Source organism: Cheilinus undulatus, linkage group 21 (genome assembly GCF_018320785.1).
Source record: "Cheilinus undulatus linkage group 21, ASM1832078v1, whole genome shotgun sequence".
Taxonomy (NCBI): Eukaryota; Metazoa; Chordata; class Actinopteri; order Labriformes; family Labridae; genus Cheilinus; species Cheilinus undulatus.
This window is the reverse complement of record NC_054885.1, coordinates 23,230,109-23,506,420: the sequence shown is the minus strand read 5'-3', so window position 1 is coordinate 23,506,420 and position 276,312 is coordinate 23,230,109. Positions and strand designations below refer to the sequence as shown.

General features: G+C 38.0%; 14 protein-coding genes across 20 annotated transcripts in view; 7 read left to right on the top strand and 7 right to left on the bottom strand.

Annotated features, from left to right (window-relative positions):
* The window catches only part of LOC121503424 (phosphoribosyl pyrophosphate synthase-associated protein 2), a 16,615-nt gene extending 4,352 nt beyond the window's left edge, over nt 1-12,263 (top strand). The window contains exons 4-11 of the mRNA XM_041777833.1: nt 1,954-2,020; nt 2,135-2,307; nt 6,234-6,349; nt 6,572-6,627; nt 6,881-7,029; nt 7,710-7,780; nt 10,399-10,545; nt 10,645-12,263. Of these exons, the coding sequence (XP_041633767.1) occupies nt 1,954-2,020; nt 2,135-2,307; nt 6,234-6,349; nt 6,572-6,627; nt 6,881-7,029; nt 7,710-7,780; nt 10,399-10,545; nt 10,645-10,803 (938 nt within the window). The 3' untranslated portion in view covers nt 10,804-12,263. The remainder of the gene's footprint in view (nt 1-1,953; nt 2,021-2,134; nt 2,308-6,233; nt 6,350-6,571; nt 6,628-6,880; nt 7,030-7,709; nt 7,781-10,398; nt 10,546-10,644) is intronic.
* A 660-nt stretch (nt 12,264-12,923) lies between these two features.
* LOC121529490 (neurabin-2-like) lies at nt 12,924-57,556 on the bottom strand. The gene is made up of 15 exons (XM_041817391.1): nt 57,439-57,556; nt 48,859-49,257; nt 46,019-46,227; nt 45,586-45,936; nt 44,514-45,218; nt 27,788-27,920; nt 27,164-27,284; nt 25,073-25,177; nt 24,690-24,825; nt 21,599-21,742; nt 21,451-21,504; nt 21,119-21,250; nt 20,897-20,994; nt 20,723-20,819; nt 12,924-18,308 (listed from the first exon to the last, which is right to left on the bottom strand). The coding sequence occupies exons 2-15, from the start codon at nt 49,169-49,171 to the stop codon at nt 18,255-18,257; spliced, it is 2,652 nt and encodes an 883-aa protein (XP_041673325.1). The 5' UTR covers nt 49,172-49,257; nt 57,439-57,556; the 3' UTR covers nt 12,924-18,254.
* Nucleotides 57,557-61,002: 3,446 nt separating this feature from the next.
* Nucleotides 61,003-93,807, bottom strand: carhsp1 (calcium regulated heat stable protein 1). The gene is made up of 5 exons (XM_041778557.1): nt 93,604-93,807; nt 69,473-69,637; nt 68,625-68,733; nt 65,637-65,759; nt 61,003-61,815 (listed from the first exon to the last, which is right to left on the bottom strand). Exons 2-5 carry the CDS (start codon nt 69,555-69,557, stop codon nt 61,653-61,655), a joined length of 480 nt encoding a protein of 159 aa, XP_041634491.1. The 5' UTR covers nt 69,558-69,637; nt 93,604-93,807; the 3' UTR covers nt 61,003-61,652.
* A 10,107-nt stretch (nt 93,808-103,914) lies between these two features.
* nat15 (N-acetyltransferase 15 (GCN5-related, putative)) lies at nt 103,915-110,886 on the bottom strand. The gene is made up of 7 exons (XM_041778529.1): nt 110,696-110,886; nt 109,607-109,722; nt 108,189-108,318; nt 107,338-107,434; nt 106,120-106,354; nt 105,630-105,795; nt 103,915-105,539 (listed from the first exon to the last, which is right to left on the bottom strand). Exons 2-6 carry the CDS (start codon nt 109,714-109,716, stop codon nt 105,639-105,641), a joined length of 729 nt encoding a protein of 242 aa, XP_041634463.1. The 5' UTR covers nt 109,717-109,722; nt 110,696-110,886; the 3' UTR covers nt 103,915-105,539; nt 105,630-105,638.
* A 3,184-nt stretch (nt 110,887-114,070) lies between these two features.
* Nucleotides 114,071-119,507, top strand: dnase1 (deoxyribonuclease I). 2 transcript variants are annotated; one of them, XM_041778118.1, is made up of 9 exons: nt 114,071-114,196; nt 114,734-114,887; nt 115,233-115,321; nt 115,428-115,514; nt 117,266-117,381; nt 117,909-118,021; nt 118,154-118,308; nt 118,398-118,491; nt 119,308-119,507. In XM_041778118.1, the coding sequence occupies exons 2-9, from the start codon at nt 114,750-114,752 to the stop codon at nt 119,362-119,364; spliced, it is 849 nt and encodes a 282-aa protein (XP_041634052.1). In that variant the 5' UTR covers nt 114,071-114,196; nt 114,734-114,749; the 3' UTR covers nt 119,365-119,507. The 2 variants fall into 2 exon arrangements, with proteins under 2 accessions (XP_041634052.1, XP_041634053.1); XM_041778119.1 differs by lacking the exon at nt 114,071-114,196 and adding an exon at nt 114,535-114,616.
* A 1,264-nt stretch (nt 119,508-120,771) lies between these two features.
* eci1 (enoyl-CoA delta isomerase 1) lies at nt 120,772-126,702 on the bottom strand. The gene is made up of 7 exons (XM_041778117.1): nt 126,579-126,702; nt 125,616-125,738; nt 124,017-124,144; nt 123,716-123,862; nt 123,134-123,255; nt 122,839-123,017; nt 120,772-121,207 (listed from the first exon to the last, which is right to left on the bottom strand). The coding sequence occupies exons 1-7, from the start codon at nt 126,622-126,624 to the stop codon at nt 121,041-121,043; spliced, it is 912 nt and encodes a 303-aa protein (XP_041634051.1). The 5' UTR covers nt 126,625-126,702; the 3' UTR covers nt 120,772-121,040.
* A 2,367-nt stretch (nt 126,703-129,069) lies between these two features.
* LOC121529593 (growth hormone secretagogue receptor type 1-like) lies at nt 129,070-134,747 on the top strand. The gene is made up of 5 exons (XM_041817533.1): nt 129,070-129,205; nt 129,932-130,107; nt 131,140-131,950; nt 133,924-134,010; nt 134,545-134,747. The coding sequence occupies exons 1-5, from the start codon at nt 129,070-129,072 to the stop codon at nt 134,745-134,747; spliced, it is 1,413 nt and encodes a 470-aa protein (XP_041673467.1).
* Nucleotides 134,748-162,883: 28,136 nt separating this feature from the next.
* tac4 (tachykinin precursor 4) lies at nt 162,884-166,199 on the top strand. 2 transcript variants are annotated; one of them, XM_041778226.1, is made up of 5 exons: nt 162,884-163,114; nt 164,664-164,760; nt 164,953-164,981; nt 165,090-165,143; nt 165,317-166,199. In XM_041778226.1, exons 1-4 carry the CDS (start codon nt 162,995-162,997, stop codon nt 165,135-165,137), a joined length of 294 nt encoding a protein of 97 aa, XP_041634160.1. In that variant the 5' UTR covers nt 162,884-162,994; the 3' UTR covers nt 165,138-165,143; nt 165,317-166,199. The 2 variants fall into 2 exon arrangements, with proteins under 2 accessions (XP_041634160.1, XP_041634159.1); XM_041778225.1 differs by having other exon boundaries at nt 164,949-164,981.
* A 1,612-nt stretch (nt 166,200-167,811) lies between these two features.
* LOC121529376 (histone acetyltransferase KAT7-like) lies at nt 167,812-189,712 on the bottom strand. 4 transcript variants are annotated; one of them, XM_041817168.1, is made up of 16 exons: nt 189,542-189,712; nt 187,571-187,715; nt 185,677-185,889; nt 182,676-182,957; nt 182,333-182,415; nt 182,041-182,127; nt 178,092-178,190; nt 177,903-178,013; nt 177,750-177,797; nt 177,025-177,216; nt 174,923-175,012; nt 174,216-174,356; nt 173,852-173,945; nt 173,490-173,636; nt 172,295-172,401; nt 167,812-172,116 (listed from the first exon to the last, which is right to left on the bottom strand). In XM_041817168.1, exons 1-16 carry the CDS (start codon nt 189,554-189,556, stop codon nt 172,018-172,020), a joined length of 1,953 nt encoding a protein of 650 aa, XP_041673102.1. In that variant the 5' UTR covers nt 189,557-189,712; the 3' UTR covers nt 167,812-172,017. The 4 variants fall into 4 exon arrangements, with proteins under 4 accessions (XP_041673102.1, XP_041673101.1, XP_041673103.1 ...); XM_041817167.1 differs by having other exon boundaries at nt 177,750-178,013; XM_041817169.1 differs by lacking the exon at nt 177,750-177,797.
* A 453-nt stretch (nt 189,713-190,165) lies between these two features.
* aldh16a1 (aldehyde dehydrogenase 16 family, member A1) lies at nt 190,166-207,276 on the top strand. Of its 2 annotated transcripts, XM_041777867.1 has the most exons (18): nt 190,166-190,406; nt 193,292-193,391; nt 193,538-193,664; nt 193,758-193,915; nt 194,150-194,227; nt 195,792-195,979; nt 196,063-196,221; nt 196,321-196,479; nt 197,537-197,693; nt 197,854-197,929; nt 198,329-198,434; nt 199,455-199,588; nt 199,722-199,892; nt 200,913-201,117; nt 201,218-201,403; nt 204,079-204,204; nt 204,327-204,513; nt 207,097-207,276. In XM_041777867.1, exons 1-17 carry the CDS (start codon nt 190,317-190,319, stop codon nt 204,495-204,497), a joined length of 2,391 nt encoding a protein of 796 aa, XP_041633801.1. In that variant the 5' UTR covers nt 190,166-190,316; the 3' UTR covers nt 204,498-204,513; nt 207,097-207,276. The 2 variants fall into 2 exon arrangements, with proteins under 2 accessions (XP_041633801.1, XP_041633800.1); XM_041777866.1 differs by lacking the exon at nt 207,097-207,276 and having other exon boundaries at nt 204,327-206,256.
* A 1,366-nt stretch (nt 207,277-208,642) lies between these two features.
* Nucleotides 208,643-210,589, top strand: LOC121503503 (ferritin, middle subunit). The gene is made up of 4 exons (XM_041777959.1): nt 208,643-208,957; nt 209,464-209,610; nt 209,901-210,026; nt 210,136-210,589. Exons 1-4 carry the CDS (start codon nt 208,856-208,858, stop codon nt 210,289-210,291), a joined length of 531 nt encoding a protein of 176 aa, XP_041633893.1. The 5' UTR covers nt 208,643-208,855; the 3' UTR covers nt 210,292-210,589.
* A 10,352-nt stretch (nt 210,590-220,941) lies between these two features.
* syt5a (synaptotagmin Va) lies at nt 220,942-226,517 on the top strand. Its single transcript, XM_041778211.1, has 9 exons — nt 220,942-221,098; nt 221,265-221,279; nt 222,619-222,800; nt 225,120-225,203; nt 225,290-225,457; nt 225,550-225,717; nt 225,812-225,929; nt 226,026-226,159; nt 226,308-226,517. The coding sequence occupies exons 1-9, from the start codon at nt 220,942-220,944 to the stop codon at nt 226,515-226,517; spliced, it is 1,236 nt and encodes a 411-aa protein (XP_041634145.1).
* A 6,679-nt stretch (nt 226,518-233,196) lies between these two features.
* Nucleotides 233,197-241,410, bottom strand: tnnt1 (troponin T type 1 (skeletal, slow)). The gene is made up of 13 exons (XM_041778120.1): nt 241,385-241,410; nt 241,249-241,262; nt 241,088-241,147; nt 240,816-240,833; nt 238,182-238,203; nt 238,043-238,103; nt 236,868-236,984; nt 235,693-235,770; nt 235,416-235,529; nt 235,214-235,323; nt 233,817-233,907; nt 233,480-233,520; nt 233,197-233,381 (listed from the first exon to the last, which is right to left on the bottom strand). Exons 1-13 carry the CDS (start codon nt 241,408-241,410, stop codon nt 233,336-233,338), a joined length of 798 nt encoding a protein of 265 aa, XP_041634054.1. The 3' UTR covers nt 233,197-233,335.
* A 13,909-nt stretch (nt 241,411-255,319) lies between these two features.
* On the bottom strand, nt 255,320-266,592 carry pih1d1 (PIH1 domain containing 1). The gene is made up of 11 exons (XM_041817037.1): nt 266,457-266,592; nt 265,599-265,681; nt 263,741-263,798; nt 263,439-263,627; nt 260,357-260,418; nt 258,090-258,171; nt 257,910-258,006; nt 257,647-257,673; nt 257,349-257,427; nt 256,232-256,375; nt 255,320-255,430 (listed from the first exon to the last, which is right to left on the bottom strand). The coding sequence occupies exons 2-11, from the start codon at nt 265,677-265,679 to the stop codon at nt 255,395-255,397; spliced, it is 855 nt and encodes a 284-aa protein (XP_041672971.1). The 5' UTR covers nt 265,680-265,681; nt 266,457-266,592; the 3' UTR covers nt 255,320-255,394.
* Between the last annotated feature and the right edge of the window lie 9,720 nt (nt 266,593-276,312).

Genomic DNA, 276,312 nt, shown 5'->3' with positions numbered 1-276,312 from the left:
CAGGGTAACGTGTGGACAAATTCAGGATAACAGTGAGTGTGTAAAAGAGGCTTTTGAAAAAAGTTTTAAAAAATCTGCAGGACATGGATATTGTACAGCACTTCTCAGCCACAGAGCTGTAAATTGAATCTATCCTTGTATTTAAATAAAAGCAAAATGACATTCAGGCGCCAGCTTAGCTCAGTGGGTAGAGTGGTCGTCTGTGTTCAGAGGCTGTGGTCCTCGATGCCCTGGTTGCAGGGTCCGTTCCTTGTGCTGTTTCATGCATGCCCCCCAATCTCTCTCCCCATGTTTCCTGTCTCTCTTCACTGTCCTATCTAAAGGCAGAAGCCAAAAAAATATTTTTAAAAAAGACATGCAAACAGTGAAAGGCCGTAACTAACTTGAGCTAAAAACTTAAACCATTTGTCCTATTTAATTCAGTTCATTTTTTGTCCTATACATGTAAAAGTACAGTACACAGTCAATGTAATGACCTGTGCTGCCCTCATCATAGAATGTTTTCACTGATGCTGTGTAATCAGTAAATATATCTGGAGCAAGGTAAGCAAGGCTGTGACCGTGTAGCAAGGTTTTAACACTTCTGTCTGCACAGAGGTAAACAGTTATACTAAAAACAAGTCAGGTTAATGTGTGTAAGGTGTGTGTCATTGGCATTTCACCAAGTTTTAACAGCTAAAGATATGCATTTTTTTGTGTTTTTTTTTTTCTGTAATTCTGACTTCTGCTATGACACTGAGGCCTTCAAAAATATGCTGGTTTGATTTCTGCAGACTTTGCATTCCTCTGCATAGTCCTGATCAGTTTATCAGTGTCATTGTTGTGGCAAAGAACAATGCAGCAGTTCTTTTTTGTAAGCAGCTGCTAACAGGAACTTTTGACTCTTTTTGTCCCGGACTGGTAAAAAATGTTAACTAATTCTGAAAATGCAAGGGACTCCACATATGACGATGACAAATAATGACAGTTTTACTCTTATAGTGTGTTTTGTCCAATAAAATGGATTAGCCATTTTGTTCTAACTCCTCTTCTTGTCAGTTTTATGATGGTGTTTTGGGCAGGACATGTTGTATAAACGCATGTTGTTGCAACAAATCAACAAGTTGACCCTTTAGTTTTGACGTCCATCAACTTTATGCCTGCTGTGTGCTTGGCTGTCCTCAATGTTCCCGTCACACGACATGATTTCTGACTGTAAATATTAAACATGTTTAATGTTTACAATATTAAATCATAGTGGCTCTGACCATTCCCAAGCAGATCTGGGAGCCATCAGTGAATTTAGGCTCTTCTGAGTTTGGTCAGACAGGGGGAATCTGGCCCAAAATGTATATGATTATCTTACAGTGATTACCCTGCTAAACAAAATACTAATGTGACTGAGATAAAACAAAGAGAATATACTTTGTGCTTGATTTAAGATTACAGGCCACACAAGTCTCAAATGGATTCAAGATTTTTGTGGCATTCTGGGAAATTAAAACAATCTCAAATGGACATTCTGTCTCAATACTTTGAATACAAACATTTCCTAGGTAATTGCAATTAGTAGTATTAATTTAGTAGTACAAGAGGTAGAAAGATTGAATATTCCTCGTCATGAGTGTTTCAAGGTTCCTCAACGGTTGCTTGCATAAAGTATCAAACTCAAAAAGCACAGCTCTCATCCAGTTTCTTTCTCTCTCTGACACTTTGCTCCTTATAGGATGCATTTTGTTTTCTAATCTTTTGGCGTGGGAGGCACATGTTTGGCATGCTCATATCTCACAGTACGTGATGCGGGGAGGGGTTCAGTTTGTGTGAGAATCATAAAGGCCTCAGATCGCCTTCTAATGAAGCTGACAGGCCTCCAAGGCTTTGTCATGAGGTAGGAGTGTGTGTGCGTGACTTTGTGTTATGTGTACAGGCGTTTCTTGTTGCTCTTTCTTTCTCACATTCTGTCTGTTTCCATAGAAACGCGGGTGCAGATCCAGGAGTCAGTACGAGGCAAAGATGTCTTTGTGATCCAGACAGTGTCCAAGTAAGAAATAATGTGCACACAATTGAACTTATAAACATATTTCTCTGATACATCTCAGTAATATCCCCGTTTTTTAATATGTTCTGCCTTTCCGTCTGCTCCCTGCAACCTCAGAGATGTGAACACCACCATAATGGAGATGCTGATCATGGTGTACGCATGCAGGACATCCTGTGCCAGAAGTATCACAGGTGTCCTCCCCTATTTCCCTTATAGCAAGCAGTGTAAGATGAGGAAGAGGGGATCCATCGTCTCCAAGCTCATTGCCTCTATGATGTGTAAAGCAGGTGAGTTGGATAGAACTGCACAAAACAGGAACCATAGAGTCCACCAGTACATACATCAGTATTTTTGGGGGTTTTTTGTGATGTAATTTCTTGGATTGTCTTAGGCCAGGGATATACTTGCTTTTTCACCTTGTGTTTACATCTGACTGCACCATGAACGTACTTGTAAATATACTTGCCTGTCACTGGAGGACACCTCTAGAGGACACACGAAAGAGCCCCAGCCATAGACCACTACCTGTCTACCCTATACTACATCATGGAGACAGTGAATTTGGTGATAATTCTGAGCTCAAAACTAACATGATAAACTTGATTAGTCAATAGTGACAACAGATCAACTTGGACTAATGACCACTGGTCAGACAAGTACCTTCTGTGCTCCGTTTCTCCAACATTTTCCTTGTTACACTCCTGATATGTTGGTGTAACTAGTGACCCTGTTATGATTTTGATGCGACTGTTCGTAGATGTCAATACTGTAGCTGATTATAACAGAGTCCCCGTGAATGGCTTTTTGATAGGGCTGTCAAGATTAATTAAATTAATTGTGATTAGCTACCATCCACAATTAGTGCACTAATTTTATTTTATTTTTATCTCAATTAATCACAGGCTTTATTGTTGCCTTCCAAAAGCTTTGGTTAATCTACGTCAGCTTCTCTCTGCAGGCACAGTGATGTAAAATAAGTCCACTTAAAGACTCAGAGACAGCTCGGTGGGAAAGTCATAAGTCAAACCTTTCTTTTGAAAACATTTAACTTTTAAAAGTACACTTATTTTAATTTTAGTCCATAATGGTTGAATCCATGTTAAAACCTTTAAGTCTACCTATAAAAGCAGGTTGCTTTAATACAGCCGAAAAATCCGTTTTTAAATGCAAAATAGTGGAATTTTTAAAGGCAATAAATGGGTTGCAGTTAATTGCGATTAACCACAGAAATCCAGAGATTAATTGTGGTTAAAATTTTGTATCTTTTGACAGCCCTACTGTTTTGCAGTATCAAAATATCCTCATGAGATATGAATTTTAAGAGAAGCAAAACTAATACAGGCAGCCATGGATACACCCGGCTGAAAGTCACCAGATTACATGGTCACTTTTTGAACTACAAAACTAAGCTTTTTTTTTGTTTGTTTTTTTGTTTGGTTTTTTTTTTTGTTAGTTTTACAGGGTTAAATGTTGACTTCTAAACCAGACTTTATCCTCCCTTGCTGGTCTATCAGATGTTTGTCTCTGTGCAGGGATTGTAATGCATCATATAGATGTGGAGAATTATGACCTTGGTTTATCAGTTTGTCTTTAATAATGTCTGCTGCTGTGTTGACTGTCACACTTTATACCGTCTCTACCGTACATGCGTATACTACATTTCCAATCCACGGTGCTTTGATTTTTTTAGGGCATGCACAGCTAGCATATTATACTAACGTTTGGCATGCATGGGAGCTGTGATGTATCTTCGCCTGCATAGTTAACAGCAAGTATATATCTCCAGCCTGATGTTCCCAATATTTAAAAAAAAACATGGGATAAAAGGATTTTCATTATTAAACCCAACACATTAATTATGAATGTTTCTAATCCAATCCAAATTTCATCATTAAAGATTTATTTTTGGGCCTTTTCATGCCTTTATTTGATAGAGGAAGGACAGTGGATAGATTCGGAAACAGGGAAGAGAGTGGGGAGAGACATGCGGTAAAGGGCCACAGGCCGGATTCGAACCTGGGCCGTCCGCGTACATAGGTAGTGCCTTAAACCACTTCACTTCATATTTGTGATATTTGTGTTTTATGGCCATGCCTTCTCACACAACACGCAGCCATATGAAGCTCTAGCTAGCTATCAGCTAGTCTCTGATCAATTGAGGACAGTTGAGTGGTGGAAAAATGCTTTTTGATTCTGTAGAAGCAAGTGCAAAAGTTACTGTGTAAAAGTTGAAGGACAGAAGATAGACATAACAACTGAGGGGTGCCCAGTATGCCCTTAAATTTATGTGCATTTATTACACTTGATGTCAAAATCACAATTTTATAAAGTGATATTGTACAGTGCATGTTTCTTCACATCATACAGACCCAGAGCTAAATACAGGTAAAGGGTAACAGGTTATCATAATTTCTGTCGTAAATGTCTTAAATTATGATTTTATTTTTGAGAGATCTAAAAAGGATCATGTAAAAAAGTGACAATGTGGTAGTTCACATTTAGCTTGGATATTTTACAAGTTTATTTTCATTTTTGGGTCAATTCACATGGATGAGTGACAAAGAAAAAATAACTCTGGGTTTTTACAGACTTTAAACAGGTTTTTAAGCAGGAACAACTAAAAAATACAGCCCATGTTTTTTTTAATTAATGAATAAGAAAAAGAGTAAAAGATGACATGCTGTGTCAAACTGATGAACCTTGATCCTAAAGGGAGCCAGATTACCCTTTGTCATTCCCCTCTTGTCTGAAAATTGTACCAGATGTTTAAAACAGGTAAAAACAGGAAGGACCAGTTGCTAAGTGGCTGTTAGTTTATTTGTCTAGCCTGTTTGCAAATAAGAATTCCCTCTGTGTTTATTCCTCAGAAATAGGTGTCAGCTAAATTCTCCTCTGCAGTCTTTTTCTCTCCTGAGTAATAAGCATTTTATCTTAAAATATAGTTGTTTCACTTTTCTCAGCCTTTTGGCAGGCAGTTTGAAAGCAAGTGGAATCCTTCCACAGATCTAAAAAACAAAAGTGACATGACTTTAAAAATAAAGAAAGCTTATTGCAGGAAACTTTCAGTAGTCACGTTTACATGGACATTTTTATTCCAATCTGATTGAAATCAAACCGATTAAATGTTTTGGGTCAAGCATTTACATTGTGTGTGATCTATCTGATTGGGTGTTTACATTTGCCAGTTTTTAATCGGAATAGCGGCCACCGCGTCAATGGTCTCCACTAGCAACCATAAATCATGTGACACACAGGTCACATGATTTATGGTTGCTATTGATTTCCAGTGGTATATAGCTTAGTCCCACTGTTCCGTTATTTCTCCATCCCCCATTGAGGCCGACATCCTCTGAGTCTTGGCTTCTCCACTACTGGCGTTTGAGTCTATTGCCCCATTTCTGCTGGCGAGAACGGCTCCCAACGCCCCGTTCACGGTCGCTTTCAGGCTCCAGTGGTGAATCTCCGGTGAATCTCCGCCTTCCTCATTCTTCCTGTTCCTTTGTGGACATAACAACATACCTGAAGGCATCAAGATGGATTATATAAGTTTGTTCACTGTAGTGCTTGGCTTGTTGTTAATCAAGCAGAAAATATGTCACCACGCGGTTACGTCAAGACGAAGAGCATGCGCAGAAAGAACGTGTCAGATCAATCAGGTGAAGGTGTTTACATGGAAGAATTTTCCCTCTGATCGGGTTGTGAAAAGGTGTAGACCACCCCTCTGCAACCAATTAGATTTTTAATCGGATGGGGCTTGGTCAGGCTGATTTAGGTGTTTACATGCAGCATTTCTAATCAGGTTGAGGGTTTAACCCGATTAGAAGTGTCCATGTAAATGCAGCTAGTGTCAGGCTTGCAGAAAATTGATAAACACACATCTTATCTTCTTTGGTAGTTTCAGTGTATTGTTGTACTGCTAGATTCAGTTAAACGGACTACTTTCTTTTTGGTACCAGCCCACAAAGAGAGGAGATTAGGAAACCTCTTGTCCTTTCTAGAATTTTCCCTTTAGTTTGCAACATTGGTGTGTAACATTTTATGACTAAAGGGTTTTTTATACACAATGACAATGAGGAAAGTTTTTTTTTTTTAAAGAGCAGTTTAAAGGTACACTTTTCCTCTTTGCACACATTTTACCCAGTTTAGTTAGTGCTGATCAAGGTACAGTCACTGTAAGCATTTCTGCTATTAATTTACTCTTTTGTTTGTGCAGGTCTCACCCATCTAATCACCATGGACCTCCATCAGAAAGAGATTCAAGGCTTCTTTAACATTCCTGTAGACAATCTGAGAGCTTCCCCCTTTCTGCTGCAGTACATCCAGGAAGAGGTAAAACTCCTCAATCATGGCAATAAATTGGCTTTTTTTCTATTAACTGATGAAACTCTACAGATCTTGGCTTCTTAAATGCTCCCAAAATTGTTGGGCTATCAACTCTCATAAGGCACTTATACATCTACACTGACAAATGTTACAAACACTATTTGAACAGTCAGGTTGATAGTGGTGTTTTAGATCTAACTTCTAATTTCAATCCTAATTCACTTCCAGATCCCAGACTACAGGAATGCTGTGATTGTTGCCAAGTCTCCAGCTTCTGCCAAAAGGTGGGCTCCCCTGCTTTCTCTGCCCTTTATCTCTCTCTAAGAGGAAGTTAAGGTCAGATACTGTCTTCTTATAGCAGAATTTAGTGTGGCCTGCCAAAATGAGTTAATGATGCTACCACTAGAGGGAGGAAAAGAGCCATTGTTGATAGTTAACTTCTTGTTATCAACCAATCAGGCTTCTTGAAGTCAGGTTCAGTAAGTTGTTAGTGACAGCTGTAGTATTTTGAGTTTCCCTTTCTGTCCATCTGTGCAGGGCTCAGTCATTTGCTGAGCGTCTACGTCTGGGTATCGCAGTGATCCACGGTGAAGCTCAAGATGCAGAGTCAGACCAGGTTGACGGACGGCACTCCCCACCAACCGTCAAGACTACTGGGGCCATTCATCCCAGCATGGAGATACCATGTAATGTGAACACATGCTAATAATGATCGGTCTGTAAATCACATGTGTGAGATTAATGGATTAACCAGTTTTGTTTGACTTCTGAATGACATTGCAATTTATGAATGTGCTGTTGTCAAATATTAGCACATGAAATGAGTTATGCAGACAAATTGGCCCCAAAAGAGTGATGCAAGGTCAGTAAAGTTGTCATTGCAGATTGTTTTGCTGCTTGAACCTAAAGTGGTGAAATCCTCACTGTCTATTACTTGTATATTATTTTCAAGAAAAGTCTGTCGGATATAACAAGTGCGGCCCCCCTAAGAGCACACACAGAACTGACAGCTGTGCATACAAAGACTGTATATTTCTGTAAACATACACTCTTACACATAATGTTCACGCTGGAAGCAGATGTTCAGCTGTGCCTCTCTCTCTCTGCTAGCTGGGGTTAGAGAGAGTGAGCAGGACTGAACTAAATATGGTAAATGTCTAAATCAGTTTTATTTCTTAAAACTGAGAAGACTTTTAAATACATTGGTATACCACACTAAATTAATCTGTAATGATTCTGAAGCTTTAGATCCTCCAGTCTGAATGACCCCGCTGCCTTTTACATCATTTCCAACAACAATGCTTTATCTTTATTTCACAGTTGCATAACTGTGATTTCTCACATGGTTTCTATTTTTTGTTTTTAGTGTTGATTCCCAAAGAGAAGCCTCCCATCACTGTTGTAGGAGATGTTGGAGGACGCATTGCAATCATAGTGGTATGTGTGATCATGACCTTTATCAAGAAGTTTCACAACACAGTATTGGTATCATAGTGTGTGTTTTCACATTGCATGACAGCATTGTAGCAGTGAGAGCTCCACGCACACACAGTGTAGCGTTCTGCCCCGCTAGCTTATAAATTATACATTATGTTACTTCTTATGATAGCTGCTCTGTGGCTTAACGACCTCACTCCATCAGTCTGCCTCTGTGTATTTCACATTACACACTAGAAGTCTTTTTCAATTGATTTTTGTGTATCCTTGCGTCCCTCACTCATGTCGTTTCCATGCTCCTTGGCTCCTCTCAGCGAGGAATTGGAAAAGAGATGCAAGGAAGAGAAACACAGACAGAGGAAGATGACTTACCAAATGTAAACCTTCACCTCAGAGCTGATGACAAGCTCATTCACATCAAACCCCACTACACAATTATTCAGAAAACCCCTCATATTAATATGGTTAGGGCAGGGGTGTCCAAACTACAGCCCGCGGCCCGTTTTTTATTGGCACATTCTAAAAATAAAACAAAATATGACCTGCATGGGAACATGAAGCTTGTGCTTGACTGTATTGTACTTTTCAGTTTCGACACTTGGTGATGCAGCTTTGTTCAAGAGGCAACTTATCCATGTCAAAAGACAGGTGCCATCACTCAAAGAAGAGTTGATGGGTGATGAAACATAGCAGAAACAAAGAAACGCAAGATAGAAAGTGAGTGCAGAAAGTTTCAGGCACATTTGGAAGATGAATATTTCTTCACTGAAGTCAAGGGGAATTGTTTCTGTTTATTCTGTAATGAAACTGTTGCAGTGATGAAAGATTTTAACGTTTGACAACACTATGAGACCAAGCATCAGTCGCATATACCAGTGCCGAGCGAGAGCAGAAAGTTAAGCTAATGACCACCAGCTTGCTTGCTCAGCAAAAGCATTTTTCCCTGTCCGAAATTGATGCTGAATATGGGGATGTTCTCTACCATTCTGATGTGTGCTGGCGTAGTCGCAGCTCCGTGCTGCACTGGTTTTATGCCCTCCTTATGGACCCCTGAATTCTAATGGGCAATCCCAAAATCCTCAACAGTTATGAGCTATTTATTTTAAAAAGCCACTAATGGAAAGCTGGGATGTAGGATATTTTTCTATAAATATTTTAAACATTTTAATGTTGGATTCACTGTCTTTAACACACAAGTGAGCTTTCTCAATGTGGCCTGGCCAGCCTTCAATTTCTCAGCATGCGGGCCTCGGTGGAAAAAGTTTGGACACCCCTGGGTTAAGGTTATGGTTTGACACTTAGGTCATAAATTGTCTTATACAATAAGCAGTAGTTTATTTCCATGTGGTATTTTTTATTTTACTTAGCTGACTTTCAGTGTTATGACTTTGGTTGATACATGTAATCATTCATAATGATAACTGAAGCATTTCTATTATTGCCTTCTGTACAATAATCCTCAACATAGCTCTGTAAATTTATATTGATATTAGGGCTGTTAATGTTAACGCATTAAAGCTTGTGATTCATCTTGAAACCTCAACTTATTAAAGTAATATTAACCTAAATGAATCATATGACCAAGTTTGACCACAACTTCCTCCCATAGTCCTCTAGCATGGATGTTTACATGCCTGGGGGTGAGGAAGTTAAAGCAGGCAAATGCAGCCAGCAGTGACGAGTGAGGAGACCGGCCCAGCTCTGCTAACGGCAAATTTCGATTACCCTAAGCTGGAGAATGGAAGTTTAGTTAATTCCAAAGTTGTGTGTAAGTAAAGATGCTTACATCAACACAGGATCAAGCAGTGATAATCAAGCTACACTGGTGGAGTGCAGCAGACCTGGATTCGTCAACTAAACAACAGCTAAGCTAACTAATGTAGTCGCCAAATGGGTCTCCAAAGACTCCAGACCCATCAGTATTGTTGAAGACAAGGCAAGCTGTTTACACCTACTTTGCAGAAGTTATTTTGTATTTAATCTGTTTGTCTACTGATTAAGTTTGCAGTTTATGAATATTATCGCTCAGCAAATTAAGATATTGTAATTTACAAACCATTACAACTAAGTTGAGATGTTAAAGTTTAAAAACTCCAGTTTGCTAGATTCAAAAACTATATGTGTACTACTTTTATTTCAAACCAAAATGGAACTAAATGGTAGTATTTTAAATGTATGATTAATTAATTAAGCACAGTATATTTATGTGATAAACTTGATCATCTTTAATCAGTTAACAGCAATAATAGATCCAACAAGCTTCCACCTAATAATATGCCAGCACATCACATTAGATGCTGCACCTCCAACCACTTAAGTTTTGTGTAAAGTCAAAAAGACATGAGCGGAGGAAAAGCTGTATCGCTCTTAGCTCCTCTAGAAGCCCCTTTTTTCCTTGATCCTCAACTCCTTCAGGTAAATTTAAGGAACCAAAAGGTCCTTTTTCATGGCAGCAATAAAACCTGGATCAGTTGGGGAGTGAGGTGCAAGAATGTGCAAAGGTGTGAAATGATTAACAGGTGTAACGTAGATCCTGCCATGAGCTGACCATGTATAAAGGGCTACAGTCAATAGTCGGACACAGAGTTGATTTGCCTGTTGATCTACTTATCTTGCAGGATGACATCATTGACGATGTTGACAGTTTTGTCGCAGCAGCAGAAACACTGAAGGAAAGAGGTGCCTACAAGATCTTCGTCATGGCAACTCATGGCATTCTCTCCTCTGAAGCTCCACGGTTCATTGAAGAGTCGGCTATTGATGAGGTAAACGGCCATCTTACTGCTTTTCTATAACATTAGGCAGCATTCTGCTTTTTTTTTTTTTTTAATACACACATCTCATATTCCTGCCTTTTTTACCAGGTTGTGGTGACCAACACAATACCCCACGAGCTCCAGAAGCTCCAGTGTCCCAAGATAAAAACAGTCGACATCAGCATGATTCTATCAGAGGCTATCCGCCGCATCCACAACGGAGAGTCCATGTCCTACCTTTTCCGCAACATAGGAGTGGATGACTGACAAACTTGTCTCACACATGCATACAAAACCCCACATGCCATTTGCCTTTTCAGATGTCTTGAATAACATAAGGGTGAATGTTAAACACTGAAATAACTATACAACCATAAGTATCCATTTCTTTCATTCAAACCTGTAAATGCTCGCCCTTTCTTTGAGTGCAGCTTAATATAGAGAAGGACTGAAAATCCACACTTGCCATAGATGACTGACCGCTTAACCTCTGCTCATTTTTTTATTCTCATTTTTCCGTCTAGCTTGCATCAGGTCTACATACATGTTGTAATAACATTTTATTAGAAAATAGTGTAAAGTTTAATCTTAATGTCAGAATATGTTTTGTTATCACTGAATGTCTGAAAGCATAATCTCCCTTCCCCATCTTCACAGAGCGACAGATTTCCACTGACATGGTCTCAGGTTATGGAGCTCAAGTGCTAACTTAACTAAAACACAATTAATAATGGATAACTTTACCATTAGCCATGTATTTTTACTCTTCTTACCAAATAAATCAAACTAAGGTGAGCTAGAAAGTGGCTACACTCCATTTTTGCTGTTTTCAGATGAAAGCTAATGGGCTAACTGTTATCACAACAGCATTTGAGTTCACTGTACTGAGCATGATGTTAGAAAAATGGCCGCTTTGTTAACATGGTGAATTTCTTCTCATAGCATCAGGAAGAGTGCCAGTGCCTTTTAAAGGACATATTACAACACACAGGCCTTCGCTGCTCCAATACACATTATCCATGCTAACATCGCTAATAAATAAGGCTGTCATGTTTTTCAGAATATGCAGGTTCCCATCTAATTATTTCATGTAGCTGATGGTAGTGCATAGTTAACACTCACTTCACCAGTCATTTTTTTTATGTTGTGTCTGAATGTGCTGCTCATGAAGTTAGTCAAGACTCACAAATGGTAGCTTGTCTGTGTGGTAGCAATAGCACTGAGTTGCTGATCTGATGTCCACTTTATAGTGCGTAAGAAGAACTGGAAATTTTTGTAGTCAGACTGGTAAATTGGAAAATACAAAGTTATGGCAGAATGCTTGTTAATATAGATGTGTCATCCATATAGCATTGTGTGCCATTGCTCAGTGACTGCTTATATTTTACATTAGTTCACTTCATACCAGAAATAAGTTGTTCCCTTCCAACATTCAACAAACGCCAATAGATTTCAACCGTTACTGCAGTTAGACTCTCTAGTTGGAAGGGGGTGTTGTTTAGGTCATTATGAGAGAGGCTGACGGTCACTCGCACACGTTCTACCTGAGTTTCATTAAAAAAAAAAAAAAGTTCTGAACTGCAGCTGAAGCTGGAAAAGTCATATGAAACTTTCTGATAAGCAGAACTTGACCGAAGCAGGTCTTTGTCACTTTACCAGAGGTGTTCCAAAATGTTTTGTATTTATTTTCAGCACTTAAATGAATAAATATGACCTATAAAAGTGAAGCATGTGTGTTCTTGTGTTTAGTAGCTTCATGTTTTCTGTTCTGAGAAGAGTGCCAATATATAGTGTCTAATAAGAGCTCTTAAGTGTGTTATAAACAATAACAGTCAAATATCTGTCAGGGATATATAAACCATTAACACATTTCTAAAATTATTAAATACTGACACTAATAAGCAATATTTAGAGTGTAAGATATGACTTTAGTTCATACTGATAAGTGTTAATAACATTGTTTAACACTTTATTAATTAATAAGCAATAAATGAAGGTTATTAATTTATGTGCCTACAAATCTGTAATAGTCTTTAATAATCTTTACTTATTCTGTAATAGAACCTTGTAAAGTCTTATGTTAATCAACACTATTGATTTTAATTAGAGGTATATAAACTGTTAACAAGTGTGTCTAATAAGAGCCTTTATGTGACTTGTAAGTAATAAATCTGTCAATTCTGCTTTTGTTAGCACTTATTGGGACGTATTTATGTTTATAGGCACCCTATGTCTTACTAGTACCTATTAACTATTAAAGATTATTACAAGGACCTTAGTAGATCCAGTAGTGATTTAAAGTAGGTGACATAAAGTTAGCTTAAATGTAGTTAACACACAAACATTGACCAAAATTCAGGAACAGAAATTTGCTGAGTTTAGTCCAGTTTCTTGTTTAACATATTTCATGTTTATTTACGCTGACACACAGGAATTGTTTCAGACAAACATGGTGACATTAACTAAAGAACAGAACCAGGCAGAGAAGGAAATCAGTTTCAGACCCGAGACACACTCGAAGGTTGCCTTAAACACTGTCAGATTGTCCTGCTTACACTGTTTGGCACCGCTCCATTGACTGTTATACATCTACTGTAACACATGATACCTCTCTATGATTTCTATTTAAAGAAGTTAAGCCAAGAGTTGATTCTAAAGGACTTAAATCGGGGAATTGAATGTACAGTTGGAGTATAAGCTGAAATCAGTCCAAAAAATGATAATGTATTTTTAACCTCCCATTTTTCGAGTTATTTTAAAGTTTCCTGCAGCACAGAGATGAGCACATGTAAATACTGGTCCCAGATTTCTGTTCTAGTCTGTTGTTAAGTGTAAAAGATTATGTTACCAGTGGTTACAGGACAGAAATTTGCCAGTATTTCAGTTAGTTTTTCACCCTGAGCATAAAAAAATCAAACTGGACATGTAGGAAAATGCAATGGCGTCTGTGCACCTCAGTGCAATTTTGACCCTGAGGAATGTCAAGACAAGGCAATCAAAAAAGCCAAGAGCATCTCTTTTTTTATTTGGGCAGGCTGATCAACACTCAAACCATGAACACTACTGGGATCTGTATTGGTCTTGGATTTGGAAATAATGTCAAGTGTCATTCAATAAAAACACATTTCAAAAGTCTTACAAACATGATGTGAATGCAAGCTTTTGTGTCAAAGTTGGTTTGTAACTCAAGCGGGTGTGCTCTGCTCCCTCTCTTAACAACTCTTAACACCTTAACAAGGCACTAAACCCTCTCTCCTGCTTCAGAAAAGCTGCTCAGAGGCCACCAGTGGGAGAACAGTTTTAAGGTAAGCTCCATCAGTATGAGGCAGGGGAAAGAGATGATTTAAATAAAGAGGAATAAAAGGCATTGGTCCATCTACAATCTACAATCGGTCTAATGTTATGGCAGTCTGTGCTGCAATCACTGGCAAACACTCTTTAAACACTGGTAACAATCTTTTTTTTTTTTTTTTCAGGCATGAGTGATGGGTAGACATAGACGGTGATGGTCACTTACAGCACAACACATCCAAAGCCTGTGTGAAGGCAAAAGCAGCAAGTTAATGAATACTAACAAGGCAAAGTGATCACCTAATGTGTTTAGATTTAAAAGCCAAAGCAACCTGAATTTGATTTGGTGTTTAAACGTTAATTGAACAGCTATCACTGGTTTTACTTGGAGGTGAAACTCTTATCAACACTGTTAAAAATACACAAATGGGCTGCTTATGGCTGATTTTCATTCCTTTGGAAATTCTCTATCCCTACACCTGTGTTTCTATCTATTAAAACTTAATAAAAATCACTGCAAGTCCTGCACCAATACTTTGGGATCTTTAAAGGACTCCCCCTTGCATGAAAACATCCCTATGCTGTGAAGTTACATCCCTTTTTCTTCCATAAGCCATTTAAAATCTGACACCAGTTCTCTAGGTCACTGCCAGTCTGTAATTCATTATAACCAGGTGACTTGTATGTGGGTACAGTTTGATTGATGGAAAGCCTATGTTGATAGTTAATACCTGCTCCCAAACACATGCCAGTGAATTAACAATGAATTAACAATTTAACAATGTGAATTTTGTAAAAACTGGACCAGAAGCTTTTGTCTCATCACCCTTTGAACCTGTCAATATGTTCTTGTGACATGCTTCTATGTACATGTTTTCCTTGTTTTGGGGATGACATACAAAATATTCTTAATATTCACAATATAAACAAGACTAAGACTCTACAGCCACACTATTGGCTCTATACTTGGATGGTTAAATGCTATTAGTGGTGCTACAAAGCTTTAAATGCCAACTTTAACATGCTAGCAGGTTTGTATACCATTTTAGTTAAGCTTGTTAGCATGCTAAAACTTTGCTTACTAGCACTAAATATAAATCATGGCTGAGGCTGATGGGAATTCCATTAACTTGCTAATAAACTAAGTTTTCATACTTTGCATGTTCAAATTCAAGATAAAAAAGAAAGTTATTCCAGTTTTCCTGGAAAAAATAAAAATCACCCAACCAGTCTGATGATAAATGATACAGTTTAGTTAACTCATTTGCAGGTCAAATTGAGCTGCTAGCTTGGCTTGAATACAAACACATTTTAACATCAGCATTAGCTAAAGCTCTGTTTTGGGGGGTGACATTTTAATGGTCATCTTCTCCATACTAGACTCACACAGGCCTCTTTTTCACAATCAAACAGGGAAACAATTACAAAAACAGTTCATTACTGACAGACTAATTTTTTGGATTCTGATCTTAACAGAGCTCGCCAGCAAGCTGTATAATCAAGATTGAAATACAGTATACGATTCATTTTAATCACCATGTTTATCATTTCCACTGCAAAACCCATCATGAATCTTTTGGTTAGTTTGTTTTTGTGTGAGTGCTTTTCCATTAATAGTTTCGTCAACCTCATGGGAATATTTCAGTTGGTATTTATCACTCATCATCAACAACTCCCTTCAAGACAAAAATGCATGAGCCAGATTAAAAAAACCCCATCAACATAGTAAGTGATTCAATTCCCATTCCTGTAGACATAATTTTTGTAAGACTTGACTCACAGAGCACTTGTTGTTTTACAAGCAAAAATGTTTCTTTGATTGCTTTGAAGCACGAGCACTTTCGAAGACTTTCCAGATATTTTAATTTTACTAACATATTCGGTCAAAGAAAAAAACTCTTCTTAAAATATTTTACAATAAAGAATTTCTATGTGGCTGTACCCGATTAATCATCAGAATAGTTTTCTGTTTCTGTAAAATAACTGAGCTTAATGACCAGCAACTACATACAACCAATTTTTGGACTAGTCTTAATACTGGCAATAAGACCCCCTACTCTTCTCTGAAAGCAAGAGGTGTGGAGTGTGTTTACATGCACACAGATTCCTGAATAATACTATAGCCAATGCTGCTAAATAATCTGCAGGTCTGGTTTTAATGATTCTCAGAGTGCCATTGTGTTAGCATAACTTACTTGGCTAAGTTTAAAAAAAAAAGACAAATACTGATCAAAGAATAAAAGATACTTTCTCATTTGTGTAATCTTACTTTTTTCCACAATTGAGATGAGTGAATTCAACACTTAAGTTATCCCATGAAAAGAGCTAAAGAACATGGAAAGCACTATCTAGCTAGCGTCATCTAAAAAGTAATTTGATAGCGAATTAGCTAGCCTGTTATCATTAAATGAAGATAAAAAACACACCAAACAGGAAAAATCAATCTTAATCTTTTACATGTTTGGTATAGACTTTAGCACTGTTTTAGAATCTAATTAAAGCTCCCTTCCACATGTTAGCTTAACAAAGCTTCCCTAGCTGGGGTACTAAAAATACTGAATGTATAAAGAATAGCATTTTTTTTTAAATACATTTGTGACAAGTACATTTAACACTTTTGGGAGGTTAGGGAGCTAATTAGCATATAGAGATAGCTACTGAACTTGATTGTTATCAACTAGCTTGATAGTTTTAGCCTGTTTGAAATGGTTTCACTATTTAATACTTTATAAACCTCACTGCACTGACAAATTCATTTTTAAATTTATATATTGAATACAAATTTTTAAAACTTTTAAATAGACAAATGCAAACTCCCTCAATAAAACTTTTTGGCATGTATTTATATGAAAAGTATTCTGTTTGATATATCATTAAAACATTTTTTTTCTTCCATAATATCAACATCAGTCTTAAAATTTGAGTATTGGACAGGAATTTTTGGCACTTGTTTATAAGTTCATACCTCAAGAACTAAAATAATATTGTTAGAAGTTATGCCCCCAGAAATATTTGAACTACAAATAACACTGCTTGTCTGTTTGTACATATGTGTTTGTGAATATGGAACAACTCAGTTTTCCATTTAGCCTGAGCTCTTACAACTACACAGTGAGTGCAAGTGGAAGCTGAACACAAATAGACTCAGGGACCAGTGTATTCAAATTCATTTTTTTGACCCTGGATATGGGTAGATTGCTAATAACTCACTTCAATTATGTACATAACCATCCTGAGTGCATGTAAACCCACACACACTTGAAACACTTACAAATATACACAATTTGACGCTCTTTAAGCACACATTAGACTATTCACACCCTGTTTGCCATTGATAACTTGAGAAAAGAGAGAAAACAGACTGAATGTGGACTACTAAACCATTTCACCCCTCTACAAGCAGGACACCAGTGTCACTCTCTAGACTGCCTTACTTACAGATATCTGACCCACTTATTTGCTTAAGCCATCTTAACACTTTTAAATACATGTATAGAATATATACAAACAATATGCCACTACAATTCAGACCTGAAATGCACGATTCTGCCAGATTCCCTCCTTCTTGCAGAATGTAGGCTAGAACCAAAGGCTGGGGTGGGCGTTCTGTTTTCACAGTTTATGTCGCTCTTCAGAAATTCATCTGCCATCAGGCTTCATAGTTTTTATTACTTATCTTTCAGCGGGTGGTGGCTATTTCCTTTTCAAAGTTTTTTGTGTTTTTCACCTAAGAATTTACGTTGAGTTTTGTGGTGAAAATGAGGTGGCCATTTCTCCTATTAGTTCTTGATTCCAACGATCAGTGTTTATACGGCAAAACAGACAGATGTAAGTCCTCTTAGTGAGAATCCAGTCAAGTCCCAAGCAAGAGGAGGAACAGTTTTGCAACAACTTAGTTCAAATGCAGCACAGCATCAAGCACATGATCCTGTCTTGTTTGCTCTGATTTATTCTGCATTTTTACCCCTTTGTTCATTACTCAATAAAGCACTTTGTGACAAGCCTGTTAATAAAAAAAAAGCGCTTCTTTATAATCATCAACAGAATCCCAGTATCATACTGTCATTAAAGAGTGGAGAAGCCAGAAGAGATCATTCACAGATAAAGCACAGGTTGTTGAATGTAGCATCTGTGTTGATTGCCAAGCCAGTTGACAGGAAGACACAAAATGAGGATTGTGGGTATTACAGAAGGTGCATTCTGGGATTGATTATTGAATGACAGAGCTGTAAGCTGCTGGCAAATGCCAGATGAGAGGTTGCCACTTTTCTCCATGTTAGTTGACCTCCTTACATCCTTATTGGAACGTTCCTGCCACCTGTCTGTGCAGCAGAATGGTTGATTGGGAAAAATTACAGCTCAGGTCGGAATGAAGGCAGAACTCCTCCTTTTCCAGTCAAAGGTAGGAGGTAGGAACAAGCAGCAGTCTAGGATGGTTTGGAGATCTTCAGGGCATCGACTTTGGTCTCCAAGTCTGTTATCTGTAGAAAAATCAAGGCAATGGAGAATAACTAAATTAACTCTTTTACCTATGATAAAAAAGCGTACACTTCCTAGCCCGTATTTTAAAGCCAGCTTTACGTTTCTGAACATGCGAACAATCCACTCGTCATTAGGGGTTCCTTCATGATTATTACTGCAAGCTTTTTAAAACATTAAATAGCTATTCACAACAAAGGTTAAAATGTAAAATTTCTATTGGCATTGTGGGTAAAAATGCCACGTTTTTTAGGCCACAGTTCGGCCAAACTCTAGCTACTGTTGCTCAGGACACCTGGTGTTTTAAAAAGAGTGACAGAAACAGACAGCAGTGAAGATTTTTTAGCCTTGAGATAAGATCTAACTGACCTATCATTATTTTTGGGATTGTAAGGTAAGCTACCAAAAAATAAATTAGATTTTCTCAACAGATTTTTAAAAATGTTTACAATTACATACATATATAGTGCCTATAAAAAGAATTCACCCCCTTGGATGTTTTACCCTTTTATTGATTTTATAAATCAGTCATGGTTGATTCAATTTGGCTTTTTTGACCAAAAAACTCTTTAATGTTAAAGTAAAAACAAATTTGTACAAAACAATGTCAATTAAATAAGAATATGTACCAAAAATAAGTATTCGCCCCTTTAGAGTGAGTGAACTAATTCAACAGAGGTCCAGCCAATTGATGCTAGTAGTCTCACAACTATAAATGGGGATCACCTAAGCGCTTTGAATGTGTCTGAAGTGATTGCAGTATAAAGACAACTGAGTCTGGAAACTCCAGCCACTAGTAAATCCGTTTTTCCTGGCTACCATTACACCATGAAGACAGAGGACATTCCAAATAAATACAGACTTGAAGGGGTGAATATTGTGCAGTCACCTATTTTACATTACATATTCTCATTTACTTGGCATTACTTTTAGAAATATGTTCTCTTTAGCGTCTTTGACACTAAAGAGTTTTTTTTTTTTTGTCAAAAAAGCTTAATTATACTCACCATGATTGATTTCTAAAATCAACCAAAAGGTAAAACATCCAAGGGGTGAATACTTTCTATAGGCACTGTTCATGAATAAATAAAGAATAAAATAAAAAATAAAATTTAAGAATAAGAAAGGGACCAAGGATGGAGCCCTGGGGCTCACCATGGCTTCAGATGAGCATTTTAAAGGGGACTCTGCATATGAGAGCATATTGGTCTCATCAGTTTAACATAAACGCTTTTATATGCACAAACACACTAGATTTCCACATTTGAGAATAGTAAAAACAGAGTCACATCGTGACTTCCATTACTGTACTTCTGGTTAGTGTTGTCATATGGTTGCATTGCTCTTTTCCCCACATCTTTCTGATCGTATTTATTATCTAGGTTAGTATTTTCTTTACTGTCCTCTCAACTAAAATGGCACTCGCCAAAATGTGAATCTTTTTTCCCTCAAAACTGATAAATTCTGTGTTTCTTTGTACATGATACATACAGAAGACCAACAAAAGACTTGAAACTATTCAATGCAAGTAAAGCTCATTTGTTGGTTGAGACAGGGCAAGAGAAAGTTTGTCTGTTTCTTATTGGTCAATTAAACCTATTTAAAACTGATTAGGATAAATTGAACATTTTATCAAAAAAAAAAAAAGATTGACATTCTCAAACTTAAACGGTATAATTTTGCATAAAGACATCAATCAATAAATTCCTGTTGAAAAAGAAGAAGAGGATGATTTTTACTGGGAAAAAGGCTTACACAGAACTAGACTGTCTGCATCAAATCTCAGCCACAAAGCTTATTATCCCACTCAGTTCCATTTATAGTACAGGGATATCTAGTGGCTGCTGGGAGAAAGTCTGGGGATCTTGTACATAAATGTCTTACATCTATTGTTGTGGTTTACTAATAATGTAAATCTATATCATGGATTTTATTTCAAACCTGAGCCAGTAGTTATGGGACTCTAACCTTTTAAGTACAAATTCAAAGATTTCTGCATAAAGAAGCATGAAGAACTACTGGAACCTGCTGTTCTGTTGCTGTATCTCTGTCATGTTTGGTATTTGTGATAAATCTTGATTATTCCCTGCTGTTCTATCTATCCTAATTCTGCAAGATACAAAGCATTCTGGGATTGCTCAGTGCATTAACCAGGAGGGCCACTCTCAACAGCATTTTTGCCACTCATTATGAAAAATTAATCCATGAAACACTGAATCTCTGCTGAGATCACTTCTGAAAACTGAGAGGTAGGTCTCAGTTCATCATCTTTTGTTACTGTTTTGACTGAGAGCCCCCTGATGGCAAAATTTACATGCTGAGCAATATATTAGGATATGAACCTGTCAGTCATATAGACTGACAGGCTTGTTGCACAAAATGTGTCAATCGAAAGCGAGGCAAGTATTTCACCAACCTTTTCCTGCAGGTTGTCGGCCTCCTCTTTGTGTGTAGCCTCACTTTCCTCTTGTGCTCGACGCTGAGCTGTCTCTTTCTTCAGATACTCAATCTCCCTACACAAACAAACAAGACAGGAATTAGAATAATTTCCTCATTAACTTAGCCCTTTAATGTGTCCCTCCTTTCTTACTTTTGCTGGTACTCTTTAATCAGTCTCTTGGCTTTGCTGTATTTCCTCTCTAGGGTTTGGTACTGAGCCTGGGTTTCCTTCAGGTGTTCATCCACTGCCTAAAAAATAACACAAATGAACACACAAACTATCAGTGCGATAACATGATGAGAAAAATAACTAACCATTCATGGCCAGTGAACTTTCTGAACATGAATTTTCCTGACTCTCTTTTCAAATTACCTTGCACAGGGACTGTGCTTCCATCCAGTATCCTTCAAGTTTCTCCATCCTCTCTTTACTGTCCCGGATATTTTGCTCTAACTGAGCACGCTCCATTCGCCAACGCAACCTGTCCTGCTCAGCATGAGCCAGCTTAAGGTAAAAAGAAAAAAAAATTAGGGTGGGAGTGTGGAAGGAGAAATGGAGGATAGTATGTGGGAGGTAGAGGCAATGTTAAGTCATCATTCAGCCAACAAAGAAACACGTGTATATTGTGAGGGTTTCATTCCTGCTGAAGTTTAAGCTAAATGTTGCAGTGTGCATCATTTCTGTAGGTAAAGTAGTGATCTCACCTTTCGTTTGAGGAGCTGGATCTCTGCCTGGGTTACTGCATGTTTAATCTGGAGCTTTAAACAGAGAGAGGGACGAAGATTTTAAAACAAATACTACTATCCCTTAATATCCAAAAGGATCACTCTTATTATGAATATAATTATTTACCTCCTTAAATTTATGGGCCAACTTCTCTGGGTCCAGCTCCACAGGGGACATCATGTCCTGGTTTTCAGCCAAGTCGAAAACCTCAATGGAGTTTGGGAACACTGGGCTCATCTCCTCCTCTTCGTCTGTTGCATATTCACCTGTCTGAAAGTGAGAATAAAAGGTATAGTCGAGAAAAAATATCAGGAGTAAGATCAGAAAAATACTTTGACTTTCTAAATATATAGGCAGTGCCATATAGAGCTGGTTAGCCTTGCTTAACACAGAGAATGCAAACAGCTGGCCTTGTTGTTTCTGTACAAACAAATCTGTCAACCAAGGCTTTATGACTGCCTTTTTTTGTCACATCTCTAACATCTTACAACTGTGGTTATTTTACACTATTTTGATTTTATTCAGTTTAAAGTCAGAATAGAAGTTAGCTTCAGAAACACTTTCTAGGCAGATTTAGTTACATTCAGATAGAGACAGCCTGCCTTTTACCTCATTTGTATCCTGTCTTTATGCCAGGCTTAGGTAGCTTGATGCTATTATTAGCTTCACATTTTCCTGTACAGATGCAAAATTTATATCAAAAAAGCAGAGAAAGTAATTCCTGAATTTGTCAGACCTTTTTAAATGATTTATGACTCTTTCAGTTTCAAAAACTGTCTACCTGAATCTGCAAAGATCACAGTTTCACATGCTACATGTTCCTTTTTTGGTCTGTACATTATCAACAGTGAAATTTAATAAAGCAGCTAGTCTTTCCTGCTTAAAGCCAGACCCTGTCACTATGGATAAAGCAAGCCATAGTTACTTATTTCTCCTACAAACAAGAATATCTGCTGCCAATGTTAGGTTATAATATACTGCACAGATGTGAGAGCAGAATTTAAAGGACAAACAAGAGCACCCACTAAAAAACCTTACTTTCAAATCACAATCAAACCAAAATAAGCCCAGACTCCAAGTTGCACTATTTGCTCCTTTCATAACTTTCTGTATTAATTCTTTATCAAATTGTTTAGAGGATTATTAATTATAAAAACAGCATGAATGACAAAAAGTGGGAATCGGACCACAGAATTATTTCATTACAAACTAAGTGAAAGAGGCACTTTCCTTCAGAAACTAAAGGAAGCTCCTGCCTGTAATTACATTCTGCTTAAGTAAGTAATAGTCTGCTAAGCATTTGTCTCGCTTCATTTTCCCAAATTACAAATTAAATTTAATTCATAGCCACTGTTGATCATGTCCATCCAAGACTCTGCAGTGTAGCACAGCACTCAGCCTTTTATTTTGCCTATGATCATACAGCATCTTTAGCTTTGGTTACACAGAAGACTCTAACATTATGCGTAATGATTGGACTTCACCAAAGCTGAATGTGCGTATGCTGTTCATAACGTGTAAAGAATTATGAATTATTATTAATCAAATCTGTTTAGGAACAGGCAAAACAACTGGATTTAGGACTTCTTCTAGCAAGGAAAGCTATTGCGCTATGTTGTAAGTGCATAGATGCACCTTCTTTGAAACTGTGGATAAAGGAACTTTAAAATGTATCCACCTTATTCCTGGGGATCTACTGTAGCTACGAATGTGCAAAAATACGATTCTTCCAAGGGCTTACTAACGTGATTTAGTGTCAACAACTGAAAGAAATATTCGCTGTTGTAAATACAGCTTCATTTTTGTTAAATCAAACAATTTGCTTAAGTTATTATAAGCTGAAAGGTATAAATTATATTTTCTGTAATGCTCAGTACCTGTTGCTCTGTTTGTGGTACTAATAACATGAAAAGTAAATATATGTCTTAAATATTAGTGTTTTAAGCATGCATCAGTGATTTGATTCTTTTATTATTCATTTATCATTAATTACTGACACCGAATTTGAGATTTACCGAACGACTTGATCCATGGATAGTAATATCAATATAATTCTGACATTTTAAGAGGAATTAGTTGGTGAAGTAAGATGTTCAGCAACCCCACTAACTAAATAGAGTTTTTTTTTTTGAAGGTGGTGTCCTAAGTTCTCTAACAAGATGTGATTGTCTATTACTATACTGATACGAAGCTAATACAGTTAGCTAAATATGCTTGCCTAGGTTATCTGAGGTAATTTCTTCACTTTGTCTTCTCTAGTAGAGGGCGGGGAAATAACAAATTATCCTGTCTGAGGTGTGACAGACAAGTTCACATATTTTAGTCTCAATATCACTCTAATAATCATGGTTAGCTTCTCATTTCTATGCAAAGTCCCATTTAGACAGAAAGGATCTGAATTTGCACCCATATTACACCCAAAGTATCATGGGGGCTAGGAATAGGATGGATTGGATTGGAAAGACTAACCTACATTACTAAATGCAAACTCCTAACATGAACATTAAAGAAGCTGGGAATATAGGCTTCAAGAAATTATGAAAATTTTGGGTATTTTGTTATGTTTTATCCTAGTATTTAAATCATTCTGTTTTATTACTAAAGTGCACTTTATTTAAATGAAAGTTTAGTGTGAGTGTGTTTAAGTATGTATGTGTACACAGGTATGTCTGTACTTATAATTTTGTGTATTTTGTGAATTTTGCCTCAGGATGATAGCTAAATGCTTGTTTGTGTTGTGGAACAACAGCAAACTGTGACTGTTTAATCTTACAAAACAAAGTATTTTCAAGTGTAATTATGCTGCTCTGTAATAATGGACAGAAATTAGATTCAGTCCATCGATGAATGTTATGAAGTAACAAGCCTGCAACTATAATAATTAAATATGCTGCTAATGGTTGTTTTCATTAGCTGGTTTTGACACATGGCTTTCAAACATTCAGTTTCTTACAATCTCTGACCACAAGGGGGGGAAGCTGCACTGAGTTTAAAACAAAGGCCACATGGTGGCACAAAGACCGACATTTTGTCACACACACACACACTTGCACACATGTCTATTTCACGCTTTTTCTCTATTTTTCATTGCTGTAAAAGTGGTCTAAATGAGCAGACTTTGATGCTGATTAAGTTTGACAGTCTGTGGCTGCTTATACAGAGTAAGAGGACGTATAAAGGAACAGTCTAGTATGTGTTTGCTAGGCTGGGTGCATACCTCCTCATCTTCATCCATGTACTGTTTGTATCTCTGCTCCATCATCTCTCTTTGCCATCTCTCCTGCTCTAGAGTCTGTTGGATCAGCTGAGCCACTTCACTTTGCTCCCCGGGCTTCTCTCGACCAATCACAAATCTGAAACATTCAAAACTCTATCAGTCGTATTTATAATGTGGTGACACTGAATCAACAACATAAGAAATTTAAAACCCATTAATTATCAGAGAAATGAGATTGAACCAGTAACATACAAAAACACATATAAAACACAGTGGAGTTAGTAAATAACCAAAAAAACTAATAATAGAAAATGAATAATGATGTTTTTTTTTAAAGTTCTTCAAATAAAACCTCAAAATCCATATATGTTGTAAAGTCAGACCTGACAGTGCCAGAGGTGTTTCGGAGGACAGAAGCAGCGAAGCTCTGAGTGACACCAACCAGGCTGGTCCCATCAACCTCCACTATCAGATCATTAACCTGGATTCTAAACACAAAGACACAAACAGAATGAATGCATGTGTGAAAACAGCAGACAAAAGGAAAACAGTCATGCTTCTGCACTTGTATTTAACATATTTATTTATGATTCAAACTTGACATTTTTCTGTTTGAACACACAACTGTTTAATTTATGCAAGAATCCAGCAGCTAATTCCTGTGTTGGCTTAAATTAGAACTACACAACCTTCACAGTTAATTCACAGATATTTGGCTTATTTAAATATCTAAAATAGTTTGACAAACACACACATATACTAATGTATGTATTGGTTTTAAAACATAGGAAGAAACTACCTCTATCAGTATAGTACAATGCAGAATGAAGTAAGCTAATCAAACTTAGCAGGAATTACTTAGTAGCTTATGATTAAATCCCCAATTCCATAATTCCCTGCTTTAGCTGGGCTTTTGTCGACAAGCTGCTCATAATGAGTTAGGCTTTAATGATAATGGAGATTTAGGAAAGAAGTTATAATTAATGTCTTGGAGTGGGGCTTTTAATTTCAACTCTTCCATTTTTCCCAAAGTCCGAGCATCATGTTGGAGCTGATAACTGGGAAGAAGAGCAAACCTGCACATCTGTCTATTCAAACTGCTTTAAATGTTGTTGAAAAGTTACATGCCGGAAAATAACAAGACTAGATTAAAACCTAGTATATGGCTGAGCGCCAATATTTGGTATGCCTGTTGTAATGTCAGACAGGGAAGAGGAGTTGCTCCGCATACTCCCCCGGACAAGGCATCCACAGCTCTTTAGGGGTTCATGGAATGGCAAAATTCAGAAGCCTCGGTCTAATACTGTTCCTCTGCCCCGACTGTGAGCATAGTAAGCGCTGCAACTGTTAAATGCATTGACTCAGTACATTTAAAGGAAGGCTGAGTAGTTTGGACAATATCACTGACATGTATATCAAGTTGGCATCCGAGTCTCTTTGGAGAAACAATACCCTACATCTCACTGTATAAAGGTATAGCGAGGAAGCACACACGTTATACATCTTCCTGTGATAAGGACTGCTTTTTAGCTGTTTACTTGAGACCCAAACTTATTTATCTTGTAACCTTGGGATAAAAACATGGTAGTTCATATCAAAACAACAAATGTCTGCAGTTTTTTCTATATCTTGAAAATAGTACGGTAACACTTTATTTGACATAAGACTGGCATGACAGTGTCATTCACATAAAGAAGGTTTAATGAATGTTGTCATTTAGTGCCATCCCTACTTCTACACACTCAGCACTACAACATTGGACATCCCAAATCAAGAGTGGAAGTTTTTACTGTACCTTGAACTCTGGTTACCCTGCAGCTTTTTTCCTTTTCTTTAAAATCTGGAACTTACCCCACTCTCTCCTATTGTTTCCTGACTTTATGCTAGGCTAAAGGCTACATACTTTTCATCACTGAAAGAAAAGTTTCATTTACTCAAGCTACTAATGAAATTCTGTCTGAGAGTTGAAACCTCAAGAAAACAAATTACATTTTGTCATTGAAAAATTGAGTAAATGAACTGTATCAGTGCATGTCCACTTAGGGCTATTGAAGTATATACCTGAACTGCCACAGCAGAAATAGTGGCTCATCTTCTTCTGCCTAAAGAAAGATTAAACTGTTTATTTTTATTTCACCAGGGCTTTAGCACAGCATGGCCTACTATCACGGCCTACGTCCTTAATAATAAAAACAGAGGTGAACCTTGGATGAACCTTGAACCTGGTACTTGAAATGTGTGTTAATCCACGACTGAAAATAGTCCCACTATTTATTCCTTTCTGAGTTGAGTTTAGTACCACAGCACCTACCTCTTAACGGAAAAGACAAAGCCTCTGTTAAGACTAGAACGTATTTGTGTTGGAACAAATGTGGCTGTCAGCCACCAACACAGTCAGGAAGTAGAGTCTAACAGACATGCTGTTGGCTTTGGTCTTATCATTAGTTTTCTTGTCATGAGAACTACACACTTACCTGCCATCTCTCTGTGCAGCTCCGCCCTCTGTGACTGTCTTTACGAAGATCCCCAGTTTCTCCAGACCCATATCAGCTCCTGCACCCATACCTATGATACTAATACCCAGGCCATCACTGTCTGAGACACAAATACACACAAACAGAATGTGAATACTACTGACAGAATGTACATTACTATCTTTAGATATATTGACATTAATCATACACTTTTATATCCATATATTCATTTTGTTGTAACAAATATACAACATTAAAGGATAAAATTCATTAAATGTTTGTGATGTATAAGGTGAAAAAATGAAGCAATAAAATATACTTAACATATTCACCCATATTTCATGCTTTTGAGTCAGTGCTTTAACTGTTAAACCATGGCGAGAGCAGCCATCACGAATAGTTTCTGGTTCCAGTCCATTACCTCCATAATTACGAGCTGCTAATAAAGCTAATCCATGCTAAGTTTAATCCCATAAGGGGATAATGTGCTGCTAGCAGACAGTGAATGTCCACTAACAGCATCTCATCAGTTACTGTGTGCACGTGTTTAAGTGTGTAGTTACATAAGCAGCTTGACTGACTGACTCTTTGTGAGTGTGTGTGTCTGTACATGTGTGTGTGTACCTTTCTCCAGCTCGACAGGAAATAGGTCAAGTTTCTCTACTCTTTTCTCCAGCTCATACTCAGCTGATGCCGCCATGGGGTCAATGTCATCGTTACGGCGATCGTAGTCTTCATTAGAGTAGGTGGTGAAGACCTGCACACAGGGCAAAGGGAAAGGGTCAGAGGGGCTCCTGTTCAGGCTGAATGCAGCTTATTCCAGACACCCTAGGACCAAATGTTTTTATCTAAATATAGCAGTAAGGTTGTAGACTGTTTGATATTAAAAAAAAGAGCTAGGAGCTTGGCAAAATGGACCTGGGCTTGAATGGCACTTTTATAGTTGTCTGCCTACTCAAAGCACTTTAACACTACAGGTCACCCATTCACACCTATCCACTCCACATTTAAACACTGATGGCACAGGCTGCTTTATTCAGGCACATCTCAAACAATTAGAATATCATGAAAAAGTTCAATATTTTTTGTCACTCATTTCAGAAAGTAAACCCATATATTATACAGACTCATTACACATACAGGGAAATATTTCAAGCCTTTATTTCTTGAAATGTTGATTATTATGGCTTACAGATAATGAAAACCCCAAATTCAGTGTCTCAGAAAATTAGAATATTACATAAGATCAATAAAAAAGGATAATTTAAACAGAAATGTCAGGCTTCTGAAAAGTATGTTGATTTCTATGCACTCAATACTTTTGCATGAATTTCTGCATCAATTTTTTATTTATTTATTTAACCTTTATCTAACCAGATAAATCCCACTGAGATCAGGATCTCATTTACAAGGGCGACCTGGCCAAAAGGTCAGCAGCACACGTCAAATATCAATACAAAAGGTTTAGGCAATAAAATTACAACCAATAAATATATAAAAAAACAACAACTTGACAATGTAGGAGCAATAATTTTTGAGGACAGGTACAATTAAGAACACAGGCATTGTTCATAGGATTCTCGCTGCCTTGTGAGCAAAACGGAACGAAAAGCTTTGAATGAAACCAGTTCAGCCATTTTCAATTCAGTCTGTATAGTGTTCCAGGTGGTGGGGGCAGCATAACAAAAAGCTCTTTTTCCAAAATCAGTTCAGACTCTGGGCACATTTAAGTGATGGACTGCACAAGAGCGTAAGGCATAGGTACTCCTCGATTTCTGCAGAAGTGAACATAGATAGGGCGGTACTAATCCCAGAAGAGACTTACAAATCAACAGCATCCAGTGGGTATACTTCCGGGAGCTCAAGGAGGGCCGCTCAGCTTTGGCATAAAGGTCGCAGTGATGAGTGAGATGTCCGCAACCAGTAACAAAACGCAGTGCACAGTGATAAACAGTGTCCAGAGTCCGGAGACATTTGGTTGAGGCACTCATATACAAAACATCACCATAATCAATCAATGACAGAAATGTTGCAGAGACAAGATATTTCCGAGCTCTGAGGGAAAAACAGGATTTGTTCTGGTAGAAAAATCCAAGTTTTACTCTCAATTTACGGACCAGGTTGGCAATGTGAGCCTGGAATGAGAGCTCCTGGTCAAGCAGAAATCCAAGATACTTATAGCTAGAGACCAGCTCTATCTGCTGCCATTCAGAGTTGTAATGGCATTGACGGGCTCAGTTAATTCATGTTTATGTGAAAATACCATGAGTTTAGTTTTCTCTGCATTTAAAACCAGTTTCAGAGATTGAAGACGAGCCTGAACTGTATTAAAAGCAGTCTGTAAAAATTCTAAAGCCTGTGAGAGTGAGGAAGAGCAGCAGTAAATGACTGTATCGTCAGCGTAAAAATGATAAAATGCATTTGACAGATTAACGCACAAATTATTTATATAAATAGTAAATAAAATTGGTCCCAGGACTGAACCTTGAGGTACTCCTCTTGAGATGTTCAGGAAACCAGAGATGGCACCAGCCATTTGGACACATTGTGTTCTATTTGATAGGTAATCTGCAACCAAGTTGAAGCTTGGCTTGAGATTCCAATCCTAAGCAGCGTATCAATTAAAAGTTTGTGATCAACCGTGTCAAGTGCCTTGGATAACTCAATAAAAAGTGCAACACAATATTTTTACAATCTAAAACCTGAATAAAATCATTTAAAACTAATAGAGCAGCAGTAACAGTACTGTGCTGTTTTCTAAAACCAGACTGAAAATTTGTTAGAATACCATTAGTATCTAAAAATAGTTTTAGTTGCTCACAGACAAATTTTTCAAATATTTTCGCCAGGACACATAGTTTAGATATTGGTCTGTAATGGTTGACCTCTGAAGGATCACCACTCTTTAAAAGTGGAAGCACAAATGCCGATTTCCAAACTATGGGTATTGCATTTGTTTTAAAACTCAAATTAAAAATATAGGCCAATGGCTCCACAATGTAGTCAGGCACCAATTTGATAAAAAAGGGGTCCAGATTATCAGGACCAGCTGATTTATTTGTGTCTAACTTTTTCAAGGCACTGAGAACATTTGCAGGAGACACAGGAGTGAAATTAAAAAGCAGAGAATTAGAGCAAATACTCCTTTCACAGGCTTCAGGATTAGAAACAGGCATAGTTGAGACAGGATTACAAGACTCAAATAAAAACCCTGCTGATATAAAATGTTCATCAAAAAAGCTCAACATGGTAGATTTATCTGTGAGCTTTCCCCCCTCAATGCAGTGTGGCATGGAGGCGATCAGCCTGTGGCACTGCTCAGGTGTAATGGAAGCCCAGGTTGCTTTGATAGCGGCCTTCAGATCATCTGCATTGTTGGGTCTGGTGTCTCTCATCTTCCTCTTGACAATACCTCATAGATTCTCTATGGGGCTCAGGTCAGGTCAGTTTGCTGGCCAATCAAGCACAGTAACACCATGATCATTGAACCAGCTTTTGGTACCTTTGGCACTGTGAACAGGTGCCAAGTCCTGCTGGAAAATGAAAACAGCATCTCCATAAAGGTTGTCAGCAGAAGGAAGCATGAAGTGCCCTTGAATTTCTTGGTAGAAAGCTGCTTTGACTGTGGACTTCAGAAAACACAGTGGACCAACACCAACAGATGCCATGGCAGCCCAAATCATCATTGTGGAAACTTCACACTGGACTTAAAGCAACGTGGATTCTGTGCCTCTCCACTCTCCCTCCAGACTCTGAGACCTTGATTTCCAAATGACATGCAAAATATACTGAATCTGAAAAGAGGACTTTGGACCACTGAGCAACAGTCCAGTTCTTTTTCTCCACAGCCCAGGTAAGACGCTTCTGATGTTGTCTCTGGTTCAGGAGTGGCTTGACACGAGGAATGCCACATTTGTAGCCCATGTCTAGGATTTGTCTGTGCATAATGGCTCTTGATGCGTTGACTCCAGCCTCAGTCCACTCCTTGTGAAGCTCCCCCAAATTCTTGAATGGATTTTGCCTGACAATCCTCTCAAGGCTGCAGTTATCCCTTATGCTGGTGCACCTTTTCCTACCACACTTTTTCCTTCCACTCAACTTTCTATGAATATGTTTGGATACAGCACTCTGTGAACAACCAGCCTCTTTAACATTGACCTTTTGTGGCTCACCCTCCTTGTGGAGGGTGTCAGTGACTGTTTTCTGGACATCTGTCAAGTCTGCAGTCTTCCCCATGATTATGTAGCCTACTGACCCAGACTGAGAGACCATCTAAAGGCTCAGGAAATTGTTGCAGGTGTTTTGAGTTAATTAGCTGATTAGGGTATGACACCATGACTTTCCAATGTTGAACTTTTTCATAATATATTAATTTTCTGAGACACTGACTTTTGGGTTTTCATTATTTTTAAGCCATAATCATCAACATTTCAAGAAATAAAGGCTTGAAATATTTCCCTGTATGTGTAATGAGTCTATATAATATATGGGTTTCACTTTCTGAAATGAGTGACAAAAAATATTGAACTTTTTCATGGTATTCTATTTTTTTAGATGTACCTGTAGTCATTAATATTACCTATTTATATGCATCCATACACATTCACATTCCATTAAAACAACAGAAGAAGCCTAGTCAAATGTCTCGGCCGGGGACACAATGACACGCGACTACAGGAGCTGGGGATCAAACCCCTGACCCTATAAAATATTTAACTTTAATTATTTTAACTCATATTGCAATTTTGATATGAATTGTTGTATAGTAATGAATGGCCATTTTTATATCTGGGCAAGCTAGTCTCTTAAATCTTATTAAAAGTGGATAGAAGGTATTGGTGGGCGATACATCAGGTTATAGATGTTTTGACTAATGACTTATTGCTCTGTGATCTAGATTTGACTGATTTGTGTTTGTAACAGTTTTAATGTTGAATGTGTGTAACTCTGGCATTGTGCTGCTGCCTCTCTTGGCCAGGACACTCCTGTAAATGAGATTCTTGATCTCAGAGAGGTTTGCCTGGAGAAATAAATTTAAATAGATGAAAGAAAATCAGACTTTAAGAAATGACCTGAAACAAATGACCAAAAACAAATCTTATTTATGGTTATACAACATAAAAACAAAGGAAGTGCTCTGAAATCAAAAGTAAGTGAAATAACCCTAAATATAACAGCTGCCATGGGTGTAGCGATGCTGACTAAAGGGAAATTTGAATTGAAGTCTATTTTTTTCCACAGCTGTATTTCTACCCTCAGCCATGAGGTTTAAGACATTAGGAACATGGTTACTGACAGCAGGTCTTCCTGTAACCATCTTGATTATGGCATAAACACTCTCAGCCAGTACAGTGCATCTTCCAACTCCCTGTGTTTGTGTCCTTATATAGATCAGTTCTTAATGTACATCACTTGCATAAATGTCCTTGTAAGCCTGACAGAGTTATTTGTAATTAAGCTGTTCTGTAATTGCTCCAGTGCCAGCAATGTTAATATGACAACACATTAGAAGCAGAAAGTCTAAATGTGAGAGTAACAGCTACTTTTGAGTGAGCAGGATTGGAAAATTAATTCTCCATTTGCCAGTCTGCACCTGTGCTGACTCACATCCCACTCTACTTAGAAAGATGAGGAGAATACAGGAAACAGACACTGATATCATTTAGTTAAATTCAGCATTGTCTTCCCCTTTCATTTGGCAAAATGCCAACATATATGTGAATATGCTTCCATATGTTTTTCTTTCTTCCACTTTCTATCACACCCCTCCCCCCTCTCTGAAAGGTCAGCAGCATCTGTCTCCCCTGTGACCATCCCTGGGATCACATGGTTTTGTTTCCATGGCAACTACAGGTTTGCCCAGTATGAGTTTGGCACTGGCACTGACTCACTCTCTTCTCTGTCCCAGTCCAGCAAATATGCTAATGAATGTGTGTGTTGTTTTTTAGAGCGAGACAGCATACAGATAGAGACTCATAGCCAGAGGCCTGCATGTGTAGGTGGTGAATGTAACTATATTATTTACATTACTCTGAGTGTGGAGGACTGATAAATGCACACAACCACACACACACACAAACAGGGTCAGGGGGTGTGATTGTTAAACTGTTTCCTGTAGTCATATTTCCTTCCTGTTGAGTAACTTTAAAGCTGTGTGTGTGTACATGAAGCTTCAGAATGATTCCTGCACACATCATAAACACATGAACATTGAAAAAGTATGCTTCTGAACTTATTTAAAATGATGATTATCCTCAGATATTCTTAATTACCTCTAAGTCTTTCAATCAAATCAAAGCTTACTACATATACAAGGAAACAACAGTAAACTGGTAGAACATTGAAATGCAACATGCAACAACACTACTGACTATGGCAGTCAACATTTTAGATATTTAATCAGTACTCTGTTTAAAAATTATACTCTATTCATGTAATCAATAGGAGATATGTCAGTTAATGACAAATCTTCTGTCAGATTGTTAACCTACTAATCCTGGGCAGCCAGTAATAATATGTTAAACATAGCTGTCAACTAATCCCAAGAATTCCCTATAAATATACTCAACTAATGCTGTCAATTAATAAATAAATAAAGTAATGTAGGTGTTGTAATTAAGATCTAATAATGATAGTAATGAAATTATCTGAACAGCACTTATACAAGCCTTTTAAACAGCAACATTTATATTAAACTGAAAATACTGCATGTTTCTATCTTGGTAGCAGACAGGCACAGAGAGAGGAGAGACAGAGGGCAGATTACCCACTTATAAATTAATGTCAGATTGCGGTTTATGTTTAGGATGGTAAAAAATAATACAATTACTGGGTATATTAGGAAAATCTGACATTAGATTTAATACTTTTAAGACCTTTTTGTAAGACTCTCTTCATACATTTTAAGACATATCGCATCTTCAATCTCTAACTAGTCACATTACTGACAGTTACGTAAATGTTTTGTGCTAATAGACAAAAATGTGACAAAAAAAGAAGATTTCAGTAGTACTTCCACTGTGGTATGCAAATTAAATTCTTAGATCAGGGATCGGTAACTTACTACTGAGAGAGCCACATAGTTTTTATTCTCACTATTAGAGTTCTTATTTAATTTACTTATGTGGCCTAAAAGTAGTTTTGCTACATTCTAGATCTACCTATTTACATTGTGTGACAACCACTGTGGTTAAAAATAAAATGTTAAAAGCCTAACATAAAGTTTAAGAAAAGAAATAAGGTATGATTGCTGATTTCATGAGACTTATAATCTTGAATTCTGATTTTAAGCATTGATGTGTCAAAGATCACATGACTGGTCAGACCTGATTGAGTTCCTAAAAATGTCATGTGTGGTTAAATCTAAATATAAAAAAATGAAAGTAGAAAAAAGTCTATAGCCTCCTATATGAATAGGCTATAAAATAATTAAACACAAATGAAAAATAAGGACTTTATAGTCTTGCATTTAAGAGCTTGTCATACTTTTTAAAAGACTTCATTCTGGCTGTATTGATTGATCAACTTTTAATACTTTTTAAGACCCAGTGGACACCCTGGCATAAGAGCAAAGAGAGATTTTTGGAATGGGTTTTAATCAAATATACAAAGCTACTGGGTGAGGACATCAGAGTGCATACTGTTTTTATTGCATTTTTTTTTTCTTTCTGATTAATTTATTGAAATTAATCAATATGCCATATACATGGCTATTTAAATGCAAATTTAAGTTTTTAGCCTCATATTATTCATACATGTGGTACCATAATTGAGTCCCTTACATATGATATAATATGAAATCTAAAAATCAAATCATCTAAAAATCAAACATCCATGCTTCATTCCAGTTTTGACAACCAAAATAATTTGCCACTAGTTTGCAACACATTTGCATCTAAAACATGGCATTCAACTTTCTAGGCTGGATCACAGTACAACATGTTCAGCCTGTGCTCAAGACTGAGGAAGTTAAGAGCTTGAATTATTTTGCCAAAACATTTTCTCAAGCACTGAAAGTTGAGGATCCTCCTGAGCTGTTATCAACATGAACAAAGATTGTTTGAGGCCCTTGAAAAAGGATTTCTGGTCCTTTAAGTCATTGTCTGATGAACTATATCTAAATAATCTGATGAAACCCTGCGTGGCACCATTAACTACAGAAAACCAAAGCACAGCAATATGCACTTAATTTGGTGCTCGTCTCTGGTCATGGGATGCTGAGAAACAAATGCTGTGTCTTGAACAGCCTTCGCATTATCTGTCCAATAGCAAGCCACTTACTACTACAATGAATCAAAGCAAAGCAGCAGAGATGTCCTGCAGGAAGCCCGGTGGACCTTTAAAACAAGGCTATGCTGTCACTCTGCCGCAGCAGATTTTGCAATACATTTAGATTAAAACCACTCACAGATAGTCAAGTGTTTCTATAAGGATGTTTTAAGAAAAACACAGACACAAATAAAGGCTGGATTAGTATGGGTGTTGAGTGTCACATGCAGTTCCATTAGTAGACTGTTTACTGACAAATTAATTCATGATGCTTAGAAATGAATAATAACAGCAACCAGAATGACATTAAGCTCAATAAATGACAGAGAAAGACAACATGAAATTAACACTGTGATGCTAAAAATAGAACACACTGCTAATCCACATTAGCTGAGTAGTAAAAGCCATGATTCTCCTGGACGCCAGGCGGGTATCTGGTTTGAGATTGGTCAGAGGAACTAAAGGAGACGTTTGGCTCTGAAGCTAAAAACCCAACAGGACATATTTAACTGAGGAGAAGATGCTAAAAACGGTTTCCTCTTGCATCTTAGTCCCACTTTTTGAACCACTAAACTATTCTGCTGATGACTCCATGTTAAAATTACTTAAATGACATGACAGTGGTATGGACTCTTTCATTTGACATTTGAAAATACAATGGCTGGAATTACTTTCACGATGTAAGGGAAACTGTATGTATACTAAAATTCTGGGATGAGATCATTCTAATGTACCTTGTGGGATAGCCCAGGCATTTATTCGATGGTGCAATAAGTTAAGTGCTTGTCTTTGATGGACAATGACATGATGTTTTACAATGAACAGGGCTACTGAAGCTGGAAGTGAAGTACTGAAAGCCTTTAAATCATTCTGCCTTAATCAAGATTTGGTGAATCCATACACTCTTGTTACTTCACCTTATATAATGCACAACACACACATCTCAGGGTTTTTACCCACACACATCTCCATTCAGTGACTTAATCAATCAGTTCTCCTGACTTGTGTGTGCTTGTGTATGACTGAGTGTTTGAGTGCACATGCACACACTTGTGTGTGTTTTAAAGGAAAACAAACACACCCTGCTACATTCCAACTACTTTTTGCCCAGGTACAGAGGTAGCTTTGTTTACAGCCCATCACACAAATCCAGTATGTGGCAGTCCAGCGGGGTTATGGGAAAACTTCTATAGGTCTCTACAGCCAGTGATTAATCTTCAGTGCCTTTACCACTGTGCTATGTTGTGTCATCATGCATCAGTGCGACTTAGAAGCAAGGTTTGATAACATGGTATTGCTGCTGAAAGATAAAATCTGGTGGAAATTTTGTGATGTGATGTGCTACAGAGGAAGATCCTGTTACCTAAAAATATCTACACTAACCTGCTCTGTTTTTGTGTACCTGTACCTGTACCTTTTCTTTTTTTTTAATATATTTCTTAAATCACCTCTTTTTCTTTGACTTAACATCAGAACCACCACTGGGTAAAATTTACCCAAGGCTGTTTTTTAATTGCATCTCACTTTATATTGATAACATTTTAAAGTCTGTAAGTCATTGACTTTCCTAAAATTCTGTTTTGTCGCACCTGGTGTCATACTTTTATTTATTTATTTATTTATTTATTTTTGCATAAATACAAATTTTATAAACATCCATTTGTACCTCGAACTGCCATGTTGGTAAAATTTACCCAATCAAAAAGCTTTTTTTCCCCCTCTATTTCATTTTACACCAGCAGATAAACAATAGATACTGCCATGAAAACACCACCTCTCTGTTGCTGCACTGCTTAGTCAGAAGTCATAGATCAACCTCCAACATGGACAAAAAAAGATTTTTTAATTGTGAAATGTCAAAAGATTTGCTCAGTGCTTTGAGTGAAGAAGAATCTGATGTTGGGGAAGTTTTAGAATAAAACTCTAATTGAATAAATGCAGTTAATTTCCACCCTGCCAAGAGCTAGTCCATAGCTAAAATTCTATGGCTCATTTCAGAAAAACAGTGAAAAATGAGAACAAAAGAAGAATGTAATTCTGTCCTACTGTGTTTTACTTGAGACATCCATATCCTTATTTTAGAAACAAATAAAGTGAGAAAACCATTAAACCAATAATTGAGATATTTCATTGTTCTTTGTTTTTTTTCTCAAGAGAATTTTATTTGTTTAATAAAATAATCCTACACTACATACTAAATGCCTTTGTCTATTTATTGTTATTACTGGTTCTGCTGTAGGTGGTTGACCGGGCTTTGAACCTTTAATCTTCTGATGGCGGGGAAGCATCGTTAACCACTACACTCCAAACTTAATTCAATGCTAGAGGATTACTATGAATAGATGCTCAATGGGGTTCTACTGAATGTGTCCAGGTTTTCTACAATGACTTTCTCAGGCAGGGCTTAAGGAAACATGACAAAATGGAAGTTGTCACTGACTGCTTGAAATTTCACTTCTTAGGTCCCTGTAAAGTGAAATCCAAACATTGTGTCTAAAAAAACTAGATATGTTGGAATAAGGTTGCTGTAAACATGTGAAAACACTGAGATCAATGTGTGAGTGAATTTTTCATTTAGACCATTAGACAGATGTTCACTTCTTCCCTGGTTTGGTTTTACTTGACCAGGGTAAATATACGATCCCTATGACATCACCAGTCTTGATCAGGAATTACCCTGCCCCACTAACGCTACAACGCTATAACACAACAGAGCATAAGATATAACCGGGTTTTATTATCAATATCATACTGAGAGTAATTTGAGATCTTGCACTGGTCCCATATTTCCAAGCTTAGATCTAAGAATTAGACAACTGTCTGACAATGGACTCTCCAGCACTTGTGTCATCCTTTTTTTTTGGCTGAGATCTAGGAATGAGACAACTGAGACAGTTTAGCCTTTGAAAGGATCTTGGGATGACACCTGCGACAATTTAAAGAATTGGATCGTGAGACTCAAACTTTAAATCTGAGCGCTCACGGTAGTCTGATTTTTCTTCGAGCGAAGATCTTGGAACAAGACAACTGTAAGATATAAAGGATCTCCCTCTAGGCTCACCGTGAGACTGAATGATGTCAGGATCATTTTGAGGCGGATGAAAAAAATTCACAAAATCTCATTTTGGTCCTAGATAGTGCTCATTTTTGTCCCACAGACATAGATGATACATAAATAATGTCTTATTCTATCGGGAGAGTTTTATGATTCATGTTGTTAGTATAAATAAGTAAACATATAAAATGCTTTTGTAGCTAACATTACTGAGAGTTGGAATCAAGCCTTTTAGCTGTGTAGTTTAGATCAGTGGTTCTAAACTGGTGGGTTGGGACTCAAAAGTGGGTCATGAAGCAACTTATTTATCTCCCTTTTTCTGGATAACAAAGCTGGTGTTCCCAATATCATTAGGAAATTCCTAAAGAAACTGCCTAATTTCTGTGCTGTCTTGGTGAAAAATAATCTTGCAAAGCAGTTGGATTTGCCTGACTTCACCTCTGTCACAAGGGAAATCCATCTTGAAAAGCTCCAATCCTAAATGTTTGTGCCCACCAAAACACTGTTTGGACTTATCAGCGTCATTTTAGATGAACATGGCAGTAGCTATGGGCGGGGTTTAGTTGTACTAGCTGTTTGCAATGGCTGCCTCCACTGCAGTGATTGGCTCAGGTATAGCTCTGGTATAGCGTCAGTTTTACCAGAACTCTTCTGCCGCTTTGCCTGTTTTGGCATGAATTTGTGAGTTAAGGGGGGAAAGGGCCAGTTGTGGGAGTGGGTAAATACAATGGCTGCAAGTGAAGTGCTCAGCTCGGACATAGCAACAACAGCAGTTTTGTCAAAACTTAACATTTATTTATTAAAACAATATCAGAGAGCAGCACTGAAAGCTTTACATGATTGAAAGATGTTTTTGCTCTTTTCCCTGCTTCTGTCTGCTTCGGCATGGGTTTGCAATCATTACAGGTGGGGTTTGCCCTTATAGCCCATGGCTGTTGCCATGTTAGCTATTAGCTCAGATGTACAGTAGCTGTAGGAAAGTGGAATTTTAATCAGAACTGGACCACAAGAGTGTAGAGTCACACCAAAAGCTTGACTCAGCAGAGAAGACTTTTTTGCATGTCTCCTCGACCAGCCTTGGCATGAATTTTATTTGTCGAGAAGCTCTACCATTAACAATCTATGGCAGCAGTAACCTCTCATCTCAAGAGAAGGGCATGTGTACAATGTGTTGTCGTTTTAATTTGCGTGTCATTAAATGTAGCAGACAGAACATTAATCCAATCAACCTTCCAAGAATTTTTTTAAAAATCCAGCCCTTTCCAAATGCTTTCTACAGGAGCTTTCCCAGATTCATGTGAAAAATATCTATGTAATGGATATTTAAAACAGTTTATCTGGCATGTCATGTTAGGTGAAAAACGGAGTAAAATAAAAAGTATGCATACTTGTCCTTCTGTAATCATGTGATTTTAAAACATATTTCTTTTAGCTCTGTCTCTTTTGCTCTAGTTCTGGTCAAAATTTAGAATTTTTCATTAAATACATTTGAGTTGTTGAACATTTTGAAGAATATGGGTCGCAATTTCTCGTAATGAGTTGGTGGAAGTAGCCTCCTTTTTCTAATTCAAACACCATGTTAGCAAACCACAACCAATCATTTCTATAACTGTATCGTGTGTGGTAAACATTTAGAAGGCAGGAATCTATTTCACATACAAATTAAATTTCATGTATGTCCTGTCCTGTATGTATTCTCATTAAAAGTTAGCCTGGTGGATACTTGCAAAATATTTGGAATAGGGCACACCAAGCAGAGCTAATATTGCATTTTAAAGCTAATGCTATTAGGGCTGGTTGCAACCAAGCTCTTACCTACAAGTAGATAATTTCTCAATGCCCTGTTACAAAGACTTATCTACAACTCTTGTTAGCATGAGTGTTAGGGGAATTTGCTGTAGCATCCATGTGTGTAGTGGTGGCCAAACTGCAATAATTCTGTATTTATGGTGTTTTTGTTAATAAGATACCTGCAACTTGTCACAATTACTTTTATGACCACTAAATCAAATCATCAGTTTTCGAGGAACAAGAGTGTAATGTCATTTCTCACACTATTAAAGATTATGTCCTCACTTCACTAGTCATATCTAGTCATACATATTAAATCTCAGCTTTGTTTTGTTGTTGTCCATGTTTTTGAAGCTTAAAGTTTATGTTTTAGGCCAATGCAGACTGTTCAAGGCAAAAGTAACTTCAAAGGAGGAAACAAATCAAGAGCTAAAGGAGGAAGCTCAATGAGCCTATAGCTTTCTTTACAGCAGCATATCTGAAACAGCTGAATCACTAAGACTACAAAGTCTAGCAACTAATGTGGAATTCTTGATTTTGTCTGTATTTAGTCTTCCTGTTTTATTTAAAAAGATTATTTTTGGGTTTTTGCCTCTATTTGGAAAGGACAGCTGAAGAGAGACATGAAACATGGGGACTGACATGCACCAAACAGCGCCAGCTGGGAATCATTCTAGCAACCAGTGCCTCAAGGACTACAGCCTCTGTATGTGGGTGCCTGCTCTACCCACTGAGCCAAACTGACACCCCAGTCTTCCTGTTTAAACTGAAATTAAGTTGAACCTTTTTGATGGTGATTTAGCCTTAGTGTTCTGCAGGTGTTTGTTGTGAAGAAGAGTCACATCTGGCTACACATTGGGGAGAGTAGACAGTATGTTTTCTTCTGCTGTAGTGTGGAAACGAAACATGCAAATGGTATAAATTATCCAACAGAAAACATAACTTTTGGATAACTGCGTTTCATATTCAAAACAGTTTTCTGAATGAAAGCAGAGGTTTTTGCTCTGCTGTAGCAGGTGCTCATTTGACATGATTCACTCGCAGTTCACAGTAGCACTAAGTAGTAAACAACTCTGCTTCAGGCCACAGCTCCACTTTTAGCTGCCATGTGGCTAAAGAGGTCAGTGGTTAAATGTTTTAAGATCCAAGAAAATGTAAAGAATCCTTTTTTGACCTGACATCTGCCATGAAATGAAAACTGTAACCCTCGATCACCTGCACAAAAGGACATGATCAGGCATGAATTGTGATTTTACAATGCAAAGCCACTGTTTATCATGTTGTCTTTTTCCTACCTAAATTCTGCCTTACCATCCTGGATTTAATCACAGGACTCTTCTTATATCCTGTCTCTTCTGTTACATGTATGTCATCATATTAAACTCCATGGTAAGCTATTCACTTTCCTCTCTCACAGAGGAAGTATGTTGTCAATGTCACAGCTTCATCATGACACGTTAAGGCATGTTTCACAATTCACAGAGCTCAACCAGCTGACTGGTGCAGTGGGTGGGGGCTGAGTAAGGACTGAGCACTCAAGCATAGAAAAAGCTTCTGTTAAGATCTATGTTCAAGCACGCACACAATCACACAGTTTGAGCTCAAGTCAGCAGGAAATACTGTGGTGAAATCAAACAGAGAAAATCCCCTGAGCAACCCGTGCGTAAGTGTGTGATGTTCTACAAGAAGGAAGTCAGTTGGTCTTCAAAAATCATTTCTTTCTTCTGGTGTAGAGTTAATACTCAAATAGACAACAGATCACAAAACTCAAACCTTTGTGTGTTCTCTCTCTTTTTCTAACACATCAAAGCTCTTGTTGGGAACTCCAGCTTGTGCCAATTGTGGGGACTCAATTGGACAAAGCCATACAATTTTTTTCTTACTGTCTACTTAACAACTCACAATAAGTTTTTGGTATGGAAAAATTACAAAAAGAAATGTTGCTTCAGAAACATGATGTTATCTGTGTGATACCAACACTGCACCAGTGGTAATGGGCATTAGGATTGGGTGGTAGTCAATTATATATACCATCAAATTTTCCCTATATTTTCCCATACAGTATTACCGTCACATTATTAAAAATCACATCATACAAGAAGCAGCTCAGACCAAACAGCATTTTCTGATGTACAGAGAAAAGCTTCTACACAAGCTTTCAGTCTTTTGGGAAAATGCTTCTTTTGACAGGTCTTAAAACAACAGGAATGGGATGTGTTTTATATTTGTTCGTACTCTTCACTGATAAACTGAGTGACACTAGGACAGGGGATTAAATGTAGGTGTGTAAACCATGAGCCCACATCCGCAGAGCTACTAACACTTAGCGCAACACTTCTAAAGGACATTTCTGATCAAGAATAGCAGATCACAGACAACTGTCTGCATCACAGCCCATCCAGAGTTCCCTGCCTTACTGAACACTGGTGTTTTACTGACCTTCTTTGATTATCTAAAGATAATTTGGAGAAACCAACCACAACCCAGAGAAGAGCTGAATGGAAATTTGTCATCCAAGTTAAGTTTACGACTGTTGCTTTATTCTTCAAATGGCTGATAACTTGACAAACTTTAGTCAGCACAGTATTTTTACTTTATGAAAACAATGTGTTAGATGTGAGAGTGGAAAATTGAGCTGAAGTAACTAGTTTTAGAGAGTTGGCTGTTGTTTCTTCTGATGAAGCCACAGACCCAAACAGTTGTTCAGATATGCTGAGGGGAGAAGAGCATGTAGCCGATAGCCAAACCTCACATTGCAAAATAGTACCAAACACATAGAGAAATAAAACACTTCTTAAATTTTCACTATAGCATACAACTTAGCAAACAATGTTTGTCAGCCCATTTTCACGCTACATTATATGGAGCAATTGTATCTGCTACGCTATACAACCTAGCTTCTCCAAATACGTCCTGTTAGAAAAACTTAAAAATAGAAAAATATCCCTTTAAGGCAGAGTTTCCCAACCATTCTTCCTTGAGTCCTTAACAGTTTCAGTGATAAAACCCTAGAAAAGGCCCATGCATGCTTTTTATCAAAAAAAGTTTTTTTTTAGAAATTATTTAATAACTGCTTTATCATGGTTTTAGTCAATACTTGCAAACTTAATTTTGGCAGCCTCAGAGCAGACAAAGCCTCGTGCCCCCCCTTAGACCTTTGGCGCCCCCAGGTTGGAAACCAACCCGGTTAGTTTCCATTGGTTTACAACCCGGATCCCAGGTTGGAAACCAATGCCTTTAAGGCATCTATAATTAATATGTGCATATTACAAGGCAGATTTTTTTCCTCCATTAAAGTAATTAAGGGGATACTGTGGCTATTTCTAAATACCCCAGGATACAGTACTACCATGTTATCTCCCAATCCTTATAGGCGCATAAAATATCTCGTTGAAGCAGTAAGTCTTCTAAAAGACTGTTTTTGTTAAACAACCAGCCAAACATTTCTAACAAGAGGTCTAATACTCAGTTACCAGACTCTAAACTGCATTTTTTGCATAATTTTGGAAATTATCAAAACAACTAAAGCTCAGAATTTCCTGGTATTTCATAATTACACCTGCAGTATTTGAATGTACTCAACAGCAGTGAAAAAAGCTGGACAGATACATAGGTTACCTATTTCCAAGCTTGTTAGCAAACAAAAGCCCTTTCCATTCTTTTGTTGTCATTTGGCTTTTTTTTTAATTCCACTTTTGGCTCCCTTAAGCCTAAAAAGTGATGCTCAGTCAGTTAATTGGATCTTCTTTGTGACAAAAGAGTAAGCAAAAACCGAGACAGTCTTTGACAAAAAAAGATAAGCTGGAAAATTCTGAAATGCCCTCTCCCATATTCTTCATAAAGGTTTGCTTCATTGGTGATATGAAAATAACTATTGCAGTTTATGGAGAGTTAAGTGAAAGGATAAAACTGTTGCCTCATCCCCTGTTATTGAGAGTGTGGCCTTTCCTTTCACTAAATAATTACAAAAAAAGCTACTGCACACTTAGTCTTATTTAAATGACACAGCATTGAGTAAAAACAACCATGGTCCAGTTAAAAAGACAGGCGCTGACTCAAGTGGCAGCTTGGTTCTGTATTTAAAAAAGAGAAAAGGACGGTATTGATTTTGCTGGAACACTTTCAAGGCCAAAAGTGCAATATCTTATTTCTCAACAGACTGGGCCGCTTATTAAAATTAAAAAAAAAAAAAAAAAGAACAAAAAAAACTACGAAAAATAACAAAGCAGAACTCACCTTTATTGGCCCAGTGCTAAATTGGATCTTCCTATTGGGTGGTGGGGGCTCCTCTTCCTCAGGTAGGCCTGGCATCTCAGAGCAGCTGGTCTCTGGTTGAAACGTATCATCATCGTCGTCATCCTCCTCATCATCTAGCTGGCTGCCCCCAGAGTCGTCCTCCCCAAGTCCACTATAGGCACTGATATCTACCAGATCCCCCTCTGAATAATCATCCTTTCTTGAGCCATCATCATCGTTCTCTTCTTCCTCTTTCTCAGCGTCCAATTCTTTCTCCTCTGATGAGGGAGAGGAACTCTGAGGTTCTTTTTCTCCATTTTCTAGTGAAGCGTGAACCTCAGCCTGCACAAGTCTGGCTGTAGCCTCAGACCCTGCAGAAGGACCGTCCTGCTCGTCAATCTGTGGCCCCTGATCAGGAGCAGCCTCTGTACTTGAACCCTTGGCTTCAGTCACTGTTGGCTGAGCTTCTGACTGCGGTTTGACCTCTGAGGAGGTCGAGGAGGAAGAAAAAGCCACTGAAGATGATAGGGAATGTGAAGAGTTGGAGAGCTGGTCCTCTGACTGTCCTAACCTCTCCTTTTCCTTAGTAGCTACCTCTTCTTCTCTGCTCCTCTGTACAGATTCCTGAAGATCTGCTGCCTGCGTGCTCACAACGCCTCCTGGCACCTCCTCACGGGTCTCCTTACCTGGGGGGATCACCTTTCCCTGAAAAGAGAACAAGAGATTGAGATCATCTCTTCACTGAATCCAATCCAATCCAATCCAATCAAATTCATTTCCACAACACATTCATTATAAATGTAAACTCAATTTGCTTATAAAGCAGTCCCTAAACTGACTAATCAGATCACTAGCGCATTTAAATATTATTTACTTGTAATTTATCAAGGGAGAGGGAAGGTCAGGTTATCGCAGCCAATAACAAATTGGTAAAGAAGGTATAGGGCACTTTGGCACTAGCTTCTCTAGGAAACATCAGCATGTTACACATATATAGTTGATGAAATTTCCCTTTAACCAGATTCCTTTAATTCTGAGACATCCTATTTAAAATAAAGCTAATTGTGTTCACCTTCCTCGTAGGAGGCTCTGCTCTAGCTGGGGGTTTGGGCTTTGGTGCTAAGGCAGGGCCCGACCGACGTTTGGGGAGGTAGACATTGTTTTGCGGTTCACTCTTTTCAAACACTGCACTGAGCTGGCTCACTGTCGGGCTGACAGCATCTCCGGGCCCGACTGAAGCTGCAGCCGAGGGGATAGCAGAGGGAACAGCACCAGGTGGAGGAGTAGGAGCAGGAGTGTCATCCAGCCGGTCCAAAGCCTCTGTGGAGCCGTTGAAGCGAGCCACAACATCTAGACGGCTGTCCTGAAAGCCTGAGGCACGCTCCTTCGTCAGTAAGATCCTGTTTGTGGCAGCCTGCTTCTCCTATATGACGAAATACTCAGACTGTTGTAGTGTCTCAAATCAGATTATGATGGAAATCCTAGTTAAACAGAAAGACTTCTACCTGTAGAGTCCGCTGTTCAAAGATCCTCCTGGTCTCCTGGAGCTTGGAATATCCCACAGAGGAGCCCCCACCATCTCCACCTGCTTTCGGGTCAAAACGGTTGACTCTGTCTGAGACTGTGGCCCCAAGCTTGAGCAGGGCACTGTGGTCAACGTTCTCATTGAGGCTGGATGCCCTCGGCAGGGAGAGTTTCACTGCTTGATCTTTGCCTGCCAACAACAGCAAACTTTACTAAGAAGAAGTTCTGATTGAATATCACCATCATCATCTTCGGTTTTCATATAGCAAGAGTTCTGCTAACAATACACTTATCAAGTTTTTGGTTAAGACAAGGCAAAACTGAAAGGGATTCATTCTTTAAAGGAGACATATTGTACCTTTTTCAACCTTTTAATACAGTCCCCTGTGGTCTAAAAATAAAACATTCATGCAGTGCAGAGCTGTGTGCTTCCATGGCTCTTGATGGAGATTTATGAATGGAGGTACCAGGTGAAGGGCAGATATTATTGAAATAACTCAAAATGATGTCACAGAGGGTACAAATTCTGAATAAACCAACAGTTTTCATAATTTCAGACACAGGACCATGTTCAAAGGATTAGTTTGGCATATTTCACACATTTTGGGTCTTTAGATACTCTAGACACCCAAATATAAAGTGTCTCTAAAAAGTTTTCCCTCCCTTGGATGTTTTATCCTTTTATAGATTTTGTAAATCAATCATGGTCAGTACAATTTGGCTTTTTGGCTGCATTTCTCTTGCTGGCAGAATATAATTGTCCTCCAGAATTTTCTTTTATTTTGACACATTAGTTTTACCCTCTAGCTTTGCAAACCTTCCAGGGCTGACGGCCAAGAAGCAACCCCACAGCATGATGCTGCCAACATCGTGCTTCACATTGGGGATGGTGTGTTTGTGGTGATGTGCAGTGTTTGGTGTCCGCCAAACATTACATCTTGTCTGATGGCCAAAAAGCACCATTTTGGTCCTATCAGACCAAAAAACTTCCACTTGACCATGGAGTCTCCCACATGCCTTTTGGCTACTCTAATGGAGACTTAATATGAGTTTTCTTCAATAGTGGCTTTCTCTCTCACTAGTTTCCTTCCTGCACAGTCACTCAAGTTTGTGAGTAGGGCCTGATCTAGGCAGATAACACATACGCCATATGCCTTCCATTTCTTGATGACTGATTTAACTGAACTCCAGGGGATGTTCAGCTCCTTCGAATTTTTTTTCACATTCATCCAGGGAGTTTATACTTTTCAGTAACCTTTAGGAGTTGCTTGGAGTGTTCTTTTGTCTTTCATTTCACTAATAGCTTAGCTGGACCTCTGTTGAATTAGGTCAGTCACTTTAAAGGGGGTGAATATATTTATTTGGTCACTTATTTTACACCACATTTTTTTATCTACCTGACATTTTTTGTAGAAATCTGTTTTCACTTTGACATTAAAGAGGTTGTTTTGTCGGTTTTTGTCAAAAAAAAAAGGCAAATAATATTGACCGTGATTGATTTATAAAATCAATAAAAGGGTAAAACATTCAAGTCCCCATTAATTCGGCTGTTTTTAGCTCATCATTTATTTTTGTTAAAAGACTGGCATATAAATGATACACAGAATTCCATGCACAAGAATCAATAACATCTAAAAACACCTACTAAAACTTTTTGTAACATAAAGTAGAATTCAACATTATGGCTCTGGAAGTAAAATTTCCATACATTTTCTCTATTGCAGATTTGATTATTGGAAATAATGTTAAAAATATCCAAAGTCCATGGGTTATCCTCCTATAGTTTGTATATTTAAAGAAAGTTTTAAGAAAAACAGTTTACTAATGATCTCAGCCATAAGAAGTACAGCGCAGTACCCACTATCCTAGAGTGTCACAGCAACCAATCAAAGGCGTAACAATAGAAAAGTTTACACTGACTGCTGCCTGTTGAAGATGACAATACATGCTGCCATACTATGAAACAAGTTACATTACAACATAATTATTTACAATGTCAACACTACAATTAAGAAAAATGTAGTAAGAAGGTCTGTGTATGACATGAAAGTATGAAAAGCTATCAGTAACAGTGAATAAAGGAATGGTTTTTTGGATATGTAGTTCTTTCACCCTCGTAAGAAGTATGTACTGTCTTTAACCTTAGCCTTTTCTGTGTTTCAAATTCCTTTTTTGTGCCAAATCAAATGATTTAAAGAATTTTGGTTGCTGATTAGCTTGGATCTTGGATTAAAAATGTTGACAAAGGAATTTTAGAAATATCAGTGGAGGATTTCAATGACAAAACTCATCACTGGGCACTGCTAAGCTCGATGTCATTAGTTCCACCCTGGCACAAGGTGTGTCAAATAGGGATGAGTGATTGGGAAAAAGGCATGCAGGAAAGGAGCCCCAGGCCAGACTTGAACCTGGGGCATCCACATATGGCACACCCTAACACCACAATACTTTTATTCCTCTGCCAACAGCAAAAATTCACAATAAAAGATCCACGTGACTGTGAAAAGAAAGCAGGTGGATTTTTTTATTATTCATGAGACAAAATGAGCAGTTACCACCTCGTACAAAAGGATTTAAAGGGTTACCAAAATTAAACTAAATGAAACATTTCTCACAAGAGCTCTAAATTTGTAGTCTGACTAATGTAGTAGGCAAATGCAATACTCGGGTGAGATCTTAAGCTAGAACTAGGTCACTGTGTTTTATTTATTCCAAATCTAACAAAGAGCAGAGCAGAGCAGAGTTTTCACCAAATATTCTGCTCCTTCGCAAAATAATAAGCTAAGCTAATGATACGCTAGTCTAAGGTTAGCTGAATTACCTATCACTTTGGCTCCATCCTCCTCATCACCAGGGGACTGCATCTGCATGAACATGTTCTTGATCCGGTGAACATTTGATCCGTATCTCCGGCCCCTCCCAGTTGGGCGGGGCAAAAGCGCAGGCTTTGAGGAAGGTTCTGAGCCTCCATTAGCAGCATTGTTGAGGTGGTCGGTGGCCTTCTTTAGCGCTGCCAGCCCTGCCTCATATGCATTGCGGTGGGGTGAGGGACTCCGCAGATTGGAGCTCCCACCACTGCTCCCACTGGAGGCCCCGTTGCTCCCTGTGGCCGTTGGGGGCTCAGTCTTCATCATGTTTGGTAAATCAAATAACCCCCAGGAAACAGCAAGTTAGCAGGGATGAGGACAGCAGCATCCTGGAGCTGTTGGACTTTCACCTCCTGAGTCATACACAAGAGACAAAAGAAGGAGCATTTATATATCATATTGAATCAGAGAAAGCAAACACAAGATGAGTCATCACAGTTCAAAATGTGGTCCTTAAACTTTTCAAGAGTTTGACTTGCAGCAACACCCCCCAGCATACTCTACATCATATACTTTTAATTTTTGCAAACCTAAACACTAATAATATCTTTAATGACTTATGCCATGCCACACCAAACAGTCATGTAGTCCAACTTTGAAATGTCACCTATTCACACCACATTCATACACTGATGGCAGAGGCTGCTATGTAAAGTGTCCAATAGTCAATCCTTTCACACAGGACTGAGCAACAGGAGCAAATTAGAGTTCAGTCTTTCCCAAGCACAGTTTGACCAACTCTACCACTGATCTACAGCCACTCAAAATTTTACTTTCTCTGAATTTTACTCATAAAGATATCTATTAATTTAAAGAAAAGCAGCAGTCATACTGTATGCCTCGATGAGATATTCAATAGCCAGTCTGTGAAAGTACAGTGGTAGGTCGAGAAGGGCTTGGGTGGATTTTGTATGGTGTAAATGGCAAAAATGTAACTCTTTTAACTGTGTAGGTACATGTTTTTATAACCAATTTCTGATTTACGAGATAGTTAAGTATATGGGGGTCAAGTTTGATGTGTAAAATAGTGATGTTTATTCTTCAAAATGTCATCAATTCACCCTCAGGTCCAAGTTAAGTTTTCACCAGTTTTGACAAAAATCCCTCAATGCATTTTTGGACGTGTGCTCACAAGATTTGAAGTCACAGTGACCTTGTTCAGTTTAGTTGTTTGTTAAAATGTGTTCAATAACATTTACCTCAACACTGAAATCATGAATCAACTCAAACCATGATGACCTTGCCCTTTGACATACGGCCTCTGAAATCTAATCAGTTCATTCTTAAGTCTCAACTAACATTTCTACAAAGTCTAAAGAATGAAAAAAACCCCACGAAAGTCCACTTGGAGTTTGCAAAGAACTGATATTTGATGATGGGGTACTGAGTGCAGATTGAAAATATAATTATATATTTTTGACTGTGGCATCAGGCTGCATCATAACATTCTGGATGCACTGTAAGTCCAACTATGGGCTGCTACAAGCAATATTTTTTAATAAACGAATTGCTGGCTCTTTCACTTATTGTTTATTTGCAAAACCTGTGAAAAAAGTAAAAGGGAAAATAGTTTTTAAAAAAAGTCCATCACAAGTTCAAAGAGAAAATGTGTTTTCTTCAAATGTCCTTTTTTGGCATGAACTAGGAGTTCTGAACCAACTGATATTCATTTATACAAAACAGATTAACACATTAGGAGGCTTTAATAGAAGATAATGAACAATAACAGCAATGGTTTAATCAATCTGACGTAATCAATTAAGCGCTCAATACATAAGCTGTAGTTTTGTCCTTGAGGTGTGAAGTTCTATTAGAATAGAGTGTAGGTCCCATACAGACACTACAGGCAGGGTATCAGCTGCAGGTTCAACTCCCAGACTTTACCCCTTGTGTGTCTACCCCTGCCTCTCCTTTTTCTGCCCCTTCATTCAGCTGTCCTAGCACTAAAGGCAAAAGACACCCACACACACAATAAGCAAAGGTATGAGGAGCGACAGGTAGCACTGGTCAGCAGCTGGATTTGAACCAGGAACATTGTGGTTTAAGGTCAGTGTGAACAGACTGTCTGACTTAAAGGGCCACTCAACAACAAAGGCCAGTATATTTGTCTCTAAGATTGCTGCTCAGCCTGTTCGACAGCATGTATTTCATTTAGCACAATGTCTTTCAAACTGGAAGTTTCTGAGCTCCTAAAAAATAATCTTGAAGTTAAGATGTAACTTTAAAGCCTTATTGTCCGTGATGTTGCAGTCAATACTTTGGGAATTTTTACTGTTGATTAATAAAAACAGGCAGGGGAAAATTAATAAAATGTTTGACAATAATCTTTAATTTGGCAGATACTACTGTAGTGATTATAAAAAAAGAGAAAACATTACATTTGAGAACAATAAACAATATAAATAATCCATAAAAACCATGTTCAGATTAATTTTGGTAGAAAAAAAGAAGCTGTACATTACATCAAAAAGCACAACTGCTTCACTGTGTATTTGTTCACAACCACATGGTGCTCCAGGAGCACTCAATATAATCCAATTAAAATGATGACGCACTGTGACCTCAAAAGTCTTGTGTGTTTTTTTCTTGCTGCTCTGAATGCCAAACTCACTTTGTGACAAAGTCAGTGCATGAACACAGAGCTCTCTCATGGTCCCCAGATATCAAATAGTTTGCTCAGAATCACAGTGTCATTAACTGGCTAATTGTGTTTGCACTTTGTGCTGCCAGATCTGTGCTAAAGAAGCGTCTGATGTTTTCATCGGCTTGATTTCTTAATCTTCATCACTGGCATCAATGACACTAAAGCCAAAAAACAAACTTATTACATCATAAACTGGTCTTCTAATTATTAAGCTATGTTAATAAAGCATTTAGGTCTGAATGTAATGAAACCTTTATATCCTGATAATTTGAATGCTTACTAGAAAATTGTGGCCATTCTAACTTCCATTTTTGAGCATGTTTTTATTCTTAAAAGAGATTAAAAATCCCCCCTTTTATCAAACTGGTAATTCTATTACTGGGAGGGTGAGATTGGAGATAACACTCAACCCAGCCAGACTAGGCTGATGCTCTAGCTCCTGCTTCTACCTACCCTAGCACAACTTATAATTACAACTATCAACCATATTTGGCCCCCAGCATTATTCCTCCTTATCCAAATCCATTTAAAAAAACAGCCTGCAACTGATACTGACACCAGTTTTTTTCTTTTTTTTGTATAAGACTTCTCAATTTTTCTCTTGTTTGTCTATAAAAAAGATCAGAATTTGTCCCACAATCAGAAGATTGTCGGTTTCTGTTCCCTAGCTCCTGCTCCAAATGTTGCTGACTTTGGCGAGGCATTTGACCCCAATTTACTCCCACTGCCTTGTTGGTGGTGTGTAAATGTTTATGGATGCATTTGAGTGGGATTAGCTATTAATGATGGCTAAGTATCTCCATAGCAAACTCTGCCATCTGTGTGTGAATATAGGGCTAGTGGTGTGAAAGGGCATGAATGGGTAGGTGTGACCTGTGATGTAAAAGCGTTTTGAGCAGTCAGATGACCAGAAAGCTCAAGTCCATTTACCATTTACTTCTTCTGCCCAGTAAAATATCCCCTTTTTCATTCAGCAGTTAGGGGAACTACGTAAATTGACATGACACAACAGACAGCTTCTGATATCAGTTAATGCAAATAATGTTAATTATTTGCAGATGGCTGATACTTGTAAACAGAGTCACAATCGACTAATTGAGATGCTAAATCAATGTATCGGTGCATCCCTAGTTAATACTTTTATTGAAACTTTTAATAAATATGAAGCAATGGCCAGCAACCAGTTGGGTTATCTCAGCATAAAAAGTGGAAAATTGGAAAAAATGCTAACCTGGCTTGTTCACAAGAAAAGACCAAACTCCTTAGACCTGTAAATTTAACTTCCTATTCAATGAACTTGAGTGTGCTGTGAATTAGTTTTATCACAAGGCTGAGCTAGCTATTAGCATAGCACGTTGGAGGCAGTTTTAGGGGTTGATGGATTATTGTCCTGACTGATTATTGAGGCTGATATCTGGCTAGTTATCAGTATCTGCATTATATTTTACAGATAAACAATAAAGTTAATCAAAGGCTTTATTTTCACTCTCCACAGTCTCAAAAAATGTCCTGTGTACAAAACAATCTGATTAGCTACATGTCAAATGAGTACTAGCCAATTAAAGAGAACATATTATGCAAAATACACCTTTGCAGGTGTTTCTAGCAAAAATATGTGCCCCTGGCCTGTCCACAATCCCCCTAAGTACCAGAACACCCCCCCACCTTTCAAAATATGTGTGCTAAAACAAGTTGTTCTCAGATTTTCCCCTCATGATTTAATGCAGGGGGTTAGCACTGCCCCCAGGTTTGGTTGGCCCCTCCCACTTGGGAGAAAGTTCCACCCTCCTCTCCTGATACCCCTCTCAGGAGGATCAGGAGAGCCCCATCCATTAAGCCACAACCATTTCCTGAGAGGGGCGGAGTCAGGCAGCTCAGTAACACTTAAAGCCACAGACACAGAAACAGCTTGTTCTGAGCAGGGCTGAAAAAGAAGGTGTTTTAGACATGCAAAAATCCAATACTGGAGTTTTTTTTTTTTTTTTTTCAGGAAAGAAATTCACGGGCATGTTTTGGGTACCTCTTAAATGGGTAAAATATGTGACCTTTAATACTTTATCCTTGGTGCCACTGACACAGTGAGTGTATGGCATCATCTTTGCTTTTCCTGTTTCTGCTGTGTTGCTCTTTGCTGTTTCTCATGCTGGTAGGGATAGGGCAAAATTGTTTATTTACCTCATGTTTTTGATAATGCAATTTTACGTTTGCCACATAACATACATTTTGTACGTAATGATAAATGCAAATCAGTTCCAAATATCAGTTATTAGGCTTATGGGCTACCAATAATAAGCCCTGAAAATTCAACATCAGTCGAGCCCTGATCAGTTTCTCTATCAGCAGAAAGGGAAATTCCAAGATTAGTTGTAAATTGAATTAAACAATATATAAATCGCTTCTTATTAAAGGTTTTTCATTATCTGGTTACATTATTAATAACAAACATCAAAGTAATGTAAACATGTAAAAAAATAAATTGAAAATTATCAATATAACAATGACCATTATAGCCAATATAAGAAAATAAGCTCCAACTATAGAAACCTACGCTTCAATTAGAAATTAAATAGTTGTTTCATCATCTTCACTTGGAGAACATCGCAGCAAGGGGTAAAACCAAGAACAATCTGTTAACTTTAAAGGTCAAAATAATAATAAAACATGGGTTTTGTAACTCAACTATTACTTAATCAAATATTGACTGAGCCAGAAATATATCTCATTTTCCCAAAGGAGACAGACTGTGGGTTTGTGTGAAAAATCACAGCTGAGGTGTGAAGATTGATTTAAGTTTCACTGTCACAACGATACAACATGCTCTTCATTTGATTAAACTCACCCTATTACAAAACAAACATGATGTGATATTTCATACTGAGCAGCCTCGTGTACACTATTGCTTTGAGCCAAAACAGCACCATACTAAACTCCAATTTTCCACTTGAAGTGACTGTTGCAATGCTAGCTCTTTCAAAGATTGAAAACACAGAACAAGACTAAGTTAAACTCTACTTCAGCAAAGACATGCTAGCATTAGCCTGCTTCTGCATGATGTACTCAACTATGATACATGGTTAGAAATGCTTTAATGCTTTTGAGAGCAACTGGTATAATTTTAAGTAATAAGTATGCTATTATTTCTGTGGCTATATGTGGTAATTCAGAAATCGACATATTCTATGATAAAATGTATATTTTGATCTAGAAACATTGCTAAAAGTTAAGGCAATGCAAGTTATCACAATTTATCCTAATGGTGATGTGAACGTCTATCGGGATTTGGTAGCAAATCTTCCTATAGCTTTTCAGTAATTCACCTCAAGGATAGATGTAGAAAGCATGGAGAGGCTGGAGAATGGTCAGGGGGATCAAAAATCAATAATTAAAGCTTGGCACATAGAACTCCATTCATGACAGGATCTCCTGGCTCACACATTGTGCTAGAATATGCTGCAACATGCATCTGAACTAAAGTGGCAAAAACATGTTGGATCATGTTGCTCTTGGTGTGGTTAACATCCTTTTCCATAGCAACCCAAACAAGCTGGGTGTTGATAGGACTTTGTATTGTCACAGATTTAAGTGTCTTTGGATTGAATTAAAAAAAATAAAAAGTTATGCTGACAATAATACAATAGACACTGTCGTAAACGGCGCTCAGGAAATGGGGACTGTAGGAGAGACCCTGTGTGTTCCTGCCTGGGCCAACACTGAGCATGACGGGACAAAAACACACACAAATTGCGACCACATTCTGTCTTGTGACAGTCTTGTCTAAGAGTAGATTCTCACACACTGATCATGTGAACTTAAGTGGGCAAATCCAGTTGAGGGCAAATAACCTTTTAGAATTCCTCTAAAAATTAATATAAACACACACAGACACACAAAGTCTTAATCTCTTGGCCTTTTTTCCTTCAATTCTTATGAGGAATCTGGTGGCTCCCAGTCTGTGACTGATAAATGCCTGACAAACCAAAAATGAAACACACAGACAAAGATTATCTGACAGCAGTTTCAATAATGCAAACTCAGCATGACATAAAATGGTGTTTGTTACAGTTGCCAAAAAAGGTAAATACAGCATGAGCATCACTCAATCATTCTCTGTCTTTCCAGGAACAAATCAGGGAGTCTCCTGCTCCCCCTAATCCCCCATGGTCTGGTGTTACTTCCTGGAATTCAACCTGGGTTTTATTCTTTTGTTTGTCTTGTTAGAGGATGACGCCTTTTTTCAGTGTGTTATTTCATTTCATTAAGGTTGACTCTTTTAAAAAATGCATACGCTTGTTTGTGTTCCCAGGAGTGAACACTGCTGTCATTGATTTAGTGGGAATTGTCTGCCACTGCACATCTCTATAATCAGCTCTGTGCATACTTGCTTATCTATTCTGAAACTAGAATCCAACGTATTGTGTACCAAGAGCTGCCTTCCTTCTCCCACGAATGTTACACACACACAATGTGAGAGTCAGGTCAATACAGTCTAAAATTAAAACATCACAGCACAACCACTGCCTGCCTCCACCAATAATCCTCAGCATATTGAGGTAAATGAATATTGATTTATAATCTATTGATGGGAGGCCCCATGAGCTGCCGCTCCCTTTACTAAACACAGGCTACACCACACTAAGACCTAGCCTGTGTTTATCTAAAATGACATGTGTCAGATGTTTGGGTGGTGAGTATTGGAAAAGAACATTGCCTTACGTATGATATAATAGAGAAGACTGGAGCTCTGTGTGACCTATCTCATCTGCTTTTGTCCGTGAGCCTTCATAAGCAATATGTCACCACAAGTAAATGAGATGGACAGCAGCCACAGATGTCTGCATCTCCACTCTGACATGGCCTTTGAGTCATGAGTAATAAGTCCTTAGTCTCCTAGCTTGTGCAGCATCTGCATCTCTGCTTGTCAATGTGCGTCACGCACACAATGTTCAACAGAAGGCACATTATGGCAACTACAATGACTATCTATTCACACTACAATCCCTGCATCTGTAGAGGAGACTCCCGGGGCTGGCCCTTTGCAATGGTTCATTCTGGCACTCACTGCGTGCTCCTGCCGCTGCTGCTGCTGCTGCTGGCTAGAGAGAGGCTTTGTTGGCATTTACGACAGGCATATGCAGGCTGTCGACGGACCTCCTCACAAAAATATCGTTTTTTATCCCTGCATTGCTCCTGGCGCGATCTGTATCATACCCAAGTTATGTAAAACAGTCCCTGCGATTCACAACAAGCAGCTTTTTCATTCGGGACGCATGAAATACAATGAAAAGCGTTTCCTGGTGTTAAAATGTTTATTAATTTGTTGTGCTCCTGTCGTCGCCGCATGTCACTTCCGTTAAATACTCCAAGGCGGCAAGTGACAATCTACACTCTCGTACTGATTGAGACTTAATTTTTTATCATCGTCTAAAGGGTTTCTTACTACCAATGACGACGAAGTCACCAAAACACGTCGAGGTGTCCCGTGAAACTCTTGCTCACGTGATTAGAGGTGTTTCCTTTAACAGGTACTTTCAAGAATTAAAAACAACAGGATTTAAAAGGGAGTTCGGTGTGACGTCCTTTCTTAAGAAGAGAAAAGGCGGCAGGTTATTATATATGGGTTATTCTGTCATCTGTTATTAACCAGGTCGTTAAAATCCTCAACACACAGACTTAACTCCTGAACATACGGTAGTGTCTGTGTTATAACGTGTCACTGGTTGGTTATGGACCCTGATGCAGACGGACAGCAGGCCCTGCTGGGTGTCTGTCTGCTGCTCTGCGTCGCTTCCTTCCTGCAGCCTCTCCTTCACAGACTATCAGCAGATTTGAACGCAGTTCAGCCCACGTAAAGTCTGAAACCACACAAGCGTCTTTTTCCCGTTAACCGTACCTTTTGATCCAGTGTGTTTGGAGACAGCCCGGTGCCCGTTAGGATCCGTATTGAAGACAGTCCATTGTCCTGCTGCTGCTGCTGATTCCTCCTGCGAGCGAGCAGACTGAGAGCCTGCTTCCCCTCTGCTCCTCCCTCTCCTCCTCCTCCCCCTCCAAACATTTTGCCTTCATCCCTCTTCGTCTGTCCTCCGCAACCCTACTCAACTCTCCTGCATCTGCGTTTCCCCTCTCACTTTTACCTCTACTTTCTTGTCCACTTATGATTTTCTGTTAATTTCCCCCTCTCTCTGTCTACCAACCCTCCCCCCCCCCCCGCCCTCTTTGTCGTCAGGTGTATGAGAAGCTCTTCTCCCCTCTATAGATGTATAGCAACATGTTTGTAATTATTTTCTTCTCTGTTTAAGGGTGTAATTAATACCTATTACAGTTATTAAGCATCAAAGAACAGTCAACAGGTCTCACAGCCTTGCTATCATACTTTAACTCTCAGCTGAACTGACTAGCTACCTGATTTGTTGACTAGATGACACATGTGCTATGAACTGCTTTAAAAACATGCCAGCTCAGGCTAAGCTTTTCCCTGATAGGATGGAGATTTAGCGACCTCTGCTGACCAAACTACAATGAAAACCGGAAAACCTCCAATAATGAATTGTCTGCACGTTTAATTACAATGACGCCTAAAAATCCCATGTGAATGAGAAAGGTATTTGACAATTATAGACTGGAGGAGTCCTCTCATTCTTCATTACCGAAACATCTGCATCATTTAAAGACAGGCTTTTCCAACTTAAAGTCAGAAGCAAATGGACTATTTATTATGTTATGTTGTGATTACAGGGCCTACAAGGAGTTTTTATTTAGGCGTGAAACAGACTGAAATAGTCTCTCTCTGAATGTATGCTGATGAAATAACCTTTGTTTACATTGTCCATGGGAAAAACTGTGATTGACTCTGAAGAAGACTTTAAATGAGGAAACTGCATCTAAATGTACAGGACAAGATCAGGCATGAGATATAATGGTTTGTCCATAGGGGGCGCCAAATTCAAAGTAAAGTCAAAAATCCTCAATCTGGAGTTGCCGCCTCTTATGTTGCTATGAGAGCCACCACTCTTCCTAGAAGGCTTTCTACAAGATTTTGGAGAGTTTTTATGGGAATTTGTGCCCTTTCATTCTGTAGAGCCTGTGTGAGGTCAGGCACTGAGGTCGGTTCTTCCACATGTAACTCATCAATCCATGTCGCTACAGTCCTTGCTTTGTGCACAGGGGCACAGCCATGATGGAATAAAGAAGGGCTTTCTGCAAACTGTTGCCACAAAGTTGGAAGCATAGCATTGTTCTAAATGTCTTGGTATGCTTAAGTATTAAGACTGCCCCTCACTGGAGATTAGGGGCCTAGCCAAAACCCTGAAAAACAGCCCCATACCAGTATCCCTCCCCCACCAACCTTCACAGCTGGCACAATGCAGTCAGGCAGGTGACATACTAGTATTCAGGCATCTGCCAAACCCAGACTTGCCAATCTGACTGTCAAACAGAGAAGCGTGGTTGGTCACTCCACAGAACACATTTACACCAAGCCATCCAAAGCTTGCTATTGTACTCGATTATGTGAGACCTGCATACAAGTGCTTGGCCATTGAAGCTCAATCAATGAAGCTTCCACTGCACAGTTTTTGTGCTTACATTAATGCCAGTGGAAGTTTGGAACTCTTCAGCGAATGAATCAGTAGAGCATTGGAAACTTTTATGCAACATACGCCTTAGCAGTCATTGAGCCCCGCTCTGTGACTTTGTGGTCTTCATGGCTGATTTGCTGTTGTTTCTAAACGCTTCCCTATTTTAATAATATCTGATAAAGTCTCATTTGGCATGTTATTAATACATGAACATGAATTTTTGGCTTATATTTATATTTTTTTAAATGGTGCAAGGAGTCACCTGTGGTCACCAAGCCTATTTAGTCAAACCACTGGGCAAAGTTTTTAGCATATAGGCAATATTATTTCAAAATAAAGAAAGTTATTTACAAATACATCAAGATTAAGCATGTCTAACAAGAACCTTCTCAATCTTCAGAGGAACAAACTGCCTATAACTTTGAAAAATATTATTACTATCATCACAATTACACTTAGTGAATAAGTATCAAAAGTGTAGATTATCAAACATAAAGGAATAGCAGTGCTTATATAAAAAAAACAGCTTTATTCATTGCCATAGCAATCAAATTGGTTGTGGAGTAGTTTGTTAGAAGAAATGTTATTTTCTTGCATTTCTGTAATTTTTGGCTCTTGTTTATAAAATCTGTTTGAAGTTATTTGACTTAACAAGAAAAAAAAACTAACGTTTCTATTTCAGGAGTATATTTTGATACATTTTTGCCACTTTCAAAAAAATGCAAAAACTCTGATGGCGTTCAAAGAAAGTTGTTAAAGTCACTTAGAGGCTTCATTTGTTTTCCTTTCTTTTTTGTATTTCCTTGTGCTGATGGCTCAGTTCACAGTAGCTACATTTCTATTGAGGGCTTTTAAGTTTCCTGCCCAATCACCATTGTTTTATATCAATATCCAAATACTTTTTTCTTTTTCATGTTTGATGGGCTGGTTATGCATAGTGCTAACAATAATTAAATTTTTCTATTTGCCATAATTTTCAAAACAAGTTGTCATTTAATTTTAAGGTAAATCATCCTTCATAGTTGAGGTGACTGGTGGCTATCCACTGTGATTGTCCCATTCAGGATCTTGAAAATAGAGTCAAGCCCAGCAGTCACTGGGTTGACATATAGAAACAAAACAAAACTAGGCACACTATGCTCTGCAAGAGATTTAAAGATACCAATTAACCTAATGAGCATGTCTTTGGACTGCTGGAGCTGGAATACCTAAAAAGGGCCCACAAATGCATTTGGAGAACATGCAAGCTCTATGCAGAAAGGCCTGTCTGACCAGGATACGAACCTTCTTGCTATAAGGCAACAGTGCTAACTACTACGTGGCCATGGGTAGAAATATGAGGATGAAACCTGTCAGGGCGACAGGTTGTAGTGAACAAGAATTAACAGAAGAGGGCAGCAGGTTGACATTTATAGTCACGTTTCCACTTTGTGTCAACATGTCAATTGCCTTTACATTTTTAACTGAGAGCACTTTGCATGCATTATCTCTTTAAAAATGACAGTGATGAATTCTGTTTTAATTATCGTTAAATGTAAACAATATATTGAGAAGGTGATTAATTTAGGATTACAGACCTCATTTTTTGTGGATGAATTTTATTTTGGCAGTGTATATGTGTCTTAAATTTAAATGATAAAAATCTGTATTCTTTCATTAGAATTATTTCATAGCTAACACAAATGAATCAATAAATAAAAACAGAAATTAATTAAATTTTAAAGATGTGTAGTTTTTGCCTCATTCTTTCTTTTAACTATGAAGAGACAGACTAGTTTAATTTTGGAAGATATGGGGAACAATAATACATGTCAAATTTTTAGAAGTTTGACAAAGATTTTAATATAAAAAACTGAAATCAAAAGAATAGGACAAATAAGTTCACTGAATGCAAAAGCTTTAATTCTTGTATTCTCTCACAGAGGCACCCATGCATGATCAAACACAGATGAGAGGCTAGTATAAGTATAGGCACAAATAGAGCTGTCAGTTCTCTGTAGAAGTAGGCACACACAGTATAGCTTGAAAATGATCCCATGGTGTTTCACAGCATGGGATCATACTGCACTGTCTGCACAGACATCACACTCGTCTCATCCCCAAGTGCTGCAAAGTTGAATCAAACATGCAATACAGAATTTGTTAAAAAGACCTATTCCTAGATATAAATGATTGCTGCTGAAATCAACTAATAAAATACTCAAATTTACCTAATGCACCATCAACTTTTAACACAGGGGGTCTACAAATTGAAGCTATAAACCTACTGTTAGGAGCCTTTTAACAATAAACATCTCTCCCACTGTTACGATGACTATTCATTTACCAGTCAAACCGTCAGTGTATAGCAACTGATTTCCACAGTACAAAAGGAAGCCTCCCACAATAAGTAAACTATTAGATGATTTACATTTCTCTTAAATCATCTTTCTCTGTGTTAAATCATAACAACATCGATTCAACACCCCTCAAACCCCTTCTCATTTCTTTTAGAGTTCCCTTCCCATCCCAAGCTGTGCCGGGTCAGTGCTCAGCTGTCGACGACATGTCCTGACCAGGTCTCATGCTTCGTTCCAGGGTTGAGGTGGGTGATGGTCACTTCCACTGCCTGGACCTTCTCGTGTTTAGGAGGGATGGAGCAGACTTTGTAGCTAACTTCATCCCCTTCCACTGGCACATACTCGCCCTCAATGCTGCAGGGAGAAGGAGGTGAGAAAGAGAATTTACATACTGGTAGCCAAGGGGTAGTTTGTAAATAGGAGAAATCTACATCGCATACATGACATGTTCTGAAATGGCTGAATTTTTCTCTCCCATGTTCTTAAATCAATGAATGCCATGTCTTCTAGTTGGACGGTTGTACACATTTCTCCTACCTAATAGAGAGACATGGCCCTTTATGCTCAAATACAGACTTGAGACTGAAGGGCTGTTTGCAAAAACCCAAGGCAAAAAGGACTGAGAGGAAAGAAGGAAGACATCAGGTATGCAAAAACAAACAACAAAAGTTGACCACATTTAAGTTATGTAATTGTGAATTATAATGAATAAAAGTGCTACAATTATGAAAATGCAATGAAATAAATTCCAAATACATGTTATTGCGTCTTTCTTAACCTAGCGCATTTGAGTGCTAATAAATATAAAATTAATCATTGGGCCATCACATCTAAAATGTGTATAAATGTGCTCTCTAGTGTTCTTAGATTTTGTTCCTTCAGAACAAATCACAGATAAGATCACTTCTGTCAATGTCGGGAACTTAACTGAGCAACTGGGATTTTAGAACAAAGCTTCTCAAGAATGATTGGTGAATGAAGCCCGATGTTTGCCCAGCGGATAATTTTCAAACATTTTAGTCATCTGTTGGGCAAACAGTTGTCTGAACTTTAATTGTTAACTAATTCACAGCACCGAGCTTCTGAGAACAGCCAAGACATCACTTCCTCTCACCAAAGAAACCCTGCCTTCACACGAGTGCTAAACTCTGTAAATGATCTTGTAGTAGATAAGAAAGTGCTGCTGAAAGATTATGTTTCATAAAATTGGCCCTAAAATATATTATGTATTTTACAATACTTTTTTTTCTTTTAGAAAAACAAAGAAATGAAGGTGGTAAACTGGGGTCTGGTGTTGTATCTCTGCTAGCTTTGATCCAGAAACCAATGTGTGTAATGTCATGACCACAAGTCTGCCTCTGTCTCCCTCTGTAGCTAGATCCTTCGCTCATTCACTAACATCTAACTGATGTTTTCATAGAGTTCTCTCATACATATGTCAATCAAAATGAATGTAAAAGAGCACTTTTCCAAAGCCTCTCAGAGAAACAGTCCACAGGCTGACATAACACTTTGAATCTCATCTCAATGTTTTTGCATGCCATCATTTTTAGCCTGCATAAAGTCATATTAATATCACTATCAATGGTATGAATATGATATATTTTGTTATGGTATTTTTTTTTTTTTGTTTAAAAAATGGCAACATTGAGTCAATGTCACAAATTACTTAATGGTAATTTATTTTTTAAAAGCAACACTACTGCAATACATGAACATTACTAACAAGAATTACAATTTAAATACATTCAAAAATCATTCAATAAACCAATCGATCTTTGTGTGTAGCATCAATTCATAACAACTGTTACATCAAGACACTTTATAAAGAGGGCCGGTCTAGACAGAGCTCTTTCTTACATTATTCATAAAGACCAAACATTAATCTATCGTGAGCTAAGCACAAAGGAACATCTAGCAAAGTCTCAGTGACAAGGAGAAACCTCCTCTTAGCAGCCGTAAACCTTGAGCAGAACACAACTCATCTTAAACTAATTTTTTGTCCATATAAACTTAGCACAAAAAGAAAGGATTTGTTTTTGGTAGATTATTTCTTTTTTTGTATCAGTGCTTCTTGGCAATAAATCTTATACCACTGGAGAGCCTGTTAATTTCAATATTGAAAGGTGCCACATTTGTAAGGAACATGCATTCTTGGGCTGAGCAGCAGAGCTGGGTATGTGGGTTAAAAAATGAAAAATTTCCTAAATCTTCTCTGCCAATGCCAAACAGCTTATTTTGCTGTTGCCACTGACTCTACATAGACAGACTCTTCCAAGAGGACAAAAGTTGGCCCAACAGAGCAAGGTTTATCAGAGACTGCCCCCCCGAATTTGGGAGTGGAGAGGATCAAATGGCCTGCAAGCAGTCCTCACCTCAGCCCCACTGAACACTTGTGGGATCATCTTGGGCATGCTCCATGTGCCAGAGTGATAAACACAATTACATTGGCTGACTTGTGAAAAATGCTGGTTGAAGAATGGGATGTCGTCCTACAGCAGTGTGTGACTAGCATGAGGAGGAGGTGTCAGGCTGTTGTGGCTGTGTATTGTTCTTCCACACGCTACTGACGCTCCTGTTTGTTAAATGAACAAACTGTTAAATTGCCAGTATGTCTTGTTTCTTCAGACTTCAATCATCCAATCCACCAAACAACACCAAACAAAAGTTGATGACAAAATAAGCTGTTTGGCCTTGGCAGAGAAGATTTGACAAATTTTTCATGAGCACAACCCACATACTCAGCTCTGCTGCTCATCCCACAAATGCATGTTTCTTACAAATGTGGCACTATTCAAAAGGGTAATAAACAGGCTTTCCAACAATATATAACAAGTTATTACCAAGAAGCATTGTCACAACAAAGAAATAATCTACCAAACACAAATGTCTTTACTTTTTGTGCCAAGCTTATGTGGCTATAGTGTCGGTAATAATGGTAACAATATATGTAGTATTAGCAGCAATGAGCATGGATAATAATGGATGCAACATTCTAATTTCAGCATTAGAGACTATAGGGATAAATTTAAAGGACTGATAATGGCCGCTATAGAAGTTGAAGGTGAGCAGCTGTTAGGTACACTCTATCATTTATAATAATGATAAGAGATGTAAGGCAGATAATGATAGCTGTAGCCGTTAGAGTCAACCAGGTCTACAGCAGAAGGCCACCCATGTCATATTGACATTAGCAACTATAATTATACTGACGAAGGGGAGGCTATTAAAGCAGATGGAGTTGAACAGCTCTTGACAGGTCACTCGTGTAAACCTGCAACTTTGTTTTTTCTTTAATGTTACAATGCTGATCTCTATTTAGAAAACGTATTATTTATATTCTAACCTTACTGGCCATTGGATTTAGAATTCTAATAGATGTTTAACAGACTGTTTGTATTATTTTAAGCTATTAAATCATGAAAAATGCCATTTCCATGTATTGTAAGCCAATTTAGATGGACTGCTCTCACCAAAAAGTGGTTGAGGCTACATTTTAAGAGCAAAGTAGCTGACAATCTTTCAAAAACCAAGATGTTTTATTTTTTCTTAGCCCTTTCGAAAGTTGATTTTGTTTTAAATGTTATGCATCTGATGTATCTAAGTATTTTTTAAGACTACAAAGAAGTTTAATAGACAAATTTGAGCTCTGATACGATTCATCACTTTTGTATGTGTGCTGTAAAGCAAGAGAGAAGGTGCATCTTTTCCAGGTTCTGTCTTTAATCAAATAAGGAAAAATGATCTCAAGAAACTCAAGAAACTCAAAGGAAAAATGATTATTTTTCCCTTCAGACTTTTTTAGAGTTCTGTTTACTGCAGACACTGTTTGTGTTTGTAGGTGTTAAAGTGCTATCATGCATGTGTGTAAACACCGCTGACATCCATGTTAGAAGCCTGTGGGTGATAACAAAGGCACCGTGGTCAAGGTCATCAGATATTCTGTTGCCCTCCTACACACAGCTGTTGCCATCCCAGTGTGTGTTTCCCTTTACTCCTACACACACCCTGACACAATTTGATGTCAGTGATTAAAACAAAAGCAGCCCTCTCACTCACCTCATCAGAGACAATGAGGACAACATGCACTCATTCACACTGGGAACAGCCTCACTCAGGACATTTGCCCACATCAATCTGTCCATAACAATCATTCTCAGCAAACACACACTTACTCTGAAATGTGGACAAAGATGTCATTGCCCCCATCGGATGGCATGATGAAGCCGTGGCCTTTGGAGCGGGAAAAACATTTACACACACCAGTAAACACTGGACCCTCAGATGCACGAGCCGTCCTTCAAAGAGTAAGAAGAGGATGGAGGGATGAATGAGTGGTGAGGGGTCGGAGAAAGATTCTAACTATATCACTGTGCCATTATAACAAGATTGTTCATGTAAACAGAGAATTCTGAATGCTCAGTAGAATTCTTTTTGTTTTCTATAAACAATGATCTGTTCTTTCATTTCAAACCACAAAAGCACTTAAAAATGCATATACTGGTTTTATTTTTGGCCACTTCGGGGTGACAGAACACACTGCTGACATGACTTGATAAAGTTCATTTTAGTGCCACATTGGCGAACATTCAATGGACACAGAGCAACATCAAACATTTTCATTGTCTTTTAGGATGCTGAATGTTTTATAAGTTCACTAATCAATCTCAATGAGCTGTTTGTGTCTTTATCAACTCTGTAGTCTCTGCCTCTGTGGTGTTTAAATATATCGGCGTTGTACACAAGCTTGCTGCGAGGATCATTTTATAATAACTACTTCAAAACATCCAGGAAAGCACATAGCAATACACAACCAAAGACAATATACATCAACACTTTATTAATTTTTGTTTTGATCTCTTTTGGGTTACAGTCACCACAAATCTTTGCTGATTTTACGCTGCATTAAAACTTAAGACCCATTCTTTTCAAGTAAATCAGAAAAAATTGTTTCTTTCAGGACTCTGTGTGAGTGATTTTTTATTTTTCCTTTTTTTTTTTAATGAAAAATCTCCCAAACTACTCTGAGAAAATGAAGAAAACAAAAAGTGGCTATTACCTGTCTGTGACACCTATTGAAGCAGTTTTGATCATTAACATTGTTTTCTTACTGATGGTTCTGTTTTTCCTGTAGCTCAAACAGAGACCTCATTTATATGAGCCCTTTCTGTCACCATCAAAAAAAAAAAAACCCCGGACTTTTCTATCTTTTCTAACTTTTTATGTTGAACATGTCTAATCATACATGTATTTCTGCTTTTAAAGCCTCTGGAAACATTTGTTGTATTTGTTACACCATAAAGCATCTGCAAAAATCAGACTGAATATAAGCATTCATGGGCTTGAGAAACCTAGTTCAAAAACTTTGGGTGGTTTAGACCATATTTCAGGACTGTGAGGGCGTGTCAGCTTTGACAAATGGTCAAGAACGCTGAAAAGCAATATTACCATAATGACCCTAATATACAGACAATAAATTTAGATTCACCTGAAACATTTTGGCTTTTGATTTCTCACATTCACATTCTTCCCTCTCCTCTGGTAATAACACAGTAATAATAATAATAATAATAATAATAATAATAATAATAATAATAGTAATAACAACACAGTAATGGTAATACATACAGCTCAACCTTCTCTTCTTCTTGTTCAAGCAAACACAATTCACTCTTTATAAAGGTTTCTCTCATTCTGTTGCTTAATGAGCAGCAGAGTTCTTTTACGGCTAAACGGCTTTGTGTATTGTTGTGAATCAAGGCTATAATAGTTGTGGTCTCTTTATTATTTTTTATCTTTATTTTATTTTCACTTTTTATTTTGAATTTTAATGAAGTTATATTAGATTTTACCAGTGGGTTGGCTAGTTTAGTCTTTATTTTTTTAAAGTACCTACTTTAAGGTTAGTTTAGTTTTTATTATTTTAATGTTAGTTTCAGTATTTTTTAATAATATATTATACTTGTACTTGTATTGAAGTTTTTAAAAATCTATTCACAAAGACAACTCTTTACCTCTCATTCTATTTGTTCGAATGTGAATCCAATTCAAAGGCCTTAAATTACCACTGTGCGATGTCTTCTTTAATCAAATTAGATCATTTTACACTCCCAAGGCTTGGGTGAACATATCAGTCAGTGTGCTGCTGTCAGAGACTACAAATAATGATATTTGTTGATAACTGTATTTTATTTTAGTTTTGCGAGCTCAAAAAGCTGTATGAGCTTTTATTTACTTTTTGTCAAACCTTGTTTTTTTAGCTTCAGTTAACTAAAATGATTAGAACATTATAGTAGTAGTTGTTTAGTTAGTTTTAATTAACTCTACAAACCTCATTGTGAATGTATAGTTGCAATTAAAAGTCTACACTTACAATCTGTCTACAGTCTACAATAAATTCTCTTTTAAGGAGTGTTTCAGCGGAAAATCCCAATGTTTGATTTGGGTCAGTATGTTACCTGATAGTTGGCTGTGAGTAGCGCTACTCAGGGTAAAAGATGAGGCCATCTGGCACACCACAGAGCTCTCAGGGCAAAACATGTGCACCAGTTTGGGGGGAAATGAGGGCAGTATTTGAGAGAGAGCTTTTTGTGTGATTCCCCAGTAATTTACCAAAACGTAGCCCAGTTTTTCTCCACATCCACTGCAGTTTGAAAAGAATGACAGGCTGTCGTCTTTACCGGAGAAGCAATATACAGCAGAGACAGATTAGGTAGGTAGGTAGGAGCCAAGGTAGTATAAAGCTAGTTTGCTTAAGGCAGTGCTAAAGGAAGTTAGATCGAACTCAACTTCAAAATTCAAAAATTGAAACAAATTCAAAATGTTTCAAAAACTTAAATAACAATGCTTATGAAATGACTAAAGTTTAGCCCTAAAACTTTGAGATGTACATTTTATCATAAAAAAAGATATTTAGAAGGTTTTTGGTGGTTTTGGGTTACTAGAGGCTCTAAGAGGCAGTACCATTCAATAATGAGTTATTAGTAAAAACATTTTTGTAAAAAGTCTGCCTGTATCTATCATGTAACTTCTACTTAGGAACTGAATGAGCTACATTTTCTACTTTAAACAGGTTTAAAACTGCACCTGCTTTACTGGCTGAAAAGTTTTACCAACCCTGGTGATGTGGTGCACGGTGAATGTGTGTGTTTGTGTGTCCTCACGCTGAGCAGGTTCTGTTTCTGCGTGTGGGCAGAGGGCTCGGGATGAGGTAGCCTCTCATGGGGGAAGGGGAGCGGTCTCTGTGTCTGCAGGCTGGAGGCTGCAGGGACTCTGAGGGGACAAAAACAGGATGTGAACAGAGCCAGTTTCAACTGCAGACACAAAACCATGAGGCCTCGCCACTGTGACACACACATGAACAGTAATGGCTGAAAAACTATTGACAACATCAAGTCAGAGTGGTTGTAATTTCTAAAAGCACTCTCTAGGAACAGTTCAAACTGAATTATTATTAAAAGTATCACCTCATGCAGTGTTATATCATTACTATTCAGTGTAACATATATAGAAATCAATGCACAATGCAGAGCTGAAAAATATATAAAATAAGGTATAAAGGGCTATTTTTAAAATATAGATTTGTGTGAAGATTTTTTTTCAAACACCACTTGCTACACAACACTTAAGAAAAGTCAAAGACTGATTTATCATAAACACAAAGTTAAACACAACTGAAAAATACTTTTTACCTAGTGGTGGTTCTGGTGGGGACTGAACTCAATAATAGTGATGTTAAGGGAATTTCAAGTAACATTAAGAAAATGGTTAATAACTACAAAACAAACTCAAGCATTTTGTTTTTTCATCTTTATAATGAGCCCCAGAAGTTAACAGCATATCACTTGATCTATTTATTTACTGTTTTGTGGTTTTAACCAGATCTTTCCTTACTATTTCAAGCTTATTCATATTTCATGTCAACTTCACATCCATTCCCACAGAAATGATTATACAAAAGTTTTCTATGCTAAATGGTAGATATGAAATCACTGAGTGGAGTTGCAAGTACCTGAGGAACGTGGGGATCCTGCAGATGTCAGCGGAGGGGTCAAAGGGCGTGATCCCTGAATTGTCGTGGGCTGAGATGACATCATGAAGAGGGTGGAGTAAACGGATAGGGAGGAAGCAGGGGAAGGATCGCTGAAGGGGAATCGCGGCTGAGGATGGTTAACACCTGCAGAGTGGAGGACAGAAATTGAGATTTAAATTGATTTTTGTGATGCTCAAACATACTCATCAACAATCTCTGCTTAATGCACAAAAGCTTGCAGGGAAAACTGTGCATCCCCCATACCTCTGTTGGTGGCATTCCCAGAAACCCAGTTGCTATGGCAACGCTGGTTTAGGAATGAGAGCGCTGTGACCTGACAGAAGCGCTGTGACCTGACAGAGAGGGAGGGACACCAGTCCCCTTATTCACCTCTGTCCTAGGCTTTTTCATTATTACATCACAACTATGTCCACCAGTTAAGGAAATACAGAAAGATCATTTCCATTGATTTCAACTTTCTTTGTTCATTGTTCAAAGGGGAAGACAAAATAAGAGGAAGGAGAAAGGGGGCTAATGCACAATGCACAAATGCACAAAGACACAATAACAGAGGCACCAGGAGAGCTCAATGACCACCTGACGTCACATCAATAATTCTCAGTGTTTCTGCTGTTGACTGATGATGAGGGAGGATTTTCCATTTCCAGGTTAAAAAAGAATATATAAAAGCCAAAATAAAATCTTTGCAACCATGCAAATTAATTTAATGCATGTAACTGGGGAGGGGTTACCAAGCACAACACCCTACAGTTCTGCAAAGCATTTTATCTTCTTCACACTGTAAACTACTTTAAAGCGACAGTGTGGAGAATTTCTGCATTGAAATATCTATACTAATTCAAATGTGTCCATTCCTATGTTATATATATTCTTTTGATTGAAGTACTACAGTATCTCAAACATTTCGTATAATTTTAAAAGACAGATTTTTTTATTGTAACAGGATGTATCTTTTTATGGAAGTTGGCATAAGTTGGGAGTTCAATCACCAAAACTCAAACTCACCTCAGTAACATGGAAACCCACACACAATTCCAGCAAGTTACCTCCAACCTACGGGGCCTCCTTCTCAATACTACTTCTTGTTTTGAATTGAGAAGTCTTTGATAAAATGACATCTAATAAGGTCTATTTACTAAACAGAAAAACAACTTTGTTTTAATTTATACATTTCTTATGAGGGAGAATTGCACTTAGAGGTGAACTTCCACATTCACGCTGGAAGTGGTCCCGGGATGCGCATGCACTCCGGTGTTGCTTCCTTTTGGCACAATCCACATTCAGGGACCGCTTCAACCAGAACCTAGAATTCCCTTTCAGTGCATTTCTCCTTCATTATGAGAAGTTTATGAATGAAAACAAAACTGCAGTTTTCTGTTTAGTAAATACACCTTAAGAGGTGTCATTTTTATTGAATAGAGTCCTCAATCCAAAATGTGTAATCTACAGCTGAGATGGGTGAAGCTTGGCACTGCTGGTCTGTACTGTCAATATTGTGTTTGTTGAAAGCCCCCTGGGGGCAGAATTTCACATACTGTATTTAAGAGAACTCACTGCAAAGCATAACAAGAAGCAGTTTTAATGCAGAATGTCCCTTTCCACAGTTTCCTGCTTTTGGAAAGCAGGAAACAGTGAAGGCTGCATTTGATCTAAATATGGTCCATTTATTAAAAACAGGGGCACCAGAGAGCCTTGCTGTTATGTTGTACAACATGTTCAAAGCCCAGTAGGGTTGTCCAAGTTCACCTCTGACCCTTGGCATTTTCCAGATTTCATTTCCTGCTCTCTCAGCCTTGTTTCCAACTCTAGCCACTGTCCTGTACAAAAAATGGCATAAAAGCCCAACAAAAAGGCTTTTTATCAGCTAGTGAGAGCATTGTGCGATGTGTAGATTAGATCAGAAAAAGAGGTAAAGTTGTGGCTTATGGGATTTACAAAATACAGATCCCTAAAGTAGGGATTGTTGATAGCATGGTTTTTGATAATGAGTATAGTATCTGCAGTATTTTATGAGAATGAGTATTAGAATTTAGGCTTGAACTCATACCTGGTACTGGTATTGGTATCTGTGCATCCCTACCACAAAGTCATTAGTCCACAAAAACCTATGAGATCTGTTTAAATATAACTCCAGTATTATTCAATATTACTACAATCCCAATTCCTTACTGATAAAAAACTTAATAGTAATGAAATTTGCCCTAGAAACATAACTTAATAGTTGGCATGACAAATAAGAATGGCAGCTGATTGAGCTCAATATCTGCCAAAAATAAAATGTAAATACTGATCATTTATGAAGACAGTAGTTTGTTTGTATTACAAAGTTTATATCAGCTAAATTGTTTGCTTTATTTTGGAAATGTCACAATTTTCTGCTGGACTGCCCTGCCTTTTTACACTACATTTTCTCAACCATAATGCTTCCATGTTCCTACATGAGCTACCCACCCCCATATAATTACAAACACCAATTATTGATAAGTGCCTCAAGCAACTGAACTTCGGTGTTTGAAGACCTGTTTCCTCTGTGGTAAGTGACCAAAAGAAAAAAAGAAAATTAGTTTTTTTCTGTTGGAAGAGAAAGAATTATAGCCATAGAACAATAGGACAGGTGAGGAATAACAACCTTAAGAACTGAATAATGCATACAAATGCTAACAAATGCTTGGAGAATCCCTTGAGTTATTTTTAGCATCTACATGTTCTTTTAAAATCCACAAGTGGTGGTTCAGCATTCACAACATTAATACAGCTTCTCACATCTGTGCCTAAATAAATCCTAAAATTTTCCAGCACAGATTCAAGTGAGCAAAATGTCTGATCCATCCTAACTCAATAGGCATGAGTTAATGTAATCTCAGCCTCTCTGGACTGCACACTTCCTGCTGGAGGAAGGCAGGGTTATAACCAACAATCCAAATACACACCAATATACACTTTTCAATAATGAATCTCCCCTGTGGCACTGCCAATAAGGGAGGCAAACCAAATCACACTCTCATGCAGCTTTAATTGCAAAAAAGTTAAAATAAACAGGCTGTATAAAACACAGACAGCTCTAAGGAGTAAACAGCACCAGATACAGAGAGAGGGTCTTAGAGGAGAACGGAGAACACAGTAGGAGGAGAATGAGATGGAAAAGTGGCAGATAAGGAGATGCTGCCAGAGGGAGTCTGTAAACATGATAAGCCGAGAACAGATTTAGCTTGCGAAGTCTCACTCTCTTTTGCCGGCTGCTTAAGAGAGGCAGACTGGCAACAAAATACACACAGTACTTTATTTCATGCTCTCCATTTTTCCAACAGTTTTTTAAAGATTGGACTTTCCAAAGACCAGTTGCTTTTTGCAGTTTATCCTAGAAGGGATGCATTGATTGACTGAGCAGCAGTCTTGGTGACAAACATCCACCCATCTGCAACAATGAGGCGTACATCAATAGCTGTGCAGATATCAGTTGAGTTGCATCAAACATGCTGCTACTGTGTAAAAAAAAGATGCAGCATTTTGCATCTTTCTTTATCTCTGATCAAGCCCTTAGTGTGGCAGAAAAAGTCAAATATCTGGGGCACACTAGCAGAAATGATTTGAGCGATGATGATGATGATCAGCATCAATGCTGCAAATTGTATTTCTTTTTTTATTTAATCTTATTCAACCAGGAAAACCTCATTGAGATCAAAAATCTCACTTACAAGAGAGTCCTGGACAAGCTAATATGTTATCACTCAAATTTCAAACGTGTGCAAGTTAAAAAAATGTCAAGGAATATTGGCGCCAGCTCGAAAAGGCCTACATAGAAACAAAAAAATAAAAACATATCGGCACTCATCACAAAGTCTTACACTTATTTATCATAGAAATTATAATGCAGAAGCACACAGACACTGACATGATTAACGATGAAACGCTGATGCTGATTGTCTGTACTTCTGGTACAAATACCGCCCAATCCTAGTGGCCCTTTTAGTTTGTACTCAGGGCAGACTATCCTTAACTCCAAGATCATGTAGGGCAGTTGACTGGCTGGCTGGATGAATGACAGGAAGAAGTATTTGTTTTCACATACAAAAAAACACCTTTGGGATTTCATATACAGAGAAAATAAAATTCTGTTATAGAGAATTATCTTCTACCTGTGGTGATAAGAAAATGAAATTACATGAGATCACCCAGCAGTTATGGCTATGAAATGCATTTGTATTATCCAATGCATCATGGTCAAATTAGCTGTCTTTTCCTGCCTGTTGGGAATAATGGCTTTCCTGAGAGGAAGAGAACAATTCAGTATCTCTGACAATATTATATTTCATTCTCCGAAATCTAACAATTAAAGCTGGCTGCTTAGAAACTGGAGAAAAGATGGATTAAATATTCTTTTTATCATTATCCTCAGGGCAAAGCAAAACACTGTCATAAACCAGAATGGATGTTTCAGTTAAGACCAAATTATTCACGTTAGCAAGCAAAGCAGAAAACAACACATTTAAGAACAATTATATTTTCTTTTTTGTGACATAACTTAATGGATGCCGTTAAATTTTATTGAAATGAAAAGATTACATTATTTAAATATCTAGTACGAGCATCATCTTTTCTGAATACGAGTTAAATCATGGCAAAAGAAACTGGCTACAGAATATTTATATAGTTTGGAGATTCATACGATTAAATCATATGATATCAGCATATCGGCATAATTCAAAGCATGCATAATCGATAATATAAAAGTAGACATGAGTGCACACTCACATTAAGGCCAGTTGCCCTGTATTGTGGTGAAGCACAATTATCAACCCTCCCAGTATCCCAATGGCCCGCAAACACAATGCTCCAGCCAGGACCAGCCAGGCCTGAGCATGGTTATGTCATAAGGTCATAATACAACATACACAGCTGACACGTATGACACTGTCAGAGTCAGCACAGTGGAAAAATACACAGACAACATGACAGTAACTTTGCTCTCTTGTGGCTTATTTTGAGTCATTTTAGCCAAATATAAACTCTCCCTTTGTTTTAAATGATCGTTGAAAGGAACGGTTGTATTGATTATACACATGTCCACATGGTAAACCCTGGCTTTTTTGAGTGTGAGAGCAATTGTACTGTGCTGAAGAACACGTCTTCCATCTATGCCAGGATCAAGGAAGTGTACTGTGCCTTAGCATGATAGGAGCACTCACACTAGTCAAACAAACTGGGCTTTGGGGTGGGGGTGGGGGTGGGGGTGGTCAAACACGCTTGGTCATGGTACGGATTGCCTTGTGTGACCCTGAGGTGAATAAATAATTTCTGCTGCCCTCTTAATTCTGCCTGTCCTGCTTTCTCAAACACCAAAAGTAGATGCCAAAAAGTAGCCACGGTCTTGACTATTAACAGACACACGCTCTGCTTAACCTGTTTTCTATGGAACTTTCCATGACAATCCTCTCAAAACACTTCAACACCCAGAGACCCTGCTGATACAGCAAATACCAGATCACTGGGTGTCTCTTACTCACTCACAAACACTTGCATACACACACACAGGGATATGTGCATTAGCCCTTAGGTCAATACATTGGCACGTGATGAGGCAGGCCATTGTATGACCACAGTCCATGCACAGGCACATAATACATTTATTGAATCCACACAGAGTGCTTTCAGTGGTTTAGAGTTACAGCCCGGCAACTTCTACAAGATTGAATCCATTCATCTAAAGCTCTTTTTGTAAAGAAAGGAATTTAATTTGTACTGGGGTAGTCCTTGACATCTCTGGATCAGACACACCCACACCCACACACACACACACACACACACACACACACACAGAACAGAGTTTTAGCTTAGCTAACACAGCCAACCATTCAAAAATAAAAGGGGGGCATCTATCAATACCAACACTCACAGGAAAAACTTTAATGATCTTGATTGTGTGTACAACCAGACTTTATTTGAATACTATAGAACTTCCTGCCTTCCCTCCTTTTGTCCCCTGGACTATAAATACATACCAGTTTCTTTAGGCTCATTTAGTTTCACTTAGTCTAGCACAAAGCTATTACAGTTGAAAATCTTTATTCATTACATACTGGAATGTGTTGAGAAGAAAAAAACATAAGAACAATCAATGGAAACCAAAACCATTTACCCATGGAGGACTGGATTCAGAATCATACTCAAAATAAAAATGGAAAAATCAGATCACAGGCTGATCCAACATCTGAGAAATTCTTCAAGACAACTCAAAATGAGGCTCAGTAGTGTGTATGGCCTCCACGTGCCTGTATGCACTCCCTACAACATCTGGGCATGCTCCACAAGAGACTATGGATGGTCTCCTGAGGGCTCTGCTCCCAGACCTGGATCAGGGCATCAGTCCGCTCCTGGACAGTCTATGGTGCGACGTGGCAGTGGTGGATGGAACGAGACATGATGTCCCAGAGGTGCTTGACCGGATTCAGGTCTTGGGAAGAGGCAGGTGTTCTCTGGCAAATGCCAATCGGGCTGCACAGTGCTGGGCTGTGAGCACAGGCCCCACTTGTGGATGTCCGCCCTCATACCACCCTCATGGAGTCTGTTTCTGACAGTTTGAGGAGAAACATGCACATTAGTGGCCCGCTGGATGTCACTTTGTAGGGCTCTGGCAGTGCTCCTCCTATTCCTCCTTGCACAACGGAGCAGATAGTGGTCCTGCTGCCGGGTTGTTGCCCTCCTACGGCCCCCTCCATGTCTCCTGGTATACTGGCCTGTCTCCTGGTATCTCCTTCATGCTCTTTACAGTGGGCTGGGAGACACAGCAGACCTTCCTGTGCCATTGTGGATGAGCTGCACTACCTGAGCAACTTCTGTAGGTTGCAGTTGCCATCTCATACTACCACTAGTGGTAAGAGCACTGGAAAAATGCAACAGTAACCAAAAATCTAAAACCATGTGCTGTCCCATGTGCACAACAGCATATAAAACTGATTCATAATCAGTGTTGCTTCCTAACTTGGCAGGCTGATATCATAGAAGTGTGATTTGCTTGGAGTTGCATTGGGATGATTGTGTTCTTTCTTTATTTTTTGTGAGCAGTGTATAGCAGGAACTTATAATCCAATGGAGATGCTGTGGTGTGACCTTAAACGGGCAGTTCATGCTTGAAAACCCTCCAATATGGCTGAGTGAAAACAATTCTGTGAAGAAGAGTGGGCCAAAATTCCTCCTCCAAAAGTCAGGAATCAGAAAGGGGCAAATACTTTTTCATGGCACTGTGTGCACCTCAATTGGATTCAAACTGGACTAGGCATTCTGCACATGCTCCACACAGTTTAGGCACCAGGATTTGACCTGGAAATCCATTGCTAAGTCCATAATGCTAAACATACTGTTGCTGAAGTTGCTTTGTTGACTGCCGTCACCTATGAAATAAACAAAGCTGTCAAGTTGGTCCATGTTTTCACTGTTCAACACATAACCAGTTAGCTTCTTGCTACCTTGTTAGCAATGTCAACCAGAGAAAGATCCAGTAGTGCCATCTAACAGAGGGTATTTCACCAAAGTTGGAGATACTTCTGTCAGTAATTTAACTCTCTCCCACTGCTTTGTACACACAGACAAGGACAGTAGTCAAGTCAAACAGCCTAACTGAGCTATAACCATATCTTGACTTGTATATGTGTGCATGTAAACTGGGGATGGACAACTTTGGTAACCAAGAGGGCAACACATGTACACATGTGGAATGTAACCTATTATACCAACATTTTTAAAAAGTTAATAGTAATGCTCCATTTAATGACCTGCCAACAGAGTTAAAGACGATTACAGTCAATTTTCTAATGTCACAGCAATATTTATTACTAGGGCTGTGTATTAGCAAGAATCCAGCAATACAGGAAGTATCATGGTACAGGGATGCTGAGCAAGGGGATATATTACAGATTTGTTTTGGTGCTGTTTTTGTTTTGAAGATGCAAGCAACATGAAAGCTAGATGGGCTTGTTTACACAACAAAGATATTCATTTTACCAGCCTCAGCTCCCTCTCTCTGCCTGCTTCTTTAATTAGTGTTAGCTGGAATCAACCCTTCTTTTTAGCAGATTTACCCTGATTTAGCAGACACTATCAACAGGCTTCATGATAACTCTGAAGAAACCAGTGGTTGACATCACTGAAACAACATTCATGTTGTAGACATTTTATGAATGAAAGGTGAAAAACTAATCCACAACTTTGTTCTATAACCAATCATATATCATGCTGGCTCTGTGTCCCAGAATCCTCAGTGGTCATCAGAGCTCAACATGTGTGGCTAAAACAAATTGAAACATTTCTACTCTGCCTCTGTGACTGTATCCTATTTGCCTGAAAAACATAAACTGATGGTTATCAGTAAACACCATGCTCTTTTGTCTGAGTCTCTGCTGATGCAAACCATGTTTACATTAATATTGGCTATTGGCTATTGGAAATCCTGTTACCTCCCGTCCTGCTTATTCCTTACTGCTACTGGATAAGAGACAGAAAACCAGAGTAAGACTCGGGAAGGGAGAGAAATGTATGGAAAGCCACAGCAAATGATAGACTTAGCATGCTGCTACTCTGATTTCACATTCAGAAACCTTTAATGATGTATTCTAGGTAGAGAGGAAGAACCAAGACTACAACCACCATGCATGTGAGCCTTTAAGAACCTAAGAAGAAAAACTGCTCCCTTAGTCAAACAGTTGAAGAAAAAACTCCGTCTTCACACAGAGCAGAACAATATGACCGCAGAAGGATTGTGACTTAACACCATAGTCCCAATGTCTCAACTTTTCTCTGATCTTCTATTATTTTCTATCATCTGGTTCTTTCAAGAGCTTTCTCACACGGTCAGTCTGGTCCTTGTCCACCCTAACAAGAGTGTCAACAAGGACAAAATGATCCAAGGATAACAAAAACAAAAAGGAGCCGAAGATGAACAAGCTAAGATTTAAGAGAGACGGCAAGATGAAGGTCTCATGTAATCACATATGACAGTTTTTAACTTTAGGCTACAATATTTATAACCACCAACCTAAGTCCTTTCTTTAGAACGTATGTTCATCACACCCAAAAAACCTAGCATGTTTAAAATCCTGAATAGATCTACAACCACAGTGAGGTAATAAACATGATGACAAAATACAATGCATACTGCATATTGGTTATTAGCAAAAAATCCAATATCATACATCCCTATAAAAATGACACATCGCTCAAAAATGCACATATTCTTAATATCAGGTTACCGTCGTATTTAATCATTTCAAATAAGGAGAAATCAGGTTTATCATTTCTGTGTTGTATCCCTCTTTTTGTCGCATGATAAACACAACCACAGGCTGTACCAACTATCCCTGAAACTCTAAAAGTAATGAGGAAAACCTAGAATTATAAACTGGGACCTCATATTGCCTTTTTCCAGATAAACTGGACCTGTACCTACCACAGTGACCCCAAAACCGAGGTATGAACTGAACCATGACCTCTGTGAATCGTTACACCCCTCTTGACAGCTTTGTGTAAGAGGGGTCACACATTCCTGGCTTTTGCTGACCAGTGCTGTGTGTGAATATAGAAAGTCTAGACCATGTCATAGATCCAAAGGTTTAAATAATGTGAGTGCATGGGTGTTTGTTCCTCTAAAAAAATCAGAATATCTTAATTCTACTTCATTGTTTGATAAAGCCTTTTGCACATTGCATTTGACTCAACTGATGCACACAAAACTTTTTTTATTAATACTCTGGCACACTGATATTAAAAATCATTAAAAAAAATCATGAATTATCTCTTAAAATTGCCTGTCTTTACTCACATTTTTCACTTGACCCATACATCTTTTCACTGCTGCTTTGATTTTTGCCTGTGACCCTTTAAGGCTGATGCTGGCCCAGTCACAGCGGCATCTCTGTTGTTCAGCAGATAAAAAACATGAAGAGGAGGGGGTTGTTAACAGCTCCAGGCAGGTTATGAGGGACTTGTATGCACCAACACAAAGAAAGAGGCTGCTTTAGATGCATTATGCAGCCGGTGTAGCAAAGGCACTGAAGGCAGAAAGCATTAACCTTACACTGAGACAGCCAATTATACCCTCTCCATGTCTGCGTGAGGTCTTTGTGTTTGTGTGGCTCTTTTCATGTGTCCAAGGCCAATTGTGACAGCATGTGATAGCAAGAGATGGTGTTGATCCTACAATTTGATGACTCACCCCCTGATGTGCGTCAATGCGCTATCTCCTGTATTTTGATCAAACTCATTCAAGGAACCTGAATGGTGAAGATGTGATCAACACTGGCAGTCTCCTTCGCAAGACTCCTTTCAATGAAGAGTCATGCCCACTTGCATGTACCTTTCAAGAAATACTTCTTTAAAAACTTTCTTCTTTCTGACTCTGTCTCCTACTGTCGATGTGACACGACGTATGAGTTGTGTAATATCACTAAAGGTAACTATTATGGGCTAACAGAGTCATCTAAGGGCACCAGATTATATCATACTCTAATTTGCGCAGTGATCCTCAAGCCTCTCATTATTACATGCTCTAAATGCTAACATGTGGAGGCTGAGCAGGTGTAATTAGTATTGTTTTTCTACTTTTGTAATGAACTTTCAAATTCAGTAGTAGAAGTAGAAGCAGTATAACAAAACAAAAATGTGTTTTTTTTTACAAAAACAATCTATTGCCTTACCACTTACATTAAATGTCAAATTTGAGAACAGAATATAAACAATGATAAACAGAATCTGTGGGTAAACAATGTCAAATTAGAGTAGCTAAAGTCAGTATTGCTAGCACTGCTAGCCTTCAGTTCTTGCAGGTTAGCGTTAAGATTACTGTGCTGGTCACTCATGTGACTTTGCAGAGGCAGGACAGAGAACACTGTTGATGTGACAGAGGGAAACAAGAGAAGGAAAAGGACTAAACTTTAACCCAGGTAAAAGTCAGTGAACTTTCTTTCCTATATTGATCTGATCTATAGAGATGATGTGATGCTGCTCCTGCTGAGAGCTTCCCAGCCTGTTTTCATAGCTGTAAAATCTTTCATACAGAGTCTGACAAATCCGAGAATCAATCACAGAAAAGACAGGAAAGTGGTGAAAGTTTCTGCATATTCCCATTGTTTATAAATGATCTTGTCTGCTGAGGCCAGCTCACCAATAGACTGCACAGTGCATCACTCACTCTAATCTAAGGCTGTTGCTCATTAATGATCCCTACCTTTGCTTTGAATTTTATTTGAATTGAGTTTGATGAAGGAAAGCCGAAATACCGGAAGACTCCATAGAGTTGGCAGAGCAGTTCCCAACTCGGCAGCGCCGATCTAAAAATAGCTTGCACTGACAACTAAAGCTAATGAACCTATTAGTAAGACTATAGGGATTATGGCAATGGGTGAATTTGCCAAAATGTTGAAGTATCCCTTTAGGACTGGAGAGGCTGTATTTGGATGGTGAGGGACTGAAATAAAAAACTGAAATCTGTGTATTGATTTGGTCCAGAAGGTAATGGAAGGTAAAGCAACATGGGAGTCATCATTACTTGAAGCTAAAGCCCGGCTAGTGGCAGACATCTATGAAACTGCTTCAGTAAATTAACAACCAGTTTAACTGACTAGAAGTTCTGGGCTCACCCAAGCCTTGTTGTTTTGGTTGCTTTATTTTCATCTTACTTTGAAACATTTAATACCAGATAAAAATTTTCCTGCCTTGTGCTCTGCCTATGTGTAGTTCATTTATGGATGTGGAGGATTAATACCTTACAAAAAAATCAAAGGATGTTCACTGAGGAAATGACTTATTCATATGGATGTTTGTTACAGGGGTCAGTGGTGTTTTTGATCAAACAACCTCTTACCTCGACTGCTGTAATAAAGCTTTACTTTTTATTATGTAAATGAAATGCAAACAAAAGAACAAGCACTACAGGGCACTTATCAGACACTTTCTGTTCATAGGGTTAAATCTGCGCTGTAAATAATGAACTCCTTTGATCTAGTTTTTTATGGTGGAGTACAGAAGTGAACAAATATTGAGCCTTATAATCAATCTGGTAGCCTCCACCTGTTCTAGCTGACAAGGACAGCTAAACCTAATTATTTATTCAAGTTTTGTTATTTTACAAGAATCAGAATGTGAGCAGTAAAAAGTCTCTACATGCTGTATTTTCTTTGCTGTACTCTGAGTTAACTTTTTTTCCCTTTTCTCTGCCCCTCCTGTTGCTCATTTCCACTCTTAGGGCCCCTTTTAAGAGTCACACCCACATCTGATGATGGCCTCTTCCTGGCACAGCAGAAAAAGGAAGCACTGAGGTTTCATCCTCTGCACTCACATAAGAAGAAGAGAACATTTTTTCTCAAAACCCCAAAGTAGGTCAATTTTTCTGACAGCTTTCTAGAAATTTTATTAATATTCTAAAAATTGTCAGTTTTTTTCAGAAAGTTGCACTGTGGTAACAACACTTTGACATAGAAGTTGTATTGAGTTTTACACATTTTTAGGCTTTTTCACATAGAAAAAGGGGATATGATGTTAAAAAAACAGCTAGCCAAGCCATTGGTTGGCTTTAATTAAGCACTCCTCACATCAGCTCACATAGGATGTGTTATGTGTCACTAATAAAACATAAATACTTTCTAAAGCATTTTAAGCTCACCCTTATCACAGAAAAAAGCCCTAGCAATCTCACTAACTGTAGAGTTTAGGCTGTGTTTGAGTCTGATCTTGTCACAGCCAAAGGGAAAGAGATTGATGTGGGATAGAAGGAAAAAGCAAAAGAAGCATCAAAAGCAGGAACAAAATATGATGAAGAAAAGGGAAATGCATTCTCATATTTCTTTTCTGAATGGTGCACTTGTTGCAGCAGTGTCAACAACAGTGCATTGCATCAGCCGATAAGTGAAAGATTACAATGGCTCCTCTCTTCCCCTGATATTGTGCTTGCCAAAAAAGGCACAAAGTACTAATGTTCACTGTTTGAGCCTTAATGGGCCGATTAGTATCAGTGTACATTACAGTACTGAGGAGTTTAATCAGACTAGTACCACTTTCAAAAAGGTTTGACAAGAGTGAAGATATGAACACAGAGTCAATACATCTGATCAGAGTTTCAGAAAGTCTTTCACCCTAACACTTAACATTCCCTGCAGCAAAGACAGGTTATGAAATGACTGTGTTCACTGTGAGAACTCATGCAGTCAGAATGAGACCACTTGTAACATCCTCATTGTCCTGATGGGAGACGATGAAGGACACATCCAGCAATTTACCGAGCAACTGACAGAACACAAAAGGGATGAGGGTGTCCGTTTAAATATTTAAACAATCTTGGCAGTGAAACTGCTACATCTCTGTAGATCAAGTGCTCAATAATCACCTCTTTCTAAGTTTTTCACTCAAAGTTCCACTTGCAGAAATGTTCAGGATAGCCTGGCCCTGACATTTTTAGAAGTTGCCCATTCACACACGTCCCACACTCCAGGGGCTATTGCTGTCGATAAATGTGTGTTTGGGTGTGTCTCAGGAAGCAGACTATCAGTATAAAGGACACAGGAGTCAGAATTTGTCCAAGATGGCAAAAAAAAAAAAAAAAAACAACAGGGTGTGATGTTGTAAGGCAGGTTTTGATTGTATCTATACTACATGTAACTGGAATTATTCAGTGTCAAAGAAAGAGAGGAAAAGAACATCTCAGTGAGCAGAAAGAGTATAAAGCAGGTTCATTACTGGCACAAAGATCTCACTGGTTTTCCACTGGTCAGATGGTATTTATGTCATCATAATGCCCACTCTGTCCCAGTAAATTTCACTGTTTATTAGGGCTGGGACGATTCACTTTTCTCCCGATTCGATTTTTTACGATTTTTTAAGGTGCCGATTCAATTTAAATCGCGATTCTACGATATTGCCGATTTTTGCAATCTTTAGTTAGCTTTTTAAACACCAGTGAAAAAGATGAATGATAATGATGCCTACAGACTATATCAGGAAAAATACACATCACATGTGTATAACGATACATCACAAAATGTGTCTAACTAGAGAATACAACATAGTTATAAAATGGTCAAGTGCAGGATTTCTGTTTATTCACAACAATTTAGTATCAATTTCACAGAATTTGACACAGACTGAGCTAAATACAGAATATGAAGTGCATAAAGTCTATACATATGTGTGTAGTATATATATGTATAACTTATTATGTAATTTCAAGTTAATATCGAATTTAACAATGTAGAATTAAGCTATTTAAAAAATATATATAGTCCTGCATCATCTCGCATTTTACCTATCTTCGTTCAATCTGAAGATGAGGATTTTCCCCATTTGTTGCACTGAATTAAAATGCTACCGTGTTTTTTTTTTTTAAGAAAAGGGGAATAAATCATTATAGAGTGAATGTACTCCAATCCTTTATATTTCATATTTTATCAGTTTTTTTATGTCATCACATAATGTGTTTGCGGAGGGAGATTATGGGAGACGAGCTGATCGTCACGTCCAGCTTTAAGACTGATGGACTGTGTTTTGCGGAGGGCGACGTGACAGGCCAGTATTTCTTTCTTGTGTTACCGAAGTCGTCATTCTTAACGACACTACACGGGACAGGTCCTTACAAATAAAACGACTGTGATTATGGTTGCATGAGTAGAGACCAGCGGTAGCTTCAACGGGCTTGTTTGTTGACGTTAGCCGTTAGCTGTAGCGCTAACGCGATGATGCCTAACTAGTAGATTCGTTGCGTTGTCTCAGTATTTTACACTGGCGTGGCATATCTTGCAAACGACTGTCTAACTCCTGTCTAAGTTTGTGCTGTCTTTAATGTTTTGGAAGCCAAAATAAGTCTACACATCCACTATGAATGCGGCAGAAGTCGCTCTGCTGGGTAGGTACAAGCAATCGGCTCACACAGACCAGAAGTCTCGTGTGATCTCGTTGTCTCAAGAGAGAAGAGGCAAGAGTCAACTGCCAGCTAGCGATGCCTGCCGCCAACTAGCGGTCAGGGGGTGAAATTACACCACAAACTACCGCACCAACATAGTGAATAATTAGCTAATTAATTGAATATCGATACTGCATTTTAAAATATCGATACAATATCACGACAAGAAATATCGCAATATTTCAGTGTATCGATTTTTTTGTCCCACCCTTACTGTTTATTACCTGCTGTTTTCAAACATCAGCTCAACTAGACTGCACGTGGATATATTACTTAGAGGCTTGCAGGTAAGTCAGATGAAGCCAGGTTGTACTGCATACTTGTATCGCCTTAGTCTAAACTATTAAATTTAATATAAATTTCCATGGCCAAACTGCTGCAATTATAATGATGCAAGGCAAAAACATAATTCTGAACATGGATTCAGATTCTGTAATAATAAATTATTGCATAGAAAAAAAAGTATGGATGGTTATGCAGCTACTGGTAACTTACTATGAGGTACCAAGAATTTTGTTGTTCAGGATTGTTTTCATAGTTTTCTTCATCAGGGCATCAGAGGAGCACAGCTGAGGCTGTGCATTCACTCCTCGCTGAATTCTATTTTTAACCAGTTTCTATTTTACATGTGATGTTGGTGGATTATCGCTTTCAGTACTGGTTCAGCAGAGTATGATGTTCTTAAGCCAAGTCCCAAGTAACCTTGAGCGGTATGAAGGTAAGAACAAAGATGCCTCTAGAAGTCATTCCAGTCATACTTCAGTGTGTGTGGAATTTCCCCTTTAGACAGGCAGATGACAAAAAAACACATCCACAACATACCCACACCCACAGCTTTGTGCACCTACAAACACACAGTTACAGAGGTGAATGAATAACAGTTCACTTCCTGTTATCATGTTTCATCCTCTGGCTTCATCTCTTTATTTTCTCACCAAACTTCCAACAGAATTTACTCTCAAATGATTTCACCTCTTGCACTCACACAAACACTTCATCACCATTCAAAACAAAAACAAAGGGGTTTCTGCTAGTTGTTGCTTTTCAAACAGAATAATTAGTCCTGTTATGTTTGATGGTATTTTGTAGCTCTTCCAGCTTCTCCAGTGCAACGCTCAGATGATTTTCAATCTAAGACAACTCTATATTCATAATGAAAAACATACTTTGCTTTGCCTCAATCATTTAAAATCAATCAAGAAATAAAAACTGTAGTTGTGATATTTGCAGCAGCAGTAGTTGCTTCTTAACACACCTTGTTTATCATCAAAGAACAAGTTCAACAAGAGAACTGTAAAAGGTTCACTCATTTAGTTTGACTCACAGATGTGTACAGTAAATATAAACCACAGGCAGGAGCTTAACACAAATACTAGAAAGTGGAAACTCAAACAACACGGAACAACAAACTATCTATCTCAATGTTTGGGCTTACTTTTTAACCTGTTGTATGTTTTATGGCCATGATTCTTAATCTCTGGGTCCAGACCAGGAGAGGGGGTAATTTCTGAGAGCTGCAAGATGGTTACTGAGAAAAAGTATTTATCTATTAGGGATCCACAATATTATCAGCATTATATAGCAGATATTAGCTTAAAAGCCATTTATTGTATTGGCAGATATGAAAATTTCTGCTAATATTTATAACCAATATTGCTTATAAAAACCTGGCTACATGTGCTATAATATTGGTCATACAAACAAATAAGTTAATGGAGTTTTAGGCTGGACCAACAGACCTGTGTCACCTGAAGCAGTTTTCCTTATTCACCATTATTTCTTACATTTTAAAGTGTGTTTTAAGAGCTGACGTTTTAGATCTGAACTTCATTTAAAAATCATTATTTATACAGGTATCAGATTAAAATTAATTTGTAAATCTCTGCATATCGGATATTGGCAAAAGTCCAATGCTGTGCAACCCTATTATTTCTGATTGAATAGCATAATTTTGAGAGGAGGTGTCTGATTTACTTGCACAAATTAATCAGTCCACCTAACAGGCTGCTTGGTGTGTGTTTTGGGGAGTTAAGCTTTTAGAAGAGACCTTATTTACATCACAGGGGGTCCTTGAATTCTGTTCAGCTGTTAAAATCACTGTGTGTAGAAAGAGGGAAACAGAGAGAAACCAAGATCACACTGAAAGAAATATTCCCCATTAACTGTTTGATTAGTAAGAAGATCTAGCCACTTGAAGCCAACATGTTCAGGAAGCTTTCTTAGGTTCTGCAGGGTGCTGGGATCAGGGTTATCACATATAAATTAAAAATTTTGTGCTTAACTAAAAACAGAGAGGGAGGCAGAGACACCCCCTGAATGATGAGAAAAACCACACATGGAAAATATCAGGTGTACTGCTAGTTTTTCATACTGACATAGCATAGATACAGCCTAAACATGATGTGTGGGGGAGCAGGTGGCCTAGTGGTTAAAGGCGCTCCCCATGTACGCAGGCGGCCCGGGTTCGAATCTGGCCTGAGGCCCCTTACCGCATGTCTCTCCCCCACTCTTGACCCTGTTTCCAACTCTATCCACTGTCCTCCTCTATCTAATAAAGGCACAAAAATGCCCAAAAATAAATCTTAAAAAAAAAAAAAACATGATGTGTGATATTCTTTTTACAGAAAGTTTAACAGAGACATGATTAAAGAGTTTTTGAAGTGACTAGTTAACTATGCCTTCACTTGGTTGTTGTTTCTCCTTGGCCTGTGGATTAATACAGGAGGATCAACAATTGTTACATTCACCAAAAACAACAGGATTTAGAAATCAATAGGTGAACTGTGATGTCCGATTGTCAACACTTCGCTTCAGCACAACGGACAGCTCCAGGGGAGAGGGGGGTTAAGGGGCCATACCCCAGGGCTAATGACTCACAAAGACTGAGAATCATTGTGCTAAGGGATGGAAGATACATCTACATCAGACAATTAATACTTGAAAATTTGAGACTGAGATGTCTCAACAATGCAAACAGAAATAGTAACAGTAAACTTATCCAGTCATTCATAACCTATGCAGCTTAGCCTGTTCAGGGTCACGCAAGGCTGAAGTCAATCCCAGCTGTCAATGGGTAAGAGGCGGGGTACACCCCAGACTGATTGCCAGTCAATCACAGCATCATGAGCATGTCTTTGGAGTGGGGGAGGGGGGACTGGAGAACCCAGAGAGAACACAAAAATGCAGTGAAAGCATGCAAACTCCACACAGAGAGGCTTTGTCTGATCTGGATTTGAACCAGGAACCTCTTTGCTTATCCGACTTAGAATTATTCCTTACATTCAGTCACCATCGTTCATTCTTTTGGTGCTTTTCAATGGCTGGCGAATCCATCTTGCAAAGCTCCCGTCTGAACAGTTTGGACCCGGTTAGAAAGTGACAGGACCAATCAGCGTCGAGGGGTAGTATTTTCGGGCACGGTGGAGTCGTGATGTATGCAAGCAGCAACAAGAGGCCGGTGCAGATATGGTGGAAGACATTAGCATGGATGCTGCTAAAGCGACAGTTTTATCAGAACTTGACGACATTTCTTTGTTAAAAGAAGAACAAAGAACAGCATTGAGTTGTTTTCTGGTACAAAAAAAAAATGACAAAAGTCGTGTACTGACATGTCTATAGTTGCCATGGTTCGCGTTATGCAGTCCTCTATGGATTTACTCCTCGGTAGCGGTTGCGTCACGTGTCTTGTTGCTCTGATTGGCCCTTACAGAAGTGACAGACAGAATGTTCATCCAATCACCCTCCCAGTTTTTTTTTTCAAACCTCTGCCCTTTCCCAAACACTGTGTATGAGAGGCGTGTCAGGTTAGCGATGAAGGCCATCTGATAAAATAAAATTTTCAAATAATTTTAAGAGCAGTTAAGATATTATTAGGCACTCATATTTCCTGGTGTCAGTGAGTACTCCAATGTAGATATGCACAGCCTACCTGTACTTTGTCAGGAAAAAGTGTTACCTGTGACCCAAGTACAATGATACATGATACATATTGTGCCGTGAGGTCATTCCTGCAGAATTAAAATAACATATACTACTGGCTTAAAAATGATGACAAGCATCCTACTAGCTTTAGTTAAAAATTACACTTTCCACTGAATCTCTGCACTGTTTTTGTTTGTTATCATAACATTTTAAGAGAAACCTGGATATTTAGGGTTTGTATGTGTTGAATTTATGCATTGACTTGTGTACTAGCCAGATACCCACAATGCAAAGCAATGCCCAGAACTAATGGTGGTGTTGGATATTTCAACAGGAAACTTGTTTGCAGTAGGATGAAAAAATGTGCAAACATCAGCATCAACATTTGGCAAAGATGAGAGTGAAAATATTGGCACAAAATCTCTCCTTCTGAATTTGTTTTTTCCTCTTAAAATTTAAAACAGTTAGATTTGAAAAATAGCAATCAGTTATTTAAGACAATAGTGTGTTTTGAATCATGTGACACCAGAAAGGCTGGTCCTGTTTTAACATGGCAGCTTCTACCAAGCACAAATCCAGCTATGTTCACTAAGAGTTTGGCTATGGAGGGACCTGACAGGTCTACATGGGGTCCTGAACTCAACAATGACAATACATTTGTTCTCTGATTGGTGTTCTCCTATATTCCTTCCTCTTGTTCTGCTTTAATAAATCACTTGCTCATTTGTTTGCGCTCAAACTTCTTTCCTGAAGCTCTCACCGTAAAATCTCTCATTCCCCCCTCCCCCTCATTATCTTGGCTTTATTGCCTTCAACCAGCACTCAGAGGGGACTATTACTGCAGATCATATTACACAACATGCAGGGCCTTCACAACAGGCTCTATCTCACAACTTTAGAGCTATAAAGACAGTCATAAAAGCCAGAGTGAGCTTTTAAAGTGGAGCAGGAGCACAGCAAACAACAAGAATTTATGACTAAGTTCACACATATGCGGACGCTGCAGATTGTGAGCAGCTGACCTTGTAATGATACCAGGATCATGAGGGCTGGATTAAATGATGCCTCACAGTATGTGGAAATCCTAAAATTGGATTAAATGTTATTCTTCACAGAAAATGAAAGGAAATGCGTATTTCAGTGCTGTATTGCTGTTACTATAACAGAGGACATTAGGTCGTAAAATTCCATACAGAATGCAAGCTCATCTGGTCAGTCGAGAGATGATTGTTAAAACAAACCTGGTTCTGTTCAAGATTGTTGATGATAAGATGGTGAGAAGTGAAGAATTTTAGAATTTCTTCTCTTTATTTTAAAACCTTTTTGTAGAACAATAACTAGCCATTGGTGCAGACATTTGCATATCATTCCTTGCAAAAGCCATGAGATGGGAAACTCAGCCATCAAATCCTATTTTTTTCTGTGGTGCTACATTTTTCTCGAAAAAGTTTGATGTTAGTGAGAAGTGGGAGGTTAGCAAGCACTAAAGGCCGGTTTGGGACTTGTTGGCCCTTGAAAAATCTGTCATTTCATCTCGTGCAGTGTTTGCTTCCCAACAGAAAGCCTGGCGTGTTTGATTTTTGTCCTGTCCTCTTCGATTTGATTTGTGATGTCAGTGACGCTTATCAATGAGAGCACAGTTGACGCACAGCTGTCACTAAATGTCAACAAAGCAAAGTGAAACAAGAGTGACAATGTTTTTGCCATAAGATGGAACTATGAGAAAGATGAATAGTTATTCAAGCTCTGGCAACATCAACCCTGCCTTTATAACGTGTTGTTGATGGACTGCCAACGACACATGATGGTGGAATGTTGGAGAGAAACAGACAACCTCCAGCAATCCAATGAGTGAGTACCATTAGCATTAGCAACAAGCTAGCATATCATTCATCATAATGTCTGGATAAACAAACAAATACAGTACAATAAAGACAGTATGTTTGTTTACAGTCATCATTCCAAGTGTAGTCTAGCCCCACTCCTCTTCAGTCTAACATAATTTTGGTCATGAGGGCTGATTGAGTAGCACAGTGTAATTTGGCAAGCCTGACGGTCAAGTCACTGCACGAATTTATGGCTCTGTGATCCCCTTATCTTAGAGTCTTATCCAGAGTCTTATCTCCTAAACTAACTAAAGAAATAGTTAACAAGCTACCTATCGAGTCAGGTGTGGTTGGTGCAAAAATTCCCAAATGCTAATTAATCACTTTTATATAACATAACACCTTTCAAGAGACCCAAGGGTGCTTTACATTGGAATAAAGAAACTTAGAAAACATAAATTGGAACTCATGGGCTCTGGTTTAGCTCAATGGGTAGAGCAGGCACCCATACACCGAGGCTGTAGTCCTCAACACACTGGCTGCAAGATTGATCCCTGGTCTTAGTGCCGTTTGGTGCATGTCTGCCTCAACTCTCTCTTCCAATATTTTCTGTCTCTCTTCAGCTGTCCTGGACAGGCAAAAAGCCCAGAAAATAATCTTTAAAAAAATGGAACTTGTAACCTTGTGTCATAAAGACAGGTACAGAGAGGCTTAGTGTTTCAGTGGTACCAATACAGGAACACAACATGGGCACGAAAAGACTGCTTGTTCTCCTTCTGGCTCTCTTCATTAAAACGCAAAATTAAGACAATTTCTTTGTGTTTAAACACCACAGAGAGGAACAAGAGACATGAAGAAAATTTTGACAATTTAGCTAAACAGTCCTCAGAGCTCCGTTTGGTTCTGCACATGACTAAAAAGCCAAGGTCCAGTCCGCTTTTTCTGAAAACATCATAGAGCATGTCACAACTTGTTAGCTCAGCTTTTAAAGAAAAAATCAACATACAATGTTGTGAATATATGGAGGGACCCTGTTTTTTTCTTCTCATTAACAAATTAAACATAACCCCATTTGGCACCACAAGAAATCACAAAAAGACCAACTACTCAGGTTAAGTGGGCGAGCTACAAACTGGCTACTAACAATGACATTATATAACTCCTCGTAACGTCAAATGACCATGCATGCACAGCTGAGGACATATTTCTATGCTTCCCTACAACATCCATGCTATTTGAATTTTTTAGACAATTGTACACAATTTCCCATTGTATGTAAGTAAGTAATTTCCCTTGAAATGTTGGGAGAATTCGCTGTGAAATTCGTGGATATTTTGGGAATTGATCTGGAACTTTTCAGTATTTGTATGTTTTGGAGCGTTTTCTTGGAAGCTTTGGGGTAAATAAGTAGTGTATTTGTAAAATTTGGGGAATATGCTTGAAAATTGGAAGGATTCTTACATGTTTTTTTAAGGCTTTATCATGAAGTTTCACTGGAACATTTGGTAAATATTTTTAAGGGAAACTTTAAATTTTTATGTTTCACAATTTTGAACGGATTTTGGAAATGGAAACTTTCAAGAAAATTCAGACCCCCCAAAAGAAAGAAAGAAAAAAAAAAAAAGCTAAAAAAAATTCAAGTAAATTAAAACTAATCTTATCAGGCCCCACTTACCCCAAATAAGTGCCAGAAACTAAAAAGGCACGTAACGATAGGTTACATTGGGAATGCTTCAACATGTGGACATGCTGTCTTCTGGGATGTTACTGATGTTTATGGTGTGAAAAAGAGAAAAACTGCACTTAAACCAAGGTCAGCTGAGCCTATTGATTGGTGTAAGCACTGATGTGTGCTGGAACAAAACACCTACTGAATGCCTGAAATGGAAATAATGCAAACAGATTGTACTCAGTTTGTACTAGAGGCCTCCTCACTCAGAGTCTTGTAAGCCCCTGAACACCTCTGAACAAGCTGGAACATGCAGTGATACAGATGCAGGTTTCAGTGACATAGTTCAGCTCTAGGTGAAACAGAATAAAAATGCTGGGAATTCAGAAAGTCAGTAATTTTGTTTAATGCTAATCTGAATGCAAATCTGGGGAGGGAGGGGGACACCTCAACCTCTTAGAGACAACCACATCCTGACTCAAACTGTGTCATGATACACCATCACTAGCTTTCATTACACAAATGGGAGTGTTTTAGGAAACAACCAATCAGTAACACTGATACAATCAGTAACACTATGATCCAAAAATCATGTCACAATATTTTTACCTGAACTGTGATACACAATTTGTGATACTACTTTTTTTCAAGTAAAGAAATAAGAAAAACAAAGTCAGTCATAATAAGTCAAAGCCACATGGGCCATATCACAAGGGCATTTTTATTAACAGCCAGATGAACAGTACCAACATTTGCACGAAAAATGACACAAAAGGAAATACCCACTTGTGGGGAAAAACCCCTTAAATACAATCATAATTCCTTATGTAGATTAAATGTTTCAAACAATATCTTGAGGCCTGAGCATTTTACTAAGATTCTTACTGTCAACAATCTTTTGACTCACCATGACCCGGCACATTATTTCTAAATTAGCAAACTACACTGGCATAAACTTTATTGACACCTCCTTTGAAAACTCAATATACTGCCCAGCCCAGGCATACACACAAAACACCCCATCAGCTGATATTTATTGTTTCATCCAACAACAGATCTGACACAGAGTTCAAAAACAAAGGCTTTACTCCACCCCTGCTCTCATGTGTGATTAATGCACACAAACATGAACACACAAACACTAACACTCATCCTATAATGAGTTGCTGATGGATACTAGCAACATCCTACAGCTCTTAAGCGCCCACATCTTCCAGCACTTCATTAACTGAGAATGAAAGGTTTGTGCAGAGAGCAACCCTTTTCAAGTCTCTGAATGAAAGCTTCTTCTGTCTTTCACACACACACACACACACACAGGGCATGGACCCAGGCTTGTGTGAGGAGGTAATTGGATGATACACAGTGTACACATATACAAACACGCCGTTTTTTTCTGTTGTTGGCTGGTGTCCCCTTGCTCACTTGTTTCCCCCTACCTTATACGAGGAAATGGAAACAGAGCTGGCCAGGAAAACTCAGCACAAGAAAAGTGGACTTGAGCCTCACTTAACTAAAGTTATAGAGGGAGACCAATAATCGTGAAAGCTACTTGTATGAAACAAAAAAAAATCTTTAAACAAAACTATTTATTTAACCTGCTTACTTTTTTTGTAGGCCAAATTAAATCAGCTGAAAGCAAGCCCGCTTTATGAAAAATGAACTCAACTGAAACATGAGACGGTCTTAACAAGGCGCTACACATAGTTAGTCAGGGTTTCAGTGCATCACTCACCTTGCTTTCTCCAACTCCGCGACAATAATTTTGTAGTTGAGCCGTAGAAAACAAGTCCAACGAACAAAAAGTTTAATTTCAGAGTAGTTAAACAGAAAAAAGTCTTGTTTCTTCTCCGCTGAGTCCCGTTTGTGTCAAAGATAAAGCTCGGTGTACAAGAGTCAAGGCTGCGTGAGTGCTCGTTGCCCTCCTCTCTCCTCTGACTGTTTCTGAATAGGCGTGACTGATTCACCAGTGATGTCACCTGTGAGCTCTTTACCGTAACGAACGCAACAGTGCGACCTGAAAAACCACGGTAATTAAATGAATGAATGGATGAATACATAAATAAACACATGATATAGTCAGTCACATATGCATAATGTTTGTATAGCGCCACTTCATTACATCTCAATCCCATAAACGTTGGGATATGTGTAAAATGTGAATGAAATCAGATTTATAGTGGTTTGCATATCCCTTTGAAACTGTATTCAGTTGAATACTGCATAGAGGCACAAAAACTCTCTACAGTATTATATTTTTTACTGATGCTACATTCTAAATCTGATTCCTGATCACGTTTCATAAAAGTTAGGACACAGACGTGTATGGACATGAGCGTGCTAAAAATGCTCAAAACACTTGGGAACACTTCAGAATAACATTGTCAGTTAACACAGTATGTTGTTACAAATGTAAGTTTAGACTCTACCATGCACAGCCTACGCCATGTATCACTGTAACACACAAAAGCGAAGTGTGCTGTGGTTTGATGAGTCCATATTTAAAAAATGTTTTTGAAAATACTGGCGGTCATGTCCGCCAGGCGAAAGATGACAAGGACCGCCTGGCTGTTATTGCAAAGCTCAAATGCCTGCATCTGTGTTGGTGGGGCTGTATTTGTGTGTACCTCTTAAACTGCACATCTGTTAGGGCTGCTTAATTCAGGATATTCAGTGCTTAATTCTAGATGATGCTAAGTCACATTCTGTACAAATTACAACAGCATGGGTTTGCAATAGAAGAGTGAGGGTACTAGACTGCCTGAGACCTGTATCACTGAAAATGTAAGGCAAATTATGAAGCAGAAAATACAACAGAAACATCACTCTGTAGAGCAACTAAAGGTGTATATCAAGCAAACTTACAATCCTTCAACCGTCCTTCAATGCTACTGTAGTGTTGGTAGAAGAAAAGGGGATTTACTCCTGTCTTTACTCCTGTCCTAACTTTTTGCAATTTTGCAGACATCAGTGTCAGAGTGTGTGTACATTTCCAAAAAGCAATCAAATTTAACAGCAGCAATCATATGATCCTCTACTTTTGCAAGTTTTTTCAGGGCTGGCTGTCAAGAAGCATCCCCACAGCATGATGCTGCCACAGTAGGGATGGTGTGTTTGTTTGTGGTGATATGGGGTGTTTGGTGTCAGTCAACATAACGTCTTGACTGATGTAAAAAAAAAGCACCAATTCGGTCTCATCAGACCAAAAAAACGTTCATCCACTTGACCACTGAGTCTCCCACATGCCTTTTTTGGCAAACTCTTGTCAAGATTTAATATTTGTTTTCTTCAACAGTGGCTTTCTCTTTGCCACTCACCTGTAAAGCTTTGACTGTTAAGAACCCAGGCAACAGTTGTATGCAGAGTCTCTCTCATCTCAGCCGCTGAAGCTTGTAACTCCTTCTGAGTAGTCAGGTGTTCTGGTGGCCTCGCTCACTAGTCATGTTCTTGCATGGTCACTCAGCTTATGAGGATGGCCTGATCTAAGCAGATTTACTCATGTCTTTTGTTCCTTCCATTTCTTAATGATGGGTATATTTGTTCTTTGGGGGGATGTTCAGTGTTTTGGAATTGTTTTCGTATCCATTCCCTGACTTATACATTTCAATAACCTTTTCTCTGATTTGCTTGGAGTGTTCTTTTGTCTTCATGGTGTAATGGTAGCCAGGGATACTGATTAATCAGTGATGGAACCTTCCAGGCATAGGTGTCTTTATACTACAATCACTGGAGGCACATTCGCAGCACTCAGCTGATCCCCATGTTACTTGTTGTGAGGCTACTAGCACCAGTTTGGTTGGACTGTTGAATGAGGTCAGTTACTTTAAAGGGGGTGAATACTGATGCAGTAAATTGATTTACATTACATATTTTGGTTCAATTGACATTACATTTTGAAATCTGTTTTCACTTTGACATTAAAGAGTATTTTTTTTGTAAAAAAAAATCAAATCATCTTGAACGTGATTGATTTATAAAGTCAACAAAAGGGTAAAACATCAAATGGGGGTGAATACTTTCATAGGCACTGTGTGATAGGGAACATAAAGAAAGCAATGGAGAAAGTACAGAAATATCATATGAGTGGGGATTCAAGTTATTAGTCTGCAAGTCATGTGAAAGGGTATTAAAAAAAACAAGACTGGTACTGAGAAGCTGACACTGTGACGATGCCATGATGTTAAACATTTTTGCACAGTAGGTGGCGGTATGCACCTTAAAGCCGCATACAAACTAACTGAATAAGGAGAAGAAGAAGGAAACAAGAAGAAGCAGCAGCAGTAGGTTTAAAGGTAACAGAAAAACTACACATCATGCCGCGTTCTAAAGAAATTCACGAAGATGTGAGAAACAAAGTCGTTGACATCTATAAATCTGGAAAGGGCTACAAATCCATCTCTAAGGAGTTGGGACTCCCGCGAACCACAGTGGAATCCATCATCCAGAAATGGAGAATATTTGGGACTGTGATGACTCTTCCCAGGAGTGGTCGGCCTCCCAAAATGACACCGAAACCGGATCAGCGACTCATTCAGGAGGTCAAAAAAGAACCTGGAACAACATCTGAGGAGCCACAGGCCTCACCTGACTCAGTAAAGGTCAGTGTTCATGATTCAACAAAGAGAAAGAGACTGGACAAAAATGGGAGAGTTCCAAGACGAAAATCACTGCTGCCCAAAAAGACCACAAAGGCTAATCTCACACTGGCCAAGAAACATCTGGATGATCCCCAGTACTTTTGGGAAAATATTCTAATGACTGAAGAGACAAAAACGTAAATTTTTAGAAGGTGTGTCTCCCGCTTCACCTGGTGTTTAATTAATTAATATAAAAAACATCATACCAATAGTGAGACATGGTAGATGTACTTGGGAGCTGTTTACACTGCAGGTCAAACTACTCATTCACACCCATTCCCTCTACATTCACACACTGATGGTGGAGGTTGCTGTGGAGAGTTGGTCATCATCAGTATTAGCTAGTCCCATTCAAACGCATCCTTATAGATTTGCAATGGGGCAAACTGGGGTTAAGTGTTTCGCCTAAGGACGCATCAACATGGGACTGCAGGAGCTGGATATCAAACCCACGACCAGCTTTACCCACTGGACCAAAGTCGCCCACAGTGGTGGTGGTGTGATGGTCTGGGGTTGTTTTTCTGCTTCAGCACCTGGATGACTTGCCGTTATTGATGGACCCATGAATTCTGCTCTGCCTGAATATCCTGGAGGAGATTGTCCAGCCATCAGTTTGTGACTTCTAACTCAATCACACTTGGGTTATGCAGCAGGACAATGATTTGAAACACACCAGCAAGTCCACCTCTGATTAGCTTAAAAAAACTGGTTATGTTCTGTTAATGCTAGACAACTAATTTAATTTTAAATTATACACAGGCTTCGTTATTCAGAAATATAAATTGCACAACATTTTCCCTTCTGTTTCTTCTTTATGTCATTGCTGTAAATCTGCTGAAGAGTCTCTGTTCCACCATTTTTGGACATTTGGAATAAATATTGGTGTGAGATATTCAGTTGGTTTTCTGGCATGTATGGTTGTGTTCACACCTGACCCAGAGATAGCTTTATTTGGTATTCTCCATCCTTACAAAATCACAGTCTCTCTGCACTATCATGTATGGAATGATCATAACTAAGACACTGAGACTAATTCTTTGGAAATCAGACATTGTGCCTCAGTTGTAGGCCTGACTGACTGACTTCATTTCTGTATTGCAAATGGAGAATATACGGTATGGCATGACGGACAATCTTAATAAGATTTTCAGTATCTAGCAGCCATTTTTGGGTTGTCTTAGTTGATGTAGAGTTCCTGGACATAACATGATTTTATAGTGTACAGTACCTTGCTCTTCAAAACTTGGTCTTAAGATGTACAGTTCTGTGCTAGTGATGCAGTGAAGCTAAATGTTCTGTTTCTCTTTTTTCCTATGTGCTCAATCTGTGTGTATATATATATATGTATATATATATATATATATATATATATATATATATATATATATACACACATATATACATTCAAATTTAAATAAAATATTGTTTGAAAAACACAAGGTTATGGAGTGGAGTGGCCTTGTTGAAGTCCAGATTAAAATACTGTGACATGACCTTAAACAGGCTGTTCATGCTTGAAAACCCTCAATGTGGCTGATTTAAAAAGATTTCTGCAAAGAAGAGTAGACCGAAACTCTGTGATCTTAAAGACTTAGTGCCAGTTATAGAAAAAAATGCTTGAAGTGGTTGCTGTCAAGTGGAACAACCAGTTGTTAGGTTTAGGGGGCAATTACTTTTCACATAGGTTTGTATGATTGCTTTTTGGCTGCCAGTCTTGTGTCCTATTGAAGCGCCCTTCCAATTCTCGACCCCGCTTCATAGCCTTCTTTTCCCAACATTTCTACAAGGCTCAACTCTCAGCCTGCCTCTCGGATTTTCACTTGAAACCTTTTCTATTTTAAGCAGTAATCATAAATTATGATAACACTTGTTCTACATCTCCCTTTACTCCACACTTATCAAACTTTTATCGTTATTCCTTTTACTTAGTAAATACATGGTGATGATCAATCCAGTGTGTCCTACCCTAAGTCTCAATTTAATGATGTCTCCCTTTTGTTCCTTTATACATCTTATTTGTGACTGATTTTTAAATTTTTCTCAATCCCTTTGCTTTCTGATCTCTACCCACTTTTTCTGCCATATTTCCATTCCTTTCTTCTTGAATTTTGTTTTCCTTCTCCTTTTCTGAGTTGAATTTATCCTGTTAATTCTTTTCTTAGGGCTTCTTTTGCTAATTTATCCACCATCTTTCACCCCCTTATGTGCTAGTACCCAGTAGCACAATATGTGGAACCACAGTCATAACTTTTGGGTTGTTTTTTTCTAATGTTACCCATGTATAAGTCATACCAGAATTGAGGGGAGTTGATTGGGTCCTTATTTCAGAAGTTTTGGAAAAGCTCTATAGCTATAAAACTGCTGCTAATGTAGAAGAACTTATATTTGTTTGTTTTTCCAGATTTTAAAATATTGCCCAGATTAGATTTTATGCCAGCCTAAAATTAAGAGATAAGGAAAAGGAAGTAATATTTCCGAACACAGGACATACTGCTTGTACATTTGTGTAAATATGCACACAGTGTAAGAAATTAGTACCCAGCAAGTGTCAAATGTTGGTCTGTTCTGCCAGTAAACAAATGTGTAGAGTTCACCCAACATGTTTAACTTTTTCACTGACTAATATGAACATTTTTCAGTTTTCTTTCCTTTTGCTGCATTTCATTAGACACAAAGCTCCTGTTCAAGAGTGTCAACAAGCAAGTCTTAGATGTTATAAATGACACAGCACTGAAAAAGGTAAAGGGTAACTGTGTGAAAAATGTGCTGTCATTGTTAAAGGTGAACATTTCTCATTTTACCAGTCCTGTACTGGTAACTTTTATCTAAGTTTCAGATGTAATGTATGCAATAAACTTGTTTCATTTGATTGTGAAGGCTGAGTCAATGTGACCACCCATGCTTTGTTTGACTCTTTGACTTTGTTGTAACTGGGATTGAAATATTACATTGTCATTAGCGTGAGCCTTGTTTTCATTCATTTTATGCAATATTTCAAAGTTCATGTCTTTAATCAGTATCAAATGTATGTTTGGGACTGTATAAGATTTTTTTCAAGACAGGAGTCCACTGTTAAAGAGCCCAATAGTACAAAATGTAACTTAAACACATATTTTTATCCCATTAGAGAAAATGTAGAAGTTTTCTTTTTCAGACTCCCAATTTAGGTCTCACACTTTTCCAACTTCTAATGCAGTCATGTCATGTCATTATTATACATCTTTCTCTTCACAGCCAATTTTCTTGCCAATATTAAGATCATCTTACTATTAAGATGATCATTGCTTTATCTTTTAACATCATTCTTATTTCTGTGACCATCACTAGAACAGTTTCATTGAACTCCAAAAGCAATGCTACTTCACTGCTATTTTTATTAATAGTAAATTAATACTGGTCTTTATTATAACAGGGTATGGTCTTTATTATAATATTAATGATTTATACTGGTCCATTATAATAGGCCACAACAGAGAGTACGGTCTAGACCTGCCCTCTTTGTAAAGAGTCTTGAGATGACTTTGGTTACGAATTGGTGCTGTACAAATAAAGACTGATTAATTTAAGTGACTGATCAGTGTTATCCCCTCATACTGTATCTAGCAAAGTTCCTCCACAGCAAAGAATTCATTCAACATCATTCAAATACATTGAAACAAGCTTCCATTGTTTATCACTGGCCCAGTATTGGCATCCTGCCAACAACAATACATTTCAACCCCTGCAGTTGCAGATAACCATCCAAGACTGTTTAATTTTCTTGGTAGGCCTTGAGAATTTAAAATGTAGTGACTTGTTTAAATTCTAGTATAGAATTGGCTTTATCCAGGAACTTGAAGGCTCTTTTCTTATAATACAGTTTCAGGAAAGGATTAGTTTGCACTACCTATGTCTTCCTCATATTGTATTTATGTTTTCATGTGTTGGTTAAATGATGCTATACAGGAACAATTACAGTTATCCGTCTGCCCTACCTTCTCGCAAAGCAATATTCTGTCAGTGGTACAAAAGGACAAGACATACAAACTGATTCATTTTTTTATGATTAACAATTTTTATTGGTTTTCAATTAACATAGAATCCAAACATACAGAACCCTTTCCCACTGGCCACCCCGGTCATCACTATAAGCCTCGACAAGATTCCATCTTAAACATAGACATGTTAACTTATCAAAATAAAAAGGGCAGATTGAGACCATACTGTAACACAACAAGATAACCTTTCATTAAAAAACAAAATATGTTTAACCTTTGAATAGTAGATTTTTTTCCCCCCAGAACACTTTTGATCACATAGGATTTACACTGCATTGAAACATTATTGACCCTTCCTGATATCTTTTTTTTTTTTTTTTTTTTTTTAATATTTGTCACATTTACACTTTTCAGATCATCAAACGAATGTTAAATATTCGACTAAGATAACCCACGTAAATACAAAATGCAGTTTTCAACAATGGTTTCAGTTTTAAGGGGGAAAGCCATCTCAGGTAGATGGCGTGATGCACACTTTCGTACAGCAGATGGCGGTATGCACCTTAAAGTTGTATGCACACTTAATGAATAAGGAGAAGAAGAAGAACTACAGCAGACTAAAAGATCTGGCCAGCAACACATCATGCCGCGATCTAAAGAAATTCATGAAGATGTGAAAAACAGAGTCATTGACATTCATAAATCTGGAAAGGGCTACAAATCCATCTCTAAGGAGTTGGGACTCCCGCGAACCACGGTGAGATCCATCATCCAAAAATGGAGAATATTTGGGACTGTGATGACTCTTCCCAGGAGTGGTCGGCCTCCCAAAATGACTCCAAAACCGGATCAGCGACTCATTCAGGAGGTCAAAAAAGAACCTGGAACAACGTCTGAAGAGCCACAGGCCTCACCTGACTCAGTAAAGGTCAGTGTTCATGATTCAACAAAGAGAAAGAGACTGGACAAAAATGGGAGAGTTCCAAGACGAAAACCACTGCTGACCAAAAAGACCACAAAGGCTAATCTCACACTGGCCAAGAAACATCTGGATGATCCCCAGTATTTTTGGGAAAATATTCTAATGACTAAAGAAACGACAGATTAACTTCTTGGAAGGTGTGTGTCCCATTTCATTTGGAGTTTGAGTAACTAAGCCTTTAATTTAAAAAAAAAAACATCATACCAACAGTCAGACAAGGTTTTTAGACTTGGGCTTGTATAGAACTTTTCTAGCCATGTGACAAATCAAATAGCTTTACACAGCAGTTCAAACCTACTCATTCACCCCCTTTTCCTCTACGTTCAAACACTGATGGTGAAGTTTTGCTGTGGAGAATTGGTCATCATCAGTATAACTTAAGCCCATTCAAACACATCCATACACATTTGCAATGGGGGCAAACTGGGGTTAAGTGACATGTAACTGCAGGAGCTGGGGTCGAACCCATGACCAACTCTACCCACTGGACCACATTTGCCAACAGCGGTGGTAATGATGGTCTGGGGCTGTTTTGCTGCTTCAGGACCTGGACGACTTGTAATTGATGGGAACCATGAATTCTTCTCTGCTTAAAAAAATCCTGGAGGAGATTATCCGGCCATCAATTTGTGACTTCATGCTCAAGCACACGTGGGGCTTTGCAGTAGGATAGTGATCTGAAACAGAAACATCGAAGCACACCAGCAAGTCCACCTCTGAATGACTAAAAAATCTTATCATGTTGCATCAATGCCAGACAGCGACTTCAATTAAAAGTGATACACAGGCTCCATAAATCAAAATATAAATTGCACATTTTCCTACTTTTTCTTCTTTATGTGATCGCTGTAAATCTGCTGGACTCTTTGACCCACCATTTTCAACATATCCAAGACTGTGTAATTACTGGTATAAGTATTCAGCTGGTTTTCTGGCATGTATGGTTGTGTGTTCACACCTGACCCAGAGCTAGCTTTATTTGGCATTCGCCATCCTCCATGTATGGAATTGTCATTCCTTAGAGACTGATACTACATCATTGGAAATCAGATATTGTGCCTCAGTTCAAGGCCTTACTTGTGTACTGGACATGAAAAAGATATGGCATGGCCTGATGGCCACTCTTAACACATTTTTCTGTATCTGGCAGCCATTTTTGGACCATCTGAAATGATATGACAGTGCATGATTCTGAAGTTTACAGCTTACCTTTCTCTTTCAGTCTTTGTCTTAAAATCTACAGTACTGTGCTAGTGATGCAGTGAAGCTAAATGTCTTACAACGGAAGCACTTTTCTTTTTTCTTTCTTATTTTCTCATTCTGTATATAAATCTTGTAATCTTAATAAAAATGTGTTAAAACAATGAAGGTTTTGCAGTGGCCTAGTCTAAAGTCCGGACTTAAACTGACTGAAACGCTGTGGCATGACCTTAAACGGGCTGTGGCGGCTTGAAAATCTCAAATGTGGCTGAACTAAAAGAATTCAAGAAGGGGGCAAATACTGTTTCATAGCACTGTAAATCCTACATTATCCAAAAAATGTGGGAAAAACATTACTTAACATATATATATATATATATATATATATATATTTTTTTTTTTTTCTTTTTCTTTTTATTAAAACATTTCCTAATGTAGCCAATCCACAGTCAGTTTGTCTGCCTTGTCCTTTGGTGCACCAGATGGAACACTGCTTTTTGAGAAGGTAGGGCAGATAGATGGACAGTCCTACATTCAGCAGGGGGAGACAAAACTGCATATGTATGTAGGCAGAAAGTGAAAGGACTTCTATTTCTGCATGTGTCCAGTTTCTACAAAATAAACTCAGAATTATGTGAATTACTATGAAGGGAGGGATGCAGACAATACTATTGTGTAGCTCAGTGCAGTTGTGTTATATGCCATTTAATTAGTAGAACCTGGACTTGCGTTCTGTGACTCATTGCACCTGAAGTGTCCCTTGACCAGGGACTCCCAAATCATCCAGGTCTGGCAAAGCAGTATAGAAAGATTAACCCTGAAATAGACAAATCTATCTAATGTTTGTATTGCCTAATTAACTTAAAAAGTCAAACTCACCTCCTTGGACTATTCAACACGTCAGTGTGTCTCCCTGGGACTCTCTACATTTTATTTTACAAAGTGTAACACTGAAGATGTTCAGTTTGTAACCTATGCAAATAATGCCTCCTGTTTCATCATTTAACCAACATATGAAAATATGAACACAGTATGAAGAAACTAATCCATTACTGAAACTGTATTAAGAGCAAAAAGGCCCCTAAGTTCCTGGATAAAGCCAAGCCCTTTTCTTTTCAATCTGTGCTAAAATGTAAGCAAGCTTAGAGCATATCACCACAAACAAGGCTCACGCTAATGACAATGTAATATTTCAATCCCAGTTACAACAAAGTCAAAGAGTCAAACAAAGCATGGGTGGTCACATTGACTCAGCCTTCACAATCAAATGAAACAAGTTTATTGCATACATTACATCTGAAACTTAGATAAAAGTTACCAGTACAGGACTGGTAAAATGAGAAATGTTCACCTTTAACAATGACAGCACATTTTTCACACAGTTACCCTTTACCTTTTTCAGTGCTGTGTCATTTATAACATCTAAGACTTGCTTGTTGACACTCTTGAACAGGAGCTTTGTGTCTAATGAACTGCAGCAAAAGGAAAGAAAACTGAAAAATGTTCATATTAGTCAGTGAAAAAGTTAAACATGTTGGGTGAACTCTACACATTTGTTTACTGGCAGAACAGACCAACATTTGGCACTTGCTGGGTGCTAATTTCTTACCCTGTGTGCATATTTACACAGACGTACAAGCTGTATGTCCTGTGTTTGGGAATATTACTTCCTTTTTCGTATCTCTTATTTTTAGGCTGGCATAAAAATCTAATCTGGGCAATAGTTTAAAATCTGGAAAAACAAACAAATATAAATTCTTCTACATTAGCAGCAGTTTTACAGCTATAGAGCTTTTCTAAAACTTCTGAAATAAGGACCCAAGCAACTCCCCTCTATTCTGGTATGACTTATAAATGAGTAACATTAGAAAAAAAAACAACAACCATAAAGTTACTATGGTATTTCTACTTAAGACTTTGAAACAGTGCTGCATATAATGTGGTGTGTCTCTAAGCTTTTTGTTGCAGTCTGAGAAACATACAATAGCATGTCAATATGTTTCTGTACTGATGCCACTTACACAGTTTCAAGTATTGCACACAGCACATCTGATAACATTGTGACCTTCAGAAGGGAAGCATCCCTTTAGGAAACTCAAGTTGCAACTACACATATCACCCATCTACATTGGCTCTAAAGCTTCCCCGCAGATAATCAGCTTTACTCTACCATAGTAGCTTGTAATTATAGCTAGATTCACAGTCCAATCACATTTTAAGTCTCTATTTTACAAACTAGAGTTGACTCTTGAATCAGCCTATACCTTAAAAAGGGGACAGGGTTGGTTATTTTCAAACTATGGACAGCATAGAATATACATACATAGAGAAATTTATATATTAGCTTAGTATATATAATATACAAACAGTATACATAGTCTCTGTGACAGTGGTGGACAGGATGGAGAGAGACTGAAAGTTAGGCAGGGTTGAACCTTTAGTCTCTGTAGGGTTCCCAGTGTGTATGTGTGTTTAAGTGTGTGTATCCTACACCCCCTTTATGCCTAAATCATGCCCTACTGTATTTTTGCCTTCTTGGTTTCCACTTTGCTCCGGTCTTGGATAAAAGCAGGACTGACACTGCCCTGCTTTGGAGTGGGAAAGCACAGGTCACTATAGTAACTATGGGATAGTGTTGTATATAAAGGTTAGCATATCACTAATTAAAGAACTACAGCTGCGTAAATTGGATCTTGTGTGAACAGTGCCAAACGTACTGAATTGAGAATAGTACTCTATATGTGAAATAGAGGGTGCACCTGAGTCCTGTGTCGTACACAGGCTGTGGAAAGTCATACTAGAAGAAGTATGTGAGTGTTTGTGTACATCTTGGTGTGTACAGGGGAAGACTGATGAGAAACAGAAGTTGCTCCCCCTGGAAACAAACAAAAAGAATGTCAAATATCATCTATTTACATGTAATTGCAAATGAAAGTATGCTCCCGTTAGCATCACGACTACCCACCATGCTCTGTCACATTGTTCGGCTGTACTGTATGCCTGTCTTTGAGGCGATGTTGGACCAGGGAAGGAGAGAGCGCAGCAGGGACTGAGCCTGTCGATACAGCCTCTGAGGGATGGAGCAAGGGCTCAAGCTGGCCAGGGTTGAACCGATGTGCTGGATGTAGTCAGTACAATAAGGAGTTAAGGAAAATGCAAGTGTGGCCAATTTTTTTCTTTGATTTATACACATGGAAGATGTATATAATTGCCATATAATGAAATCTGAACATGACTATAGGGAAGATATTGTAGATTTACTTTTCTTAAACAGCAAATAGTTTCCCCCTCTAAAACACTGGACTGGGCTTGTCTTGGATCAGTGTATATTTATGCTGTTTTAAGTCTACCTCTTCCATACTTGATTTGCAGGAATTAATTTTCTATTAATGCATGTTGTAAACTTGCACCTTCCATTGGCTTTTTGTGTTTTTCCTGCTTTTAAAAAAGGATATAATATTGTCCAGGGCGGATGTCCCCCATTGATGTAGAGTACATATGTGAATCCGTCTTTGAGGACACCTCGTATGGAGTAGTAGTAGGGAAGATAGTGGTGCTGCCTGAAGTCTCTGTTCTCATAAAAGTGGATGGCAGTGTTGTTGGTGGTGAGAACATGCAGGTAGATTGCTTTGCAGTGGTCCTGGGCTGTTGTTGAAATGTGCTCCTTCAAACTGTCCAGCAGTAGGGAGCCTATACGGCAGAAAGCAGGGAGAACTAATTCAATGAGACGGATCTACAGACCTGCACCAAAATACAACTAATGCAATGACTCAACTGCTGGAGCTTAAACATTGATAACAGGAATAAATAAAAATGCAGCATTTGTATAATTTGTTTGGAAGTCTTTGTGCTTTTATTGTTCATTGTAGAGTGCAGGGTAGAGAAAGATGTGATAGTGTTTGGAAGGCAGTGAAGAACTACACTGTAAAATTTTCACTGATTAAAATGAAGACATTTGTCATTGATCAACAGAGACATTAGTATCTAATGAGAGATTGTTTTCCTGCCTTTTATCAGTAAATTGGCAAAGTTCTAATGTTGATTAGCAGGTCCTGTTTGCAGGTTGTTCACAGATGTACAGAGAACTTAAAGGCAGCTTAAAAAGAACAGAAATCTAAGACAAGTTGCAGTAGGCTCTGTTTTCTATGACTTCTTATCAAATATATGGATGCTATTAGTTTTAGAGAGAACATTTTTCACAGGAATGTTTTTATTAAAATGTTTTGTGCATGTATTTTTTCTGGGCAATCACTAAAGCTAAAAAGCACATTAGTGCCAGTATTGGCCATCTGACAAATTATTTTTAAACAACGGTATCACTATCAGCTTTTCCCCTGATTTTTACAATTTGTGCATCTACTATCTTTCATTTTGTTGATATTTAGTTGACATAAACAGCTAGAACTGCACCAAATGGAGAGTTATGTGGGTGCCAAAAGACTGATGATCAAGACCTCTTAAAGAAACCTGAATTTCCATCAGTATCAGCAAGCAAATCAGGGTTTCCTGCACCAAAACATGCCAAACTGTACTGAACTAAACCAGAGTGCTTGGTGGAAACGCACCGTTAGAGAATATAAGAAAATTGTAATTTGATATAGTCTCCCAGGTCTTCCTGTTGCAGATGACATCAAGACATGTTTCTGTGTATTTCTGTAGATGCGTGCCATTACCTATGCCATGTTTCCTGAACTCTTTGACTACTCCCAGACTGAGGATGTAGGCTACCTGTGTGTCCACAGGGAAACTGGAGGCCAGGATGTCTCCATCCTGACACAATCACAACACAGAAATACAAACACAGAGCGAAAAATACAGATAAGAGAACCTCTCCGGTCATAACACAAAACTTTATCATAAACAACAAACTTTAAAAAAAAAAAGCTGAGTTTGATTCAGTGTTGAAATGCAAAATATTCCTTAAAAGATGTCAGTAAAGTTATATGGTGTAACTGCAGTCATCCTCCTTTCTGAGGAAGCTACACATTACATCTTTGCATAGGCAAATTATCCTCTGAGAGGCCGATTCCAAAAGGTGAAAATTTAACCAAAGGCAAATGACATTTAAAAGTGGGCAGTTTATCATCCAAGACAACAATCTATAAAAACTATAAGATAAGCATACAGTCAGGAACAACTTCATGATTCTACATAGCCTTTAGTTTTAGATAAGAGATGTTAGAAGAATAACAGCAATCAAAATGCATGGACACAAAACCTGGGGCACATAATCAAACAAATGAGTGTTTTAAAAGGGAAATGACAAATTAGTTAGCTGTAGCCTTCTTTTAACAATTTCTTTCTGATAACCTTTTATTACTCATTCTGTATTAACATAGTCAAACTCAGTCAAGGGCATCTGGTTCAACTAATTAGCAGCTAAAAACAGACTCGTCTATGTGTTCCACTTAAACATTTCCAAACGCAGCTCAACGAGAGAGGATGACTGAACTTACAATATACTCAAATACTCTGAAGAATTGACTCCCTGAAAGCAGCACTATAACATGGATGAACATAATACCTCTTTGTGTACTTTGGTCCGGCCTTTGATCTCGGCCACAATCATTCCCACGATGCCTCCTCTGAAGGTGGCAGCAAGGGAGAAGAACTTCTTGTTGGAGGTTATGTCTTGATACCATGAGTCTGGGTACCTGTGGATAAAGGTCAGACAGGGTAAATCCATGCATGGTGATATGAATATATGAATATTTGTTATATGATCCGTAATATAGATATAATTGTATTCTTTACTGTCTAAGTCAAACTAGATCAGCAGAAAACCAAATTAGAACATGGGCAATATATTTGACAGAAAAAGGCAAAAGTTCTAAAGTAGTTTGTGATAATTTTAAGAGGCTGGAAGTAAATAAAGCATAAATTTGACAAACAGCCCAATTTCATGGAAGGATTGGAAAGGTTGATAGTTTAGTCTTTAATGACTCAAATGGTCAAACAGCTTGAACCGGGAGGAAGGCGCACTTAAAATGCAAATGGACACTAAATGCTCTTGTTCTCTTGGCTCTTGAGCTTGTAGACTTGATGCAAGGTTCAGTGTTCAGCTGAAATAACTATACAATTAACATGTTTTTCTTTCATTCGGTAAACTTGATTATTCTTGAAGTGCTACAAATAAGAGAAACTGTGATAAACTGGATGCGGTGTTTCTTTACGCATTCAGTGCTTCAGTCAACTTATCTGAATTGCATGTGTGCAGTACATAGTGCTTAGCAATGCTAATCAGAACAGCACAACATTTTGGATTACAAGATAGATTATACACAAACATGGTTGATGCATTTTCAAGGATGGTACTGGCTAGGCTGGAAAGTAAGGAATTACATTACTCCCATCAATTTAAGTTAGTATTTTGTTTACTTCTTTTGTAGTTTTAAAAATCAGCAATTTTACTTTTACTTTTATAATGTTTATGTGCATTTTGTGGGACTTATTGTTCTTAGCTGTTTCTTAAATCATTTTATTAATGTAAAAAAAAAAATTAATCTAGCAAAAAGAGGAAGTCCAAACTCTCTGTCAACGATGTGAAACTGGCAATTTGTTCTGCATGATGGTCAACAGAACAAGGTGAGAAAGTCAACATTACATCCAAAGTTTGCTGTTACTCTGCACGTAAGTATAAGAAAAGTCTTTAAGAAAACACGGTTAGAGATTCCTACTCTCTTGCTGTTTTTACACTGTATATGGAGGGGAGATCATATTTTACTTTTCAACTCTACCTCACAAACTTAAGATGAATAACTTCTTATTTTAATCCCAGTGAATTCAAAGACCAGTAATTTCAGTTCTACAAAAGCAAATATTACCTGACGTAAATGTACTGTTATTTGAGTGAATACTATTGTACTTTTTCCACATCTGGTAGAAATATGATAAATGTTTGATTTGCACACTGAGGTAGGACACATAAGGTACAATTCTTACTCGATTGGAAACCAATCACCACAGAGCAGCTTGACACTCTCTATGTCATCGTGGCAGAGGAAGCGGAGCTGGACTTCACTGAGAGCTGTGGGAGGCACCACGTCACTCATTCACACCTGCAGAAACCAGCAGACAGGTTTGGTGAGTCACAGAGTCAACTGTCGGTTACACTAACCTGCCTGTTTGGAGATCATTCTGAACAAAGCTAAAGCGTTCATGACAGTGATAGATGAGATAAGGTCCTAACTACAACGAGGAGGCCACTTTCACATAGATGATTCAAAAATATAAATCTCCAGGTTGTTTTTGAGTATTTATGCACAGTATAAGCTTGTCTACTGTTATGATTGTTACAACAACAACAACAAAGAAACTGCAATTCTTTACATGCAGTGGCTGAACCAATCAACTAAAAGGCAAATAACTAATAAGTTGGAAATAAGCAGAATCGTCAATAAGGAATATCCTCTTTAGTATAGCTGAATATGATAATAGTAACACGTTACAGATTATTTTGTTATTGTATAATTGTAGTAATAACGTATAGTTGTACAAATACCCACGGCACACCTAGACTTGTCTCAGTGCAAACAAGTTTTCCTCGCCATGCTACTTGGGAACCACTGCCGTGGAGAATTCATTAAAACCACCTCATGTGACCGACCCCTGACAGGATCTTTAATACAAAGACTCAGAGTAAATTTTCTCATAGTATGGTTGCTTAGAAAAACAGTTGACTATCAAAGGAGTTTAGCCTCATTTTATTGTTTTTGCCTAAATTTCCCAATGTAAAAACCACGAAGAGACATTAAATTACCTATGCTACTGGATACGGTCACAGAAGTGTTTGCTAGTAAGCTAGCCGCTTGATGTTACTGGACCGTACTTAGAGTTATGCCAATAATGCCGATATAACATCCCATCTGCTATCAAAATTGTAACAGTATTTACACCAGTTAAAGAAATACAGGAAAACTAGGTTTGTTGACAATTTACACGATTACAACTGTAGCGACTGTCTCTCCCCTGATTAGCGTACATGCTAACCATAGCAACCGCTGCTAACGTACTTCTGCTATGCTAATGTACCTCGTTTCAACACCTGACCCGGAGGAAAGTCGAGGACAGCCCTAATCCTTTTTGGATATAAATCGATTCAGCGTACTACTCCGGACACAGCATGGTAAAACACCAGTTTATTCCCAACTCGTGAGATCGTCTCATCACTGTGCCACTGCTAAGCTATCCAGATCTCTCCCTGCTTAGATAACAGCTGGATGTTTACTTCCTGTTTGTGGCCGCTACATTGGTGACGTCACTTTAGCGCGTTTCTTCTCGTGATCAACTGGTTGGTATCAGACACTTTTAGTACTTTATCGCCACCTACTGAGCAGCAGTGTGGTTAAGATTAGAAATAAAGGAGTCCTCAAGATTTGAAGGATACATTTTCATGCTGTCCCGTTGTGGTTTAACAATAAGTGTTCAGTAAAACCATTGCTTGAGTCTAACCAGTGCGAAACCCATCACACTGCAAATTCCCAAGATCTCACAAGTGCGTCTCAATAAATTATCATCTCATCAGAAAGTTGATTTATTTTAGTAATTCAGTTAAAAAGTGAAACTCACATATAGATTCATTACACGCAGATATATATTTCCAGTGTTTCTATTAATTTAGATGATATGGCTTACAGCTAATGAAAACCCAAAATTCAGTATTGTAGAAAAGTGAAACATTTCTTAAAACCAATGTCTAAAAAAGGTTTTTTAACATAGAAATGTTGGACTACTGTAAAAGTATCGTTTAAAAACATAAATGTCTATTAGAAATAATCCTCAAAGCAACTTAATCTTCATTTCTTTTAATTTTTTTGTCACCATAGTGGTCAAATTAAGAAAATCTGACAATTTGTAACAATTTGGTCCCTTGGCATTGACAATAAAATTAACCCGGCCCTCTTGGTAACCAAGTAGCCCATCCCTGGGCTAAAGCAAAGATTTGGTCTGCATTTGAAATCCCTTCCATTCTATAGGCAACCCATTGCTGAGGTCTGACAATGTAACCTCTATCTGCTCTTAAAAAATCTTAATTTGGCAGAATGCTTCAGATATGCTACTTAAAATCAATGATTCCACTCTGTTTTTTATCTGATCGGGTTTTTCCACATACAGTTAAAATGCAACATAAACTGTTTTAAAATACATGCACTTCTTCATAACATCTTAATAAAATAAGTAATATAAAAATCTGGGATTATTTCTATATTTCCTTCTAGAAAACTGTAAAATAAATTCAAATGTTTCGTCCTTTAAAAACAGTAACTTTTATTTTCAGCAATGACAAACATATTTTGTTTGTTTGGAACATTTTGGGACCTGAGCTGCTCTGTCACTTCAGAAGGTAAGTGAGTTCCCTAAGACAATAGGGACAATAGAATAGACAATAGAATTAAACTTGTTCACTTTATGCTGACAATTTGCATTTTCGGTGGAAGCTTTATCAGGTAATGCTTTGTGGCATAAATGACTATAAAAAAACTTTATCACCCACTCTTGCCACCTGCTGCCTTCTCAATGCTTCTGCAAATAGTGCAGGTAAAAATAGCCTCTATTGACCACCTGCACTCTGTAGTCCAGGGGTGAGTGTGGCTTGACCAGCTAAACAGTAGCCTACTTAAAAAAATACTCAATAGATGTGTTGCCATGTAAAAATACCATGATAACTGTTTTTATTCAACTTGTTTTTGACAAAAAAAATACTTCTTAAGAATGTGAAAAAAATATTTTTCTACATATAAAAAAATGAAAGTGGGCTTATATTCAACTTTTTAATATCACCAATATTATTTGCAAACTGCTATTTTTCCCTTTGTACACTAACTATTAGTGCCACTATACTGTTAAGCAGGGGTTCTCAAACTTTTCAGCCCACGACCCCCAAAATAAATGTGCCAGAGACCTGGGACCCCGACTGTACCTGAAGGTGGTTGAAGCACGGCTAAACACAGCCGTGGAAATTTAAGAGTAGTCATATATGCAGACTTACAATCTAAAATTTTTTTAAAACATTCAATTGATTTCCAAATTAATCTCACCAAATGACCATGATGACATTTTATATTTAACTATTTTGATTAATTTTTTAAAAATGGGTATAACATACAATTTGAAATCATTTAAAAATATTCTTTGTTTTTTTAAAAAGGCATCTAGCCATTCACTCTCAGCATCTCATGACCCCCAGGTTAAAAACCACTGCTGAAAGGCAGCCAAAACTTTGGTGTTAATGCTTTAAAAATGTATTGAACATATTTCCATTTGGATTTTTTTCTTAAATAATTTTTATGGACTTTTTCCCCTTTATACAGAGAGGACAGGGCAGTGGAAATCAGGGAGCGAGAGTGGAGAGAATGATGTGCAAGAAAGGATCCACAGTTGGCCCGCTTGTTAGACTGGCTTCTATACATGGAGTGAACCTAGCTGCTCACCCATCTACACCCCTAACTGGATTTTTTCGATAAAAAGTTGTTTATATAGATGTAATATGAAATGACCTCAGCATCATTGTTTATTGTAAGCATGTGTTAGATGGTTGTCTTTGTCAGTACTTAGACTTGAACACTGGTTTATTCTTATTGACCTGCATCTGTCAGCACAGCAGTAAAGAAACATACAGTCTTCTATATCCAGGATGTTTCCTAACTGTCTGTTTCTAAGGTCAGATCTGAAGCAGGAAAAAGACTTTAAAATACGGTGCACCAAAAACTGAAACTTACACTGCTGGTATTCGTGGATGCCTCTAAAAGGATGGTAAGGATGAACTGACATTTTTCTAATTGTAGATCTTGACACATATTTGCAGTTTTTATGTGCTATTTGTTGTCTTTCATTGTGTTTATGCGTTTGGCATCTTATTTGCATGTATGGCAGTTTATTTTGTAGGAAACTTTGTTACATGGGCTGTTACCTGTCTTTGCCAGAACAAGAGACTTTTAATCTCCTTAACATTTTTAAAAATCTCTTTTTAAAGTAAAGGTTAAAGGTTTCAAAAACATGAGAACTTGCTTTCAAATGTAAGGAAAAGCCATTATGTTAGTTCATAGTGTATATTTATAGTATACATTCTTGTGTACTAAGAGAGCAAAGTTTAACCGGAGTCAAATTCCTCGTATGTGCACACATACCTGGCCAATAAAGCTGATTCTGATTCTGATTAATCCACCCCTTGATATAAATGCATCCAGCTACCTATAAGGGGCTAAATTATTATTTAAATTTGCATTTTAATGTTGCATTGCAGTTAGTTCTCTTATATAGCACTTAAAGCTCTACTATGAATTCTCATCAAACCTTGAACAAAGTGCATCAGTGACCATCTGAGACCCTGGACCTCATCCACAACACACCCCCTGCCCTCACCCCTCCCCAGCAGCACACAGTCAAATACACCTGCAGTTAAAAAATGCAAAGGTGGGTGGAAGACAGAAACTTGCGGGAGACACTTGTGGTGGTTCTGCTCAGAAACAGAGAAACCATTGTGCTCTGCGTACATTAGGCCTCCTTGTTCCAACTAAAGACTGACAGAAGAAGGTAGATATTCACCTCACACTACTCTGCTACACTACACAACTAAATAAGCATGAATGGACGTGTTTCATTTGCATTTCTTTATTTGTCACCTTTAGTATTCATAAGGATGTAAAACATAATGTGTAAGATCATGATGGCAACATTTTACCTCACTGAAGCCAAAAATAACACTGGAACAAGCTAATGTTATCAATATTTTTCTCTCTTTTTTTGTCCCAGTAGTAGTTCCAAACTAGCGTAACAGTGTCAGGATCAATTATTCTCTGGCCCGGATAATATTTCACTTGGACATTAAACTTGAAGTTTAGACCTGCAGTTTGATAAAGTGCTGCCGTGTTCATGGTGTCATGTGTTCAGGGCTGCAGGTGTTTACTCCTTCTCGCTCTCCCACAGTACAGCTGAGGAACCAGAGATATTCAGGTCCCCTTTTCATGCAGGATAAAATCACACTCAACAGCCTCTATTTCCTGTTGTCTCTAATACTGTCCATGCCTCGTACAAGTGTGGGACAAATTGTTGCTCTTTGTCACACACCAGATTGCTTCGGTTTAGGATGCGTTGTGTGTACTGCCTGGGCCTCCTTTTGGCCCTGCTGCATCTGTCCTCCTCTCTGCTGCTGGGAGCCTTCAACATCAAGTCATACGGAGACAATAAGGCCTCCAACACAACTGTGATGAACCTCATCAGCACGGTAAGGAACTCCCCTCTTCATCTATTTAACTGCATCTCATTAGAAACTCCCATGTTGGAAATATTAAGACTACATGACATGAGGGGGCTAATGCCAGGTGACTAAAACACCAGAATATTACTATCCATTTGATTTTGGCTGTTTGGCATTAGACATAGTTTTAATTTCTCCATGTTAAAAAGGATATTGAGATTAAAGGGGCATGTACGTTTTTTTAGTATTTAACATTCACAAGATTGTGTAAATTAAGGTTTCTTAGTGTTTTCTCCTCAAACAATGGAATTAGGCATGTTAATTGACTAGAAACACACAGTTTTTTTTTTTTTGCATTTGTGTTTTATTTAGATTGTCCAGCGCTATGACATCCTTCTGATTCAGGAGGTCAGAGACAGTGATCTGTCAGCCACCAAAAAACTCCTAGAGCATGTAAATAAGTAAGAACATCACCTCTTACAGAGTTGGTGAGAGAGCGGTCAGGGACTCATAAGCTTGAAAAATCATGCCCTTCTCTGTTGTTTGTGTCTGTTTGTGTTTTGTCAGAGGTTCTTCTCACTCCAGGTACAATCACATCGTCAGTGAGCCTCTGGGTCGCAGCTCCTATAAGGAGCGGTATCTCTTCCTCTACAGGTACACATACGGTCAGAAATTAATCAATAACTAACAGTTAATAGATGCTTTACTTGCTTCTGCTCTGCAGCTTTCTTATCTTAAATCCCAAGGATCCTTTATGTTTGTAAAAGTAGCCACATAACAGTGTAAAATACCAGATACATGTAAGTGACATTCACATTTAACCCTAAGGGGCACTCATTGAAACACTTGGAAATTTAAGATCTAAGCAAAAGAATATTATTGGTGGATATCCCAACACTGTTTTTTTTTTACCCGTATCACAGATTTATATTTCTCATTATCATGGTGAAAATCAAGGTCGATAAATTTACCATTTTCCACCTGAAAATGTAAGAAACATCACAAATAATATCTCTGAAGTTTAAGCAGAAATAAGGCTCGCAATGAAAACAAAAACTGCTGTAAACCACATAAGTATAATTAAACTATTATAAGGGTATAAAAGTGTCCAAAAGCACACATATTTTAATATTTAGACTTTGAACATTTTTATATATTGGTAAAATACAACTGGATCACTCTTTAATTTTTCCAAAACTGTGGCAACATCTAACTAAACTATAGAGTATTGTTAGTCTACATTATGGATTACTTGTCCAGAAAACACCCTTAGTATGGATGCTTGATGAATTGGACGTATGCCTAAATACAGACAAAATTTGATTCCCCTAAATGTGTGTCCAAATATGGTTCCTCAATTTTTTACACTAACATTTCAGTAATTGTGAGTAATCCTACACAAACAAAACCTATCATGACATTGAGTGCTACTATTCACCTTTATAAAGTGCAAGTTCCATCATCTTACTGAGGTTTGTAATAATTTTAGGGCCACTTGTTTGGGACAAAAAAAGAAACAAAACGTAAAACTGCATTTTTCAAGAGCGAACAAACCAACGAGAGAGTTGGGTGAAGGAAGTTGACTGAAGTGATGATATGGTTCCTTGCCCCATAAAGGGTTAACCTAAAAGCTCCTGTGAGGAGTTAATAGCTGCATATAAAAACATAACGTACTTCAACATATGACAAACCGAACAAGCATATTTTAAAAGAGTTTCATTTAGTTTTTGCTACAATTTTGTTGACAGGCACACAGTTGCAACCCACTCTTGGGTCCCTCCCCACCAGATGAGAACCACTGATTTAAATCAGATTGACTGTATATAGTTGACTGATTTTGATTAGAGTTTATTTTCAGAAATCGCTTCTTAAATATGTACAGGACAAGATCAGCAAAATTATAAATTAAAGTTTTTTTTCCCACAAGGGTTTCCAAAATCAACAAACCCTGAAAGTTCCTCAGGGGAGTTCTAAGCAAATATATATATATGCTTATTATGGTATTGTGGTATTATGGGAATGACCTAAGGCAGTGCACTAGAATGAGTCTTTCTGTGATATGTTAGAATAATTTACAGCAATTACAGCAATTTACACCTCACTCTAATGTGAATGTGGTGAAACTAATTGTAACTACTTGATGTACTGTTGAGCTGTAGATAGTTACAGTATAATTATTGGTATACTAAGTTTTGCATGAATCTTACAGTGTCTGGTTGTCATAAAAGTCATTAAAACAAGATGGAAATTAATAATATTATTATATTTATCACTACAGCTGCTTTACTAGAATGCATGATGAATACAACGTATAAAACATCAGCATACCACTTTCCAATGAGCTATGTTAACAGAAGTATAAAGAACAAACAAATAAATTAAAGTGTGTTGTCTTTGCTACCCAGGGAGGAGACAGTGTCCGTTGTCAAAAACTACACCTACGACGATGGATGTGAACCCTGTGGGACAGACACCTTCAGCAGAGAACCTTTTGTCGTCATGTTCTCCTCCACCAAGACTGGTAGGTTCTAGATCAGACTGATAGTGCCTTTTCACTGTACGCCGACAGTGATGACAATTTGCTTATTTATAAGATGATAGTCTGACAAGTTTCTGTCTGATCTGTTCATCAATATGAATTGTTGCTTCCTTTTTCTATGCACCAGCAGCCTATCATGTTGCACTTTAAACCATCACTGATCCTCTTTGAATAACCTTTTTAACAGATTCTTAATATAAGTGCAAATTTTTGTTTCCATTTATAGTCTGAGTTGTACAATCCACTAGCTTTTCTGCAAGCACTGGTTGTATGGAAACAACTGTCAATGTGTCATCTGTAGATGAAATCAAATATATTTTAAAGTTGCAATGATAAGTCCTCAAGTAGTTGCTTTGATGTTGTTTATAAGAGCAGGACAGATTTGAAGCAGCAGTGACCTTTATTCCAAATTGAGTTCAACTCCATATAGGTATTCCACAGAAAACTCTTTAAGTTTTGCTTCTAATCAAATTTCTCTCTTAATCCGCCCTTTCCTCTCATGTTTCTAGCTTTGAGGAACTTCGTCCTGATCCCACAGCACACCTCCCCAGATTTTGCTTTGGAGGAGACGGATGCTCTGTATGATGTGGTGTCTGATGTCCGCACCCGCTGGAACACCAATGTGAATACTCTACAAACTCAGCCACAGATACCACTGTTTATCTAGAGAAAGTAAATTTACAAGGGTTATGGTTGATTTAGTCAAGTATGAGCTATGTATAAGAGGGGTTGAACATTTCTTATCTTCCTGCAGGACATCGTGCTGCTGGGTGACTTTAACGCAGGCTGTAATTATGTCTCAGGCTCTGACTGGCAGAAGATCCGTCTCTTCACTGACAAGAGTTTCCACTGGCTGATCACTGATGAGGCTGACACTACAGTGTCACACACTTACTGTCCTTATGACAGGTAAGCACATAAACACACACTTAACTAGATATTTTTTATGCCAACACTCACAAATGGACTTGTTCCAACCCCTCCTTCTGTATTTGCAGGATTGTGGTCACTGCTGACACGATGATGGGAGTAGTGCACGGCAGTGCTGAGGTGTACGACTTCATGGTTGACTTGGACCTCAGCCTTAGTCTGGTAAATGAAGCTCAAGCTTCAATGCATCTGTGAAACAAAACAGTTTAGCTGCAGGAAGCAGCTGAGACTTGATTTTTTTCTACTCCAGCACTTTTTCATTCTGCAGGACAGAAGTGTATTGTGGGTGTTATCAGTGCATGCTGATGTCACTGTTAGGTGTGGTTAAAAGTGTTACAGCTTCTTCTGGAAATGCATTAGTTGGAGGTCATTGTGTTACCAGAAATGTTTGATTTACCAAAACACTTCTGTTACATCTACGTTAACTTGGTAGCTATCAGTAAAGCTTACACTGTACAAAGACATGACTATTCAAGACAAAAGATAATATACAAACGTAATCATTCATGTGATATCTCTAATTTTCTGTAAAACAGCTGGGTAGATAAACACAATGACTGGAAATGGATAGTGCACTAGTCTGGATCCTTAATGATGTAATCACCTGTATAATCAAAAACATGATGTATCTAGTTGGTCTATACTAGTGTTACAGAGAGCTATGTGGTATAGTACTTTTTACATCTGCCAACAAGAGGAAAGTTGTTGCAAGCAAGAAATTAATTTACTGCATGCTTTACCAGATTTCATATTAATCTTAGAGGGATAAAAAGATGCAGATCTACCTACATTTTTCTATTACAGCTGCAAAACTCACTTAAATGTAGGTAGGCAAGGTTTAAAATTTACAGGCACCAAAACACTTGATTAACATCACAAAAAACTACTGATTAAAGGAAAAAAATGCTTTGCAATGGACACTCAAAACCACCTTCTGTTTTGCCAAACTTCCTACAGTGTATCTTTTTTTTGTTTCAGGCTTTGGCCGTCAGTGACCATTTCCCCGTGGAGGTGAGACTGTCTCCTGCAGCCTGAATCCTGACCTAAACAATCCTTCAACAGATCCCTGACTGAATCTACATTTTGAGTATTACAGTGGAGTAATTCTTGCAAACTGTGAACAAAAAGCCAGTAATAAACAAATATGACAAAGCATCCCATTAAAAATGTTTTTTTTGAGTTTTGTATTTAGAAGTGAGATGTACTATATTGAGAATTCTTGTGAAAAGTGCAGCCATTACTTACATGTAAAACTGAAAACATGTGCACATTCTGTTCCATGCATCCAAAATCAAGATTTAATTTTCAAATGAGAACAAACTTTAATTATCAATTTATTTAGTACACCAATTGATCCACTGACCACACATATAATTCAAATGCAGTTTGATAACTAATGGAGATGTGTGATGTTACAGATGAAATAAAGGTGTGGACAACTGCGGGCTTTTCTACAGCACCCTTACTGATTTATTCGGTTGTTATATTTCTTGGAGGTACAGTTGGCACTTTTAATACCTGAAGACCTGTTAGTGACAGTTTATAGTGTATGTGTATTACACCCATTGAAACGCCTAGAACTGGAAGTTAAAGTGTTCATCTCTTCTAACATATGCTTCAGACATTACCAAGTCTATCTGGGTAGCTTACATTAATATACCAGCATGTCATTGAAAATGTGCACATGATGTCAATAACTTCGTTAAAGTCGCAGCTCTGTGCCTATTATTTGGTTTTGGAGGTGTAAAAAATGGTCTTACATGTATTTACCAAAGGTGTAAAACTCAGTATTAGAGTTTATAGTAAAGAATATTGCATTGAAAACATCAAACTGATATTAAAAAGTGTTGAATATAGCTTCCATGATATATTTGTACATGGAAAAGGAAAACAGTCTTAACAAGCAGTTTCTGCATTGGCTTATGCTAGCTGGATCAGTCTGATAAAAAATCTTTGCAACATCTGACGCTTAAAGTTCCACTTAGGAGATTATTGTTTGTTATATAAAACAGACTGAAATCAATCCTGCTGTTTTTTATGCTCAGCAAAAGCATACAAAACAGCAGAAAGAGAAAGGATTATTTTCAGTTATCTTTTATGCCTAAAACCAAAACTGCAGAACAGGAGACAAAGCATTTTTTCATGTGTGACTGTGAAACAACAGCAAGATGTGATTTTTTCTGTCAGGAAACACTACACGAGAACTCGGTAAGCAAATACTACTTTCTCTTTAGGGGCTGCCATAATCAGCACAAACAAAGAGTTCCTCAAAAGAGCTTGAAAAGGACGAAGTCCACTGTTTTTTTCAGCAGAAGGAATTTTTTCACTGAAGTGTCAATTGTCTTTTGTTATAACAAAATTTAAGTGCCACTGAACATGTAATATGCAACAAAGAAAGCTTGACAGATGTTACAAATGCTGAATATGGGGTGTAGTGAAAGGCATTTTTACAGAAAATCTTTATTTTCCACTGAATCATCAGCAATGTATGTCTAATTATTTGTACCCAGCAGCTAATTTGGTCTCCACCCACTAGGAGAGGATCACACATCTTTGAAAATGTAATTCTTTGTTGGTAGAAAACAATCAAATAGTTAAGAAGAGCTTTGTTTTAGGATCTTAACACCCATGAAGACGTTAAACAGAAGGCAACTTGTGTCAAACCACTGCTCTAATATGTGTGTGCCTGTTACGCAATGTGTCCCTCTCCTCTAGGCCTTTCTCTTTTTTAGCATCTCAATATACATGCGGAGCGACTTCTGAATGGAGTCCTTAGTGATGAAGGTCACAAAGTTGTTGATGTCAGCCTCTCTTTTGGACACAAGCTTTTCAATGGTCGGCTTTCTCATCATGGACTTTGTGATCTGTCTGGCATGGTCTGCAGAGTGAAAAGATTAAAAATGAGCTCAATTATTAAAGTGGGGTGTACAATCCTGTTCACATGTGCACTTGGGAAACTCTTGTTTCTCACAGCTTTAAGTTTTCCTGCAGTTTTCCTATCAAGCAAGGGAGGAGAAAGTACCAGGGAGCTAGTAGGAAAAATTCTGGGAGATGTGTAACTGAAAAATCAGGCTGTTTTTTTTCAACAACAACCAGCACCTGAAAAGTTTTGTGAAGGTGTGAATAGGGCTTATCTATGTATTGTAGTTTTAAATGATGCTTGACTCTCTTCTAGGAGTATTTACTTGAATATATCCCATGGGTTGAATTTTTTAGCAATTAGTTATTAAGTTCTATCCAGGGGTTATATTAATATTCCTTTATCTTTGCTGATCTGGTTTTATGTGCAAAATGTTTATTTAATGACAAAATTAAACCTCTACCACTAGAGGTCAGACAAACGTTAGCTTTCAAAGTGTGTTGTTTTCCTCTCTTATTGACCAAAAGGAGTGACTGATGTTGATTTGTGAAACTTAATATTTCTGTGTTCAAAAGTCTCCTTTTTTACCTATAAATGCAGTAATTTCTTTAAAAAGAAATAACTCCTTCAATCCCGAGTGTGTTTTCACTTGTTTGCATATTTAAAGATGAAATTTCCTTCCCCTAAACTTTGTGCATGCAATTTAACTAGTTCAGAATGTGAATGATTGAGAAGTAAATCAAGTCTGTAACATCACTGTAACAAAGTGTAACTTACTTGATCCCATCAGTGATCTCAGCATGTTTAACATCATTCAGTCACCCTGCCCTTTAGACACTCTTTGGTCTTGACTACAGCTGGTATTAGCATAAATCAAAGTGATCTTAAAGAGGACATATCTTACTACGGCCAGATGAACAAAATCAGACATACATGGCCTTTGACTCTTAACTTCTGAATTAAAATGTATTATATTGAGGTTTAAACATCTAAATCAAGATTCAAAGATTTTTGTTTTATTCAAGAATGCCTAGAAGTGGTTTTAATTGAACTTTTAAGCTTGTGAAGGCACACATAAAACAGAACAAGAGCCTGGCAGTTAAATGCCTCTGTTAAATATAAGATTAACTATTATTATAAGATAATAATAATAATAATAATAATAATAATAATAAAAAATAAGATATTAAGATTTTCTATATCTTGCTGCAGGACATAAAGATATAGAAGATCTTTTATACCATCAGCAATAAGACTATATAATTCTACCATAAACAGATGAGACTCCAGACAAATGAATTTCCCTTCGGGGATAAATAAAGTTATTTTATTGTATTGTATTGTATTGTATTACTAGACAGTAAAAGTACAGTGGTGGTTAAAAAAGAAAGGCTGGGGTGGTTTTTGACCTGGACCTAGTACCTCTAAAATGTATTCAGTTCAACTGCAAGTTTGAAGAAAATCTCTCACAGCTTCCTTTAGATATCATATTTACAAGAATTTTGGAAAATAACTAACAACTTAAAACAAAAATTCCATCTGTTATAAAATTAACTGTAATGTGATCATATTGTGGTATCCTAAAACAACTTCTCCTTTTGGGGGTGCAAAAAAAAAACAAAACAAAACAAAAAAAAAACAGAGAGTACCTGGAATAGCTAACCACTTCTTCATGGTCTGTGCTGCTGTGGTGAGGACTTGGTCTTCTGGCACCAGTTGGTCCACCAGGCCTATCTTCAGAGCCTCTGCAGGGTTGTAGAGAAGCCCCAGCTCCAGGGCCATCTCTGCATGTCGGTGTCCCACTGTATTAACAAGGGTGTCCTTAAACCTGCAAATGACAGTATAACAGAGAAGGATCAGCAGAGTTCTCTGATTTACACTTACACTTTCATTGAATTGGACATTTCTTCTGTCACAGCTGCTGTTAAAATTAGAAGTCCTTACCAAAAAGGCGCAACAATGCCGAGTTGCGTCTCATTGAGGCCGATGCTGTAACGTGGGTTGTCAGCCATTATTCTGTAATCACATGTCAGAGACATCAAACATCCGCCTGCGGGACTGGAACCCTGTGAGAGGAACAATCGAGATGCTGAGAGTTACTGGCTAAAGGAAATACAATGAATGAAGGAAGCAAACTAAATGTATATTTTATTCACTTTTGGTGTTTTTTCCAATAGAAGAACAAAGACACAGTACAGTTCAGTCTATGCCCCAAACTGGAGGGGGCAGCATGTAAGTATCTTCAAGTTAGTTTCCAATCCTTGTAATAAACAATAAATGCCTTAAAGTTGCTGTTTTGGAATGCATTCCATATAGAGTAACATATCAACAAAGGTTAGTACAAGTAATAACACTTAAGAAGAATGAATAGAAATGAAGGGGAAAAAAATGAAAATTTGGACATCTTAATGCTTAGTTGTCCACTCAAGCCATGGAGGTTGAAGTTAAGCTATCTTAGGCATAAATTTGGTCTTTGTATTTAGAGTTTTATGCCATGTCTCTATTAAAATGAGGTTTCATACATACATTGATGGCAGCTATGGTGACCATGTTGGAGCTGTAGAGTTTCAGCCACATTTCTTGAACTGCTTTCCAGAACACTCCACAACGCTCTGGACTTTTCCCATACATCTCCATGATGTCCAGACCAGCTGAGAACACCTTTGGCTGGCTCTGAATAGAAAAAACAGGCATACATATCCAAGGTGAATCTACACACACTTTAGTGAGGACACTTTCACTGTTTAAGTTATTAACACTCTTGAAATACTCCATCGTATAAATTCAACACAAATACCCTTCTTTAAAAAACAGGGTTTTATCATACCGAGGTGATGATGAGGCCTCGGCAGCTCTTATCCATTTCCAGCTTCTCTATGTTGATGCAGAACTCAGTGAGGAAATCTAAACTAAGGCTGTTTACAGGTGGATTTTGTAAGTGCAGCACAGCCACTCCTAAAAAAGCAGAGACATACTAATTTATCACCTGAATATCCTTCAGTCTGGATGCTAGAATGTGGTCAGTTCAATCAGTCAATCTCTACTCGTAACAAATTCATAACCAATTTTATCACAACACACTTTACAAAAATCAACAATAGTAATGAAGAACCAGACTCATGTAGGACAGCCATCTACGGAGACTGTGCTAAAGTTGAGAGGGGATAGAGGGAGATGCAAAAAGAAAGAGACAAACAGAGGCAAACAGAGCAGAAACAGTAACGAATAAAATAGATTTTTATATCTTCAATGTCACTAATAAGGGTAAAGTATGTGTGGTATTCTGGATTGAATTCACCTTTTAAAGCAGACTGATCGGATTCTATATCTGTCATCTGGTGAATCTATCTTGCAAAGTTTCAAGCTGATCTGCTTACTCCTAGTCTGAGACTGAATGGACTGATCAGCATTATTAGAGGCGAAAGAGACAGTAGCTACGAGCAGAGTTCAATGGAAGCAACTGCAGGCCTGCACACACAATAAACTAACTAACTAAGAAACAATGGTGGTCAGTGAGGAGAATAGTGTAGATGAAGCCTTGGCAGCGCTTTCATTTAAAAAAAGAAGATATTTCTTAATTAAAGATGAGAAAAGAACAAGACATAAAGCTTTCTTGTTGTAAAAGATATCTTTTGATCTTCTCCCGACCTGTTACGTTAGAGTTTGATTACCAAGTAGGGTATTTAGTATACCAAGGTAGTATATTTCGATATATTGCTATCTATACCATTTTTTTCAACAGTTTAGTTGATTTAGCATTAGCCTTGCCTTCATTTTTGGCCTATTACCGCAGTATTTTCTTTTCACGTGGCACTCCTTGCAAACACCATGTGTCATGTCCATGTTGCTCATGCCTTACTTGCATTTCTAATGTCCTTTCCCATGTGCTGCCATATTGGTTGTACTAACTTTCTCCTGTTGTATGACTGTCACCTCTGCTGACCTCTCTGGATAAAGGGTGCAAAAGCATCATCAAGTGGACAGAAAAGCAACTGATGCTATTTATCCAGTATCACAGACTTCAGTTAATATTAGCAATTAATTAAAAAAAAAAGAAGAAAAAAAAACATACTTGGCGGAAGATACCATATATCGCCACGAAAAATACCGTGATACTATGCTGTATGGATTTTTCCTCTCACCCCTATTTACAACCTGGCAGCACTTACACTGCAAAATCGTGCACTGACGTGACACTAACATGACACTGTTGCATTATGCAGCTTACTCCATGGTGGCAGGAACGCCTACGTCATATGTTTTGTTGCTCTTTTTGGCCTGTATCAGTGTGACTGACAGTGTGTTCAACCAATAATCTTGCATGTCAGGTAAGGTTTCCATAAATGACATAGGTTTTAATATGACAAAGGATAATAATAATGGCTTCAAGAAAAAAAAAGTGGGCACAGGGTGCTTAAATCTTTACCTGTGCTTTGATCAAAATCTACTTTAACTGCAGATGAGGAATTGTTCCTCTGCTGTACGATGAAGGCTGGTGACATACGGGCTCCGCCATGACTGCTGCAGGAGGACAGCTGGGACAGAAGGCCTGCACACACACACACACACACACACACACACAAACAATTAATTTCTGTTAACATCTGTACAAAAACAGCACATGCCCACTTTGAAAATAACAGCTTTCTTTTTGTGCAGATTACAAAAGCAAAAATAACCACATGTGGTTATACCTGCCTCAGAGTTTATTCATACAATTCAAAGTTTTTCTTTATTCTGTCACAGTAGGCTAATAAATAACAGCAACATAATAATGTGGATCAAATGTTGCCATGTCCTGGGTTAATATTTACCTAAGTATCTTATTCTTAAATCATGCATGGTACTTTGACATGGCATATAAACTTTAAAAAAATATATTTACAGTTCATCTATTATTTTTTAGAACACTTCATGAATTAAAAACAAACAAACAACAATGCAGATACACTTTTCTACTGTCAAATCCATTTGATAAAAGGCTTATTGATAAAAAGTAAGTTCATATTAGTAGAGTTAAAACAGTGGTTTACAGTATTTTTAGAGAGGTATTGTTTGTTTCTGGTAAAAATAGAATGAAGGGGAAGAGGAGATTCTTCTAAACCCTTCATTTTTTCTAACATAGTGTGATAATGATGACCAAGTGATAGCTGTCGGTGTACAAGGTGAAATAAAGACAAAGGCTCTGTGTTCACATCAGGAGGTAAAGTTAAAGACCAAGTAATGTCCTGTGACCTTTGTTCCAGTTTCTGCAGCTAACACAGAGCTCACACAGCTAGCAGCCTGGCTCCTGTCGCTTAAGAAACTTCGTTGTAAAGATTGTCAAATCCTGATGCATGCCATTAAAATGGCTTAAAGGGTGTGGTTACTCCCAGACACGGAAACGTACTTGAAAGACCGCACTTATTCCTCAAAGCAGCTCTGAGTGCCATCATCAGTTGTTTGGTTCCGTAGTGGTCAGTGAGATGAAGCAATCCTTCTACTCGGGGTTTACGTTTGCTTCGTCCGTTTTCAGCGAGGCGTTAAAACAGCACTCCAACGGGTTAAGCGCCCCCTGCTGGCAGGGAGTTTGTTCTGAATGGAAACGGGAGGCGTTTGATGCATGTCTGTCAACATTTTTGTGCACAGGTGGAGGCATAAAATGAGTACTTGGTCTGTTGTGGAATGGGTTGGAGCATCAAGCTTAACATTTTTTTTTTCCATGTTTAATGTTATTTTTTTGAGTTAATACTTTTTTTCTGATGTGTGCAAAATATGATTTATTTGTGGACAAGCAAAAAAAGGCAACAAAATGGCTCCTACAACCAGAGTGACATTTATTTTTATTTATTATTTAATATTGTGACTGCAGTTGTTTGTTCTGCAGGTCTCTGTACTGTAAATGTTTCAGGGACAAATCTTGAGTAAGTTTTTTAAAGTCCCTGTAAAGTGAAAAAAAAATCTATTTTTTAGGTTTGTTGTATGACAGGCCACTGTGTTGTAAACCACAGGGCCCAATTACAGTCATGAAAATCTCTTAATTTATAAAATTAAGCTTAGAAATCATGAAAAATGAGGCAGTATATCTGCTCTAGGATGGTGTGGGCATGTCTGTTGAATGAAGCCACACCCACTCACAAGATATACAATCCTATCAAATTTGAAAAAAAGCTTCTGATCAGAGCAGAGAAACTGGAGTTGGGGATCAAATTTAGTGTTTTCTGGCACAAATTGCTCCATCATGATGCTTTTAATGACCCGAAGGCCACTTTGGCTGACTGATCTGGGAAATTTACCTCACAATGAACAAACAAAAGCTTTCAGTGAAGGCAGTGACATTAACAACAGACAGTACTGAGATGAACTGCTCATTGATTTTATATAATGTAGCTTTTGGGGGCGTGGTAATTCACTATCAAGACTGGTGATGCCATGGGCTCATATTCACCATGACCAAGCTAGGAAAGAGGTGAACATCTTTCTAACCATCTTAATCAAAAATTCAGTCACACATACATCTCAGTGTTTCCACATGTTTTCAGCAACATTATGCCAACATATCTAGTGCATTTAGACACAAAGTTTGGATTTCACTTTACAGGGACTTTAAAAGCATACAATACTGTATAAGAGGGTATCAATAGGCCCAGCCAACTTTACGGGGTCCGGTTGAAAACTGTAATCCTGACGCCTTTCCTTTCGTTTACCAACTTATCTTATTATGTTGCTAAAGTTATCTGTTCATATAAGATAAAGTTTATTTAAATAAAATCCGAATCTTCTTAATAATAAAAAAACAAGTTTTTTAAAGTATTTAAAGGTTTGTTAAACCTTTTTTTGCATTTTTCTTTTTGCTTTATGTTGGAGCAACCTGGCACCAGAATTTCCGTCATTATTAATTGAGTTTGTTCAAAGTGTCCAGCTATTTCCATTAATTTTTACAAGATGGTTCTTAGAAATTACAAGCATAATACTATTAATATGAATTTGAATTAATATTTCAATGGAGCAACATTTTTTCGCATGAAAGTGTAAGTGCCCTAACAAAAAAAAAAGATCCAAAACTTTCTCCCTTTCTACTTATTTATGGTCCTTGGAACCAATGAAACATCTCAGGATTAAAGATATTTTTCCCCTGAGGACATGAGGACTTAGTAGTATAATGGAGAAAAAAAACACAGTTTTCTATAGACTAACCTATTGTGGACATCTTTTTCCTTAAAGAAGCATATTCTGACAAGGTTCAAGTGTACAGGTTAGCGTAGCTAGATGAAGAAGAGACAAGAGTGAGAGAGAGATAAGGGGGGAGAGTGAGTGAAAGGGGAGCAGATGTGTAAGTGAATTCAAAGGCAGTGTGGATGTTCCCACGCAGGACAAACACGAGGAACTGAAGAACCTCTCAAACGGTTAGTGTGATACGTTTTTAAAATCCTTTTTTTCTATGTGTGTATTGAAGTGGGATTTTTAAAGCTGTACTCACTTGTCTGAAGTTTTGCATGGAAAGGATTTTTTTCATGGATGCCAGACTCAATGGTTGACTGTTTAAATGGTATTGAATATCACATTGAGAATAACAAGCAGACCAAAGGAAGAGATCATATTAGCAGATATGATGCCTCCACATATCTTTTCTTAGTTTTTCTCAGGATTTTAAAATGTTCTAATTCTATAAGCACCTGGATTGCATTTGTGACTGCTCACAAAAAACACTTTTCAAAAAACATGCATTTTGTGATGCATTGTGTTTATTTGTGTTGTTTTTCCACTTTTCTTCCCTCTTTACTCCTCGAGAGTAATAAGAAATCCATGACTGTGCGTCACCTTCACACCCTGTAACCTGGGGAACATACACCTCTTCCCTGAGCTTCCAGTTTTTCTGTCCATTCTCACCAGGTGGGATTATGGATTTTATGGAGTTTGGAGACATAGGGAGTGGCTGTGAAGATGAGAACTGTGGCCTTGCTTTGGGCTCCCTGGAGGACTGCCCTGACCAAGAGTGCCAGTGGGAGGAATCAGGTCCTGGCTTGGTTAAGTTAGGTGGGTACAAAGTAAAAAAAAAAAAGAAAAAAAAAAAGAGATTGAGTATTGTTTTTTACGTGGAAATTTAAACCTGCCAATAAGTTTTGGCAGGGTAAAGAAACAATAATTGGGACAAATCAAACAATTGTTACAGTATTTTGTCCTGATATTGAAAAATGTAAAACTGAACACCATGGGATATTAGAAAACTCCTTTTGTGCAGTAAATGAAGCGGTAGCCTTATATTTGCTATCTTGGTTTTGTAGAGAAAATTACTCCCCTAAGTTAAAGTCAGTAGCTTGTTAGCTTAGCTTAGTGTTGAAGACCTAAAACCTTTTTTTTAAGTGTTTCCGCCTTCAAGTTCTAAATACAAGCTTTATTAAAAAAAAGTGCTAGGTAGCCAACCTAGCTATCTACTTTTTAAGCTAGCTATCTAGCTAGTTAGCAGTAGATTAGCTGATTTTGCTAGTATGGGTTTTTTCACTCTCTGACAAGGCTGGGATTGCTGTCCATCCCTGTTTCAGTCATTGTTTTAGTTAACACTGCAGGCAACAACTCAGCAATGATTAGTGTGCAAACATGATTAGGCTTAGTAGCTTCTTCTCATCTTTGCATCATATGTTTCACAATTTCTCTAATTCACAATACCTACTGCTTTATCTGCTCATGTAAGCGTGCAATACAGATCTGTTATAAATACAGGTGGCTGTGATTTTTAAAAAAAATCTATTTTTGATATTCCAGTGTGTGTGACTGTCATTTATATTCCTCTGATGCTCTTCGGCCTGCTGGGAAACATACTCACAATTTTGGTGGTTTGGCTCCGACCTCACATGAGAAGCTCTACCTACCTCTACCTGAGCAGTATGGCTGTCAGCGATCTGTTGATCCTCCTCCTGCTGCCCGTGGATCTGTATAAGGTACACACAGTCCCAAGCAAAAGGTGTACTGTACCTTTAATCATAGTCATTTCCTGCACTTTACAGTCTGACCAACCATTTGTCTTTTGGCCACAAGACACTGTCACAGTAGGTATAGCTGAACAAAGAAGCAGCAGATCTGTGTCTTTCTAAGAATTGCGATCCTATATTGGTTTGTTCAACCCTCTGTTGCCATCCCCTCAGGGGAGTCCCTGCTGCCAAATAACATTTTCTTCCATTACGCTCAGAGGTTGTGTCATACCTAGAGTTTCATTTCCTCAGTGCAATAGCACTAAAGGATGGAAAATAAGTGTAAGGAAAAAAATGTAAACATAGTTGAAATACTTAACATCATCAAAGAAACTGCAAATTTAGAATGGAAAATTATAATTAAATATTTCTTTGTGTAACTTGACAGAGAATAGCAGAAATGGTGATAGACTTTTCGACAATTGGACATATGCTTGTAACTGCTCCAGGTTTGAGGCATAACTTCTTTTCAAATAAAAATGTCATGTCCAGCTCTCATAAAGAGCTATTAAGATAAGATAAGATAAGATAAGATAAGATAAGATAAGATAAAAATAAGATAAAGATAAGATAAGATAATACTTTATTGATCCCCAGAGGGGAAATTCTGGAAACACCGAACAAAGCAAAGTGTTTTAAACCAGGAATGTGCCCTTTAAAGACTTGATATGTGACATTCTTAATGTCAATACAGCAACATTTATGTAGACCCTCTGTAAATAGATCTTCTGAGTATGGATTAAGGAGAGGGGGAGGAAGCTGATGGTTGAAGGAGGAGAGTCCAAAGAAAGCATCATATAGACTTATTTAAAGGTACTTGTTTAAGACATTCTAAATACAAATATACTACAAAGTAAATATATCTATATATAATGACTCCTGAAAGAGAGATTAAATACCTCTTAGTTTGTTCTCAGCTCTGTGTTCACACTGATGTGTTAGTGCTTCCTTTACCTTGTGTGTGTTTTGCACAAAGTAATAGTATTTCTATGTCCTTCACAGCTCTGGAGACCCAGTCCCTGGCCATTTGGAGACCTGCCCTGTAAGCTGACAATGTTCATGTCAGAGTGCTGCACCTTCTGTACAATCCTTCACATCACCTTCCTCTCCATTGAGAGGTACATTGCTGTCTGTTGGCCAATCGCAGCTAAGACCCTGGTGACCCGCCGTAGAACAAGGGCTCTTATTGGCTGCCTGTGGCTTGGGGCAGCTGTCAGTGCAGCACCGGTGTTGGTCATAGTTGGAGTGGAAGAAGTCGGGAGAGAGGAGCCGGGGCTTGGAGGATGGAGGGACAACAGAGGGTGGACAGGGAGTGAGGGAGAGCAGGGTGGATTTATTTTCAGTGAAAGAGAGGGAGGAAGTGGAAACATGTTCTCCATTGAAGGAGGATTAAACGAAATAAAATGGGGAGAAAGTATTCGTGAGAAAATCTGGTTGGTGGAGGAAGAGGAGAGAAAATTTGGGACTGGAAAAAGAGATGAGATGAAACAAGGAGATGGGAGAAATACAAGAGATGAAGGAGGTGGCCTCAAAGAAGAGGAGACTGAAGTTGAGGGAATGCAGTATGAAGGCGGGGGATTGGAGGCAAGTGTTGAAGGGGGTTGGGGTGTCCCTGACAACAGAGAGTGCCGCTTCACAGACTACGCCTTCTCATCTGGCCTGTTGTCAGCCATGATGATTGTCTCCAACTTGTACTTTCTGGTACCCCTGTGCATCCTGGCATTGGTCTACAGCCTGATTGGACGAACACTGTGGCTCCGCCCACAAAGTAGCAGAAGAGAACAGAGTCATCGGCATACTGTCAAAATGCTAGGTGAGAAATGCTTTCACACAGTGTTACAAGACAACATTAAACCTAGGGTGTAGAGCGTAGACACTAAATATAACCAAAGTTACTAAAGATATTGTACCATGCTAATGTTAAGTAACTATTTACTTTGTGGGGCTAATTTAAATACAAAAAAGTAAAATGTTTTCAAGAGTTTTGATATTGAAAACATAATGCCTGCCTCTATATAACTGTTTCAAAAATGACATTAGCTTATATAAGTGTTTAATAGTGACTGCGAGAACTTCCTATTTAAATAGGAACAGCCTCAAAGCTGTTTAAACTTTATTAGGTTACTTTTATAAAATAAAATTCAAGTATATATCTAAATTTGGATTAATATATACAGCAAAAGTCTTCAGTGAATAAGAGGAAATAGAAAACAACAAACTAGACCTATCAGCCTATATATATATATATATATATATATATATATATATATATATATATATATATTTTTTTTTTTTTTTTTTTTTTTATTTTTTTTTTTAACTCACTGCATTTAGAAACTCACCAGGAGGCAACCATGTTTTGGTCCGCACTGGTAGTGTGACGTGTGATGTTCCTACGCAGTAACTGGCCGTTTCAGACTAGCAGCATGTTTTGCTGCCTGGATATGTTGCATGTGCTGCTACAACACACATCATAATAGCTTTCATGGCACGAGTTTGCTTTGTGTTGGCTGTGTCTCCCTGCTGTCAAAACCCTGTCATTCTTCCTGAGTTTTGCCTTAACAAACCTCCCAACAAGTGACTTGATTTAGTGTATAGTGGAACCGTTCTGGAAGCTTTTCAAAATAAATTATGTACAAGCAAAAGGAGTTTCTCAAAGTGGACTTCTGCTTTAAAAAGCACAAACCAGAAGTGTTTCATACTGTGTTTATCTTTACCTGCAACATTTTGTACTGTGTGGAAACAGAAAGCTTCATAACTAGTAGAAGTTTGATGAACAATTATATTAAACAGACATATTTAAACTTGTGGTCTTTATCAGGGTTCATCAAGAATTAGATTTCAAACATTTTCTACCAATGTGAATGTAGATATTTGCTACAACAAGGTAAATATATCTCTGTATTTATAATTTTCCTGTATATTTTGGCCAATAACCGTTCGTGGTGCGCAGAAAAATAGACAAGACCTCAAATCTTCAAATTCTCTGTACATGAGACACACTCTACAGCATGTGAGATACAGCACTCAGAGTCCGGCCAAGTGATGTCACACTACCAGTGCGGACCAAAACATGACGGCCTCCTGGTGAGTTTATAAGCTCAAATGTAATCAAAATGCAGATATGTAATAAGTTTTTTGGTTCAATATAAATATGAGAGATACAAATATCTACCTAGTAAGGTGAACTTGTCTGACTATATAGCACTGAGGAAAGGCATGACAAGGAAATTAAAAGTATTTCAATACAACTTCTTTTTTTTTTTAAACTTACTTTACTGACCTTTTATACGATTTTTCAACCAAATCTGACATCACGAAGAGCTGCATGCTCATTATTTGAGTGTCAGCTGTTGTTGCCATCCACTACTACATAGTAATGGGTCGTTCATGAACGAGCTGGTTCAAAAAGCCAGCTCTTTAACATAAATGATACGTGCTGTTTCATAACATTCTCACTATATCTATTATGTTTAGATATTTTGTGTGCATCTTTGTTTTGTGTGATTGTTAATAGGGACGATCTTTTCTACACACTACTCTATCACAGGCACACCACACACTGAGAACTCATACCTGATGATGCATCATTAATGTTTTATATCAGGTGTGTCATACAGCCCAGCCAGCAAGCAGATTTCATCTGACCTACAATTTGTTTTTGGAAGAAAGTATATTTCCAAAAACAATTACATGGTCATTTCATTATTTAAAAAAAAACCTAAAAAATGTTTCTAACTCTAATGTCCTCTCCCCTGTGTTTCTACCCTGTCTCTCTTAACCCAGGAGTGATTGTTTTGGCATTTGTACTCTGCTGGCTGCCCTACCAGGTGGGCCGGACCATTTCCTCTCTTTCTCCCGGCAGGAGTGCTGATGGACAGGAAGCATACCCCTACACAAATGCACATGTAGCAACGAGCAACCTTTCAGAAGCCACAGACAGGGATATTAAGCCATACACAGACACTGATGCTGAGATGCACACAAACATAGGCACACGATCTGAAGAGATGAACAGGGACCTTTACGTTTACTCTCGTACTACAGCACACACCAGGTGGAACGAGACAGACAAAACTTCACATTTCAGAACAGGCAATGACTCAGGACTTATTAACAGACACCTTAGCAAATCTACAGACAACAGAGATGGAAAAAATAAAACACATGATAAAAAAAAGACCTCTGCACATAATAACACACAGGTAATTACAGATATTATGACACAGGTATCTGAGTCATATACTAAATTCCTCATTGGCACACATGAAAGCACACAGACCTACAGGATGAGTGCAAGAGATGGACATACTCTCGCCAACAGAACACCAATTTGCATAAATCCACAAACAGACTTTTACAGTGATTCACCTTTCAACAACACGTACACACTACCTGGCACACACTATCTTCTATATCATTTGTCTCAGTACTACCACCTACTGTCCTCTCTCCTCTTGTACGTCAGTGCTGCTGTCAATCCTTTACTGTACAACCTGATGTCAGCCCGATACAGACACGCTGTTCACAGCCTCATACACTCAAACTCTCACACACAGCCCCACCGACGGCGCACGCTCACAGGACAGCACTCCACGACTACCTTATAAGACATAAAAATAGAGATGCACACTGCAGGCAGAAAGCGAAATATAACTCTCATTGTTATTTTTTATTTTTGGAGGAATTAACTATTATTTTTATATGAATCTTACAATACACCACTAAAGCAGCGGTTCTCAACTGGTCTGACCTCAGGATCCACATCCACCTTGCAACCCAAATTTCCAAAACATTATCAACCAGTTAAATATATTTAATCATTACCATATAATTTCTGTATAGATGTTCTGGATGTAAAATTAAGGTCAATACTGATAATTAAAAAAAATGCAGCCCATGCTAAAAATGATCTTTGGTTCTTTTGGTTTTACCTGCACTATTAAACAATCTCTCATTTGATGAAGCAGATAGATTCGCCAGTTGCTAGCATGAAATTGACTCTTCACAACCGATATCTGATATAGGTTTATGCCATGTTATTTGGCCAGCAGCTGATGTTTGTAAACAGGGCTGATATTGGCTGAAAACGATGTTAAACCAATGCGTCTGTGAATCCTTATTATTGATATTATTGTTTCTTTTGAGTTGATTCACCATACGTGGAACTAGCTGTGATAGATTCTGCACGTTTATTGAGTGGAGGAGAGCAGAGTGGCATTTCTGACATGAGCCATGCATGGATGGGGCATATGCTGTGGAATTACAAAAATTTGATTTGATTTTTGCGTAGCATGCTCAGAACTGTGTAGACGGAGTATGTGGAATTTGAGGGTAAGACCAAAAATCTTTGTTCACATTGTGCTGGTTTGCAAGACAAGTCAGCAACACGACAACAGCACTCTCTGAATTTCAACCTAGGATTTAGAAAATAGGATCTAAAAAGTCATAATGATAAGTTAAAAGGCTCAAAATCTGAGATATAAAGTCAAACTTATTTGTTCAAAAAATCAACACAAAATTAGATGTTAAAATAATGCTTTTGACAGGCAAATATATATAAAAAAGAAAGTCACAATCATGTTTTTAAGGCAAAAATATGGCTTAAAATTGAAAAAGGTGCATCTAAAAGGTCAAAATATGAGATAAAAAGATGAAATAATCAATTGACAGTTTAAAATATGAGATAAAAAGTCAAAATCATAAATTGAAAAGGTCAAAATATTAGATAAAGTCAAAATTATAAGTTTAAAAGATTAAAATATGAGATAAAAGTGAAAACAATAAATTGAAAATGGTCAAAATATGAAATAAAAGTCTAAATAATAGATTGAGGTCATAATTGTGCAATGCAAAATTGAAGATATGAAATGAAAACAAATAATTTTTTTGTTTTTCCACATTTCTTTTGATGTTGTTATTTTTACTCTTTTTTTTCACATTTTGACTTGATGACATTTCATATTAAGGTTCGGTTTACATTTTTATACTGGAGGAAATCTGCAGACCTCATATTTTAAGGCCAGTTATAATAATATGATATGACCTTGCGGGCTGGGTGTAATTGTACCAAGGGCTGGATTTGGCCCCCCGGGCCTTGAGTTTGACACCCCTGCTTTAGCAAAACAAACACATTATCAGATCCGTATTCCTCATCAGGTCTTTCAGTCTTTGCAAAGCAGCGCTGCAGAAAGTAAAAATTAAGTTTTGCTCAACTTTAGCCGTGGCAAAAAGTTACCTGGGACTATCTATAACAGTGGTTCTCAACTGGTCAGACATCAGGACCCACCACCTCTTCCTAAAGAGAAATCATGACCCAAACTTTAAAAAAACATGTATTTCATGAGTGTTGGCTAATCAGTAGTCAATACCATTACACCATGAAGACATAAGAACACCCCAAAAAATGTTGATGTTTGAACTCTAAATATAAAAGCTTATTGAGCAGAGACAGGACTAAACAAACATGTCAAAAGCACCTTATTACAGAAGGATTTGCATGCATGTGCTGTATGTCCACTTAGGGCTTCTGTCGATAGTTTTTGTCACCTTTTTTTGTTCCCCTGGCATACATTCATGACCCACTAGAGAGAGCTTTGTGACCCAATTTTGGGTCCAGACCCACCAGTTGAGAACCACTGATCTGTTAAACCCTATCCTTTTTACTGCAAATCAAAATGGGAGTGGTTTAACAGAAGTCAGGCTGAGGTGAGTTACCTCTGCAGAAGCATTTAGATGTTAAAAATCAGAGTTAGGTACAAATGGAGGTAGCTATTGACAATAAATAATTATGCAAACAGTGTCCAGAATCTTGAAGGTATGTCTTTATTTCAAGAGTGGATAACAAAACTTCTTTTTCTTCAATCAAATGCCACAGAGAAAGTTGAAAGTAAAATATAAAATAATAAAAGCACATGTAGAGAAAAAACATTTTAAGTCAATAGAGAGGCAAAAATAGGGAGTAAATATTCACAATAAGATTTGCATCTTCAACATCACAATAACATTTTTTCAAATTACTGATAAAGATGATAAAATCACACGGTTATTTATTTAAAGGCAGACATCACAGCAAGAGAGAAACAGATTCAACAGTGTATGAACACGAATACAGGTGTTTGTATTGTAAATGTGTTTATTTTGTATCAAATGATGCTATATTTGAATTTTAAAAGTGAAAATGACTGTTTAATGTTGGCATGTAATCGTCAGACCTTTACAGTTTGTTTAAAAGTGTTCCAGTATAGTTTCTGTTTGATCACAGTACATTTCCTTCACTTTACTTTGAGTGAAATATCCTGCAAAGTGAAAAATCATATTTCTCCCATAGAAGCAGTAATAACTGTTGATATTTCATTATGACAGATATTTTAAGCTAAATTGAGATATATTCTTCTGTGTGTTTTTTTTTTTTTCTTACCAGAATCAGAGCAGAAATGTTGAGGCTGGCTGTTTGTAGCTGGCATTGGTTACAGTGGTACATTTTACAACAGCACTTTGAAATTAAAAGAATGATAATGGAAATTAAATGAGAAATGGTTGTGTTTTATTACTCAGAGATATGTTTTTGGGTTGGCCACTGTATCTCAAAATATTTTCTTTAAACTTGGCACAGATAAATAAAGTTATTGTATTGTATTGTATCGTACAAATGCCCACTCTGATTCAAGGACGAAATAATAATAATAAAAAAATATTAATAAAATGTGTTGGGTTATTAGGGTACCTTCAGAGCAAAACGTGACAAAAATCCACTGAAGAATTTTTGACAAATGCAAAACAGACCACACTCAGACTAGAGCACTGGTGTCCAACCCCCCATTGACAAAATCCCACCATAGTTGACCTACAGACACATGTCCTTAAAAAAGATCTATGTATAAATGATCCATTATTATGAGACAATATTAGGACCACTGAAAAAATTATAAAAAAAAAGGATGTGTTAATTTCAAAAAGAAACATAAAAAGTCACCAGTTTAAAAAGTCTTAAATTTACAAAAATACTTTTTTTTACATACATTTTTGTTGTAAATAAAATGAAATTTTTGAGTTTCAATGTAAAAATGTAAGACTTTATAAGCTTGGAAATTATTATTTTTTCTTTTAAATTATGACTTTTTAATTTCTGAGTTTACTATCTTGTACACACTTGGACAAAATTGTTGGTACCCCTCTGTTAATGCAAGAAAAACCCACAATGGTCACAGAAATAACTTGAATCTGACAAATGTGATAATAAAAAAAAATTTAATGAAAATTAACCAATGAAAATCAGACATTGCTTTTGAATTGTGGTTCAACAGAATCATTTTTAAAAAACAAACTCATGCAACAGGCCTGGACAAAAATGATGGTACCCTTAACTTAATATCTTGCTGCACAACCTTTTGAGGCAATCACTGCAATCAAACGATTTCTGTAACTCTCAATGAGACTTCTGCACCTCTCAGCAGGTGTTTTGGCCCACTCCTCATGAGCAAACTGCTCCAGTTTTCTCAGGTTTGAAGGGTGCCTTCTCCAGATGCCATGTTTCAGCTCCTTCCACAGATGTTCAATAGGATTTAAATCAGGGCTCATAGAAGGCCACTTCAGAATAGTGCAATGTTTTGCTCTTAGCCATTCTTTGGTGTTTTTAGCTGTGTGTTTTGGGTCATTATCCTGTTGCAAGACCCATGACCTGCGACTGAGACCAAGCTTTCTGACACTGGGCAACACATTTCTCTCTAGAATACCTTGATAGTCTTGAGATTTCATTGTACCCTGCAAAGATTCAAGACACCCTGTGCCAGATGCGGCAAAGCAGCCCTGGAACAAAACAGAGCCTCCTCCATGTTTCACAGTAGGGACAGTGTTCTTTTCTTGGTATGCTTCATTTTTGCGTCTGTGAACATAGAGCTGATGTGCCTTGCCAAAAAGTTCCAGTTTTGTCTGGTCTGTCCATAGGACATTCTTCCAGAAGCTTTGTGGCTTGTCAACATGCAGTTTGGCAAATTCCAGTCTCGCTTTTTTATGATTTGTTTTCAACAGTGGTGTCCTCCTTGGTCGTCTCCCATGAAGTCCGCTTTGGCTCAAACAACGACTGATGGTGCAATCTGACACTGATGTACCTTGACCTTGGAGTTCACCTTTAATGTCTTTGGAGGTTATCCTGGGCTCTTATCCGTCTCTTCGATTTGTCATCAATTTTCCTCCTGCAGCCAGGGCCGGTTTTAGGCATGCATATATGAAGGGGCAGGCAGAAATGTGAAGGGGGCAGCATGCATACATGTCATGCTCCAGCATATTTTTTGTTGTTGTCTGTGAGGTACCAGCAGCATCACTGCTATTGGTACAGGCAGGAGCAGCACTACCTTTTCGAAAAGCTCTGAAAAATGGATGCATCGTGCAGAACTGAAGGAAACTTTAAGTCCAATGGCAAAATTGTGTTGTTATGCTACGCTGTCGTGATCAGTTTGAGTTTGTAGAAAATGGATGCAGAAACACACATGAAGCTCTTTATGAGCTGCTGAAAGCAATGGGAATGGAAAGAGAGTAAAAGTTTTGTAAAAATTACTGTGATTATTATTTTTATTATCAAACCAGCATGCAGAACTAGAGACTGGGTGGGACTTTCTGTAGCAGGGATGAAAACGGGTCAGGGGGGAAAAAGGTGAGAAGGGTATGACCCCTCTAGGGGGTCCAGGGGAATTCTCCCCGTAAGAAAATTTTGAATATTTCATATTTAAAAGCATCAATCTGATGCATTTTGAGAGAAAAATCAGTCTTTTTTTAACACAGCCACATCCTTCTCCGTGACTTGCAGTTGAGTTTTACAGTCTTTAATTTCCGCCGCATTAAACTCAACAGCCTTAGCCTTTGAGAGGAGCACAAAGAAGAGCTTGGACCTGACCGGCCAGATATCAGGATGAAGCAACAAAGCTGTGGCTAATATTAAGAAATAAGTAAATCAATTAATACCCTCCTAAGAGTCAATGTAATTCTCACAACCCTGTGTTATCTGACTTTTGTGGCAACCACAACTTTTTGGATCCATGGCGCTTTAAATACCCTGACATCAAGCAGTTCTCCTGGTTCAAACCAACAGCCATGTTGGCTAGCATTACAGAGTTTTGTTGTATCTGAATGCCTAGTGAGTCGACTTTGTTAGCGAGCGCTGATGTTTGGCTAGTAAGCTGTTTTATCGCTTCCAAAATGGCACTCATACCTTCGTCTGTTCCCGAGTCCTTCTTTTTGTAGTTTGGTTGAGTTTTGACCGGAGAAAAAGGGTCTTTTCATTTGGCACTGTTGGCCGAGACGTCCATTTTGGCTGCATAGTCGTGACCGGCCATAGCCGTGTTTCCTTGGCTTGTGGCGTTGGGTTTCATGAGTCAGGAATCACAGGTGTAAAGTTAAAATCTTTGAGTCATCAAGGGGTATGAAACTGCCGGTTAGAAAGCAAGTTCTATGCAAAAAACTGGGACAGGGAGACGAAGCTCACAGCCTCATGTGCACCCAGTCCGCCATCTTGCCCGGAAGTCCGACGAGGGAACTAGAGGTGCTAAAATGCTAACTTTTAGGACTCATTCCTGCACCTCTCTATTCACTGCTGTTTTAAGGCTGTGCGTGTGTATTCGCTCCTCTCCTGTACAAGAGATAGGAGCCCTCTGGGCGCAACATGATAGGGATTATCACTAACCACTCGCCAGACACCAACAGGTAGCAGCAGAGAGATACGCTTCGTAATTTGAGACAGAAGAAGTCATGCACCGTCGGGTAAATACTGGCTTTCTGCCAGGTATTGCGCCTGCCTTCGCTGGTTAGCTCATGGAGAGATGCTAGGAAGACAGTGAAATGCAATAAGAAAACTCAGTGGAGTGTATAAGAATAAAGGCATTTTGAGAGGAGGACGAAGAAGAGCTTGGACCTGATATCAGGATGAAGCAACAAAGCTGTGGCTAATATTAAGAAATAGGTAAATCAATTAATCAATAATAGTTCAGTGGGTTTAAGCATTTTTACTGCATTCAGGTCTGGTATATATATTTTTTACTCAGCCAGTCACTATTGAAGCAATGACTACTGGCACCTTGTGCCTGATAAGTTAAAAATTTTAGTTGACTGTGATAAGAGTTAGTTACTTGTGGCTGCTGATGACCCTTATTATAGCCATCGTATTTTAATATTTGTTCACTAACCAGACAAATGCAGATGTAAAAAGGGCATATTACTATAACTTAACTTTCGTTGTAGTAACATCTTTTGATGTACCTTACATACATGACATATCAAATTGGGATTTTGTTGTAGCCCCCCCTGAAAAAAAATGCACCAGCCGCCACTGGCCAAAACGCGTGCTAGTGCCCTCTTTGGAGCCAAAAACACATCCTAAAGTGCCCTCTTGGGAGCCAAAATGCGTGCTTAAGTGCCCTCCTGTTTGGCAAAACACACTAAACTGCCCTCTTGGGTGGAAAAAACACACTAAACTCCTGAAGGCCATTAGGACCTAGAAATACTACGAAACATTACTGTTGCAATGACTTTTATGTTTGGCCATTTTTTGATCTATATTGAGTCAGAACGATATCTCACAGAACCAGTTTGGATTATCTGGTGCTAATATGGTGTTAACCCTTTACCTACTGAGCCGGCGCTGTGTTTTATATGTCTGGAGTATTATTACCGTAACTCTGGCAACGTTTGTCCGATCAGAAAAATTCCAGCGGCGTTGGAAAGCTGAGGATTGTGGGCATGCGCATATATATAGTTCATTATGGTACTCGCAATGACGTGGGCATTCATAGCAAAACACCATAGCAAAACACCAGATGTATTGCGAGACCGCTACACAGATTCTCAACACTGTAACTCCCCAAAAGTATGCTCAAGCTAAAAAATTCCAACGCTGACAGAGAGCTGAGAATCTGTGCTTTCCGGCAATATATGATGTGTGGTATATATATTACAGTAATGTTGAACAGCACCGCAAAAAAGGCAGCTTTGACAGAAGACGACTGAGAAAGGAGAGTGAGCGAGAGTGGTGTTTTATTTCAAAAAATAGCATTAGATAGTGGCATTTGTGCGTGTCTGTCATGTGCAATAACAATATGTTACTTGAGAATGTTGAGAAAGCATTTTTCCACCTTTATTTGCACTAATTGTCGCCTATGTATATATATCTTTTGCACTGTGTTTTGCACACCCAGAGTCCTAGACTCAAAAAGTGACTGGTGATTGTTCTAAACATGTATAGGTTCACATTTCAAATGTCAAATCAAAACTTCATGAGCAATAAAAAAATTTCTTCTCATAAAAGCCATGAAAAACAAATCTGTTTTTGTGTTTTTCTTCTTTTAAACTGCTGACAATTCCATATAACGTGCAATAATCAATAATCAGATGTTGAAAAGTCAAGTTCAAGTACTCCTGGGAAAAGGGACCAAAGCTCTCAGACTTAGGGCATTTCCTGACTATTTTACAGCCATAAAAACAAAATATGTCCAAATCACCATTTTTAGACTCAGTAGGTAAAGGGTTAAAATGCACTAGAATACAGGTAATGGCATCTACTTAATTGAAAATGTTCTAGGGGAAGACCCCCAGACTCCCTAGGGATTTTATTTATTTATTTATTTATTTCTGTGTGTTCTTCACACTCCAACGTTGACTCTACACAGTTCTTATGGATGCTGATCCTAACGACAAACTAACTTGAGTAGTCCGTCTTGTTAGTCTGTTTAAAGGCTATATAATGTGCCATTTGTATAACATACAAACATGTCTAAAGTGCCCTCGAAAACACACGAAACTTAGTGCCCTCTTCAGTGGCGAGAACGCGCTGTAGCTATGTGCCCCTTTTTTTTTTTTTTTTCTTTTCGCCCCTGCCCTTGAAAAAATCCGTGCACGCCACTGATGATGATTTATTCTCTGCAGCTAGCCTGCGCCAGACCAGGCTAACAACCAGGATCAGATTATTCCTGTGGTGGCTCTGCTGTCAGTACTGTGAGGAATGAGTGTGGTTTACAGCGTTTCCATGGTTTTTCTACATGTTACATCATTTAATCATCCTGCATCAAAATATTATAACTGTAGTCATTTCATTTCAGTTGACTTTTAGTTTTAGTATTATTCATTTGCACAGATTATATAAAGACAAAAAGCACATATAAAAAGACAAAATATTTGAGCAATAAAAGTAAGAGGCCAAACACTGAAAGGTTCAAAAAGATACAAAAAAATCTGACCTGTACTCAAATAGGTACAATACAATACAGATGTTAGAAAAAAAAAAAAGGACCCCATTATTTTTTAGTTTATTTTGCAATCGCCGTTTCTCAGCTTTGAGTCTGGAGTGGAGAGAGCAAAAGTCAAAAGGATTAACACACTCAATCACAAACATGGTTACAGTGTGCACTGCAATACTCATCTCCCGTTCCAATTTCTGGATCTCTAGCTCCAGTTTCCTTTGCTTCCTCCTTTTGATTTCAATGTCCAGCTCAATCAGATTTCGTTTCCCTCTCTGGATTTGGAGTTCTGCCAGCTCTGCCTGTTTCTGCAGGTGTTTGGCATACATGATTCTGATTCTGTCAATTGGCACGACAGGATTTGTGCATCACATAGATTTACTTCAGTATACTCACAATGCTACCAGCTTCCTTTTGAGACGGTGCAGTCTCTAGGTCCTGTAACACATTTTTATTAGCACCACATCACTGACTTTCTTTTCATTTTGGACTAACAGTATATCTCCACAAATTTGACATGATACCTCAAGCCTTCTGGAGTCCAGTGACAGCGTCTCCTCATCTGCAGAGGTACACTCCACAGCTGCAGATGTGCCTTCCCCCTGCCTTAAACATACATTAATCAAGAGAACTCGTAGTCACATTTGAAAAGACATGCCAAGTTTTCATGGAACAGATTTTTTCATGTAAAGGTTGGAAAAACACTGGTTTATTGGTCAAATTGAAATTTTTTCAAGTGTCAACAGTTTATTAAGTCTAAAATGTCGTTAACTTGCCAAGTTAACATAAATTAAGTCTGTTTTTTTAATCTTTGGATTTAATGTTGATTAGTTTTAGTGTCATTTTAATCATTTTCAGGTTCAAATTAGATTTCAAACATCTATACTCAACTCATATTCAAATCTCTAGCATGCTGATTTTTTCATCTTTTGCTTTTTAAAGAATATGAAAACATGCAGCATCCCTTTGAACTTAAAATATCACTTTGAAACAAGTTAAAACATGCATTTCTTACTCAAGGCTGGCAGTAGCTGATACACTCTCTGTGTGGATCACTCTGTGTGGACAGTGTGAGCTACAGCTGTTTGACAAAGCAGCCGCCACTCATAAACTGATTTGAAGATTCTGTCCTCACACAGAAATAGAAAGTGATCACTTCTGTCATGGCAAATGTTTAGATAACTGTTCACAATCAGCTAATACCTCAGTAAGATGAATAGCACCTGCAGTGATCTCTGCGGCTGTTTAATATTAAAGGACTGGTGGCTTTGACATAAGTGACTAATAATCTTTATTCCTACAACAATAAAAAGAAATTTATTTTAACTGACGTTGCTTGGCAATACTGTTGTAAGGTTTTAAAAATTGTGTTAAAAAAACAAACTTCGGCTTAAAACCCCCAACATGTTTAAATATATCAGGTCACAAATTTATTATAGTTACTTTAGGTAAACTGGAATCTTTTCTTTTACATCTGGACTAATTATATTTGACAAATTGTACATTTATAAGGTGTGCTCTTTACAATAAGATTTATACAAAGTTTTTTTTTGTGACTGCAAATTCAAATACAATAACATTTCCAGTTTAAAACAATTCCCACATCCGCAGACTTACACAGAGAAAGAGAGGAGAGAGAGAATAGGGCTACTTTATGATATTTGGTGTTATCGTTTTCTATAATACATTACATTATGTGTCCTGACGTGGCAGCGTCTCATATAAAAGCCTTTATTTGATCTGGGTTGAGGTTTTATGACATCAGTGAAGGTGGTGGTGTTTTTCCGTGTTTGTCTTTCTGTCTGGAGGAAATGCTTCAAATATTTCCTGACGTTTTGTGGATCTATTTGTGTGATAATGATTTTATTTTGTTATACTGGTCATTTCTGTTTTATTATGGTTTTCTAATGTAAGAAAAAACAGATTCAGGATCAGTGTGATCAATATTAACCTTATTCAGATATCCATATAGTTCAATAAGACTGTAAATAAAATAAAATAGAATAATATTGTCAATATTTTTCTTATTAAGATGTTTAACAATTGTATCGTTTTACAATTTGTTTCTTATGATATTTACCAGTGTAAATGTATAGTTTTGATTTTTGCACTTTACACTCATAAAATACAAAGATCTTCCATAATTGCTTCGTGATCTGCTCATAATAGACACACTGTTTGGCCATGTTAAATATGAGTGCAGAGCTTTTACTAATTTTTTTTTATTTAAATATCTGTTCATATTTGTTGTCATATTTTATTTGTATATTTTAAACAGTGGAATGCATTTATATAAATGTCACATTTCTAAACGTTTTGCATCTTTTGTCTTCTTGTCTTTGTAATTAAACACACAGCAACAGTGGTGCAGCAGCAACACTGCTGGGAACTACTAGTCTAGTTTTGATTGGATTTCCTTTTAATTTCAACTGGGAAATGTTTAATGTACTGTCAAAGTTAAGGTGTAAACAACCCAGAGGTGTAGTTGTTTCCTTCTCCTGTTGTAGTGACCTATTTATCTGAAGTGAAACAAAATAATTCAGAATAAACATTGTTTATTTGGTCTTGTAAGGTTATATATGAATAATTTTCAGATGGTTAACAGCAGCCGCTCCATCTATGACCCAAAAGTTATTACTAAAGTTATATATGTAAATATAAGTTATTATTATTGATACCCTTACTGAAGCATTTGACATGAATACTATGATAGAATGTATTAGATGTCCTCAACCTCAAGATGGTGCTGTTAGCTTAAAAGACAAAGTCCAACTACCAAGTGTCTGGAATTATGGATGTTGGCAATCCAATAAACCTGTTAATTTATTTAAAGGTTAAATAGTCACAAAAAATTTACGTTTCACTCCACTGTAATACTTTTGATAATGCACTATTCTGTATTCTCTGTGTTTCCAGGTGAAGTTTGAATAATTTGGTGACCCCATCAAAAAGAAATATGAGACCCATCTCTGTTTTGCCTAAAGCAAGCATCACTAGTGAAAAGAAACATTTCTCTCATTTCCAAATGTGAGCAAGCAGAGTTTATCACCTTTTCTATGTCTAAGAATACAAGTTACTAGCTCAATCCCTAGGCATCCTTTGTCCCATCCACTTCACCCACCACTTTATGTTATGCACAATAGAAATTTTGTGGAGACAAGGTGGAAATCCATACCACTGTTAAATTAAACTGAGATGGCAGAAGGTCAACCCCGGATCTGTGATTTTTAAACAATAACAAAATTCTCATCTGATGGTGTAGGCCATTGTCGCATTTGCCGAGCACAAGTGGCCAGGAAGAAAAAAGAAAAGGAAAAGGAAATTCTAAATCTTTTCCTTAAGTTTTGTCAGCCCCAATTTGTCAGGAAACCAAAGGGAAACATATAAAGTGAGCCTTTGACATAAAATTTTTCCTGGCATTTAGAAATGTTCAGAAAGTGTCTGTAATCTCTCTCTCTCCCTCTCTCTCTTTTCCAAACCAAAAATCATCTTGTTGACGTGGCAAGTGGCTTTTTTGTGGGTCCTGACATGCTGAATATGTGTGCCAAGTTTCAAAATCATAGATTGAATGTGTTGTGGAAGCTGAATTTTTAATCATTGAGAAACTACTACCTGTTTTGTGGTGAACAAAAAAGTGATAATATCTGTTGTATTGGATAAAAGTCATGGCTTTTATAGTGGTGGTTTCTTGGTCTTTCGATGTACCTGAGCAGACCTCAGGCTGATCTGAGTAATCACTGAGGATTTGTAGGTAATGAAAAACATGCACAGCTTCCTTTTTGTCAGTGGGTGGCACTATGACTGATTCAAGAATTTCAAAAGCAGATGTGTTCAGGAAAAAAACTGAAAGAATATGTAGTTCCATGTCTGTTTCACTGAGTTTATTTTTATGGAGTTATTTTACAGATTCTCAGGTGTCTTTTTAAAGCTTCATGGTCTAAACTTCAACTGCTCATTTTTGCCCTGGAGAATTTATCTTAAGGTGCATGCGGATATGAACTATCCTCATTATTCATAGTCAAAATAACTACAAGCAGAATCATCTATTATTACCCAAAACAATCGTGCATAAAAGACTGTAATGTTTAGTTAGTACATTTATCCACTCAGTTTCACAATCCCTGATGTTTTTAAATCAAAGGCAGGTGTTGCTGTGTTTGTGCAGGTCATGGTGTGGTGATGAAATGGTTGAATTAGCTCACCTACACTGTTAACACTTAAAAATACTTCATAAATGTGACATTAATTCTTAAAGTGAACTGGTATCATTACAGGTGCCACTTCAGCACTTCACATCTCAGCCTAGTGCCTGAGCTAAAAATGTTTTTATCAGTTCATTTTTTTTCAGTGTGATGGCTTAGATCAAATGATAGATTCTTCTCTCTTTTTTACAGCTCTTTCCCGTTCAAACATCACGTTCCACATTATTTTGCAAATGATATTTTTCTCTGATATTCCTAAATATTAATGCAAATGACAGTCAGAATATTTTTCAAGTCATCAGCCATTAGAGCATAATTCAAATGTTTTTGAACAAACTTCATAATAACAAAAATTATAAAAAAAAACAAAAAACCTCAGAATGCACTGTTCCACAAGATGAAGCACAACAGCTTTTTAAAACATTTTATAGGCTGTAAAGAACTGAAAATGTTCATTTGTAGAAACTGCAGCATCAGGGGGTCATATTTACTGAAATCAAAGCTATTTCAATCAGAAACATCTTAACAGGACAAGTTCCATGTTAACATAGGAGCCCTTCTTTGATATCACATTCACTATTCTTGCACCCATTGAACTTGTGAGTTTTTGGAGAGTTTCTGCTAGAATTTTTTTTTGCAGGATGTCAGAATATCCTCCCAGAGCTGCTGTTTTGATGTGAACTGCCTCCCACCCTCATAGATCTTTAGCTTGAGGATGCTCCAAAGGTTCTCAGTAGGGTTGAGGTCAGGGGAGGATGGGGGCCACACCATGAGTTTCTCTCCTTTTATGCCCATAGCAGCCAATGACACAGAGGTATTCTTTGCAGCATGAGATGGAGCATTGTCAGGGACCCTAAAGGGGCCTATCAGCTCTCTCCTCATGATTCCGGCCCAAACATGACTCCGCCCCCTCCTTGTTGACATCCCGGGCTCATTGGGACATGGTGGCCATCCACCAACCATCCACTACTCCTCCATCTGGACCATCCAGGGTTGCACGGCACTCATCAGTCAACAAGACTGTTTGAAAATGAGTCTTCTTGTATTTCTGGGCCCACTGCAACCGTTTCTGCTTGTGAGCATTGGTTAGTGGTGGCTGAATAGTAGGTTTATGCACAACTGCAAGCCTCTGGAGGATCCTACACCTTGAGATTGGTGGGACTCCAGAGGCACCAGCAGCTTCAAATACTTGTTTGCTGCTTTGTAATGGCATTTTAGCATCTGCTCTCTTAATCTGATGTATTTGTCAATCAGAAACCTTCCTCATCATGCCTTTATCCGCACAAACCCGTCTGTGCTCTGAATCAGCCACAAATTTCTTCACAGTATGATGATCATGCTCAATTTTTCCTGAAATATCGAATGTTTTCCTTCCTTGTCCAAGGCATTACACTATTTGACACTTTTCCGCAGCAGAGAGATCCTTTTTCTTTCCCATATTGCTGAAACCTGTGGCCTGCTTAATAATGTGGAACATGTGGAAAAGTGCATTTTGAGGTTTTTATTAAAAAAAAAATAGTTATCATTATGAAGTTTGTTCAAAAACATTTGAATTATACTCTGTTATTTGCATTGATATTTATTAAATCAGAGAAAAATGTCATTTGTATGATAATGTGGAACGCAGTGTAGATTTGTTAAATTGTCAGTAGCTATCCCCCTTGGAGGAGACCACTCCTTTCCCCCACAGAATGAATTGCAAACAAGCTGCAAACTTGACTCATATTCTGAGCTCTCTGAGGTTTTCAGTCTCTGAGATCCTGATTCATGACTGCCAGGAAGTCCACAATGGGTGACATCAACGTGCCAAACATATCCTTGAGCTTCAGAAGCAGAGATTCAGTGATTAAGTCATACTACCGAAAATATAGGATGTAAAACCACAGAATCAATAAGACCCTTTTGAAGGAATGGGAAGATTTAAAGCTACTTCATTTTTCTCTATTCAGTATTGAACATGACATGATGAGCTTCTCACTAAAAATGTGATCTACAAAAATATCGTTGAATCATATCCTTATTACCTACTTGACTGACTTTTACCCAGACAGCTGGGTATTCTAAATTTCCCTGATTAATCCCATGAATACCATATCAGAGAGCTTTCAAATAAGGAATCATAGTGAGGGTATCTGGATCATCACTCTCAGAAGTCATCAGGCTGTTGTCGGTTTGAATCACCTACATCCTTTCATAGCACTCTTCCTGCGCTAATGCATTACAGTCACGTGGAGTCAGAAAAACAGGGAAAATATACTTCCTGACATGGAGAGGATGGAGCAACAACTTGACATTGTTATTATTCTACAAAGAAAAGAACGGTGAGCTTAGCAAAATAGTGTAAGAGCATGGATTTGTGTCTTTGAAATATTCATGTCTAAAATAACATAAATGTACTATACCCAGGACTCAGCTGCAAAACTTTAGGGTTGTTTTTAGGAAATAATCTTGATCTGAATGCATGCTTTTGACATGTTTAAAAACTAATTGTAATTATTTCATTGGAAGCAGCACCTTACAACTTTTTGGGCAGAGAATTTATATATTCTTTTGCCTTCTCCATTTTAGGTACCATTGTGCCCGATGTCGCTAATGCTCTTTGGGATGGCCTGCAGATGCCAAGAGAGGAAGAATAAAGGGCCATCACACAGGAGTTTGAGGAAAGCTGGTAGTTTTCCAACTGCACTGGTGTGAAAGATAGCACCATGTAATCATCCAGGCTCTACCTGGCTATGGTTCCCTTTTTCAGAACTACTCAAAGACCTTCTCGGTTGTCCTGCAGCAGCAGTGGATGCCAACTATGGCTGCGGTGGTGGATGCAGGTCCCTATGGGAAAGAGACTGATGGTGGAACCTTGAGGAAGTCTGCATTTAGAAAAGCTCTTCAGGCCAGCACTCTTTACATCCCACCTGATAAAAGCCTACTCAGAGCTCCCCTGCTTGGCGAGGTCCCGTATATGTTTGTGAGGGATGAAGTCTTCCCTCTGTGGCGTCACATGATGAGGCTTTGGCTGGTACTTCTGCTGTCATTCATCCTTATTCAGTGGTTCATGTAAGCTATCACAGTACTCTAAAAAGGAGTCCAAGTCTTCCTTTAATACCCCAAAGACCTTATCCAAATAAATTATCTTTAAAGTATCTAATGGAGCTAGGAGTGTTTAATGCTTTCTCAGAGAGAAGAGTGGGGTGTCTGGCTGTTAAGGATGTAAATGCTATGACAACATGAGCTTCACCCTTAGGTAGAGGGATCTCAGAGCTACATTCAAATAAGGCACACAAGAGATTGGGACTGTGTTCAATTTAGGTCAAGACCCAAGCATGCACATGTTGTCTGCAGGCTGACCTCAACAACAATGGCATGAAGGGTCTGTTATTGAGAATATACTTGCCAGACTGGCCCTGGTCAGGTGCAGGCCTGTCCACAGCAATGGCTGGGCCCTGACAAACCCAGAGAATAGGCCCTCCCCAGTTGTGATTTATCGATAGTATCTGTGTGTGTTAGCTAGCATTAGTGCTAGCAGTTACTTCACTATTCATTAACTACTACTGAGTTCAGATGTTGAAATTATTTATTTGTAGCACTTGTTGACCACTTTTCCCTCTCATTTTGAATTAAAGAATTAAGGCATTTTAAAGAAATGAAATTGATAAAGCAGTGCTTTATCAATTTAATTTAAAAAATGGTTGGTTATAGACCCCACAACTTCCTCGACTTTCCACTGGTTGCCTATCCAGTGCTCCCAGTGCTTGTGATGAAGTACACAAACATGATACAGTGTGTTAATTAGTGAGCTGGCTGGCTCACTTACTGGTGTATCTGGCCCACACGCTAAGTTTGAGGGTGGATTTAATCTTCTCATTTTACTCTTCCTAAGAGAGCAAACAGGTTTATATTCCAAAGTGATAAACTACTCCTTTAATATTTAATAGTGGGAGGCAAATTATTGAACAAATCAAATTCAGAAGTAAGGTTAAGTACAAAAATCATGTCAGGATTGATCATTTACTTTGTCTTTATATTGTTGAGACAAAACAATGTGATCATCGTGGTTAGCACAGAGAGAAAAAAAGAATTTGACAAAAAGCAGTCATACATGTAGTAATTAGTGCTATGTGTCTCTCTGTGGAACACAAATTCAATGGACATGTTGATGCTTTTTAATGAACCTGAGCTACATCTAGGAAGTCAGTGTTTCAGCAGTAACACATGGGCAATTCTCTGCATCTATAGACAGGTACATTCATATATAATGCATACTGTGTGCAAGCTTGCACTTGTAGCCTGACATTCACTTCAATGTTAAATACAAATGCACACACTTAATGCACGCTAGTGGGTAAAACCTAGCATTAAAATGCCCTCACACATGACTCTGTCTGAGCGAGGCAAAGGTCCCTGCAGTCAATGATTGAATGATCTCATTATTAAGTGGGGGAAAGCACTGAGTTGTATTTACAACCGGTATTATGTCCTGTAGTGGTTCTGCTTAACAGGAGGGAGTTCAGCAGAGACCTGTGACAAATGGAGCTAATTAATTCAATATGGATTCAATGCTTTGGGGACAAAAATTGAGATGATAAGTTTGAGGCAGACAGGCAGGCATGTTGTCATAGTAATGCATAAATAAACATAAAAAGGCACAATATCGCTGAAGGAAGTGGCTGGTTTTTCTTCCTTTTCTTAACCTGTGAAGCCACTTCTAAGGCTTTTTAATTCACAATTTTAGTGAATCCTCAGCTCTGACCATACTATTCTGACCAGGGAGAGAACAAACAGGTTTTCCGGAACTTTTGGCTCCCTCAGTATTTCACCTAGGCAACCCAAGGTTATGAGTTGTAAAAACATCACTGTATTGCTTTCTCTGAAAGCTTTAGTGAGAACTTTATAGTGGGTGATGAAATATTTTTTCCTTAAAATGTACTGTTGGCTCTTTATGAGCAGAGGTGAGCGCCAACATAACGGTGAGGAATTTCTATCTTTTGTAGTGCCTGTCAATGCTGCAGCAGGATGTCAGGCTCAGTGACTGACAGCACACTGCAAAAACCAACTATGTTGACAGTTTTCCCACAGGAAAGAACTATGGGAACAGGGAAGAACTGATCACTGAGGAGACCGGTTGATTTGTTGTCTTATGTAGGATTCTAGCTGCTCAACAGTCATGCATGGTTCCACTGTGAAGCCATGCTGTTGTGGTGTTTTTGGTATTTGATTTACCATTGTAGTATTGTTTTGCAAGGCCCTCCCTGAAAGAGGAGCAAATGATGCTCTAAAACCTTGATATACTTTTCAGCATTGACAGTGCCTTTCCAGATGTGTAAGCTGCCAACATAATAGGCTCTAATGCAACCCCATACCATCAGAGATACAGGCTTTTAAACTGCTGATTACAAGCTGGATGGCCCCTCTCCTCTTTAGTACTTAGGGCATGGCATCTGTAGTTTTCAAACAGAATTTCAAATTTGGATTAATCTGACCACAGAACAGTTTTCTATTTTGCCTCAGTCCATTTTAAATAAGCTTTGGCCCAGAGAAGACAGCAGTATTTTTGGATCGTGTTCTCATATGGCTTCTTCTTTTCATGATACAGCTTTAGCTTACATTTGTGAATGGCAAGGCAAACTCTATCTACAGGTAATAATTATGCCAGTTTTGACATCTGAAAGACTCTGCCTCTCTTAAATGTGCCTTTGATACTCAGTCATGTAACTGAACTGTTTCCAAGTAACCTAATTTGTTGCAAAATGCTCTTCAAGCTGTTTTTCATTGTTATGACAAACTTTGGTTCCCCAGTCAAGACTTTGGTGTGTTTGGTGAGCTAATATTTTTCATGAAATGGTAAAATGTCTCAGTTTCAACATTTGATATGCTTTTTATCTTCTATTGTGAATATAAATATTGTTTAATGAAATTTGCAAATCATGCATTTTATACTTATTTATATTTTAAACAGAGCCCAAACGTGTTTGGAATTGGCATATATTTGATGGTTTAAAAGTTGTGTTTATCTGTTTCACCTCTGTGAAAATCATTATCATGCCCTTTGAAGTTACAACTTTTCTACAGCAATGTTAACCAAGCATAATGCTGATGGAGAATCGTGTTAGTAAAAAACTTTTTTTTTATCGTGACATTCCTTCTTAGAAAAACAACTTTTAAAAAACTGCAATGTAATGTGGTGGCAAATTTGTCAGTTATTTGTCATACATTCAGGCCTGCCCACAGATTTGGCTGGGCCCCTGAAAACCCCAGTGAATGGGCCTCATTGGTTGGGATTTATAAATGATATTAGTGTAATCAGTAGCATTCGTGCTCATGTCCTGACTAACAGTTACACCATTTTGAAGCTGGAAAGTTTGTCAAGTTACTGTTAAGTTCTGATGTTCAAAATTATTTCTCATGCCACTTTTTAACCCCCACTACCCCCAGAAGGATAAGGGGGATATAAAATAAATGGATGGATGGACTTTTTAACCACTGTTTAGCACTGTTTCTGCCAATTTGTTTCCCTATGAAACCAATTTTACCACTTTTATCCAAATTGTACTGCTTTTCTTACCATTTTAACCTATTTTACCCACCCACTTAAAACCCATCGAGCCACCGAAATTCTATTTCTGCCATTTTTTACTGCTTTTCACCATTTTCCCACCCATGTTTGCCCCTTTTTTGCCTTTCATAACCCATATTTGCCACTTTTGGCTTATTTTGGTCTATTTCTGCCAATTGGCCCGATTTTTGGCACTATTTACCCACTTTTCACATCTTATTTCTGCCCTTTTTTTGCTACTTTCAATCCATTTCTGCAAATTTTCACATTTATTTTGCAAAAGTTAATTTTTCCCCTTATTTATATCCCTTCCACTTTATTTTCTGGTTTCCTGACATTACATTTTGAAAGAGACCAGTTGTACAAAAGCATAAATAAATAGAATTCACTTTTGTTGCTTTGATAAGAGTAGTTGTTATTCAGGTTGAATATAAAATATAGCTATCAAAGACTAGCTATACAATGGACCATGATTTTCCTGAAAGCTCCCCCCTTTAGCCTCCCTCATAGGCGGTCTTGCATATGTTTATGGTAAAATAGTTAAAGCCCCTGGTTAAGAGTGATTTTTATTTCAATAATATAATTATATATTAAAAAAAAAAAAATATATATATATATATATATATATATATATATTCACACACACACACAGTATATACACACTATATTGCCAAAAGTATTCGCTGAACGGCCTTGACTCACATGTGAAGTGACATCCCATTCTTAATCCATAGGGTTTAATATGACCAGCTCCTGAAAAACAACCCGACACCATATTCCCCCCTCCACCAAACTTTACACTTGGCACAATGACAAGTACTGTTCTCCTGGCAACTGCCAAACCCAGACTCGTCCATCAGATTGCCAGATGGAGAAGCCCGATTCTTCACTCCAATGAATGCGTCTTCTCTGCTAGAGTCCAATGGTGGCGTGCTTTACACCACCGCATCCGACGCTTTGCATTGCACTTGGTGATGTATGGCTGGGATGCAGCTGCTCAGCCATGGAAACCCATTCCATGAAGCTCTCTACGCATTGTATTTGAGCTAATCTGAAGGCCACATGAAGTTTGGAGGTCTGTAGCAATTGACTGCAGAAAGTTGGCGACCTCTGTGGTCTATGTGCCTCAGCAGCTGCTGACCCCGCTCTGTCATTTTACGTGGCCTACCACTTCGTGGCTGAGTTGCTATCGTTCCCAGTGGCTTCCACTTTGTTATAATACCACTGACAGTTGACTGTGGAATATTTAGGAGGGAGGAAATTTCATGACTGACTTGTTGCACAGGTGGCATCCTATCACAGTACCAAGCTGGAGTTCACTGAGCTCCTGAGAGTGACCCATTCTTTCACAAATGTTTGTATAAACAGCCTACATGCCTAGGTGCTTGATTTTATACACCTGTGGCTATGGAAGTGATTGGAACACCTGATTTCAATTATTTGGATGGGTGAGTGAATACTTTTGGCAATATAGTGTATATGTATAAATTTCACAAATATACACAACAGAGGATGTCAGCTTGACATTCAGTCTGGAGAATTGCAGCTCCATGAAGCAGCTGTCTGGCAAAGTGGAATATACAGTATTTTGAAGAGCTTGGTGAGTGAACACTTTATCACATTATGTCAAATAAGTGGGGAATCCAGTAGGGCACTTTATCACATTATAGTTCACCAGGCATAGTCTATTGTCTCCCAATTAGAAGGTCAGGGGTTCAATCCCCAGCTCCTGCAGCCACATGTTGATGTGTCTGTGTGCAAGACACTTTGGGGTGTAAATGTGGGTGAAAGGGAATAGCCACTATTGATGGACCTTTCATAGCAGCCTCTGCCATCAGTGTGTGAATGTGGAGTGAGTGTTTTGGTGTGTGACCTGCAGTGTAACAGTACTTTGAGTAGTCAGATGATTAAAAAAACACTTAAAATAGATAGCCATCAGATGTGCTTGTGTAATCTAAAGTGAGAAGTTGGCCTTCAAAAACAGCAATTGAACATTAATTATTCATTTGATATAATTTCAAAGCCATATAGACCAGTGATAGATGAGAACAGAGAACAAGACAGGTGTTAAACAACTACAAATAAAGACAAAATAAATGTCCAGTCATTCGGCAGCAAGAATTTAATGTGCACTTTGTCTGTGTTTTTTATTTAATTGCATTTTTTTTTTTACATCTCTGTCTTCTGGGTTCCATCATTGTGGTTTAACATGATCCTAATGAGGCTAAAAAGCATTCTGGTTTTTATTGGCTCATCTGCTCCTTCAGAGCAACAGGACACGGTTGGAAAAACAACACTGAACTTGATCTTAAATTTAAGTCTATTAGTGCTCTGGCGCAGCTTACCAGCTGTGTTGTCTTAACTTATCCCTGAAGAAAGTGCTGGTAGCTGGAGTGATTTCTTTTATTTTGTTTGGCTAAAGCTGCCTTCTTGATTGTATACCGGAATAAAGCTTTGCTTTATGTATTCCCAAAATAATATCAGTGGTATTAAAGAATTTAGATGTGAGGGTTTGGGGTTAGAAATGACATTTTCCAGACTGTTAGCCATCAGACAGAGAACAGTTGTTAATTGTATATCTACTAGAGCTTATACAGCACTTTTTGAGTTGTCCAACTACTCAAAGTGTTACTCTGAAGTTTACACCCAAAAGCACACTAAAAGGGAAGGCTACTATGTGGCCATCAGTATGAATTAATCCCATACATGCACATTACACCACTGATGCAGCAGTGGGAGCAACTTGTGGCTTAGTGTCTTATCCAAGGACACATCGACATGAGACTGCAGGGGCTGAGAACTTCCAGTTTAGGGACGAACAACCCCTTCATACTGATCCACAGTCACCTCAAGTAGTGCTGTTTACATTTTGATTGATTGATTGCACTGACATTATACAAATGAATGTACATGTTCTAAATGTCAGTTTCTACACTGTGAGTCATGTAGTCATCATGGTACAATGGTTAAACATAACTGAGGTAATGACCGTGCATCAGTCCAGTGGATCAAGGTGGGCGGTCCCCAGTACTAGGGTCAGCACAAGTGTCTGATTGAAACAAAGACAAAATAAAACACAGATAGTGGCCTATAAATAAAGTGTCAGTTGGTTCAACCATAATTTTACTGAAACATAGTAAGTACTGGTGCAAAGCCTGATCCTTATCTGATAACCATCAACTGGATTGATTGGCACATAAGGAAATAAAAATCTTAAATATCCCTCCATGTATGGTAAATGTTTAAGTGGAAAATGTTGTTTTAGTTCAGCTCACTCTACCAGGAGTTGTATTTGCTCTGATATTTTTTTTCTATTAAAAATGTAATTTAGACTTTTGATTGGGTGGGCAAAAGCACAAGGTTGTGTGGGCTATGCTTGTGATAAAAGCTGATTTGCACATTTTAGCATGTATCAAAGATAAACACTTTATCTAATTATGTAATATAATAAACATGAGGGAATGTTAAAATGTCATTAGCAGTTAAGCTCAAAGCACCACTGTCTACACTCAGGACTCAGAGTGGCCAGCATGCCTGCAGGCTCCTGGCATCTCTCAGTCTGCATTCTTGTCTCAACTTCTATCCTTGTGAAGTGCCACTACGACTCTCTGGCAGCCATACAGTTGCTGTCAGAAATCTGCCTCAATACACAAGTTGGCATTAATTAAGAACAGTTAAATTACTGTTAGAGTTTGTGACACACTTGCTTGAGGATGCATCAGTGGTAATTTGTATACATCTGAATATTTGAACATTCATATGGTGATCCGGGGTGGATGCCAACAGTAGCAAGGTTTTATTTTTATTTCAAATTTTCATGAGCTATTGCATCACATATTTTTACATCTACAAATATTTAAGATGATAATTCAGCTATGTGGACCTTAAATATTTGCAGTTTTCTGAAACTGAATGGTGAATTGTCTGGTTAGGGTTAGCCAATTTTTTTTTAGAGTTGTGCAGAACACTGCCACATACAGAGAAGAAACACTTTGTTTTAATGAAGTCTTGAACTAAAGTGTTTCAGGATGATGCCCTGTCTTAGATTCTCTATTACTGCTGATTGTCAAAAGGAAACTGATTGCAGCAAGTATTTGTCAGAGGACCTCCAGACAAGACAGAAACTCATGTTATTATCAGCAGATAAAAGAAGTGAGGAATAATCAGTGGTCAGCTTTGGTTTTTATAGTTTTGATAGCATTGTTTGATTGAGAGCAAACTGCATGACCCTGAATTAGAAAGACACTGATTAGCCTTTGTTGCCTGATTACAGACACCTCAAAGCATCATTCCACTTATGCAGTAGTTGAACTTAAAAGATGATCCTGTGTTTTCATGTTTCATTCAGTCAGTATGTGAAGTTTCCAACAGGCTGTAAGACGGTTTCTTTGATAACAACCGAGAGCCTGAAAAATATCTTGAAAAGATCATACCCTAATCTATGGCTGATATGTTATGACATAATGGCAGACTTAAAAAAAGTCTGATGCTATGAACAGACTGCCACAGAGTGCCACCTATTATTCATACAAACAAAAGAGCATACAGTGGTGAGTGGACAAAGAGAGGGATCCTGTTTACCAAGGGACTGCACTTCACTACTTGCATCCATACTGTGCATTCATGTTATATCTTCAGAGATGACCTGATATCGGGACTCATGCATGCCTCTTATGCAAACAACAGCCCACACATCCATTGAAGACACTCGCAATAAAAATTAATGGGGCCTAATTAGCCATGAGCCAAGAGGGAGCAGGGCCTCTTTAACAGGTTTTCTCCCTAATTTTGTCCTAAACCTGCTTTAATGTGACACAATGATATACTTTTGTAATTTCAGGGTACTGGTAACTGAAATAACATAGTAAAGATGACAAGTTATGAGATGAGTATAAGCCATTTAGCTGGCTCTTTTTGTGAGTGATGAGCTCTAGCTCTCATTGTAGAGGTTGTTTCCATTTTTTTTTTGTTGTGTTTGGATATATTTAAAAGAAGGCAGAAAGGTTATTTAACTGAGCTGAGCATAACTAAATAATCTGGATATCTAAAAAGAGCCACAATTCCCTCCAAGTGAGATAGATGGACATAATTAAAGCCATGCTTTTCATGTACTAGTGTAAAATCACAGATCATACCACTTGTTGCTACTTGTATAGCTGCCTAGTTTGTCCTTTCAGTTTCTATTTCTATAACTGTTTCTCATGATCAAAGTTTTCATACTCCTAAAGTGGTATGTAAAAATAAATAATTCTATCCTTCATTGCTTTCTCTAATTATTAGATTATAAACTAGTTGCATGAATTCCTGGCCCACCTGCAGCCATTTGGCCACACATTTTAAAAGACTTAATTGAACTGTCTTGGTTGACACAAATACAGAACTGCTGGTCATCAGATCATCAGAAAGGGGCATTTGATTGGACACTTGAACCATGCCATTATCAGTCTGACATATGCAGAACTATTTAGGTTGTTCACTGAGGTGTTACTAAAGATGTGTGCATGTGTATGTGTTAGATCCACTGCTGTGAATTATACTCCAACCTTCTGTGTTTCTGCATCCATTTGGCACCCAAGTCTATTTTCTCCATCCATCTTTAGCCCTGACTCCCAGTACACCAGGAGGAATTGAGTCTGTTTGATTAGCTTGAAAATCACCTTCATAAAGCTTTGGAATCATTAAATGTGATACTTGGGCAGCTGTGGGCATGCAGACAAAAAAAACCATGGAGGAAGGAGAAAGGTTTTTTACTTTTACATTGCATTGATTTTGTTTATTACAAGCTAAGGGTGAAAGGCTAAAATACTCTAGGTAGCTAAATCATATTGTGTTATTCTCAAGTTTAAGTCACATACAAAAAGGGTATCATTATCAACCATAACCACCTCCTGCACTGTTACTTTCGCTGTGATATGGTCTTCTGCTTCATGGCTGAGTTGCTGTTATTCCTAAATGCTTCCACGTTCTAATATCACTTCCAGCAGAGATGAAATTTCACAAACTCTCATTGTAAAGGTGGCATCCTTCACAGTATCACGCTTAAAGTCACTGAGCTCTTCAGAACAACCCATTATGTATCACAAATGGAGAATGCATGGCTAGGTGCTTAATGTTATACACTTGTGGCAACAGGTCTGATTGAAACACCTGAATTCAATAATTAACAGGTGAGGCCAAATAAGTTTGTCCATATAGTGTAGCACTGGTAAAAGTAGCATCTGTAACATTAGTATTGGTAACATGGTAGCATTAGCATCAGTACATTATGTTGTGAAATGTTACGTTTGAACTGAGGCCAGTCTTTCCTTAAAAATTCCATCTTACAATGGTTTTCAACCTGAATTATGACACTTCTTTAACCTAACACGCCAGGTGGATGTGTTTCACACATCCATCTGTTAATAGACAGTGTTTGGAAAACGGCAGAGCCTTTGAAAAAAAAAAAAAACCTCGGAGGGTGATTGGATCAACATTCTGTCCATCGCATCTTTACACCAATCAGAGCAACAAAACATGTGACATCGTAGACCCAAATTGAAGTGCGCTGCTACCGACGAGTAAACCCCAGAGAGCTGCTTAACACGAACCATGGTGACTGTAGACATGTCAGTACACGACTTTTGTCGTTTTTGAAAAGAAAACAACTCACTACTGTTCTTTGTTCTTCTTTTAATGAAGAAATGTCAAGCTCTGATAAAACTGGCGCTTCAGTAGCATCCACACTAATGTCTTCTGCCATGATTGCACAGGCCTCTTCTCACAGCTTGCATACGCAGGACTCTGCCCCGCCCGAAACAACTGCCCCTCGTTGCTGATTGGTCCTGTCACTTTCTAACCGGGTCCAAACAGTTCATACGGGAGCTTTGCAAGATGGATTTGCCAGTGAGAAACACAGAAATGGGCAAATTCATCTGCTTTGCAAGGTTAACACTTCTTAGGAACCCAGCATATCTGATTCTACAGCATTTTAGCTGCCTACCAAGGAAATCAGGCTGCAATATAAGTGGCCTGGACTGTTAGCCTTTAAACTGATAACTAATGCTAAGTGGCTGTAAGCTAAATGCTAGCAAACACAGAGATATTAGGGTCATTTTATCCTGTTTACAAGGCTATCGTTAGCATGTTCATGTTTGCTAACAAAAAACAACTTAAGTTAACTGTTTGTTCATAAACGAATTACTAGTATATCATATTTTTTATTTTGTTTGATATTTCAAGTGCTAGTCCTTGTCAAGATTTTTGCACAGCACTTATTTTAGTACAGGTATTTAGGATTGCCTGGTGTTATCTTGCTTTAGCATTTAGCAAACAGCTGCGTTAGCACTGACTTTTCTTGCTAACATTAACATTAACTTAAAGTAGGAGATTATCCATTTGCTCAGTAGCTTATTGTGCTACACTATCAAAACAAAGTCAGAATTGGCTGGATGCTAACATTAGCTGATTTTGAATTTTGTAGCTCATTGAGTTAGCAGGTTTAGGCTATGTGGCCCTCTTACCATCCAGATTTTTAGAGTTCAGCCTCTTCAGCTGCTGATCAGCTGAGTTGCAGTGAAATTGTAACAATTTCTTCCTATTCCCCATGTTCATACATTTATCATCCTGTGTCACAGCAGACCCATATTGTCCTGATATCCGTATTGGGGCCTCCTCACCTTAATGTGACTTTAGAATGGATGCCAAATGAGTATGGTCAGCTGTTAATGCAGCAGATATTCTTATTTAAGATAACCAATTGTAGCAGTTATGAATCATGCTGTTCTTCTCTCTTGGAATTGGACTAAACGTTTAGTTTGCCGGTGACCTCTTGAAATGATTTAATGCTAATATCTCAAAACCAAAGTGGAAATAAGAAAACACTGTTTAGGGGAAAAACAGCATCCAACCTGTAATAATCTTATCCTTTATGTTTACTTCCTTTGATGACTTTATTTCTTTCTGACAATTTCTAGTTTGATTACTGGGATTAAGTTGAAATCTATTTGGCTCTCTGACTAATTTTACACCAGTCTGGAATACAACAGAAATGCCTTAAGTGCCTTTAGTGATAAGTCTGCTACTTTTCCCCCACACTGTTCTCACAAATTTCTGAATTCTTGTTTGAGGCTGTTTTACCAGAGATTATTTAAAGCATAAATTCATCCCACCGCTGGCCAAAACACCTGCGGAGTCACACAAACAAACCATGAATATCACAGCTGAAAATCAGATTGCACCTGCACAAGGTGACAGAAGCTATAAAGATGATCCAAAACAAGATTGGGAGCTGGTTCAGCTTTGAAGGCAGGCCTGAAATTGGAAATATAACCATGTCAATATTATTAGTTTTTGTGGTTTACGGTATTTTCCTCTTCAACCTTCAAAACAAAGGATGTCAGCTTCTGCCTGTGGCCCTTTTCTTGTTTCTTTGTGTTCACTGAGCTGACACTTACACACACAGTGCCAGCCAAACATTTCTTTTCACTCAGTTTCTTCAGTGCTCCACAGTTAGTCTGTAGATAAAATTAAAAGCATAGGTGAGTAACAGACATTAACATGATCAACACACGCATTCTTCACAGTTTGAGGAGTGGTCATCTGTGTTTGGATAAGGTGAAGTTTATTCTCTATCTACGCACATCACCTCTGAGTCAGACGGGGGAGGGGGGTTGGGGGGCGACCTGCAGGGTAAACTTACGCTAATATGAGACAGGAGGAGGAGGAGGGGCAGGCAGAGGGACTTTATAAAAGCGCACCGAGACCTTCACCTAGGACGCACAACGTGTGGAGCAAAACTCACTTCAACACACTGGTTCGAAGTACTTTTATCGCTGTATGCAACCAAATCAAGGACATTTTTCTTGAACACTTGAAGCCGTCGTTGTTTTTGGTGCTCTTACGTGACGATGGAGGCTCTGAAGTTTGGAGCTGTGCTGGTGGTGGTCGTGTTCGTGCAGGTTTTCGGCGCGCTGGGGACCTCGCTCTCTAGCGAAGATGACGAGATGTGGACAGCGGACAACTGGCAGGTAAATACAAGATAGAGGTGGATTAGGGGACCCTTTATCGATATGTTTTCTTTTGTTGTTTCTTTTTTAAGTTCTAGTCGACAGCTTGGTACGTTGAATTTCTTGAGAAAGAAATCTGAGGACAAATGTACTTTTTGTGTCTTTGAGTGGCTAAAAATCAAATCATTTCACACGTACATACTGACAGTGCAGACTGAATTATAATTTAAGAATTTAAGGTTTTTCAGCAGCATTTTGCTGTTTTCCATCAACCTTTCAACACCAACAGAGTTCAGCTGAGGTATTTGTTAATTCTTAAATAAAAACTAAGCAACTCCATTCATGCTGCCCTCTAATGTTTCCCCCTGTACTCTTAACAGTAAGCTGACCCTCTCAATTCAGCCCCAAGGACAGCGACACTCTGCCATCAATCAATTCACAGCTGCAGAGCATCTTGGGGAAAAGAGCACAAACTACTAGGATGATTAAGAGTCAAGCTACAAGAATGTCTATTTTCTACTTCAGCGTTGATAGTGAGCAAGCAAACGGGGTGAAACAGGTATAACAATAGCTGTCATATATATTTTTATAAATAGATAAACAGGGTTAATGGGTTGCAAACAAAGAAGTCAACTGAGTAGTCTTCAGGGTGGTAACACAGACCAATTGACTTTCAATTTGTTATAATAACAGGCTTTCTGTATCAAAGACAGACATGATAAAGTAAGCATGTAACAGACGTCATGAAGTGCTTCACAGCAGAAAATTTAAAAATGCAAACAGAGGCATTGACAGACAAGACCTTTACACAAAAGTGGCCATGGATAAACAAAATAAGTTTTAAATATGACTATGCTTAAAAATGACCTCTTGTGAAAATCCCATTTGGTGTTATTGTGATGATATTGTATGCAGTATGCTGGGAATAAAATCACCACCTGCTAGTTAGCTGTGGGTGTGAAACTTCCAGGAAACCTACAGGTTTTTAGTATGAAAATAATACTATACTAATATGATTCTTACAGGAGGGAGTTTATGGTTACATAATAAGTTCCATTTTTACTCTCTGAGTGATAATAACTCAGCATTTTGATATCCAAAGTGAATACGGATTGATGGTCTTCTTTGAAATATAATTCCACAACTTGATAGTGCTTATGATGATATATTATTGACTGATGATAAATTCTATCATCCACTTGAGAAATTCAACTGCAAATAATGGAGTGACATATCAAACCTGGACAGTGCCTGCAGGTTCAACCTGAATGTACTGGAGCCTATGAGGCAAAACACAGTGTACTGAAGGTATTCAGATCATCAGCAGCTGCTTCTTATTGTTAATTACACCTAGGAGAGACTCAAACAGTTATGCCGCATTTGTACCAGAAAAAACGCTGCCCTTTTTACATTAAGTGTCCTCATTGGTTTGAGCTGATTTAAATAGCACCATTCTCTCCATCAGACAGCAGGTCCATGATGATTTACAGGAGAAATAACAGCTTTCCTCTATCAAATCAGCAATGACTCACATGTGCTTTCCCTTGCATGTGTGTGTGTGTGCACACAGGGCTTCCCGCTCGAGAAAGATTTCACAATGCACCTGGCAGACATCATCAAGAGGTCCAAGTCACATCAATTCCACGGCCTGATGGGTAGAAGCTCGGGTAATTAATCAACTTAATTATTCTTGATTTTTAGTTCATGATGACAGTATTGTTTTTGTCTCCAAAGTGAATTCATGTTAATGTTCTTCCTTGCTTATACCTACAGAACACAGACAGACACCCATGGTTTCCCTATTTTACCCTTACTTACCACACAATTAAACATTTTTCTTCCTCCTTTATTTCAGGCAGGTCTCAGCCTGTCAGACTGGGCAGGAAAAGTGAGTATAATGACACCACAGGGGAGCTGTGAATATTCAGGCTATAACCATTTAAAAATAATACGGTTAGATTTGACCATCATCTCTATTGTCTGTTGTCTGTTTCAGGAAACAAAGGAGAGATGTTTGTTGGACTTATGGGCAAAAGGAATATAGGAGAAGGTATGTGAAATAACTCTTAAACTTGCTTATGTAGGAATTTAAAATCTATAATTCCCAATTCTATTTCTTTGTTTTCATTTTCACCTTTAAAATAACAATTCTGACACAAGTCATCCTGCTTAAAATGCCAAGCCTGGGTCAGCTTCTTACATCTCTATTTCTCTCTTTTTCAGATATGGAAGAGGAATGGCAATCTGACTCATACTAAAGAGGAAAAAACTAAGCTAAAGAGATCTTTAATTATTAATTTAATTTTTGATTATTGTGTCATATTCTGTCCTTTGTTGTGGATTAACAGGACAGTGGTACATGGTCTGCAAAGGACAGAATTGCACTTTTGCTGCTTTAAGTCATCACCCATGCATCATTCTGTGAAAAAAAATGCCATTAACATTACTGACAATGTTTAGTTTTAGTCCAAACCTTATGCACATACAGTATATCTTTCAAGAGAGGTTGCTTTATTTGGTTATTTTCATGAATGCTGAAAACACAAGTTTAGTGTATATTCATATTGTTTTAGCTCTGTTATAGTAAAATAAGATGCTTAGATTGTGTGCTGTTTTTGGCACCCCCTCTGGCCAAAGTGGTACATCTGAATTCTTTCTTATCTGCCCTACACATGTGTTGAAGTCACTGAATTCATTCTACTTTCTTTTATGAGTTGCATGTATCACTTCTCAAAATTCCTTGTGGTGGAAAATGTGAAAGAGGCTGTCTGCAGCCAATTGTCAATCACTTCCTCTGACAACTCCCCAGTGATTTAAGGCATTGAAATCTCCTCAATGAAGTAATCAATCTGGGCACTGATGTCTTCTTTGCTTTTGTGGCTCATTAAAAGGCACCTTTGTTATTTCAGTGTGTTTCCTAACCAGTTTAAACTCCTCACTGGATAGAATGGAATTGTCATCTGGATGTATAAGCATGACAAAATATTTACATTACTGCTTATCAAGGTATATTTTTGCACTGTATGGAGAACTCTTGCTGTAATAGCGCCATGGTGATGCTGTAATTGAATGTTGCAACTGAAGTAATAAAAACATATTTTGTTCACACGTTGTTCACTTTGACTGTCTTGAGATTGCTTGACACCTGTACCTATGATATAAATGTATTTATTAGAATAAACCTCAGGAAACACTTCAGCACATTAAAACTGAAGTGGCCTGTACAATCAATGTAAAGAATGAGTGGATCTAAATAAGTCATCATAAATAAATCATAAAAGGGTAAAGTGAAAGCATTATTGAAAGCAACAGCATTCAACCTCAAAGTAAGACTACAGAGTATTTTTAAAGATACCAAATGAGGACATAGATCTAGTAGAAACTGGCAGCTTTTTTTTTTTTTTGCCAACAGATTTTTTTTTACACATAAGGGGCAGAAAATGGAAGCTCAGCACAAGCTCAAGCAGGAGGAGCATTTCTACTCATCATTCATTAGTCACCACGCGTTAATATCTCTCCCTTTATCCATTCTTTCTCTCCTCCTGCTCTGCTGATCAGCTGATTATGGGCAATTACTCTCTTAAATTCTAAGCTAACCAGATTCTGCCACAATCCTGTTTAACCAATCATCATGCACCTGTCATATTTTAAATCTGTCATCCTCTCTTTCACAGTCTCCTCCAACCCAGATTCAGTTCATCCACATCTAGTCCAGATTCTCACAGGTCTTTTTCTCATACCTTACTCTCTTCCTTTAAGCCACACCTCCATCAGTGTCTAGTCTCCATAGGGGGGTATCCTATTCCCACCTTCTGCCTCACTACCCCTTCGAATACATGAAGTCATCACGATGATCTAATAGTTAAGGTAATGGGCAAATAAGGTAATTTTTAATGATGGTGACTTGATTGGCTCTTTCCTTTTCCATTCATTTTTTTATTTGTTTATTTATTTGTAAAGGGACCATGTACAATAAATAAACATAAATGTTTCCATTTGATGCGTTGTACCAGAGTTAGCTTAAAGCAAATTTACATCTGTAGTCCCTTGGCAGGTCACAATTAAAACATCAGTTATAAAACATTACAAAGAAATGGCAAAACATTAGCTCAAAGCTGCAGAGCTGTAGATCACCCACACAGGCACATACACTCACATACACACATTCACACAGTCATATTTAATATTAGTCACCCCACAAACCCTGGACCAGCCCAAGTGGAGAACTGGGACTGAAAAGGACTGTCAGTCCTGAGCTGTCCCTTCAGAAACCTGCTAATGCTGCAGCTGAACCAGCCCATTACCAGATGAGAAGAACAGAGGGAGTGGGCTTTTAATGTTTTCAGTTCAAATATTTCTTTTAAGTTGTTTTAAGACATTATACTATATAAAGGACAAATGATGCCGAAACCATACCTTTTAAAAGGGGCACAGATTGGCATCTGTGCAGTAGTAAAACATAAATTCACGTCTTCATGGTGTGAACACATCTCCAAGGTCTTAAAGGAGGCTTTCTATTGAAAATGAGTCATGTACAAGTACAAACATGATGTTACAGAGATGGTACCATAGCTAATACACCCAGGGATGTGTGGACTAACTTCTTTTTTTTTTTATCTTATATAAACTTCTTTTAAATGTCTTTGATCATCACTATTGTACAGTTGCCAGGGAAAACATCAAATGCAAAAAGAAGACAAGGACATATCTCACCATGTTTCATCATTTGCATTTATTGAATAGGAAGGAAAGGGGAGAAGCGAGTACAAAAGCACAACTGAGCTACATATTGATGTCACGCTACTTTTGTGTTTTGCTGTTTAGATTGCGTAGTTTAAAGAGGAAAGCATGATGCGCTGAAGTGGTGAAGCTCACTGGTGGTCTATGGAAAGTGATGGTACGTGTCTGGCTTCTCTAATGAACTGACACTGCTTGGATTAAAACCAAACAAGTTGCTCTGAAGCTGCCAATCTATAGCTGCCACTGGCATGGAAGAAAAAACATTGACACAGGAGGAAAAACAAATAAGGGAAATAATAATAGGCTTCAAGAGCCAAAGACTTTCCAAATGTAAAGATTCATATTTAAGGAAAGACAAACACCTTGAGACTCTATAAAATAATGGATTGGGGTATTTTACACATTCAAGGATAACTAGTAAGTTTAAAAATTGTTTTCCTGTTAAGGAAAAGTTAAAAACAGGTCCCGTTTCTGCTGTTCTGAGAATAGAATATATTTTCTCTATTACCCTGTATGTAAGTGACAGAAGCCCTTAGATAACACACATAAATAAATTTGATTTTCCTTTGTTTTAATAAGCAGATTTTAGTTTTCCCAAGTCTTTATTCATCTAACTTATCTTGTTTGGTGAAATGACTGTATTTTTCAGATGAAAATGGCTTGATTTCAGCAGTATTCTCAAGATCTTGAGAAACTAACTTAAAAAAACAGCTTTCAAAATTATAAGAATTAGCTGAGATTGAGAAAGCATTCAAATGTATCTGTATCACAGGAAAAGGGAGTAAATAAAAAGTATTAAGGTCCTTTAGTTTCATCCATAATGGTATTTTTTTATTTTAAAATACCAAGCAGTTCTTTCCCACTGTATCACGACTATGTATGTGGTATCTAAACTAAATTGGTCCAGCCATGAATGGAAAATAATCTACTTTTTTTCTAAGAATGGATTTTTCTACTGAACACTTTTTTTGTAAAGAAAGCACACCTTCCTGTTAATGCACTTGAGAATGCTCACAAGAGTCGTGATGAGGTTTCTGTCAGAAACAAATTTCACAGCTTTATTGTGAAAAGTTGCTAAAAGGGTAGATGCAGTCTTGTAAAATGCACGGCCTGTTTGTATTGATTTGGAAACTGGCCATTAGTGAAGCAACTCCTAGAGTCAGTCATGGTAACCCCAAAGACAGAAACACAAACCACAGGATTAGTAAAAATATAAGACACAGATAAAAAAAAAATCAACTGATGTTAGGAAGAAAACATTTTTAAAAATGAGACAAGACACAAAGAACATCCTCAATATCACAGAATACAAAGGCAACATTTCTGCAACAAATAGAACTGAAGGCAGCAAAGGAAAACATTCCTCGACAGATGAAACTGAGATACAAAATCTAGAAAACAATACAAGCATTGTGAAAAAAGGAAACAGCTGATTCAATGTGACATTGTTGTCAGCACACCTCCAGTTTCACAGCCAGCTGCTGTCTTATTTCATGCACATTGTTTAAAAAGTTTGACAGTTTTAGGAATAAACTTTTTTTTTTCTTTTTAACAAATTATATCTTATCACAGCATAAAACTGGAAACAGTGTAAAACAGCCAAGCTGGCATTGTCATAAGGTAACAAGACACACCTACAAGAGAATATTAAAGCTCCTATAAGGACATCTTCTGCTATTTTTGATGGATAGTTTTGGTGACCCCCAGTAGGCAGAGTAGAAGAACTGATATTTTTTTTTTTATCAATATAGGTTGGTACTTCTGAGAGTATTTTTTAACATACATTCAATCCTGCCTTCTTTTAACAGTAAAACTCATGTTGAATATTTGAATGTATAATCTGTTTCTAAAGGTCTCAGACACTGGAAATCACTAAAGAGAAATTGTATGTCTTTATTCTTTGTATGTCTGATATTCTTGTTTGCTTGAGGGTCATAAGGCGGCACCAGTATTAATGTCAGCTTATTTTAGAAACCAGCAAAAACCCACTGCTGCTTTAAAAACACCACTTAACATATATACTAACTTAGTAGTAAGTAAAAAAACTAGCTGTACGTATGGTGGTGTCCTGGACCCAGGCTAGCTGTTTTTGAAGTCTTTATGCTATGTTAAGCTAATCAAATGCTAGCTGTAGCTTACTTTTCATCAGACAGACCTGACAGTGGTATCTTCTCACTCTCACAAAAGGTGACTTTGTATATTTTACAAAACAAATGTCTCTATTAAAAATCTCATAGCTGTTTACAAAATCATATGTTGATCTAATCAATAAATATGTAGATTGTCAATAAAACAAAATCAGTTCACAATCAAATACAGTGGGCTGTAAAGAATATAAATAGTACAAAAATGATGCCAAACACGCTCCCACAGAAAGTTGTGCATTACTTTCTGTAGCTGCTGTTGTGGTAACATGGAGTGACAATGTGCTTAAGTGACACGCTTTCATTGGTTCATGTCACTTCTGATTAAGAGAGACAAGCCTCTGAAATGTAAATGACTTTTGCGGTGTTGTTGTATTTATGTTGGGGTGGCTTTGATTCTCCCACCTGTTCCTTCCAAGAGCTTCTAGACATTCAAATCTACATAAAATTTTTAGATAGATATTCATATGAATAATAGACGCAGTCCTATAGAATAAACATTCCTCTATCTGACTTTGTCTTTTCTTTTCTACGCAGGTAAGATTTTAGTTTTTAAATAAACTGTATAAAAATCTAGTAGAAAACACTCAAACAGCCACAAACATTCACATGTTAACACAGACAATACAAAGGGGAAAATAATGAAGCTTAAATGAGAATATTTAACTTTAAAACAGTGGTAAACCTTAGAGGTAGAAAAACTTGAAAACATTGAGAACTTTCACAAAATACTAAAAAGACAATGAAAAACCAGCAACATTTAAGCTTATACTATCCTTAAAGCTTAGACTCCCACAAACCTTTTCTGTTCAGAGTGTAAGTGTGGATTATAAATTGTGTAGCCTCCATGAAATTTGAGGTTAAAAAGAGGTGAAAGGACTGACCGGTTAACAAAAACATCCCATTGGATTGTTTCCTCGATGACATAAAACTGCACTAACATAGCCAATGGCAGCTATAGCTTCCTGTCTACAAACCTGACAGGTGTGATGGTTTTATTACAGGACACATTTAATGTGATTGTTTGCTGCATGAAAAATGTTACTCTGGGTTCAAACAGCCACTATCTGTGTCTAAAAGTGTTTGCTTGCACTGCTCTATGTTTTAAACGTAGAAATGAATAGAATGAATAGAATCTGTTTATTTAAGTTTATTAAATTAGTAATATTAGATGACTTTCCTTGGCAGGAGATGCCCTCCAAATTTTGTTAGCAAGATGGCCTGTGACCGACAAAATGCATCACTTAATTGCTTAATACCAATCCATTGTCTCAAGGACAGAAGTTGCTGTTAAACAGCAATGATTGGGGCAGTTGTGAGCTTGAGGAGTTGGAATATAGACTGATCAAACATAAGCAATAGGTGACTACACTGCTGTCAGGACAGGTTACATCATGAAATAGAAGTGAAATGGGGAAATTCACAAAGGCAGTCTGAATTCAGCATACCTTTAATGAAACATGAAAAAAATCAACTGTTGTAAAAAAAAAAAAAAAAAAGAAAAGAAAAGGAAAAGAAATAGGTTTTAAAATTAAAGCTTTAGTGGAGAACTTTCATTTTATTGTTGTTTTTTTTAACTAATTAAATATCTCGCATCTATGGGTTTCAAATTTACGTCCACTTCTTAACACAAAGCTGATTTTTTTTATCAGTAATGAGCTATTCAGTTGTTTTTATTTTACGAAAATGGAATTCAAAGTTTGTACATTTCATGAAGCCATCTCTATGTGTTCAGATTCTTACAAATTGGCTAAAGTTTCTCATCATTTTTAATCATGATCAGAGAAACTTTTCTGTATTTTAGAAGGGTCCTACCATCCAGTGATTTGTTGGATTTAAGTTTATCAAACAAACTGTTTGCGTGACTGCTGAATCCAGAGTACCATGTCTGTAAGTGACTGACTGCCATAGCTGTTGAGTGTGTTTTTGTAAAAGAGTATGTGTGAGGGTTTAGGCTCAGTTTCAGTGAGCATACCAGTATGTGGAGCAGGAACTGTGTGTTTGTGTATTTTCGTTTTTTGGAATTGTGAATGGTTTCCTTTATGACCCTTTGGGCGGTGTCCATTTTAAGGCTGTGGGGTCAATAGTCTTTCCGTTGCCACGTTTGGTCTCCTTCGCCTTCCACTCATCAATAAGGTCCTACAGAAACAAAATGCACCTTTGTTGGATATACTAGATTATACATTAAAGCCTATATGTGATTTTCTTCACTAATAACAAACAAGCTACCAGATGAATAAAGCAAGAATGTATAAGAAGCGCTATTTACCCCCAAAATATCAGTTTAGACTTTTAAATGTACTGTTTTGGTTTCTACCTGTCTCTTCAACACCAGGTGCTTTCCCTTCCAGTATTTGAGCATCTGAAGGGATTGAAGTGTGCTGACGATATCCACCGGGTTCACTGCCGTCTCCTGACTGATTTCTGTAAAAACAACAGCAGAACAAGAGGAGGTCAGCATATGGCATTACGGCTGCCTGTGATCATAATAATGTAGGTTAAAGATATACCATGCTAAAATTCTTGTTGTAGCTGCTGGGATTTGCTTGGATACAGGTATTGTGGTTGTTACACTCACCATCTTTGTTTTGTGTATCAACATGCTAATATTTTTCAAGCTCATGAACAGGTATTAGGTTTAAGTTCAGTTAGGTTTAGAGTTGGAGGTAATTGCCTACAAATGCATTTGGTACACGCCACAGTTTAACTTCACAAAATAGATATGCCTCCTTATAGCTAAGCCTAAGAGTGGTTTTAAAACCAGTATGGGTGGACCATTATCAACATGTACCTAGCTTTTATACAAGTGAATTGTAAACTGATTGTTTCCTCCTTTTAACAGATACATCATTGCTGTGTTATCTTCTTTTTCAATGTAATAACAATAATAACAACCACTTTGATGAAAACATCATTGTACAGTTTTGCATATCATAACAAATCGGCAGACTGAAAACCCTATTGAATGCAGACTGAGGTTACAAGAGGATTTATTTGCATTCATGAATTCCTTATATCAAAATAATAAGTAATTAAATAAATAATAATAAATAATTTGAAGTTAGTTCATCTTATAGCAAATAGGACAATAGTGCCTAATACGATTGAAGTTTTAAAACCACATGTTAAACAAAACAATCGCTGATGGGTTAAATGATCAATGGTAACAAACTTTTTTTAACCAAAGCTTTGAAAAATCAAAATCTTTAACCAATGGCTGCCATTGCTATACTGTAAACTCTCAGTCTTGTTCTTGTTTTTAGCACAGCAGTGCAGCTTTGCCCTGGGATAAAGACAAACAAAAAATAAAGAAGTAGAAAAACCTCTCTCAGCTCTAAAAAGTCCACAGTTATAACACATAAACACACACAGTGTTTCAAAAACTCCGGCTGGCTTTGAGGCTCCTTCCTTGGTGTTTGTATAACACTTTATTCCTCCTATGACTCACTATGTCAACAGTATCTCAGGATCTGAAATCTATTGTCGGAAACTAAGTTTAATCCAATTCTGACCTTTGATGGAGATCTCTTTGCCCTGGAAGTTGTTCAGGTAACGGAGCAGCACCTCCTTCCAGTAACTTCTGTAGCTGATAAGGCCCAGGTCAGACAGGGGACGCTCAGGTGAACCCACTTTCTCCTCCACCTTAGACAACAGGTAACCTTATAGAGAGAAAAGAGCAGGATTTGTATTCACCTATAACAGAACTCCTTTATCCCACTGAGAAAAAAAGAAATGATGATGCAGAGATATCTTGCACAAAACCTCATGAATCTGTCGCAGTTGTGCTTTTATGAAGCTTTTGGTGGGTGTGAGAGAAAAGCACAGACACACAATGACACAGGGAGGAACACCTGAACAGAGTGTCTCTACTCACTGAAGTCTATGAGCATCTTGCCGTAGCCCTGCCTCATGTACTGTGGCATGGTCAGGATGCAGGACACGTTGTAATTCAGGAAAGAGTTCTTCTCCTGCAGGAAGAAAATAAATCCATAAATCTGATCAGATCTTTGCTTTTTTTCCCTTTCGGCCTCTTCGATTCCCCTGTTTACTTCTGTCACATACCGCCACCCTCACTGGTTAAACGGAACCACAAACTTGGAGGAGGTTTACAAAGAATTCATCATTACATCATATCCCATGGGCATATCACACTACTGTACATTTGTGCATATTATCATGGGATGAGACACCCTGGATGGTTTACTATTTATTCACAAGTTTTCATGCTCCCACTGTACCTTGGAAAAGTATCCCACCAGGTGGCACCCCGTGTTGTCAGCTTCAGTCATGACATAGAAGAGGAAAGGCTCGACATCGTAGTACAGAGTCTTGTGGTCCAGAAAGAGTTTTGCAAGCAGACACAAGTTCTGGCAGTAGATCTGTAGGAAAGACCATTGACAGTTAAATCCATTTAGGCTTACAGGTAACACAGCTGACAAGCACAAGATAGTTTTATAAGAAATGTCAGAAACCAATCACTACTGTTTTATTTAATTCCTAGCCAGTCAAAGACAATGAACTTGAAGGTTGCTAAAGAATACTTGTCGAGTTTTAATACAATTAAAAGCTGAAGAAGAAAACTGTCCTGAAGAAGCTGAAGAGAGTGATATGAGCGCCTATTACTCCCAGCACAGGCAGAGTCTCCCACATTCTAGTTTAATGTGATGCACAATACTGAGTAGCTTTTAGTTTTTGTTCCCCATGAAAGAATTGATGTATGTTTTTATGGCAGTTGTATCTTAAAATTACATTACGTCATGGAGCCTGTGAGACATGATAGCAGTGTCGATAAGCTAAAACATTACTGATTTCCGGGAATTAGAAAAATACAGAACCAGTTTCTATCCCCATCCCTAGAAACATTACAACATTCCTTGTAAGAGGTCCAGTGATTGATGGACTATCTGGGGTAAACTGAGGAGAAAAAGCTAAGCAGTCCTCTTACCTTGTTCTTTTTTCCATCCACCTCAAAGACAGAGATGTTTGCCTTCCTGTAGATCTCGTCACCTGGAGGGTGTTTCCACACACACTTGGCCTTCATGCAACACATAGAAGTAGGTTAGTTTCTATAGGGCTAGCTTTATTGTGGTCATTGAACCATGAAAAAACTCTTGTTTAGGTTTAATAGATATTTGTTGTTTGGAGTCAGGGAATAATGGGGGACTCAAGTAATCAAAAGCAGAAATAACATAAAAAAACACCAAAGCTTCAAAACCTACAGTGCATTTTTGAACTCTTATCCTTATGGACAGATTTGTATGTTGTTGTTCTTTATGAGTTAAAATTTCAAACCATTCAGGAGTTTGGAAGGTTTCTTTTTGCTCACTGCAGATAACAACGGTGTGAAGTGCATCAGAAGGTCAAAGGTAGATACAGTCTATCTAAATTGAGTCTTCATTATCTGTGAATAAAACCATGAATGGCCTTAGGCACTGAATAGTAAGCTAATAGTCTGAACTAAGTCAGTAGTCTGGGATTCATTGCATGTGACTGTCTATTCTGCCTTTGAGGCTGACTGACCTGAGCTTCAGTGATTGGACATTTTTCTTCTCTTATTCAAATGTCGGCCAAATAGAAGAACAGGACAACTGATGAAGAACACAATTTCAAACAGTCCAGTGTATCATACACTTCATATCTACATATCATCTGAAATGCTGAGTCTGGTGTCTCTCATCTTCCTTTTGACAATACCCCAGAGATTTTTTTACAGGGTTCATGTCAGACCAGTTGTCTAACCAATAAAGCACAGAAAAACCATGGTCAGTAAACCAGTTTCTGGTAGTTCCAGCTTCCTTGTGGGCAGGTGCCAAGTCCTGCTGGAAAAGGAAATCAGTATCTCCATAAAGCTTCTCAGCAGATGCAAGCATGAGGGGCTTTAAATCTCCTAGTACACAGCTGTGTTGACTCTGGACTTGATAAAGCACACTGGACCTCTCTGATCTTCCTCTGGACTCTAGGACCTAAAAAAAAGGACTTGGGTCCACTGAGCAACAGTCTAGTTCTTTTTCTCCTTAGCTCACATAGGACAGCACCTCAAACCAACTTACCTTGTCTGTCTGTGTGTAGTGGCTCTTGATAAACTGACACCGATCACAGTTCAGTCCTTGTGAAACTCCCCTTAGTTCTTGAATATGTATTGTTTGACAATCCTCTGTAGTCTGAGCTCACCCATGTCTCTTGTGCACCTTTTCCCTTCCAGTCAAATTTCCAAGAAAATTCTTTTATACCATCTCTGAGGACAGCCTGCCCTTTCAGCAATGGCCTTCTTTGGCTTACCCTCCTTGTGGTGGGTGTGAATGATTGTCTTCAAGGCAAGTATTCTAGTGTGTTCTTTACCATAAATGTGGTTGTGTGTACTGAACCAAAGTGAAAGAAAAAATGCTTCAGAAACCTGTGCAGGTGTTTTGAGCAGATAAGCTGATCTAAGCTCTTTTCGGTACTGAAATAACTGAAAAGACAGTGGATTTTTCCACAATAATCCAACATTATAGATAATTTTTTCATGAGCTATAGGTGTAGAAATCAAGATTGAAATAAAAGAACAACTTTGGTATATTTCACTTTGTGTTAATCTAGAATAAAAGGAAGTAACACTTTTTAAATTAAGATTACAGAAAAAATGAACTTTTTCATGACATCCAAACTTTTGAGATGCACCTGTATAATGTAACCATGTCAAATTTTAAAGTGCATCTTCACCAAAAGTGAGGGCCCAGTGCTAAGCTACTGCCAAATTTTCAAAGGCAGATGGGTGCTGAAGCAGGCTTGCATCCATTCTGGGAGTACCCATATCTGTAGACTGATAAGATAGTGAGAAGTGCACTTTGGTTTTTATCATATGTCTGTAAAGTCCTTTATGATTCCATCAAACATCCGCTGATAATCTTAATCCACTTATTAATCATCAGAATGTTGTAATTTTTGTAAAATTGTAAAAACACAGTAATGGCACAAACTAGTTCAAATTGGGGGCTGAGGCGTTCTGTTCTCTGCATTTATGTCAAGGTGATGTGAACAATTCCTCCTTTTTACACTGATTCTCACCATGTGCCTGCGCAGGATGGTTTGGCTTTTCATATACTTGAGGCAGAACTCGCACATGTACAGCCGTCCGAGGCGGGCGTATTCCTCTGGGTATGGAGAATGATACCACGTGTCAAGTTCGTAGCGACCAAACACGATGGTCTTTATCATGTTGCTTCCCTCTGACACCTGGCCAGCTAGACGAAGCTTCTCCTGTACAAGTAAGGAGGAAAGGGAGATGGGGAAAGGAAGGAAAAAGAGAAAATGGTGCACAAAGGACAGGAGGGAAGGGCAAGCAAGCAGAGGGGAGAGAGGAGAAGAACAAAGATTATTCAAAGAAAAAGATCAGTTAAACCGAAGAGTACACTATGAAAATCCTCAGCGGAGGCAAACATGCACGAAAGATTTCTAACATTTAACCATTCAAAGATGCAAAAGAAAATATAGGATGATGAATAATTAGAAGATCCAATATGAAGATGAGAATATATAATCTTTTTTATAAACTTCTGAGATCTTTTCAGGGTCAAACAGATAAGATTTGCATGAAAACCAGCACACTTCCACAAACAAGGGGTCTTGTCTTTTAATGCAGTAACTACAACTCACAAAACCCTCCACAGTATGTAATTGTTGAAAGTAAGCCTGAATCAGTGTCAATGGTATCTCATATGAATGGGTCAAAAAAGAACAGAGCTGGGAGAAAACAGCAAACACAAATAACAGGAAGTGACGCTCCAAACTACCAAAAATATCACTGACTCCTCCTGTGGCTGCTGAGGAGAGTTTGCTGACTGAAACAGAGAAGAAGAGGAATAATGCAGAAAAGGGGGACACTGAAAACAAAGGGGAGGAGACACAGTAAGGGGAGGGAGGTGATGATGAGTTTTCTCTCTTACAAGGTCCTCCGAGGCACGTGCCTGCGCTTTCCTGAACAGCTCGAGGTCGTAGTCACTGGTGATGTTCTCTAGCAGCGGCTCCCTACTAGCTCCATGGCTCTGACGGTGCTCCTATAAATACAGGCGAGGATTGAAGGATGTGAAGAAGATCGCTGAGATGGCATATATTTTTCTTTAAGATCAACTTACCATGTACTTGTCTTTCTGCTCCTTACTAAGGCCAGAGTTCCTCTTCTTCCTCAGCTCTGTCACCTTCTCTTTGTAGCGCAGTTGCCGCTCCGTAGGGGCCTGAGACAACACAAAAAAAAGACATTTTGCACTTTCATTTGTAAAAATTTGTCTTTGGCAAGTGGATGTGTTCTTTAACTGTAATGTGCAATAATAATAATAAATTTAATAATGAGACCATTGTCCTTGGTTATTCCATTATCTTTGGTTTACCTCTCCTCTCTTAATGCACACAGCACTTCTCTCACCCTGCCTCCTACCATTTCTCTGTATCTTTCTTTGTCTGATGTTTTGGCTGATTTCATCAGCTGTCCATGTTATATGGTCAACCAAATCAAAGAGTGTCATTCACACTACAACAGAAATGCTCTATGTGGTTGTAGTGGCCTTTTGTTCCTCAAAGGAGAAAACAACAAACAAGAAACAATTATGGAATGGATTATGGATAACAACCATGGATGTATCAAGAGAAGGACAATATCTACTAGCTCCCCTTCAGATAGAAAGGGAGCCAGTAGGGCCAGATAGGCAGCCAGATAGGTTTGGATTTTTTTTTCACCCCTTAAAAAATTAAATAATCATTCAGACACTGCATTTTGTATTTACTTTGGTTGTCTTTGTGAAATATAAAAATTGGTCTGATGATCTGAAACATTTAAGTGTGATAAATATGCAAAAAAACTGAGGAATCAGAAAAGGGGGCAAATACTTTTTTAATGGCACTGTATGCATATGATAACATAAATAAAACAAAATCAGGTGTACTTTTTAGTTCCCTAGAGGGAGAAAAAGTGGGGACCCTTGTACAGGTACATCTCAACAAATTAGAATATCATGAAAAATTTCAATTTATTTTGTCGCTCATTTCAGAAAGTGAAACCCATATTATACTGACTCATGACACATAGAGTGAAATATTTCAAGCCTTTATTTCCTGAAATGTTGATGATTATGGCTTACAGATAATGAAAACCCAAAATTCAGTGTCTCAGAAAATTAGAATATTACATAAGATCAATAAAAAAAGGATATTTTAAACAGAAATGTCAGACTTCTGAAAAGTATGTTCATTTCTATGCACTCAATACTTGGTTGGGCCTCCTTTTACATGAATTACTGCATCAATGGGGCATGGCATGGAGGCGATCAGCCTGTGGCACTCCTCAGGTGTAATGGAAGCCCAGGTTGCTTTGATAGCAGCCTTCAGGTCATCTGCATTGTTGGGTCTGGTGTCTCTCATCTTCCTCTTGACAATACCTCATAGATTTTCTATGGGGTTCAGGTCAGACCAGTTTGCTGGCCAATCAAGCACAGTAACACCATGGTCATTGAACCAGCTTTTGGTACCTTTGGCAGTGTGGGCAGGTGCCAAGTCCTGCTGGAAAATGAAATCAGCATCTCCATAAAGCTTGTCAGCAGAAGGAAGCATGAAGTGCTCTAAAATGTCCTGGTAGATGGCTGCATTGACTTTGGACTTCAGAAAACATAGTGGACCAACACCAGCAGATGCCATGGCAGCCTAAATCATCACTGACTGTGGAAACTTCTGGACTTCAAGCAACGTGGATTCTGTGCCTCTCCACTCTTCCTCCAGACTCTGGGACTTTGATTTCCAAATGATATGCAAAATTTACTTTCATCTGAAAAGAGGACTTTGGACCACTGAGCAACAGTCCAGTTCTTTTTCTCCACCGCCCAGGTAAGACGCTGCTGACGCTGTCTCTGGTTCAGGAGTGGCTTGACACGAGGAATGCCACATTTGTAGCCCATGTCTAGGATTTGTCTGTGCGTAATGGCTCTTGATGCATTGACTCCAGCCTCAGTCCACTCCTTGTGAAGCTCCCCCAAATTCTTGAATGGATTTTGCTTGACAATCCTCTCAAGGCCGCAGTTATCCCTTATGCTGGTGCACCTTTTCCTATCACACTTCTTCCTTCCACTCAACTTTCTATGACTTTGCTTGGATACAGCACTCTGTGAACAACCAGCTTCTTTAGCAATGACCTTTTGTGGCTAACCCTCCTTGTGGAGGGTGTCAATGACTGTCCTCTGGACATCTGTCAAGTCTGCAGTCTTCCACACGATTGTGTAGCCTACTGACCCAGACTGAGAGACCATTTAAAGACTCAGGAAACCTTTGAAGGCGTTTTGAGTTAATTTGCTGATTAGGGTGTGACACCATGACTTTCTAATATTGAACTTTTTCACAATATTCTAATTTTCTGAGACACTGAATTTTGGGTTTTCATTATCTGTAAGCCATAATCATCACACAACATTTCAAAAAATAAAGGCTTGAAATATTTCACTCTATGTGTCATGAGTCTATAACATATGAGTTTCACTATCTGAAATGAGCGACAAAAAAATATAGAAATTTTTCATGATATTCTAATTTTTTTGAGATGTACCTGTACTATGCACACTTTCAGTTCATGATGAAGTAAACTTTAAACAAAAAGTAAGGCAATTTGTGTTTGGTACATTATTTCTTTGTTGTAACAATGCTTCTTGGCAATAAATTTTATACCTTTGGAAAGCCTCTTTATTACCCTTTAAAATGGTGCCACATTTGTAAGGATCATGCATTTGTGGGATGAGCAGCAGAGCTGAGTATGTGGGTTGTGCCCAAGAAAAATGTGCCAAATCTTCTCTGCCAATGCCAAACAGCTGATTCTGCTATTGACTCTTGTTGGGTGTTTGGTGGATTGGATGATTGAAGTTTGAAGAAACAAGACATATTGACAATTTAACCATTTATTCATTGAACGAACAGGAGCCTCAGTAGTGTGGAAGAACCATACACAGCCACAACAGCCTGGCACTTCCTCCTCATGCTGGTCACCAGCCTGGTCACACACTGCTGTGGGATGGCATCCCATTCTTCAACCAGCATTTGTCGCAAGTCAGCCAACGTGGTTGTGTTGGTCACTCTGGCACGAACAGCACACCCAAGCTGATCCCACAAGTGTTCAATGGGGTTAAGGTCAAGACTGCTGGCAGGCCATTCCATCCTCTCCACTTTGAAATTCTGGAGGTAGTCTCTGATAAACCCTGCTCTGTGGGGGCGAGTGTTGTCATCTTGGAGGATAGAGTTCTTGCTGACAGGGTGAGAAAAAAGTATTCTTGGGGTGTTGTCTTCTTGGGACGCCCACTTCGCGGCTTGTCTCTGACATTCCCCGTTATATGGAACTTGGCCTTCAGTTTGGAGATGGTACTAGGGTTCATTCCAAACAATGCCGCAACTTGCTTTTGCGGAACACCAGCTTGAAGTTGCCCAACCGACGGGCCCTATCCAGATCAATCAAACGTGGCATGCCGATTCTTGAAGCAGACATCTACTGACCACTGTAGCAGGGCACATGCTCACAGGTGCTGCCAATCAGGCACGTTATTGGCAGCACCTGGGGGTACCAAAAGCTCAAAACAAGAGTCAATAGTAACAGCAAAATAAGCTGTCTGGCATTGGCAGAGAAGATTTGGCACATTTTTCTTGGGCACAACCCACATACTCAGCTCTGCTGCTCATCCCACAAATGCATGATCCTTACAAATATGGCACCATTTAAAAGGGTAATAAACAGGCTTTCCAACATTATAAGATTCATTACAAAGAAGCATTGTTACAACAAAGAAATAATGTACCAAACACAAAGTGCCTTACTTTTTGTTTTAAGTTTAGATTGGATTTGTGAAAATAAAAGGGTCACCACCTGTTCTTGGATTAACTCACCAAATTCAGATGAAAAAACAGCAAGTATTCCTTGAAGTTTGCTCCCTTACAGAAATACAGTATGTGTATGAATGTGCATTTGTGTCTGTTTTAGTTGTCTTTGCATCTGTTATCATGTGCTGAGCCTGTCTGACATACTTGCTTTTCTGTATCAATGTGTGTGCGCTGTTGTATTACCTGGTTTCTTGTGGAGTGTCTGTTCTCATCCTGGCGATGTGACAGCGTCCTTTCCTCGGTCTGTTTGTCGCGTGTAGATGCTTTGCCCTAACAAAACATCAACACTGTCTAACACCAAATGACTCAGAGCCAACCCCCCCAAGACAAACATTTCAGCAACCAGCTCCATGTTCACAGAAGTTTTACAGCTTGAAAACATGAATTTAAGATATAGAATGGTTAAAAAAGAGATACTGTAGGACAACAGAGAGAACCCCTGCTGTTATATTTCAGTTCATTTGTGTATGTGTACCTTGCATTCATCAGCCGAGAGGTTGTGGTATAGAGGACAACCTGATATGGAGAAATGTCTCTCATGCCTTCCTGTTAGATGACCTAAAAAAAGAAAACAGATACTCTATTTTATGGTGTCACAATATTACATCAAAAGTCATCAAGGGAACTTTTTTTTTTTTGCTTTTATTTAGTAGTTTATTGCATTCAGTAACCAAACAAAACAATTTAAATCCAACAAAAATCTTCAAGTTTGAATCAAAAGGAGCAGAAAGAAGAATAATCTTATATTATCAACAAAACATATAAATCTAACAACCTCGACTAAAAGGTTGGTGTCAGTGCAGTGTTTTTGCCCTCACCCAATGAGTTGCACCCAGGCGTGGGACACTTCATATTGAAGTTGTAGCTTTCGTGGAAACGCCGTCTTTTGGGCCGATGGGAAAGATCGTGAGCAGCAGCCTCTTTGAGCGACAGTTCTTTGGCTAATCTCTCATCCTCCTCTTGTGAAACTACTATATCGTTGCTGGAAGACACGTGGTCATTGCTGGGACTTGAGACCTCTATGTCTGACTCTGAAGATGGGGCGTTACCAGTTGGGGTGCGAGGAGGGGTCTCATCACGGTCTGCTGCCTGCTTCTGATCTGTTGAGCAAAATTTAGACACAAGGGCAGAGTGAATAACTTCAACAGTGCGTAACACTAGGTTTACACATAGATACAGTAACATACAAAAGCATTTACAGACGTGCCATTAATGTGAAAAGGTACATGCTATTGGAAGTCAGTGTTTATCAGTGTATAGGGTATATGCCTATATTCAAAGCTATGCAACTTTTTCTATCCAAGTCACTATACTGCCACACATCAGTCTTAAACTAAATATCTGAAGACTGTAACAGATGCAGGTAACCCCTACAGCAACAGCTGCCTATAAAGAAATCCAATAGGAAAGACTGATGTTACTGCAGCAGATGATCTGTGTTTCAGCTTAAAGTGGCTGGCAAGTGAATAAGAGTTTGTCAGCAGAGCATATCCTTGCTGATTTTTCTTGTTTCACTGGGCAATATAAGTTACAGGCAAGCTTGTTATTGATGTTGTGCTAGACATAAACATTACTCCTTTTACCATTTGAATGTTACGTCTAACTTTCTTGAAAAACACAGTGGTTACAAGAGAAAGCAAAGGAACAAGGCCCATGTTGTTTAGATGGTTATCCAAAATCCAATGTTATGCAATGTTGAATAATTATGAGTATCAAGGTATAGGATCAAAGATGGGAATTCTGAAGCATTGATATTTACAGGCCCAAACAGTAAGGCAAAAATATGACATTTAGATTAGGCTTTAAGTATTTGGATTTTACTCTGAAAAATAACTGTTCTTAATTATGCAAGACTGCCTATGAATAACTATCTCTCAGATCAAAAAAGGTCAGAGTTACTTCTTTTGTCTTTAAGAGGTAAAACAGAAACTATCAGAACGAGCGTGCTGCTGAGGCTGTTATTTCTCTTTGGTGCTGTTCGTGTTACAGTCCCCATATCTGCCTTTACATTTTCGGGTTGTCTCATTTCCAAATTTATTTGGCAGGATAAAAAGCCAAGGATGACGCTCAAAGTTTGCAGTGTGCCAAAGGACAAGGGTGGCTTACTGTTACCTTATTTTAGAAATTAGTACTAGATTTCAGTGTTCAAAATATTTGTACCATGGATCAGAGCAGATATTAGAACATATTGGTGTATTAATAACAGGGCTCCATACCAAATTTACCAATTGACCTTGTCTTTTAAAGAATAAGACATGGAAGGAATTCAAGAAAATCAATGAAAGTAGGAAGAACACTGAATTTACCACTGTCCCTAAAAAGAGCAACTCAAATTCTAATGACTGGGGATTTCCTGCCAGCAAAATTGGCCAGGGGCTTTACCAGATGGGCAGAAAAGAGTCTGATTATGATATTTGAAGGACCAAATTTCAGGACTTTCTCACAGCACCAGATCCACAACGGTATTGCATCTCAGTATCTATTTAGACACTTTAAAATTTAACATTATCTGTGGTTACAAAAGGGTTGGAGCACCATCTAAATTTAATTTTGAAAGGTAATAGACTGGGTAATCATATAGAATCAAAAATCACTGTATTCTATTTATATACATATTTATACTGATCATACATTAGATGTGAAAAATAAGTGGGAATTGGAGGCCAATTCCATAATTTCAGATGAGTGGGAGAAGTCCTGGATATCTAAGCATAAATGCTTAACTAATCCAAAAACTGTAAAGGGTTCGGTTGGAAGTTAAGAATAAGATATTCTAAAACATCAACATCAAACTATGACAGGAATTCTAGCCCCTCTGCTGGAGGGGGTGTGGTCTGATTCTGCCAAATAAAAGCCATCTGTGATAAAGTGTAATTCAACAAAATGATTCTGCATCTGGACAATGATTATTTTTTATAATGGTTGTTATGCCAGTGATGAATGTAATATTTTTTTGTATGAAAAGGATTTTTAGGATTCAATGTTGTAAGTCAGAGTAAGTCAAAGAGAAATAATTAATGCATAGGTTTGTACTGATGAGAAAGCTAAATAGCCTAAATAAGATTGAAATAAACCCTAAGTGACCTAAACCAAACAGGTCACTGCAGCCACAACAGATAATTCTGGGAAATAAATGGTTAGAGGGATTAGGGCAAAACAAATCATATCCCATCGAAGGATCAAAATTGGAGGCTCAAGCTTCCACCTCCAACCCTGAACCAATGAAAAACAAGTCTCAAGGAAGTGAACTGTAAAGAAGGCTAACTGCAAAAGCAGGTGGGCATCTGCTCAAATAAATGGGACTCTGTCAAAGCAAACAGCTCAATGAAAGTTTTATAAATATACAGTTTTATAAGAGGTATGAATATGAAGATTTATTGCACACAGTTCATTTGAATGACAAAACACAAGTTCAGGTTCTGTGCTAAGACATATTTGTCTTCTTTATAATCAGGAACACACTGCGTTCACTGGCAGGGCTCATGACATCAGCTGAGCAGCATCTTAATGAATGAATGAAACATGCAGATAGGCTCCCCTCCTTCCCTCCTCCTCCTCTTCCTCTGCACCTCATATAATAAAGCCTTTCTTTCCCTAAGCCATTCAGTTTTCTTCACTCTATTTCCCCTCAGCCTGTCACTTGACTTATCTGCTCTTTTTACTTTTCTCCCTACCTCTTTTCATCCTCCTCCCTTTTACTACCAATTCCTCTAATGCATAAATAACAGTCCTCACTTGATAAAGAAAGTCTTGAAAGCATTCTTTGGGCACTGTATGAATCAAATTGCACACTATGCACATGCACACTATTGGTCTTACCATTTGCTTCAGTATCCGATCCAGATGACCTGCTCTGGCGCAGTGGGTATTTTTTGGATGTGGTGTTTAATGCCCCCTGCTGGCTACGTGTGATTCTGCGCCCAGAGGAGAAGACAGAGGCTGCCACTGCTGCTGCTGTTTCTGCTGCTGAATCCAAGCTTTCTTCAGGACTCCCTGCTGTTGGAGAACTGCTCCGCAATGTGTTGCAGTTATCTAAGACACAATAGATTAACCAATTATGTTAATTCTGAATCTAAATACAAAAAATAGATAAACACACTTACAGATAGATTTTCTTCAGATTACTTCTTTTATAGTTCCGGTTGCTTAAAATTTCTTCCTTCTAATTGAATTTATTATACATTCATTTTGTTAAGCTGCCATTAATTTTACATAAATACTGCTTTAATACGTTTTACCTTTAACTGCTGAGAGTATGACATCATTGCTGTCAGTAGAGAGTTGAAAAGACTGGTCAACATGTTGTTGATTTACAGAAAATCATTTTTTAAACTTTATGTACTCCTTGCAGTTATTTTCCAAGCATAAAAATGTCACATCTCCAAGTTCCAGCATTAAAATTGTGACAATTTTACTGCTGTTACTTGTCTTATGTCACTGTAAACTGAAAATCTTAAAATTTAATTTAAAAGTTATAGTTGGCTTCATCCGAGCTGAATGAATAAAATCCCCTAAAAAACATCTTAGTTTACAAAACAAGTGTCAAATCCTATATGGAGTGTCTAAACCAGAGCAGTCTGTAACTGAGTAGCTTCAGGAATAAAATGGAAAAAAAGAGGTATATTTACTTGAGATTGGCCTCAGTGGTTTTGAAGAGAAAAATCCTGGCCCAGAGAGAGAAAAACTAAACCTCCGGCTTTAGTCTTCTGGATAAAACTAACCTCTATGTTGTTTCTAATCTTCATGGACTACGAGGGCCTGGCCAACTCTCCTTGCAAACAAAAAGCTGAGGAAACAGTGCTGTCCCTTCTTTCTCTGCTGTAAATCCCCCTCTGGCAGCCACAACAGAAAGAGGTCACACAGGGGGTGGAGGAGAGTGTGTATGACGGTTGTGGGGGAAGGTCAGGCTGTCTGAATCCATTCATGCTTTGACGCTGCCAATATATAAGAGCCACCGCAGAACAGTTGAAGTGTGGGGGGCTGGAAGACTCTGCTCCATAAATGAAATCATCTTCATTCATTTAAATGACACACAGATGAAATCAAATCTCATGTGCAAATTCTTGGCTTGACGATAACATTCCTAAAGACATATGTGCAGGATCGCTTAAGTGTGCTATAGGTAAAAAGACAATGACAAAAATGTACAATAATAAAATGGATGGAACTTTTGAGTGTAAGCTTCACAGAAAAATATAAGATTGGCAAAGGCTCCCAGCAAGTTCTGATTTAGACTAATGTCATAGTAATTGCTAAATATATCAATATCATGTTAAGCTATTCTTATCAACAATAATCCCTTAAAACTAGACAGATATCACAATTTGTCAAGGTGTATGGCAAATAATTTAACCAAAATCAGATTCTTTAATGTAATATTGATATGCAATACAAAGAGATCATCAATATTTTATAGAACTTAAAATAAGACAACTATAATAAAAAAGGAACGTTAAACGGGACCCTTTCTTCAATTGCCATCAGCTGTTATTTAAGGACTAGGTTAATTGTTACCATATAGGCTACTGATGCTGATGCTGTAATATAGCCATATAGCCTATTCCTTTTAAAGGTACACGCAATGAATTATTTGGAGAGTTTTCTCAGTTACTCGTGTAAAGTGTAAAAAGTTAATGTCACACTAACATACCTATTTGTTTAAATTCGTTTCTTGACATTAAATTGTTTTTTAAAGTAAACTTAAATTGCTTACCCTGAGAGCTTCGGCTGAGGCGCAGTGACGCACGAGTCAGGCGCGTGCTGCTGCGTCTGTGTACGCTTTTGGAAGCTTCTGTGTGCTCGAGATCGGCGGAAAAATCCGAGTCCTCCGTCCCATCCGAGCTACTGCCGGCTGTCCTCTGAAAGCATAAATAATGAAAACTCCAGTTAAATAAACTCTGTAAACTCACCCGAACAGCCTCACAACAGTAGGCGTAATTTTGTCAGACCGACTTAAGTCAACAAAATGTTTTTGTTTTATTACCAGCGGATAATTCAACAAAGATCCCATACTGTGGGAGGAGCATCACCTCCTCCACATCTCCTTCGGAACTGTACCCCCTATTTTCACAACTGACTTGCCAATAAACACTTTAAAAAATGGAAAACAAGAAACAACAAGAAACAACAACAAACAACAAAAACAACAAACGATTCTGAAATCTTCTATTGAACCAGCTTTTTTCTCATATCCTGAGTAGACCTTCCGCGTAAATTTCCAGTTTGTTTCCAGTTAAATTAACAAAATGTTAAGAAGAGTGAAGAGCGCCAATTGATTCACTAAGGAAATTAAACAACGAATGTTTGGTCATCTCATCTGGCATTCAATTTATCCAAATCGTAGGCTGTGTAGCTTCCTGGCGCACGGGATGAATGGGATGGTGCTGAGGCGTATTAGGGTTCACCCTACACCACTAGAAACCAAAATCAGGGTGGGGGTGGGGTACGGGGGCTCAGGAAATTTGCATTGAACAAATATTGGGCTCATTCCATAATCTGAAATAAAGTAATTGCCTTTATGTGATATTATGGGGCTCCCCAAATCTCCATCGAATGAGGAAGTAATAAAACTCTGCATTGAAAACTATATGTACTTTCTAGTTTAAACCACCTTTAAAGATTTCATCATGTTTATTTTCCCACTGATCTGCCGCATTTGATTTTTGACAAGTTCATCCGATATAAGACTAACATGTATAAAGCGAGACAATAATAAAAATACAGCCGTTTGAGGAGATCCAAATAATACGCCGAAATCAGTGACAGAGATACATTCCATATATGATATAATCACAAATGTAAGACAAAGACAAGCAGTCAAAATGTGAATCTAAGAGTAGGTTTGCTTTGTTTTATGCACACTTATGTAGTAAATTTGCATTACAGATAAAAAAAAGCGTAACTTTTAATATACAGGTTGTTAAGTTCTTGTCAAGTATTCATCCTTTAGGATTTATTCAAATCATAAATAAGGTAATGGACATTACATGCACGGAGAGGAAACATAAGGCAAGTGCAATATTGCACCACAGCGTGAACCACTAGCGCACATTTTATTTAAAAACTTCACAACAAGAGGCCGTACAACACATTTACATACGACCAATTACAATGGGGAATAGGCTGGGTTAGATATGGTCCGACCAATGAACGCAACCCTTCCACTGATGCTGGCCAATCAGAGCCTTGTTTTGGTGCGGCCGCTCAGTTCCATCCTCTCACTCAAAGAACAGCCTGTTCCCTTTCATCAGTTGGAGCTGCCGTTAGAGACACCAACTCTAGTCTACACTAACGCATACTACGCCTCATGGTGAAAATCTTTCTACCAAAACTAACAAAGTCCAGAGTTTTAACCTCTTCTCACTCTATTTACCGGAGAGGCGAAACTTTATGAACCAAACCCCATTCTTGCAACTCAGCAATAACATTAGCTAGCATAGCCTTTCGCTAAAAACACACCGTTCAGTTGAGTGACTCTACGGTTACCTATCTACAGTCAAATTCAAAACACAAAACCGATAACTAAATTTTGAAACCATATTTATATTAACAGACAAACAATGTTTACCCACAGGTTTTATATTTTACCACTTCGCTGGCTCAAATTAGCTATGACGTGATGTTGTTGTATGTCCGATGTGCAGTATCTCCTAACGGCTAAGTCTGCAGCAAACACCCGCCTTACCTTTCTACGGGGCATTTTCAACGATCCTCGGTGTCTCCTTTTGGGTGCCAATGTCGTGCTTTGGGGTCAAGTAATAGCAAGTTGCACAAACCACCAGAGCACAAATTACAAGGTTTTAAGCAAAGTCAGCTGAAAAAAGGCGCATCGACTTCTATGCACTTCCCTGTTAGTACGACGCAAGACAGTTTTTAGTGGGTCCGTCGGAAAAATAGCTCCGTGTGGAAAATACTCTTGATTCAAATATTTCTAACCGTGTTTGAAGGGCCATAATATGGCAATTTGGAGTTAAGAATTAATTTGAATATGTGAATCAAATTGTAAAATGACTAATGTAATGTGAGTCACTACAGTTTTAACAAAACACGTTTGTGAAAAGGCACCAGATTTAAAGAAGGCCAACAAGCGAAAACCTCCACAGTTTATCATTGTGATACATTCACTAAAGAAACATCCGTACACTCTAAAAGCATTAGTTGAACTTCCTTTTTTGTTTGTTGAATTTTGCGTATAAACTCACCTTTAGATATCAAACAATACCGGAAGTCAATGGGGATGAAACATCTCATGCACCGAGTGCGCAGATCGCAGATTGCCTTGAAGTAGGAGGGACAAGTAGCAGCACGTTGCCTTTGACGTGTAGTGGTCCCTTCCTGCTTGCCTTTTCCCTTTTCTTTCTTGTGATCAACGCTTCATAGGCTTGAAAGCAAAAGTTTCTTCTCTGAAAGCCACATAGAAAGGACACAGTGCTGTTAGAAACGGCTCCATTTTAACTATTATGGCTGGTAGCACCATCAAGACTGTGCACGATATTTTTCAAAGCATGGAGTATGGACCAGCAGCAGCTTCAACCACTGCCACCGCACAGGTGAAGTTTTCTTTGTAATTCACGACAGACAGATGTCTTTATTATTTTGTGGCAATAAAGTGCATTTTCAAATTTACTACTCACTAAGTTGAATGTTCTCCCGATGAACTATTTGACTCATGTGAAGTTCATTTACTGAAACTGACTGTAGCCCACAAGGCAAGCATGTGACATGACAGTGTGTTAATTTAATTATGAAATGTCAAGGCTGAAGCCAGTGGGAACATTACCTGTTGATTTTTATGTCGGAGTCTGTTCCAGCCTACCCAAAGAGTCAAATCTGAGCATGAAAAAAAATGTTTAACTGTGCTGCTAGTTAGATAATTTTGGGTGATTGACTTAGTAAAGGGTTAGAGCCAAGACTACACATGTTCACAGCTCGGTAAATAAACATGAAAAAAGGTGCCCTGTTTTATGTTTAGCCATGTCTTTCTTTGCTGTAAGTAGGGAGTGAATCAAAGGAAAATCAAAGCAGTGAAATATTAATACTGGTACAGCTTCAGTCTGTGTCAGTGAGCTCTGTACTTTGATCTTCTGTCTGTAAATTGTTGACACACTCCACCAGGACCAAACTCCCATCTGCAGAGGTGGTGTCTTTCTGACCAATAAAGTGAAAGCTTAGGTATGGATATGGGCATCACTTATGTACAGTGGCAGATTGTGTTGTAAAGGGGCTTTGTGGCAAGAAGATTTTGTTTTATTTCACAGAGTGAAATAAAAAGCACTAGACCAAAGGGTTGTCCTTGGCATCAGCAAATCACCTTTTTATTGGAGTTTTTTTTTTTTTTCAGTTTTTTGTCATTTACCACGAATACTAAAAAGAAAGAAAAAAAATGGTATTAGAAAAAAGCACATATCGACTTTGTTGGTGCTGATTTGGGGATTTATATTAAAACATAAATGATAGATTTAAAAAAGATGCTTTAGGGGCACACCAGTTTTGACCAGGATTGTCCTTTTTGACAAACATCGGCCATCTGCAAAGAAATTGGGCACTGATGTCAGAAGTGGATGTTTATCAGTTGTGTTGTATCAACTTAATGCTGGCATTTAGATCACCAAACTGTTGATTCAGAGAAGAGATTTATCATTGGGCTGAAGAAGGCATCTGTTGGTCAAACATGAGAGAAAATGATGGCAATGTGAGAGTGATGAAGTGATGGAAGAAAACACAGGTATCGGACAGTTGCTAAATTGTTACTAAACTACTACTAAATTATACTTAATATTAGGGATACACAATATTATTGGCATGATATCATGGTATTGGCAGATATTAGCCTAGGAAGTATATTGTATGGGGCAGATATGAAACTTTCTGCCAATATTTACAACAATATTTTGGCTTTAAAAATCCGCCTATATCAGTTGTAAATATAGTGGAGTTTAAGGCTGGAACAACAGACCAATATCAGCGAAAGTCTTTTTCTTTATTCATTATAATCCCCCCACAACCCCAAATGGGATAAGCATTATAGAAAATGGATGGATGGATGGGATTCCTCACACTTTAAAGTGCGTTTTCAGTACTAAAACTTGTAAATTTGTTCATCCAAACATTTAACTTTGGTGTTTTAAGGACTGAAGTTTTAGATCTAAACTACATTTAGATATCATTATCGATATCGGCCAAAATTAGTTTGTAAATATCAGCATATAGTTTATTGGAAAGTATCAGTGCATCCCTTGTTGATATTCAAATCTACTTTGTTTAGTTTATTTTGCCCTCAAAAAATAGTAATCTTATGATGGGTCAAAATGGAAAGGTCAGAGTTTTTGGTATTTCATCATCGAGGAATCAAGTGTTCTTCAGAAACTAAGGTTTCTTTAGTCACAGGAAACTAAGAGTTGTTGTTTTACCAAAGTTGTTGGAGCTGTTAGTGCATATTTGAAAGGATCTTAACATCAAGGTTTCTTTTTTTTTAATTTGTTTATATGAACTGTAAAATGACATGTAATTCACATCAAATTGCCCAGTTCTTATGTGGCAAACAAAGGAAAAGTAAGTCCTAATGTCCAAGATACATTTGCTTATATTCAGTAAGGTTTTCAAAATGGTTGATGCTGAGATACTTTTGGATACCAATATTTATAAGTGACACAATCTCTAGCTTTTTTTAAAAACTAAAATAATTACCAAAAATATTAATCCAACTTTAAAAACCTGCTGGTCTTCAGTAATATTTATACTCTTAGTTGCTGATCAGAAAAGAGAGCAGTTGTGGTCTATTCAGATTCACAGGTCAGCAAAAACTCAAAAAACTAATGCCCTTTTGGTTTCTCATGAAGGCAAAAAAGTTTTATCACTTTCTTTCAAAAATTAACTATAGGTCATGAATTTTTTTTATTCTCAGTTATGTTTTCGAAACCATGTGTTTTAAAGTAATACAATACTGTTGTCTTGATGACATTGCATTTGAAAATGCTGGACCTTGAAAAAAACCCTAATCGATTTCACAAGAAGGTAACTGTGTGGAGACAACTGAATCTGTCAAAAATGGAAGCAGACACCTGCACATTGTCTGAATTGCTCAAAACCATGCCAAAATGTTGCTATTTTTTTTAAATGTAAAGGGTGTGCAGGAGTTTTCCTTAAATCTTTGATAGCTTTTAACAAGAATTGACCCAGTATTATGTGCCAAGGACTTGTGTTGAGGAAGTTGTGGTATCAAAACAAATGTTGGCATAGTTTAATGTTTACTATTGTCTTATTAAAGTTTGAAATTCTAGTTTTGGGACAAACTTTGCACTCAATTGTTTTTGAAGTTTCTTCCTGTCACCTAGACTGCATTGTAATTATTAAAATACAGCATGTGTCCTCCTGTCATCCTCAGAGGAGTTTTTGATTACCATGTCTCATTAATCGTTACATCCTCCTCCCACAGGCCTGGCTGGATCATCACTCTCGTTCCCTGGGTCTGTTTATTGATGGCAAGTTTATTCATCCAGCAGGCAGACAGAGTCGCTCCTTGACTGATTCTAAAGGTAAGAGTGGACTGAATTCAAATTTTGTGGAAAACTTCACAGATTTCTCTAACCACTTATCAAGTTTTGTCATCTTCTGACAATTTTTAAAAAAAAGAGATGATGAAAGTGATTGAAGCTTGTTTTCCAACTCCTCTGGTCTGCAGGTGGAATTGTGTGCAGCACAGTGTGTGCTGCAGAGGACGATGCCTCTCAATGTGCGTCCTCTGCTGTCAGTGGCTACAAGGCCTGGAGTGGACTGTCCTGCTACCAGAGAGCCAAAATGCTGCTCAAGTACTACAAACTCTCCCTCACACATTTAAGGGACCTCAGCACCACACATTAATGTGAAACTACATGTCTGTGTTTCCTGTCCTCTGTTTGCAGACTGGTGAGCCTTCTCGGGCAGCACGGTCAGTGTGTGTCAGAGCTGTGTGAGGCTTGCGGGGCCTCCTGCTCACCTTCCACCCTCATCAGACTGCTGCAGTACTACAGCAGCTGGGCTCAGCTCAGAGACACCCTCATCAGCAACTGGACTCCACTTGGTGAGGTTATCAGAGTGTTTGCAAAGAAGAATTCAGTTGTCACTTTCTTTTTAAATAACCTTTTGTTGAAATCCATATCTATCTATCTATCTATCTATCTATCTATCTATCTATCTATCTATCTATCTATCTATCTCTCTCTCTCTCTCTCTCTCTCTCTCTATATATATATATATATATATATATATCACTCTATATATATATATATATATATATATTTTTTTTTTTTTCTAGGTGTAGTTGCAGTGGTTGTGTCCGATGACTGCTCTCTCTATTCCCTTATGCTCAAAGTCCTACCAGCACTGGCCATGGGTAACATACACATCCAAATGTATTTGGAACATGTAGAAAAAAGAAATGTGAAACGATCTTACTAGCATGTCACAGACAGAAAATAACTACAATGATATTACACTAATTAAAAAGCACAAAAAATGGTTAGACAGTTGATGGCACTTTTTTATATGTCAAAAAGGAGAGGATGGAAGAAGCAAACTCCTAATAATTGCCTCCTTTTCCATACGTTACTGATTAATTACCCACCTTCCTTGTTAATATAAACCTACACAATATTTTATTAGATATTTTTTTTACACTTGCCTAAATGCACAGTTTTACCAATAATCTTTCTGGCAAAGTTGTAAATTCATTACTAGTATATGTATCTTAATCAAAAGATCTAAATCTGTTACAGATAAGTATAATGTACATAATGTGCAATATATGAGTATACCTATAATATTGGATATATTTGTGACTGTATACATATTTATACCCACAGTCTAACAAACACCTCCAAATTTGTGTTTATGTTTTAAAAATTAATAAATAAACTGAATTTAATACAACAAATAAGAAAAATAGGTCCCTATAAACACCTTATAATATTCAAACCTTATGATCGTGTCTTTAGTACTCCTTTTAAACTTTTTTATACTTGGATGATCAACAGAATAAGCCCGTAATTCCATATAGGTAGAAATGTTTAATGTGAATTAGAAACCAATCAAAGGCTTTAGGAAATAAGAGCAATGATCAAGTAAGTAGCAAATCTTTATCAGTCAATTGTTCTTTTATTAAAACCCCTGAAAACAATATATGAAGCACCCTACATTTCTCTTAGTGCCAAAGATGATGCTAGCAAGTTTTGCCTCTTGTCTAATGGATGTTCAAAGTACTGAAAATATTCAGCTTACAAAAGATGAGCATGAGTGGCAGCAGCAGATTCTCACATTTCAGCAGCTAAAACAAATAAAGACAGACTTATGTACCATTTAATTTAACAAAAAGTACAATCTTTCCTGCTCTTTTTGTGATGTGACCTGAAATAAAGATTGTGCATTAACTGTGCTATACAAATACAGAGAGCCCCCCCTTCCTCCCACATCCTCTCCTCAATGTTCCAACCAAGTGCAGCAAATTTGATGGACTGATCTCTGTTTTAATATGTAGCACAAAGATGATTAAACCAAAAAGATATTTTCTCTATCTCAAAGTGTCCATTAGTTCTCCACCACAGTGTCTACAAACATCATGCATGAGTGGGCAAGGTTGTTCCAGAAGGCAGGGCTAGCAGTTTGACAAAGGAGGGGCTGACATTTAAAAACATGAACACAGCAAGCTTTAGCCTCTGAATGAAACATAAACTGAAGGAAGTGCCATCCTGTCTGTGTGAACACAGAGCTGAGAACAACAAACTTATAAGTCATAACAATGTACTTAGTTGGGCTACATTTGATGTCTGCTATAGTAATGTTTAAATGTTGCATATTTTACCATGGAAAATGATTGTGTGAACAGACTTACCACATCAAGTTGTTTTGTTAATTTTTGTTAAGATGTATCTTGTTTGTAATTAAATCCTTTTGTTCAACAGGAAACTCTGTCATTGTTGTCCCTGGTCAGAGCACAGCACCTCCTGTGCTGCTTCTTGCCCAGCTTTTTACAGGAGCAGGGCTTCCTGCTGGGGCTCTAAATGTTTTAACAGGAAGTGATGTGTCACTGGGTGCCAAAGTGGCCCAGAGCCCCAGCATCAGTTATCTTACCTACAGTGGCAACAAGCAGGTGTGTGATAAAACTTTGTCTATTATTCATACATTTGTTTAGCGTCTTTTTATGCTACCGAAGATGTGTTCCTTCTCTGTTAGGATGGGCTGATGCTGTGTAAGGCCACAGCTGGGTTGGGCATTCCTATTTCTTTTTCACCCTTCATTGGTGCTAGATGTCCCTTTATCATCTTTGAATCTGCCGACATCGATAGTGCAGTTGATGGAGTGATAGAAACTGCTTTCAGGAAGAAAAGAGAGGTGATTACACCGATTTTCTTTCTAAGATGGATAAATTGTGTCTCATGCAAGACTGTCTCACTGTCACATGTACTCAATAATCCTCCCTCTCTCCCTCAGGTCCACTGGGTGTTGTGCGTTCAGGAGAGCGTGCTGGACAGTGTTGTGGCCCGTCTCAAGCTGCGCTTGGCAGGCATGAAATGTGTGGGCTTGAACAGCCATGAAGAAAGAGCCTTGGTGGACTCTGCAGTACTAGAAGCTCAGCAGCAGGGGGCCACGGTTAGTCATAAACAAAAGAAAGTCATGCTGAGCTACCACAGGTTCTAAATGAATGACAACCACAGTGTTTAATTTAACCCAGGAAAAATGGTTGGGAAACACTGTGCTATCATATGTAGATGTAAGACTAGTTTAACATTAGCAGAGGCATTTTAGTGAACATTATTGACTATATGACTTGACAAGACCAAGAAACAAGTGAAGCCAAAAGATTTAGAGCTCCCCCGCTTACTAGCTGCAGTGTAGGCCATAAACCCTACCTCGTCCATGTTAACAGATGCAACAGGGGACAATATATTTTTCCCTAGCATGGTTTCTGTCATCATAGTTAGTTCTTATCATACTAATCAATGTCCAAGTTTTCACTTTCCAAGAAGTGCATTGTGGATAGGAACTCATCACATTTACTCAAATTACTGTAATTGAATAGTTTTTTTTAAACTTTATGATAGGTGTGTGACTTTACCTTAAGCTGGATGGAGATCCATATTCTCATGCTGTTATTGCCACTAAGGAAAGTTTGTGTTTTACTGTACAACTCAGTAGATACTAAGGCTGGGCAACTAATCAAAATTTAGATTAAATTGCAAGATGTCCTAAGGCAATTTTTCATATACAGAAGTTGCAATATATCTCTGGCCTGAAATGTGTGTTAAAACAGTTACAGAGACAGAGAATAGATGTTATGCTGTAAACATCATGCAAACATTGAAGTTACTTGGTGTAAAAAAAACAGCAAAAATGTTCTGGACCTAAATATTTAATAGACTTGTTATCATTTGTTCTTCCTCATGATTGAAAATTAATAAGCATTAGCTAGCTCATTTATTTGTTATGAGCTTGGCTGCTAAAATGTTAATGCCTACTGTTTGAGCCACCTACTGTAGCTCATACTCTGACACTCCAGCTGTACTGTATTTATGACAGAAGTTAGCTCCAGCTAGGTCAAACATTTAAAACTGGAAATGCACAAGTAAAAACTGTACAAAGGTGCAATATGTTAAAAAAAGGGGAAGGGGTGAAAAAAGATATTGATTCTGCTCTCTTTGATCCCCAGTTGGTTCAGTCCTGTGCTGCACCCTCATCAGGTTCCCAGTACCCTCCAACAGTGCTTTGTGGTACAGCCCCCTCCTCTCCATGTGTGGTCAATCCCTCTAATGGACCACTGCTGCCTCTCATGACCTTCAGAAGCAATTCAGAAGCAGTTACGCTCGGTACGGAGACTTCTGACATAAATGATTCTGTAACAAAACTGAAAATACATATATTTTTAGACTTTTTAGAAAACTTTCTAAATAAATTTTTTATTTCAATTTAGTTTTTTTTGATGTTTATGTCACAACAATTGTTCAGTTAGAGTCTCTGTTTGAACAGGAAACCACAGTCCTCATGGCAAGGCAGCCTCTATCTGGACTGAAGACCTCACCCTGGCTCTGGAGACAGCTAAGAGGTGCTCACATTCACAAACTCATACATGCAATTTCTTTTTTCATCCTCTTTCCACTCTTTATATTTTCCTTAATTTACCTCATATTTTCTTTCATCAACTGTGTTCTCCCAAACATTTGATTTTCTCACAAAGCTATATTTTAATTCAGTTATGTTCTTCATTTTCTTCAATTTTCTGCTCTCAGGTTGTTTTTACAGTCAACATAATACAACCTGGCATTTGCAATAAGTCACAGGAAGCAAAGAAACTTAATTGTGATAGTTACTAACCATGTGTTACTCTGATAGACACTCTGACTTGTGAAAGTAGGAAAGTCAGTCAAAACAACATAATGTCTTAGGTGAAGTGCTGTTTTTATTCCTGACACATATTCTTAATTTTACTCCTCTCTCCCCTCAGTCTGTCAGTGGGCTCAGTTTGGGTGAATTCCCACTCAGTGTCTGACCCCTGTCTACCTGTCTCTGGTCACAAAGACAGTGGGACCTGCACTGATGGAGGACAAGAGGTGGGTTTCAGTAGTTTATGACACAGTCAACAGTTTGACTGGGTTAGGGTTGTCACAATACTGGAATCACAAATGTTAACGTGATGATGGTAGAATCCTAGATGTCCACATCTGGTTGATGTCATGGCGCGACAAAACAAAAAGGAAAAATGTGGAAAACTCCTGCGCACTGTCTAAACGTCACACAATCATTGGAAATATTTCAGTAGCAAAATTTATTTTGAGTTCATTACTCTAAATATTTAACATATGTTGTTTTTGATAGTGCTGGTACTTTCTGACACTGTCAATCATTGAAATAACAGAAACTGTAGAGTTTTGAAAAAGAAATATGAATTTTTACAACTTTTTACAACCTTAGACAAGATACCAAACACTGACACTGTTGTCTGATGAAGTATTTGCACCACAAATGTAAAACTAAGACTCATGTATGAAGTGTTAATCTCCTAATAGTGTCGACTGACTTTTTGGCACTGAGCCTTTCAGCTAAAGGGATTCAGCCACTGTTATGAGAGTTCATAAAACTATGCTAAAGCTCTACTTTTTATGAAACTGAAACATGTGACTGGTGCAGTTTAATGCGAGAGTTAGCTTTGGATTAGTAGCTGAAGAAAAGGCTGTCACTGAAGAGCATTTGGCTTTGCTATTTCAGTTAAACTAGTTAGCTACACAAGTCCAGTATAAAGGAGGGAAATGTTGGTTGAAACAGACACATAACAACCGTCCATTGTATAAAATCCAGAATCTGTTTAGCATGTCCTGCTATAGGATGTCCAGTAAGAATGAAGATAAATATGTCATTCACACGGATACCATCTTTAAAAATACTTAAGTGATCATTACCTTAGCTGTCATGATCCTTGGACTGAATTGTCTGAGCATACGTGTAGAGTCAGGGAGCGTCATGCTCAGCTCTGATTGGTCAGTTGTCCAAGATCAGAAGTTTCTGTAGTTTGGCCTTTTTTACAACATAGATAAGTCTTGTGATGTTTGTTGACCACCACTTCACTTTTTCAGGGTCTCTACCAGTTTCTGCGCCTATCCTCTTCTTCCTCCCCTCTTTCTCGCTCGCTCCCCGTCTCTCTGGACTACACAAAGTTTGGAACAGCAGCATCTCCAGCTGTCCTTCCTAATGAGTCAGATTCTTCCAGGTGGGGTTGATAGCACTCCTTACTTTAAGTCATGTTTCTTAGTATTTTAATAGCAGCATCATACATGCAGTAGTACTTCATGCAGTTGTAACAAGATGAATCTCATCGCATGCATCACTCTCTCCTTTCTTAGTGCTCCTAAGCCTTACTTACAGTTTGTTGGGGGTAAGGCATGTAAATCGGTGTCTGGCTGCAGTGTGGCAGTGCAGTCACCAGGGGGCGGTAATGTGTTAGCCTACTGTCCAGATGGAGGACGGAAAGATGTGCGTAATGCTGTGGAGGCTGCTATCAAAGTCCAGCCAGGGTGGGTATTTTGCAACACAAACATGCACAAAAGAACAAATGTTGGCAGGTTGTTTAACTGCTGGAGTCCTAGCAAATAGAACAAGTGATGCATTTGGGTTTTTATTTACTTAAAAACTCTAAGGACCTAAAACTAACTATAGACAATGCACAAGACCAAAATGATTTAAATAACAGATTTCTCTTATCTGCTGTAGGGTTCGCATGCAACAAATAACACTGAGCAAAAGTTTTACTGTGCTGCTTTCCTCTATGCATCTAATTACATCTTTTTACATTTCTTCACTGCATGTTTACACATGTGCAGTATAAGGTCTGTTTTTCTCTCAAAGTACTAAAAAAGTCTGAAATCCCAGTTTTCTGATATACTTTAGCCACTAGTTTGTGAGTAGTGTTGTTATAAATAAGATTTATTGGACTTTTTTGTTCCATTAACCGCAATTTCCGATGTCTCTCATCAACACAACTGAAAAAGCTCATATTCATCTCATGGCAAGATCTCGAACTGTGAAATGGATGTCATCAAGAAGATACTGTTTAAGTGTTCATCAGTTATTCATCGACCAAGAATCAAACTCTCCATATTTCATGAAAAGTAACCCAGGGTTCAAGCCTTAAAAAACAAATTAAAATAATAAAACTTTTACTAGTGAAATTTGACCCTTATAAAATGCATTCAGTCAGACTTTAAGACGATCAGTCTAGCTACACGGCAAGTTATTTCACAATGTAGTATGGTTGTGAGCATTTATCACCAGTTAAAGTCCAACTTGAAAAAAAAAAAACACAACTCAAGGTTGCTGAGTCATGCAGACTGAATAAACAAAATGTACCTGCAGGATTAGCTATTCAAATAAAACCACAGAATTTTCCGTTGATAAACACACATAGTATAAACTCTTAAAGGTATAGTGATTAATCGCTGTAGTATCCCTAAAAGACATTCATAGTTTCAACTTTGCCATGCCTATATGTATACATGTATGTGTGTGAGACTTATTTGCATTATTTCTGTTCCTAGTTGGATGAAAAAGAGTCCTCCTGCACGCGCTCAGTCACTTTACTCTCTGGCTAAGGGCCTGGAATCAAAGAGGAAGGACATAGCTACATCAATCAATATCCAGACCGGTTTCTCATTGGATGAAGCAGATAGGGAGGTTGAACTCGGCATCAGTAAACTAAGTGACTGGGCAGCTTACTGTGACAAAGTCAAAGGGGGAACCTTGGTGAGGATTTTTCACATATTGTGCCAATAATAGTCAAAGAAGATGACTTTCAGAACATGTATGTTTTTGCTTAAACAGCATTTTGTCCTCCTCTCTCCAGCCCATGCCTCAGTCTGGCTCAGCTCTCTCCTATGCTGAGGCCTTAGGAGTGGTAGGGGTTTTCCTCCCTGACAAGAATCCCCTCCTGTCCATGGTGACACTTCTTGGGGCAGCTATCGCAACTGGCAATGCTGTTATCTTGGTCCCCAGTCAGAAGTACCCACTACCTGCTTTAGCATTTATCCAGGTCAGTTTTAAAATGTTGAATCTGTTGTTTGGTGTTAACATAAAAACAAAGAGACACAAAATGGAAAACTAGCTTAGATTTAAGTTATGATGTATGTGAAGGATGTGACTTATTGGCATCGCTGAATTTCAACAGGGTATATTCAGTGTTGCATTTTTTATTTTTTAAAGGTTTGTTTTTGGGCATTTTGTGCCTTCATTTGATAGAGGATAGGACAGTGATAGAGTCGGAAACAGGGAAGAGAGCGAGGAGAGACATGCGGCAAAGGGCCCCAGGCAGGACCCGAACCCGAGCCGCCCGCGTACATGGGGCGCGCGCCTCATCCATTCTGCACCTGCGCCCCTTCAGCGTAGCATTTTGTATGGACTTTACAACCTAACTTAGGAAACAACTTGCATATAGAGCAACGGGCCACAGAAGAGTGTGTTCTGAACCTGGAGTTTCTGTATTCATATGCAGATGCATGTTAATTATTTTCTGCATTAGGAACAAGTAGAGCGGTAGAGCAACTGGCTGATTATCTTAATTAATCTCTAATGATATTTATGGAAATAAGCTGAATTTATTTTTTTACACAGATATCTTGGAAAGTAGAAAAAAATGCTCTTCAAGTGGATTGAACCCTGACTATAGAATCTACAGTCCTTGAGGCTTCAAAATTGCTGAGACAGTCATGTGCAGCTGAGTCTCATCTGTGTAGAAGTCTACATATATATTAGAATGATAATAAGAGGGGGATAGTGGGGTCTATGGTAAGGTCGCTTTCCTCATGCATAGAGGCTGTAATCTTTGGAGGAGGTAGCCTAGGTTTGACTTCTTACCTGCATGACATTACTTACTCTCCGTTCCATGTTACCTTCTTTATCTTTTGTCCTACATTTTAAAATATAGCTGTAAAAATAGATACATACACTGGAGATCAAAATTAGAGAACAATTTATGAACACTTGATTTATTCCAAAATAATGTAATCTTTAATGCTCAACATTTGAAGGATTTTTTTTGTTGTGGCCATACCATGCTACTGGAACATTGTTTTAAAACAGATAAAGGAACTTCAACAAAAAATAATTATTTTGTGGAAAACACAGTGATCCAAGTTTAAGAACAGCAATGCCTGTAGGACAAAGAAAGATTATAGCAAAATTTTCTGAAGGTTAGAGCAGTCAAAAATTAGTAGGAAGTGTACAGGCCTTTGCTTTGAATGACTTGAGCACATCTACAGCCACAGGACGTCAGCAGTCTCTCACACTGCTCTGGTGTGATTTTGGTCCACTCTTCTTCCAGTCTCTTCCACAGTTCAGTGACTGTAGTGGGTTTATTGGCCATAACTTTGTCACCAAGGATTTTCCAGAGGTTTTCTCTTGGATGTAGATTAGGACTCTAGGCTGGCCATTTCAATATTTCAGTGTTTTCAGTTTCAAAGAGCTGCTTTACACATTTTGCTGGTTGACATTGAGCATTGTCCTGCATGAAAATTACTGTCTGATTAGGTGATGAACGCAGGGAAGGAATCATATGTTGTCAAAGAAGGTTCTGATAAACATTTTCATTCACTCAGCCATGTAGCTGTACACGAGGCCCAACTCCTGCTGCAGAAAACATTCCCCAAACATGACACTTCCTCCTCAACTTTTCACTGACTGTTTTATTCACTTTGGGTTCAGTCTTTCCCCAGTTTGATGATTTACAGAATGTTTTCCATTGGATCCAAATAAATTAAACTTGCTTTCATCACTTAAGTGAACTTTGGACAAGTTTTCTTCTGTCCACACAACATGTCCCTCAGCAAAGGTTAGTCTAGCTGTTTGATTCTTTCTGCTAATGAGAGGTTTGGTCACTGCAGAGTGGGCTTTCAGTCCAAATGTTCTTAAATGTCAAGACACTGTATGATGAGACAGAGTCCCTGTTCAGTGATGAACTAGCGAGCAATTCCTGCTGCAGTGTTAAACCAATTGTCCATTGAGGTTCTCCATATTATTCTGTCCTCTCTTTTAGCTGTCTTTTGTGGATGACCAGTCTTCTTGGTGGACTTGAATGAGTTTGTGACTTTCTAAAGATGTAATATTCTTGAAATCACAGATTTAGAACAGCCAACTTCTCTTGCTGTGGCTGACAGGGTCATCCCTTTGGCCTTCATCTGGACAACCTGCTGCCGGAGGGTTTCGGTCACTTTAGAATGGCTCACTATCTTGTGAAGTCAGTGAAAACAGGAAGTTAGACTGCAAGTTAAATAGGGTTTGTCAGATAAGTAAGGAAATTAGCACCAGGTGCCAAACTATAACCAATTACTGGGAGGTATCTGAAAGTGTTCTCTAATTTTGATGAGTGTTCTTTTTAAATATTTCATTTAAGTTTTTTATACTGTGCTTCACATTATATGTAACACATGCAATATGCTTAAAATTCTGCTCTTTTACTCGTGTCTGGGTCATTTTAAAACAAGACAATTCAGAGAACTTGAAATGTAGGAAATTGTGGATTGTTCTCTAATTTTGATCTCCAGTGTATATCTGTAAAAAAGCAGCAATAAGAGCTCTAATGTTAAAATACAAATGTAGAAAAACATAGGCCAAAGAGGCAGCTCTGAAGTACGCCAAAGTCAAACAGCTAACTGCCTTTCTAACACCAATTTATATCTGTAGCCCCTTTTTTCTTCCTTCTCTCCTCTCTAGGTCCTCCAGGCTTCAGACCTACCAGCAGGTTTGGTAAATGTCATTACTGGAAGTAGAGACCAACTGACAGTGGCTCTGGCTAATCACAGTGTCATCAAGGCCATCTGGTATTGGGGCAGTGCTGAGGTAAGGATTTAACACAAACATGAGACCAAAAAAAAATAAACCTTAGGCCTCTCAAAAAGCAGAGTTCTCCTTCCTTCCACATAGTATTATCTTTAATCTTGCTCTCTGATTTTCCTTTGTAGGGCTGTCAATACCTCCAGCATACCTGCACTAGCCCCCTGAAAACACTGCGCCTGTTCCGTCAAAACGATGATGGGGAGGATGGAGGAAACGACTGGTGTCATCCACTGGTCCTGGAGGAGATGTGGAGGAATGCAGTTCAGTGGAAAAGTGTCTGGATTCCCACAGCATAAAAAAAACTAATGGAGGGTAAATGTTAAATGTAAATGTTAAGAAGGAAAATTGTATAATCATCCTCTATACTGTGAACTGTGACCTTTAGACTAAATGGAAGGAACATTTAAAACAAGATGTTTGTGGGATTACCTTAACTCAAAGTACACTAACACCCTCCTCAGTTAGTGTTGCTACACCTGTCAAGCTTGTTTTGCTGACAGAGACAGTTTATGATGTCATGACTTCACTCTCATATCACTGAACAGCTTTTATTTAGCATGGAAACTGTTTACATTTAACAACTGAGTCAGCCAAATACTAACGATTGGTTTTAAAAGCAATACTACAGTTTTAGGCTATGGTTGTTAGGCTGAGAGTAGATAAAAGCTGTGTTTTTAATAGCTACTTCTTGTTGGCCATTGTTACAACATGTTATGGCCGAGTATCTTTGCAACAGATATGAAACATAATTGAAGTCTAAGGTATATATAACAGGTATGTAACAGGCTTGCAGAAAAACTGGAATCCACGAATTCAGACAAATAAGGTAAAAAATTGAGATATTCAAGGAAATTTATGGAAATTTATTTATAATGTATGCTGTAAATCCACAGATGTTCAAAAGCTTTCAAAGAGATTGTTTTTCCCATAAATTAGCTTGAAACTTAAAATTATGAGAATATACAAAACATTTTTCTTCAATTGAAATAAAGTTTTACAAAATCAAAAATCACTGAAGTTCCCCCACATGTGGATCAAAGCGCTCCTACAAATCACATCTTGTCAAAACAAAAGTTAATATCTCTTCTTATTCAATTACAAAAGATTAAACGCAATAGATGTTACATGAAGGTTGCCATAGAAGAAGCTACAGAGGTTTAATCTGGAGCAGAAGAAGCCACAGAGGTTTATTCTGGAGCAGAAGAAACCACAGAGGTTTAATCTGGAGCAGAAGAAACCACAGAGGTTTACTCTGTAGCAGAAGAAGCTACAGAGGTTTGATTTGGGCTGAATTTGAAGATAAAACATAAAGCAACTAAAAGAGATGACACTGAATTGAAGAAGGTTTTAGATGGAACTTGTTGAAGATTATATGTGTGGAGAGGGGTGAAATTTTCCTTTGGTCCAACAAAGACAGGCATTCTAGGTCATTCCTACTAGTGCCAAGTCCACCTGACATTTGCTATTGCTCTGCTGTTTCTGCAATGGTAAACACATGACTAAGACTTTCTACCTCTCTTTTGCAATCATGCTTATTTTTTATTTAGTCACCACACCTCTGCATGATTTATCACAAGTATCTTGGTTTTAAGGTTTGTCTTTCCAGACAACTTTACAGGTACCTAGTCCCTAGATAAAAAAGTATTCAAAGCACTTTTGATCATTTGAACTACCTTAGCTGAGTTATAAGGATATCATTATTTTGTTAAAACATTTTGGTTAAAGTAGATGCATTTCTTACAACTTACATCTTTTTCAGTCTTCAACTTGAATCTTCACCCGCCTTACAGTTCTCTGAACAAAAGTCTTTGGATCATGTTTTGATTCAATCTGAATATGCAAATACTCTGTACTGTATATCATTATTACTGTATAATTATGCTGTAGTTTGATGCCATGGAGCTATTCTTTAAGCGACATTCCCTGTAAAATGGTAGCTTGTTTTAATATCCTCCCCTCGCATTGTCAGAAGGTTTCACACAGATCTGTTAAAGGGCTTAAGGCACTGTGGGCCTTGTGGTCTGTATTCCATCAATAAAAGAAGATACTGTTTAATGGCTTTTATTACTTTTGTTGTTCTTCTAGCTAGATTAACCCTATAAGTTCATACTGTACGTGGCCAGCAGAGCTGCTTGGCTATTGATAACACTGTTATCCAACTGAAATACACATTTTTGTTTACATGGTCTTTTATTCAGAGATTAATGTCCCCCTGATTTTAATAACTTTGATAATTCTTTTATATCCTAACTACTTGAGTTCAAGACCAACTGCAGTTTAACCATGTGCTTACCTGTTACCCTCAACTTTCACTTGTGTTTGGTGCTAAGTGGCAGTAATAGCCTGTTATGACGCTAATATGCTAAACATTGCAAGTGTACACCACTATCACATCAACATATTAGCATTTCAGAACATGTTTGCACGATGATGTTGGTATGTAGCTCAAAACACCTCCTCATAGTCAAAGTCATTTCAGAGTTTGGAGTTTTTGAAGTAAAAGACAACCAATTGCTTGTAAATATAGTTAATTTTTTGTTTTGGAAAAATGATACAGGTAAAGTGCAGCCTAAATGATGCTGTCAAAAACAGGGTAGCTAAATCAACACAGAGAAAAATAAAATCAACCACAGGCTTTTGTGTTTCAATTTTTGTCAAGGATAAAACTTAACTTAAAACTCAAACCATTGTATGTGCTGTAATGCCAGCAGTGCATGTGCTTTTTTCTTCTATCTATATTTTTAACTTTGTTTATCTTGTGGCTTTACTAGTTATTACCAATCAACACAGTAAAATAGAGCCAGAGTTACAAAAACTTACTTGCTATGGTCAAGATACTTGCTATACTGGTTCCCATTTTAACTCCCTGTTCCTTTTTTTATTTTTCCAAACTAGTTCCAGCCGGTAAAGCACCCTTTCACCGCCATTGTGACAAAAACAGAACAAAGTAACAGGAAGGATGGCCTTGAGGCTGGTATGCTGAGTCACAACATGACTCGGCACAATCCTCAGTTGAACTTGATGCTGCTTCTGGACAAGATTGAGCAATTGTGTTTTATGACACAGCACAGAATAATAAAGGGTTGAACTAATTTGCTGAGTCACTTTATTGAAGGATTTTTAGGATATAAAGAATAGCTAAGCACCTTTATTTAGCAGCAAAGCTTTTTTGCTGCCTAGTTTATAAAATGTCAGACAAGTTCTGTTCCTTTTCATTACATTTGGGAATTAAATAGAAAACTGAACATACAGTGCTTAACAAATTTATTAGACCACCTGTCATATTTCTTGCAAAGACCATCATCCAGCATCATGAAGTGCTTTAATGCAGACTCTTTCATTTTCAGTGAGCTCTCAACATTTTACCATTTTGAACAGGAATGAGGGATTTCAAACTGAATTCACCCAAATTTGAGCCAGCTTACTGGGCTTCTCTGAGAAGTCAAAAATTAATAAAGCATAACATTCAACTGCTAAAACTCATTTTTCTGTTCAGGAATGCAAGTAAATAACTATGATTTGACATATTAATCAAGAAATATTAATGTGCTTTACTATTTTTTCAGTTTTTTGTAAATCAGTACATTTGAAAATTCATGGATAACAATAATAATTATATTTTAGCATTGAAAATATCATTTTGGTTAAAGAGCTTCTACATATTGGTGTATTAACCATTGCAGAAACATAAAAATGATTTGGTAATTACCAGTGCTGTTAATTTAGGGCAGCTGTGGCATAAACCTTACTTTGGTTAGATGCCTTCCATTAAATAGAGTATTTTTAAGATTAATTCATATTGTATATTTTACCCATTTTTATAAAAATATATATGCATACAATTAGTTGAATGTGAAATAAAACATGGTCATTTTGTGAGATTCTTGCTGAAATCAAAGAAGTAAAAAAGTTCAGTTGATAAATAATAACCCACTTCAATAGATGTGGCACTCTGAACAAACAGAGAAAATAAATGTAATAAGGCCATTTTACAGACTGCATGTCGATTTTCATTTGTGGTTGTTTTTGAATTAGGGAAAAGCGATACATTTGATAAATTTTTAATAGCACCTTGTACTGCAATTTCAATGGTAACATTTTTTGTTTGCATTGATTTTCTTGATTTTTTTCCACGTTGAGATAAAATAAAAAAAATCCTAATCACAGAATAACTATTTCAGAGCAAATCAGAGTTTTAATTTTAATTCACCTAAAATCAAGATTTTGACCTCTTAAGACACCTAGGACCTTTGTGACTGGCACGTCAGCATAAAGTCAAGAAAGTATTTAACCTGAAATAAAGAAGATAAAAATGCAACCTCATCGCTTTTACACAGTTTTACCAGCGTCATGTGTGACCTTTGTAATTGGCGGAAGCGTTTGCTGTGACGTTACGTCTGTCATGAGATCAGCCGTTGGGTATAAATAGACGGAGCGGCGCCTCCACCATTTCAGAGTAGGGGAGAAACCATAAGGAGTTCTTGCTTCAACAGTGTTTGAACGGAACTTCTTGCTTCGTCCCGATTTCTTTCCAGCTCGTGTGCATTCCGGACAAGACAATCCTTTTCTACTTGAACACTACTGAAAAAAGTCGCCGTAAAGCTCTATTTTTGTACCTTTTTGTTAAGAAAAAGCACAAGAAACGCCAGCCAAAATGGAGTCCCAAGTGCGTCAGAACTACCACCGCGACTGCGAGGCCGCCGTCAACAGGATGGTCAACATGGAGCTGTTTGCCTCTTACACCTACACTTCTATGGTGAGGAAACGCACATTTCTACGAGAAATTGTTGTAAACTGCAAATTATTGAATGCAAATGATGTGCTTATACGTTGTGATATCTTAAATCTTCAACTCAAGATGGTTGAGCATGGTATTTTTGCATGTAACTATAATATGACACCACCGCTTCTGAGCTATTTCTCATATATTGTCACAGTGTTAAGTAGCACGATAATAATGGCGTACCTGTTCTGCAGTTCTCTGTTTATCAGTGATAAGCAGGTTGCCAGATAGCCAGATAAGGAGTACTCTAGCCTCAATTCACCTCACTGACGATAAAATGCTGTGTCATGCTTACTGCACAGTTAATCCCTTTGACTAAATGCTATCTGCGTCCTTACACACTACACTCCAAAGTAATGACACATGCTTGACCACTGGCTGGCTGCATAAGTACTGTTTGTCACAACCTTTATCTGCCAAATAATTATGGGTTGTGTCCTCTAATAACTGTTTATTTCCTCCCCTTTTGTGTCTCACAGGCCTATTACTTCTCCAGGGATGATGTGGCCCTTCCAGGCTTTGCCCATTTCTTTAAGGAGAACAGTGATGAAGAGAGGGAGCATGCTCAGAAGCTGCTGTCCTTCCAGAACAAGAGGGGAGGACGCATCTTTTTGCAGGATGTCAAGGTGTGTACAGACCCAACAGCTGGTGTTATGACCTAAGTAACCACACCCTGTATGCTGGTAGAGATAACATGCCATGCTTAAATGTTGCCATGTTCATTCCCTTTTGCTGTATACTCTTAATTATTGAACTGAACTTCATATAAGTAGGGATAATATTTTAAATATTTGTCTCAACTTCACTGTTGGTTGCAGTTCTGAAAAAGTATCTTCTGCTAATTTTTTTCTCCAAATACACAAGGTTTAATATAAGCATTCAGCCAGGTATAATGGAATTTTGTTTGCTCTCACAGAAACCTGAGCGTGATGAGTGGGGCAGTGGGCTTGAAGCCATGCAGTGCGCCTTGCAGCTGGAGAAGAATGTCAACCAGGCTCTGCTGGACCTGCACAAGCTGGCCTCTGATCACGCAGACCCACACGTAAGTTAAAGGAGAGATCAGCAAATAAGTCAAAATTAGTATGTGTAGTAAACTTCAAAAATATTTTGTCTTCACCACACCAACACTGTTTCTCTGCTCCTGTCCTCAGCTGTGTGACTTCCTGGAGACTCACTACCTGAACGAGCAGGTTGAGGCCATCAAGAAGCTGGGTGACTACATCACTAACCTGACCCGCATGGATGCCCATAACAACAAGATGGCAGAGTACCTGTTTGACAAGCACTCCCTGGGCAGCAAAAGTTAAATGCAAAGCCAGGATTAAGCATCTCATGAAAGTCAAGACACGAAGGCCTTAAAGAATAAACACACCTTTCTGCTTTATCTGTTCACTCACTCAGCATAACTACAAATCTAATCTGCCTTGACTATTAAGATCAGTTCTCGTTTGATCTGGTGGTGTCGCTGTCAAAGTGTCATGGTAGCATATATTTCCATCAGGTTATGGCTTTGCCCTCATGACCTAGAATTCTCCTGACATTTTTAATAACTTGTGACTGATTCTTTTATGTTCTGAAACTAAATAAAAAAAAATTTGAGCTGGACTTCATTGTGTGTTTGCATCTGTCACAGGGCCTATTCAGTGTTTACCAGTGGGCAATGTTAAATCACAGAGCACTGAATTCAGATAGCTGGGTTTAAATGGGGTCATAGTTTCAAAATGTACATGTGAAGTTAAAATAATGAGGTATTTATTCCTCATGAATCCATTAAGGGTGCTCATGATAATCATAATCAGTCCAAATATTGTCCATAAACTTGAAGAGGTTTTCTTGGCTTAAAATACACCTGTTTCTATTAAACAGAAACTCTTTTGGATGAGAGAACACAAATTCTATTTCTTCCCAGGCTACTATTAATAGAATACTCAGAAATACCTATATTGCTAATAGCCATGCAAAAGTTATGTAGCCATTTACAACATCACATTGGTGACCAAAGTGCTTTACGAAAGAAATCTACATTAAAAAAACGCACAAAACAAATCCATAAAATGGAAAATAAAAGCTTTAATAAATACAGACTAAATAGATAAAGTGTCACACTTCTACAAGGTATTAAAAGCCATTGTGAAAAGATATGAGATAAAAAGATATAAGTCAGAGATAGCACACATCTCAGAGGGGAGAATATGACCTCAAGCTCCGACGTAGGCAAAGAGTTAAAATCTCAGTTAAGTAGGATGGGGCAAGAGCTTTAAAAACAAATATTAAAAGTTTAAAATCAATTCTAAAATGGACTGGAAGCCAATGAAGAGAAAAGAAAATCAGAGTGATGTGCTCTCATTTGGTTGTGTTAGTCAAAAGACGTGCAGCTGCATTTTGCACAAGTTGAAGACGTCTAACTGAAGAGCGGGAGGCACCAACGTAAAGTGAGGGCTCAAAAGGTCTGCATTTGGAAAGAAGATGTAATGATAAAAGCTTGCCTTAACTACATTGTCAATTTGTTTTTCAAATCTTAGATGATTTCACAGATTTCTGACAGTCAGACTGAACCTAGAAGACAAAGCATTAAAGCCAGCATCTTCAAACACAATAAAGTCTGTTTTTTCTTTATTTAAGTGCAGGAAATCTTGGCAGTCTAGCAAAGAATTTTGTTCAACACTTTCTTTGGCTTCATTGGTAGATTTGTGAACTGTCCATGTAACAGTTAAAAAAATGCATTGTGTCTGGCTATGATTGACCTAAGTGTCAACATATGTAATGAAAAAAGAAAAGGGCCAAGAATAGATCCCAATGGGACCTCACAGAAGAGAGAAGCAGTAGTTGAGAACAGTTCAGCAATCATTACAGAAACGCCTCTATTAGACAAGTAAGCCATGGTAGAATTATAATGCTGGTCATCGGTAAACACAAGTTTTAGTTGACAGCATTGTTGATAAGTGTGCAATCCCGCTAAACAGGTCCATCACTGACAGATGATTCAAACCAAACAAAAAAGACAATTAAAAGAAGCAGAAAATGTGAATATTCACATGTAAAACCTAAAAAGGTGAAGTCTTTAAAATAACAAAGTAGAGAATGTAGCAGAAAATTAAAGTTTAAGTAAATCAAGCTTATTTCTTTGTTTTGTTGATGAACTTTTACTTTCCACTGTACAATAAACACAGGAAGTTGTTATGCGGTGTGTGACTGTTGTGCATGGTTGCCATCTGCTGGACAAGGTTGATGCAGAGCCTTCAAGACAAATTAACTTTCACTTTTTTTTTATTACTTCTCACCTGGAATCTTGTACTTGGCTTTAGTTGTTTTTTAAAAAATACCCTTTTTCCCATTAATGCAAATAATTAATTGCTCTCAAACGAGACACTAATTCAATTTCCCTCCACTGTGAGAGTGAACCCCCACAATGTAAAATAAGGACACCTTCACATGTAATTTTCACAAGTAGCTGTCATATCAGAATCTTTGTAAGTTTTTCACTGATTTGGAGAGAAATCAGCCCATATTTCACTTTGTTTGTGGGACTGGCCAGTGAAGATGGACGTGCAGTGGAGGTGGACGGTAAGTAGTAAGCTGTGAGGGATATAGCGAAGGATTAACAGGAGGGGGAGGGAGAGGGGGAGGAAGGGGTGTCTGTGTGCAACGACTTCTCAGCAGTCACTGGTGCTGGATTTATAACGACTACGCTTGTTTGGATGCAAATAAATAGAAACTAAAAAGAAACCAAGAAGCAAGAGACGCCACAAGGTGAGCTAAATGTTTTTATTGCTTTATTTTTTCTAATTTCTTGGATTTTATTTTATTTTTTAACCTTTGAGCTTGATTTCTTATTTATAAATAATATGATAATTGGTTATTCAGTTCATAATAAATAGAAACTAGGAGGGGGGCAAACAACTTTATGTTTAATTGTCTGATCACAGGATATTTTTTATGCTTTTCCCTAGAAATTATCATTAATGAATGTTAGTATATATCTGTTATGGTTTGATATGTCTACTATGGCATTCTTAACATTTACGAATGAACTTAACCAAGACAGCTCCTACATGAGAGAAACATTTGATTTTACACATAATGGAAGATGTTTCCTAAACTGGAGTAGATTAGTTTAAGTGGATTATTGGAGGCTAGTGAACAGCTATTTGCAGAGTCTGCGTTCACGTGCAATTACTAAATACACCTGTGTTGCATGCAAATGTACCCTAACAGCCCATTGGGCTTACAACCTTCCAGTACTATCACCACGAAATAGTGTCGCTTGAAGTCTGTAGGATAAGCAGAAAAAAGCTCTAATGGATGACTGATGCTGTCTTGAATGCAGAATTTCTTGGCTTTTAAAAAATTGCAGCTGAAAAACAGCAGTGGATTTAAGTTTTTATGTCAACTGTTGTGGTTTTGTCCTGAATTTCTTATGAAAAGATTATACATGAAGCATGTATTACAGGTCAAGTTGATAATACAAGCGAGAGACTATCACAAGCAAAATGTGATTTTGATCCATGCAAGTCAAGCAGAATTTTTTGTTCTGAAAGAGAGAAATGATGAATTAACGGGATTATGACTATTTGTTTACTGTATTTACCCCAAGACAAGATTTAAACTCATCTTAATGCAAAAAAATGAACTTTGTTTAACCTGATACTTTGTCGACTTTGTTGACTCTGTTTCCCCAAGTAACAAGTTATTCTTTTTTGTTTTCTGGAGATCTGGACTGATTTATGTCCACATCTAAAGACAAACTTTTCGGGACAAACCAGCATTTTAATCCAAGGTTATGGGATAATCAAGTCAACATCTCAATAAAACAATTAGGAATTAATTGTTATCACGATAAAACTGAACCATTGTAGATATATCTGATTCTTATCAAATGCCAGTATTACCTACGTGTGCAAGTAAATACCTTCAGTGTTTGGGCTGGGTGAGGGAGCCTAATGGGGCCTAGGGTCAGTTCAAAGCCATGAGCTTTTAGAAGGATAAAATTCCCCCGCCGGCTGTTCACCTCCAATCAGTCTGCAGGCAAATCAGAGCAGAGAGCCTGTGCAAAAATCTGTGCAAACAGCAGCAACTATCTGAAACTTTTGGTCCAAACAGTTGAAGGTGGTTCAAAAATGAATTGTTTTGATTTAAAAATCTAAAAATAGCTACTTCAGCTCTATTTTTTTTTTAGTTGATCAAATTTTTATCATTATCATCAATCAATCATTCTAAGTACATTTTGAAATCACACTCAAATTGTTTGGCAATCTTCCCATCAGCAGTTTTCCCACAGTGCATTTTGGGCATTAGACACTTCTTGCACCGTGAGTGAAGTTGCTAACTCTGTTAGAAGTCCCATCATAATACATTTTGGATAGTATATTATACATCAGTTTTTTTTTTCCAAACTTGTCTTCTGGTGGCCCACTTTAGGAGGTACAAGCCATCATAACCCAACATCTTTGTTTCTATACATTATAGCTTGTCAAGTCTACCTTTTGCTCCATCCTCAGCTGGTTGGTTGGGATGATAGCTGATGGATAACATTAAGTCTGGACTCCTTCTGGTCCTGACCTGAAGTTTTCTTTTTCACAAGCTTGGAAGAAGCCTCACCGCCTCCATCACATAGGACAACATATGTAGTCATGGGCCATGGGTCCCAACCCAGACTTTGGGAATGAGTGCTGTACATGATGAAAGAGTACTTTCTGGTCCAGTTTGCACTTGGCCTACCTCGCGTGGCAAAAATATTTAAGATCACGTAGCTTTTCAAAAAGCACTTGAACATGTTGTTTTGAGTTGGATTTGAACAGAATTTTTTGGTGTTGGGAAGTTTCCACGGTGTAGTTTGACTTAAAAACTTAATTTTATCTTGCATAAATGTACAAGTAAAATTGAGTTGTTATAACTTTAAATGGCTAAGGACCTGCTAATGAAGAAATACTGTTTTTTTCTGGACTGGTTTTTTTTTCAGTTTCTTAATCTTTTAATAATAAGTTTCCTCTAATGATTTGAGTTTTATCAACTTATCGAAGTTACTCTGTAAGTATATTTCCACTACTTAAAATTTTTTGACGTATTTTCACCTTGTTTGGTTTTACATTGCAGTATGCACTCATGGGAAAAATATTCTAGTTAGAGCAAGTTCCTCAAATGATCTGATTATTTCATAAAGTTGACAGTTAATTTTCTAACTGGTTAATCAAGTTGCTAATTTATTCAGCACGAAACCTATTTTGAAAAGGTGGCAGCTTTTCTAAAATTGAGATAGTGGTATAATCCTGTTTTTGCTGGATTAGAGTAAAAACATGCAGACATTACAATAATTGTCAACCATGTGATTACATTTCTTAAGTTTCCTAGTACAACTGAAGCTAATGAGAGTGATGGCAGGTTTTCAGGGATGTTTTGTTCCCCTCATGGGTCTGGGTTCTTGGAGGAATAGTCCTGGGATAGCTGGCCTGTAACCTTTATCCTAAAACAAAAGTGCCAACCTCATGATGGCCCCCAGACAAACGATGAGCAAAGTGTCAAATTTCCTGTATATCCAGCTGCAAAGATATCCCATGTGCAAAAATACAGTCTAAACTGCAACTTCCATTAGTCTCCTTGAGCTATTCTTCAACTATGAAACACTGTCACTGGTTTTCTATAGTAGATAAAAAAAACAATGTTACCTTGAATTAGATGAATGTCAGCTAAATGTAAGCAAGTTGCATATCCCTACTGTAAGACACCCAACAGATAATAAACAGCAACACACACTTGTACCCATCAGCACATTTTCTTCTTTTTTTCTTATTAATTTTTCTTTAAAGAAAAAAAATGAATAAAGAAAATCTTTGTTGACCCTATATATCATATGAAATGGTTTATTACAGCTTTTAACACTTTCATTGGTGGTTACACCTTTAGCTGCTCATAATGAGCCTTTATTTGATTGTAAATTGTCTCTTTTCACAGGGTTTCCATTTAACTTTTTCTTGGCATCATCACTTCAGATGTCTTTAAATGTACACAATTTCTTTATTGCCATTTGAACCAAGTAAACCTTTGACATAGTCTACAACCTGCTTTAGTTTGTGAAACTCTTTAGTTACAGGGAAATTCAGCCTTCAGATCGTCTGTGAAGGTTTTCAGTTATTCAAAGCCTGATCCAAACAGTAATCTAACTGCCTTTTGGCTCAAGCTTCAATTTCAGTTTCCAGACATGACCTCACTGATGGAAGAATCTGGCATCAGTCCAGCCTAAATCTGCAGTGGCCCAGATAACAGCTGTGCACATTATCCTGATTTTGGGGTGTTCTGAACCCGAGCTAAAACATCAGGATGAAACGAGGAGAGTCCTGGCAGAGAGGTCAGAATGATGCAGCATTAAGAGCCTTCTTCTATTTAAAGTACCCACAGCAGCAACATAAGCCGCAGACCAATATTAGACTTTAATTTAATATCAAATATCCATTCATTTTCCTCTAATATGACTTTGCCATTTTAAATCATTTCATGTTATTTTTCAAAGTGACTGCTCCCATAAAAACCTAATATATTTGATGGTTGTGTGTTTTGCCTGAGGTTTTTGTGTCCAACAAAACCATTAAAGGCCTGCTGCAGTTTTCAGTGGACAGCAGTGGACACTTTCCATTCCCTCTATGGCAGAGACCATTAAAGGCATTTTTACACAATGTGATTGTACAGAAAAAGCTTAAATTATGTTTTTCTAATTCCTAAATAAACAAAATAGACTTTGAAAAAAATATTCTTTTGCAGGTCAGGATCATTAGGGCTGTAGTGGAGGGCAACGCTATAGACTATATAAAACAACATAGGCTCTGTGACATCATTTATTGCTTTCTAGAGAATTTATTTGAAGGTAAATGATGGAAGGTGCCATGTTGGAAATACTGACCGAGACAACATTCCTGTCACAGACAAAGACAGGGTAGATGCATGTCTTCAGCTTCTCGCAAACAGTAGCAAAATTCTTGTGTATCAGTGAAGTTGGTTTCAACCCTAGGATAGAGGTTATTCTTAGCTGGACTAGATGTCAAAACGTACAGGACAGAGATTAAAATAAGAGTAAAACACAGCAATATCTGCACAAGGTAAGGACATTCGGACTGTTCAGAGATACTCACTGTTCACTGAAAGACACAGTGGGCCATGAGCCAGAAATCAGACTTCTGATGTTTATATTTACCTGATTTTAAGTATAATAAACCATTTTTTTAGAATAACCTTTCTTTACTCATTTCTGCTTTTATAATGTCTATTTTAATGTAATAGTGTTTGGGTAAACACATGTTTTTCTGCTTATTTGGGGGCAAAAAATTCTCAGAAGGGGACTGAAAAAACATTCTGTCTTTCACATTCATTACAGGCCAATCGGTGGTAGCCTGCTCACAGCTGAAAGTGCTATCATAGTTTTCCAGTGGTGGAGCCTGATGGTCTTCAGGACAGTTCTGATTAAGAACGGCAGCTCCCCAGCCTGCATCACTCCCCATTCAGAGTTCCCTGCCTTACTGAACACCAGTGCTTTACGAACTCTCTTCAACTTAATGAGGGCAAATTGAAAAATTAACAGTCCTAACCAGTAGAGGTGAATGGAATTTTGTCATCTAAGTAGCTGTTGCTTTATTCTTCTAATGGTTGATAACTAGACAAACTACAGTATGCAGCACGGTACGTTTACTTTATGATAACATTTTCAGCTGTTGAAGAGGAAAACTGGGCTGAAATAACTAGTTTCAGAGTGGTTCATTGTTGTTTCTTCACTTGAAGCCAGCAGACTCAAACGGCTAATCAGACACATTGAGGTGGAAGAACATGTAGCTGAGAGCCAAAGCACACACTGCAAAATAGCACCACAAACAGAGGCTTTCTGGGTGAAAGTGGAGAGCTTTAAAATTTTTCAGCAAAGCATACAATTGAGCGAACATTGTTTTTGAGCCCTTGTTTACCTAAAACTTGCTAAATTAAGAGTAAAAACTATACCCGTTTTCTGCGCTGTATAGCCTAGCTTCTCCAAGTGCATCCTGTTTGAAGGGACAATGTCCACTGGAATCACTGAGGGCTAGTGCGACTACTATTGCCGACTACCTCGTACAACCCAGCTTCAAAAATACTGAAATATCCCTCCACCCTAAGAAACAAAACAAACAAATAAAGCTTTCTGTGATATATTTTTTGCCTACCAGCACCATTAACATGTAAACCATCATTCTTTTAATCAAATTTGGTGTAATAATGGGATAATAAAATAATTTTAATACACTATTCCATTTATCATTTGGATATTTGCAAGACCTTTGCTTTGAGTACTTGTCAGGCAGTTAGTAAAATGTCTGCAGTGTTAATAAAGTTGGATAGCAAATTAGCATTGTGCTACTACAAAGCTAACCAACTGATGCTGTGGCTTCATACTGACTGCACAAACATGAATATCAATTTCTCCAGCCTATCTAGAGAGTCAAAGAGCATATTTCACACACACATAAACACACTCTCTCTAATCCCTTGCTTATGCAATCCAGGGAGATAAAAGGTTTAATATAAGACAGCTATACTTAAATCTCATCTCGTTATGGAAATATGGTGTGTTTACAGTGTGGGTACACCTCTCTTCCATAGCCGCCATGGGAGTGGATAATTGGCAGAAGGAGAAAACAGGGGCGGGGTGAAGGAGTCATGATAGTAGGATGGGCGGAGAAAGGGGAGGAGACCAGAGAGCCAAACGTCCTTAATTTGTTTAAGCCAAGGGATTTTCGGATTACCTTTGGCAATTAATCTTGTTATATGGCTGTGCAGCAGTGGGGGGACGTCTACCATGGGTGAGGCCTGTCTGTGTGTTGAAACATCAGTGTGAGTAAGAGAAGGGCAATATTAATGCCCCTTTAAATCCTTATATTTTAATGAGTTAAATTCACAGATGGCCTGATTTAGTCAAGTCAGGTTTATTTATAGAGCACCATTCATACATAGGGCAAACTAGAGTACTACACAGTCAAAACAAAGCATTGAGAACATCATCAGGCAAAAATAAGACATTAAAACACAAAATATACTTAAATATGATCCCAACTAAAACCCCTGCTTAGGCTCATGTCCTCTCTGAAAGGTTCATTTCATGTATAAAAAAATACAACAATTTCCTTTTAAAGTCACTTTTAACCCCATTAGTTATTTCCAAATAACCTGTTGATTAGACTTGAGTTCTCACACTGCATATTTGATGGGTCCTTCCTTGAACCCTAAAACTAGTCTTAATCTTTGTCTCTTCAATATTTGGACAAAAATAACTGATATCTGAATTCCAGGGATATATGATGTTTCATGTTTTTTACCTGTGCTTCACTTACCACGAAGAGACAAATGCAAGCTGTGATATGAGCATGACCATTGCTGGTGTAATTATGCAGCCTGTTCCAAATGTGTGTTTAACAGTTGCCAGGAGGACTTTTGCCTTCACTTGGTAGGACCCGACTAGGAAGAATCCTTCCTACAGAGGAAGGATCCTGGACTTTAAGAAAAACCTAGTTTATTCAATATGGCTGCTGTCAGGGATTGGAGCCAAAAGCCCCTTTCAACAACCAAACAGCTGATGTAACTCAGGCTTCATGCAGTATTTTCCACTATTAATGGTTACTTACTACTTTTATTGCTCGGACTTATTCCTGCTGTGCTTTTTGCCTTTTCTAACCCAAATTACACAGGCAACAAAACAACCTTTTTCTTAAGTATTCTCCTAATGAGTGCTGGTGATTTAAGGCAGTGGTTCTCAAATGGTTTGGCATGTGAATTTGTATAACCTTGCAATGTCATGGCAACTGTACAACAAAAGAAACTGTATCATACTTTACAGCAGCTTTTATTGCATGAACATGTTGGGCCTTGAGATTTTGTCTTGTTATTGGGTTTGCGTTGGAAAAAAAGTTTGAAAACCCCTGGTTAAAGGGATGCCAGAAGTGCCCATTTTGTCTCACTTTTTTAAGTAGAAAATGATATTCAACTTTTAGTGGATGCTAGCTTTCTCCAAAGTAATTGTTCCAGTCTAATATAATATGCAATTTATATGGACAACCTTAATAAGAGTAAACTTCTATGTTTAAAATATTTCATGGTATGACTGTGCCGAGTAGCAGTCTAAACAGCCTAAAAATAGAGAAGTGCCAAAAACTGCAGTTCCACTTGAAGCTGGCTCTACAGTGAGTTAGTTAAATCTAACATTAATAATAATATACCTGGTTTTTCAGCAGTAGAAACACGTTCACGGCCTGGCATAAGCAATAGTGTGATGTTGCTAATTTTTCAGATCATGACAATATTGACAGGTGGATTTTAAGTGTTTAATCCTGTTAAGCTCAGGATTGATTTTGGCTTTTGATCTTGGCACAATTACATGTTATCATCTACTAGAGCTATGAGGATGTCCACTGCTTTAAACAATTGCTCTTCTCTTTATCAATAACTTGGCTCCCTTACTCTTTTCCAGCCCCACCTTTTTTTCAAGAAAGAAGTATCTTACACAAGAAAATCAACATGGTTAAAGCCAAAATGCCAAGCTTGAGGCTGCTTTTTTATTCTGATTTTTAATGTTGTGCGACTTATGAAGGGAAGGCTGTGAGTGCCACCCTCACAGCTGGAATTTCTTGCTTCATTTCAGAAAAAAATCTCTGGAGCTAAGCTTGTTCTTGGTAAGAATTGTTGTTTTTGTGTGATATTTGAAACTTAAGTATAAATGAATGATCCAAGACAGGAGAGTGAGATTCAGAGATTGAGAGTGAGGAGGATTAAAAGGATTAAAGTCAGGTGAAAGGTCAAAACAGATCTGAAGAAACACATCTGAAGAGAGAATGAATGTTTTCAAGGTTCAGTGTTTTAGCAACGTGATAGATGTCTTACATTTTATTCAAAGATTAAGAAATTAGGAGTATAAGAGTATGTGGTCTGCTCACCTTTCATTTCACAGAGCCACGATGCGATTGGTCAGCGTGGCAGGCGCGCGGTTACGCAGGGCCGCAGAGGAGGAGGGAGAGAAGGAGCCCCCGCCTCCTCCACCACCCTCACACCACTCCAACCACCAGTTTGCCAGCATGAAGAACAAGTTCTTCAATGAGCTAACACACCTGCCAAGTGAGAAAACACACACACAGACACACTGATGAAGAATTTATATGAAGTTTATACATACAAAAGGCAGTTTAACCTCCTATCATCATCCATCCTGTCATCTCATTTTAACTCCTGTATGTTTCATGTCATCACTCTGTCCTCTCTCCATTCTGCTCGGCTCCTCAAGACCATAAACTCAAAAGTAAGTCCATCTCTCGTCAAATGCCATTATTTTGTTCTTGTTTTAAAGAAAGACATGTCTAGTCTTCTATTAGTGAAAACAGTGAGGTAGTTATTGTAGTAAGTGTAGGTGAGCAACACAGAAGTGATATGGAGATAAAATCTTAATCATCACAACAGAAGTTTGAAGTAAGGCTTCTTTGTCAAACAAATAGGGGCTCTAATCTGCCATGGAAAAAATAGAGTTGAAAATTGGGAAATATCAAGAATAAAAAAATATGACCGAACAAGAAAAGAAACAGACATTTCAAGTAAATAAGCTACTGTCCGACACTGCAATGAACCATGGTGTTCTGCAAAGTTACTTCTGTCACAGAGTGACTGTGGCATTAAATGTTACTGAGCTGTCTGACTCTGCCCCTCTCAAAATGGATGTGCCTCTCCTGATCCTCCTCTCAGCTGCCAGCTGAGAGGAGGATCAGGAGAGGAGGGCAGAACTTTCTTTCAAGTGGAGAGGGCCAACCAAACCTGGGGGCCGTGCTAACTCCCCACATGACATCATGAGGGGAAAAACAGAAGGTCTCATTTCAGCACACATTTTCTGAAAGAGAGGGGGGCTGAATGGATTTTTCTGATTCTTGGGGGGATTGTGGACAGGCCAGGGGCCAGATTTTTGCTAGAAAAGCCTGAAAAAGTGTATTTTTCATAATATGTGACCTTTAAGGCATGTTTGGGTCAAAAAAATGAGGCTGAGATAAGATGTAAGCTATCTGAGGGCACCGCTTGGCAGGAAGGAGGATTGCCACAACCCTTGGCCATGCTCTGGATGTCCTTACATATCACTAGGGGCATGAAAAATAATCTTTTGAAAAGAGTCTGTGGATGTGCCAAGGGCCTGAAAACTGTAGGCAATCTCAGGGTGTAAAGGCCGAACAAAATAGATGTATTCAAGCTTGACCTTGACTGCCAAGCAACATACAGATCCTTAGTGCCCCACATGCTTAAGACATATGCACATGACTAACATTATATGACTGATATTAATATATTTTTTCAAATAATTTATCGATTGGCTTTTTATATGGTTAGTTTAAAAAAAAAATAGAGAATCTACTTCTGAGAGGACAAAAAGCAGATCAAAAAATACTTCCATTCATCTTCAGTGAAGTCCAAAGACCAGTTTTAGACATTTATCCTCAGAGAAAAATGAAAGCTTGTTTAACATTACAAGCTGATCCTTTCTAAAATTGTTGGGAATTCAGTAGTGACTAAAGAGCTAATTTATTGCTAATTCACTACTAATTCTTAACATCTTCACAGACCAACATGCAGTAATATAATTTCCTCCTTTTTCTCTCCAGTGCCCATGTGGGCTGTGGGAGCCATTGTGGTTGTAGTCCTTGCCCTCATCGCCTGCATGGGTTTCTGCATCTACAAGAAGTGCTTCAACAAAGGCAAGAAGCCGAAGAAAGCCCGTGAGAGGAAGGGTGGACGAGGGCGTAGAAAGAAGGAGAAGGAGGGAGAGGAAGGAGAGGAGAAGAAGGTAAAAAATGTACATAGGATTCATGAGTTGCCATACTGTTGCCTGTCAGATAAGGCATTTCAGCCAAATAAATACCATTTTGCTAGAAGGGTAGGCAACTACAAAATAAAACAGGAAACATGGAACCTAACACAAGAAGCACACAAGGACTGAAAACTGGACACAAGAAGCTAAACTACAGAAACACTGAAAACACAGGAGGATACAAAGAACCAAGGAGGGAAACTCAAACACAGGGAGTAAAACTAAAACATGAAACAATGAAACAACAAAACAAGAAGCACAGGGAAACTTAACATGAAACAGGGAATTAACTAAACATAAAACACAAGGAGCAAAAACTGAACATGAAACAGGGAAATAAACTAGACATGAAATACATGGAGTACTACACACGAAACACAGGGGAAAACCTAAACATGGAACACAGGAAATTACTTAATACAATAAAAAACTAGACACATGGAAAATAACAAAAGCCCAAAATACACAGAAACACAAAGACTATATAAAACACGAAATGAACTGAACTAAACACTAAAAGCTGAACAAAGGAAACACAAGGGCTACAGATAACATCTAAGAACTAAACCTAATACAAAGTCAACCTAGAAATCACAGAATTCACAAAGGAAAACCATAGGAAAACTCAGAAACATAATAAGCCAAAACCTGGGTCATGACATTTTGTATCTATTTACATGGAGAAAAGACAAATACTCATGTCCCTCTTTAGCCGATGATTGAAAACAAACACATAGTAGGAATTGGCAGCCAGTTAGCATAGTTGGGTTTTATCAGACAGACCACAAAATATTTTTCCTCCTGTTTCCAGACTCCACACTAAAGCCAACCAGCTACTCACATCATGTTAAATGCAAAGGCATGAGTGTAGCATTGATCATTTTCTACTTTTGGTAAGAAAGGGGATATGCACATTCCTAAAAATATGTTCAACAATACAACAGCAAACAAAATTTAGGAGTATGCATCAGAATAAGAGCATTCACTGTTGACAGGCTAACAGATGCTGTTAGCAGCAGGAGCAGCAGCAATAGCACTGCTTAACCTACTATTGTCTGACTGAATCACTGCCTCACTGTCCACAGCTGTTTGGCTCTGATTCAGTTTGATTCTGATAATGAACTGACAGCCTCAGCTGTGAGTGAACACAGTTTGAAGAGGCTTATGTTAACAGGAACTGTTTGAACATTGATTATTCTTTCAATGACTGATAGAAATTAATACAAAAACTGCATCATATAATAACAACTTTAAAATCTCTCCATGACCAGAATGTTTTATCGCTGAATTAATTTTTTTGAGCTGGTGCTGGACTGACTGTAAACTCCTAATGTTAGGTTTCTTTACATAGTATATTGAAGTCACTGCACATGCAAAGAGACAGTAAAGGATGTGGGTAGAGGATGATGAGATTGAAAGCTTAAAAGAGAAAAGAGACTGAAGGGGGAGAAAGAGTTGGGACAACTTAATTTTACCAATGTTGGTAAGAGAAGGAATCACGAAGTTGCAAAACAGTGGGACTGCCAGCATGAATGCATTAATCATGATTAATCAAAGGCCATAATTAGAACGCCTTTTTTTAATTGCATGCTTTATTTTCCTTTTAAATGCATTTTGCTAAAGCCACTCAAACGTTTCTCTCTTGCCACACTGATGTAAAATAAGTCCACCTTAATGTCTAATCTTAATGTCTTAAAATCTAATGGCCATGATGGCCTACATGTCATTTAAAAGAATCATAACAGAGAAATTTGTACCAGAAAACAGTAAATTTAAACCCCAACTTCTGTTTTGTCACTCTGGCACAGAGCCAGGCAGCTGTGCTCTGGTCAGAAGCATTTTATAAAATCGTATTTCTCGTGAGTGGGTGTGGCGTCAGCTCATTCAACCGACACACCCACACCATCCTAGAGCAGATTTTGCTGCCTCATGATTTTGTTACTTCATTTCATAAATTTAGCGATGTTTTCCATAACTGAAATGTGGCCTGGTGGTTTATAACACCAGTGGCCTGTCATACAATAAACCTAAAATAAAGACCTTTTGTCACTTTACAGGGACTTTAAACACACCCTGGTACACAATGAAATCAAGATTGATTCATTAAACATGGCTCCATTTTGAGCCATGTTTGTGTCTGTGTTCATTTCTGTATCCCATCTGGTCCAGGGTCTCTTTTAGGGGATTCTTTTGAATTGAATACATTTACCCTATAACAGGAACACATCACATTAGCTTGAATTCTACATTTGTACATAAACAATGTGTGCATGAACCTTTATCTGTGTCTTACAGGAAGGAGAAGAAGAGAAAGAGGAAGAGAAGGAGTTCTTTGGAAAATTGGAGTACACACTGGATTATAACTTCACTGATAATCAGGTAAACAGAATTTATACGGTTTAATTGATTCAAAAAGTAACCTGCAGAATGCCTGCTGTTTAACTTCTCATCCCCTCCTTCTCTAGCTGATAGTTGGCATCCTCCAGGCTCAGGACCTCCCAGCAATGGACATGGGAGGGACATCAGATCCGTATGTCAAAGTTTACATGCTGCCGGATAAGAAGAAGAAGTTTGAGACCAAAGTCCAGCGCAAGAACCTCTGTCCGGTCTTCAATGAGACTTTCACCTTTAAGGTCTGTTCATCAATAAACCAATTTGTTTTGATCAAATACTGAAAAGCCGTTTCCTCCAAGTGTTGTTTTTTTAACTCCTGTCTTTTCTCCAGATACCGTACACTGAGTTAGGAGGTCAGACTCTGGTGCTGCAGGTGTTTGACTTTGACCGTTTTGGTAAACATGATGTCATTGGAGAGATCAAGATCCCAATGAACACCATAGACCTCGGGCAGCCGATACATGAATGGAAGGATCTTGTTGGAGGAGAGAAAGAGGAGGTACTTTTTTCAATTCTCTGAAAGTATGTTAATGCATATTAGTATTATAATTTAGCAATGTGAAAATTCACTGAGTATGTTTTTTACTTTACAGCAAGAAAAGCTGGGTGATATCTGTATTTCACTTCGATATGTTCCCACCGCTGGTAAGCTTACGGTTAACGTCATGGAGGCCAAGAACCTGAAGAAAATGGATGTTGGAGGACTGTCAGGTAGAGACAACGTTTGTTTAAGCATGCTTGAACTGAAAGACCAGTCAGGTTGTTCTTAAATGCTCATCTGATTTACTGATGTCCTGTCTTTCTCAGATCCCTTTGTAAAGGTGGTGCTGCAGCATAATGGAAAGCGACTGAAGAAGAAGAAGACATCAGTCAAACAAAACACTCTGAATCCTTATTTCAATGAGAGCTTCAGCTTCGAAATACCTTTCTCCCAGATTCAGGTTTGTGCAGTTTTTAGTTTGCACTAGTTCCACCAGAGCAGAAAACTCTGGTGGTGAAAAAAATATTATGCCATGTCTTCCAGTTTGAATACAACCATAAAACTGGTTCTTACTACATCTCCTCTCCCTCTGCTATTTCCCTACACAGAAAGTCCAAGTGCTGATCACTGTGTATGACTACGACAAGCTGGGCAGCAACGACCCAATCGGAAAGTGCTGGATCGGCTATGGTGCCTCAGGTGTGGGGCTGCGTCACTGGTCAGACATGCTGGCCAATCCCAGGCGTCCAGTGGCCCAGTGGCATACGCTGCAGCCAGAGGAGGAAGTGGATGCTGCTCTGAAGGCTCCCATCCGCTAAATACACCCTCTCACATATATTACACACCATCATCTGCATAGAGGAGCGTTCTCTATTTTAAAAAAACAAACCAATGACTGCTAACTCAATAGTTAACTTTAATGTTCTTCAGTTTTACACTTTGATTCATTTGTTATATTTGGTATTGGGATCTCTGTGGATGAATGTGTGCTTTATAATGGAACAGCTCCCTTACAAATATACACTATATGGACTAAAGTATTTGGCTGATCATTACACCAACAGGCACTGGAATCACATTGTGGTAAAATACACATACTTTGATATGGAGTTGCTCCCCATGTCTCAGCTATTACACCTTCCTCTTTCTTGGAAGGCTTTCCACAAGATCTTGGAGTGTTTCTGCCAGAAATTGTCCCCAATCATTCTGTGGAGCATTTTTGAGGTCAGACACTGATGTTAGATGGAAATCCTGGTTCACAATCTCCGTTACATTTCATCCCAAAAGTGCTTGATCGGGTTGAGGTCAGGGCTCTGTGCAGGCCATTCAAGTTCTTCCTCACAGTATTCATCAAACCATGTCTTTATAGTCCTTGCTTTGTGCACAGAGGCACAGTCATGTTGGAGAAGAAAAGGGCCTTCCTCAAACTGGTGCCACACAGTTGAAAGCATAGCATTGTCCGAAATGTTTTGGTATGCTGAAGCATTAACATTAGCCCTCACTGGAAATAAGGGGCAAAGCCCAAACCCTGAAAAACAGCCCATGCTATTATCTCTTCTCCACTAAACTTCATAGTTGGCACACTGCAGTCAGACATTTCTGGCATCCACCAAATCCAGACTCAACCCCTGATTGCCCCCCCAAAAAAGTGTAATTTGTCACTCCATGGAACACATTTTCACTGCTCCACAGTCCAGTATTGTTGTGTGTGATTTACACCACTGACACAGTTTTTGTGCTTACATTGGAGCCAGAGGAAGTTCAGTATGGATGAAATTCCTGGAGCCGTCTCATTGTAAAGATGGCATCCAAAACAGTACCATGCTTGAGGTCACTGAGCTCTTCAGATCAAACCATTTTGTATCAAAAAATGTTTGCAAACAGAGGCCGCATGGCACCTGTGGCAGCGGGTCTGATTGAAACACCTGAATTCATTAATTAACAGGTGTGGCCACAAACTTTAGTCCATAAAGTGTATGTTAGGAATACTCCAAACATTTTTACAAAATTGTTGTACAATGCAAAATCATAACATCAAAACCATGTTGCAAACAAATCTTAGCAAGTGTTTTTGTGTAACTGCAGGCCAAAAAGATCTCAAAATGGGTTGACAGGCCACCCTCGCCCAAGATTTCCAGATATATGCATTATTTCAAGATATAAAAGCAAAAATTAAATAAATGAATAAAAACTCCTGGTTTGATTGTAATGAGTAAAAATATGTGACAATGCAGCAAGAAAAAAAAATCTAAATAAGATGTCTAACTTTATTAGTTAACACACTGTATTTAAAGACAAATAAAACCATCTGCACTTGCAGATATTTACACTTCTCACAATAAAGTCAGGCATTTTGGTTTTCATTTTAAAACTTGAAGGTGTTTATCTAGACTTATCTGTCAAAAGCAGCCTATAAAAAGTTTACATTAACAGTGTATGGTAATAAGATATTTTGACAAGAAATCAGACAATAAAAAAGATTTCAGTTTTTGCAGTGAACTCAAATGACTAACAAGAAAATGATCAATTCTAAATCAGTGCAAATTAAGGGTTAGAAAAATATGAATCCCCTAAAACCCCTTGGAAACTACTTCTCCCATAGTGCAACTCCGACCTTTCTTTTTGTCCTCGCTGTCTTATAAATGTTTTTCTCTGTAAATCTCAGAACTCCTTTTTCATAACACAGACTTCTGTTCTCAAACTTCTAGACAAGGTATCATAAAAAGAATTACAAAGCTAAATTATTTTACTGTTTTGTTTCATTTCCCTCTCAGTTACCTTGGTAACTTTCTTTTTTCCGAACATTTAAACCTGATCTGTCCTGTGAGATGTGTTGTTCATTGTTTTGTCTTTTGGTGTCTTCTTCTGCGTATTTGAATGTGTGGAGACACTGGAGTGTTCTGTTTGTGTGACTACTGATGTTTGCGTGTGTCCAATGGATCTGGTTGTGGATTCACTTTGGATTCTTATTGTGTGATTGTAAATAAATAGCTGAATAAATAAATCCAAACAATGACAGATGGCTCAGCATGTGGATAGATAACCCTAAATGCTTTAATACCAGCATGATAGCTTTTCAATCACACACAGGCAGAGGGTCTGTTTCTCACACGCACACACACCAGCCATAAAGAGTTAAAGATGACACAATCTTTAGAAAAATCCTTTAGAACCATAAATGTTTATAAAGTATCACACTGCAGAATGAGATTACCCTCTATAATACAATCAGCGGCTGTGTTAAGGTAGCAGTCAGAGGAATTGACACGATGACCTTGATATAGAAAAAGTGAGTAATCCTATGACCTGTAACTACATTTGTCTTTCTGATCCATTTACACAACCAACATTTTAGCTTCTTTCTGGCAAACTGAGCTGTTAACAAAGCACACCTCACTGACAAATGTGAATCAGGGTCTGAGGTCAGATCATGTGTTTGATGCAGTAAGTGAAAGACTGGATTAACAGTGTGTCCTCTTTAGTCCTTGTCTCACGCAGCAATCCAAACATGTGAGGCAGGAATTAGAGAGGGAGGGGTGAGGGGGTGGGGCGTGTAACAGGAAACCTAACCACAAGAAGAAAGAGAAGAAGACATCAGGGGTGAAAATCATGTTCCCCATTTATATTAAAGAAAGAATTACTTGGCAGCATATCAGCAGAGTTGAAATAGATTATTCTGAATGTATTTCTTCAATAAGTTGAAAATTGAGACATTTACAGTGAAACAACAGGCTATAAAAGATTTCTAAAAACTTGATTTGATAAGATTTTATGACAACTATACAGTCTAAATATAAACAATGTGTTGGTACCCCATTAGTAAATACTTAAGTCATTATCTATAAAGCATTATCAATTATTTATCTCATTTATAAACTGAGCTATAAAAGCTTTATCATGCTTTAAGTGAACGCATTAGTAACCCTAACCCTTACTAAGATAAAGCATTTAACGCAGACACATACCTGTGTTTATGCTGTGCTGCAATGTATGCAAATGTTACATTTTTAAGATTTAATATCTGAAACTAACCCTGAATCTGATTTTCAATAGGCTTGTGATAGTTGTGAAACATACAAGGTAAAATTGGAAAGAAAAAAAAGACACATGGGGATGTTCGTGTTATTTTACATGACAGTTTTTCAAAATTAACGTAGGATAACTACGTCTCTGTGATGTACAGCTCCTATAAAAAAAATATTTGAACCCTGGGATGTTTCTCCCTTTCATTGATTTTATAAAAGAACCATGGTCAATATGATTAGGATTTTTGATTAAAAAAACAATTAAATACGAAAAACTCTTTAAGTGAAAACAGAATTCTACAAAGTGAAAACAGATTTCTACAAAGTAATGTCAATTGAATATAATTTGTAATGTAAAATAAGTGCAGTGCACCTTCTGCTACAATCACAGCACCAGTCTCTGTGGAAAGGTCTCAATCAGGCTTGCACATCTGGACACTTTTCCTCCATTCTTCTTTCCAAAACAGCTCAAGGTCTATCAGGTTGCACGGGAATCAGGTGTGAACAGCCCTTTTCAACTCCAGCCATAAATCCTCTATTGGACTGAGGTCCGGGTTTTGACTCGGACACTCCAGAACAATTCCCCTTGTAGTCTTTAAACCATTTCTGTGTAGCTGTTGCTATATGGTTTGGTCATTGTCTTGCTGGAAAATGAATCTTCTCCCAGCCGTAGTTCTCCTGCAGACTGAATAAGATTGTCCTTTGGAATTGTCCCATATTTTGTCACATTCATTTTTACCATCTAGCTTTCCAAGCTGCCATGAAGCATCCCCACAGCATGATGCTGCCATCTCTGTGCTTCACAGTGGGGATGGTTCGTTTGTGGTGATGTGCAGAGTTTGGTGTTCACCAAACATAGCGTCTTGTCTGATGGCCAAAAACTATTTTGGTCTCATCAGACCAAAGACCTTTCTTCGACTTGACCAGTCCAAGCCATCCTAAATGCCATTTGATGGACTCTAATTGAGATTTAATGAGTTTTCTTCAACAGTGGCTTTCTCTTTGCCACTCTCCCATAAAGTTTTGACTGGTGAAGAACCAGGGCAACACTTGTATTCTCTTCCATTTCAGCCGCTGAGGCTTGTAACTCCTTCACAGAGTCAAAGAGGTCAAAGGCCTCTCTCACTAGTCTCCCTCTTGCAAGGTCACTTAGTCTGTGGTCCAGGCAGACTTCCACATATTCCTTTGTTTTCTGGAAGAAATGGATGTAACTGAACTCTTAGGAATGTTCAGTGCCTTGGACTTTCTAAACATCCTCTGACTTATACTCTTCAGTAACTTTGTCTTTCTTGCCTGGAGTGTTCTTTTGTCTTCATGGTAGCTAGGAATACTGATAAACAAGTGACTGGACCCTCCAGACACAGGTGTCTTTATACTACAATCACTTGAGATGCATACACTGCACTCAGGTGATCCCTATTTCACTACTTGTGAGCCTAATTGGCTGGACCTTACTTAAATTAGGCCAGTCCCCTTAAAGGGGGTGAATATTTATATATTTATGCAGGCACTTATTTTACATTCAATATTTTTGTTTAATTGACATTACTTTGTAGAAATTGATTTGCACTTTGACATTAAAAAGTTTTTTGTGTTTTTTGTATTTTCTTGCATATATATATTTATCTAATTATTAAGTGGTTTTTTTTTTTTTTTTGTCAAAAAACCATTGCAGAGCAGAATCCATGAAAGGGTAAAACTCCCAACGTGGTAAATACTTTTTATGTCTGTTTTATGTCTGCAATGAGTGGGCAGTGAAAGTACAGTGCTGAGTAAAGAAGAAGGGCTAGAAAGATTTTTACGTTGACCTACAAAATGTATTCAATTTATTCCTGAGTCAGAATGGAAAGTTTAAAGAAAGCTCCTCAAAGTTTTCCATAGATTTTGTTTTCATGAATGTCCCCAGAGGATGTACATTCCTGGATGGCAGACAACCTGACAATAAAATCTCTCTGGCTCTATCTTTGGCATTGAAATACAATATTTATTTTTTATTCATGACCAAACAAAATAGGCAATTTCTCACTGGTATGCTCTAAACTGACCATAAACCAAAAAACACTGTGGATGGACACCAAAACTGGATGAAAATAACCTTCACATTTGACAGCACAAGCTAGTCAGTGCAGGATCCTTTGTGCAAAATTGTTTTAATGACCCCTAAAGAAATGACCATTTTCATCCACCTGAGGGAGCTCTTTACTCTTATTTCGTATTGTTAGACATACTGTACACAGGGCAGTGTGTTGCGTAGGCCTAAATTATTTGTTCACAGTGACCATGCTTTTTCATTTTGATTTTTTTTTCTTTTTATTTTCTTTTTTTTGCAGTCAACACACTGATGATCGCTGATTGTATCAGTGCTCCTTCTTCTGTCTTGTTGTCTCTCTCCATCGGCTGGTTGAAGGTGGGGGGGGTAAAGCGTAACCTGACTTGTCAGATGGATGTGTTTCACACATCCATCTGGGAAAGCTTCAATAGGAAACGTTTGGGAAAAGGCAGAGGCTTTGAAAAAACTCCGAGTGTGATTGGATGAACGTTCTGTCTGTAACATCTCTACGGGCCAATCAGAGCAACAAAACACGTGACGTAGCTGTTATCGAGCTGGGCATGCGCAACTACCAAGGAATAACGCGAAACATGGCGACTATAAACATGTAAGTACTCAACTTTTGTTGATTTTTTTAGGGAAAAAAAAACCCACTGCTGTTCTTTGTTCTTCTTTTAACGAAGAATTGTTGTCAGGTTCTGATAAAACTGGCGTTTTAGCAGCATCCACACTAATCTCTTCTGACATAATTGCACAAACCTCTTGCTGCTGCTTGTTTACGTCACGACTGTGCCGCGCCTGAAAGTACTGCCCCTCGTCACTGATTGGTCCTGTCACTTTCCAACCGGGCCCAAACGGTTCAGATGGGAGCTTTGCAAGATGGATTTGCCTGAAAAACAAGGAAACAGGCGTATCCATCTTCTTTGCAAGGTTAGGTAAAGCCAACTTGTTTAATTTCTGCACCCAGGCTGACTAGGCCTGGGTATTTAAACTGCTGTAAATTACCCTATTCCTTTTTGATACTCACCTTTACTACACAAAAGTTGCTGTAAACCAGTTTAGGACATTCCTTGAATTTATGTATGAAAGGGTCATATTGGCACATGTGCTGCCAAGAGAGAAACATATTGATTTGTTGCTTGAGGTTTTCTCCTTTGCATGTGTGTAGACTTCAACTCTTTCTCTTTAGAGCATTCACTTTTGCAGCCAACTCCTCTGCAGTTTGAGTCTTCAACAGTGATGTGACATTTATATAAACCAGAGAGAAGCAGCTAAAAGCATAGTTATTTGTCTCTGCACTGTAATCAACACACAATGGAACTGGATTTGAATGCAGTCATCAAAATATTGGCTGAATGAAACAAGAAGATGTTGTTTTATTATCAATATATTTTATCAAGAAGAAACATTAAACATCTTTCACACACACAGAAAAGGTCGACAGAGTGACTACGGCACTAGCAGATCATATAGAGAAAATGCGTGCTTCTCCATCAACCATAAACTGTCTTCATCACAATCATTAGGCAACAATTTCAGCTTTTTTCTTCATTTCTCCTCTTCACTTCCAGCGTCCACCCACCTTCCCTTTACCATGGCCCTTTTTACTGCAAGAGGGAGAGAAGAGGACAGAAAGGATGTGACAGACAGTAAAGAAACAGAAGATCAGCTTTTCACTGTTCTTATGGTTAATATAGCTACTCACAATTTCTGAGCATGTTGGATTCTGTTCAGCAGCACAATGATCTGAAAAGTAAAACACACAAAAGAATTGATTCTAGACTATCTAGAGATAGTCAGCAGAATATATATATATTTTTAAAAAAACGGAAGCCAATAAAACACAAAAATATTCAACTAAGGATTGATTTTACAAGCTCAGCATTTGAACAGTAATACAGCATGTTCTTGCTAAAATACCAAAGTTATGTCATGAAAAGAATCAATTCAAGGGTTTCTACAAGGGTCTTTGTTTTTTCTCAGGTCCAGCCATGGAAGTATATGATTTTCTCTTTTTTTTTTTTTTTAAATCACAGTGGTACCTCATATTTCTGGTGCTTCATGTGCTCCATATAGTCAAACTTCTCAGACTCCAGCTGATAGATCCAGTTCCACATCTCCTGGGCCCGTTGCCTTGAAAACATAGACACACTGTTTAGATCAGTCTTCTGTAATTTGGCTCAAATGTGAGAGCCTAAATCTAATCTAAAAAAAATCACCTTACAGTAATCCATTTTAATGCTAGTAGCAGTCATATTTGATTCATATTGCTCTTTTAAAATTCCTGACAAGAACATTGACCACCAGGTTCTTGGTCACCACTCTTACTAAGGCCCTTCTCCCCAGTTGCTCACTTTGGCTCAGACACCAGCTCTTGGGTGAGTCCTGGTTGTGCCAAACTTCTATTTGACAATCATGGAGGCCACTGTGCTCTTGGGAACCTTAAGAACAGCAGAAAGTTTTTGTAGTCTTCCCCAGATCTGTGCCTGTCAACAATCCTGTGTCTGAGCTCTGCCAGCCAGTCCTTTGACCTCATGGCTTGGTTTTTGCTCTGATATGCACTGACAGCTGTTAGGCTTTCTATAGAGAGGTGCGTGCCTTTCCAGATCATGTCCAATCAATTTATTTTACCACAGGTGGACTCCAGTTAAGACATAGAAACATCTCAGCAAAGACTGAGAGAAATGGGAGGCACCTATGCTAACTCAAGTATTTTTGCAAAGGGTCTAAATACTTGTGTCAATATGAAATTTCAGTTCACTTATAATAAATCTGCAAAGAAATCTTAAAATTCTGATTTCAGTTTAACAGTTTTTTTTCTACTGTAGCATTAGGTTGAAACAACGAAACTGAAAAAAATGAAGGGGTCTAAATACTTTCTCAATGCACTGTAGTAACAACAGGTAACTGGATGGATCTACTAATGAAGAAGCTTTTCATGGGACAAATGCTGGTAGAAACAAAGAATGGAGTCACCTTTTTTATACTTCCCAGCGTACTCTAGGCAAATGTTTCTCAACTGGTGAGTCCAGACCCAAAAGTAGGTCATGGAAACCTTTTCAGTGGGTTGCAAAGGTGTGCCAGAAAAAACAAGTGTGCCATAAAGTTAATGAAAACCCTTGGATTAGCCACATTTTACTGTCTGAGGGCCAAATTGTGTGGGTTTTTTTTTTGCACTAAATAAATCTGATCAAAAGTTTGGGTTACAATTTCTCATTGACAAGTTGTTGGTGGGTCAAGAAGCTCAACCTGCTGAGAATCACTGCTTTAGGCTATCATTACTAACTCGTAAAAACGCTTTGTCATTCTTAGGTCAGATGCCGTCATGGAGGTCAGGCTCATGTGATGAAAACTAAACTATTTTGATTTAATGGGAGCTTTAAAGCTGCTGTAGTGTAGCATCAATGTGCAGCTTTCTAAAAATCCAATGGATTCTCACCGGAGTCCATCCTCTCTCATATTTTCGATACCCAGTGGCTCTCGTCTCTCAGCGAGAGTCTTCTTCTTGATCTCTCTGCCTGTAAGACGCTTCCCCTTCCTTGACTCGGCCTGAGACAGAACACACACATTCATCAGTGTTTTATCACCAATAACATCTGACAATAACAGCTGTTGTAACAGAATATTAGCAGCTTTCTGACCTTGGCCAGGAAGCCTCCAAAGTTTGCTCCCATGCCAGACAGCACTTTCTTCTTCTTGGCCTCATCATCAGCCTTCTTCTTGGCTTCCTCTTCCTCTTTTCTGTGGCGTTCCTCCTGAGAGAAGATTAAGATAGAGTGATTAGAAAGCAAGAAGATGATAAGAGTAGCTTTTCTTAAATTTAACATTTAATAGTGGCTTCACTAGTGGCTCGCTAAGAGACTGGATCCATTATATTTAGCCATCCAGTGTGAACAATTTGTGATTTGTGTGAAGTACCGCGATCCTGTTCTGTCTGTCCTTCTCCTTCTCTGCTCTGACCCGCTGGATCTCAGCTCGCTCTGACCGACGACGCTCCTGATTGAAAGAAACAGAGAGGTCTTCAGATCAAGTAAATTACATAAGTGTCAACTCAAATATGACAAACAGGTATGTTTGATTATCTAGCTAAACTTGTTCTGCAACAACCTGTGCTCTAACTGGCATCCTTAATGTCGACATATTGTAAAAAAATTAATAATATTGAATTACTGAATTAATTAATGTCTTATGTTGTAGAATGGTTGGATTCAGTCACTCATTATAAGGCTGACAGTGTGATATTTTGGCAGCCCCCCGGTATATTTACAGCCACCCAAGTATAATTGACAACCATTTTACTTGTTTTTAAAACCCAGATATAATCACCATCCATGCATGCACGAGACGCATCAACTAGGCAGTAAATTCACCATTTTAGAAGCGGCACCACATATTAAAATTAAGCTCATCAATTTAACATTATTCTGCAGATGATTGCTGACAATAATAAAAAACACAATAAAATAAAAATAAAAATATGCTTGTGCCAAACTTCTTCCATTTTATAGAGGTAACTGTGCTCTTGGGAACTTTCAGTGCTACAGAATTTATTTTGTAGCCTTCAGCAGATCTGTTTGATGTAACAACCCTGTCTCTCTGAGCTCTGCAGGCAGTTCCTTTGACCTCATAGCTTGGCGTTGTTGTCTGATATGCGCTGCCAACTGTGAGGCCTTCTGAAATGAGGTGTGTGCCTTTCCAAATCATGTCCAATCAATTTAATTGACCACAGGTGGACTCCAATCAGGGTGTAGAAACATCTCAGGAAAGATCAAGTGAGATGGGAGGCACCTGAGCTAAAGGAGGTCTGAATACTTTCTAAATGCGCTCTACTGTAAGTATTCACATGCAAATCTCCTGCAATGATTATGGAATTACAGACTCAACTTCTCAAAAACCACAGATGTTATTTGAGCATCTTTTTGGAAAGTTCTACTGATGAATACCATTAAAAGGGCAGAAACGTACAGAAAATAAATTCTCTCTACCACCCAAGTATAGTATCATAGCAGGAGAGGAACGCTGAAGGCTGGAAGGATTTGACTCTGCTTCTGTGATGTATGATGATAGGTTATAACATATCTAAGAGAACTTACAATTCGATCCTTCAGACCGATAAGTTCTTCCTCGTCCTTTTTCCTCTGCTCAAAGTGGACGTCGATCAGAGTGTGCAGCTCCAGTAAGTCCTTCTCCATACGCTTTCTGTGGATGTCCTGTTGGAACAAGCAAGTGTTTATCTCTCTACAGGTATCTCTCCAATCTGGTTCAACTGAAACTTCTCCACTGACTTATCATTTGATGTCTTTGATGTCTCAAATTTAGAGGCTCACAAAGGTTTGGAACAAGTCTTGGCAAGTATAATCAAAGAAGACACACTAGAATAATTTACCCTCTTTTCCCCTTTTGAATATAGTACTTGACATGACATTTGACATTTTATGCATTGTAAAACAGAATAATTAAAACCTTTACAGTTTTTTAAGATTCCATCAAAAACATCAACTGAAATTGGCGAGAGCGTTTTTCATTTATGAACAAATCCCTACACACAATAACCGTCCCCCACTTGGAGGAAAGTTCCACCCTCCCCTACTGATTCTCTCAGCTACCAGCTGAAATGTTGGATAGCTCAGTGGGTTACCCTGCTGACTATGGTTTGAATCCCAGTCTAAACTTTGGGGGAAAAAAGTGTTGGTAATATCATGAGTGCTGCATCCATTTCCTGAGAGGGGAGTGGTCAGGGGCGGAGTTAGACAGCTAATTACCATTTAAAGCCACAGACACAGAAACAGCTCGTTCTGAGAAGGGCTGTAAAGGGGTTTTTAGACATGCAAAAATCCAATACTGGAGTGTTTTTTCAGCAATAAACTTCACAGGCGTGTTTTGGGGACCTCTAAGAACAATATAAACTTGTCTATAAAGGGTAAAATATGTCCCCTTTAAACAACATGATTTTGTGAGCGCTGAAAAAAAATTCTGAAGCAAGTCCTTTATATATTAATCCAAAAATAAACTTGTGAATCTTTTGTGTGCACGTGTTACTTTTGAGACTACTCTAGCCTCACATATGCATGCCTAAAGTTGATCTTATAACATTTTCTCTACCACACAGACATACTTAACTAAGACTAAGCATGCATATTGGAGAGAAGAGCTAAATCTTCACCAAGACTAACATCCTTGTTTTTTGATTTTAACTGTCAAGCAGCTGAATCATAAAAATAAAAAGAATAAAATCAAAGAATAAAATGAAGCCAATGTTCTAACTTACATCAAAGTCCACTCTCTCCCCTTCTGGGATCTTTGGTGGGGCGAGTTGAGGAACCATCGGCCTGTTAACAGAAAGTAAACATAAGACACAGTAATAACATAATAAACATAATAAACTGAGAAATACAGCTTGAACCTACTTTGGCTTGGGTCGCTCCTCCTCTGTAGATGAAATTTTAAAAAATGAAAGAAAACGGAGTCAGATAACAAGATAGTTTTTTCAAGAGGCCATCAAAGGCTGATATGGTATTGTTGTGTCTGAAAGCAAAACAGGCATGCACTCAGGCAAAGGGAAGGGAGCACAAAGTCAAACATTTTCAATCAGTTATGATTAAAATAAACAGCAAGGATGATACTCATATAAGATCTCTGCCAATCCAGGTTCATACTGAACTTCTCCACTACTGGGTCATTCTTGGTTTTATCTTTTGCTCTATAAAGGTAGAGATTGTCTACAAAAAGTATTTGAATGATTAGGAATTATTAAGGGAAAAAATACACTAGAAAGTCCAACACTCATTTTCAAAGGGGAAAAAACTGATCAAAAATCAATGTTAGATGGTTTATTTAAGGAGGAAAACAGAGACGATGACTGAGGTGGCTGACATGGGGCCGGGGCTTGGGAGAAAACCTTGAGTTTGTACTATTTCTCACCTTCCTCGTGGGCTTCTTGATCTGATGGACCAGCCACATAAAGACAGAATGAAAGATGGGAGGATGGTGATAAAAACAGCACATGGAGCAGTTAAGGAGTTACCCATGATGGAAACACAATAAGAACGTAATGGAAAAGCCAGGTGAGGGGATGTGGAGAGGGAGAGTGGGATGAGAAATTTGGGATTTGAAATAAAAGCAAGAGGACATAATGAAATAGATACAAGGAGTCACAAAACAGACAAAAAGAAGTAAAGGATTATCCAAGATGGTCAAAGAGTGAAAATAAAAATAGTGAGAAAACAAAATGACATTTATGGAGAGGTAAGGAGAGAAGAGGTGAGGATGGATTGAGATAAGTACAGAGTTAATCTCTGATAATGCAACAAACATCAACAAATAGGCTGACTGTTTACTCCTGTGTGTTGGATGAGAATATATGTACTGCTCTAATGTTCCACAGTTAGTCTTGCTAAGAACAATAGTCAACACAAGGAAACACCAGCCTCGCTCTGTCCAAAGGTCAAAGGTCTTTATATTAGCATCTCTGATAAACAAAATTTAAGGGTGGTTTAGCTCGCTTTTTGCCAGCCTTTGTGCGAAACTAATCACTTGCTAACTTTAGCCTCATATTAACCATTAAACATTCGAGTTATGTAACACGATAGTAAAACAGCCGTGTTTGCTAACATTTTTGACTTGCTCCAAAACTATCATTTCCTATCATGCAATGTGAGCCACATCATTCACTAGCATAATGCTCACTGTGGCTGTACGGAAATGTAGTTTTGTGGCATATTCTCTCAACATTCATTATAACACCATGCATTTGTGGATAACTTTGCTCTTGCAAAAAACAATTTCAGTGATTTTTTTCCTAGACTGAGGCATTGGCTTTAACTTTAAAGGACAAGGTAACAATGTAGCTACCTGCTGAGCACTTTTAAATTCAAAGACTCAAAAACAAACAAACAAAAAAAGGGTTTCCATATATTTCATTTATGAATTTACAAAACTAAAGCAACAGGCTCACCTGGATTTAAATCAACAGAAAACAATTTATAGAGCAGAACTACCATCTGCTATACATGCATGTGTATTATAATAAATGTTGTGAAACATAAAAAGGTTGATGCTGTAAATAAACATTGCACAAACTTCCAGAGAACATGTTCTGAAACAGAAGTATCAGACTGGATATTTCCATCATCCCAAATTTGTTTCATTTGGTGAAAATCAAGAGGACCACATGAAAGTCTTGAAAGACAGCTGTGATTTTGTAATATCTTTAAAACTGGAGCAATGAAGATTTATAAGTACAAAGAAAATGTAAATAATCTTACAGTGAATCCTTAAATGTATTGCTTATCAGTCCCCTGTAGTCTGCGATCAAAACTATTTCACTGTTTCAACTGAGTCCTGTTTAGTAACAAATTAGAACAAAAAACAGGACACCAAATATCGAGAGTTGCTTCAATAATATTGGTCTTCTATTGTGCCATGTAGATTTATTTGCATTAATGGTTAAAGTCTGGGAGGTATTAAAAAAGCTGAAAAAAAAACAGACTGTATACAAAAACTGACAACTTGGTGTTTACCTCATGGGGCTATGATGAAACAATAAGTTCAACATAAACTCCCATTTTAGACCAGCTCAACTTTTTCCTTCATTAAAGATGGCCAACATGTGTATTTGGATGATACATTTTATGTGTTGATCATTTTTATTATTTTTAAAATTGTTTACTGTATAAATTGAGAAAAAGTTAGGTGCAGTTAAAAGTCGTCAAGGGTTCTAGATGATAGAAATATCACAGGTGAATTTTCAAAAATGCTCAGAGCAGCAAAAGAAGCAGAAAAATATTTACAGCACAAAGGCCCAATCAAGTGTAAATGGAAATGCACCAATATATAATTTTGTCCTTAAATTGCGTAAAGCATATTTTGCAAATATAATGCAGGCAAAAGAAACTTTTTAATCATTTCAAAAGCCCAGGTATCAGATCAGAGCTCTAAAGGTTGAGCTGGGGCATCATGACTTTAGATACACCTTTTCCCTGCATTAAAGTAATAGCTAAATAAGGTGTCTGAAATCGTGGGATATGGCATAAACACTCTACCTTGGTAGTCGTGTTGATCTGATGGCCCAAACCAGCACAGTGTCAACCAATAGGGAAGAAAAATGGAAGGAGAATTGACAGATCAGGGTTATACATCTATGATTAACTCACAGTTATTAATAAGTTGGAACTACTGCCAGGTTCATTAGAGTAGAATAAAAATAAACCATAAATAATGAATAAGAAAACCCCTTGATGTTTATTCAAACACACTAGTTTTCCCCCAGACTTCAAATGTAACACCCCAATACATCTGAATCTCCAAGTCTTACCTCCCCCATCCTCCTCTGTCTGCTCAGGCTCGTCCTCCTGCTGCTCCTCCTCCTGCTCCTCTGCAGACCCAGGAAAACGTAAATATCATGATTGATGTCAGTTCTTTTGTTTGAAGGGACTCAAGTAAGTAGCATAAATGGAGAAATGTTACTGAACCTACCCTCTGCCTGCTCCCTGCACAGACAAAGGAAAAGTGAACGAACATATTCATGAGTTTATATCACAGTTAATATATTTATACTGAGATAAACAAGCTATGATGAATGATCAGTATTGAGGGATGGCACCCTACTCACTCGTACTCCTCTTCTACGTCAGACATGACTGCAGTAAATGAAAACAAAGGGCAAAGAAATCATCAGGATACACACAAAACAGATCAGAGAGAAAGAAAGAGAGTGAATGATGCTTTAATTAATTCAGATAAGCTAAAGGAAGCAGTTACTCAGAGAAGCTCTGCTAAAATGTTGAAACTAAATATCCCAATTCACTTTCCCAGTGACTGGAAAAATATTAACTTATAGTAAAAGTAAGAGGAAAACATAAAACAACAGTCAATATGGAAAAACATCTTAAGTTCTTTGGTGATGTAAAATAGTCTAATAATAATAATAGTCTATTAAAGGGACTTTGAGGGTGAAAGACTGTAAGAGATAAATAAACGCAAGACTCCAAGGAGCATTTAATAATCTGATTGCAGATGGAATAAATGATTTTAAATGGTGGTTAGTTTTACAAACAGGTAAACATAAGGACATCAAAATGGCAACAGAGAAAATTCACTAGAAAGTACAGTTGAAACCAGAAGTTTACATACACTATATAAAAAGGCACATAAACTTTTTTTTCTCACCGTCTAACATTAAATCAGATTAAACTTTTCCTGTTTTTGGTCAATTAGGATTACCAAAATTATTTCTATTTGCTAAATGCCAGAATAATGAGAAAATGATTTTTTTAGACAATTTTTTGTTATTTTCTTGAGAGTCAGAAGTTTACATACACCAAGATTACTATGCCTTTAAACAGGTTGGGAAAGCCCAGATGATGATGTCTTGTCTTTGGAAGCCTCTGATAGGTTTATTGACAACATTTGAGTTAATTAGAGGCACACCTGTGGATGTATTTTAAGGCACACCTGAAACACACTGCTTCTTTGTGTAACATCATGGGAAAATCAAAACAAATCAGCCAAGATATCAAGAAGAGAATTGTGGACTTGCACAAGTCTGGTTCATCCTTGGGTGCAATTTCCAGATGCCTGAAGGTGCCACGTTCATCTGTTCAAACAATTACACGCAAATATAAACACCATGGGAATGTCCAGCCATCATACCACTCAGGAAGGAGACGGGTTCTGTGTCCCAGAGATGAACGTGCTTTGGTCCAAAAAGTGCATCTCAACCCAAGAACAAAAGCAAAAGACCTAGTGAAGATGCTGGCTGAAGCTGGTAAGAGTGTGTCATTATCAACAGTCAAACGAGTCCTGTACCGACATGGGCTGAAAGGCCACTCTCCCAGGAAGAAGCCATTACTCCAAAAGAAACATAAAAAAAGCCAGATTACAGTTTGCAAATTCACACAGGGACAAAGACTTTTGGAGACATGTTCTGCGGTCTGACGAATCTAAAATTGAACTTTTTGGCCATAATGACCATTGTTACATTTGGAGAAAAAAGGGGGAAGCTCGCAAGCCTGAGAACACGGGTGGCAGCATCATGTTGTGGAGTTGTTTTGCTGCAGGAGGGACTGGTGCACTTCACAAAATAGATGGCATCATGAGGAAAGAACATTATGTGGAAATACTGAAGCAACATCTCAAGACATCAACCAGGAAGTTAAAGCTTGGGCGCAAATGGGTTTTCCAGATGGACAATGACCATAAACATACTGCCAAACTGGTTACAAAGTGGCTTAAGGATAACAAAGTCAGTGTTTTGGAGTGGCCATCACAAAGCCCTCTCAATCCCATTGAAAATTTATGGGCAGAGCTGAAAAGGCATGTGCGAGCAAGGCGGCCTACAAACTTGGCTCAGTTACACCAGTTCTGCCAGGAGGAATGGGCCAAAATTCCTGCAAACTATTGTGACAAGCTTGTGGAAGCATATCCAAAACATTTGACCCAAGTCATACAGTTTAAAGGCAATGCTACCAAATACTAATGAAATGTATGTAAACTTCTGACTCTCAAGAAAATAATAAAAAATTGTCTAAAAAATGATCTCTCTTATTATTCTGGCATTTAGCAAATAGAAATAATTTTGGTAATCCTAATTGACCAAAAACAGGAAAAGTTTGATCTGATTTAATGTTAGACGGTGAGAAAAAAAAGTTTATGTGCCTTTTTATATAGTGTATGTAAACTTCTGGTTTCAACTGTACATGATCGGAAGAAGCCAGAATAAACTCAGCCTTACGAAGGATCCAGTTTGGTTAGATTTGGTCATTAGTTCGCCAGGTGAGCCTAATTAAAGGGAAATTACTTAGGGGGGTTGTTCCACATTAAGCAAATCACAGGTTTAATACACATATGGGAAAAGAAGGATCTTTCTGCTGATAAAAAGTGTGACATAGTGCAGTATTTATCCAGAAAAATTATAAGATATTTGTACTGTGCAAGATTTGTGTGTGATTCAGAGTGCTGACAAGTTCATTCAGATGAAGGAATATTTAGGAAAGTTTCTGTAAAGCAAATTAATCGTATTAAGAGAGCAGCTGTGAAAATCCACTGATGAATAGTAAACAGGTATTTGAAGCTGCTGGTGCCACTGGAGTCCCAAGAACCTCTGGATGCAGGATCCTCCAGAGGCTTGCTGATGTGCATAAAACTATATTTTAGCCACTCCTAACCAATCCCCACAAGGAGAAACGGTTGCAGTGGGCTCATAAATATATAAAGACTAATTTCAAACTGTTTGATTCACTGATGAATGCTGTGCTACACTAGGTGGTCCAGATGGATTGAGTTCTGGATGGTTGGTGGATTGCTACTGTGTCCCAACAAGGCTGCAACATCAGCAAGGAGCTGGTGGAGTGATGTCTTGGGCTAGAATCATAGGAAGTGAGCTGGTAGGCCCCTTTAAGATGTCTGAAGGTGTCAGAGTGACCTCAGCAAAACATGTGGAGTTCCTAACTGCTATGGTTTAAAAAGAAGAACTGTGTCTTCTGAAGTAAAACCATACTGAGGCCTTGGCTGCTATGAGAATAAAGGGAGAAAAAATCACAGTGTGGCCACCATCATCCATTGATTTCGACCCTGTTGAGAACCTGTGGAGCATCCTATGAGGGTGGATGGCAGTTTACAAACTATGCATGGACTTACAAGTTCAATGGATGAGAGAGTTGTTAATGTGATATCAAATGTTAACATGGAATTTGATCTGTAAAAATGTTTTTGATTGAAACAGCTCTGATTTAAGAAAAATTACCCCCTCATGCAAATTTTTTTTTAAAAATTCTGTTTTCAGTCCTATAGAAACTACTGAATGTTTTAAAACTCTGCATAATAATTTGGAACACTGAATTTTAAATTATTTTGCAAAATAATGCCAATCATCATCAGTCATTTTGTTGCATAAAATCCAGATTACAATATAATTATTAAGGAATGAAAAATACTGACTGCCAATTACATGGACTACTGAGGAAGAAATAAACAAAAAAAGTATATGCACAATAATTTCCAACATAGTGTACATACTGTATATAATCCCTTAATGCCTCTACATAAATACACAAGTGGGTCATCAACAAAGAATCACATGTGGCTTTATTCTCCTGTGATTAATAACTGTGGAGACATAAAGTCAGACTCACACAACTAAGATTGTTCAGCTATAAATTGTTCCTCTGAGCTGCCATTGTCCTGGTGTCAAACCACCCACAGACAGACATACAGTGGCTGTGTGCTGACACCCTCCTGGCAGAGGACATGAGGAGATTGATGGAGCATCAACAGGTGAGAATGTGACGAGGGTTAAATGCACAAAGACCAGGATGGCTATTGTTTCTCTCACTTTCTAGTTTCCTAACTCTTCCCTCTCTTTGTTTCAGGCTCTCTCTGTTGACTTTTGTCCTCTCTCACCCTCTCTCCTAACCTGGCAAAGCAGATGGATTGGCCAGATTCCACATCTGTCATCATGCTATGCAATGGATATATGAAACAGTAAATCTGGCATGTCAGGCTACCTCTCTACTTCAATCCGGCAAATTAGAAGATTTATGTTCTAATACTAAACTTGTATGCTGATTGTTTGTAACTCATCAAAAAGACATTTCTCCTTAATTCTGACATTATATACTAATCTTACACTGATTAGTTAACATACAATTTCACAGTTTGACATCTGCAATGGGCAAATGATTAACCAAGTATACATGGCTTTAATTTTCTAGGAGTTTTTGAAAAAGCTCAAAGGCCCTTTTACAATGTGTGCACGATTATTACATTATGTGTATTGTTCTTAGATTTGTGGGATTTTTTCAAACAGGAAATTAATATGATAAGTAAAACTTAAAATATTTCAAATGTATTTTTCTGTTGTTTAATTCTGTACATATTTGACAAAGTCTGGAGATTACTGATGTCAAAATATCCCTTCAGAAAGTGCCATTAAAAGTTACTTCTTGACAGGGCAACAGTTAAAAATCCAACTCATAGTAGCAACAGATCAGATTGATTTTATGGCACAGAATACACAGTTATTCTCAGAAAATTTTCACAAGACAACTTACAAATGTTCTTATTCCAACCAACACCATTTTCAATGTTTAGTGTACACAGCATTGTTTTTTTTTTTACTTTTAAATATACTTCTAAGTACCGTACTATGACAATTCATGAATCCACCTTTGATGACTAAAGCACAAGGCCAATCTAAAATCTTTTTAAGACATATTTTTGGGCTTCTATGTGTACATTTAGATAAGAGAGTGGATAGTCAGAAACTGAGAGGAGTGAGAGAGAGAAGGGAATGACATATTGGAAAGGAGCCATAGGGCAGCAGCCTCTGTACGAGGAGTGCATACAAAACTGCTAGGCCAGCGCCCCTAAAAATCTGTTTTAAACAAAAAGTACATGTCACATCTATCTGGTATCCCTCCAGAGTCAAACCCTCCCATCAATCATTTTCTATCACTTTGTCATCAGGAAGAATTCAGAAGAATTTAGAGTGGCCCTGTGACTGCAGGGTCGAATTTACTGAGTCAGTAACTGTCATTAACAGCTTTGCGATCTCTCACTCCTGTGTTGTTGTGCCCTCTGCTATGGCAGACCCGGCAGCTAACCCCATCCAGGCACCATCAGTACTTTAATTATGGCATTCAAAGAAGTCAAGAATCTTCCATGCTCTGGAATCAATGTGGACTGGGCAGTTTAAGTCATTGCAGCTTTGACTACTTCATCCACCACTCTTCAGCTAAAAATGCTCTGCCCTGATGGACATATTGTGTTTGTTTGGTTAAAACTAAAGCTGGCAGATGATAAGCTCAGACAATAGTTGGGAATCCAGCTTTTTTAGCTCAGTCAAAGGTGCTCCAGTAAATTTCTGCCTCCACCAAAGAAACAGAGGAACTGAAAGTTAATCTTGGATAATGTTGTAGCTATGAGCTTATGAAGAGTTATTGCACAAATCTGCAGCTCATCTAAGCTTTACAGAGCTTTATAGCCTCATTAGTTATAGCTCACTGATTATCTAATAAGCAGCCAGTCTTTACTGCTTCATTTCATTGCAAACAGAAACACAAAAAGAGCTCTGGTATTTTCACAGTGCACTAGTAGCTCAAAATCAAACACAAACAGCTGCTGTTGAGCATATTTGAGCTTCAAAACTGGGGTAAAGGCCAAGGTGGATTCATGAGTTGGCTAGGGCTGCCACTGAAATTTGACTGTCAGACTTAAAACCCCAAACTATGATTGGCTTCTGCCCTGACAGAGATGTAATTCATGCCAAAACCAACAATTTGTGGTGTTTTACAACCAGTTGATGATGGCTTTGGTGTATTTCCTTCTCTAAGAACTTTAAAATGTGACTACTGAAACAGGCTGCATCTTACTTAGAGTTCTTTTTTGTATATATTTGGGCTTTTTATGCCTTTATTCAGAGAGGAGGACAGTGGATAAAATCAGAAACAGAGATGAGAAAGTGGGGGACAGACGTGCAGGACTGGACTTGAAAACAGGCCGCCTACATACATGGGGTGCAATCTAACCACTAGGCCACCTGAGCACCCCAAATACTTCTTAGTTCTTTACAAATTAATCTCATAAATTTATATATATGTTGCCACCCTCTTGTGTTGTTTTTGGAAGTTCTAAAAACATAAAAAGGAATTTAACATCATTCAAATATTTTAGTGTTAAAATAAGATTGGAGGGGACAGGAAGGGTAACTAAAAATAAATTTGTGTGAATTTGCAAACCTACTTTAGTCCTCTTGTGCATAACCAGATGGGTAAAACTTAGTCCAGAGTCTGGCTCCATAACTGATACCGATAAGGCAAATTTCTCACTAATATTTAGGGATATTTGACAGAATTTTACATACCTTGTTAGCTAGTAACTGCTTATTTGAAATTTACTCATTACCATAAAATGTCATGATATGTCAGTATTTTCATCTTGTTTCTGTTCAGGGTTCCTACATGCTTAAAAAAAACATCCAATTGAGACTTAAGACAAAATGTAAGATCTGAACTGAGAAAAACTGCACTTTTTTGCCATAACTGCCAAAATGTGTTGATTTCTGGCACATTTAATGCCTCTACTCTACCGATGCCTTATACTTTTAAGTATCATTAGCACATTTGAGCAGGTGTACTAAGGTGATTCTAGACTATGTACCTGTGAAAAAGCAAAATGGTCTTTGTGGGGGAAAACCTGTTCAAATACAGGTGGGCTGCATGGATTTTTAACTGGACAACCTGGTAGCCCAAATGTTAGAGAACTAGACTTGTGTTTTACATCCTTACAGAGTTTATTTAATCACAGTGAGCAAGATAAAAACAGAGAGGGGCCTGGGGGTCCCCCAGGAAATTCAGAACATCCAACAACACAGAGGCTGGCTAGAAAACAAAGAATGGATAAGAACATGTCCTGGTCAAAGTTCAACAAATTTAAGACCCCTCACTGATAAAAATCTGACTTTTTAAGATTTTTTAAGGCCTTAAAATTCAAGTGTGCACTTTGGGACTGTTTAAGACTTTTCAAGGATCTGCAGGAACCCTGTTGTTGCCATTAGGTAGCCACTAACTCAGCTGTTATACCATTAAAAATCCAGGTAATGTAAAATCTAATTAACATATAACTTCATCATGTTACAGAGACTTTAACTGACATTTTAACATGCTAATGAAACCAAGCTTGCTGCCACCTGTTTGTCAGTGTTTGCTCATCTAGATGATAGCCAGTTTAGTATCAATCAATTTCAAATAAAAAACATTTTGTATGTATTATATATCAGTATTTTGTTTGCACTAACAGTGGAGCACCAGTGGAGCAAAAGAGGAAGATAGGCCCCTAATCTTCATGGCACCATACTTTGACCAGAATTAGGCTATCTTAAACAGGTAGAGAAAGCGTTCACTCAGCCTATGTAGAGGTAAAAGACCTATAAATAAGTACAACAGGACCTAAAGATGGGTGATGTGGATAAAAGCTGCCCATTTGGAAAGAACGAGGGGATTTGGGGGAGTCAAGTGACAGGCTTGGACCCGAACAGGGTTAATTTTAGTCAAGGGCAAAGTGTGTGTATAGAGAATGGGTGGGCAACAAACCGTGTTGGAGAGAGAAAAGTTTGAGAACAAGCAGGTAAAAAAACCTAGCTACATAGCATGTTAAAACTTGACTGAAAAAAATGTTTTTTATTAAAGTTTTGTTGAACAATTTCTTTTTAAGTTATGGCAAAACAATGTGGGGGAATAGCTCTGATACTGCTTGGAGGAAAAATCCCCTGTAGAAATATTCAGCATGTTATTACCTCAGCCAGGGAGGTTATGTGATCGGCAGGGTTTGTTAGTTAGTTTGTTAGCAACATAACTCAAAAAGTTGTGGATGGATTTTGATGAAATTTTCAGGAAATATCAGAAATGGCATAAAGAAGAACTGATTTGATTTTGGGAGTGACCTGGATCACCGTCTGGATCCAAGATTTTTTAAAGGATTCTGTACTATTGGGAGATAGGGCTAATGGCAGAGGTCTGCGCTCTCCGAGTACTTTGCTAGTTAAAGGTGTGACACAATGAAAATGTCACACTAACAAGGCAACAATGGACAAGGGTTGCTAACCAGACGACAAACAGGGAACCTGACACTGACCTGATCTAGCGACTGTTAATGTTCCACATACACACATTACCAACTGCATAGATAACATTTGTGTATGCAGACAGCTGTTTAGTACCTTCTAAAGTTAGCTAGCCTGACCTCAGAGCGCTCACATCTCTGTATGTGGTTGGTAGGAAAAATGTGAAGGACAACAGGCGATGTAACCCCCACAACCCCAACCCCATCTACATACACACATATACACACAAACACCCACACACCCTCACACACAGACATAGTAAGTCCCAAACACCTACTTAGCTGTCAGATTTTGACATCTAGCTCTAAAGAAGGGTGCACTAGATTGTTAACTGTTATGGTGTTATCTCATTTTAAGTGCTTTTAAATAATGCCTACAGACAGTTTGGCACTATTTAGGCCCAGTTAAAAGGCCAGTTTTAAACCTTTTTTCTTTTTTTTAATATACAGTGTGTGAATTATAGCAGATAGATGATAAAACTGCCCAGATATTTAAGCAGAAGCTTGGCCAAGGTCTGCTTTAAAGGTTTTTCTTGTGGTATGGAAAATAAAATGTGTGCAAAACTTTGCAGAAATTGACCCTGAACTATTGTTGCGTATTCAGCGCTAGCAGTAAGAGATCAGAAATGAATTCTAGAGTGATAATGGTTATAAAGTTATTGGCATCACACCAGTTCACTCTGGATCGTCCACAGACATCACTGTGAATACTGGAGACTGTTAACTATCTAGATTAGTCCGTTTTATAAATGTTAATCTCAGTGTAGTGAACTCTGTGTTCACTTAGAAATCATCGCTTAAAACTTTAATTTTTGTGCCTTCTTTCAACAACAATGTTACTTCAGTCTATTTACAATGATTGTGTTATTCACCTTAATGCATTACAACTTATTTGGATTTTTGTTCTTCTTAAAGTTCACATATATGTCTCTCATCACCACTAAGTATTTCCATGTCTGCCTGTGAGGCTCCTTGTAACCATGATTTGAAATTAAATGATTAAAAACATATTTTCCAACAACCTGTATTGTCATAGTGCAGTGGTTCCCAAAGTGGGCTCTGTCTGGACCCCAGGGGGGTGTCACGAGACACTTGGTCAGGGTGTGTGATGCTCTCCAAAAAAGCAAAGAGAAATTTAAAACAATTTGAAGTGGTATATTTTATCCATTATTGTAAAAAAAAAAAACTTAAATGAGTTGAATTTGAAATAAAACAATAGTTATGAAGTGATATGTGTGCTTAAATGTTCTTAATGTTATCAAGAACGCCTCCATAGGTAGATTTATATGTTTTAACATCTTCTGGGCCTGTCTGGCCCTGTTATTCAGGGGGGTTACTGCCTGAAAAGTTTGTGAACCCTGTTAGAGTACAGATTTAAGTTTTCAAAAGACACACAATGGAATGCAAGTGGGTATTAAAGAGCTATGTTGTAATTTTGCATAAAATTACAGGATTTTTTTTGTCTTTTTGGTGTTCTTCTTGAATCATGTATTGCTTAAGAAAGATGATAATTTGACCCCTTGGGTTATTTGTGTTATATTCTAGATTTTTGTTTTAAAGATCCAGTGCATTCAGAGATGACACTCAATATTTGCATCATTTTATAGAACCAATGCCCAGAAAAAGCAAATGCAAAAATAAAGCTCAGCAGACACAATATGTATTGCTAAAAATCCTGATAGGAGATGGTTGAAATTTTTTTAAAACAGGTTTAATTTTTTTCAAGCCTGAGCATCCTCATTCAAAAAAACAAGCAGATTCAATGCAGTGTTTTGTCTACATGAAACTCAAGATAAATTTACAAGAAAAAATTCTGCCTTGAAAACATCTTTATATAGTTGGTTATAATTCAGGCAGTTGTCATCCTATGAGAAAAAACTGTGAGGAACCACGTTAAAGGACAGACAGACAGACGTACCTGTATGGAGGTATCACCGGTCACAAACGGAGACAGACAGAGGGACAGTGACAGAGGGAGCTTTATACAGAGAGGTGTGTGTGCATGAATGCTGTGAGAATGACTGTCCAAGCATACAATACAAGAATAACTGTGAGTATGTGTGCACAAATGTTGATTTGAGTGTGTGTTTGTGTGTGGTTAGGGCCGGGAGCCACAGGTGGATTAAGCAGAGGCAGAAAGATAAGCACCTCGTAGGATTAGAGAGAACATAGGGATGACCTCACCGGACAAATGGAGGGGTGCATCAAGGCAGGCGGAGAGGGGGATGACAAAATAAAGAGGGAGGGGAGGTGCGACTGATGGAGGGAGAGACAGCTGGCAGGGAGAGAGAGGACAGAGGAGAAGCTATTTGTTAAAAGACAATGATAGCGTTTTATTCTTTAACACAAACTAAAAACCTGTGAGAAGAATGATGAAACAAAAAGATAAGTATAAAAAGACTGATTCCACTTTCATGTCTAGAGTAAATATAAAGTTACAGCGAGAAGCCAGCTACCTAAGAAATCAGTCTTCAATATCTTAAAAGTATGGAGGCCCTAAAAGGACAAGCATATATTATTTTACAGAAAAGTTTTGGTTGTTATCCAGAAATCTGGCCTTATTTTTCTGCCAATAACAATCAGGTAAGTTTCAATGGTTTCCTCAATACCTTGAGAAAAATATCAAAAGAAGCCTCTGTTGTTAGGGGACAACAAAATATAACCTATGGATATGAATCTGCTTTCACATAAAAGCTGAATATTATAGAAACAGACTATTTACATTTTCCCTTGCAAATAGTATATAGACATATATAATAAAGACATGTAGAAAAACTATCAGCTGTGCTTACTGAATTTGTATTCATTTGTACAATCACTGCAAACCATCAAAGGAGCTTTCATTCAGTGTTGAAAGAATCACTAAAAGAAAAAACCTCCATACTAAGTTTTCAAGGGATCCTTCTGATAACATTTGGCCATTTGTTTAATTGTTCTTATAAAATTGTCTATTAGTAAGGCCTTTATACACAAATCTAAATTGTCCATGATTTTGTAAATGGAAAAAATAACTGTATGGTATTTTGGGAATCATGATTCACTTTTATGTGCCTTTTTTCAGTTACCTAAGTTTAAACCTTAAACCTTTTCAAAGGTTAAGATATTTTTTGTTTTATTTGGAAAACAACCAGGAATGCCGTGAGATAATTTGTCTGAAATGCTGCTTACCGCAAGCAAAAATTATTCATCCCTTTTGATGTTTTACCTTTTCACTGATATCAAACATGAACCATGGCCAACATAATTTGGCTTTTTGACAGATAAGATAAAAAACTTAAATATCAAATTGAAAACAGATTTCTACAAAGTAATGCCAATTAGAAAATATATGTAATGTGAAATAACTGACTACATAACTACTCACCCCCTCAATTCTGTATTCAGTAGATGCATCTTTGGTTGCAATCACAGCACTGAGTCTGTGTGGACAGGTCTCAATCAGGCTTGCGCATCTGGACACTGCTATTTTACTCTAATCTTCTTTGCAAAACTGAACAAACTCTGTAAAGTTGCATGGGGATCAGGTGTGAACAGCCTTTTTCAAGTCCAGCCACAATCTATTGGATTGAGGTCTGGGTTTTGACTCGGCCACTCCATTCACTTTGTAGTCTTTAAACCATTTCTGTGTAGCTTTTGCCGTATGCTTCTGGTCATTGTCGTGTTGGAAAATAAATCTCCTCCCAAGACATACTGTAGTTCTCTTGCAATATGATTTTCCTCCAGGATTTTCCTCCATTTTGCCTCATTCATTTTACCCTCTACCCTTACAAGTCTTTCAGAACTGGTGCAGAGAAGCATCCCCACAGAATGATGCTGCCACCACCCCACGTCACTGTGGGGATGATGTGTTTGTGGTGGTGTGTGGTTGATGGTGTCTGCAAAATAAAGCATCTGTTCTGAAGGCCAAAAAGGACCATTTTGATCTCATCAGAACAAAGAACTTTCATCCACTTGACCAAGGAGTCTCTCACATCCTTTGGCAAAGTTGAGATTTAATTTCTTCAACAGTTGATTTCTCTTTCCCCCTCTCCCATAAAGCTTTGACTGGTGAAGAACCTGGGGAACAGTTGTTGTATGCAGTCTCTCCCATCTCGGTCTCCTTTCGCAGTCACTCAGTTTTTCAGGATGGCCTGATCTAGGCAGATTTACATATGTCCCATATTCCTTTCATTTCTTGATGATGGATTTAACGGAACTCTGGGGTATGTTCAGGACCCTGGGAATTTTTTTGTATCTATCTCCTGATTTATACTTCTCATTAACCTTTTCTCTGAGCCACTTTTCTGAGTGTTTTTTTCTACATGGTGTAATGGTAGCCAGGAATACTGATTATTTGACCTTCCAGACAAAGGTGTCTTCATAATACAATCAGTTGAGCATTTTGATAGGCACTGTATGTATATATTATTTAAGAATGCCTATGGGAAAAATGAACAGCATTTTTTTTCTGGACCCACTAGAGAGTAGAGTGAGTCGAACAGATGTGGATGCTCAGCAACAATAGGAGGAGGAGAGAGACAAAGGAGAAGTGAGGGAGGGGCCAAACACACAGTGGGATGGTCAGAAGCAGATCCAGAAATAGAAGGCTTACTGCTTCACTCGTTCGTTTTTTTCCATGAAAGGGGAGGTTTCTTGTTCACTGGAAGAGCTCAACATAGAAGAGACCACAGGAAAAGTAACCGCACTTTATCACTGACTGATCCTCGTTTTGGCTACAGTGCATCCGGATTGGATTGTGGAGGTCACTGAGCTGGCTTTGTAGCCCTACCAATCTTTTAAAGAGATAGAACAGAACTAAAATGGTTCTTTGATTATGAATATATCAATTTACTGACAACATAAATTATTAAAGTGGGGGTGTTATGCCTTTTTCAAGGCTTTACACCATCTCTCTGATACCCACGTAGTAGCTTTACATGGTTTACAGCTCAAAAAACTCCTCATGTTTCTCACACTGGCGTCCTGAAAAACCCTTATTTTAACCTCTGAAACGCTTCATTTTCGCTGCTGTCTGTTTACCCCCCCCCCCCCCGACCTGCTTTCCTCCAATTGCTGCAGCAGGACTCAATGTTTTGTGCCCGCCCCTCCAATATGACTATGTTGTTATGCTAGCAGTTGTAAACTTTGAATGAACCGGTCCGACTGAGTAAAATATGGCAAATTTTGATATACGTCCATACGTGACCCAGAGTCTGATCCTGATAGTTTGGAGAGAGAGGGGGAAGAAAACCAGCAGCAGCGAAGGATAGAGCAGGACGTATCTGTTTGGTAGATTGTTTAATTAATGTATTACTAAATGGCTAAATGGCTAAAAGGCCTTGTGGGGGCGGTCGGTTCCGCTTTGCCTGCAGCACGGACAAACCACGAACCAGTCAGGAGATCCTATTGCAATGACCTCATCAGTTCGCTCCATCGAAATCTCGTCTCAGGAAGATCTCGGAGGGATTTTCAATGAACCGTTTTCATCAGTTTACATGCCCATTTCAAGATTACTGCCACATATGTTTATCTTGCGGTTTGAAAATTTGCATACCTGGAGTATGGACACCCAATATTCTGACTTTATATTTATGTTTTAAAAATTTGAAAAGTATAATACCCCCTCTTTAAATACAGCATCACAGAATAAGAATCTTAATTTCAGTGAAGACTGTGACATTATTGTGCTTCTGTAAGACTGTAGGTTTCTGGTGATTTTTGCACTTTTTGTGGACAAAGCAGTTTGTCTGAACCCTTTGCATATTTTGTCCTGTATGAGTTGTGTAACAGACAGCTGGTTCACTTGTTCTCGTGTTGCCTGACAGAATTTACATGCACCAAAAACTACTGTTCAGAAACAGCCAATGAAATAGTTTGAATGTTGAGTCCAACTTTAAGATATCTAACCCAGCTGGTGCTGTTTTGGAGCAACACATGAAGTAAGAGAGACTTTATAAATATATTTTTATTATTGGTACACTGTGTTTGAACAAGACAAAAACAACAGAACATTACTTTAGTAATTTTATGAAGACACCACAGGCATAGTGACTGTAAGGATCTGTAAAAAAACACAGAAAAAAGAAATTTGTTAAGATTTATAACATGTATCGGGATAGTGTTTGCTCATCATTTGGAGGAGTCTGTAGATTAAAATCATATTGTGCTACGTTCTAACAGTGCATCGTGTAATTCAAAGAGAAGACAGACTTATTTTGAAAGAGGCCACTCAGTATTTCATTAAGAAACACTTCTAACATGTTCTTAATAGGTTTGAATGAAATGTTGGGCATATTTTGTGTTTCATATTAAGGTTAAACAGCTATTGTAGTGGTGGGTTTAGCAGCTTGGCTTTAGTTTCTTTCTCAGATATGCTCTCATAGAGGGAATGCATCGTTTACAATCTTTTATGAATACATTTGTTGTAGTGTGTGTTAAATCTGCGTGTTGTTATTGCTATGATTTAGAGCTTCTGTTAATGCATTGAGCTACTTTTTCTGAACATCTGTCAAAAAATGAGTGTCTGTGGATCTCCTTGCCATGCTTTAGCATCTTGTTCTGATAACACTTGCTGGTACATGTGACACTGGGATTTGAAAAAAGTACAGGCATGTGTTTATGCAAATTCATATTGTATTTATTTCTTTAATCTATTTTATGAGACCCCTAACAGGACAAGAGGTGTAGAAAATTGATGGATATCTTCTTTATTTCTTTAAAGAATGATTCATTTGAATATTTCTTTATAGTCTGTATATGTAATTCAGCACAAAATAGGGGCAGGTCCACCTGATTTGAAGTGTGTTGATATGATACAAAAGAGGCGATGTCACAGTAAAGGCCATGTTTTTGTGCTGTTTACCTGAGTTCTGATGTTGTACTGTGCCACACTTTTTTCCTGGTTGATTAGGAATGGGTGGAAGATGTCGAGATAAAATAGTGATGGCCGAGCTGACAACACCAGTCGATCCTCGCCGACATCCAGAACCAGAGAGCGAGAAGAGAGCTGCACAGGAGATAAGTTCATATCTCTGAAATCGGTGATGGACTTGAAAATGATGTGATATTTAAAATGTGACGATATTTAACTTCCACTGAAGAAGAACTTGGTCTGACTATTTTTTACCTGTGTTCCATCCTGTGATGGTTGACTGTGAGAGAACTTTATTGAAATGTACCACTGTCTGGTTATCTGGGTTATAGAGGAAAGATTCAATCTGCTTCCATTAAATAAGACACCTTTCACTACCATGACAAGAAAAATTGATGAAGAGCAGCTTGGATATTCAAGATGCCATACTGATACAGCAGTTATCAATCAGGGACACTTGCTCAGCCTGTGCTGATCATGTTTATATGCAGCAGACAGCCAACACCACTTAAGTATTGTTTTGATGCAGTGTAATTATGCCATGCCTTATCAAATAGCTGTTAATACTCCAGACAAGCTCACTGTTCCTTCCCAGTATCTATGTAAAATTTTCAAACAAAATCTGTGAGGGTCAAACTTTTTTTTATATATATTTATTTTGGGGTTTTTTTGCCTTTATTTGAGAGATAGGATAGTGGATAGAGTAGAAACAGGGATGAGAGAGTGGGGAACGACATGGTGAAAGAGACACAAGCCGGACCTCAGCATGGGGCGTCATCTAACCACTTGTTTATTTACCACTTATTTCTCACAGTTTTCAGATTATTTAAATACTTATTTAAATATGAATAACATATGTACTATATCATTAATTATTTCTATACTGTTTACTATTTCTTTTAAAAAAGCTTACTCAGAGAAATGCCTCATCAGTTTTCATTGTACCTTTGTATATTGATGATAAAAATAACTGATTTGTGTGTTGTCTTTAGCTAAGCAACCCACTGTAGTAACACCACTTACTACAGTATGATTTACCTTTCAGTGTTATATTTCCCTCAATGGCCAGTAAGGTTGGCATTAATGTGATAATAAATGTTTGTCTCACCACCCCAGGGAGCTTGATCTCTGCGATGAGGTACTCTGGATCACCAACAGGGGGCTCCACAAGCAAAGTGAACTCAGGTCTGGAGAGTCGGGGGGGTGGGGTAGTAAAAGAGAGAAGAAGAAGTTATGTTATTAGAATTAAGAAAATACTGAACTCAAATACATACAGTGAGGAAAATACCCCAGATAAATAAAAAAAAAAAAACACCCAGAGGACCACAGAAAAAGTGTGAACATGTTCAGCACAAGCCACAAATTTTTTGCATAAAAAAAAATTGGGCAGAACAGAGGAGCTTTACCTTCTAGCTGTAGCAGTGACGCTCTCCCTGTAGAAAAACAGCAGGACACAACTAATGAGCTCATATATCCTCAGCTCACAAGACAACAGCACCAGTTTACCCAATGTGAATGAACACATCTCAGCCCCTGAAGGTTGTGAAGACATCTGATGAAACTCCTGCAGCAACCATGATCAAACAGGAATCTTTTGCTTTGAACATTTTAGTGCAGCACTGTTGAAAACTACGATCAAGCTAATGCTCAAACCCTGAGAGAGACGTACTGAGGCTGCAGCTCCTGAATCACTGGCCTGCTTTTCGTCCGGATGTTCTGCTCGCTGACAGAACCCAAAAACTTTCTGTTTTTGAGCACCTTCCAGTCTGAGGAAAGATAGAAATAAAACCATATGAAAGACTGCTACCAACATGGGAGAGGCTATGCTAAAACAGACACAGATGCCTACCTCTACTTAGTTCCAGACTGTATTTGTTCTCCAAACCCTCCAAAGATACTAGAATTACAAACTGCTGAAAGAGGGGATCCTTCTGCAACACATGAACACATTCCTTATTGTTACTTTGCAATCTGTTCTCACACTTACTGTAAAATCATCAGGCTTTGAAAAAATGTTAAAAAGTGGCAAAAATGGGTTTAACAGGTGAAAAAGATAAGGGACATGTGGGTTAAAAGTGGAAACATGGCCAGATAAAGTAAAAAAATGGGTTACAATTGGCAAAACAGGTGAAAAATGTTGAAAAGCAGTTAAAAGGTGGCAAAAAGAACCAAATAAGGTAGTAAGAAGGGGTTAAAAATGGACAAAGGTGAGTTAAAAGTGTAAAAATGGACTAAAGTTGAAAAAAGTGGCAAAAATAAGTGAAAACAGTGGTGAAAGCAGTTAAAAGGTGGCACAAAAATACTTTTAAGGTATAAAATGAGGGAAGTTTTAGCCAGGGCGCTAGCACCAAGGCTGATCCAACACACGTGCATTGATATCCTCATCAAATCAGGAGGCTAGTCAATTCTGTGGGCAGCCCTGGTCCAATTACTCTACTCATTTCTACGGTGGCCCTGAAGGCCAATACAAAATAAATATTTCAAAAGCGCAAAATATATTTCAGAAAACACAAAAACATTTCACAAAACACAAAACATTTCACAATACACAACATTTCACCGATCGCAAAATACATTTCACAATACACAAAAACATTTCACCGATCGCAAAATACATTTCACAAAACACAAAAACATTTCACAAAACACAAAAACATTTCACAATACACAAACATTTCACAAAACACAAAAACATTTCATCGATCGCAAAATACATTTCACAATACACAAATACATTTCACAAAACACAAAAACATTTCACAAAACACAAAAACATTTCACAATACACAAACATTTCACAAAACACAAAAACATTTCACCGATCGCAAAATACAGTTCACGAAACCGGAAAGGGTAGGACCATGGTACTTGTTTGTGATTGGCTAAACCCATGTCTGTCCGGCATCAGTCATTTATCATTTCCTGTTTACACTTCTTACCGCAATAGCCGAGCGAGCGCGAAATTTCAAGTGTCTACCGGCATGGAAGAGGAACTTGAGTTGATAGCGGAATACTTCAACAAGGGAAATACATATAGTGTGATTCTTGATATGCTCTCCTCGTATCATGACATACACATTTCAATTGGAACCCTAAAATCGCGTTTAAAGTGTCGTGCCAAAAGAAGTACCCCCGGTAGGATTTGTATCCCCCTGCCGCCTTTGCCGAAGGAGCTGACTATCGACTATCAGGCGTAGATTTCGCCTCAGTGAATAAAAATGACAATAAAAGAATGTATAAAGCAGAAGATTAGTTTTGATCATCTGTTTTATTCATCATTATCGTGTTTTTGTCGGTAATATCTTATAAATTAAGATCTTTTAAGTAAACGTTTTGATACTGCAGCTTGGTGCACACTCATTACGCTGAACTGAGAACGCATCTTTTTCCTCCTGCGTCCTGTCATTGTATTTTGGCGGCGTGTTGGTCATCAAATCTGGGTCCACGCTGCTGTACATGAGTAACAGACATATTTTCTTCATAACTTTTATCGTCTTCTATTAGTGCTTTTTAGCGTCAAGCTGCTGACATGCACTATACACTTCCCACTTCCGCCTTGAGGTATTTCAAAATAAAGGTCCTGCATAGCCATATCACTGAATATTAACTTGTCTATTGACCAGTCTGAACAAGATTTATGTACAGAGAGATCAATTTCAGACCATTTATTTCAACACATCGTCCACTTCAACTACATCCCACTCTAAACAAGTGTGTCACAGTGTAAAGAACTGTAAAATGTTTTTATGTATTGTGAAATGTTTTTGTGTTTTGTGAAATGTTTTTGTGTATTGTGAAATGTTTTTGTGTTTTGTGAAATGTTTTTGTGTATTGTGAAATGTTTTTGTGTTTTCTGAAATATATTTTGCGCTTTTGAAATATTTATTTCGTATTGGCCTTCAGGGCCACCGTACATTTCTTCCAGTGACAGGAAGAAAACAGGCAGTTGCACTGCATCAAAGTACAAACTATATTCCTCTGTGAACAGAGCCTAAATAATGTCAGCATTAGGTTAAAAGAGTACCTGCAGATGGGTATCACTACTGATCCTCTTCTGATCATCATCACTTAATATTGCAGTAAATCATATGGATGAAAACACACATCAGTACAAACCTGGCACTTCTGGAAGAACTCCTGGTTGACGACTACATCATATGCTGTGCAACCCTGAGAACCTGAAACAGGGAAAAGTTTCTATTCAATCAAACAGGAGCTTCTTTGTAAAATGAAATGTTGACTGCAGTCCGAAACTGCATGTTGTATTTCAAAAGAACAAGAGGCTCTTGGGGCGGAAAGACTTTCAAGACTTTCAATAATTTCCACCTGATGCTGCTGCAAAATATTTATTGTGAACCAACTTTTTAAAAGACAGAGTAGTCCTGGCTCTCAAACACATAGTGTGAAAGTAAACATACTAGGGCATCAAATCATAAACACTGTGTGATAAAAATGCATTGAAACCACAGGATGTAAACTCCTGTGCTTGAGATGTGATGCAGCAGTAGCTTTGCAGATATGCTTTAAATGACAACATTTCCTGTTAAGAAAGATGCCTCAAAGAATGTGCATTTGTATGCAGCTTTGCAGCTTTCACTGCTCATTCTCAAAGGCAAGAAATATGATTCTAGACTCAAATTTAAATTTCAACGGGCCCATCAATCTAACTATTTTTTCTTTTCCCCCCAATAAAATAAACATTGCTAGAGTCAGAGGAACATGCCAGCAAGACTTTCAAAATCTTACATGCCTTTTATTCAGTTAAGTATCCAAATTAACTGTGATACTTCTCAATACTGCACTGGAATGACATTCTCTTTTATTCTTACCTTTAACAGTATTGAAAAGTGAAACAGCTTACAATAAAATAGCCCTATATTTTCTACTGAAAGCAGCTGCAAGCAAAAGTTAGACAGACAGAAAGAGAGCTACTGTAGCTGAATTAAAAGAAAGAGTGCCTTTATAGGAAAAAGGGCAGAGAAGCTGAGAGATTAGATGTTATTTTATGATTGTTCTATGGTGGCCACTCTTTAAAGATCCACTAAGCAAGCCAAGACCTTCACAAAAACATGCAGATGGTCTGTTCATAAGGTGCTCAAAACAAGCTGCTCTGCAACTTCAGTGTGTTTAAAACCAAGCTGCACAATTCCTGACATAAACTGCAAAATAACACCACAATACTTCAGTTCTTAAGTCCATTCACTGATAGACAACTCATAAGATAATTCATTAAAAATGTCTCCACTCTTAACTACTTTTTTCTATGGCTCAGCAGCAAAACACACCTCTGACACGCCTGTGAATTCTGACCCTAAAAACATCTTGGCTGGGCCAACTTGCCGTCCCAAGATTCTCAGAAGAAGCTCACAAAAAGTTGACAAGTTCCAGCTTTAGCCTTGGAAAAATGATGTCAACAGATGTCCACTTGAAGCACTTAATCTGTGATATGTCTGCTTAATGGAGATCTCCGTCAAAAAACAATCTTTTGAAAAATGATAAAGACAGAGATAAAAAAAGAATAAGGTCAGTCCTTTTTAACAGGTTTTCAGTGGAGCAGAAAGGGTGTTAATGGATACCAATTTCCCAAAAATTACAGTAATGGCAGAGGAATTTGTCTGTGCATGACTCTATAGCCTGCGGCAATCTCAACCTGAAGATCAACATCATGACAGAGAACCTGAACCCACAGGCCTTCACAAACATGTGTTAGCACAGAGCTTTAATGTACTCTCCAGTTTAAAATCCTATTTTATTACTCTTGATCCCTTGCTCCTACAGTCACATGTGGTGTAAAAATGTGAATGGATGAGTATAAATGGGATAAGTTAAAGCTGATGGCCACACAACACTGCGTTCCAAATTATTATGCAAATTATATTTATTTTTTTATTTTCCAAAATAGTCGATGCAAATGACAGTCAGTAGAATTTTCAAGTCATCTAATGTCAGAGCATAATTCGAACCTCCCAATGATACCCCCCCCCCCCCCACACACACACACAAAAAAACCTGTTCCAAATTATTATACACAACAGAGTTTCAAAACATTTGAAACTTTGTTGGTCCCTGTATGGCCAAAGAGAGAGTTATGTCTGCATCCCAGGCATTGGGACAGTTTGCGGCTGAGTGTGAAGTAGTGGGGAGGAGAGTCAGCACCTCCAAATACGAGTTCATGGTTCTCTGCCGGAAAATGGTGGATTGCCCCCTACAGGTGGGGACTGTGTCTTTGCCTCAAGTGAAAGGGTTTAAGTATCTCGGGTCTTGTTCACGAGTGAGGGTAAAAGGAAGCATGAGATTGACAGGTGGATTGGCACAGCATCAGCAGTACTGCGGGTGTTGTGCTGTTGAGCTGAGATACAAAGTTCTCAATTTAATGGTCAATCTACCTCCCAACCTTCACCTCTGTGTAATGACTGAAAGAATGAGATCGTAGATACAAGAGGCCAAAATGGGTTTCTCCGGGGGGTGGCTGGGCTCAGCCTTAGCGATAGGTTAAAGAGCTCAGACATCTGGAGGGGGCTAGGAGTAGAGCTGCTGCTCCTTTGCATCAAAGGAGCCAGTTGAGGTGGTTCAGGCGTCTGATCATGATACCTCCTGGTCGCCTCCCCGTGGAAGTATTCTGGGCATGTCCATCTGGGAGCAGACCTTGGGGAAGACCCAGAATATGGTGGAGAAATGACATATCCTGTCTGGTCTTGGGATGTCTCGGGACCCCCCAGAAGGAGTTGGAAAGTATCACTGGGGAAAGAGATGTCTGGGTGGACTTGCTTAGCCTGCTGCCCCTGCGCCCAGCCCAGATAAGCGGAAGAAGATGGGTAACTGCTCTCCAAGCTCAAGTCCAATAACCATTTTACCTTTCTATTTGTTTCACTGACTAACCAAACAGGACAATTTACTCTTAGATACAAAACTCATCTGTAATTTGACTGGCTTCCAAGGAAACTTAATTCCACTGACAGATTTTCAATGAGCACAGTGACAAAGATTGCTCTTGTAACTCATGGGTCTGTTTCCCTTCACAGTGGATAATAAGGTCAAATTTGCAATCAAGCATGATGGAAGGAAAATGAATAAAGGAAATGGAAGACTTTTGATATCAATAATAGTAAGCAAGGATAAGTTTACACGAGGATAACCGAATAAAGTCATAACAATGTGAATCACTTTAAAAATAGCATCTTTGGCTTCAGTCACTTACTGTTGTCTACTTCTGTGTGTGGCTCGCCTAGACTCATGGGAACTCTGAAGCCACTGGGATCTTCTGATTGAAGCAGCTCTACAAGCTCCTCTCTGGAAAGCTCTGGAGGCTGTGGGACTGAATGTGACTGACAGATGTTAACAAAGACCTTCCTTTTGTCTGCCTCGGAGACAGTCTTGACACATATGCCTATGAGGGGATGGGAAAGAAGGAAAAGACCAACATTAGAAATACAACAAAAATCCTGTTCATGTATCCCAAACATGAAGATCTGACCTAACTCGTCTCATGTAGAGTCTTACCAGGAAGTGGCCGAATAACTTTGGAGTCTGGGTTTTCAGTCTGCATCTGTCCCATTGTCTGGATAAAACACAGTCTATTAGGGCTCAATCATAGATGCAGACACACTGCATCATATCAAACATGAGCTAAAAGTTCAGTTATCTCAAAAAGGAAAAGACTTTTTAGCTTAAAGCCTTTTTTCTTCATGTTAAAGAGTGAAGCATGTAAGTTCATATTAAAAACTGGTTAGGAAATCTTCACCCTGCTCTCTTTTTGGACAATTTGTCAAAAACCAAACCATTCACACAACAGAAGATCATAATGACCCCTTTTATCACTGATACAGGAAGTAATACCCTGTCATAAGTGTTTATTTTGTCTAATTTACCTATGGAAGCAAACAAAAATGAAACAATAAATGTTGGGAAGTCTCCTTTATACAGTATTATTTATTTTATGATCATGTTAAGAAAAGCTTTACTAAGAACCAGTAACGTTAACACTGATTTTTTTAAGTGATGTATTGTACTAAAGACAAACATGACAGATTTAACTGTAATATTTGCATTGTTTAATCTGAGGAGGCCTAAAACACCAGACCAGCTGATGAAATCTAATCTATCAGCTGACTCACATGCTTTGACATCTGTTTGCTTGTGTATGGTAAATATGGAGCTATATAAAGCTACATGTAAAAATAAATAAATACATAAGAGCTGTATGGAGCTTCACTTCAAACTATCTAAATTTCACAGTAAAACAAATGAATCATTCAAAAACCAGTGGCGACTGAGTAGGGATAGAAAAACTGTTCCTCTCTTTATTCTGTTTCATTTGAATTTATTTTAATTTCATTTGATATTCATTTGATAACTGATTCTCACTTTAACTTAACCTCCTTTCTCAATTACAAACCTTTAAGATGGTGTTTTCCTCAGTGCATACTCAGTCCGTAGGTTCCTGTTCTTATAGTGTCTTATTTATGGTGTATTTTGCCAACATTATGTATGGATTGTGGGGTGGTGGGTGGGTTAGAGGGGTGTGTGGGTGGGCTAGGGTCATATTTCCTTTTATTTATTTGTCTGTTTGTAAAGCACTTTGTGCTACATTGTTTTGTATGAAAGGGGCTATAAAAATAAAGTTTTACTGATTGACTGATGCCATTATACGATGATTAAATGTTAAACCTTTAGGGTGGTTATTGTGATTTGACTTTTAGTATGGTATGATCAGTAGCTTATGATGAAGCATCAAAATTTTACCTTGTGATTTCAAAGAAAAGCTTTATGACTTGTAGTAATGAGTCAGTTTGCTACCTATAACGCTCCTAACTTTTTCCTGACTTTGGTGTCTGTTAAATTAGGATATTAATATGCAGATATGTACAAATAAATCCAACTGATGGCAATATCGAGATTGAAATCCAAATTTAGTCAAAATTTTAGACCTAAAACCTCTGTCCTTAACACACACAACTGAAAGTTTAAGGAAAACAAATTAACACATTTCATTTCTCAAAACACACTTGTGTAAGGAATGATGATGAATTAAGAGAAAGACTTCAGCTGACTTAGGTCTGTTGTTCCAGCCTAAAACTACACTCGGTTATTTGTTCATAAAGCCAATATTTACAGCTGATGTTGGCAGTTTTATATAGCCAAAATATTGGTTGTAAATGCTTTCAGAAAATTTCATATTCACCAATACCAATAATTAATCTTTTAAGCTTATATCTGCTTATATATCATACATCCCTGGTCAAAACACCATGTTTTATTTTTTTTCTATCCCCTGATTGTCACTTGTTAACACTGTGGTTGCTTTAAGCAAAATTTAAGTATTACTGCATTAATCAAAGCCACTACAGTACAGTATTACCTGTAAAAGCAGCTGTTGATACAGCTCCTCTTGCTGCTGTAACTCCAGCTCAGAGTTGAGGAGGGAGGAGTCTGTTGTCATGGCTTAAGAAAGGCAGTCAATTATTGTAACCACAACATACAGAGAGTAATACAGTGTGTTTTAAAAGTAAGTTAGAAATCAAATAATATGTGACAACATATTGACTGAGGTGACTTTCATATTTAATTGGTAATACTGTTTGATCACCAAATTCCCAGTTGAGTGCTCCTTTTAAAGGCTCACATTCTTCATTATTCACAGATGAGGACAACAGATGACTACTTTCAGCATAAACTGCATTACAAAGTTTAATGTGAAACAGCAAAGTCAGAGACTTCAACACCTAAAGCTTATGAAATTATTTCATCGCATGTGAAATTTGCTCCTCAGACTGGATATCTGTGGCTTGATCTAAAGCATAGTTACAACAATAATAATGTCAAAGGACTAACTTATACACTTGTGATTTCAGAAGCTGGGTACAGAGAAGGACCCTGATTTAGACATGATAGGATACACTTTTTAAATGACTGAGTCAACCTTAAACATTAAACAAATTAACTCCTCTCCACATGAATACACAAGTCTTAGTGTAGAGTTATCTGAAGTTATATTTTAGCGAATAGAAAACATATCCTTAGTACCTAAAACAATCTTAAAGTGGTGGTGAAACCCTTTGGCTTTATTGCTTTAAAATGAAAAATAATAAGTATTAGCATAATGTTAGCGTCAACTCTTCAGCAAGAAAAACGAACGGAGTCGCTATTTTGATGTCAAACTACTTGTCTTTTTCCTGAGTGCATCTCCTGTTTGCTGAAAGGGTAAAAACGAGTTTACCTTATCACTGAACTTGAGAAACGCTTAGCTGAGAAACGGAGATGCTCAACCCAACACAACAGCAGCACGCTACTTCCTCCTCTTTCTTCTTCGTTGGATGGATTTGATGATGGCTGGCATTCAAAAAGTCGCATTACTGCCAACTACTGGAGCTCCGGAGGATGCCGCTCACAACAGCTCTTCGCGTTCCCAAAATGTCAGCAGAGAAAGAAGTTAAGGAGTTTAAAGCCAAAAGGCTTACAACTTTGTCCTTTCCGACCTCTCAGTCCTCACGGTTTCATTAGGGTTCTAACCCCCGGAGGGGGTAGAACCCTATTGTTTTCCTGCCGGTTTATTAGGGTTCTAACCCCGAAGGGGTAGAACCCTATTGTTTTCCTGCCGGTTTATTATTATTTCCGTTCTGCCGCTTGAGCTAAAATTCCCGTGAGCTGGAATGAGCTAGAAAGCTGAAACTTGGCCAAAACATTGGAAATGATGTGCAGCAACTTTCCATAAATCATGAGCCCGGTCAGCCACATGGTGGCGCTACAATTAAGGCCTAAAATCTTTTTTTTGGGAAGGCCACGCCCCTCACACCGTGAGTCCGATTGACTTGAAAATCGGCCCACAGATGCAGCTCAATGTGCTCTACAAAAAAGCCAATTGGACCCCTAAAGTCCGCCTAATTAGATTTTTTGCTAATTAGCATAATTTGAAAAACAGTCAAATGAATAGAAGTCGGGAAATATTTACCCTATCAGCACCAAATTTGGCACATGGCCTCAGGGGACAAAAGGTCAAATTTCTATTATCGATGAGCCTGATCCGTTCAAAAACATGGCCGCTAGACCCCGAAATATCTTTGCTACTGGGCGGAGCCAACAAATGATTGGTCAGAACTCCCACACCTTTTGCCCGATCATCACCAAATTGGGGATGTAGGTTTACAACAAGACTGGGAAGCTGCCTGTCAAAGCGTTTTGAGCTCAACCCATAGGGGGCGCTATAAACACCACATGTTTATAACTCAAAGACCATTGGTTGGAATTTCACCAAATTTGGTGTGCATGTTCTAGGGGCGAGTATTAACTAATGTGTTGAGCAGCATATTTTTTGGTGAAAGTGGGCGTGGCCTATTCATCATTAAGTACCTTTTCTTCATTTGTGGTGAGCTGGAATGACCTAGAGACACCAATCTTTGTACGTAGAGTATGAATGACGTCTAAATGCTGCTCCTAAAATTTGAGCCGAATCGGCCTAAAGGGGGCGCTATAACATAGAGTGCAAAACTTCAAAAGCCCCGCCCCCACACACAGCAAGTGCTGTTGACTTGAAATTTCTCACACTGCTTCACCTGATAGGTCTCTACAAAAAAGCCTCTTGCACCACCAACGCCCTCATTACGGATTTTTGGCTAATATGCATAATGCTAAAAACAGTCAAATGAATAGAACTTTTGCAAAATTAATGTTATCCACACCAATGTTGGTATGTGGCATCGGGGCACTGAGACGCTCATTTCTATTATAGATGAGCACAATCGGTTGAAAAACGTAGCCGGGTCAATCCGAGTATTGAGTGCCATTTGAGTCGCCATGCCATAATGTGGTGTATTTTGTGTAAAAGTGGGCTAATATTTATTTTGAAAATATCTTGTTATATGGTTAACTCCCCTCTACCATAAAACCCAAACATATATACACAGGATGAATTAACCCTTTAAAACCCACCATTATGCGAGTCCGCCAGGACATATTCTTAGATTTGTACATACTGTAGTGGCATTTTTGGCAGTATTTTTGTTTGCTTAACATCAAAAAAATTCTTATATCCCAAATTTTAATAATATGTATTGACTTAAGTATTAACTACTACAATAAAGTGCAATAAACCTAAAAAAATGAAAATCGCTGTTGTTTTTTTCACATATATTTCAAAATACAGAAATTGCACAGCTGTATCCCTCAAATTTGTCAATGTAAAAAAGTTGCACAATATCCTTTGGAACCACAGGAAATTGATTTGGAGTCTCTACATAACTTGCTTTGTGAGATATAGTCAATTTTGTAACCTTTAACACAAACCAAGCCATATACTCCTGACTACCAGGAAAAAAAATGTTGTCCATTCACATGTTTTGTAAATCCCCCAATCTTTGTAAGGTACTTAGAATACTGAAAACATTTTTTTGGAAAAAAAAATAGTTTTTATTTTTAAGATATCATGAATGCCATACATGTGAAAACGAATCTTGATGGCAATCAGTTATTCCCAAAGAAAATACCAAAAAGTCAACATAAGAATGGGTTTAACATCCACATAACTGTCCATCATCACTTTTGTTTTGTTTTGTTTTGTTGTGCTCATTTGGTATGACACTTCAAAAAGCAATTTCCTGACCCTATGATGTTGCCCTCTGAGCCTGGGATTTGACCTTCTGAACCTGTGACGTGACCTTTTGAGCCTACAATGACCCCCTCTGAGTCTGTGATGAGGCTCTCTGAGCCTGCAATGACCTCCTTTGAGCCTGTGATGTTGCCCTCTGAGCCTGCAATAACCCCTTCTGAGCCTGTGATGAGGCCCTTTTCTGAAACACAAAGGATGCACATCACATACAGTATGCTTTGCTCTTGCAGCCAGATCTGCGACACCTTGATCCAGGTGTTTTGTCCACCTGGCTCAATCACTGCATCTTGATCTTTTTCATCAGACAACACAATATCTGAGTTTCCATCAACAGTTGCAGTAAAATTAATTCTGCTTCTGAGAATGACTCCCTTTCTTGTCATTTGAAAAAACAGAACAAAATGGAGGAAATAACTACAAATGTCCACTACAGAGGGCATTTTCAAACACTTGAATACTATGCTAAAATACAGTCCAAATAATTCAGACAATGTTTTCATGTGTTGTAAAGAGACTTATATAAAATATGCTAACTTTTCAAGCCAAAATTTGCTCAATAAAACGTATCATGCACTTACTTTTCCTCTTCCCATAAAATGTGCTTACACTGATGGACACCATTTTCCTTGATGAGAAAGAAAAAGGTACCAAAGCCCCACCCCTTCACATCTGGTATCATTGAAAAGCCCTAAATGTCCTCTGTAGATATCAAAAGGAGTTAATTCAGTAGTATGCAGTGGGTGGGAGATATTCAGTTTTAGAAATATCCTCCACAGAGGACAAATTTGAATCACTGGTAGTCAGGAGGATATGAGTAGTTGGACTCTTCATCCAACACTGTAATTACTTCCAAAGCTTTACGCCAGCTCTAAAACTGTTTGGCACGACCAGGGTTTTGCCAATCCATAACTACATACGTGTGTGTGATGGATGTCTGGTGTGTGGGTTGTGTGTCTGAGTGTGTTTGTCAATAAGTAGGGCTGAAATGAGAGCGAGGGCGAGTATGTGTGCAGACAAAGTTCTTCAATGTATTCCATCACTGCTCTGAAACATAGTAAATGTGTGAAATGTTAGTGTAACTCTCCAGGTTTTACATGCAAAAAGAATGATCGATCTATCTTATCCAGTTTCAAATGTATCCACAATCAAAAATGGACGTGCTTATTGTAGTACCTTAGTCGACACTACGCTGGGTTCTACACAGTTGATTTGAAATGATTAATCTGACTTTAACTGCAAGTAGGGTGTACTACCATGTCCCCACTCATGTTTGTTCAAGCTAAGTTACAATTAGAAGTGACAACAATCAAATAAAGTCTACTTTTTTCATTATTTCATTATAGTCTCATTTATAATGGTTCCCACCCAATGGTTATTTTTGTTATCGAAACATTTTTAATCATTAAATTCTTAAAAATAAGTTGTGTCCCTGAGTCAAGTGTCCACCCTGTTACTCTGACAGTCCCGTCCCTCCACCTCCCTCCTGACCATTCCTCTAGTGGCATGACTCACAGAAAGTGGCAATGTGGAGGAGTTCAGGCAGATATGGAGGGGCAAGCTTGTGGATGGCCTTAAAGGTGTACAAGAGGATTTTGAACTCTATTTTATGCTTGACCGGGAGCCAGTGGAGGTGCTGTAGGATGGGGGTGATGTGCTGGCAGCTGGGTTCTGGACCGGTTGGAGTACAAATGTCTAGATTATGGTTGGACATCACAGGTGTGTGCAGGACAGAATGTAAAAAAACTTAAGTTATTACCCCAAAGCATCAGAGGGTACACCTGAATTTAAAGAAATTTTAATTACTTTGATTTCATTTGTGGAAGAAGAAGAAACTTTGATACCTTTGTTGTTGTAATTATTAAAATTGAAAGTCTTCATCAGTTAATTTAAAAGAACAAATGCTACAAAGATATCCTGAAACTGCACTGGTTTCAACAGATGCCTCCACATTGGGCAGAATCACCTTTTCTTTACTAAGAGAAATAAAGCTCACTATATATGTGAATCCCCAGTTGAATCCAAACTGCCTGTTTAATGGTTCTGAAAGAAAGCTTCATATCTGGAATTACTTGAGGGACATTGAGAATAAACTGAATTTGGAAATAGGATATCCCTCCCAACAACACTGTATGTGGTGCCACATAACAAACAATTTAATATGAGGCTGTACATTTCTGTGACTTTCAACTACCTAAGCTACTTTAATTGTTGTCAGTGCTACCCAAATAAGTCTTCTCATTTAGTGAGATGCTACTTTTCTGTAAATTATGTCCTTGCAGCTCCACCTTGTGGAATAATATGGTAAATATTATGGGTGTTGTGTCAAAAAGCAAAAGCAATAGCAATAGGTTGTGAAAGCAGTATAATGGAATCAGTCAAGGAGAGAGAGAAAATCATGATATACAGTTAGCCTGCCTTGTATTCTACTTGGGTTTTTATTAATGGCTAATTTAATAAATGATTCAAAACATTTAATTTTTATATGTTTTGCAAGTAAAAAAACATTTTTGGAGTAATATCTTGATAATATTCAAAAATTTGAGTTTTTCCATATTATTTTCTTAGAAATCTAATGAATCTAAATTAGATTAATTTTATAATAATTATGAAGAAATACAACATTTAATATCACAGTAAAAATGTTCCAAACCCTTATACTTTTTTATTATAAATTTTGTAAATTATTTTCAATTCCTAAATATAATACGGATATGCAAATGATTAAGGCAATGTCTTGAATAAATGAGTAAATAAATAAATAATATTATTTAAGCAACGATTTAATTTAAAAAGTTGGATCTACTACGACCCGGAAACAGTCACGTGGTCTGGACAACCTGTGGATCCAGGTCATCGGGCTCCGATGTCCATTTTGGATTGAGACTTTGCCGAGGTGAGTTGTGTGATAATGTCTCTCTGCTGATGTGATTTTACAGTTAACCATGCATGATAAATATTGCTGGGAGAAACCTACATTATAGTGGAGTGTATTTATGGTGTTTATGTAATGACACGGAAGCCTCAATAGCGCAGTTGTTAACACCGTGACTCAGCTTAAATAGATGTAGGCCTCAGGCTTTAACTGCGTTTGTTAGCGGTAGCATTAGCTTTGTGCTAGCGGTACCGTTGTTATCAGGACACTCGCTTTTTGGGGATTGTCGCTTTTTATTATCAGTTTGGGTGACTTGTGTGAATCGTTTAGATCCGTAGACTTTTAATTTGGGGGGGGGGTTGTCGGCCGCGTTCATCTCTACCAGTGACGGGGTTTACGGCTCTTTAAAGGGAGCCGGATCTGGAGGAGCCGTTCCTTTCAAAGAGCCGTTCAAATCGTCACAGTGCATTAGCGCGGCCGCAGCAGCAGCACCGACACACAGTGCCGCAGCTCCCCGTGACAGAGCGATGCACGGCGGTGTGTAACAGGCGGCCACAGCGCGGCTCGCGGCCTACACCGCAAACACGCCAGCGTAGCACGGAGACAAACGTGACGATGAAAGGCTTTGACTTTTATTAAACTTAATGCAGCAGCAACAAAACAAACGCGTTTCAGCCCGAAGCTTTCATCAGCGTTTGGAACACGTGTGTGACCATCTAATATAATTATCGCCAGGTAACCGGCCAAGTAGATGATTTATAAAGAAAATACATGTCCAAAACAAGGGAGAATAGTGTAAAAAATGATGCTGAAATAAAATAACTAAATATGTACTATAATAAATAAGTCAATTACAGGATGTAGACAGACCCAAAATTTAAAAATCGATTAGAAATCCATCCAAAATGAATCAGAAATATGACTTAATACATCAATAGATGAAAATACAAAATAAAGATAACAGTATCAAAAATTGATATACAACATTCAAATATATATATAGATACTCACTCACAAACACACACACACATATATATATATATATATATATATATATATATTATAATAGTAAAAAAACAGAAATAAATATAAAAATATTTAAAAAAAACATAAATAATAAATAAATTAAAATAAAAAAATAACATAAAAATAAATATAAACATATATTAAAACATAATATATAGACATAGACATGGACATATTTATATTTCTATATATTCACAGAAATAAATAAAGAACTTTAACATGAATAAAAACAAAGTGAATAAAAAGTTATAATAATATAAATATATACAACAAATAAATGTTTGAATGCATGATAATGCTAATAATAAGAAATGCCCTGTCTGTACGGGTAATGCGACGTTAAGTCTTACATGTGTGAAAGGACATGTCCAGTTGATAATCAGATTTGATTGTCCAGTGGCAGACAAACAGGCTGTGACTGAAGCCTACAGTATGATTCAGTCAGACAAACTAGGCTTTTGCTCAGTTATTGAAAGAGAAATCCCGGTCCAAAATACAGTTGAGGGAGAAAAGTTCATATTAAGTCAGTGTTGAACAAGTATAATGCATAAGTTCAAAGATGATAACACTTTAAACCTGTCTGTAATAATATTGTGCCTTTTAGTCACCGCTGGTACAGTTTAGGTTTAGCATGCTGTGTCAGTTTTTTTATAGAATTAATGGTAAATTAGTAATCTATCAAGTGGTTAAATGTTGTTTCCAGTAGTGAAAACTTTCAGCCACAGAACCTCTCAAATAGTATCAATAAAGGTGCTGCACTCCCTCATAAACTGCATTCAGATATAAAGTCAATATACCCACTTGTATTAAAATGATTAAATTATGAGTGGTAAATGTTGATGGGGCTGCTCACTTCTGTGTCACCATATCTGAATCAGTCTACTTGTGACATCACAAAAATATTACTATTGCTGAAACGTTTTTACTTTCCAGTCGTTATCGTGACATGTGTTTTGATGCAGGTTTTGTCTGTCACTAATTGTTTTTTCTTTTTCCATGGGTATGTTCTATCAACACCATGATCTGAAAACTGGCTTTGACCAACTTAGAGGTAAGTGTGAACAGTGGTGGAAGAAGGATTCATATAATTTAAGAGTAGCAATAAAAGTATTAAAGTCTCATCAGAGTGCACTTAATAAGTTCAGGGAATCTTTTGTAAGAGTTTAAAATGTCACACTAATTGCAACTCCTAGAATAACATCCCAAAGCAGATTCTAGGATTAGTGAAAGGAAATCTCAAATGTCTTTATTTTAAATGGTAATTCTGTTTTTAAAACAAAGCCAAGGTGTGATGACCATCACTGCTCTTCATGAGAGCTTCTTTCAGCAGTGTGTTACACAGCTCCACACAATCACTATAATGAACTGAAGGAAGGAGGTTCTTTGTTACTGCAGAAAGAGGGGGGACCAAATAATAAAATAAAAAAGGAGAAATAAAATTATGAAATTCAATTAAAATAAAATTGAACTAAATATGAGAGTTCACACACCTACACTACAGAGATGATACATGTTCAAAACAAGGGAGTATATTGTAAAAAATGTTGTGGAAACAACATAACTAAATACATACTGTAATAAATAAGTCAATTACAGGATGTAGACAGACCCAAAACTTAAAAAGCCACAAGAAATCATCCAAAATCAATCACAAATAAATGAATTTATACATCAGTATATGAAAAAATAAATAATAAAGATAACAGTAGTAAATATTGATATATAACATTAAAATATATATACTCATTCACACACATATATGTAATAATAACTAATATAAATAAAGATGAATAAATATAAAAATTAAATATTTTAACATAAATAATTGAATTAGAATAAAAACATTAAAATATAAAGAAATATATTTGCATAAACATTTATATATATATATATATATATAAATACATTTTAATAAATTTTAAACTAATTGCTTAAACGTTTTTACTGTTCAGTTGTCACCGTGACATGTGTTTTGATGCAGGTTTTGTCTGTCACTAATTGTTGTTTCTTTTTCCATGGGTATGTTCTATCAACACCATGATCTGAAAACTGGCTTTGACCAACTTAGAGGTAAGTGTGAACAGTGGTGGAAGAAGGATTCATATGATTTAAGAGTAGCAATAAAAGTATTAAAGTCTCATCAGAGTGCACTTAATAAGAAGTTCAGGGAATCTTTTATAAGAGTTTAAAATGTCACACAAAAGTACTAGATATTGATACATACCCTTCATATATAGATACACTGCCTGGCCAAAAAAATGTCACCACCTGGATTTAACTAAGCAAATAGGTAATAGGTTGCTGCAGTTGGTCAGGTCTAGGTTCAGCAACATTATGTGCCCAAAGAATGAGGTCAGCTGATTACCTGAATATACTGAATGACCAGGTTATTCCATCAATGGATTTTTTATCCCTAATGGCACGGGCATATTCCAAGATGACAATGCCAGGATTCATCGGGCTCAAATTGTGAAAGAGTGGTTCAGGGAGCATGAGACATCATTTTCACACATGGATTGACCACCACAGAGTCCAGACCTTAACCCCATTGAGAATCTTTGGGATGTCCTGGAGAAGGCTTTGTGCAGTGGTCAGACTCTCGCATCATCAATAAAAGGTCTTGGTGAAAAATTAATGCAACACTGGATGGAAATAAATCTTGTGACATTGCAGAAGCTTATGGAAACAATGCCACAGCGAATGAGTGCTGTAATCAAAGCTAAAGGTCGTTCAAAGAAATATTAGAGTGTGTGACCTTTTTTTGATAACTTTTTTTGGGGGCCAGGCAGTGTATATCCAGATATAATAATTATGAAAATAATAATCAAAATTAAATATAAATGAACAAAAATATTAAATTAAAATGATATATATATATAGTTTACAGTCTACTTGTGACATCACAAAAATATTTCTATTGCTGAAACGTTTTTACTGTTCAGCTGTCATCATGACATGTGTTTTGATGCAGGTTTTGTCTGTCACTAATTGTTGTTTCTTTTTCCATGGGTATGTTCTATCAACACCATGATCTGAAAACTGGCTTTGACCAACTTAGAGGTAAGTGTGAACAGTGGTGGAAGAAGGATTCATATGATTTAAGAGTAGCAATAAAAGTATTAAAGTCTCATAAGAGTGCACTTAATAAGTTCAGGGAATCTTTTGTAAGAGTTTAAAATGTCACACAAAGTGCAACTCCTAGAATAACATCCCAAAGCAGATTCTAGGATAAGTGAAAGGAAATTTCAAATGTCTTTATTTTAAATGGTAATTCTGTTTTTAAAACAAAGCCAAGGTGTGATGACCATCACTGCTCTTCATGAGAGCTTCTTTCAGCAGTGTGTTACACAGCTCTACACAATCACTATAATGAACTGAAGGAAGGAGGTTCTTTGTTACTGCAGAAAGAGGGGGGACCAAATAATAAAATAAAAAAGGAGAAATAAAATTATGAAATTCAATAAAAATAAAATTGAACTAAGTATGAGAGTTCACACACCTACACTACAGGGATGATACATGTCCAAAACAAGAGTATATTGTAAACACTGATGTGGAAACAACATAATTAAA

What these genes read in the sequence shown, in the direction of transcription:
- LOC121529490 (XM_041817391.1), bottom strand. Translation starts at nt 49,171, where the DNA reads ATGATGAAGACTGAGCCCCCAACGGCCACAGGGAGCAACGGGGCCTCC. An exon ending in GGATGGAGCCAAAGTGATAG is followed by an intron (nt 46,228 to 48,858) that starts GTAATTCAGCTA and finishes TGTTGTTGGCAG; the next exon opens with GCAAAGATCAAGCAGTGAAA. An exon ending in TTGAACAGCGGACTCTACAG is followed by an intron (nt 45,937 to 46,018) that starts GTAGAAGTCTTT and finishes TTCGTCATATAG; the next exon opens with GAGAAGCAGGCTGCCACAAA.
- carhsp1 (XM_041778557.1), bottom strand. Translation starts at nt 69,557, where the DNA reads ATGATGTCATCTCAGCCCACGACAATTCAGGGATCACGCCCTTTGACC. An exon ending in AGAAACAGAACCTGCTCAGC is followed by an intron (nt 65,760 to 68,624) that starts GTGAGGACACAC and finishes TACTCTTTGAAG; the next exon opens with GACGGCTCGTGCATCTGAGG. An exon ending in ATCTTTGTCCACATTTCAGA is followed by an intron (nt 61,816 to 65,636) that starts GTAAGTGTGTGT and finishes TTCTCCCTGCAG; the next exon opens with CATTGAGGGCGAGTATGTGC.
- nat15 (XM_041778529.1), bottom strand. Translation starts at nt 109,716, where the DNA reads ATGAGTGACGTGGTGCCTCCCACAGCTCTCAGTGAAGTCCAGCTCCGC. An exon ending in GGACCAAAGTACACAAAGAG is followed by an intron (nt 107,435 to 108,188) that starts GTATTATGTTCA and finishes TGATTGTGTCAG; the next exon opens with GATGGAGACATCCTGGCCTC. An exon ending in CATCCGCCCTGGACAATATT is followed by an intron (nt 105,796 to 106,119) that starts ATATCCTTTTTT and finishes TCCTTATTGTAC; the next exon opens with TGACTACATCCAGCACATCG.
- dnase1 (XM_041778118.1), top strand. Translation starts at nt 114,750, where the DNA reads ATGCGTTGTGTGTACTGCCTGGGCCTCCTTTTGGCCCTGCTGCATCTG. An exon ending in TGATGAACCTCATCAGCACG is followed by an intron (nt 114,888 to 115,232) that starts GTAAGGAACTCC and finishes TGTTTTATTTAG; the next exon opens with ATTGTCCAGCGCTATGACAT. An exon ending in GCACCCGCTGGAACACCAAT is followed by an intron (nt 118,022 to 118,153) that starts GTGAATACTCTA and finishes ATCTTCCTGCAG; the next exon opens with GACATCGTGCTGCTGGGTGA.
- eci1 (XM_041778117.1), bottom strand. Translation starts at nt 126,624, where the DNA reads ATGATGGCACTCAGAGCTGCTTTGAGGAATAAGTGCGGTCTTTCAA. An exon ending in AGATTTTGATCAAAGCACAG is followed by an intron (nt 124,145 to 125,615) that starts GTAAAGATTTAA and finishes CTGCTTTTTTAG; the next exon opens with GAGTGGCTGTGCTGCACTTA. An exon ending in GAGGCCTCATCATCACCTCG is followed by an intron (nt 123,863 to 124,016) that starts GTATGATAAAAC and finishes TTTTCTATTCAG; the next exon opens with AGCCAGCCAAAGGTGTTCTC.
- LOC121529593 (XM_041817533.1), top strand. Translation starts at nt 129,070, where the DNA reads ATGGATTTTATGGAGTTTGGAGACATAGGGAGTGGCTGTGAAGATGAG. An exon ending in GCATACTGTCAAAATGCTAG is followed by an intron (nt 131,951 to 133,923) that starts GTGAGAAATGCT and finishes CTCTTAACCCAG; the next exon opens with GAGTGATTGTTTTGGCATTT. An exon ending in TTCTCCCGGCAGGAGTGCTG is followed by an intron (nt 134,011 to 134,544) that starts ATGGACAGGAAG and finishes CTGGCACACACT; the next exon opens with ATCTTCTATATCATTTGTCT.
- tac4 (XM_041778225.1), top strand. Translation starts at nt 162,995, where the DNA reads ATGGAGGCTCTGAAGTTTGGAGCTGTGCTGGTGGTGGTCGTGTTCGTG. An exon ending in GGACAGCGGACAACTGGCAG is followed by an intron (nt 163,115 to 164,663) that starts GTAAATACAAGA and finishes GTGTGCACACAG; the next exon opens with GGCTTCCCGCTCGAGAAAGA. An exon ending in TGTCAGACTGGGCAGGAAAA is followed by an intron (nt 164,982 to 165,089) that starts GTGAGTATAATG and finishes TGTCTGTTTCAG; the next exon opens with GAAACAAAGGAGAGATGTTT.
- LOC121529376 (XM_041817167.1), bottom strand. An exon ending in GACACTCCACAAGAAACCAG is followed by an intron (nt 178,191 to 182,040) that starts GTAATACAACAG and finishes GTGTTGTCTCAG; the next exon opens with GCCCCTACGGAGCGGCAACT. An exon ending in TGGTGGGATACTTTTCCAAG is followed by an intron (nt 173,946 to 174,215) that starts GTACAGTGGGAG and finishes TTCTTCCTGCAG; the next exon opens with GAGAAGAACTCTTTCCTGAA.
- aldh16a1 (XM_041777867.1), top strand. Translation starts at nt 190,317, where the DNA reads ATGGCTGGTAGCACCATCAAGACTGTGCACGATATTTTTCAAAGCATG. An exon ending in AATGAGTCAGATTCTTCCAG is followed by an intron (nt 199,589 to 199,721) that starts GTGGGGTTGATA and finishes CTCCTTTCTTAG; the next exon opens with TGCTCCTAAGCCTTACTTAC. An exon ending in GGTATTGGGGCAGTGCTGAG is followed by an intron (nt 204,205 to 204,326) that starts GTAAGGATTTAA and finishes TTTCCTTTGTAG; the next exon opens with GGCTGTCAATACCTCCAGCA.
- LOC121503503 (XM_041777959.1), top strand. Translation starts at nt 208,856, where the DNA reads ATGGAGTCCCAAGTGCGTCAGAACTACCACCGCGACTGCGAGGCCGCC. An exon ending in TCTTTTTGCAGGATGTCAAG is followed by an intron (nt 209,611 to 209,900) that starts GTGTGTACAGAC and finishes TTGCTCTCACAG; the next exon opens with AAACCTGAGCGTGATGAGTG. An exon ending in CTGATCACGCAGACCCACAC is followed by an intron (nt 210,027 to 210,135) that starts GTAAGTTAAAGG and finishes TCCTGTCCTCAG; the next exon opens with CTGTGTGACTTCCTGGAGAC.
- syt5a (XM_041778211.1), top strand. Translation starts at nt 220,942, where the DNA reads ATGCGATTGGTCAGCGTGGCAGGCGCGCGGTTACGCAGGGCCGCAGAG. An exon ending in GGATGTTGGAGGACTGTCAG is followed by an intron (nt 225,930 to 226,025) that starts GTAGAGACAACG and finishes TGTCTTTCTCAG; the next exon opens with ATCCCTTTGTAAAGGTGGTG. An exon ending in TACCTTTCTCCCAGATTCAG is followed by an intron (nt 226,160 to 226,307) that starts GTTTGTGCAGTT and finishes TTCCCTACACAG; the next exon opens with AAAGTCCAAGTGCTGATCAC.
- tnnt1 (XM_041778120.1), bottom strand. Translation starts at nt 241,410, where the DNA reads ATGTCTGACGTAGAAGAGGAGTACGA. An exon ending in GAGGAGCGACCCAAGCCAAA is followed by an intron (nt 238,104 to 238,181) that starts GTAGGTTCAAGC and finishes TTCTGTTAACAG; the next exon opens with GCCGATGGTTCCTCAACTCG. An exon ending in TGAAGCACCAGAAATATGAG is followed by an intron (nt 233,521 to 233,816) that starts GTACCACTGTGA and finishes TTTACTTTTCAG; the next exon opens with ATCATTGTGCTGCTGAACAG.
- pih1d1 (XM_041817037.1), bottom strand. Translation starts at nt 265,679, where the DNA reads ATGACAACAGACTCCTCCCTCCTCAACTCTGAGCTGGAGTTACAGCAG. An exon ending in CAGTCTGGAACTAAGTAGAG is followed by an intron (nt 258,007 to 258,089) that starts GTAGGCATCTGT and finishes ATCTTTCCTCAG; the next exon opens with ACTGGAAGGTGCTCAAAAAC. An exon ending in AGATCAAGCTCCCTGGGGTG is followed by an intron (nt 256,376 to 257,348) that starts GTGAGACAAACA and finishes TCTCCTGTGCAG; the next exon opens with CTCTCTTCTCGCTCTCTGGT.